The sequence below is a fragment of the Mustela erminea genome, chromosome 5, assembly GCF_009829155.1.
Source record: "Mustela erminea isolate mMusErm1 chromosome 5, mMusErm1.Pri, whole genome shotgun sequence".
Classification (NCBI taxonomy): Eukaryota; Metazoa; Chordata; class Mammalia; order Carnivora; family Mustelidae; genus Mustela; species Mustela erminea.
Window position 1 is genome coordinate 31,058,737 of NC_045618.1, and position 282,596 is coordinate 31,341,332.

Below are 282,596 nucleotides of genomic sequence, written 5' to 3' on the forward strand. Positions count from 1 at the left end.
GCAGAGAGAGGGGAGGAAGCAGGCTCCCTGCTGAGCAGAGAGCCCGATGCGGGGCTCGGGATCACGACCCGAGCCGAAGGCAGCGGCTTAACCCACTGAGCCACCCAGGCGCCCCCAGACCTTGCTTCTGACTTTGGGTGAGGCCTCCCTGTCTAGGTCCCAGCTTCCCCACCTGTGTCCTGAAGGGTCACGGCTGTCCTTCTCCTACAGCTCCAACTCCTCGTGTACGAGTGTAGGTGGCTGTTGGCCGACTGCCTCCAACTTCTCACTCCCCAGGTCCAGGAAGCTGCTGTTTGCTGAGTACCTATGTGATGGGTGCCCTTGTTACTATTACTGATGGTGATGCCCAATATTTACTGAGCGCTTACTCTTGTGCAAGCATTTTTATTTTTTTTTAAATGTCAGATTAAGGTCTGTTCTCTTCATTGCCCCTCTTTGCTCCACGGCAATTTCCTGGGAAGTCAGTCTTTGTTTCCGACATGATGGTGGTTGCAGTCTTGGTGGAGGTGTTTTGGTGGCTTTGTGGCATTAGTGGTGTTGGTAGCAGCGGTGACCCAACTGAAAGGTCATTGGGGCACTGGCAGACCCCACTCTTGTGGCCCGAGGCCGCCCGCACACAGGCACTTCCCCACCACAGGGGGGTTAACTGGCCAGTTGTCTGCCCTCAAAGGTCATGGGTACTGGTTTGCCTGACTTAGAACCTCCCGGAAGTGGAGGCTGCCTAGCGAAGTCCGTGGCATGAACTGGTTAAGGTGCCTGTTGTCCCTGCCAACTGTCTCAGTGCTGCCCTTATAGCACATGTTTCTGTCTTCCTCGGTCCCTGTCTTCTTGGAATGTTCTGGTGAATGGGGCCCGGGTGTGACGAGGTGATGAGAGTTACTAGAGGGGGTGTACGAGTGCACTGTGAGTTCAGAGCAGAGGCCTCCTCACCTGAGGGCTCAGACCCAGCCTGGGAAGCAGGCAGAGGCAGTGGAGCTCGAAGGGGTAGAACTTTCGAGAAGAAGAAGGATGAGGCCAGGATGGAGTGATGGACAGGGCAGGGGGGCAGGGGGGCAGGGGGGCAGAGCCCCAGAGTTGAGCCTCCCGGGACCTTAAGCGTCTGTGGACCTCTTCCCCAAGCAGAGGGACCCTGCTCTTTGAGGGTTTTACCACAGTGATGGCTGTGCCTTCGTATTTTTAAAGATATTCCTCCTCACAGGTGGGGAACTGACTGACTTTCTGTCCTCTGGGAAGCAGCAGTGATCTGCCCAGGTCCCAAGGCTAGGTCCCTCCCTTCTGCTGGGCCCTGTCAGCATCACAGCCCTGACTACCCCTTTGTGGGGGGTTCCTGATCTGCTCTTGGGGGCTAAACTGCAGTGCTCAGAGGTTGGTTGAATGAATAACATGAATTTGAGGTAACAATAATAATGATAACTAGGTAACACTCATAAGAGGCTAACAACGTGCTGTACTAAGCTCCTTACATGTCTTTTTTCTTTTTTTTTTTTCCTAAGATTTTATTTATTCATTTGACAGACAGAGATCACAAGTAGGCAGAGAGGCAGGCGGAGAGAGAGGGAAGCAGACTCCCCGCTGAACAGAGAGCCTGACTGGGGCTCGATCCCAGGACCCTGGAATCATGACCTGAGCTGAAAGCAGAGGTTTTAACCCACTGAGCCACCCAGGTGCCCCATGTCTTTTTTCTTTTTAAGATTTTATTCGTTTATTTATAAGAGAGAGAGAAAACGGAAATGAGATGAGATGGCGGAGGGTCTGAGGGAAAAGCAGATGCCCCACTGTGCAATGCGGGACTCGATCCTGGGCTCCTTGAGAATCTGGGGTCATGACCAGAGCTGAAGGCAGACGCTTAACTGACGGAACCACCCAGACATCCAGCACTTTACATGTCCCTTTTTTAAATTAATTATTTTTATTAACATATAATGTATTATTTGCCCCAGGGGTACAGATCTGTGAATCGTCAGGCTTACACATTTCACAGCACTCACCATAGCACATACCCTCCCCAATGTCCATCACATAACCACCCTCTCCCTAACCCCCTCCTCCCAGCAACCCTCAGTTTGTTTTGTGAGATTAAGAGACTCTTACGGTTTGTCTCCCTCCCAGTCCAACCTTGTTTCATTTTTTTCCTTCCACTTTACATGTCTTAATGGGCATTTCATCCTCTCAATATACTCGCAAGGTAAGGGTCATTGCTATCTCCATTTTGCAGATACAGAAACTTAAGAGGGATTCCGTGAGGCAGCTCAGTCGTCAGATCCTGGGTAGGAGAGGAAGGACCCAGGATGCCACTGCATTCTTATCACCCAATTTATTTTATTTTATTAAATATTATATTTCTTTATTTGATAGACAGAGAGAGTGAGCACAAGTAGGCAGAGCAGCAGGCAGAGGGAGAAGAAAAGCAGGCTCCCCGCTGAGCAGGGATCCTGATGTGGGACTCAATCCCCAGACCTGGAGATCATGACCTGAGCGGAAGGCAGACATTTAACTGACTGAGCCACCCAGGCACCACTCACCGAATTTCTTTTAGCAGCTCTGTATTAGAGTCTTGGCCTCACTCCTGCCCAGCTGTGTGACCTTGAGCAAAAGTCACTTAACCTTTCTGAGGCTCAGTTTCCTTCTCCATAAAATGGGCACAGGAGGTCCACCTCACAGGGTACTTAGGATGCTAACTGGCGACCATGAGAAGTTAACCACAGAACCCAGTGCTTTGGCACAAAGCACACTCTCACTGTCCAACAGGCAGAAGAAAATTTTTGCTCTGACTCCCAACAGGCTTTGTGGTCCTGGCTCCCCCCATCCCTTGCCCTCTAAACTCTAAACACTGCTCCCTGAGGCTTCTGTCTGGGCCTGCCACTCCAGCTGACTACAGAATGGCCTACTAATTCAAGCTCTCCTTCAGCCGTTCACCAAATATCCAGGGTATGTTTGCTAGTACTACTCTCCAGGCTCGAGAACACCTGGGATCAGGCAGGGCCAGAGCTTCCTTGGTTGTCCCCTGGAGTGCTAGGCTCACAAACCCTCTTCTAGGTTGATGCCCCTACCCCCAGTGCAGCTCAGAGACTCTCACCTGCCAAGTGTCATCTTTGAGCTGAACCAACCTCCATCCAGATGTGCCCAGGCTCTGCTTTGCAGATTGGAAGCCCCAGTTAATGCTGTTTTGCCTTCTTTGAAGAAACGATTTGGGGGAAAGCAAGAAGAGGGGTCCTGGGGTTCTCCGAGGTGCAAAGGTCAGAAACTTGCTCTGGGGTGGGGGCTGGCACCGAGAAGGAGCAGGAGGTTTGCCTGGCCTGGGAGGCAAGCTGGAGTAGCTGGGCGCTGGTGAGCCTCGGGTCAAGATTTGCAAATCACATGCAAACCCTCTTGCTCAGGTGTTGCACCCATGACTAGGCCTGTGTGCCAACCCCTGTCCTTGTTAGAGAATAGGGAAGCTTTGGAAAGACCCCTCCCTTGGTTGGGAGCAGAGTGGAGCTGGGCAGAGAGGGGACCCTGCCTGAGCTGAAGGAGGTTCCAGAAGCCCCCTGAACCAGGAATGAGGCTTGAAGGGCTGCAGGGGGCCTGGAGGGAAGTGTTCCCACACCCTGGTTGTTAGGTGCCCCCAGAGTTGAGTTCTGAATTGTGGTATCTGGGAGGGTTGAGCTCTCCGAGGACAGGGGCTGGCTTCTTTTTTCTCTCTGTCCACAAGGTGGCACAGAGCCATGGCAGGGCCAACCCTGGTTGAAGAGATGGCCCTCTCCTCCCCTAAGGACCCTCCCCCCACCAACGGGGGGGGGGGGGGGGCGGGGGCGGGCAACCCCAGTTCCTCAGTCCCCAGTAGTGCAGCTGGCCCTCAACCCCCAGCTCCACTGGCCAGGCAGCAGGGAAAGTAGCAGCTCTGGGGAGAAGTCAGGCCTACCAGGGGCTGGGAGCCTGGGTTCTAGGTGCTTCCTGTTGACAGGGGCCTAGCATTGGTTGAATGAGTGAAGGATTAAGGTTGGGGTGACAGGACCAAAGCTTGGGAGAAGCGAGCGGTTCCCCCTGAGCTCGTGGCCCAGAGAACTGGAGGCTTCAGGGCAGCTAGGGTGAGGGTGTGCGGCGGAGGGACACAGTGCCCCAACACCAGCGACCCTTGGAGATTATTTTCTGAGAGGCCAGGGACAGCATCCTGTTCAAACCACACTGAAGGCCTGATCTTAGCTGTCTTCTTGTGGCCGTCTCCCTAGGAGGACTGCCACTTCCCCAGCATGGTTCTCTGCCTTTGCTGCTGCTTTTGGTCACAGCCCGTTTATTTCTTGCCTCTGTGAGCTGGAGGTCAGTTTCCGTTTGTCACTTCGAAGCCTCCCCAGTAGCGCGGACCCCACACCCCTCGTGTGGCAGGAATATGAGGTAAGGTCCTGCGTGGGAAGTGTCAGATTCATAACGGCGATTAGACAAACGTCCTTTTCTTCTTCTTGCACTCCCCGCGATGACTTGCCTTCTGCTCTCTTTTCCAGCGAGTTTGGTCTCTGAAGGTGCTGGTCTGAGGGCTCACCGGGTCTGAGGGGGAACAGCGCCCCCTGGTGGCCAGAGAGGATATTGCCAAGGGAAAGGGGAGACACAGGCGCTGGAGGCGGGCCTGTGTCACAGAGCCCTGTCTGGAGAGCTGGGGCGTGTCTTTTCTGGAAACAGTTGGCAGCTAGGGGCCTGGACAGGACCCTGTTCCAGACTCAACTAGGGCCAGAGCCAGAGCTGACCCTCTCCAATTGAGAGTGTTGCAAGGCATGCTGTGGGCAAGGCTGGCCGATGTAGATGAAGACAGGGAACCAAGGGCAGCTGGAAGGGGAAGAGATAATGCCACTTCCGGAAAGCCTGGGCAGGTTGGTCATCCCTTCACAGAAAGGCAGAAATCAGCCCTTCGGGGAACCACTCCTAGTGGCTGTCCGCCTGACTCTGGGAGGGCTTTTTCCAGAGCAGGTGCTGAGTGGGGGACGTTGCTGACCTCACTGGGGTTCTCCTGAATAACAGAGCAAAGGAAGGTGAGGACAGCACCCTTTTTTGGAACACTTACTGTGTGTTCGGTTTTTGTATGCTTGATCTCATTTGATCATTATTTTTCAAGGAAAACAGTGGTCTCTAGATCTTACCCGTATAGCAAAAGAGGCTCACAGAGGTGATTTGTAGGACCATCCCAAAGCCTAGGCTCTCTCTCCTACCCCACGAGAGGCTCTCAGACAGTGGTTCCAGAGGCGAACCCCAGGTCTTGGGTTTGCTTGGCATGAGAGGGCAGTGAGCTGGGGGAGAGGTTTACGGCCCGCCTGCCAGTCCTCCCTTGAGGAAGAGAGGAGTTGCCAGTACAGAGTGATTTCCTGCCAGAAACAGTCCAGGTAGGAGGGTCTGGGCAGAATGGTCCTAGAGCCCAAGGTGGGCAGCAGAGCTGGGGCATGGGTGGAGGCAGGCCTGGGAAGGAGGGCATGAGGGGGCAAATGAGGGTCAAACTCCTGGCCTCACCATTGGCCCTGAGCTTTCTTAGCATGCCTGGCATAGGCCCAGGGGTCATGCTTTGGTGCAAGGAATTCTGTGTGAGCTGCTGGAGGCCCCAGCAAAGCTAAGGTCAAGTCCAACTCTGCAGATGACTGGTGGGGTCATCCTGGGAGAGGGACCTCCCTTCTGCCCCTTGTCCCCGTCTGCCTGGTGGGCATGAGGATACTGCCCTCGCAGAGTGTCAGAGAACCAAGTGAGCCCAGCAGAAAGCAGGTGCTTCAGACCCCAGGCAGATTCTCAGGCAGACTCAGGGGAACATCCAGACTCCAGGAATGCATCTTCTGGATTCTGACATTTCATTTCTTGGAACAGAAGATCCCTGAGAAGAGGTGGGCGAGGGTGGAGGTGCTTCTGGAGCAGGCAGCTCTCTCGGGGGCCCTTGGGGCTCGTATAACCCGCATTTGCTAACCCATTGCTCCAGGAAGGAAGCAGCAGGAGCATTCCCGGAGGCCAGGAAGGGTCTGCACCAGCAGTGTTGCTGGTCGCTCCAGCACGGAAAAGATGATGGGTCAGCCTCAGGGGTAATGATTCCCTGAAAGTGGAAGTAAGTTGAACTCCTGGCAGGGAGTTGGATAAAGAATTTCTGCTTTGGGTCAGTCTTTGTAGATCAAGCCAGGGAATGATGGGGAAGGTAGGGGGGGCCAGCCCAATCTTTTGTCTACAGAAATTTTCTTTCTTTCTTTCTTTCTTTCTTTCTTTCTTTCTTTCTTTCTTTCTTTCTTTCTTTCTTTCTTTCTTTCTTTCTTTCTTCCTTCCTTCCTTCCTTCCTTCCTTCCTTCCTTCCTTCTTTCTTTCTTTCTTTCCTTCTTTCTTTCTTTCTTTTTTCCTTCCTTCCTTCCTTCCTTCCTTCCTTCCCATATATCTATATGTCTATTTATATTTTATTTCTTTTAAAGGTTTTGTTTATTTGTCAGAAAGAGAGAAGCTGCATTTGCAAAATGAACATACTTTTCCTTAAGTCGTCTCTATGGGATGGGGTCGCCTGGGCGACGGGTTCCCGTCCGCGGCTCCTGGAAGCCTTTGCTTCTCTAAATGGCCACCAGGGGGCGTCCCAGACCACATTCTCTCAGCTCCAGCTTCCGTGCGCGGTGGGGTGGGAGAGGGAGGATGGCAGATGACGCCCCGGCCCGAACCTGGGAGAGGGGTGCAGAGCTGTGTGGGGTGCGTGAAAGGGCCACTCTCCTTCCCGCAGATCACAAGTCTGACTTTTTTGGCAGGGACTGGGTGGACAGGTGGGAATATTTCCTTTGAAGGAGCCCTGGTACTGGACAAAATTTATAAAACCTGAAGACTGCTACTGTGGCAAGCTTGGACCAAACGTTCCAACTTGACATTTAGGAATAGACTTGATTCTCCCTACCTCCTCTGACAAGCCTGCCTTGATCAACCCGGCTAAAGTCATTGTCTGTATTTGTCTCTTCATAGTCCCTTGCATCCCCTCCCTTTTTAAAAAGATTTATTTATTTATTTATTTATTTATTTATAGTTTTATTTATTTATTTATGAGAGAGAGAACGAGAGCGAGTGTGAGAGCAGGTGGGAACAGCAGAGGGAGAGGGAGAAGCGGGCTCTCTGCTGAGCAGGGAGTCTGATGGTGGGACTTGATCCCAGGACCCCGGGATCATGACCTGAACCAAAAGCAGATGCCCCCAGGCTTATTTTAGAGAGAGAGAAAGAGGGAGAGAAAGAGAGAGAGCATGAGTGTGGGGGAAGGAGGCAATGCGGGAGAAGGGGAGGCAAAGGGAGGAAGGGCAGTGGGGAAGGAAGAAGTTGGAAGAGAAAATCTGAAGTAGACTCTGCACCGAGTGTGGAGCCCATTACTGGGCTGGGTCTCCTGAGGTCATGACCAAGAGTTGAACACCGAGCCAGCTGCACCACCCAGGCACACCACACCCTTGGTTCTTCATAGCATTCATTATAATTTGTAATTGGGTATTTATTTGTATGTTATTGTTTTGTTTTTGTTTGTTTGTTTGTTTGTTTGTTTTTTAAAAGAAAACCAAAGCCTGCTTTTACTGATGCGCCCAGAGACGGTCCAGGGAGGACGACGCTAGCACGACACTCGTGTTTAACAGACGCCAACACAGGGGCGGGAAACGGCTTTACAGAGACACGATGCTTTCACGAGTTAGGGCGACGGACCGCCGCGGGCCGCCCGCTCACTTCATGCTCTTCACGAAGTCCTCGCCCTTCTTGATGGACGCCTTCAGCTCGGGGATGGCTTCCGCTATCATCTTCTCTTCGAAAGGGGAGATCTTGCCGATGCCCAGATTCTTCTCGATGCCCTTTTTCCCCAGCAGTAACGGCGTGGAGAAGTAGCCGCAGTCTGCTTCCTGGGACTTCACGAAGGAACACTCGACGACGCCTTCCTTTCCGTTCATCGCATCCACGAGGGAGAAGACAAACCGCGCTCCGGCATACGCCATGGACAGGGTGGCCGAGCCTGCTCCAGCTTTGGCCTTCACCACCTCCGTGCCGGCCTCCTGGATCCGCCCCGTCACGGCTGTCAGCTGGTCCTGGGGAAGGTCCACCTTGGGAGTGCACTGCGAGATCAGGGGGATGATGGTCTTCCCGGCATGGCCGCCAATGACCGGAACATTGACTCGCGCAGGATCCAGACCCTTCAGTTCCGCAATGACCGTGTTGGCTCTGACGATGTCCAGGGTCGTCACCCCGAAGATTTTATTGGGATTGTATGCCCCGTGTTTCTTGAAAACTTCTGTCGCGATTGGGATGGTGGAGTTCACCGGATTCGAAATGATGCAGATCATGGCCTCGGGGCAATGCTGGGCGCAGGCCGCGGTCAGGGTGGCCACGATGGAGGCATTGGTGTTGAACAGGTCATCCCGGGTCATGCCTGGTTTTCTGGGGACTCCGGCTGGGATAACCACCACATCGCAGCCTTTCAGGCAATCCGGCAGCTGCTCAGGTCCGAGGTAGCCTTTCACGGTCACTCTGGTCTCGATGTGGCTCAGATCTGCGGCCACCCCGGGGGTATGAGCGATATCGTAGAGGGTCAGGCGGCTCACTAAGGGACTGTTCTTGAGGAGAAGCGCCAGGGGCTGCCCGATTCCTCCAGAAGCCCCCAGCACGGCCACTTTAGCATTTTTCTGGGCCGAGGTGCTGAAGCTGCGGCGGAGAGCGGCGCCGGCAGGGCGGGCGAGGGCGGAGAACATGGCTGGAGCGGGCGGGGAGCGGAACGACAGGCGAAGGCTTGTTTTGTTTTTTAAAGATTTTATTTATTTGACAGACAGAGATCACAAGTAGGCAGAGAGGCAGGCAGAGAGAGAGAGGAGGAAGCAGGCTCCCTGCTGAGCAGAGAGCCCAATACGGGGCTCAATCCCAGGACCCTGGGATCATGACCTGAGCTGAAGGCAGAGGTTTTAACCCACTGAGCCACCTAGGCGCCCCTGGTTATTGTTTTTAGTATCTGTCTTGTTAGTAGACTATAAATTCCACGAGACCAGAAGAGAACTGTACTAACCTTCTTTATTGCCTCCTCTCCACAACACCTAGTACATAATAGATGTTCAATCAATGTAACATAAAGTCCTTTTTTTAAAAAAATAGGAAATCTATAAACAGGGTCCAAAATCCAAAAGTTACAAAAGGATGAATTCTCCCTCAAACCCATGTCCTCTAGATGTGCATTGCCTTCTTTAGAGAAGAGCCTTACTTTTTCTCATACATCTTTGCAGGATAGTCTCTGCACATATTAGTACACTGCTTTTAAAAACATATGGGGGGCGCCTGGGTGGCTCGGTCATTAAGCATCCGCCTTCAGCTCAGGTCATGATCCCAGGGTTCTGGGATCGATCCCCACGTCGGGCTCCCTGCTCAGTGGGAAGCCTGCTTCTTGTTCTCCCACTCCCCCTGCTTGTGTTCCCTCTCTCACTGTCTCTGTCAAATAAATAAATAAAATCTTAAAAAAAAACCACCATAAATGGTAACAAAACTAGACACACTGTCCTGGAGAATCTTCCATAGCATGCATAACATTTTGTATGGATCTATTATAATTTACGTAGTCATTTCCAGATTATTGGGATTAATGGGATGCTGCCAAAAAAAATAATAATAAGTCCTTGAACATATTGTCATTTGCGTAAGTTTAACTGGAGGATGAATTTCTGGAAGTGACATTGCTGGGTCAAAGGTATACCTTTTTTTTTTCTTTTAAGATTTTTTTTTAAGTTATTGCTATACCCGATGTGGGGCTCAAACTTATAACCCCAAGAGTCACACACTCCACCAACTGAGCCAGCCAGGTGCCCCTATCTTTAGAATTTTGACAAATATTGTCAAATTCCTTTTTTAGAGGTGTATTTTCTTAAAATATTTATTTGAGAGAGAGATTGAGAATGCCCATGAGCAGAGGGGAGGGATAGAGGAAGAAAGAGAAGCAGGTTCCCCCCTGAGTAGGGAGCCCACCATGGGACTCTGATCCCAGGACCCTGGGATCATGACCTGAGCGAAGGCAGATGCTTAACTGACTGAGCCACTCAGGTGCCCCAGAGGTTTATTTTTTAACTAAAATTCACTTTCAACAGTAATGAATGTGAGTGCCTGTTTTCAGACTCTTGCCAACACAGTGTTATCAGGCATTTCATGTTTGCCAAACTGGTGAAAAATTGTCATTTTAATTTTAAGTTATATTTCTCTTATTATATGTAAGTGAGGCCAGGCATCTCTTTATAGTTTAAAATTCAGTTGTGTTTTCCTCTTCTGTTCCTAGTTCATGTTCTTTGTTCACTTTTATTAGATTATTGTTTTCTGTAGGAACTCTTTGCATATTAAGGAAATTAACCTTTTATCGGGTGTCATGTAGGGTTCCAGCAGGAAACAGAGGGCATTCTTAAATCAGTTTAATTTGAGGTTTAATACAGGGATTATTTTCAAGGGTGTAGGCAGGGAATCGAGGGGGCTTGAGGGGCAGTTCAGTTGTCCAAAGGATGCTGCTGGAGGGAATGGTTGAGCCCCAGGGAGAGAGCTGCCTGGGGAGGGAAGCCTGAAAGGACACATTCCCCCATCTTCCATTACAACTTCCATTCCATGAACCCAGCTAGAAACCAGAGGGCATGAGAGCCTATGAATAAGGCTTCTGCAAGTCAGCTTCCCACAACAAAGAGCAGGGTAGAGAAGGGTAGAGGGGGGACCTGGAGGGGCAAAATGGAAGATATCCAGCACACATTCACTGTAAGTCTTTTGACATTGTTTATGATTCTTTTCAAGGCAGAAATTATTTATTTTTATGTAGTAAAATCAATCTTTTCTTTTATATCTTTTGGGCTTGGGTCCAATTTAAAAAGGCTTTCTCCTAGGGGCACCTGGGTGGCTCAGTGGGTTAAGCCTCTGCCTTCAGCTCAGGTCATGATCCCCGTGTCCTGGGATCGAATCCCACATTGCGCTCTCTGCTCAACGGGGAGCCTGCTTCCCCTTCTCTCTCTACGTGCCTCTCTGCCTACTTGTGATCTCTCTCTGTGTGTCAAATAAATAAAAATCTAAAATAAAATAAAAAGGCTTTCTCCACTTTCAGATTATTTTAAAAAATCAGTTGCTTGTTTTCTTCTGGTGGGGTCTTATGGCCAATATTTAAATTTTAGATCCATTTGAATTATTTTGGCATTAGGAAGGAGGTAAGCATCTAATTTTTTTCGACATTATTTATTCAATAACATTTCTTTCCCACAATGATTGGAAACAACACTTGGTAATAAAAACATGTGGGAATGGATAAGTGAATGAATGAATTGGTAGGATTGCTGAGAACAGAAGTCATTGGCTACTCAGCGCCAGATCCCAAAGCCCAAGTTATTCCTGGGCTTTGCCTGGGGTTCATCTCCAAAGTCCTGGTATAACCCTAATGTCCTCTGAGCCTCCAAAGTGGACAGGGCAGGGTATGGGTCCACAAGATGTAGGTCCTGGGGTGGCCCAAGAGTACTGGTGGGCGAGTGCAGAGTGGCGGTAGGCACAGGTGTGCATATCAGGTGCTGGTCCTGGAGGTGTGGGTAGATGGCTGTGGCGGGGGGTGGGGTGGGGTGGCGGGAAGAGGGCGCCCACTCTAGGTGGGTAGGTGCCCATGGGCAAGTGTAAGCCTGGAGCGATGCAGTATATGTGTGCGTGAGTTTGCCAGGTGTGTTCAGGTGGATTGGCACCCCAGCCAAGTCCATGCGTGCTTGCAGCCAGGCGTGTGTTTTGCAGGTGTGTCTGCTATCGTCTGTGCCCTCCGGGCCACGGGAGCCTCCCACTCACGTGCCTGAGAGACCTTGTCCCGGAGCTGAGAATCGTGAGAATGGAGCAATCTCTCAGTCCCCAGACTCGTGCTTCCTCCACAGTGGGGGTGGCTGTGGGTTAATTAGGCAGGTTTGAGAGGTATGTTCTGTCTGCTGCTCACTAGCCTCGGTCACACCCAAGACCTTGGAGACCTGGACCCAGTGGCGCCACCTCTCCAGGCAGGGGAAGCAGAGACACTGCCCAGGGCGGGGGGGGGGGGGGGTTGGTGGGGGGCCCCCGTGGAAAACAAGTAGCTGGGGCAAGATCCAGCCAGACCTCGGCTTCCACGACAAGGCTGTGCTCTGGGACCCTCTGGTCACTAGGCCACCTGGAGTGAACCCTCCGCTGCATGCTGCTGGGTGTGGACAGGCATTGGGGAGGAAGAGCCCCCCACCTTCCCCCACCCTCCTCCGGGACCTTAGAGAGCCTCTAGTCTGCAGGGGGAGATGCTGGACCCACCTGGAGTGAGAAAGTTGGGGTGCAGGCGAAGTTACTGCTCTGCAGGTAAAACCCTGCAGGACTGTTGAGGGAGAGCAAGCCCATCCTTAGTGCCCCCCCCCCCCCCCACTGCAGGAGGCCTTGTGCTCCCTGAGGGGTTTCTGAGGCCCTGATCTCGTCTTCAGTATAAGTCTTGCCCAAGCTGGATCCTTCTCTCTCATCTTTTCTGGTTCAGCACTGGGCTCCTGACCGACCGTCCTGGACTGGCTTCCTGCACTCGCTCACTCACTCAGTTGGCCAACCCTCACGGGGACTGCTTGAGCCAGGCTACAAGCTGGAGACACCAAGATGAGATAGGAATCCCAGGCTCTTGGAGAGGGGGGCAGCGGTGCCTTTGCCAGAAGGGGTGCAGAAAGCCTCGTGGCCAGTCTGGGAAGCCAGTCCAGGATGGTCAGTAGTGACAGAAAGCACCCACAGCAAGAGGTCTCGAGTACACGGAACCCCTCCCCTTGAGCAGCATGGGGGTCTCCAGGCGTCCCTGGGGCAGGCGTCAGGGGCGGGTGGCCCGTCCGCCAGGAGGTAAGTTTCCTTCCGGCAGCTCCTTCTCACGCAATGAGCCGGAAGGGGTTGGGGGCCTATTGTTCCCTGGCACGCCAATACCCCCAGCCCTCCCCAGCTTCTGGGTGGGGGGAGCAGCGGAAGGAAGTGGGCTGAGTCCAGGCCCTGGCAAGCCCCCAGTGAGAGGGTGTAGGGTCCGGGAATGCTGGCTCACATATGTGCGCCTGCTGTATACACAGCCTCAAAGGCAGCACGCATGTCATGGGTCTGGTCTTGCCCTGAGATGACCCTTCCCAGCATTCCTGGTATGTGCGTGTGTGCGTGTGGAGCATCGACCTAACACCTGGCACTTTACACACCATATCTTATCAAGCCTCCCAGCAGCCTGTGGGACACGACTATACATAATCCCCAGTTGCACCGTGAGAAAAGCTACACTCAGAAAGGTTATGCAACTGCCCCAGGCTAGTGGGTGAGCTGGGATTTGGACTTCGCAGTGAGCTGCCCTCCTCTCTTATCTCCTTTCCTTTCCTAGGCCCTGCTGGGAATTGCACTCCAATCGTTACCTCACCAGAAGGAAGTAGGAGGTGCAGAGGTGAAAGCCCAGCATTGGGGGAACCTATCAAATATCTCCATGTGATCCTTCTAAAACCAGAGCAATCTGCTGGCTCATGGGGGCCCCTGGGGAGAGCACAGGTGGCCTCAGAGAGGACATGAGGCGTCCCCCCTCTCTAGTGCAAGCTGAGGGTTTTGCAAGAGGCAGGCTCTTACCCCAAGGTTCTCCCTTCCCCTGTGTAGCCTGCAAGCCTACTGCTCCAGGGGGATCCCAGAGCCTGCGGTGTTATGTCATAGGGGCATAAGTGGAACGCAGGGTCTTGGGGCTAACTTTGAGGGCGGGGCTCATAGGGAGTCTGGGGAGCTCAGCTGAGGGTGCGATGACCTTTGGTGGCAGTCCCCATTCAGGGACAAGAGCCGGGATGAGGTGGAGGGCAGACTCACAGACGGAATTTCTGAACCGAATAAACTTCACGCCAGGAAAATCCAGCCTCTGCTTGGTTTCCCAGATGTGCACCCACCACCCTTCTTTCAGTCTGTCCCCTCCTCAGATTTCTTTGTGGAATGGATCATCTTTCATAGAGGGAGCAAGTTGCCCTAGGTCTGAGGCTTAGCTGGGCAGCTCTGGATTTATTTGCATAGGGCCCGAGGGGATTCTGGGAGAGAGGTCACCCTTATCGTAAAAGGACTAAGGCAGGACCACTTGGCTCAGCGACAATACCAACTTGGTAAAAATTGTGTCACTTCAGAATGCTTGTGTGGTTGAGGTGGTGGTTCTGCGATTGTGTGCTGCTAGCTGAGTAAATGAAGTTGAAGAGGTTGGTTATATTGGGGCGAGTTGGATTATAAATAAATCAGTGTTAACTCAAAGACTTATAGCTACTGTTTTGCTGGTAGTGTAGTAGTAATGTTTTATGTTGAGTATATGGTTTGAGTTTATCATATCAGCTAAGCCAGGGTTTGGGCAGTGGCGGTTGGTGTGTGGGCAAGAAGGGTTGAGGTCAGGTTTTCTGCCATTTTGTTGCTACCATTTTTTTTTCATTTAAATATATATATATTTATTTGAACGTACAACAAATTGTCAAGTTTTCTCATATTTCTACAGATGACTTAATCTCAGTATTTTATTATTATTATTTTTTAAAAGTTCTTTTCAGCGTAATAGTATTCATTGTTTTTGCACCACACGCAGTGCTCCATGCAATATGTGCCCTCCCCAATACCCACCACCTGGTTCCCCCAACCTCCCCCCTCCTTCAAAACCCTCAGGTTGTTTTTCAGAGTCCATCGTCTCTCATGGTTCACCTCCCCTTCCAATTTCCTTCAGCTCCCTTCTCTTCTCCATCTCCCCATGTCCTCCATGCTATTTGTTATGCTCCACAAGTAAGTGAAACCATATGATAATTGACTCTCTCTACTTGACTGATTTCACTCAGCATAATCTCTTCCCGTCCCGTCCAAGTTGCTACAAAAGTTGGGTATTCATCCTTTCTGATGGAGGCATAATACTCCATAGTGTATATGGACCACATCTTCCTTATCCATTCGTCTGTTGAAGGGCATCTTGGTTCTTTCCACAGTTTGGCAACTGTGGCCATTGCTGCCTTAAACATTGCTACAGATGGCCCTTCTTTTCATTACGTCTGTATCTTTGGGGTAAATACCCAGTAGTGCAATTACAGGGTCATAGGGAAGCTCTATTTTTAATTTCTTGAGGAATCTCCATACTGTTCTCCAAAGTGGCTGCACCAACTTGCATTCCCACCAACAGTGTAAGAGGGTTCCCCTTTCTCCACATCCCCTCCAACACATGTTGTTTCCTGTCTTGCTAATTTTGGCCATTCTAACTGGTGTAAGGTGGTGTCTCAATGTGGTTTTAATTTGAATCTCCCTGATGGCTAGTGATGATGAACATTTTTTCATGTGTCTGATAGCCATTTGTATGTCTTCATTGGAGAAGTGTCTGTTCATATCTTCTACCCATTTTTTTGATATGATTGTCTGTTTTGTGTGCATTGAGTTTGAGGAGTTCTTTATAGATTCTGGATATCAGCCTTTTGTCTGTACTGTCATTTGCAAATATCTTCTCCCATTCTGTGGGTTTCTTCTTTGTTTTCTTGACTGTTGCTACCACTTTTTAATTTTTGTCTTAGTGGCTTCTTGCCGTAGGGTTTTGTCTACAGCCTGAGGGGCAGCTGATAGAGGGGCTGGGTTGCTCTTGGCCTGAGCTTCCAGTTGTCGACTTCGGAGGTGGCTGAAGACTGGGGTTAGAGACCCAGGGATAGGGAGGAACTTGCCCCCGGTCACCCACACCTAGAACCTGAGCTCAGGGCTCTCAAAGCTTGTGTTCCTTCCAACTTTCCCCACGACTCACTGATCAAGCTGTCTTTCCAAGCCCTCTGGTTCTATTGGCTACTGGGGGGAGGCTCTGTATACAGGTGCACAGTCCTGAGTGTCCCCCTACCCCCACCAGAGATGGGGGCTCCCTATCTCCAAAGAGGGTGGAATGGTGTGTGTCCTGCACCTGCCCAGGAAGGGACAGGACAGAATTGTTCTGGTCAGCCTCCAACCTGCTGTGAGGGGCAGGAATGGCTAGCAGGGGTGAGGGGTTGCAACGTCTCTTTGTCCAATTCCTTCGACTTTGGCTCTGGCCAGAGGGGAGCCCTGGGCCACCCTGGGTGAGTTAAACATTGGCCAGGTGTGCGTGAGAAGTTCAAGCCAACTCCTGATCACAGGGAGCTGGCCAGGGTGGTGACCGGTGAGTGACCGCTGGGCCTGAAACTCAGCTGGGGTTTGGCTGAATCCTCGATTGACAAAGTATGGCTTGTTATGGCCTTCCTGTGTGCCACAAGGGTGCATCAGTGGTTTTCCAGCAGGTAAAGGCTCTGAAGGATAAAAGCATGTGCCCCTCAGACTGGAGCTCCCAGAACAAGGCAATGTGTCCTTCCTCAGACAAGACCATGTTTCCTGAGATTCCCAGGACTGGGCTGCCTCCCCCTCCAGGCTGGGAGTCTCAGAGCAGGCTCATTTCCCCCCCGAGAATGGAGCCCTCCAGTCAGGCTATGTCTCCTCCCTCACTTTGTGGTGTCCAGGAAAGGGTCATGCCGGCTCAGTCTCAAGTTCCTGGGGTAGGGCTCTGTAGTCCCCCTCAGGCTGCTATTCCCTGGGGCAGAGCTGTACCTCTTCCTTCTGACAGGCAAGGTAGGTTTTTCTCTCAGAGGGAGGTTCCTTGGAGATTTGCTTTCGGTTTGAGGATGGGCATGGACACAAACAATTGGAGCTCAAGTGAGATGCTTTTCTTCCCTCCAGGATTTAGCACAGACTCCAGCTGATTTTACTCCTTAAATTTATTAATTTTTCAAAGCCACAGATAATCATAATTGTTTCCAACTTGCATTCCCACCAACAGTGGGAATAATTGTTTCCAGAATGTTAGAGGCTCTGGAGGAACACTTTGGAAATGAAGGTCTGGCTCATCGTCAACTCATCTCAGAGAACTGTAGTTTGTAGGACAGGTGAGGCTGAGGCTTGACTGGAAATAAAGCGACAGTGAAGGAATGAGTCAACAAGAGTGTAGAAGGTGTCTGTCAGGTAGCAGCTCCTGTCGGTCAAGGGCGGCCTTTTGCTCAGCCCTCTTAGTCTTTGTGCTGACTGCTTGGATAGAAGCATCCAGAACTGAGATCTTGTAGCTGTGTATAACAGCTGCTTGGGGAGAGGTGCTGGCTGGGACAAACACCTGGAACTAAACACCTACAGGTTGCTTACCATTTAGATCACCTTATTAAGTTTGAACTGTGAGTAGCTACTTTCCTAAGAACGCATCTCTAATACGGTGATAAGGGCCATAAGAAAGTAGGATTCATTTGGCAGAGACTCAGTAGGCTGCTCAGGTTTCTGGATGAGTTTATTCTAGAAAGTGGGGGTCATGATAGCTGGAGAGGTACAGCCATTCTTTCTGTGTCCTATGTCCTTCAAGGACCCTTCCTGAAGATTCCAACATCGTGTTCCTTCCTCCATCCCAGTCACACCCACGTGGGTACTCTGGAGTCACACTCTAGTCAGTTGGTTCCTTCCAACATGAAAGTGTGTCCTTGCAAATAGCCTGAGGCCAGAGGGGCATTAAGGAGGCAGGTGGTCCTTCTGGTGTGTATGGGCAGGGGGTGGGGGAAAGAAAGAAGCCCCAGATCTCAGCATGCTCTGTTTTCCCATCTGTTTTCATGTTTCTGTTTTGCAGAAGGGAGGAGCCTTGTTCACACATAGGAGATAAAATATGATGAACAGCCTTCTCTTTTTTGTAAAGAACATAGCAAACTTCTTTCTTTTTTTTTAAAGATTTTATTTACTTATTTGAGAAGGAGAGAGTATGAGTTCAGTGGAGCAGTGGGAGAGGGAGAAGTTGACGTCCCGCTGAACGGGGAGTCCTGACACGGGGCTCGAACCCAGGACCCTGGGATCATGACCTGAGTGGAAGGCAGACGCTTAACCGACTGAGCCACCCAGGTGCCCCCAGGTTCCCTCTTATTAACATCTTGCATCAATAGGCACCTATTATACAGTTGATGGACCAGTATTGATAGTTAACTAAATATTGTTTACATAATAACATATTATTATAATTTATAAATTTAAATTGATAATTTATAAATTATACAATATTTAAATAATAATATGTAGCTAAATATCTAGTTAAATATTTAGATTATTAACTAAAATTCAGAGTTTTACATTAAGATTCGCCTTGTGTCGGGCACTCTGAGAGTTTTGACAAATGGATCTACCATTAGTCTCATATAGAATAGCTTCGCTGCCCTAAAAAGCCTGTGTTCCATCTGCTCATCTCTCCCCCAGTTCCCAAGACTCCTGGAAACCACAGATCTTCTTACGGTCTCCATCATTTTGCCTTTTCCGGATGTCATATAGTTGGAGCCATAACGTAGGTAAACTTCCAGACTTGGTTCTTTTTTTTTTTTTTTTTAAAGATTTTATTTATTTATTTGACAGAGATCACAAGTAGGCAGAGAGGCAGGCAGAGAGAGAGAGAGGGAAGCAGGCTCCCCGCTGAGCAGAGAGCCCGATGCAGGGCTCAATCCCAGGACCCTGAGGCTTTAACCCACTGAGCCACCCAGGTGCCCCCCAGACTTGGTTCTTTCTCTTAATGATGTGCATTTACAATTCCTCTCTGTCTTTTCCTTGCCTTGGTAGCTCATTTCTTTTTATTGACACACTATTGCCTTGCGTTACTTGCTTAAAAAAAAATTGTGGTAGGGACGCCTGGGTGGCTCAGTTGGTTAAGCAGCTGCCTTTGGCTCAGGTCATGATCCCAGCGTCCTGGGATCGAGTCCCACATCGGGCTCCTTGCTCGGCAGGGAGCCTGCTTCTCCCTCTGCCTCTGCCTGCCATTCTGTCTGCCTGTGCTCGCTCTCTCCCCCTCTCTCTCTCTGATAAATAAATAAAATATTTTTTAAAAAATTGTGGTAAAGTATACATGACAAAATTTACCATTTTATTTTTAAAGATTTTATTTATTTATTTGACAGAGAGAAACAGCGAGCGAGAGGGAACACAAGCAGGGGGAGTGGGAGAAGGAGAAGCAGGGAGCCCTATGTGGGGTTCCGTCCCAGGACCCTAGGATCATGACCTGAGCCAAAGACAGACGCTTAACAACTGAGCCATCTGGTGTCCCAAAATTTACCATTTTAGAGGCACCTGGCTGGCTCAGTCTGGAGACTGCGAGACTCTTAACCTCAGGGTTTTAAGTCTGAGCCCCACGTTAAGTGTAGAGATTCTTTAAAAATAAAATCTTTAGGGCACCTGGGTGGCTCAGGGGGTTAAGGCGCTGCCTTCGGCTCGGGTCATGATCTCAGGGTCCTGGGATCGAGTCCCGCATCGGGCTCTCTGCTCAGCAGGGAGCCTGCTTCCCTCTCTCTCTTTCTCTCTCTCTCTCTGCCTGCCTCTCCATCTACTTGTGATCTCTCTCTGTCAAATAAATAAATAAAATATTTTAAAAAATTAAAAAAAAATCTTTAAAAAAAACCCTTACCATTTTAACCATTTTTAAGCCTATAATTCAGTGACATTAAGTACACCCACACTGCTGTGAAACTATCACTTCTGTCCATCTGCAGAACTTTGTCATCACCCCAAACTAAAACTATCCACTGGACAATAATGCCCTATCCCCCCCTCCAGCTCTTAGTAACTAACTACTGTTCTAATTTCCATCTCCCTGAATTTAACTATTCTAGGTGCTTCACCTAAGTAGAATCATACGCTATCTGTCCTTTGTGCACCTTAGTTCACTTAGCATAATGTTTCAAAGTCCATCTGTGTGGTAACACGGGTAAGGATGTCATTCCTTTTTATGGCCAAATAATATTTCATTCTATTCCTATGTGATATTGTGTTTATCTGTTCATCTGCTGTTGTACATTTGGGCCGTTTCCTTCTTTTAACTATGGAGAATAATGTTGCTATAAACATTCCTATACAAGTTGTTTTTTGAACACCTATTTTCCATTCTTTTGAGTCTATACCTAAAGAGCAGAATTGTGGGGGGTCATATGGTGATTCGATGTTTAACCTTTGGAGGAACTGCCAAACTGTTTTCTACAGTGACTATACAATTTTGCTTTCTTACCGGTAATGCACAGTGTTATAATTTCTCCATATCCTCACCAACGTGTTGTTTACTAGCTTTTTTTAAACCGAGATAAAATTGACATAAAACATTATATGAGTTCCAGTGCACAACATGAGTCAATGCTTATAGACATTGCAAAATGGTCACCACAGTAAGTCTAGTTAACATCCACCACCATACATAGTTACAATTTTTTTCTTGTGATGAGAACTTTTAAGATCTGTTTTAGCAACTTTTTCTTCCTTCCTTCCTCCTTGCCTTCCTTCTTTCTTTCTAAGATTTGATTTATTTATTTGAAAGAGAGAGAGCACAAGCAGGAGAGGGTCAGACAGAGGGAGAGGGAGAAGCAGGCTCCCTGCAGAGCAGGGACCCCAACGCAGGGCTCGATCCCAGAACCCTGGTATCATGACCAGAGCCAAAGGCAGACGCTTAACCAACCGAGCCACCCAGGCGCCCCTGTTTTTGCAACTTTCAAATATATAATACAGTATAGATAATTATGGTCATCATGCTGTATATTATATCTTAGTGATTTTATCTATTTTAATAGATGGAAGTTTGTACTTCTTAACCCCTTTCATCCATTTCACTCTCTGCCCCCCCACCCTCTCCCTCTGGAAACCATCAATCTGTCCCCTTTATCTATGAGCTCAGTTTGTTTGATTGTTGGATTTATTTATTTACTTTTTGTCTTAGATTCCACATACAGATGAGATCTGTCAGACTTATTTTACTTAGCATATGCCCTCAAGATTCATCCATATTGTCACACATGGCAAGAGTCCCTTCTTTTCTATGGCTGAATGATATTTCTGTGTGTGTGTGTGTGTGTGTGTGTGTGTGTGTGTGTGTTTCATGTTTTCTTTATCCATTCTTCGTTGATGGACACTTAGGTTGCTTCCGTATCTTGGCTACTGTGAATAATGTTGCAACGGACATGAGGACGCATACATCTTTTCAAGTTTGTGTTTTTGTTTTTGTTGGAAAAATACCTAGAAGAGGAATTGCTGGGTCATATAGGAATTCTATTTTTATTTTTTTGAGGAATCTCCACACTGTTTTCCATAATGGCCTTACCAGTTTACATTCCCACCAACTACACAGTGTGTGCTTTTTTCCCACATGCTCATCAACATTTGTTATTTCTTCTCCTTTTGATAAAAGCCATTCTGACAGGTGCAAGGTGATATCTCACTGTGTTTTGACTTGCATTTCCCTGATCAGAGATGTTGAGCCTCTTTTCAATACATTTTGGCCATCTGTACATCCTCTTTGGAAAAATGTCTATTTAGACCTTCTGTCCATTTTTACTGTTTCCTTCTATTTTTTGCTATTGAGTTATATGAATTCTTTATATATTTTGGATAGTAACCGCTTAGCAGATAGATATATGATTTGTAAATATTGTTTTTTCAGTAGGCTGCACTTTCATTTTGTTGATCACTTATTTTTGCCGTTCAGAGGATTTTTAGTTTGATGTAGTTCCACTTGCTTATTTTCGTTTCTCTTGCCTTTGCTTTTGAGAACCCAAAATATCATCTCCAAGACCAATGTCAAGGAACTAAGGAAAACATAGGAGCCCAGGCTTTCTTCTAGGAGTTTTAGGGTTTCAGGTCTTATGTTCAAATCTTTGGTCCAATTTGGTTCAGTTTATTTTTGTATACGGGTTAAGATACTGGTTCAGTTTCATTCTTTCGCATTTGTCTGTCCAGTGTTCCCAGCCCCATTTATTGAAGAGACGGTCCTTTCCCCATTGTATGTTCTTGGCTCCTTTGTCTTAAATTAATTGACCATATATGCATGAATTTCTTTCTTTTTAAAAAAGATTTTATTTTATTTATTTTTTTAAAAGATTTTATTTATTTATTTATTTGACAGAGAGAAAGAGAGAGAGATCACAAGTAGGCAGAGAGGCAGGCAGAGAGAGAGGGAGAAGCAGGCTCCCCGCTGAGCAGAGAGCCTGATGCAGAGCTCGATCCCAGGACCCTGAGATCACAACCTGAGCTGAAGGCAGATGCTTAACTCACTGAGCCACCCTGGTGTCCTCTCTAAGATTATATTTTTAAGTAATCTCTAAATCCAGTGTGGGGCTTAAACTTCCAACCCTGAGATCAAGAGCCACATAGTCTAGTGACTGAGCCACCCAGGTGCCCTTCATTGGTTTATTTCTGGGTTCTCTATTCTGTTCCATTTATCTACAGGTCCGTTTTATTTTATTTTATTTATTTTTTAATCATTTTTTTAAGATTTCATTTATTTATTCAACAGAGAGAGAGACAGTACAAGCAGGGGGAGTGGCAGGCAGTGGGAGAAGGAGAAGCAGGCTCCCCACCAATCAGGGAGCCCGATGGGGCGGAGGGGGGGGGTTGTCCCAGGACCCTGGGATCATGACCTGAGCTGAAGGCAAACTACTAATCAACTGACCCACCCAGGCACCCTATGTGTAAATTTTAATGCAAATACCATACTGTTTTGATTACTATAGCTTTGTAGTGTAGTTTAAAATCAGACAGCATATTAGGTTACATGTTTCTAGGAACTTATCCATTTCTTCCAGGTTCTCTGATTTGTTGGCATATAACTGTTCCTAGTTGTCTCTTATGACCTTTTGTATTTCTGTTGTATCAGTTCTAAGTCTCCTCTGATTTTACTGATTTGAGTCTCTTTTATTTCTTGGTGAGTCTAGCTAAAAGTTTGTCAGTTTTGTGTAGCTTTTCTTTCTTTCTTTTTTTTTTTTTGAAAAACAAACAAACAAACAAACAAACAGTGAGTGGACAGTCTTCTTTGTAGTACTTACCACAATTACTAATTTTCTGTATTTTCTTAACTTGTATATAGTGTATGTGCATCTGTGTAGTGGTGTGTGTAGATTTATTTCACTTTGTCTTTGGTGCACCATAGATTTTTTTTTTAAAGATTTTATTTATTTATTTGACAGACAGAAATCACAAGCAGGCAGAGAGGCAGGCAGAGAGAGAGGAGGAAGCAGGCTCCCTGCTGAGCAGAGAACCCAATGTAATGCGGTTCAATCCCAGGACCCTGGGATCATGACCTGAGCCCAAGGCAGAGGCTTAAACCACTGAGCCCTCCAGGCGCCCCTCATAGATTTTTTTTTTAAAGATTGTATTTATTTATTTGACAGAGACATTGAGAGAGACAGAGAGCACAAGTGGGGGGAATGGCAAAGGGAGAGGAGAAGCAGGGTTCCTGTTGAGCAGGGAGCTAGGTGCAGGGCTGGATCCCAGGACCCTGGGATCATAACCTGAGCCGAAGTCAGATGCTTAATGACTGAGCCACTCAGTCATCAGTCATCACTCTTTTATTCATTTTTGAATTGTTTGTTTTCTTGTTGATTTGTAGGATTTACTTGTATATTCTGGATATCAATCCCTTATCAGATATATGATTTGCAAATATTTTCTCCTATTCTGTGGCTTATGTTTTCAATCTTTTGATAGTGCCCTTTGATGAGACCTGGGCCTTTTGCAGATAACCCAAGCACTTCCTGGGAGCTTCTGCACCCCTAGCTGTGCATGAACAAATCAAGGTCTTGTGAGAAGTCAGATGTTTTGAAGATGGAACACGAGGGATTGCCATTCAGCCATCTGGGTTTGGCCATAAGGGTGGGTCACTTCCTTTATATTCCATCCAAGTGTTCAAAGACTTGGGTCAAACAGGAAAGGAGGGAAGAGAGAGCAGTGAACAATGTACCCATCAGTGACTGAGGAAACAAACCTGGGCCTTCTCTTAGGACTCAAGAAACCAGGGTTTACTGATACACGCTACAACATGGATGAACCTTGAAAACATTACACTAAGTAAAGAAACCACTAACAAAAGACCAATTTCTTGTATAATTATGTTTGTATGACATGTCCAAAGTAGGCAAATCTATAGAGACAGAAGGTAGTTTTGTAGTTGTCTAGAACTAGTGGGATATGGAACTGGGTTAAGGGGAAATAGGGAGTGATTGCTAACTGGTATGAGCTTTCTTTTCCAGTGGATGAGAAGGTTCTTAAATTGATTATGGTACGGTAGTACAACTCTGTTTTGATATTGTGATTTATAAGAAATATATATTCGGTCATTCAGATGACCAAATATACATTTTTCATATATATTTGGTCTTTGCCCACAGATCCTGGCTCCTGGCTCCCCTAATCCTTGGAATTTCCTAGGTGTTGAAAATGATGAGGGGATCTTTTGTTATATTAATGAAGGTAATGTTTGGATTGTACTCAGGGGCAGGAGCAGGTTGCCAGGAGATCCAACCATGTGATTAGAATGTTGGGTCAGTCCTATTCCCTAACCTTCAGGGAGGGGAAAAGGGCTGGAGGATCAGTCAGCCAATGGCCAAAGCCTTAGTCAGTCCTGAGTATGCAATGATGCCGCCATCAAATTCCAAAAGGACTAGGATCAAGAGCTTCAGGTTGGTGAACACACAGAAAATGGGGAGAGTGGGGTGCTTGGAGAGGGCATGGAGGTCCTCTTTTCCCATACTTTGCCCTGTGTATCTCTTCATCTGGCAATTGATTCATATCTTTTGTCATATCCTTTAATAAACTGGTAAACCTGAGTGTTTCCTTGAGTTTCGTGAGCCACTCTAACAAATTAAAGAACCTAAGGAGGAGGTCGTTGGAACCTCCAATCTGAAATTGGTTGATCAGAAGCACAGGTAACAGCCTGGGGCTTGTGACTGGCAACTGATGTCAGGGGTGACGGGCAATCTTGTAAGACTGAGTTCTTAACCTGTGAAGTGTCATACTATGTCTGGGTAGGTAGTGTCAGAATTGAGTTGAATTCTTGGACACCCTGTTGGGGTCTGAGAATTGCTTGGTGTTGTGTGTGTGTGTGTATCTCCCCCTGATGTTGAAACGGGGTTCAGGAATGCCCAAAGATCTGTGCATATACTAAAAGCCATTGGAAGGTGAATTGTATGGTTTGTATTATACCTCCATAAAGCTTTTATTTAAGAAAAAGGAAAAAAAACAAGGGTTGAGGCCCCATGGATGATCCTTACCCCTCCCCCTGCCTTGGCATGCTGGTGCCTTCTTCACTTGGTGGAGAAGCGTGGCCGTGCCTGGACATGCTCACAGTGTGGGTGCTTCATGGTCAGCCCATAGATGGGGGTTAGGTCTACTTTCACACTGGCTGGCACACTGAACTCCAGCCGCTGCAGCAAGATAGCTAGGAAGAGGAAGATCTCCGACTTGGCCATGACCTCTCCTATGCACCGGCGCTTGCCCATGCCGAAGAGTATCACCTTCTCACTCAAGGTCTTATTGATTGCAGTGCCATCAGCGGTAAGGAATCTCTCTGGTCGGAACTTGGATGGATCTCCCCACACCTTTCTGCAAGAGGAACAGAGGAGATGGAATTTCTGGCTGGGGTGGGGGGACACCCTGGGAAGAAAAGCCTGGGGGGAGACTTCTGTGGGTGGCACAAGTGTTAGAATAGATTGAGAGTACTGAGAAGAGAATGGAGAGGAACTAAACTGTACTTTCGTGCTTATTTCTTTTACAACGCTCTCTCTAAAACGATTGGTCTTGCAAATGGTGCTTTATCATATCTATTTGTTATTTTAAAGAAATAACACTTCAACTAAAAGAAATTAAAAGAAGGAAAACATTATGTCCAGCCTACTCAATATAAAGGGGAATCAGCAGTACATCCTGGTTTACGCTTTATTGTTTTCGAGTTATTGTTGACAGCATCCTTTTTCACACTCAGAAGTGCTTCAGTTTGGATGGTAAATTATATGGTCCCCCTACCTACAGGCAGAGTGGGATTTTCCAAAGAGAGGTCCCTGGGCCATTGACATCACAATTGCCTGAGGGATTCCAGTTTGCTTACCAAAGTGGAATCTTGGGGAATGAGGTCCCCTAATCTAACCAACCTTCTGGTCATTTCCTGTGTACAATGTTTGAAAAACACAGACATAAGTTTAGGTACTTAGAACAGAGTCCATATGGCAATTGAGGCCCCATTCCTTTATTTATACCCAGTTCCTAGGGGGATAAAGAGCCTTCCTGTCTGCTGAATCTCATGGAGTTTTCAGTAGGAGAGGTATACTCACGGGTCATGATTGACCTGCCACTGGTTTACAAAGACACAGCGTTCTTTGGGGATGTAGAAGCCTTTCAATATCGTGTCCCTTGTCGTGCTGAGGAGGGAAGAGGTCTCTGTCAGGATCAGGGCAGGAACACTGGGGCTTGTCTCTGGAACCTACTTCTCCTACTAACCACTCTCCCCCACGCCAATAACTTGCCCACAACAGTCTCCACAGTCTCCATATCCCACACTGGGAGGAAGTATCAGGAGCAGGGGAGGGTGAAACTGTCCTCCCCCTCCCTCAGCTCCTGTTCTTCAACTTCAGCAAGTGTCTACTAAACTTCCGTTTGTGTCCAGCTGTGCTCTTGGCCATACTTTGGAGCTGAGAAACAGGCAGCCTGGGCTAGCCCTGGGGAGTTCCCACCCGGGCTGAGGAGTCAGGCCTTTTAGTCTGGGAATAACTAGACCAACATTTGGGTAGAAGTAAATGTTCACTAACTCTCTTGACATTGTTAAAATCCCAGGACACGATCAAGGACAAATGACTGGAAGTCCTACAGTCTATCAGAGAGTGAAGCTGTGCCAGCTGGATGAGTCAAGAAAGCCTGCCAGTGAAGGGCAAGTTTGTGTCAGGATTGACCTTGGGTGAGGATGGGATTCTGGTAGCAGAAGAGGTTAGGAGGCATTCCAGGCAGAAGGTCCAGCATAAGCAAAATTGGAGGTTGACTGTGTCTTGCCAGCCAGGTCCACCGAGGCCAGTCTGGCTGGGTTGAGAGTACTTGCAGGGAGGGAATGTGTGCAGAGGTGAAGGAGAACTGAGGTCAAGAGTGTGACTATCTCCTGACAGCTGGGTGGTTTGATCATGGTTGGACTGCTTAGGGACAGCCTAGAGGCTGAGGGTCTGTAAGGAACCTGGTGACATGGCCAGAACGGAGGCCAAGGTCTGAGCCAGGGCCAGGGCTAAGAAGATGGGAAGAAGAAACACGGCAAGGACTATAAAGGTGGTAGGGCAGGATAAGCTGGCCTTACCTGTGGGGGATGGTAAAGGGGACGAAGGAGGTGTGTCGGAAGAGCTCCAGGATGAAGGCCTCCAGGTAGGGCAGCTGGAGTCTGTCGGAGAGCCATGGTTGCCGGGCCCTGCCAATCACTCTGTCTGTGGAACACAGACCAGACAAGGCTTAGGGATGCCCTGCCTGCCCCCATGGCGTCAAAGTCCCCTATTACTTGGTACTATGCCTGTTTTATATGTGAGGCCCGCTAACGACCCTGCCTCTAGCATGTTCAAGGCAAGGGTGGGCACCACTGTATGTCCAGGTGTGACCCATAGTAGGCACAAAACAGCTACCTGTACATGGGAAAAATGACCTGGGGATCCCAAGACTTCTCTTAGCTCATGCATCTCAACCACATACCCAACTCTTCCTGGATCTTTCTCTGTATCTCAGGGTTTGTCACAAGATACATGATGCTCCAGGAGATGGCCGTTGTGACGGTGTCAAATCCTGGCCAGCATGGCACAAGGTGAGGAAGGGAGGAAGACAAGAACAAGAAACCAGCATTTACTAAGCATCCAGAACTTACACACCAGCTGTGGGTTTCTCTGCCCCCTTCCCCCTACATTCTCCAACCCCCATGAGTTTCCTGAGGGTAGAGACCTGGTCTCCTCAACACAAATTTGAATCACTAGTTTCAAGATTAGCTGCTGGCATTACAGGGATCTAGACTTACAGGATAAAGAACCCCTTATTGTTCAGGTGGGGAAACTGAGACCCAGAAGCAGAGAGGGGTTTAGCTGAATTTCCACTGGGAGTTTTTGGGCCCACCTGGACTCAGACCCTGAATATGGGCCAGGGGTCTGTATCCCACACCATCTGTTGTGTGGTTAGCCAATGATCAGATGGACTCAGGGGCCTGGCAAGTCTGTGTGTGGACAGCGGGCACTGGTGGATGGAAAAGGTATGGGTCTGGTTCCTACCGGCCCCAAAAATGTCGTTGATAATGTTGACGATCTTCTCATGGGGGATGTGACCAGCACTAGTTCTGGAGCCCTTCTCATTGTGCTTCAGGAGGGCGCCTGTGATGTCCTGAATGTTGCTCTGTGGGGACACAAGCTTGGGGCATCCTGGCACTTCCAGGTCGGACCTTGCCCTTCCCCCCATGGCACTCCCACGGGGCCTCCAGGTAGTTAGCTGGGGTTCCAGGGGTGGCTGGTAGCAGCCCTGGGTGCCCTTCCTCCCAGTAACCCTGGGGTCAAATTTCAAAGGAGGGCTTTGTAGGGGAGTACTGGGAAGCCAGTGCCACCTGAGCTGTGGATTAGCTTCTGTCTGGGTTCAGATTCCTGCAGAACAAGAGCCTTCTCCTGATAATAGCCCCCCACATTGCAGGTCTCTGCCAGGGCCTCATTCACAGGCAAATATCCTTGGGGCTTTGAACAATCCTGAGAGGGAGGCAGTTGGATGAGGAAACAGAGGCCCCAGAGGGAGAGGCATTGGTCCCAGGTCAAGCAGCTGATCCAATGCATTCCAGAGCCTTCCTGGGCCTTGGCAGCCCCTCAGCTGTGTGTGTACCTGGAGGCTGGGTGAGTGGGGCCACCCCCAGGCCCTGCAGGGTGCCCCCTCACCACCAACATCCTGGGCTCACCTCGTCAAAGTCCCGGTAGTGCTCCTGGACAATATTCTGCAGGAACTGAAAGAACTTCTGGTTGAAGGCCTTGAATTTCTTCAGGGAAGGGTTAGGCAGATACCGGAGAATGGGGAAGAAGTCCACGGGGTTCCCAGAGGAGGCCGTCTCCACAAAGTCATTGGTGCTGCTTATAAGGCTGAGCATCTCCTCACTGCTCTGAGGGAAGCGCTTCCCAAAGCACATGGCACCAATGACACTGGCCACGGACAAGAGCACCTCGTTGTAGGGGTCAAAGCGCCCAGCCTCTGCCATCTGCTGCTGCAGCCTGCTGAGGAGGGCCTCTGCCTCCTTGCTCACGTGCTCTTCCAGGTAGCAGGTGCATGAGGAAGCCGGGTCTGACGCGATGGAGAAGCTCTTCAGGGCGTTCTGGGCCAGGCGCCTGCGTGCAGCCCACACTGGTCCAGAGTCCGGGCTGAAAGACATGCTTTGGCCATCAGTAACCAGAGTGAAGCTGTAGAGGTCAGGCCGGCCCTTGAAATCGTCCCCCTGTTGCACCAGGGCCTGCCGGATGGTGTCCAGGCCACTGAGCACCAGCACGGGTGTGGAGCCAATGTGGATTTGCAGCACATCACCGTACCGCTGGCTCAGCCTCGTCAGCGCCAGGTGTGGGGTCTTCCCCAAGGTCAGCACGTTCCCCAGCAAGGGCCATCCCCACGGCCCTGGTGGACTCTTCAGGCCTTTGGGAACCCGAGGCTGCCAGGCCCTGGCCACCCAGAGCACCAGGCAGAAGACGGCGGAGACCAGGAGCAGCTCAGTAGCTATTGGGGACCAGGCCATCTGTGCTCACTGCTGGAGAAGACGGAGGAGCCAGGCTGAATGTCAAGACGGAGCCTTTCATTCCTTCCTTCATTCACTTGCTCAAGCAATAAGCACTGACATATGTTCGGTGCTTGGCTCCCAGATGGACACCAGAAAGGCTAGGTGACACCCACCATGGGTCCTGTGTCATAGAAGCTCACCTTGAGAGCATTGCAGAATCTGAGGCTTGGAAAAGAATCTCGAAATGCCCAACCTGAGTGTCTGCACTTTGAGTCCTGACCCTCCCCTCTGCCCATCACTGCTGTCTCCAATTCTGAGGCTGGAGGGGAGGCAAATGACACTTCAAAACAGAGACGTACCCTTGTAGGGGTCAAAGCGCCCTGCCTCTGCCATCCGCTGCTGCAGCCTGCCGAGGAGGGCCTCTGCCTCCTTGCTCACGTGCTCTTCCAGGTAGCAGGTGCAGGAAGCCAGCCCCCAGCTCAGGCTTATCCTGGGTATTATGCCAAAGGGTCCCTGCCAAGGCTGGCTTCCTGCCAATACCTCCTCCTACTCAGGGAACAGGTTGCTACGCCCACCCAGCAACACCAAGGAGGCGAAGGTCCCACCCAGGGCTGATACAAATGACTGGTGATGGCCCCTCTCCCAAGACCTTCGTTATGACATCCAAGAAGAGCATCTCCTCCCTAGCTCCTCACAATCTTAGAGGCTGAGGTTGGGCTGCAGCCAGAGGCATGGCTGCCTTCGTGCCAGGTGGGGACCCTTCCCCATTTCTCCATTTGAATCACACTAAGGGTCCTTAGAGATGGCCCTGTCCAAGCTGCCAACTGAAAAATGGAGAAACAGGTCTGGAGCTGGGCAGGAAGGACTAGAACTCAGACCTCCTACACCCAACCCAGGGTCCCTTCATTCCTCCATCCTCACTGGGTCCCAGGATATACTGGGGAGGGGGGAGGTCCCAGGGACTGGAAAATGAGCCCAAGAAAGGTACCTGTAGAGGCAGGTGCTTGAGATGAGCAGGGTTGTGGAGGCTGGTACAGAGCTTCTGGCTTCGGGGGAGGGGACCTTTTATAAATACCACCCTCTGTTAGATTGGCATGGCCACCCTGGTCACCTGATATGAAAGTCATCAAATGAAACTGGAAGGGTCAGCCCTTGGCCTTGGGCCATGATCCCTCAGCTCCGCCTACTACCCAGGGCCCAGGGCAGCCCTTCAGTGAGAATTGCTATGTCACTAGAGAGGAATGCCCAGCTCTTTTCAGGGTCCAAGATCAATAGACATTTCTCTCTAGGGCAGGCAGGGTGCCAGGAGCAAAAGTCTCCTGGGTTGTTCCAGGCTCCTTTTCTACTGTCCCCATGAGGAGAGACCTGTCCCTGAGCCCTCGGAACAGGCTGGTCCCCTCCTCTCAGAAGGGTGCTCTGTAGGAACCCTCTAGCCACCTGCAAAACCAGGTAGGGAACGGGCATGCTTCGGACATCTCTGAATTTCAGCCCAAGTCCTTAATCTGAAAACAAGAGATGAAAAGTACCCTGCATTCTAAAGGGTGACCCCCTCAGCCCTCCTCCCTCTTGGTAAGATATGAAAAGAAACTTAAAATCAAATGAAGAGGGCACCTGCGTGGCTCAGTTGGTTAACCCACTGCCTATGGCTCAGGTCATGATCCAAGAGTCTCGGGATCAAGTCCTGGGAGTCTGCTTCTCCCTCTGACCCTCTCCCCTCTCACGCTCTCTCTTACTCCCTTTCTCTCAAATAACTAAAATCTTAAAAAAAAAATCAAATGAAGAATATCCATGCTGTGGTCTGTTCCTCATGACAACTGACTTAGATTCTTCAAAACAGTCATTGTCATTAAAAAATAAAAAGTCCTTGGAGCCTGGTGGCTCAGTTGGTTGGGCGTCTGCCTTCAGCTTAGGTTGTGATCTCGGAGTCCAAGGATCAAGTCCCATAACAGAGCTCCCTGCTCCATGGGGAGCCTGCTTCTCCCTCTGACCCTCTCCCCTTTCGTGTTTTCTCTCTCTCTCTCAAATAAATAAATAAATAAATAATAAAATCTTAATATATAAATAAAAAGTAAACAAACAAACAAATAAAAAAAGTCCCTTTCTACAATGAAGAGCCTAGAGACAGAACAACCAAATGCTATATGTAAAATTTTCCTCGACCCTAGACTTCAAGAAAAAAATGTTTTAAAGCTGCAAAAGACATTTTGGCACTTGAACATGGGCAGGAGATTAGAAAATATTATGGAATTAATTAATTAATTTCCTTTAAAAAAAAGATTTAATTTATTTATGTGTGAGAGAGAGAAAGAGAGAGCACGTGCGCAACTGGGGAGAGGGGCAGAGGGAGAGGGAGGAGCAACGATTGAGGGGGGGCTCCATCCCAGGACCCTGGGATCATGACCTGAGCCAAAAGGCAGACACCTAACAGGCTGAGCTACCTAGGCTGCCCTCATGTGAATTTTCTTAGGTGTGAACATAGCATTGCTGTTATGTGGGAGAATGTTGGAGGAAATCTTCTTAGGAGATCAATGTTGTAGCATGTAGGGGTAAAGTGTCATGATTTTTGCAATTTACTTTGTTTTCTTTATTTATCTGTCAGAGAGAGAGAAAGAGAGGGCACACGACATGGGGAGTGGCAGACAGAGGGAGAAGCAGTCTCCCCACTGAGCAGAGAGCCCACTGCAGGGCTCAATCCCAGGACCCTGGGATCATGACCCAAGCGGAAGGCAGAGACTTAACCGCTGAGCCACCCAGGCATCCCTCTGCAACTTACCTTTAAGCTATTCTGTTTAAAGATGAAATCAGGGTGCCTGCATGGCTCAGTGGTTAAAGCCTCTGCCTTCAGCTCAGGTCATGATTCCAGGGTCCTGGGATCGAGCCCTGCATCGGGCTCTCTGCTCAGCAGGAAGCCTGCTTCCCTTCCTCTCTCTCTCTCTGCCTGCCTCTCTGCCTACTTGTGATCTCTGTCTGTCAAATAAATAAATAAAATCTTAAAAAAAAAAAAAAAAAAAGATGAGGGGCACCTGGGTGGCTCAGTGGGTTAAGCCTCTGCCTTCAGCTCAGGTCATGATCTCAGGGTCCTGGGATCGAGCCTCACATCGGGATCTCTGCTCGGCAAGGAGCCTGCCTTCCCCTCTTTCTCTGCCTGCCTCTCTGCCTACTTGAGATCTCTATCTAAAAGGAAAAAAAAGGAAAAAAAAAGATGAAATCAGAGAGGAAGACCAACCATAAGAGACTCTTTTTTTTTAAATTAAAGATTTTATTTATTTATTTGACAGACAGACATCACAAGTAGGCAGAGAAGCAGGCAGAGAGAGAGGGAAGCAGGCTCCCCGCTGAGCAGAGAGCCTGATGCGGGGCTCGATCCCAGGATCCTGGGATCATGACCTGAGCTGAAGGCAGAGGCTTAACCCACTGAGCCATCCAGGCGCCCCAAGAGACTCTTAATCATAGGAGACAAACTGGGGGTTGCTGGAGGGGAGGGGCGGTGAAGGGGTGGGGGTAACTGGGTGACGGGCATTAAGGAGGGCACATGATGTAATGAGCACTGGGTGTTATATAAGACTGATGAATCACTGAACTCCACCTCTGAAACTAATAATACACTATATGTTAATTAATTGAATTTGAATTAAAAATAAATGATTCTGTTTAAAAAAGTGTACATCCACATGCGTGTGTAATATGAGAGGAGAGAGAGTAGATACGGCAAATGTCAGCTGTCAAGGTCCTAGGGGAAGGTACACCAGCCAGCGTTCAGTGAAAGTAAAGGAGCTTTAAGGTAGCAAGAGGACTGTTGCTTGGTAAGGAGTTCCATGGTGATTCTCTCTCCTCCCCTGGTGAAGGGAGGAGGAACTCTCCATCTCAAGGAGCCAAGTGAGGAGAGGCCAGGAGACCCTATAGCTCTGAGAGCAGGATACCTGCAAAAGGGGAGAACGGCCTCCCCCCTCCCAGCCAGGAGTTCCAGGTGGGTTGGAGAAGGGGGGAGGGGAACTGTTCGTTTGCATAAATTGCATATTCATCACCTACTTTATAGAGCTTGATAGTCATGGGCCCATTGTTTTAAGAGCTTTACAGGTATGATCAAAAAACCTTCTCAGTAATCCTGTGGAAACGAAATTACTACTTTTTTGATATTACAACAGGACAATAGAAACTCAGAGAAGTTGTGTAGTTTGTTCTAGGTTCCAGAGCCCTGTGTTAGAGCTGAGACCCAGACCTTCAGAAGACTACTCTGGATCAGTGCTCTATGCCCTGGTTTGAAAAGCACCCCTGGACTGGGGGAAGGGGCTGACAGGAAATGAGTCTCCTGAGAGCCAGGTAGACATCCTGTAGGGATAGGACCTAGGACCTCACTGCAGAGGAGAGGAGATGCCTTCCGGAGTGAGCTGGGGGGAGGGGTGGGCAAGATGTCAGCCAGGGTCCATCAGGAGACTCTGTGATGTGGAGGACAGCTGGGACTCTAAGACACTTGATGAAAAGCTGTCAGTGGAACATCTGCTACATAAAGTCATCCTTAACCCAGAGAGAAGATACACAACGTCAGACAAATAAAAAGAGATTGGCTTTTCCTTCAGCACCCTCCCCTTTCACTCTCCCTTATGGAGAGGCCAGCAAGGTGGCAGGGGCAGTGGAAGGAAGGAGTACAGAAACAGAGCCAATTCCTCCCCTTCCTACGGGGTCTGGTTGGGTCCACAGGAGGCTGGGAATGCACCCTAAATTGGATATGAGCAGCCAATTTTGATTTCGATTGGTCTGGGCTCTCTAATTCCGGAAAATGAGAAAGCTGTGGGGTCAAACTGGGCTGAGGTCAAGGGGCAAGGTTGGGAAGTCTGATAGATCTGCAGAGCATGTTTGAAGACCTTGGCTGAGAGAAAGGACAACTATTTCCTGTTTCCAGTAGAGATACTACTGGTTTCAGCTCTCACAATGAAATGATTGAGGTCTGAGGCTAGGCTAAGCTTTGTTTACAGAAAAGGATTTCTCTGTGTCTCTCTCCCCCGACCTCCTTCCTGCCCTGCCTCCCCTCTTCCTTTCCTCACCCTCATCTCTACCTCTGTCTCTTACTCTCTCTCTCTCTCTTGCTCTCATTCTTCAATGAACTGAAGTCCTACTTTAATCAGATCTCCTTGGCTTTTGCCTGATGTCTTCTTCAGGATCCCATCAAGAAACACACCACAGTATAATGAGTGGTCATGTCTCTTTAAGCTCCCCTTGGCTGTGACATGTCTCAGACTATCTTTGTTTTTGATGACCTTGACAGTTTTCAAGAGTACCTGTCAAGTATATTCTGTAGAATGCCCAGTACAGAATTTGTCTGTTTCTTTCATGATAAAGGTTATTGGGTTATTGGTAGGAAGACCAAGAAATAAAATGCCATCTTAGTCACATCATGTCAAGGCTACATATTGTCAGCCTGACTCAGGATGGGTGATGTTGGCCTTGGTCAGCTGGCTGAAGTAGTATTTGTCAAGTTTCTGCATGGGGAGTCACTCCTTCCTCCCCTTTCCATACTGTGCTCTTTGGAAGCAAGTTGCTATGAGCAATCCACACCTATGGAGTGGGGACCCCCAAGGAGCGGGGACTGCTTCCCCTCCTTGAGGATGGAGAATCTACATGAAATATTTGAACTTGTGCATGACAGACTATCTTTATTTTTAATAAAAATATTTAAACTTTTGGGACACCTGGATGACTCAGATGGTTGAACATCTGCCTTCAGCTCAGGTCATGATTCCAGGGTCCTGGGATCTACCATGTTGGGCTCTACCATGTTGGGCTCCCTGCTGAGCAGGGAGTCTGCTTCTCCCTCTCCCTCTCCCTCTGCCTGCCACTCCCCTGCTTGTGCTTTCTCTCTCAAATGAACAAATAAAATCTTTAAACATAAATAAAGAAATAAAACTAATGGATTTTTAAAAAATAATAAAAATTAAAATCTTAAAACTTTTAATTAAGTTATAAGATCTATTCAGAAAAGTGAAGCTATCATGCACATCTCGATGAATTTTTACAGATTTAACAAAGCCATATACCTCGCCCTCAGATCAAAACACAGAACATTACCTACACCCTAGACTCTCCCCAAGTGTAACCACAACCTCAATCTCTAATAGTGTAGATGAGTTGTGTCTGTTTCTGGTCTTTATATAGATGAAATCATGCTGCGTGTACTCTCTTTTTGGTCAAGGAATTTTTTTTTTTTTTAAGATTTACTCACTTTTTTGTTAGAGAGAGAGAGAGCCCAAGCAGGGGAGTGGCAGGTAGAGGGAGAAGCAGACTCCCCATGAAGCAAGGAGCCTAATGTGGCACTCCCTCCCAGGACCCTGGGATCATGACCTGAGCCAAAGGTAGATGCTCAACCACTGAGCCACTCAGGAATCCTGGTCATGGAATATTTTTTTAATTAATAGATTTTTAAAAAGATTTTTATTTATTTATTTGAGAGAAGGAAAGAGAGACTGAGACAGAGAGATTGAGCATGTAGTGGAGGGGCAGAGGGAGAGGGAGAAACAGGCTCCCTGCTGAGCAGATGCAAGGCTCTATCCCAGGACCCCAAGGTCATGACCTGAGCTGAAGTCAGATGCTTAACCAACTGAGCCACCCAGGCACCCCTTCCACATCTATTTGTATGTATTTCTGCATTGTATAGACCCATGAGTAGGCATGCTAGGCATAAGATTTTTCAGTGTTCTTGAACCATAGATACACTCACATATGAGGGTCTATGCCTCCCATGCTCACTACCATGGAATATATATATTTATATGTATGTATATATACATATATATATTTTTTTTAAGATTTTTTTTATTCATTATGGAGAGAGACAGCAAGAGAGTGAACACAGGACGGGGGCGCTGGAAAGGGAGAAGCAGGCTTCCCACTGAGCAGGGAGCCCAATTGCGGGGCTCAATCCCAAGACACCGGGATCATGACCTGAGCTTAGCAACTGAGCCACCCAGGCGCCCTACCATGGAATATTTTTAATATTTTTCATTTTATCCATTCTGGAATTTGTATTGACTACTTTCCTTTTTAAAATCCCTCAATGCTTCCCATAGATTTCAGGATAAAAACCAAACTCCTTTGCTTAGCACCCAAAGGCTTCAGCAGTAGCTCTTGCTCCCATCTCTGGCTCTTTTTGCCCCTGTGACCCTCCGCCCCACCCCCCATCATCTTCTCCATATGTTGATCCCTTTGCTTGAAACTCAGTCCTCCACCGAGAGTTCTCTGGCCTGTCATTCTATACCCTGCTCAACTGCCACCACATGGCTCCTCTGAATTACCACAGACTCCACACTGCCCTCCCTGACAGCACTCTCATGCTGCCTCCCCCTTTGGACTGTGAGCTTAAAGGTCAAGATAGCCTCAAGATAGCCTCTGCTTCTCTTCTTATCTCGAGTTCCTAGCACTGGAACTGGCACACAGCATGCATTCAGAATAAGATTTGTTGAATAAGTTAGTGTGCCCAAGCAAGAATGCTCACCGGCACAAGAGCTTTGTGAAGACTCTGCTTTGGACATTTCTTACGTCAGTTTTATGAAACTTGCAATAGTCCTTACAGTTAAAATCAATTGAGCACTTGCTGTGCCCTAAGCTCTGTGCTGCATGCTTACGGTGGGCTGTCTCTGTTCTAGCTTTGTAGTAATCCTATCCTGAGGAGAGGATCCCAGGGGAAACAAGCAGGGTGTGGCCAAGGTTAAGGTGAGCGGAAGCGTAAAGGGCACTCCTGGGTCACTCCAAGAATTTATTCAGCGCATACTCCTTGTCGGCTGCTGTTCAGGCCTCCGTAATCGATAGCCCCTTTGCTGTTCCTTGTGGGGTGAGTCCTTTGCGCCTCTCATCACTCGTCTCTCTTCTGCCATGGCTCTGCCACAGGGAGCTTCAGTTTTGGGTTGGTCCATTGTCTAACCCAAACTTCAGCCAAGACTGTGGGCTCCTTGACAGCAGAAGCTGAATAGCATTTGTCTCTGTGCCCAGACCTGGCAGAGAAGGAGGACCTTGGTGGACACAGGTGAGTCATTAAATCTAGGGGATCTTGAATCTATGAGATATGGACCTGGAGCATCAGTCCTGGACATCCATCTTATCACCTGTTGCATGTGTCCACCCCAAGACTCCCCTCTCACAGCATCCTTGTCGTGCCCAAATGAAGCATGTCACTTCCCTCCACACACACTTTCCCTCTCATTGTCACCCCAGCTAGAAACCTGGGAATCCTGGAAGTCTCTTTCTTTCTTTTTTTAAAAGATTTTATTTATTTATTTGACAGAGAGAGATCTCAAGTAGATGGAGAGAGAGAGAGAGAGGGAAGCAGGCTCCCCCCTGAGCAGAGAGCCTGACATGGGACTTGATCCCAGGACGAGATCATGACCTGAGCCGAAGGCAGTGGCTCAACCCACTGAGCCATCTAGGTGCCCCTGGAAGTCTCTTTCTATCATTCATCACCAGCAGCCTTCTCAGGATTCTATGGTTTAAATACCTCTTGGGTCTCACTCCTCTTCATTGCTGTGGCACGGTCTATGGAAGGCTGTCAGGAATGCTTCCTACCTGGACTTTGGCAGGAACCTCCTACTTGATCTCACCACCTGCAGGCCAGTGTTATCTGATAGAGCTTTCTGGGGAGCTAGGAATGTTCTCTGTCTGTGCCATCTGATAGGGTAGTCACAAGCCACCTGCTGCTACTGAACACGTGAAACGTGGTTAGTGCAATTGAGAGCCTAAATTTGAATTCCATTAAATTTTTTTAAAAGATTTTATTTATTTATTTCACAGAGAAAGAGAGAGAGAGAGAGCACAAGCAGGAAGCCTGGTGTGGGGCTTGATCCCATGACCCTGGGATTATGACCTGAGCCGAAGGCAGAGGCCTAACCCAGAGCCGCCCAGGAGCCCCCAGAATTAATTTTATTTTTATTTATTTATTTTTTTTATTTTTATTTTTTTTAAAGATTTTATTTATTTATTTGACAGACAGAGATCACAAGAAGGCAGAGAGGCAGGCAGAGAGAGAGGGGGAAGCAGGCTCCCTGTGGAGCAGAGAGCCCGACGTGGGGCTCGATCCCAGGACTCTGGGATCATGACCTGAGCCGAAGGCAGAGGCCTAACCCAGAGCCGCCCAGGAGCCCCCAGAATTAATTTTAAATTGAAGTAGTCACAAGTGGCTCCTGGCTGCCCTGTTGACCAGTGCAGTACTTGGCTCCCTCTCCAGCCCACCCCTCCAGTCCCTGCTCCACACTGTCACCCACATGAACTTGCAGAACTGAACATCTGAGCACATCCTGGGGCACCTGGGTGCCTCAGTCAGTTCAGTGTCCACTTTTGGCTCAGGGCATGGTCTCAGGGTCCTGGGATCTGGCCCGCATCAGGCTCTCGGCTCAGTAGGAGGTCTGCTTCTCCTTCTGGGCTCTCCCTCTCTTTCTCTCTCTCAAATAAATAAACAAAATAATATTAAAAATATTTTATTTATTTATTTGACACAGAGAGAGAGATCACAAGTAGGCAGAGCAGCACACAGAGAGAGAGCGAGGGGGAAGCAGGCTCCCTGCCGAGTAGAGATCCTGATGCGGGGCTCGATCCCAGGACCCTGGGATCATGACCTGAGTTGAAGGCAGAGGCTTAACCCACTGAGCCACCCAGACACCCAAACAAAATAATTTTTTAAAAAAATCTGAACGTGTTCTATCCCTACTTCAAGTCCTCCAGCAATTTCCTAAGGCATTTGAAACAAAGTTTCAACTCAGTTCAGCATGGAAGCCAGTTCCTGCACCCTTCTCTCCACATTTCCTGCCAGCCCCTCCCTCTCACACAGCTTTCCCACCAGCCAAAGGAAGCAGCTTCTCATTCGTCCAGCCAGCTTTCACATATTCTGTTCCCTCTGCCTGGAACACCCTACCCTTCTCCCAACCTTCTTCCCCAGCCAAAAAACACCCTCCAGGAAATGTACTGCTTCCAGATTAGGAAAGCTAACTTATATTGTGGTATTGGGATGTGTTAATGACAAAGGATTCCCACCTCTCCAGGAGAGCAAATCCTCCCAAACTCAGCCCCAGGGTCCCCCTCATCTGAGGCACCCCGAGCCCTTACTCTGGTTCAGATCCTCTGCTTTGGGGGCGTGGCTCTCCCGTGGTACCCCAACACACTCGTGTCATATTGCTTGGTTTCCTTCACCCTCTCTAGACTGGACAACTTGAGGCAAACGTTGTTCTCATTCACTCAGTTTTGAGTGCCGTGCCTGTCACTAGCAGATGTTCAGCCATATTCTTTGAGCAAAGATTGTGATGCCAGCCACTGCTTTAGGAGAAAACTTCCAACAGCAGTGAACAAGATAGGCCCTGCCTTCAGGGAGGAGACTGACAACAAGCAGGCAAACAGATGAATGAGATCATTGCTGTCTTACTGAAACTCCTCTTTGTCCTCCAGATCCAACCCCCTTTTTCCCTGTGTACCGAGAGACTGACCTGTGCAGACTGTATCAGTGGGCTCCCCCATCATCTAGCTCCTTGTTGGGTTGCATCAATGGGAGGCACGAACATGAGACACGAGGGTGGGAAGAGAATGAGACTGGGGTACTTTCTCTCCACAGGTCCCAGCAAAGTCACTATGGTAGGTCACAGCTCCTGCCAGGCAGTCCGCCTCTCCTTAGTCTCTCTCTGGGTCTGGGAAACCTCCTTCTTCTTGTATGTTCCGGCCTAAGACAGTGAGGGCTTCTCTCTGTTACTAATTGTATGGTACCACACTATCCTGTGTGGGTTTCCCCAAACCCTGCCCACACCTTTGTAAATCATCCTTATTAAACTCTCCCCAATGACCCAGTTTGAATGGATCCTGTTTCTTGCAAGGACTCTGAATGATCAGTGGGTTCTTTGCAAATCTGTGGTATACCATCCTTGGAAAACTCAGCTTTTTGCCCCAACCTGGTTCCCTCTGATCACAAGATAGCTGCTGCAATTCACATTCAGACATGACAAGGGCCAGAGGGACGAGATTGCACCTCTTGCCATGTATCCATTTTCAGAGTGAAGAAGCCTTTCTCAAAAGCTGTCCCAGTTGACCCTGGCTTTCAGAATAGCTTGCCTTGAAGCATTTTTTCATTAAGGGAATTCCCCTGTCCTTCCTATGGCTTTCAGTAAATGACCACAAATGTGTTCCAGAAAGTATTTGGTCCCAGCTGTAATCAAATTGGTCTTAGTAAGCAAACAAAAAAACTTTGTCAGCCAAATGTTCTTGGATGTGCTCTCACTGTCTCTGCCAAGGAGGTGGTCTCTTTTAGACCTATCGGGGACAGCCTGGCCGCCCCACCAGACACTGACGGGCCACTTGACAAACTTAGGAACTCTATCCCACCTGCCCCACCACTTGCAGACACCCGATGACCATTCCTTATCTTTTAACCTGGAGAATAAAAACTCAAGCAGAATCTCAGTCTCTCTCCACCATACTGCTAGCTCTTGGCTTCTGTTTCCCTGCTGGCCACGAGGCTTTGGTGGGCCTTCTCAGGCTCTTGGGAGCCTCTGTCTTCCGGGCCAGTGGTGCAGGCACTGTCTAGGACCCAACACCCTTAGGAAGAGCAGTGCCTTGACTTTCAGTCCCTCCCAGGCTCCTTGGCAGCTGCCTCAGTTGGACCTTGTTTCACACACAAAACAACACAAACAGTCCAAAAAACATTCTTCTTTCTTCCCTTTTTTTTTTTTTTTTTAATTCTTATTTCTTTTTGAAGGTTTTGCATGTGTTGTTATCATTAACCGGGCTTTTTTTTTTTTTTTTTTTTTTAAGATTTTATTTATTTGAGAGAGAGAGAGATCATGAGCAGGGGGAGAGATAAGGGGAAAAGCAAGCTTCCCGCTTAGTGGGGAGCTCGATGCGGGACTCAGTCCCAGGACCCCGGGATCATGACCTGAACCAAAGGCAGACACTTAACTGACTGGGCCATCCAGGTGCCCCTTAACCAGTCTTTCTTAACCAGATTCCTATCATGAACCAGATTTCTCCTACATATCATTGGCCAGAATCCTACCACGAATCTGTGTTTAATCCAATCACCAGCAAGGCAACTGAGGCCACAGTGACTGGTGCAGAGCAGCCAGGATCCACTCCCTCAGGTTGGGGGATTAGGGTCAGTCTCCTCCAAAGGCACATAGCTCAGGAAAGGAAGGTGGAGGACACTTGCGCGAAACAGGGGTGGAGGAGGTGTTAGGAAGAAGAGAACTCAAGGTTGTTGGGGGGAGAATGGCCATCAGGTGCCTACAGGTGGTGGGGCAGTTGGGAAAGGGTTCCTCTATTGGTCCAGTGGCCAAACCCTGGCTGGTGGGGTGGCCAGGCTCTGCCCCGATAGGTCGGAATGAGACCACCTCCTTGGCAGAGACAGTGGGAAGTCATCCAGCAGCATTTGGCTGACCAGAGCAGAGGACTTGCTTTGATGAGAGGATGAGAACATTCTCTCTCAGCAGATCTCGGTGTTTATATATAAAAGGGCATTTCTTTCTTTCTTCTTCTTATTTTTTTAATTTGATAGACAGAGATCACAAGTAGGCAGAGAGGCATGCAGAGAGAGAGGAGGAAACAGGCTGCCCGCTGAGCAGAGAGCCCAATGTGGGGCTGGATCCCAAGACCCTGGGATCATGACCTGAGCCAAAGGCAGAGGTTCAACTGAAGGCAGAGGTTTAACCGACTGAGCCACCCAGGCACCCCTATAAAACGACATTTCTAACTGGGAATCGGAGCATTCCCCTGAACATGCCCAGCACCCCCATTAGCAGGTCAAACATTTCCCTGCGAGGCTGTTTTCACAATTCCCTGGCTTGGTAAACATTCCCCCAATAGTAAAGGCAACTGCCAACCTGAGTGGAATTAGTTGAATTGGGACATATACTATGGGTCTAAATTAATCCTATCTGTTGCTATTGAAGGAAGAAGAGACAAAGGAAAAAGAAGGTCTGCCTTCGTCTCCATTGCCACTCTCCCTCCCTCCCTAGCCTTCTCTGTGCAGTTTCCCAGGTCTGCCCCTTCCCGGCCATTCCCCACCTATCAAAACATGGAGGTCTCTCGTCCCAATCCTGCAGCGCTCCCTCTGTTGAGGGCCACCCCAGAGCCGGCCCTCTGCCGATTATTGTAGGGGACCCAATTGTGGCCCCATTGAAAGGAACCAGGAGACTTTGAAACAGAAAGAAATTGAGAACTTCTGGTGACCATGACCATGTGGTTAGCCATGTGGCCTTGTCCAGATGCTGGCCTTGAAGAGAAATGAAGGAGACCTAAGGTAGGATGCCTGATCTGGGCCAGGCTGAGATGAGCTTCTGAAGGTAGGATGGTGCCTGATGTCCTGTCTGCTGGGAACAGAACGACTGACAATCTCTTAAAGAAAGGATCTGGGGTGGGAAGATCCATTTAGCTGACCACCTTGGACTTGGTGCCCTGCCTACAAAGACCCAGAATCTCACTAGGCCTCTGCTATTGAAAACTAGATGTGTTTTCCCATTTGGGGGTATCACATTCCCTTATGTAACAAATATGCATTTACCATCCACAATGTGCCGGTTTGCTATTGATGAAGCATTGATCAAAACAGACAAGAGGGGTGCCAGAGTGGCTCCATCAGTTAAGAGTCCTACTCTTGATTTTGGCTCAGGTCATGATCTCAGGATTGTGGGATCAAGGCCCTGCACTGGGCTCTGCGCTCAGCCTGGAGTCTGCTTATCCCTCTTTCTCAATTTCTGCACCTCTCCCTGTTCTCTCTCTCTCAAATAAATAAATATACTCTATCTCTCTCTTCTCTCTCTCTCACTCAAATAAATAAATAAAATTATTTAAGTGAGAGAGAGAAGAGACAGAGAGAGCACACAAAAGCTGGGGGAGTGGCAGGCAGAGGGAGGGAGAGAAGCATGAAGTTTGTAAGTATACAAATTAAAACTCAAGTTGAGAAGAAAGGTAGAGTGGAGTGGGAGTCAGTGTCTAGTCTTACATAGGATGACTAAGGAAGGTGTATTGAGAAGGTGATATATAAGGAAGTAGAAAGGAGGATTTGGGGAGAAATTTTCCAGGGGGAGGGGGAACAGCAAGTGCAAAGGCCCTGAGGTAGAGTTTAGAACTCTGGCCCCTTGCTTCCTGGCCAGGACTCTATCCACCACAGTATCAATCCAGCAAAGCCTCAGGGGCCCAAAAATGGACAGGCTCAGCCCCTGGGTCAGGGCCCCCCATTTCCCTCTACTCCTGGACAAGAGTCTGGTGCTACTAGGGTTATGGGAGGCATTGCACTTCTCATTGCCAACCGTGCCTCAGTGAACAGTCCACAAGAAAAAGGGGCCCACGAATCACCAGACAGAGAAGGAGGGAGGCAGGCAGGAGGTCAGAGGTCCTTGATGTGGATGGAGCTAAACAGCCTATCCTGGGTCAAAGTTCGCATGCCTTTGCGTGAGAAGACCTTTGGCTAGGATTCCCTAGCCATCGATCCATTTGCTACCAGGAACATGGGGACAGTGGGGCAGTGGGGAGGGGAGAGGGTTCTGGGCTGAGGGTCTTGGCCCAACCAACAGTGTTTGGTCAGCACTGCTGAAGACTGTGGTGGGCAGGGGCAGATGGAGAGACAGTAAAACCCAAAATAAACCCCTCTCCCACGGTGAGGATGGGAAGCACGCCCCAAACACAGCCTATGCTGAATCTGCAAATGCTCCAGGAGCTGTGAGAAGGCTAACACCTTGGGGTGGGGGCAGGTAATGGGGTTCTACCAGAGGGTAGACTCAGAAGAGTGTAAGGGGGGCATTCCAGGCTTGAGGAGAGGGCATGGCAATGAAGAGGTAGATTTACCTGCTTAACGAATTATTAATACCTTGCAAAGTCTTAGCTTATCAATCTATTTCCTCCAGGTTGGTGTTTGTTCTGTGTTAGGGCATGGAGGAAGAAATGACGGGTTGGTTTGAGGTCATAGTAAGGGTCAAATGCCCTAAGAGTTACTATGGAGGAGTGCTGGAAACATAGATCAGGAGACATTGAACTAGCTGTGGGCAGGACTTGGGGTGGGGTAAGGGCTTCCCAGAAGAAGTGATGTTTTAGCTGAAATTGACTGATTGATTTATTTAAAGATTTTATTTATTTGAGAGAGAGAGCACCAGCAGGGGTTAGGAGGAAAGAGGGCAAAGGGTGCAGGGGAAGCAGACTCCCCACTGATCAGGGAGCCCAACACCAGGCTCCATCCCAGGACCTCAAGATCATGAACTGAGCCAGAGGCAGACCTTTAACTGACTGAGCCACCCATGTACCCCTATTTATTATTTATTATTTTTGTTTATTTCTTTAAAAGATTTTATTTATTTATTTGACAGAGAGAGATACAATGAGAGAGGGAACACAAGCAGAGGGACTGGGAGAGGGAGAAGCTGAGCAGGGAGCCCAATGCGGGCTCGATCCCAGGACTCTGGGATCATGACCTGAGCCAAAGGCAGATGCTTAACGACTGAGTCACCCAGGCGCGCCCCTATTTATTTTTTTAATGAAGATTTATTTATTTATTTTAGGGAAAGAGAGAGAGGGAGAGAGAGCAAGGGCATGGGCAGTGGGGGACGAGGAGAGGGAGAGAGCGAATCTCAAGCAGACTCTCCACTCCCTTTCATGACCCTGAGATCATGACTTGAGCTGAAAATGAAGAATTGGATGTTTTAACCAACTGAGCCACCCAGGTGTCCCCTAGATGAGATTTAAAATAGGGGAGATTGGGGCGCCTGGGTGGCTCAGTGGGTTAAAGCCTCTGCCTTCGGCTCAGGTCATGATCTCAGGATCCTGGGATTGAGCTCCACATCAGGCTCTCTGCTCAGCAGGGAGCCTGCTTCCTCTTTTCTCTCTCTCTGCCTGCCTCTCTGCCTACTTGTGATCTCTGTCTGTCAAATAAATAAATAAAATCTTTAAAATAAAATAAAATAGGGGAGATTAACAGTAGAGCTGGTGGGGCTCCTTGCTCAGTGGGAAGCCTGCCCTCCACATATGTGCTCTGTCTTTCTAGTAAATAAATAAAATTTTAAAAAAATAATAAAAAGTGTGACACCTTAAGATTTAAAAAAAAAAAAAAAAAAGAGGAAGTAGAGGTGGTCAGGCCTGGTAGGTTCTGCCAAAGATTCTGGTTTCCATCTAGATGGGAGCCACTCAACGGGCATGGTTGTGACAGAATGAGAATTTCGTACTTTTGCAAAGACACCTGTGGGTGCCACAGGCTTGAGGAGGTATTGGAGGGAGCAACAGGCAAGTGGGAACCAGGTTTGGAGATTATTTTTACTCTAGGGAGCAATGATAGGATCCCAGGAGAGGGTTCCAAAGATTTGCAGTGGGGTTGGACAGCTGTCAGGGTGGGTAACCTATCCTCTGTGATATTCCTTGCCTCAGACCCCACAATGTGTCCATCTCACACACAGGAGATGTTTCTCAAGGGAGTGCTCTCTGCACCTGGGGATGGGGGCACTCCATGCTAAGAGAAATCCCCAGTCACAAGACCACTGCCATTTCCAGGGCCCCTGGTACTGTTGCTTCCCTCTGCCTCCGCCAATGACTGCCTTTAGGGGCCTTTGAACTTGCTGTCTCTTCTGCTTCCAGATACCTGTGTGCCTGGGGTCTTGATTCCACACTCTTGCCTCTGCTTACTGTCATTTTCTCAGTGAGGCCTTCTCTAACTACCCTATTTTTTTTTTTTTTAAAGTAGGTTCCAGACCCAACATGGGTCTTGAACTCAGAACCTCCAGATCAGGAGTCCCTCCACCAACTGAGCCAGCCAGGTGCCCCTGACCACCCACCCTATTTTGAATTGCAATTTTCCCCTGGGGTGATTTCTACCCCTTCTCTCCTGTATTTTTCTCTAAAGCATTTTTCACCCTATGACATTCTCTATGTGTGATTGGCACCCCGTCCCTCCACCCACCCCCGCCCCGTCCCGTCCCCGACCCGACCCCAGAGTAAGCTCTATGTGAGCGGGAGTAGGGTCAGTTTTGATCACTTGTGGATCCATCGCCAGCATGCCGAACAGTGCCTGCCACATAGTAGGCATTTGTCCAGTGTTTGAGCGGAGTGGTGAAGGGGCGGGATGAACCTCTGTTTGCGGTTGGGCCAGCGGATGGCGGTGTCATTCGCTGGGTCGGGAAGCACGGGCGGGTTGGGCGGGTGAAGTGGTTAGTTGGGGACAGGATGAGCAAGGCACGCAAATGCGACTTTTCCCTCCTGCACGTTCTACAGCTGGAGGGCTCGGCACGGGCAGCGTCCAAGGCAGCCAGCCAGGCGATCCGTGTGGCGCTGGGGCTGCGTGTCCTGCCACAGGCGTGGACCACAAATATGACACGCGCAGGCTCCTCCTTGCAGGCAAAAGCCTAGCTCCGCACGCAAGCCGGGGCCCTTTGCACCGCCCCCCCCCACCCCCCACCAATCGCGCACCCGCCAGGCTTCGCGGTTCCTCTCCCTCCACCCTCACCTCCAGGCTCGCCTAGGGACTGGCGCTTTAAGAGCCCCGCCCCCGACTCCCCTCCCCCTTCGCGTGACTGTGCCGGGACCCGAGGTGGGGAGTCAGGCAGCTGGGTGGCTGCGCCAGGCTCCAGGGCCTTCTCACGCGACTGCCGGGCACCGCGCGCAGCCCAGGTGGAGCGGGGATGGGCCGCGTAACCTCTGCCCCCTGGAGGGATGTACCAAACAAGTGCACGCTAGCCTGGGGAGGCTTTTGCGCTGGGCGTCCCCCTCCTCGGTCCCTGGGCCCCCCCTTCTCCCCGGTCCGAAGGTCCCCCTCTTCTCGGTCACCTGGAGCTGGCCGCACAGCCCGCTCGATTTCTCCGCCCCTCCACTAAGCTGGCAGCCCCGGAGTCAAAAGGGAACCTCGAAGGTCTGTGGGTCCCCCCTGGAGGTACCCCCAAAGTGGTCCTAGAGCTAGTGAGGGCCAGTGAGCGCTCAGCGAAGACTGAGCGTTTCCATCCATTCCCGCCTATCTATCGCCTATCTATCGGGGAGCTCAGACTTCGGCCAGTCACCCCAGCTCTAGGGGCTCTTGGGGAATGAAGCCAGCCCTTCGGCGCCTCTGGCCTTCCGGACCCGGTGACCTCAGGGCTGGGGTCGCCGAGCTTCTCACGCGAGCCCGGACTCAGTAACCCGGGGGAAAGAGGTCATCACAAGGCAGCCCCGCCCCGCCTGCCAGGCCCCCGTCAACTAGTAGCAAGAGGGAGGCACTTGCAAGCCCAGTGTCCTAGGGATGCAAAAATTAGGGTGAGGGGTTACCGCACCCGGGTCTGGAGGGCTTCTCATACCGTGTCTTTGGGCGGTTTGAGGACTTTTTCAAATCCCCACCTCAGGTGGGGTCTGCGCTGTCCATCGGGACCTTGGAACTGGGGTCTCAAGTATCCCCAGCCGTCACCCCTTTTCCTGCTGGCACTTGGATGAGGAGTCCCCATAGTGAGTTCTTACCTGTCCCTGAGTTCCCCCAACCCAGTCTAACCCCCACTTCCCATCTCCGGTTTCTCCCCTCTATCCCCTCTATCCTAGAGCAACCCCCTCTTCAGTCCGCCCCTCCCTCTGCCTAGCTCCAGGGGGTGTGGCCAAGCGCTCCAGCTGTTTATAAAGGTGGAAGTGCTTTTCACCCTCATCCTGAAGGTGACAGTTCCTAGGAGCCTTCCCTGATCTTCTTTGGGGTTTCCGGCTTAAGAGACCACTTGTCCCAGCTCACTCCAGTACCTCCTCACAGCCGCAGGTGAGTGCTGGGGACTTCTGGCTTGCCCTTTTCCTCCCAACAGTAAGAAAATTTTGATGCCTCTTAGGTTTTCCTAGGTGGCCGCTGACCTGGCACCTCAAAAAAGGAGGCTAAGAGTGTCCTTAGTGACCAGGCACTCCACCTCCGTAGTGGGAATACTGAGGCCAGGGGAAAAACAGGAATTAGCCAAGGTCCCACAGCTAGTGTCAGAATTCTAGATTTTCCATGGGCTCCCTTCAAGGACTCTGGGATTCAGCCTCCAGTTCCATTCCCACTGACTCTCTGAAAGCCTCTGGGCTTCCCCATCAGGGTCACCTGGGAGGCTGGAATAAGTACCGTATACACTGCGGGAGGCAAGAATGATGTGCAGTGCCTTGTTCAAGCTGTGTGAGGAGGGGGGCTTCTCCCTGGGTGGACAGGTTGGATGGAGGGGGCAGGTTGGGTTCTTATCTGTTGTACCTTGCCTCATCTAAAAGCTACCCCTGGCAGTCTCAACCCTCCTACACCCAAGGCCTGGCTTGTAAGACCCAAGATGTGCTGGCCAGAACAAGAGAGGCTGCTCTGAACGATAGTCCTGGGCACTGCCCAGGGCCCCTCCCTATCCCACTAACTGCCTTCTCTGTCCTGTGCTCTGGGGCAGTCTATGGGAGAGCCTACGGAGAGCTGGACTGTCAGTCCCTGAAAACTTACCAGTCACATCTTTCTTGGCCTCTTACTGACGTGCTAAGGCTGGAGGTCATCTGGGCACTCCGTGTGCCGAAGGGAAACCATGGCACCCCAAGACCTGTCCCTACATCACTCAAGGAGTCAGGGCTTGAAGGATCTAGCTCCTCCAGGAGGCCTCCCTAGACAGATGGCTGTATAAGGTAGGACCTAGGCAATCGCCCCATCTTAGGAAGTTCTGTGGGGAAACCAGGATTCAGATGGGGAGGCTCCCAGGTCAGATCTAGGTTTTCTGTTCTCTGAGATCTAACTGAGCCTCCTGAATCAAAGATCATATCCTCACCTCCACCCCAAGTGATATAACTGCCAGAAAGGCAAAATGACAAGTCCAAGGCCCGTGGACTTGGAATGGGGAAACCTGGAGCTCCTCATCTCCAGTCCGGGACACCTGGCAGGAGCCCCAGTCAGAGACCCATGTCTTGAAGAGAATACTCAATGAATTTGCACACCCTTTCTAGAACAATCCTAGAGAGAAAGTATTGTCTCCACTTCTGTTAAATTTAGATTGATTCCTAATTTCTCCAATTCCAGTCTAGTGTTTTCTTGCAGCCCTTATCTGGTGGGAGTCTTCCATTTATTCTCTGTTCTTTGGTGACTAGGAAATGGGGGAGGCCCAGACCATTCATTCATTTAGAACTGAGCCCAGTGAAAACCCTGGCCTGGATTTCTGTGACCGGGAGCCTCTTGTAGCTTTTCTCTGGTTGCTTTTATTTTTTTTATTTTTTTTTTTTTAAAGATTTTTTTTATTTATTTATCAGAGAGAGAGAGGGGGAGAGAGCAAGCACAGGCAGACAGAATGGCAGGCAGAGGCAGAGGGAGAAGCAGGCTCCCAAGGAGCCCGATGTGGGACTCGATCCCAGGACGCTGGGATCATGACCTGAGCCGAAGGCAGCCGCTTAACCAACTGAGCCACCCAGGCGTCCCTCTCTGGTTGCTTTTAAACCCTGGGTCAGTCTGACTCAGAGAGCCTCATGAGGCAGAGTAGTGTGGCTTAGGCAGTGGCCTTGGGGTTCCCTGTCACTTCCCTACCCTGTCCCAGGGTCTGGTCTGGCAGGATTCCTTAGACCCTGGGATGGAGATATAGAAAATGGAGAGTTCTAGGAGAGAATGTGACCACTCTTCAAAGGGAGGTAGCTGTGACAGGAGCTTTGGAACTTCCTAGGGAACTTTCCCTGAGAGGTCTGAGTCCCAGCTCTGTCACTGAGGGGTGGGTGACTTCAGTCAAGTCAATAGCCCCTCTGGAGGTCAATGTCCCGAAATGTGAAATGAGCCAAAAGGAGCACATGATCCCTAGTTCTCCTGACGTCCTTGTTTCCCCAAGTGAGGTGGATAGTACTCAAGGGGGTTGGTGGTGACATATGTCGATTATGTGTTTGATAAACATTAGGGGGAAAAAATCAAACCTGTACTTTGACACGGGTTTTTTTGTTTGGCATGATGCTATGTGGGTAGATTTAAAGTTGATTATATTTTATTTTTTTAAGATTTTATTTATTTGTTTGACAGAGATCACAAGTAGGCAGAGAGGCAGGCAGAGAGAGAAGGAAGCAGGCTCCCTGCTAAGTAGATATCGCTGTGATGTGGGGCTCCACCTCAGGACCCTGGGATCATGACTTGAGCTGGATCCAAAGGTAGAGGCTTTAGCCCACTGAGCCACCCTGACGCCCCTAAAGTTAATTTTAGAAAAGTATAAAATAAGTGACAGTACAGGTGCTATATGAGAATCACAGACTGATGTGTAGAAAACCCTTTTTTAAAAAATTTATTTTATTTTATTTTATTTCATTTCACTTTAAGGGGGCTCCACGCTGGGCTTGAACTCACAACCCTGAGATCAAGACCTGAGCTGACATCAAGAGTTGGATGCTTAACTGACTGAGCCACCTAGGAGCCCCAAATAAAAACCTATTTTAGATAGGTGCAGCAGTGTTCTGGAATTGGGCACTTTGGGTTGGGAGTGTGGATCCAACACTGTGTGACCTTGTGCTAGTTACTTAACCTCTCTGAGCCTCACTGTAGTCTACCTTATAGGCTGTGGCCAGGACTGAATGAATGACTGTGAAATTCTTGGCACATGGCCGCATCTCAACAAACAGCTTCTCCCATCTTCTCCTCCCCTTCATGTCCAGATACTGTTCTGGATAGGAAAATTTCTCCTTTCTTTGACCAGCATGCTGACACTTTAGGACACTGGTTCCTCATATCCCCCCATCTGATATCTTGGTCTTTTCTCCCCACCCTGCCTCTCAGCAGTCATCTGGAGAACTCTACACTGATGATGTCCTCTGTGTCCAGACTCTCCATCCCCATCTCGGCCACAGAGTTTCTTCTGGCCTCTGCCGTCTTCTGTCTAGTGCTCTGGGTGGTCAGGGCCTGGCAGCCTCGGGTTCCCAAAGGCCTGAAGAGTCCACCGGGGCCGTGGGGCTGGCCCCTGCTGGGGAACGTGCTGACCTTGGGGAAGACCCCACACCTGGCGCTGACGAGGCTGAGCCAGCGGTACGGGGATGTGCTGCAAATCCACATTGGCTCCACACCTGTGCTGGTGCTCAGTGGCCTGGACACCATCCGGCAGGCCCTGGTGCGGCAGGGGGATGATTTCAAGGGCCGGCCTGACCTCTACAGCTTCACTCTGGTTACTGATGGCCAAAGCATGACCTTCAACCCGGACTCTGGACCAGCGTGGGCTGCCCGCAGGCGCCTGGCCCAGAATGCCCTGAAGAGCTTCTCCACCGCATCAGACCCGGCTTCCTCGTGCACCTGCTACCTGGAAGAGCACGTGAGCAAGGAGGCAGAGGCCCTCCTCGGCAGGCTGCAGCAGCAGATGGCAGAGGCTGGGTGCTTTGAACCCTACAGATATGTAGTGGTATCGGTGGCTAATGTCATCTGTGCCATGTGCTTTGGCAAGCGCTATGACCATGATGACCAAGAGCTACTTAGCTTAGTGAACCTGAGTAATGAGTTCGGGGAGGCGGTTGCCTCTGGGAGCCCCATGGACTTCTTCCCCATCCTTCGTTACTTGCCCAACCCCACCCTGGATTCCTTCAAGGACCTGAATAAGAAGTTCTATAACTTCATGCAAAAGCTGGTCAAGGAACACTACAGAACATTTGAGAAGGTACTGGCTGGGGAGAGGCAGGCGACTGTGGGGAGCAGTAGGGTTGGGGTCGGAAGGTCAGAGACAACTGGAGGAGTAGGGGGTTTGGCGGGCTCTCAGGGACCTCACCCTGCGATTTTGAGGAGAGTGGTCGAGTGGACTCCGTCCTTGGCAGGGAAATAGAACTTTTTCTTAATTGGCTTTTCTATCCTTCCATTAGACAGCAATATTTACTGAATATCCAGTCTGTGCAGGACCCAAGGCCAGTGGTTGTGGGCAACAGAGAGTTAAAAAGCTGGTCTCCTGGCCTCATAGATGACACCTCTGTCTCTGGGGTCCCTTAAATTGGGGCTGCTTGCATTCCAAGGCAGGAGAGAGCCTTAAAGAGGCACGAGAAGCTGGTCTGGCAGCCTTGGGGTAGAGGGGTCACCTCTTGAATGAAGGTGCTAGGGATGTGAGGAACCAGTCCTCATGGAAAGGTAGGCCTGGATTTGGGATCTCGTTCACCTGTGGGCCTTCCCTACCCAGGGCCACATTCGGGATATCACAGACAGCCTGATTGAGCACTGCCAGGAGAAGAGGCTAGATGAAAATGCCAACATCCAGCTGTCTGACGAGAAGATTGTTAACGTTGTCTTGGACCTGTTTGGAGCAGGTATGAGCTACCCCTTCGTGCCTTTCCTATGCCCGGCTGCCCAGACCTGCCAACTGCTTGAGCTTTCCCTTTGTTCTCCGCGGGGCAGGATTTGACACGGTCACAACTGCCATCTCCTGGAGCCTCCTGTACCTGGTGACGAACCCCAATGTGCAGAAAAAGATCCAGGAGGAGCTGGGTAGGTGGGGGCTTCCTTTGAAGTACTCAAGGCAGAAGGCCTGGCCAGGTTCTGGGCAGCCCCTTCATGCACATAGTCCTTTTATTTTATTTTATTGTAAATATTTTATTATTTGAGACAGTGAGTGAGAGAGGAGAGCACAAGCTGGGGGAGGGTAGGGGGAGAGGGAGAGGAAGAAGAGGGCTCCCTGTTAAGCAGGGAGCCCGATGCGGGGCTCAATCCCAGGACCCCAAGATCATGACCTGAGCCAAAGGCAGACGCTTAGCAGACTGAGCCACCCAGGTGCCCCACATGGTCCTTTATGTTCTGCAGACACAGTAATTGGCAGGGCCCGGCAGCCTCGGCTCTCCGACAGGCCCCAGCTGCCCTACATGGAGGCCTTCATCCTGGAGATATTCCGACACGCTTCCTTCGTCCCCTTTACCATCCCTCATAGGTGAGGCTCCATGGATCGACTGCTGTCCCTCCAGTCCATGCACCCCATCAGGGCCAGTGGGAGGGAACAGTGTGGGAGGCAAGGGGATGTCCTTGTGGTCCTGAGCCTGACTGGGCTTCCTTCTTCCCCAGCACCACAAGAGACACAAGCCTCAGTGGCTTTTACATCCCCAAGGGACGTTGTGTCTTCGTGAACCAGTGGAAGATCAACCATGACCAGTAAGTTGAGAGGAGGCAAGGGCAACTCTGCCCTCTCCCGAGCTCCAAACCCTGCTGTCTTCGGGTCACTTGGCCATCCCCTGCCCTTCCAGGCTGGGGTTCAACCCACTGGATGCTTCTGAGCCCCTGGGCTACCACTTTAGCTGCTTCTCTCTGATTACAGGAAGCTCTGGGGTGACCCGTCTAAGTTCCGACCAGAACGATTTCTCAATCTCGATGGCACCATCAACAAGGCACTGAGTGAGAAGGTGATTCTCTTTGGTATGGGCAAGCGGAAGTGCATCGGTGAGACCATTGCCCGCCTGGAGGTCTTTCTCTTCTTGGCCATCCTGCTGCAGCAGGTGGAATTCAGTGTGCCCCAGGGCACAAGGGTGGACATGACCCCCATCTATGGGCTGACCATGAAGCATGCCCGCTGTGAGCACTTCCAAGTGCGGGTGCGCACTTAGGGGACTGAGAGCCCTGCAGCCTAGACTCTGCCTACCTGGCCTGTCTGGGCAGCCAGGACAGGGGACTGGCCCAGGTCTGGGGGCTGTTCTAAGCCTCAGCCAGAAACCCACAGATATTGGTCTGGCTGGATTTTGCTGTCTGGGCTGCAGGCAAGGCTGAAGGATCGTGCCTGCCCACCAGCCTGGACTTGCTGCTCTGCGTACTGACCATGGACAGTGGGCACAGCAGGAGCCCCAAAGGAGCAGATGGAGCCTTCTGGAATTGTGCTTGAGCCAGGAGGCTTGGTTGGTTTGGGAGATCCTAAGTGCCTGGAAAGCTTGAGGGAATGCACTAAAAGGCCGTAAACCCAGCGGCTGGCTGGCTTTCTTTGGGGGTGGATTGGCTGGAGAAACATTTAGAGCAGGCCACACCGGGGCCTGCCCAATCCCTCTGACACTTGGGAGCTGTCACTAATGATGGGAAGAAGCATCTTCAGATCTGCTGAGCGATCTGACCACGGGGTTCTGGGCCACTGTTGATGCCTTTTGTGTTCTCCCTGCGTCAGCAACAGGGCTGCCTCCCAGCCTTGGAAGGCCCCTGTTCCTGTCCAGGAGGGGCTGGGGACTTGGACATGTCTAAGAGGAGTAGAGAGCAGAGGGAGGGCCCAGATTCAGACACCAGAGACCAGTTCTCTATGCCCTATATAAAAATGCCTTTTAAAAATATTTGTATGCAAGAAGCTTTTTATTCACCTGCATTTATCATACATAAGAGCTTAAGAACAACTTACTGAGTGCAATAGAGAAAAAGTCTAACCCAAGTATCCAGAAATGTGTAAGAAACACCTACCTAAGCTAAATAAAGATATTATCCAGGACTCCTATTGTGGAGATTCTTTGATTCTTGAGTGAATCCGTCCCTCCTCTACCTGCCCAGTCTGAGCCCAGTCTCATGGTGGGTTTTACTCGGGGAGGAAGAAAAGGAAGAGGAGGCGGTGAAGAGGTGAAGCCATGGCTCTCAGATGCTCAGTGTCCAGCTGGGGCCCAGGACTACCGCCTCACTGCCTTCCTCCAACTGATCACACACCGATGAAGTACATTCTCTAGACCAGGCACTGGGGGATACACAGCAAATAAGACACAGTCTTGGACTTCAGAAGTCTCCCAGACTCATTGGAGGAACCAACTCCTAAACACATCACCCAATTCATTGTGATGGGGGCTCTACCAGACAGATGCAGGGAAGACGAGGCCCTGAGCTGGGGCTGGGTGGCAGGGAGAGAGAGAGAGAGAGAGAGAGTAAGGGGATGCTGCAGATCTTGGGGTTATCAATGCAGATTCTTCCTCAAAGAATGAGAGGCAGGGGACGCCTGGGTGGCTCAGTCTGTGGAGCCTCTGACTCTTGATTTTTGACTCAAGTCATGGTCTCAGGGCTGTGAGATCGAGCCCTGCCTCAGGCTTTGTGCTCAGTGAGGAGTCAGCTTGAGATTTTTTCTCCCTCTCCTTCTGCCCCTCTCCCCTACTCACATTTTCCCTCTCGCTGTCTAAAATAAATAAATAGGTCTTAAAAAAAGAAATGAACAATACTAAACTGCAGTGTCTGGGAATACACACTTGGCAACAACTCTGACAATAAGAAGAAGGAAATGATTACTATCAGGATATAGAGAGTGGTCGCTCTGGTGGGGAGAGAGTGTGTTATAATTGAAATGGCCATGTAAGGGACACCTGGGTGGCTCAGTTGGTTAAGCATCTGACTTCGGCTCAGGTCATGATCCCAGCGTCCTGGGATCGAGTCCCACGTTGGGCTCCTTGCTCAACAGGGAGCCTGCTTCTCCCTCTGCCTGCCACTCTATCTGCCTGTGCTCACTCTCTCTGACAAATAAATAAATAAAATCTTAAAAAAAAAAAAAAGAAATGGCCATGTAGATGGCTTCCAGGATGACTGATAAAGTTCCATTTCTTCTTTTTTTCCCCAAAGATTTTATTTACTTATTTGACAGAGACACAACAAGAGAGGGAACACAAGCATGGGGAGCGGGAGGGGGAGAAGCAGGCTTCCTGCCAAGCAGGGAGCCTGATGCGGGGCTCGATCCCAAGACCCTGGGATCACAACCCGAGCTGAAGGCAGACACTTAACCCACTAAGTCACCCAGACATTCCCCATCTTTTCCTCTTTCAATTATTTCTAGTTTTATACCCATGCAGCTGGAAAAGAAATTAGTATTATTTCAGTATTCTTAAATTTGCCATGACTTGTTTTATGACCTATCATATGATGTATCTTGGAGAATGTTCCTTGTGCACTTGAATAAAATATGTTTTCGGCTGCTATTAGATGGAATCTCCTGTATATCTGTGACAGGTCTATTTGGCATAAATTTGGGAGTGTGTTATAATTGAAATGGCCATGTAAGGGACACCTGGGTGGCTCAGTTGGTTAAGCAGCTGCCTTTGGCTCAGGTCATGATCCCTTGAATCAGGACATGATTCAAGTCCAATGTTTCCTTGTTGATTTTCTCTCTGGATGATATATCTATTGTTGAAAGTGAGATTTTGAAATCCTTCACTATTATGATATTGCTGCCTACTTTTCCTTTCGGATCTGTTAGTATTTGCTTAATATATATTAGATATTCTGGTGTTGGGTGACATATATATAATATGTATATTATATATATGATTATTATTATTTCTGGTTGATGAACTGACTCCTTTAGCATTATACAGTGACCTTCTTTGTCTTTTATTAGCATTTTTGGCTTGAAGCCTTGTTTTGTCAAAATACAGCTACCTATGCAATCTTTTGGTTTCCACTTGCATTGTGTATCTTTTTCCATCCTTTCCCTTTGAGCCTCGGTGTATCCTGAAAACTGAAGTGTTTTTGTTGTTGTTGTTGTTGTTGTTGTTTTGTTCCTGTTTGTTTTTGGGGAGGAAGAGCCCGGCAAGAACTTTGTGACCCCAGGAAAGCAGCTGCTAGGAGCAGCACCTGGAGCCAAATGGGCGTCTGTGGGCAGGTAGGAGACGTGGCCTGCTGCGCTCGGAGCCCCGGCTGGATCCTAGTGGCGCTCCTTCTTGTTCACGTGACCTTCACCAAGTGTTGTAAACCGTCTGCGTCAGCGGAGGAGCAACAGGAGGCCTCCACAGAAGAGCTCACTAAGTGTCCGACTTCGTAAGCACGAGGCACCCAGCAGCTCAATTAAACCTCATCACGGCTGCGCACGCAGGGACCGTCACCCCCGTGTTCCACTTGAGAAAACGGAGAACCAAAGATGGTAAATACCACGTCCCGCGTGGTCCGTGGGGGCGGGGGCGTCCATACATTATTTCAAATTCTCCTTTACTTCCAGTCGGGGCACGTCGGTAGCGGCACCTGGGAGAAGGTCAGGTCAGGGCTGAGGTTGGAGAACACGCAACAGCTTCCTCACGCCTCCCTCTCTCCGGCTGAAACACTTGTTCCCACCCCCGCGCTCTTTGTCACGCCCCCTGCCGGCTGTGGAGAAGCGACCTTCGTTTCCCAGCTCATGCTTGAGGCCACATGGGCCTGCAGCCTGGAGGCAACAGAGAGGAAGGGACCCGTGGGCCCCGGGGAGGTGAGTGGGGCTGACTTGCCAGGGTGAAAGGAGATGGTCCGTCGGGAGGCTCAGTGCGGGGGCTCACATCCGGCGGCTGGGCTGTCTGCTTCAGCCAGGCCTGCTGGGCCGCCGGGGACCTGGGAGGGAAACCGCACAGGAAGGTGGTAGGTGGGGAGCTGGGGCCTGGTTGCGGACCTTCCAGAAGAGACGGTGCTTCGCCTTGAGGAATGTGTAGGCGCTTGCTCCATATGAAACTAGGGAAGAGCATTCCAGGAAGAGGGAACAGCATGCACAAAAGCTGCGGGCCTCAAACCCTGGCTGTGTTTAGGGAGCTGTGTTTCCAGGTGTGGCCGAGGCCTGGAGGGCCCGGGAGTGGGGTAGCTGCAGGTGGGCCTGGAAGAGAGGCGGGCCCAGCTCATGGACACCACGGGCCTAGAGCTGGGCCTCTGGGAGTGAAAATGGACAGCAGGGGACTGGCCTGTTGAGGTATGGGCTTTGGAATGCCCTTGTGTCAGAGATTGTGGAGTTGAATGGGAAGGGGGAGATTCTAGAGGGGGTGGGGTGAGAGGCAGAAGAAGAGCTAGCAGGAGACTGAAATACAGGTTAAACATTTTTTTGTTTGTTTTATTTTTTAAAAAGATTTTATTTATTTATTTGACAGAGAGACCACAAGTAGGCAGAGAGGCAGGCTCCCCGCTGAGCAGAGAGCGGGATACAGGGCTCCATCCCAGGACCCTGAGATTATACCCTGAGTGGAAGGCAGAGTCTTAACCCACTAAGCCACCCAGACTGCCCGCAGTTTGAACATTTAGCCATTTCCTCCTCCCCTACAGGCAGTGTTAGTTGGATCTTGGTTTTTTATCCCTTCAACCACTTTATGTCTTTGGATTGGAGAATTCATTTCATTTACATTTAAAATAATTTTGGGAGTGCCTGGATGGCTCAGTTGGTTGAATGTGCTCTGGTCCTGGTCCCAGAGTCCTGGGATTGACCCCCACATGGGGCTCCCTGCTCAGTGGGGAGCCTGCTTCTCCCTCTGCCTCTGCAGCCCCCACTGCTTGTGCTCTCTCTGTCAAATGAATAAATAAAATCTTGAAAAGAAAAATAATAAAATAAAATAATTATTGAGGGGTGCCTGACTGGCTCAGTTACTAAAGCATGTGACTCTTAATCTCAGGGTGGTGAGTTCAAGTTCCACCTTTGGCATGGAGGCTACTTAAAAATAAAATAAAATATTTAAAATAATTTTTTATAGGTGAGAACTCACTAATGCCATCTTCTTAATTGGTTTACTGGCTATTCTGTAGTTCCCTTGTGTCTTTCTTCCTCTTTCTGCCTTCCTTTGTGAATTGAGGTTTTCCATTGTGGTATGCTTTGACTCCTTTCTCTTCATCTTCTGTGAATCTACTATAGGTTTTTGGTTTTATTTTATTTTATTTTTTATAAAGATTTTATTTATTTATTTGTTTATTTGACAGAGAGAAATCACGAGTAGATGGAGAGGCAGGCAAAGAGAGACAGAGGGAAGCAGGCTCCCCGCTGAGGAGAGAGCCCGATGCGGGACTCAATCCCAGCACCCTGAGATCACGACCTGAGCCGAAGGCAGCGGCTTAACCCACTGAGCCACCCAGGTGCCCCTGTTTTTTTTTTTTAAAGATTTTATTTATTTACTTGACAGACAGAAATCACAAGTAGGCAGAGAGTCAGGCAAAGAGAGAGAGAGGAGAAAGCAGGCTCCCTGCTGAGCAGAGAGCCCAATGGGGGCTTGATCCCAGGACCCTGCGATCATGACCTGAGCCGAAGGCAGAGGCTTTAACCCACTGAGCCACCCAGGCGCCCCTACTGTAGGTTTTTGCTGTGTGGTTATCATGAGGCTTACATAAAACTTCTTCTAGATATAATTGTCTGTTTTACATGGAGAGCAATTTAACTTCCAATGGATATATAAACTCCATTCTTTTATGTCCTCCTTTTGTTTTTGATGTCACAATTTACATCTCTTTATATTGTGTACCATTAATAAATTATTATAGCTATAGCTATTGTAATCATTTTGGCCTTTAACCTATTTCTTTGTAAAATTCCGGTATAATTAAATGTAATTAGTGTTATATAGGTTTCAGGTGTACAATATAGTGATTCAAAAGTTTTATACATTACTCAGGGCTCATCACAGTAAGTGTCTGTCCTTTAACCTTTATATTAGAATTAAGTGGTTAACACATCACCACAGAACAGTATTAGAGGGGTGCCTGGGTGGCTCAGTGGGTTAAGCCTCTGCCTTCAGCTCAGGTCATGATCTCAGGGTCCTGGGATCGAGCCCCACATCGAGCCCCGCATTGAGCCCGGAATCGTGCTCTCTGCTCAGTAGCGAGCCTGCCCCCCCCACCCCACCTGATTCTCTTCCTGCCTCTTTGCCTACTTGTGATCTCTGTCTGTCAAATAAATGAATAAAATCTTAAAAAAAAAAAAAAAAGAACAGTATTAGATTAGATTGTTAGGAAACCCGCCCTTTTTTTTTTTTAAGATTTTACTTATTTATTTGACAGAGAGAGAGATCACAAGTAGGCAGAGAGGCAGGCAAAGAGAGAGAGGGAAGTAGGCTCCCTGCTGAGCAGAGCCCGATGTGGGCCTTGATCCCAGGACCCTGAGATCATGACCTGAGCCTAAGGCAGAAGCTTAACTCACTGAGCCACCCAGGCACCCCACTTGTTAGGAAAAATCTTTACCTTGTACAGGGTTTAACTTAAAATAGCTGATGAAATCTATGTTACTTAATATGTTCATCAAATTAATTACATTTTAAGATTAGGAATTAAAACTTTAAGTACTATTGTCATCCAACATTGTGGTATGACTAAATCTTTACATATATTAAAATAATAATGTCAGTTATCAAAAAATTTAAATATGGTAGGGAAAAAGGGACTTATAGGTAAAGGAATATTATAGGGTAGAATATAAATTTGCTCTGGATATGAAGAAACAAATAATATTCTTTGTCCTCTGTACACTCTGCTCAGACAATACAATGATATTTTGCCTCACCTATGTACATACTCTCAATTCTCAAAAGTCTCATTTCTGTTTCCCAGCTGCTTGTTCCTATACTCCCTAGCTCTTTTATTTATTTTATTTTTTATTTTTTCCTACATCATTCTAATAAAGCAATAAGGATTCTTTACTTCAGGAAGGATTTAAATTCTTAATGATCATCATGCTAACTTTTATTATGTTATTGTTTTAAATATTGCTGTTATTATTCTGATTAATGAGGGAGCCAAGATAACATATTCCTTGTTCTTGAGGCCAGTCTGTTCCAAAAATTTTTTTTGACACTGCCTTTCCAAAATTCAAAGTAATGAATTTTTTTTTTAAAGATTTTATTTATTTATTAGACAGAGAGAGATCACAAGTAGGCAGAGAGGCAGGCAGAGAGAGAGAGGAGGAAGCAGGCCCCCCGCTGAGCAGAGAGCCCTACGCGGGACTCGATCCCAGTACTCCGAGACCATGACCTGAGCCGAAGGCAGCGGCCCAACCCACTGAGCCACCCAGGCGCCCTCAAAGTAATGAATTTTAAATTTGTAAGTCTTTGGGATAGTGGTAGATGGTTATACAACCTTGCTAATGTACTTAATGCCATTTCATTGAACCCTTAAACATGGTTACAACAGTAAATTTCATGTTATATGCATTTTACTACAATTTTTAAAAGAACTATAGTCTTTTGTACCTAAATTGACTTTGAGATTTCCCAGATGGTCAGTGAGGAACCAGAGATTTGCTGCTTCTTCTCGTTGAAGGAGGAATAATAGGTTTATTTGTTACTTACTAGATTTCATTTAACTGAAAATATTGGATAATTTTTTTGTTTTCCAAACCTTGGATGAAAATCAATTAAATCTGACACATCAAAAGAGTTCAGTTTTGATATTAATATAAATATGTTTTAGGGACTGTCTTATATGCATTTTAACTTGAGAATAGGCATGCTTGTCTTCACCGACAACTGGAACAGTAACTGCACAGAGACTGATGAGTAACTTTTCTTTCTGGGCTTAAATATCCATTTCAGTTGGGAACAATCAGAAGAAAAAGTGTGGTGCGTCGCTGGGTGGAACAGTTAACTGCCTGACTCTTCATTTCGGCTCAGGTCATGATCTTGGGTCCCGAATTAAGCCCCATGTCAGCTCCACACTCAGTGCAGAGTAGCTTAGGATTCTCTGGCCCTCCCCCTGTGCTTTCTCTCCCTCTTTCCCTCTCTTTTTCTAAAATAAATAATCTTTTTAAAAAATTTTTTATTTATTTATTTGACAGAGATCACAAGTAGGCAGAGAGGCAGGCAGAGAGAGAGGAGGAAGCAGGCTCCCTGCTCAGCAGTGAGCTTGATTCCAGGACCCTGAGATCATGACCCGAGCCAAAGGCAGAGGCTTAACCCACTGAACCACCCAGGTGCCGCTAATACAAATAATCTTATAAAAAAAAAAAAAAAAAAGGAAAACTTTGTGATGTAAGAGGCAGACTGAATGTGTATTATTCTCAAGAAAGCTTTCCACTTTCCTTGTTCCAGTATTGTTGATATTAACATAGATCAGAGCCATTCAGTCTTATCATGCTCAAGTAGATTTGTTGTTTTGTTTTTTAAAGATTTTATTTATTCGGGGCGCCTGGGTGGCTCAGAGCGTTAAGCCTCTGCCTTTGGCCCAGGTCATGATCTCAAGGTCCTGAGATCGAGCCCTGGATCGGGCTCTCTGCTCAGCAAGGAACCTGCTTTCCCCCCTTTCTCTGCCTGCCTCTCTGCCTACTTGTGATCTCTGTCAAATAAATAAATAAAATCTTTAAAAAAAAGATTTTATTTTTTCATTTGACAGAGACAGAGAGAGAGATCTCAAGCAGGGAAAGCAGTGGGCAGAGGGAGAGGGAGAGGGAGAAGCAGACTCCCTGCTTCTGGGGCTGGATCCCAGGACCCTAGGATCATGACCTGAGCCTAAGGCAGACAATGGACTGAGCCAATCTTTTTTTTATCAGTCAGAGAGAAAGAGACCACCAGTAGGGAGAGCAGGGGAGCAGTAGGCATAGAGAAAGGGAGCCCAAAGCAGGATCATGACCCAAGCCAACCACTTGCCTTCTTCCTTACACTACCACAAGTTATAGATCAGAAATTGAGTTTTCTAGAAGGAACATCAAAAAGCTTCAACAATGAACCATTACAGACACTCATCAGACCTATACTAAATGACCAGGCCAGGACCTTTCAGACCTTTTTAGTCCAGAAAGAGGGTCTTCATGAAAGTAGACAGCTCCACCCCAAGACTTTTCAATCAAGATCAATACCCAAAAATAATGCTAGTGATTTACCTTTTAATTCTGCTAAAAGATACATTGTTAACAACTTAAACCTTTCTTTAAAAGGTAAATCTTTTGGGGTGCCTGGGTGGCTCAGTTGTTAAGGGTCTGCCCTCAGCTCAGGTCATGATCCCAGGGTCCTACATTGGGCTCCTTGCTCAGAGGGAAGCCTGCTTTTCCCTCTCCCACTCCCCCTGCTTGTGTTCCTTCTCTCGCCGTCTGTCCAATAAAGTCTTTAACCAAAAAAATCACAATGAGATTGCTTCACAGTCAATAGAATAACTATAATAATCATCATCTTAAAAAGGAGGAATAAAAGTGTTGTGAGGGTGCGAAAAATTTCGAACCCTTGTATATTGATAATGGGAATACAAAAAAGCAGCCACTGTGGAAAACAGTTCCTCAATAAGTTAAACATAGAATTATCGTATGACCCCACATTTGCCCTCCTAGATAGATACCCAAAAGAACTGATAACGGGTGTTTGAACAAAAACTTGTACATAAATGTTCATAGCAGCAATATTTATAGTAGCCAAAAGGAAGAAACAGCTCAAATATCTATCATAAGATAAATAGATAAACAAAATGTGGTTTGTTCACACCCTGGAATATTATTCAGCCATAAAAAGGGATGAAGTGCTGGTACATATTACAACATGGTTGAATCTCAAAAACAATATTCTAATGAAAGAAGATACAAAGTCTCCATATTGTACTAATCCCATTTAAATGAAATATCCAGAGTCAGCAAATCCTTAGAGACAAAAGGCAGATTAGTAATTGACAGGGGTTGTAGGGAGAGAGGAATGGGGAGCTACTGCTTTATGGGCGGGGTTTCCTTTGAGATGATGAAATGTTCTGAAATTAGTGGAGGTGGTTGCACAACATTGTAAATATGCTAAATGTCACTAGTGATAAATTTTATGTCATATGTATTTTACTTAAATAAAAAAAAATGTTCAGGAGTGCCTGAGTGGCTCAGTCAGTTAAGTGTTTGCCTTTGGCTCAGGTTATGATCCCAGGGGCTGGGATCAAGTCCTATGTAGGGCTCCTGGCTCAGCAGGGAGTCGGCTTTTCCCTCATCCTCTGCTCGTCCCCCTCTGCTCATGCTCTGTCTCTTGCTTTCTCTCATTCTCAAATAAATAAAAATAAAAACTTAAAAAAAATTTTTTTTTAAATTTTATTTATTTATTTGACAGAGAGAGATCACAAGTAGGCAGAGAGGCAGGCAGAGAGAGAGAGAGAGGGAAGCAGGCTCCATGCTGAGCAGAGAGCCCGATGCGGGACTCGATCCCAGGACCCTGAGATCATGACCTGAGCCAAAGGCAGTGGCCTAACCCACTGAGCCACCCAGGCGCCCCAAAAAATTTTTTTTTAATGTAAAGAAAAAAAAAAAAAAACCTCATAAGGAGTGGGACCCTTGTAGAATGTTGAAGTAGCTTAGTTTGGGTCTAAGAACCAGTCAGAATCTTTTCCCGTGTCTGTTAGAGCCATTTAGAATCTCCATTTCTGTTCGAGCCAATCAAAATCTCCTGCATTCATTCAGTGTAAAATCTATCCAACCTGCTCAAGCATTGCTGAGATTCTCTGAATGAACACAGGGCTCCCTTGCCTGGCAAGTTTAATTCATTCCTATCTTTCAGCTGGTCTTAGTATCTTATGAATAGGGCCAGTCTCAGCTGTGTGATCCTCAGCAAGTGACTTCAGCTCCTTGGGTCCATGTTTTCTCAACTATGAAATGGGGTAATACTTCCTACCTATTCTATGTTGTATACATGTTGCATATGGTAGGATAAAGTTGGTGAGGCCACAAGAGGAAATAGGGATGAGGCTTGGATGGAGGACATTTGTATTCACAGGTGCCAGAGAGAGGGTCACCACACACCACACAGGGCCACAAGAGAAGGGCCTTGTTACTTGCTTTGGTCAATAGAAGGAATTGCAGGGTGCCTGGGTGGCTTAGTGGGTTAAGCCTCTGCCTTCGGCTCAGGTCATGATCTCGGGGTCCTAGGATCGAGCCCTGTGGCGAGCTCTCTGCTCAGCAGGGAGCCTGCTTCCCCGCCCTCCAACCCCCAACCCTGCTTTCTGCCTACTTGTGATCTCTTTCTGTCAAATAAATAATAAATAAAATCTTAAAAAAAAAAAATAGAAGGAATTGCAAGTGATGGTGTGCTAGTTCTGAGCATCCTACTGTCCTTTCTTAGGCTCCGGACACCACCAAGAGCAAACCCAGGCTAGTCTGCTAGAGAATACAAGACTATGTGGAACAAAGAGCAGTCAACGCCACCTTCAACCAGACAGACCCTGGACAGCCTTCCTTGAGCAAGTCCAGCAAAGATCAGCCACTTCTGGGCACCTGGGTGGCTCAGTGGGTTAAAGCCTCTGCCTTCAGCTCCGGTCATGATCCCAGGGTCCTGGGATCGAGCCCCGCATCGGGCTCTCTGCTCAGCAGAGAGCCTGCTTCCTCCTCTCTCTCTGCCTGCTTCTCCACGTACTTGTGATCTCTGCCTGTCAAATAAATAAATAAAATCTTTAAAAAAAAAAAAAAAGATCAGCCACTCCTAGCCCAATCAGCAGAACTATCCAACTAATCCATAAACTAATGAGCTAATAAATCATTGTTATTTTTTAATATTTAATTTATTTGTTTGAGACAGAGCGCGAGAGAGAATATGAGTGGGGGGAGGGGGCAGAGGAAGAAGCAGACTCCTCGCTGAGCAGGGAACCCTATCTGGGGCTCGATCCCAAGACCCCGGGATCATGACCTGAGCCGGAGGCAGGCGCTTAATGGACCGAGCCACCCAAGTGCCCCAAATGGTTGTTAATTTTAAACCACTAAATTTGGGGGGGGGGGAGTTTGTTACATAGCAATAAATAATTGATACAGTGTATTAATTTGGTTTCCTTGGTTGAACAAGAAGCTTCTTCATGGCAGGCCTTATTTGTTGCCTCCATCCTAGCTTTTAATGCCAGGGATGAGCACAAGGTTGCCATTCCATACATCCTTGTTGATTTCTTCCCTAATAACTTTCTCTGTTGGTTGGGTGAGTTGGAGCCCCTTATTTTGCTTGTCTAGGTTTACTTCTCTCCTGTTTACACCTCTGTCTGCTTTTCCACAGGCTTGGGTCATGACTAAGTAAAGATGTATATTGCCCTGTTGGGGCTTTTTCCCTGAGCATTTCTTTCTTTCTTTCTTTTTTTTCTTTTTTCTTTTTTTTTTTTTTTAGAGAATGGAGAGGGATCAGAGAGGGGGAGAGAATCTTCAGCAAGCTCCATGGCCAGTGCGCAGGGCCTCTCAGGGGGCCCGATCTCATGACCCTGAGATCATGACCTGAGAGGAAATCAGGAGTCTGATGTTCGGTCAACTGAGCCACCCAGGTGTGCGAGTTCCTGAGTGATGCAGGAGGGATGTTAGAGTTTAAGCCGATGGCCAAGAAAGAATTCTTGAGACGTCTTTGGTGAAAAAAGGTGGTTTTTTTAAAGCATAAGACAGGACCCATGGGCAGAAAGAGGTGCACTGGGGTCATGAGGAATAGCCTATTATATACTTTGAAGTTGGGAGGGGCTTAAGGATAGCTCAAACCTCCCAGATATTTTGGAAACAGGTTTTCAGGATCCTGTGGGGCTAGCTATTGTTAGGAAAAGGTCATTTATCACTATTTAGTAAAAACTCAGTCATGAGACCCTTCAGATGTGTATCAGTGGGTCATATGCTTGGAGGATGATTGCCAAAATGCATCTTGGGGGTTGGAGATAAAGGAAATTTCCAAAGGAATTTTTATGTGTTAAGGTAGACTTTCAGGATCCTGGGGATTGGGCCTAAGATTGCCTTTTGCCCTTAGCAAAGTATTAACATCAAAACAGCTGAGTTCCTAGAGGAATGTCACTCTACCTGTTTCAGGTGGGCTGCAAGTAGTAGTGAAAATTAATAACTTTTCTTCTGCCTTCATTTCCCAAATCACTGAGCAGACTCAATCAATTAGACTCAGTCTATTTAAGAAAAATGTAGACTCATGAAATAGGCCGTTGAATTCTTGAGTTTATCACAAAATTTGTTTAAAGGCTCTGACCCTGCATGTGAAACTATTCGTTGATTTCCCACTTGGCACTTCTCTTAAAGGGGAAATGTCAGTGATCTGAGGATGTAGTACCCAGGTGAGTGGTAGTAGACAATAGGCATCATGGAGATATACAACCTGTAGTCATCACCCATTTGGGCTATGTCCTGAACTCAATTATTCTGCACCATGAGTTTAACCCTTGAGGTATGCTGGGGGAGGACAGCTGGCTTCTAGGTCCCCAGGAGCACAATGAAGCCGAAAGGGAGCTCACCATCTGGGCAATCTGCCAGAATGACCTAGGAGGTTTTTTTCCATGCAACCCCCTCCCTGCTGACCTCTGAACTTACACTGGGTCCTGCTCTGTACCTGTGTAGTGAGATCTTCTCTCCTGAGTACTTTAATAGCAGGCTTGCAGGTTCCGGTGAGGAGAATTGCAAACCTGTGCACCTCTGCAAAGCCCTTAAGGCTTGCCTGGGAACCTGTGAAGGAAGCAGGCACTCCTGAAACTGTTTAAAACCCTAAGGCCCAAGCAGGAAGTGGTAAGTCAGCAACACCATTTGAAAAGGCCAACCGTAGGAGGCGCATGGGGGACTCAGTGGGTTAAGCCTCTGCCTTCAGCTCAGGTCATGATCTCAAGGTCCTGGGATCAAGTCCCACATTGGGCTCTCGGCTCAACAGGGAGCCTGATTCCCCGTCTCTGCCTGCTTCTCTGCCTACTTGTGATCTCTGTCAAATAAATTTTAAAAATCTTAAGAAAAGAAAAGGCCAACTGTAGGGGAGCCTGGGTGGCTCAGTAGTTGGGCATCTGCCTTGTGCTCAGGTCATGGTCCTGGGATCCTGGGATTGAGCCCCCCTGCCGGCCTTGGGCTCCCTGCTCAGCAGGAAGCCTGCTTCTCCCTCTCCCACTCCCCCTGCTTGTGTTCCCTCTCTTGCTGTGTGTTTTTATGTCAAATACATAAATAAAATCTTAAAAAAAAAAAATGAAAGGCAAACTGTTGCTGGGCCGGTGGACCTCGGAGGATGCAGGAGGACAAGGGGAGGGAGGACAGGAAGCTGAACCGCTGGAGCTGGGAGCCACATCCTGGGTGAGGGGAGTCTGTGGCCTCAGTTGGGACCTTTGTCTGTTCTCTTCCTGGACATCGTTTCACACACCTGGAAGGTTTCACACACCTTCCCCTATTACCCAGCACAGTTCTACCTTACCCTGGTTCTTTATGCTAATTATCTATCCCTGCCTTATTGAAAAAATGAAAGCATTCTTTCATTAGACATCGGGAAAGGGGGCGTCTGGTGGCTCAGTGGGTTACAGCCTTTGCCTTCAGCTCAGGTCATGATCTGAGGGTCCTGGGATGGAGCCCCGCATGGAGCCCCCCACCCCCGCCCCTGTGTGCAGCATCGGGGCTCTCTGCTAAGCAGGGAGCCTGCTTCCCTTCCTCTCTTTCTGCCTACTTGTGATCTTTAAAATAGAAAAAAAGAAAAAAAATAGACATCAGGAAAGGAGCTTGACAGAGAAGGCCAAAGAGAAGGTAAGGATCACAGGATGTGGCGAAGAGGTGTAGTGGTGATGTAGTTTTGGAATATCAGGTGAGGTTTGGTGGGGTGAAGTCTGGAGCTGATGACCAAGAAAGAATTCTTGATCCGTCTTTGGTGCAAAATGGTGGTTTTATGAAAGCACAGGGAAAGGACGCGTGGGCAGAAAGAGCTGCCGCCCCAGGGTGGTGAGGGGTGGCTGGTTTTGTACTTGGGAATTGGGGGTGGGTAAGGAAAAGGGAGGTTTCGAAAGAACTTTCATATGCTAAAGAGGACCTACCAGATACTGGAGGCCTTGCTATTGGTCAAGCTAAGGTTGTTTTTCCCTCTAGTAAGACATTAACTTTAAGACAGTTGGGAGCTTCCTGGAGGAATGTCACGAAAATCCCACCCAGGAGTGGGGGAGGGATGAGGTTGCTGGGTGTCAGCCTGTGCCTTGTCCTCAGTTAGCCTTCTGCTCCCTCCTCCGGCCAGATTCCCTCTTGCTGTTAGCAAAGTATTGATATATTCTTTTAAAGATTTTATTTATTTATTTGACAGACAGAGATCATAAGTAGGCAGAGAGGCAAGCAGTGAAAGATGGGGAAACAGGCTCCCTGCTCAGCAGAGAGCCAATGTGGGGCTCCATCCAAGGACCCTGAGATCATGACCTGAGCCGAAGGCAGGGGCTTAACCCACTGAGCCACCCAGGTGCCCCTAGCAAAGTATTGATATTAAGGCAGCTGAGTTCCTAGAGGAATGTCACTCGGCCTGTTTCAAGGACCTATCAGTGGGCCACGGAAAGTAAGGAAATCTAATAGTTTTTCTTCTGCCTTTGTTTTCCACATCACTAAACTACTTACAGCCCATTGACAAATCCCTGAGACAGGCAAGAGTCTGACCGTCCTCAAGGAATACACAACCACCGTAAGGTATTTATCAATGGGCTGCAAGTTTTTTTTTTTTTTTAAGATTTTATTTATTTATTTGACAGAGCGAGATCACAAGTAGGCAGAGAGGCAGACAGAGAGAGAGGGGGAAGCAGGCTCCCTGCTGAGCAGAGAGCTCGATGCTGGGCTCCATCCCAGGACCCTGGGATCATGACGGGAGCTGAAGGCAGAGGCTTTAACCCACTGAGCCACCCAGGGGCCCCTGGGCTGCAAGTTTTAAGGAAATTTAATTTTACCTAAATATCTTTAGCCTTTGTTCTCATCTTGGAAGCAGCCAGTCACAAAAGACCACATGCTGTGTGATTCCACTAACCTGTCTTGTAAGAGGTGACTCTATGGAAACCCCCCCACCCCTTTATGCATGGCAGCTGTTTCCCCATTTGCCCCTCCCCCAAGCCCCAGGCAAGCTCTAATTTAATTTCTGTCTCTAAATTTATCTGTTCTTCTGTTGATGGACATTTAGGTTGTTTCCATCTGTGGCTATTGAAAATAATGCTGCTATGACGGCTTGTGTACAAAATTTTGTTCCAACACATGTTTTCAGTTCTCTGGGGTATATACCCAGAAGTGGAATTGCTGGGTCATGTGGATAGTCTAACTTTTTGAAGAACTGCCAGAGTGTTTTTTCACATTTTTCACAACTATTTTATGTTCCCACCAGCAAGCTTGAGTACTTTCCTCTCCCTTTACTCTCAGGGACTTTTAAAGGAGTCTTCTTTAATTAAAAAAAAATTTTTTTTTTTTAAAGATTTTATTTATTTATTTGACAGAGAGAGATCACAAGTAGGCAGAGAGGCAGGCAGAGAGAGAGAGAGAGGAGGAAGCAGGCTCCCTGCTGAGCAGAGAGCCCGATGCGGGACTCGATCCCAGGACCCTGAGATCATGACCTGAGCCGAAGGCAGCGGCTTAACCCACTGAGCCACCCAGGCGCCCCTAATTTTTAAAATTTTTAAAATTTTTAAAATTTTTAATTTTTAAAGGAGTTTTCTCTAATTTTTTTTAAAAATAATTAATTAATAATTAATTAATTTGTGAGAGAGAGTCAAGTTTGAGTCCAAGCTGAGTGGGGGCAGGGTAGGGGCAGAGAGAGCAGCAGACTCCCTGCAGAGCAGGAAGCCTGATGGGGGGCTTGGTCCCAGGACCCCAGGATCATGACCTGAGCCCAAGGCAGAGGCTTACTCCACTGAGCCACCCAGGCGCCTCTAAGGAGTTGGCACAGTCACATCAGCTGTTCAGGCTGTAATCGTCTAGCCTGTGGCTATTCTATTGGGAGGAGAAAGCCTGCCTTTTGGTTGGAAGTTAGTACCCATGGTGGTAATATTGATGAAGTTCTAGAACACAGGTGAGGTTTGGTGCGGTGAGGTTCGGAGCCGATGGCCAGGAAAGAATTCTTGAGACATCTTTGGTACAAAATGGTGGTTTATTAAAGCACGGGGACAGGACTAGTGAGCAGAAAGAGCTGCTGCCCGGGGGATGAGGAGTGAGTGGCCTATTATATACTTCTAAGTTAGGAAGGGGATTAAGGATGATGTAAGTCTCTAAGGAATTTTGGAAGCAAGGTTTCTAGGACCTTGAGGGGCTAGCTATTGTCTGGGGGAAAAGGTTATTCTTAAATGTGTATCAGTGGGCCGTATGCTTGGGAATGATTGTCAACACTATCTTGGAGGTTTAGAGATAAAGTTTCTAAAAGAATTGTTAAAGTAGACTTAACAGGATCCTGGTTGGGGATAGGGGTTCAGTCAGGCTAGGATTGCCCTTTGCCCTTAGCAAAGGCTTAAGGTGGGGGTAGTTGAGTCCCTAGAGGAGAGTCACTCTGCCTGTTTTAAGGGCTTGTCAGTAGGTAAGGAAATTTAATAATTTTTCTTCTGCTTCTGTTTCCCACATCAACATGACCCAGAAATTGGTGTCCTCTCTTTATTTCTATTCTTTTGTAAAGTTGTCTTGGGCACGGGAGAGCCACCTAAATCACCAGGACAGCTGCTAATCTTAAGATTTCTGTGTGAGTTTCCTCCTCATTGGTCTAATGTGATCCTCTCCACATCCCTGGTGTCACCTCTTCCGGCCACGAGAACTCCACTGTGAGCCAGCTGAAACCAGTAACTGATTGAATTGAAACCCAACTAGGCACCCTTTCCAAGGAAGTTGGCTGTGAAGGCTGCATGTGTTGGAATGTCTCTTAGGCCATGATGGAATTCTATCTTTACTGTTTTCTGTCAGTGTCCTGTAACTACTTAAGCTACAAAACTGGATACTTTCCTCTTGAAAAACTTTTTTTTTTTTTTTTTTAAGTTGAAAACATTTTCTAGTGTTTTCCATGGGTTAAAAACAGCGGGTTCTTTGTGGCCTTCACAGTGGGGCCTTCAGCAAGACTAGCCAAGCTGCGGTGCAGCCTTCACAGTAAAGCAAACTCGGTCCATACATCAGCACCCATCATAGAATAGAATGCAATGGTTAGGGGTGCCTGGGTGACTCAGTTGTTAAGTGTCTGCCTTTGGCTCAGGTCATGATCCCGAGGTCCTAGAACCGAGCCCCACATTGGGCTCCCTGCTCGGCGGGAAACCTGCTTCTCCCTCTCCCACTCCCCCCTGCTGTATTCCCTCTCTCACTGCGTCTCTCTGTGTCAAATAAATAAAAATAAAATCTTAGAATGCAGTGGCAAAACGGGGGAGCAGGGGGGACGGCAGGGGTAGAGGTGGGCAGGCCTTCATCCTACAGGGCGTTAATGGCAGGTGGTGATCACAGCAGTTTCATTTGAGGGATCCCTTGGGTCACTTTGGCACTAGGAATCTCTGACAAATCCTGCATGTGGGACTCCACCCAGGAGTTGGGAGTTGGAGGTCAAGGGTCAGGGGATGGGAGTTGGGTCCGAGTGGTGCACATTAGGGGGTGGTTTTCTTGGTAATGGACCTTCTCTCATCAGTCCCCAAGGACATTCCACTGGGATGCCTATTTAACCCACTGGAAACAATTCAGATTGCAAAATTTAAGAAGGGTACTGCATGGCCTCAGTAGGATCTAGCAGTTAGGTCTCTTCTGCAGGAAACGGGGCAAATAGATGGAGGTAGCCTAGGTCCTTCCAGACCTTTGGGGTTCTAAATCAGGACCCAGACCTAAATACCTCTTGCAGAATGTGTTTGGTCATAACCAGACTAGTAAACTTCTTCCTGATATACTGGATGATAATGATCTAAACAGGCCTCTTCTGAATAAACCCAGATGGGAGGAAACACAGGCCATCCCTGACAAAGGGGATGCTGCCTCTCATTGTTCTCCTGTTAGATTCTCTCTCATTCATTTCCCGGGTTAATGGCTATAGTTGGAAACGACTGTCTGTTAGTTTACCCCAGGATATGGGCTTTAAGGAATATTCCCGGGGCACCTGGGTGGCTCAGTCAGTTAAGCCTCTGCCTTTGGCTCAGGTCATGATCCCAAGGTCCTGGGACTGAGCCCCATGTCAGGCTCTCTGCCTATCAGGGAGCCTGCTTCTCCCTCTACCTCTGCTGCTCCCCCTGTTTGTGCTCTCCCTCTCTCTAATTAATAAATAAAATCTTTTTTTTTTTTAAAGGAATATTCTCAAGCAGCTGTCAAAACTCCCTTTGTTTTGGAATAATTCTGTGTTCCCCAGCCAGATGTGGACTGCCTATTCCTTCTTTTTGGCAGGAAAATATGGCATCTGCTCCTCTCTTGAGCTGATCGCCTCTAGAACTGGGAACCCTTTCCCTGCCTCTGGCCATACTTTGCCTCTTCAGTCTCCCTTTTCCCTTCGTGTTTCTGCACCGCCTTGGGTGCAGCCTGCCTAAGTGGCTTCTAGACCGTCCTCAGTGTCTTTGCCACCTTTGGCTCCTCCTCCTCCCAGGAGCAGAGAGCATACTCTGGATTTAACACAGCGCACTTCAATTTCTCCACCAGTGTCTCAGGTAAAAATTAACAATGGGGAGCAAACTCACGACTTTTTTTTTTTTTTTAAGATTTCATTTTTTTGACAGAGATCACAAGTAAATGGAGAGGCAGAGAGAGAGAGAGCGGAGAGAGAGAGAGAAAAGCAGGCTCCCTGCTGGCAGAGAGCCCCATGTGGGACTCGATCCCAGGACCCTGAGATCGTGACCTGAGCTGAAGGCAGCGGCTTAACCCACTGAGCCACCCAGGCGCCCAAACTCACGACTTTTAAAAGCGAATCCAGGTGGAACAGAGTTCGGTATTTAAACTAATTTAAGTTTTTGGTTTAATTAAGGTAGCCCTGTCTTTTAGAGTTATCAGCATTAAATGTGAAACTTTCATTTTACCAAGAATTGAAGGTCAGATAAGCTTGTGTTATCTCTGTTGCAATTTTATTTTTTTAAAGATTTTATTTATTTGAGAGAGACCGAGCTCAAGTAGGCAGAGTGGCAGGCAGAGGGAGAGGAAATGCAGGCTCCCGGGTGAGCAAAGAGCCCGATGGGCTGCTGGAATGGGGGGGTGGTACTTATTACGTCCCACATCGGCAACTGATCAAGGATGGGGTCCACGTCACCATCCACTCTCTCCTCTCTAAAGTCCTCCGCTCTTCTTTGGGGATAAGCCCAAGGGGTGTAGAGGGAAAGCGGGAACTTTTCATCCCCCAGGTCTCTGGGCCGGAGAGTGGGGCAGGACCTCAGCTCCAACCAAACCTCTACCCGACAACAGTAGGCGGGGCTCACAGAATGGACGCCCATGCGCAGTTTAGGAAGGCCGCAGCGCCTGCCCTCGCCACGGTCTCCCAACCTCTCAAATTTCCCGGGCGCTCCGCCCCCCAACCGCTCGCCCTGTAGTTGCCAAGGCGTCGCGCCGGAAGTGACCTCACGACGGTGGCGTGGAGACGCGGGGCGCTTCCGGCCGCCGCTGTGGGGGTGGGTTGTGGAGAAGACCCTCAGCCTCCGGGTCTTCTCCTGTTTCGGGGTGGACTTGGCGAGGTGTGCGGAGGAGGCGGCGGCCAGACGGCGTGGAGGTGGGAGCGAGGCGGCGACTGGGCTGTGGGTGCTTGCGGGAGGGGGCTTCCGGGGTTGCTAGGCGGGTTTGCTTTTAGACTTCGGGGTTCCAGGCCTTGTAGACTTTTTTATCAAGGCCGGCGCGAGCTGGGGACCGGGTCCTAGGGGTTGCGTCAGGGGGTATGGTTTGAGGTGGGAGACTGAGGGCAGCAGTTCTAAATGAACCGGGAATCGTATGAATTGTGAGGCATGAGCGGCCTAGGCTCTTGGTTTCGCCTCGTTGATGGCCGCTGCAGTTCGCCCACTGTTTGCTCCCTGCCTCAATGTCCTTTTGCACAATGGAATAGGGTGGCATGGAAAACCTCGGGTGCCCCAGCCGTGACCGATAGCCTGAGGACGGAGGTGAACTGGGGTCTGAAAGGGAAGGTGGTTGAGAAATTAAGGATACCTGCCAGGGCGCAGCTTCTTGATTATTTTCAGCTGTAGCTTATGTCTGAGCTTCTTCAAGTGTTCTTTGTGTGCTGTTGATTGAATTTATCAGTAGTTGGCTTGTTGAGCGGTTCAAGTGTTGTGGTGTGCAAGGCGTAGCCCTCGCCTGCTTGGCCAGTTTTCAGTGACTCTCCCAATTCCAGAGCTAGGAGGAGTCCTTAACAACTCTCCTATGGTTACTGATGAGAAATCAGAATGGTTTTTGTTCTCTTCCCTAGCCAGTTTAAACTGATTTCAGTCTCCTGTCAAATAGAGGTGTTTCTACCACATCAGAACATAAATGACTTCTGAGCAGGTTAGTATTTCAACTGGAAACCTCAGGTGGATTCTAGGCTTTTTTTTTGTTTTTTTTTTAAATGATGGCAGATTAGGTGTACCGAGTTCAAAATTCCTGTTGGTTTCTCTGTATGAAATGAAGATGGTTACAAACATAACTTTTTGATTACTAAGAATTTCTTTGGTGGAGCTTCCTTGTGGGGGGAGGGCTGTGGGACTAGCAAAGTGTGATTAAACTTTTTTTGACTGGGACCCACGGTTAGATACATTTACATTATGACTTAATCTGCTCCCAGCATACGCAGAGTACACACACACAGAGCCCAAAAGTTTACCCTTTCTGCGTATGATCCCCTTTGACACTTTCTGTTTCATTAAAAGAAAAAAAGTTGATTGCAACTCTCTAAATTGACTATATGTCTGACCGCTAAAGACCCCTAGTTTGAAAAACAATGGACTAGAAAATGTTTAAGGTATTTGTAATTCCTGAGATGCTGTAATTAACGCAAAGTGGGAAATGTGTCTTTTTCCTGTCCTTTATAGGCAGAGGAGCAAGGGTGCTAGAGTTATAAGTTCTGTCAGAACAACAGGACAGGACATTCAAATTGGTATCTCAAAGGAATGTAGTGATAGTGTGTCAGAATTTTAGCAAGGCATTTGGTAAGTCTTTTATGAGGACTTGGTGGATGAGATAGGGGAAGTTGCTAGAGTGGGGTAAAATTAGATGGAATCCTGGTTTTGAGCATCAGTGTCTGGAGGGGTTTGATTTATGGATACAACTTACAGTTGGGATTCTGGTGAGTTTTGAGCATCAGTGTCTGGAGGGGTTTGATTTATGGATACAACTTACAGTTGGGATTCTGGTGAGTTTTGAGCATCAGTGTCTGGAGGGGTTTGATTGATGGATACAACTTACAGTTGGGATTCTGGTGAGTTGAGGCTGCATCACTTTCTTTATATACAGTATGTATTTAAAGCTTTATCTGGAAAGTGTGCTTATTAGATTTGTTGCCTTTATGAAGTGAAGAGAGAAGATATCATCTGGTTAATCTCAAGATTTGTCCAGTGCAGTTTAATGAAATGGAAGGGTCATATACGTGTGAAAAATTTCAGTTGGGTCCCCAAAATGCAGTTATACCAGTTAATGAAGGTAGAGATGTGACTTAGGGGCTCGAGTAGAGTCTCAGTCTTCTAAATCAGTCACATGGTTAGAGCTGACGTGCCCTACAGTAGTAGATAACATTAGGCGAATGTAGAATCTAGAAGAAAGGAAGGTTGACCCTAGCACTGGTTAACTCCGTCCTGGAGTATTGGGTGTATGTCTGGGTACTCTACAAAAATAAATTAACTTGGGGGTAGAAGTTAAAAGGATTTGGAATTCGTCAAATTTTCAAAAATAATTTTTTTGTGTGTGTGAAGATACGATGGAGTTGCTTTGGCATGAATGATTCTTTTTCCCTTGTTACTCGGGTCTTAAAACATTTTTTAGTGTTCAGAACATTAGAAAATCTATGTATCTCTTACACGTTAAGTTGGCATTTGAAATTTTTCATCATGAATTTAAGTAGTTTTAATAGTTTAGGATGTAATTTTTGATGTGTAAATATTGGCTTTTAAAAAATAAATACAAAGGGCGCCTTGGTGGCTCAGTTGGTTAAGCGTCTGCCTTTTTCTGCCTTCTTCGACTCAGGTCGTGATCCCAGGGTCCTGGGATGGAGCCCCGTGTTGGGCTCCCAGCTTAGTGGGAAGCCTGCTTCTCCCTTTCCCTCTTCTCCTCCCCCTGCTTGTGCTTGTGCCCTCTTTATCTTTGTCAAGTAAAAAATAAAGTCTCTAGATAAAAAAATAAAAAATACAAAGTTATCTAAATACACAATTTGATATTTTTATTTTATTTTTTAAAGTAGCTCCATACCCATCGTGGGGCTTGAACTCACAACCCCCAGATCAAGAGCCACATGCTCTACTGACTTGAGTCAGCCAGGAGCCCCTTGATGTTTTAAAAATGTACAAATAACTTTTTTTTTTTAAAAGATTTTATTTATTTATTTGACAGAGATCACAAGTAGGCAGAGAGGCAGGCAGAGAGGGAGAGAGGAGGAAGCAAGCTCCCTGTTGAGCAGAGAGCCCGATAGTGGGGTTTGGTCCCAGGACCCTGGCATCATGACCTGAGCCAAAGGCAGAGGCTTTAACTCTCTGAGCCACCCAGGCACCCCCAAATAACCTTTTCTATATTAAAAAAAAAACCTCTTCTTCTTCTTTTTTTTTTTTTTTTAAAGATTCCATTTATTTATTTGACAGAGAAATCACAAGTAGATGGAGAGGCAGGCAGAGAGAGAGAGGGAAGCAGGCTCCCCGCTGAGCAGAGAGCCCGATGTGGGACTTGATCCCAGGACCCTGAGATCATGACCCGAGCCGAAGGCAGCGGCTTAACCCACTGAGCCACCCAGGCGCCCCCCAAAAAAACTCTTCTAAGATATGTATAAATGGTGTATTTACTTGAGTTTTGGATATTAAACCAATCTTCTGTTCCTGGAATGAACCCCACTTAGTCATGGTGTATATATTTTTTATATGTTGCTGAATTTAGTTTGCTAAAATTTTGTTAAGGATTTTCATGTCTGTGCTCATGAGGGATGTTGAGGTTTTCTTATGATGTCTTTAGCTTTAGTATCAGAGTGATAGTACCTTCATAACAGTGGTGAAATGTTACTTTCTCTTTTGTTTCCTGAAAGAGTTTGTGTAGCATTTTTTATTTTTCTATATGTTTGGTAGAATTTATCAGTGGACTCTTCGGGGCCTGAGCTTTTTTTTTTTTTTTTTTTAAGATTTTATTTATTTATTTGAAAGAGCACAAGTAAGCAGAGTGGCAAGCAGAGCAAGAGAGAAAAGCAGGCTCTCTGCTGAGCAGGGTGCCCGATGCAGGGCTTCATCCCAGAACCCTGGAATTGTGACCCCTGAGGTGAAGGCAGCCGCTTAACCAGCTGAGTCACCCAGGTGCCCTTTTTTAAAAAGATTTTATTTATTTATTTGACAGACAGGGAACACAAGCAGGGGGAGCAGCAGGCAGAGGGAGAGAGAGAAGCAGGCTCCCTGTGGAGCAGGGGGCCTGATGTGGGGCTCAATCCTAGGACCGTGGGATCACGATCTGAGCCGAAGGTAGATGCTCAACCAACTGAGCCATTCAGGAGCCCCATTTAAAAAAAAAAAAAAAATTAATTGATTAATTTGAGAGAGAGAAAGTAGATGCATAGGGGAAGGGGCCAAGGGAGAGGGAGAGAGAATATCAAGCTGACTCCTCACTGAGCAGAGAGCTGGAAGGGCCCCATCCCTTGACTCTGAGATCATGACTTGAGCTGAAATCAAGAGCCAGAGGCTTAAATGAGCTACCCAGGCGACCCACTTTTTTTTTTTTTTTTTTTTAAGATTTTATTTATTTGGCAGAGAGAACAAGCAGGGGGAGCAGCAGGCAGAGGCTCCCCGCTGAGCGGGGAGCCCAATGTGAGGCTCGATCCCAGGCCCCTGGGGTCATGACCTGAGCTGCAGACAGACTCTTAACTGACTGAGCCACCCAGCTACCCCCTGCTTCTTTTTTAAGTTCGTTTGTTATAACCCCTACACCCAGCATGGGGCTTGAGCTCAGGACCTCGAGATCGAGAGTCATATGCTCTACCCACTGACCCAACCAGGCACCCCGCTAATTAAGTTTCTCTGCTTGATACAGGTCCATCCAGATTTTCTATTCTTGAGTCATTTTTGGTAATTTGTATTATTCTGGGGATTTGTCTGTTTCATAGTTTTCCTTTTTCTTTTCTTTTCTTTTTTTTAAAGATTCATTTATTTTAGAGAGTGTGAGAGCGCAGGAGTGGGAGAGGGAGAGAGAATCTCAAGTGGACTCCACGCTAGCTCACAACCCCAGCCAAAAGGGAGTCCAGGAGTCCAAGGCTCTACCGACTGAGCCATTGAGGCACTCCAAGTGTGGCGGTGTTCTGATTCACCTTAATTGGTAGTGGGGCCTGTTTGGCCCACGGTCTGTAGTTTTCAGACTCATGTCTGAAAACATATTACTTTAGGAGTAATAAATTTATGGCTGTAGTTTTCAGACTCATGTCTGAAAACATACTACTTTAGGAGTAATAAATTTAAGGTTAAAAATATTTTATTGATAATCCAATTGTGTGGGCTGTTTAGGTTTATAAAAGAGTATGGAAATTGATTCCCTTGCTTGCATATCTTTGTGTACCCCTAAAGATGTGTGTGTTTCAGTTGAAGATTGGAACTTCATTTCCAAGAGGTAGAGAATTTGTATTTGTAGTTGCATTTTTGTTGTTTTGTTTGGGTGAGAATGGAGGTGGCCCTCATACTATGATTTTCTAGGGCCTTAACTCAAGTCCCTTATCCAGTCAATATTTCCACTAAAAGGAGACATTTGAAATAAAATTTAATAATAGAATATATTCTGTAATATATATGTGATATAATATATATCATCCCTGTTCTCAGAACACATCCTTAATGTGGAAAAAGTGGTAGTTTAGCATTTGAGCAAATAGTCCATAATACTCTATGACTTCCTGTGTAATATGGCCAGAATAATGGGTACGTTTGTTCCCCACAAAGACAAATACAGAAATGTTTAACTCTTTATTCTTTTTTTTTTTTTTTTTAAGATTTTATTTATTTATTTGACAGAGATCACAGGTAGGTAGAGAGGCTGGCAGAGAGAGAGAGAGAGAGAGAGAGAGAAGCAGGCTCCCTGCCGAGCAGAGAGCCCGATGTGGGACTCGATCCCAGGATCCTGAGATCATGACCTGAGCCGAAGGCAGCGGCTTAACCCACTGAGCCACCCAGGTGCTCCTAACTCTTTATTCTTGATAGCCCCCCAAACTGGAAATAACCCAACTGTCTATCAGCAGTAGGATGAGGGGCGCCTGGGTGGCTCAGTGGGTTAAGCCTCTGCCTTTGGCTTGGGTCATGATCTCAGTGTCCTGGGTTTGAGCCCTGCATTGGGTCAGCAGGGAGCTTGCTCCCCCGAGCCCCCCTGCCGCCTCCCTCTCTGCCTACTTGTGATCTCTCTCTCAAACAAATAAAATGTTAAAAAAAAAAACAAAAACCAACAACAGTAGGATGGGTTTATACATTGAAGTATAGTTACAGAATACTATGTAGCCATGAGAAAGAATGAACTATTGCTACATGCAAAAACAAGGATGAATTTCACAGGTAAATATTGAGCAAAAGAAGCCAAACATTTTATTTATTTATTTATTAAAAGATTTTATTTATTTATTTGACAGAGATCACAAGTAGGCTGAGAGGCAGGTAGACAGAGAAAGGCAGAAGCAGGCTCCGCGTTGAGCAGAGAGCCCAATGTGGGGCTCGATCCCAGGACCCTGGGATCGTGACCTGAGCCGAAGGCAGAGGCTTTAACCCACTGAGCCACCCAGGTGCCCCTAAGCCAAACATTTAAAAAGAAAACCTTTATGATCCCATTTACGTGAAGTTCAAAAACTGGGATCGAGCCCCGCATCAGGTTCCCTGCTCAGTGGGGAGTCGCTTCTCCTTCTCCACTCCCCCTGCTCGTGTTCCTCCTCTCGTTGTTTCTCTCTCTCTGTCAAATAAATAAATAAAATCTTTTTTTTTTTTTAAGGATTTAATTTATTTGGCGGAGAGAAACACAGCAAGAGAGGGAACACAAGCAGCGGGGAGAGGGAGGAGTAGGCTTCCCGCTGAGCAGGGAGCCGAATGTGGGACTTGATCCCAGGACCGTGGATCATGACCTGAACCGAAGGCAAAAGCTTAACGGCTGAGCCATCCAGGCACCCCGAAATAAATAAAATCTTTTTAAAAAAATTGTCTCTTGATTTAGGTGGTAGTTATATGGGTGAATTAGTATGCAGTAATTCATTCATCTGTACGCTTATAATATGTAGACTTTATAGTATACCTTGATGGAAAGGTAGAATGTGAAAGGCATCAAAGGCTGGTCTCCTTGTGGCTCCTAAATCTCCTGCTTCAGCTGTTGCTCTTCTTTTAACATAAAGGTGTTAGCCCTATAATTAATGAAGGCTCTTTCCTTAGTGTGTTCATCTGATTAGGAACCCAGATGGTGACACTTGTTTTAGATTCACGGTTTTCAGTTAATAGAGGAATTTTCTTTCTTTCTTTCTTTCTTTCTTTCTTTCTTTCTTTCTTTCTTTCTTTCTTCTTCTTCTTCTTTTTTTTTTTAGATTTTGTTTATTTATTTGACAGAGATCACAAGTAGGCAAAGAAGCAGTCAGAGAGAGGGGAGGAAGCAGGCTCCCTGCTGAGCAGAGAGCCCAATGAGGGGCTCCATCCCAGGACCCTGGGATCATGACCTGAGCTGAAGGCCGAAGCTTTAACCCACTGAGCCACCCAGGCACCTAATAGAGGAATTTTCTTTATAGAATAAACCTTTTTGATGAGTTTTGAATAATGCATTAATGTTGTATTTTACATAGAGGGAAGTTTGTTACAGGTTGAGTACTTTTTTTTTTTTTTTTTAACAGATTTTATTTATTTATTTGACAGAGATCACAAGTAGGCAGAGAGAGGAAGGTAAGCAGGCTCCCCGCTGAGCAGAGTGCCCAATGCAGGGCTGGTCCTAGGACCCTGGGATCATGACCTGAGCCTGAGCCGAAGGCTGAGGCTTTAACCCACTCAGCCACCCAGGTGCCCTGAGTAGATACTTTTTTAAAAGTTTCTATTGTAGAACTGGGAATCCACATGTTGAAACTATTAAAAATTCTGCTCAATTATTAACAGTATAAACCTGGATGTACAACATCAGTGTCTTTTTTAAAAGATTTTATTTACTTATTTGACAGAGATCACAAGTAGGCAGAGAGGCAGCCAGAGAGAGAGGGGGAAGCAGGCTCCCTGCTCAGCAGAGAGCCCGATGTGGGACTCGATTCCAGGACCCCAAGACCATGACCTGAGCCGAAGGCAGAGGCACAACCCACTGAGCCACCCAGGCACCCAACATCAGTGTCTTTTTAAATTCTAGTTGACATACAATTTTATATTTGTTTCAGGTGTACAGCACCATGATTTGATAATTCTGTACATCACACTATGCACACCATGATAAGTATATGTACCATCTGTCACTGTACATTGTTACAATATTACTATGATTATCCTTGCTTTAAGATTTTATTTATTTGACAGAAAGAGGGAGAAGCAGGCCCCTGTTGAGCAGGGATCCTGATGTGGGGCTCAATCCCAGAACCCTGGGACCCTAACCTGAGTGAAAGGCAGACACTTAACTACTGAGCCACCCAGGCGCCCCCATTGTTACAATATTATTGACTATATTTCCTGTGCTATACTTTTCATCCGTTACTTACTTTTTAAGTGGAATTTTGTACCTCTTAATCACCTTCACTTATTTTGCCTATCCCAACTCCTGCCCCTCTGGCAGCCACCAGTTCTCTGATTCTTTTTCTGTTTGTTATTTGTTTCGTTTTTTAAGATTCTACATGCAAGTGAAGTCATATGATACTTGTCTTTATCAGACTTACTTCATTTAGCAGAATAGCCTCTTGTCACAAATGGCAAGTTCACATGCATTTTGACGGCTGAATAATATTCCAGGGTTTGTGGTGTACATTGCATCTTATATCTTCATCTCTCAGTGTGCACTTAGGTTCATTTCCATTTTTTTAAAAAAGATTTTATTTATTTATTTGTCAGAGATCACAAGTAGGCAGAGAGGCAGGCAGAGAGAGAGAGGAGGAAGCAGGCTCCCCGCTGAGCAGAGAGCCCGACGCGGAACTCGATCCCAGGACCCTGAGATCATGACCTGAGCCGAAGGCAGCGGCTTAACCCACTGAGCCACCCAGGCGCCCAGTTCATTTCCATTTCTTGGCTATTGTAAATAATGCTGCAACGAATATAGGGGTGCATGTGTCTTTCCTTTTTTAAAGTATTTTATTTATTTATTTGGCAGACAGTGAGAAAGGGAAGACAAGCAGGGGGAGAGGGAGAAGCAGGCTTCCTAATGAACAGGGAGCCTGTAGTGGGGTTGGATCCCAGAACCCTGGGATCATGACCTGAGCAGAAGGCAGATGCTTAACAGCTGAGCCACCCAGGTACCCCCCCCCTTTTTTTTTTAAGATTTTATTTATGTATTTGGAGAGAGAGCATGAGCAGTGGAGGGTCAGAGGGAGAAGTATGCTTCCTACTGAGCAGGGATCCTGATGTGGGGCTTGATTCTAGGACCTTGGGACTATGACTTGCGCCAGAGACAGATGCTTAACTGACTGAGACACTCAGGTGCCCTGCGTATATCTTTTCAAGTTAATGTTTTCATTTCTTTGGGTAAGTATCTTGTAGTGGAGTTATTGGATTGTATAGTATTTATTTTTTTATCTTTTAATATTTTATTTTTGCATGTGCACATGTGTGCATGTGAAAAGAACAAATGTGTGTGCACATGAGCATTGGAGAGGGGCAGAGGGATAAGCAGACTCCCCGCTGAGCAGGGAGACTCCATGCTAGGACGCCAGCAGTTGCTTAACCAACTGAGTCACCCAGGTACCCCCTGATTGTAGTTTTGATTTGTATTTCCCTTGTATTTTGATTAGTGATGTCTCATGTGTTGGCCATCTGTGTCTTCTTTGGAAAAATGTCTGTTCAGGCCCTTTGGCCATCTTGAATCAGATTATTTGTATTTGTTGTGTAAGTTCTTTATAAATTTTGGATATTAAACCTTTATTGGATATATCATGTGCAATCATATTTTCCCAGTAGTAAGTTGCCTTTTTCTTTTGTTGGTTTCCTTTCCTGTGCAGAAGCTTTTTATTTTGGTTCAACATAAGTGCCTTTTTTTTTTTTTTTTTTTTTTTTTTTTAAGAAAGAGAGAGAAAGCACACACATATGCAGGGAGAGGCAGAGGGAGAGGGACAAGCACACTCCTTGCTGAGCGTGGAAGATGTCACAGGGCTCGATCCCAGGACTCCCAAGATCGTTACCGAGCCAAAGTCACTCTTAACCAGTTGAGCTACCTAGGCACCCTTTATCATTAGTCTTGAAGATACATGTTGAATGAGGAAGAAGTAAAAGTCTTTTTCACATCTGATTTCTGGTATTCAAAAAAATTCTTGTTATTATGGCTTTCTTCATCTATCTAATAAAGGCATCAGAGTAGGATTATGATGGAGTATAAGTGATAGGAAGTGAAATTCATACTTTTGTGATATTAAGTAGACAGAGTCTTGTGAGGACATTGGAAATAAGCCTAAAGTGTATTTTTTGCCTTTTACCATCATCAGTGTTGTGGAAATTATGTTGTATTGGAAATTGACCTGATTTCTTAATTTCTTATATTGTTAATTGTAGCAACTGAGTTATGGGTATGTGGGGCTCATTATGCTATTCTGTCTACATTTGTATATGTTTGAAATTTTTCATAAAATGTAAAAAAGAGTCTTATGATTGAGTCTGCTAATGCATTATTTTCTGTTTTGTCAGCGTAGTTTTCTGATACTGCTTAGTTGGATCACTGGAAAACAACCTGAGTTTTCTCTTTAGGTTTTTGTGTTTCTGATGGGTCATACTCTCCCCCCGACAAGAGTGTTTTTTAATTTTTCCTTCATTAGACTCTATATTTTATGTAGGTATGTTTCTTCTTTTTTTATTATTTATTTTTTTTGAGAGAGAGAAGTGAGCAGGACCAAGGGTGGGTGTGTAGAGACACCACACTGAGCGCAGAGCCCCCATGTGGGGCTCAGTCTCACTACCACAAGATCATGTCCTGAGCCCAAACCCAGAATCAGGAGCTTAACTGACTCACTCAGGCGCCCCTTATGTAGGTATATTTCTGAAATTGGTATTTGAAACCAGCTCGAAATGCTATTTTTTATTTTTCATGGAGAACACTAAGCAATATTTCATTTTGTACTTAATACTGTATATATATATTCATGTGCTATCTCCTGACTTCCTTCTGTGTGTAGGGCAGTGTTAGATTTCGTATCTTATATAGGATTTTGCATAAAGGGTATTATGATTTTAGAACCATTTCCAAGAAGGGCCACAACATCTAGATATAAATAGATACTCTAGATTTTCAGCGATTAACTTCTGTCAGATTTATTATGTGTAATTCAGTCATTGATTAGATAAATATTTCGAGCTTTTTCTCATTGTAAGCACTCTGTTGGCTGAACAAGACAAGTTTTCTTGCCCTCATGAAGCTTACATTTTAGTGGGGTGATAGAACATAAACCAAAAAGATAATTTATTTAGTGATGAATTTTGAGATCATAACCGAAGGTGAGGTGTTGAAGAGCGATGGGGAGTAGTGACATTAGATTAGGGTAGCCAGGGAAGGCCTCTTTGGGGGATGGTGACATTTTAGATACCATATAGACAAGATAGAATTAGCTTTTCATAGAGTTTTGTTGTAGCGTCTTTTATTCCTTTTTGTTGTTGAGTAGCATTCTGTTGTATAATACCATGACTTGTTTATCTCTTCTCCTTGTTCCCAGTTTTCCTGCTCTTATGAATAAAGCTGCTGCATACATTTGTGTACAAGTTCTTTTGTGAATATGTTTTTGTTTTTCTTAGGTAAATCCTGGGGATGAAATTTTGGGTCATAAGCATGTGTTCAATATTAAAAGAAACCGCTAAACTCTTTTCCAGAGTTGTATCATTTTACATGGTCAGCAGTGTAAGGGGGGTTCCGGTTGCTCCACGTCATCCCCCATTTGGTGTAACCTACCAGCCCTTTTTAATTTTAAGCCATTGTAGTGGGTGTAAATGGTATCTTACAGTGTTTTTGCCAATTTAATGGTTTTTTATTGTTGTAAAATACATATAAAAGTTAACATTTTGGGGGCACCTGGGTGGCTCAGTGGGTTAAGCCTCTGCTTTCAGCTCAGGTCATGATCTCAGGGTCCTGGGATCGAGCCCCACGTCGGGCTCTCTGCTCAGCAGGGAGCCTGCTTCTCCCTCTGTCTCTGCTTGCCTCTCTGCCTACTTGTGATCTCTGTCTGTCAAATAAATAAATAAATACATCTTTAAAAAAAAAGTTAACCATTTTTAAGTGTATAGTTCATGGCATTGAGTACACTCAAGTTGTTGTGCGACCATTACCACCACCCATCTCTAGAGCTTTTTCATGCTCTCCCAAACTGAAATTCTGTACCCATTAAACAATAATTTGCCATTCCCTGTTCCCGCAGCTGTGGCAGCCACCTTCTACTCTCTGTCTCTGATTGAATAGTCTCTTGTGATAAGTAGTCTCTTGACTACTCTAGGGACCTCATGCAAGTGGAATCATACACGATTTGTATTTTCGTGTCTGACTTATTTCACTTCTCATAATGTCAGGATTCATCTGTGCTGTAACATATGGTCAGAACTTTTTAAGACTGAATGATATTCCACTGTATGTGTTTACCACATTTTGTTTTTCCATTCAACCATCGTGGACATTGGAGTTGTTGCATTGTGTTTTAGTTTGCATTGCCCTGATAATTAATGATGTTGAGCAGCCCTCCCTGTGTTTATTGGTCATTCAGATAACCTCTTTTGCTCATTTTATTTTTTTTTTAATTTTTAAAAAGATTTTATTTATTTGACACACAGAGAGCGGTCATGAGTAGGCAGAGATGCACGCAGCGGGGGAGGGGGAAGCAGGCTCCCTGCTAAGCAGAGAGCCCAATGCGGGGCTCCATCCGAGGACCCTGAGAGCCAAAGGCAGAGGCTTAACCCACTGAGCCACCCAGGCGCCCCAGATATAAGTCCTTTATCAGATGTATCGATTGTGAATGTTTTCTTCTTGACTTGCTCGACCCATTTTTTTCCCCCTCTTGCTTTGGGGTGATAAGAGAAGAGGGCAGAAGTTTCTTTTTGCTTCTTGAAGTACTTCACTTGGCTGCCTGGGAGGTAGTCTCCATTGAGGTAATTTTGGGATGTGGCTTGGTAATGTGGAATACCTTCCTAAATATTTTATTACATTACTGTTATTTTGTTATTTATTTATTATTTATTTACCTACTTTTTAGTCAGGGTAGAGGGTCTCGCAGTCGGGGGCTCAGTCTCACAACACTGAGATCATGACCAGAGCTGAAATCAATGGATGCTTAACTGACTGAGTCACCCAGGTGTCCCCTTGATGAGTAAACCTCTAGATTTTGATGAAATCAAATTCATCGGATTTTTTTCTTTTATGATTAGTACTTATTTGTGTTTTCTCTAAGAAAGCTCTCTCCTCTAAGGCCACTGAGATACTCCAATTTTTGTTTTTGTAGTAGCTTTAGTTTTATCTATTTTTTTTTTTTTTAAAGATTTTATTTATTTATTTGGCAGAGAGAGATCACAGGCAGGCAGAGAGTCAGGCAGAGAGAGAGAGAGAGAAGCAGGCTATGTTTAGTTTGTTTCACATTGATTTTTTGTATCTGGTGTGGGATGGGAATAGGAGGTTATTTTTCCTCATATGTTCAGTTCTAGCACCATTTTATTTTTAAGATTTTTATTTTTTTTTGACAGGGAGACCCAGGGAACAGCGAGAGAGGGAATGCAAGTAGGGGGAATGAGAGAGGGGGAAGCAGGCTTCCCTGCTGAGTAAAGATCCCAATGCTGGGCTCGATCCCAGGACCCTGGGATCATGACCTGAGCCAAAGGCAGCCGCATCACCACTGAGCCACCCAGGCACCCTTCTCGCACCATTGGTTGAAAAATACTTAGATTTCTTTATTGATTTATCTTGGTGCTTTGATCAGTAGTCCGTGTGGGTCTGTGTCTGGATACTCTTCTGGTCCATGGATCTATTCGCTTATCCTTGCACCAACACCATATTGATTTCTTTCCTTTTTAAGATTTTATTTATTTGTTGGGGTGTGGGTCAGGGAGAGGGACAAGCAGACTGTATTGAGCACGGAGCCCAACTTGGGGCTCAACCTCTTGACACAGAGATCCTGACCTCAGCTAAAACCAAGAGTTAGCTGCCCAGCTTACGGAGTCACCCAGGTGCCCCAACACCTCACTGGTTTCTCTAGCTTTATAGTATATCTTGAAATAAGGTGGTATAAAACATCTTCGCCTTGTTTTATATTTTCATGATTATTTTGGCTAGTCTAAGTATTTTGCATTTCCATATACAGTTTATTTTATTTTTTAAAAGATTTTATTTATTCATTTGACAGAGACACAGCAAGAGAGGGAACACAAGCAGGGGTAGTGGGAGAGGGAGAAGCAAGCTTCCCCCCAAGCAGGAGCCTGATGTGGGGCTCGATCCCAGAACCCTGGGATTATGACCTGAGCCGAAGGCAGAGGCTTAACCCACTGAGCCACCCAGGTGTCCCTCCAGCTGGGATTTTTATTGATACCTGGTTTGATCCCTAGATCAGTTTGGGGAGAATTGACATTATCTCTTCATTTATTTACGTCTTTTAATTTTTCTCAGGGGTCTTTTGTAGTTTTCATTATAGCATTCTGCACATTCTTAATTAGATTTATTCCTAAGTACTTGATGTTTTTAAATACTATTATAAATGATATTTTAAAATTTCATTTTCAGGGCATCTCCATGGCTCAGTTGGTTGGCTTTCTGCCTTCAGCTTCTGTCATGGTCCCTGGGTCCTGGGTTTGAATGTTGCATAGGACTTCCTGCTCGGGATCATGACCTGGGTCAAAGGCAACATTGCACTGGGTAGAACATACAGTACAGTGTTGAATAGAAGTGGAAATGGTGAAAGTGGACATCCTTGCCTTGTCTTAGTCTTGTGGAGTAAAGAAGTCATTATTTCACCATTAATATGATATTAGCTGGAATTGTTTTGTAGATGCCACTACCCTCCCCTTTTTGGTATCACAAGTGGATGTTGAATTTTGTCAGATTATCTTTCTGCATTGTGTGTGTGTGTGTGTGTTTTTAAAAGAAACATTTTTTTTTTTTAAGATTTTATTTATTCACTTGACAGGCTGAGATCACAAGCAGGCAGAGAGGCAGGCAGAGAGAGAGGAAGTTCCCTTCCTTCCGCCAAGCAGAGAGCCTGATGTGGGGCTCGATCCCAGAACCCTGAGACTGTGACCTGAGCCGAAGGCAGAGGCTCCAACCCACTGAGCCACCCAGGAGCCCCTGTTTTTTGTTTCTTGTTTTTTGTTTTTAGATTTTATTTGAGCGAGATGGAGAGTGAGAGAGCATAAGAAGAGGGAGCTGCAGAGGGAGTAGCAGAGGGAGAGGGAGAAGCATACTCCTCACTGAGCAGGGAGCCTGATGCGGGGCTCTATCCCAGGACCCTGGGATCATGACCTGGACAAGGCAGATGCTTAACCGACTGAGCCACTCAGGCGCCCCTATTTATTTATTTATTAATTTAAGATTTTATTTTTAAGTAATCTCCGCACCTAATGTGGGGCTTGAACTCAAAACCTTGAGATTGAGAGTTGCATGCTCTACTGACCGAGCCAGCCGGGCACCCGTATGTTTCCGCATTTATTGATTTTATACATGATTTCCTCATTTATTTTGTTAACGTGGCAGAAGACATAAATTTTATTTATTTATTTATTTATTTGACAGAGACACAGTGAGAGAGGGAACACAAGCAGGGGGAGTGAGAGAGGGAGAAGAAGTAGGCTTCCCGCTAAGCAGGGAGTCCAGTGCAGTGCTCAGTCCCAGCACCCTGGGGTCGTAACCTGAGCCAAAGGCGGACGCTTAGCTACCAAGCCACCCAGGCACCTGGCATGGATTTTTTTGGTTAAACTTTTTATTTGAGATACTTGTAGATTTGTATGCACTTGTAAGGAATAATACAGAAAGATTCCATATACCCATCCTAGTTTTTCTCATTGATAACATCTTCAAAAACTGTAATACAGTGTCACTACTAAGATGCTGACATTGATGTGGTCCAGATACAGAATATTCCCATTACTATAAGGATCCCTGGTGTTGTCCCTTTCATAGCCATCCTCATTTCCCTTCTGCCTCACACCCTTCCTAAACCCTGGGAACCACTCATCTCCATGTCTGTAGTTTGTAGTTTTAAGAATGTTAACATAGATTGAATCCTGTGGAATGTAACTTTTTAACTTTTTTTCCATGGTATGGAGGTACCAGTTTGTTTAACCATTCACCCATGGAAGGTCATCTGGGTTTCTAGTTTGGGGCTATTTTTGTGAACTTGACTTCCTTTCTCTGGGATAAATGACCAGTAGTGCAGTTGCTTAGTCATGTAATGGTTGCACGTTCATGTTTTTTGTTTTGTTTTGTTTATAGATGGCTGAATTGTTTACCAAAATGGCCACATCATTTTATAGTCTCATCAGCAATGTATGAGGAATCCAGTTTTTCCACTTTGTTTCCAGGACTTGGTGGTGTCACTGTTTGTTTATTTTAGCTATTCTGGTGGGTGTGTAGTGATCTTCACGGGAGGAGTTTTAATTTGCCTTTCCCTAATGGTTAATGATGTTGAACATTTTTTCATGTGCTTGCTTGGTGTCTGTTTGTTTTCTAGGTTGAAATGTCTTCTTGTGTTTTTTGACCTTTTTAAAAATTGGATTGTTTGGGTTTTTTTTAACTACTGGGTTTTGAGAGTTCTTTATACTAGATATTCTTTGTCTTTTTCAGATATGTGGTTTGCAAATATTTTTTCTCAGCCTGTAGTTTTTGTTTTTATCTTCCTACCAGGGTCTTTACAGAACAAAAAAGTTTTTAGTTTACAAGAATTCCAGTGTACCAGTTTGTGTTTTTATTGATTATGCTTTTGGTATCTAAGAATCTTTTGCCTCACCCTAGATCTTGAAGGTTTCTCTTATGTTTTCCTTAAAAGTTTTATTGGTTGACATACTACATTTAAGTCTATAATCATTTTTAGTAAATGTGTAAATTATGACACTTAAGTCAAAGTTTATTTTTACTGATGAATATCCATTTGCTCCAACACCATTTGTAAAAGCTGTGTCATCTTTGTTGAATTACTTTTGCACTTTGTCAGAGTCAGTTCAGGGTTTATTTTGTGTGGGTCTATTTCTGGGTTTTCTCTTCTATTCCATTGATTTATGTATCTGTCCTCCTACCTGTACTGTGTAGTCTTGATTACTATAGCTATATAATAAGTCTTGAAATTGAATAGACTGATTCCTCCCATTTTCTTGTCAGAATTGATTTAGCTATAAAATAGTTGCATAGTTTATATGATTTGATGTCTAGGTAAATTTTATCTTTACTATTTATTCGTTAAAGCATTTATAAAATTCAGTTTTATTTTTATTCACTAATATGCATGCTTCTACTAAAAAAAGTAAAACAAATTTTTTTCAATTCCAGTATAGTTAACATACAGGGTTATACTAGTTTGAGGTATACAATACAACATAGTGATTCATCAATTTTATGCATAGAGCTCATCAAGATGAGTGTACTATTGATCCCTTCACCTATGTCACCCATCTCCCACCCACTTCCTATTTGGCAACTGTCTGTTTGTTTCTATAGTTAAGAGTCTATTTTTTATCTGATCTCTCCCCTCCCCCCCACTCTGCTTTCCTTGTTTGTTTTGTTTTTTAAATTGCATATATGATCGAAATCATACGGTAATTGTCTTTCTCTGACTGGCTTATCTTTTTTTTTTTTTTTCTTTAAGATTTTATTTATTTATTAGCAAGAGAGAGCAATGGGGTGGGGAGGGCAGAGCGAGAGGGACAAGCAGACTCCCTGCTGAACAAGGAGCCAGACAGGGGTCTCAGTGTCAGAACTTTGGGATCGTGACCTGAGCTGAAGGCAGACACTTAAACAACTAAGCCACCCAGGTGCCCCATGACTGGTTTATTTTGTTTAGCATTATACATTATAGCTCCATCCATGTTGTTGCAAATGGCATGATTTCAGTTTTTTTGTGTGTGTGTGGCCAAGTAATATTCTGTGTGTGTGTGTGTGTGTGTTTGTGTGTGTGTAACCTACTCTTTGAGTAGTGCAGTTACTGTATCATAGATAGGTTAGTTCTGTTTTTAATTTTTTGACGAACCTCTGTGCTGTTTTCCACAGTGGCTACACCAGTTTGCATTCCCGTCGAAAGTTTTACTTTATTTTATTTATCTATTTATTTATTTAAAGATTTTATTTATTTATTTAACAGAGAGAAAGTGCACAGCAGGAGAAGCAGTAGGCAGAGGGAGAGGGAGAAGCAAGCTTGTCTAATAGGGGGGCTCATGCAGGGCTTGATCCCAGGACGCCAGGATCATGACCTGATCTGAAGGCAGACGCTTAATGACTTAGCCACCCAGATGCCCCAAAGGTTTTATTTTTTATACTTGACTACTTCAGTTAAGGATGTGACAGAATATGCAGTATTTTTTCTTTCTTTCTTTCTTTTTTTTTTTTTTTTATAAGATTTATGTGATAGGGCACCTGGGTCACTCAGTCATTTAAGCATCTGCCTTTGGCTCAGGTCATAATGATCCCAGAACTGGGATCAAGCCCTGTCTCAGGCTCCCTGCTCAGTGGGGAGTCTGCTTCTCCCTCTCCCTCTGCCCTACCCCAGTCATGCGTGCATGTGTGTGCCTCCCCAGATCTTTAAAATAAATAAGAAGATTTATGTATTAGCGTGCATGCACACAGAAAGGGGGGCCAGGCGGGGAGAGATAGAGGGGGAAGGAAAGAATCCCAAGCGGACTGAATGCAGGGTCCTATCTCATGACCCCGGGTTCTATCCCACAACCTGAGCCAAAATCAAGAGTCGGAAGCCTAATGGACTGAGCCCAGGTGCCCCCAGAATATGTAGTATTAAGGTTCAGATCCTGACATAATATTTGCTGAATTTAATGAAAGGTTTTTCTGTTTCTCAAGATTTGCATGACTCCTTCTCTCTACAGTGGTCTTACATCAGAAACATGGCTACAGATTGGCTGGGCAGTATTGTGTCCATCAACTGCGGAGATAGCTTGGGTGTCTATCAGGGAAGAGTGTCAGCCGTGGATCAGATCAGCCAGACCATTTCTCTCACCCGGCCTTTCCACAATGGAGTGAAGTGCCTCGTGCCAGAAGTCACCTTCAGGTGAGTGTCCTGACTGATTTCTTCAAATCTAGTCTGGTGGTCTGTGGAGCTTGAATCTAGGTCTAGTTACCGACATTCTCTTGGATAGGGCTGCTTTTGAGTAGTGTCTTGTCAGGGGTGAGATTTTGCAGTCTTAACCTTCATAGTCTAGCTGTTGTTTCAGTATAGACTTTGTGTGGTAATTAGCTTTCAGCCAGGAATCAGGGTTTGTGAAACCTTTTTCTTAGCTCTGTCAAGCCCTTAATATTCTTATTTAAATGGGTCAAATTTGGAATAAGCTTTCTGTTTTCTTTGGCTTTTGTTATTTGTGTTTTCTTATATCTATGACCTTTACTGATCTCCCCACCCCCCACATTAATGTATCTTTCTTTGTAGATTTGTGTCTTAATTTATCTCTAGAAGCATACTGTCACCAATAGCTGATGTCCTTAGTTACAGGAACATGTGTTTTTTAGTGTTTGTCTGCAGATTTCAAGTTCACTTGTCTTCACATCCCTCTTTTCACCAGTTTGTCACAAAATCTCCATTCGTAGGTTAAAATGGCAACAAAAACAACAACAAAACAGTCAGGCAAGAACTTCCTTGACTTTCTGAACAATAGCTTCACTTAATCTTTTCTCTAGGAGTATCCATTCTTAATGTCTTAGCCCTTCTGAAGACTCAGTAGAAGGCATGCCCTCTATGTTTAGGGCTACCCTTATCCCATATGCTTTATATACTGTCCTTTTCTGTTTCCTTTGACACTGTTCTCTCTCTCTTTTGTGTCTTCATTTTCAACCTTCATACCTCATTTTCCTCTTTGCATTCTAACATTCCCAGCCTTCCCCCACAGGTCACACCCTCCTACACACCCACATCCACTTACACACACGCACACCCACATACCTGCCACATCTTGGTGTTTACCATTAGGTGTTGCCCTGTCATTTCCCTTCTCTTTATACCCACAGTTCTTTTCAGAGCAAAACAGTCTGCTTTCATTTCCTTTGTGGCCTCATTCTCTAGTCCTTCCTTAACCCCACAATTATCTTTCTTCTAACTTTATCATCTTGCTGAATGAGCTCTTGCCAAGGTTGCAAATGACCGAGTAGGCAAATTCAGTGGCAGTGTTTTAATGCTAACCTTAGTCATATGCTCCCTAAGTGTTGAGGTGCCCTCTTTTATTTCTCTGTCACCCATTTGGGTTTTCTTTCCATGTATTCCTCCATTCCTTTACATCCCCCAGCACCAGATTTCTTTTCTTCTACTCACTTTTTAAGATTGGTTTATTCAGGTTTTATTTTTTATTCTTTTCTCAGTCTGTAATCTCCCTAGACCATTTCATGTGTACTTCTTACACATTAATGAGACTCCAGATCTTTTTTTTTTTTTTTTTTCTTTTTTTGAGAGAGAGAGATCACAAGTAGGCAGAGAGGGGGAAGCAGGCTCCCTGCTGGACAGAGAGCGTGACTCAGGACTCAATCCCAGGACCCTGAAATCATGACCTGCAGGTTTCTTCTTCCAAAGGTCTGCCCTTAATTGGTGGCTAATGACAGCTTTCCAAATTAGAAGCTTAGAATCATTGTAAATCCTTCTTTCTCTTTGTTCATCATATTCATTTAGTCACCAAACCCTATGGATTCCAAATGTCTCTTGGGTTTGTCCTCTCCTCTCCCTTTGCCCTGTCACTTGTCCTGTTCATCCTCTCTTTTTTCTCGCCTGGTCTCCTATTGGGTGCTTTTCCCTCTAGTTTTCCACCTTTTCTATAGTCACCAGAAAAATTCAATGTGATTATGATCTAGTCCCTGATTACCTCCACAGCCTTACCTCTTGGTGGCTTTCCACAAGCATGTTTCCCGTTAGTAACAACATGATGTTGGCACTTTCTAAGGTGTGCCGCATTTTCTCAGTCTCTGAGCCTTGGTCTGTGATAGTCCCCCCCTCCCCCATACTGCTGGGCCAGCTCTTATTTTCCCTCCCTGCTCAGGCTTTGTTTAAATGTCTCATCGATTTCTGCCAGAGTAGCTTACATATTTTGCTTTTGGGCTCTTTGGCCCCCTATACACACCTCTGTCACAGTATTTAACACTTTTGATTGTCTACTTGTTTTTTCCACTAACCAGACTGTTCGTTTTGGGCATGTGTTGGTTTTTGTCTCTGTCTAGTCCATTCTTAGCACAGGGCAGACCATATGGTAAGTGCTGTATATACACTTACGGAATGACAAAGTGAGTGAATGAATGAAAAAAATCTATTAGGCATTCTGAAAATCTAAGATGCTGGTGATAGTTCTGTGATTAATAATAGGTCTCTTTAAAGGCCAGTGCTGTCACTTGACTGTTGTTGCTGAGCCTTGTCTTTAAGTAGTCTACTACTTTTCCTCACTTTTGCCTCTGATACTTCACTGGAATGGAGCCCTGGATTAAGAGGTACAGATTTCCAGTTATAAGTAAGTCATAGGAATGTAAAGTATAGCATATAAAATAACTTCATTTGGTGACAGATGGTCACTAGACTTACTGTGGTGATTATTTCATGGTGTATGTAAATATCAGATCATTATGTTGTACACCTGGAACTAATGCAATATTGTACATCAACTATACTTCAGTTAGGAAAAAAACAAAAAACCACAGGTCTGCAAAAGTGTAGCTGGTTGCTATTGATCCCAGTTTCATAATTTTTATTACTGTTAGACTTTGTGTGTGTGTGTGTGTGTGTGTGTGTGTTTTACATTGCCTGTATTATTTTTTAACGTGGTAAGGTGGCCACAACATAAAATTTACCATTTTAACCACTTTTCAGTGTATAATTCAGTGGCATTAAGTACATTGACATAATGGGCAACCATTACCACTCTCCATCTCGAGAACTTTTCCATCCTCCCACACTGAAACTTGATACCCTATAAACTAACTACAGTTCCCCTTCCTCTGGCCCTAATAACCACCTTTTTACTTTCTTTCACTATGAATTTGATGGTTCTAGATATCTCATATAAGTGGGATCATTTAATCACTGTCCTTTTGTGATGGCTTATTTTACTTAGAAATAGTGTCTTCAATATTGTAGCATGTGTCAAAATTTCCCTCCTTTTAAAGGTTGAGTAAATATTTTACTGTGTGTTTGTACCGTATTTTGTTTAGCCATTCATCTTACGGGGGGACTTGGGTTTGTTGGTTATTACAACCTTTTGGTTATTGTGAAGTATGTTCTTATGAACATTGGTTGTGACACCATTACAGTTTTGAGACTTGGATTCTTTTGTGTATTTCAGGGCAGGTGACATTACGGAATTAAAAATTCTGGAGATACCAGGTCCTGGAGAAAACCAACATTTTGGAGACCTTCATCAGACAGAATTAGGCCATTCTGGTGTTGGGTACCAAGTGGGTATCAATCAGAATGGCACGGGCAAGCTGGTGAAGAAGCCAGCCTCTTCCAGCAGTGCCCCTCAGAATATCCCTAAGAGGACAGACGTGAAGAGTCAGGATGTTGCCATTTCCCCACAGCAGCAACAGTGCTCAAAGAGCTATGTGGACAGGCACACGGAGTCCCTGAGTCAGTCCAAAAGTTTCCGCCGTCGGCACAACTCTTGTAAGTTGAATCAAGTTGATGTATTTTCTTAACCTTGTGTTTCAGGCCTATAAGCTCTTACCCACTGCTGTTCTTTAAAGAAATTCTTTATTGGGCGCCTGGGTGGCTCAGTGGGTTAAAGCCGCTGCCTTCGGCTCAGGTCATGGTCTCGGGGTCCTGGGATCGAGTCCCACATCGGGCTCTCTGCTCAGCAGGGAGCCTGCTTCTTTCTCTCTCTGCCTCTCCATTTACTTGTGACCTCTCTCTGTCAAATAAATAAATAAAATCTTAAAAAAAAAAAATTCTTTATTACCCTCATAAAAAAGGATGCTGGCAGAGCATGATCGACTTCATGCAGGGCTAGTCCCTCAGGATATTAAGGGAAAGAAAATAAGCTGTTAGCGACTCACATCAGCTCCTTGCTCTCTCCCTCCACTTAACTTCCTTCAAGAAAAGCCAGTGACCTGCCTGGAGTTCACATTGACAGAGGTCATTATTAACTTCAATCTGGTAACTGATGGAAGTAGTGATGTTTGAGTTGAGCACGTGACTGTTCCAGGGCACTTTTGAATAACTTGTGATTTGGTTTCCATCCTCAAGAAGACAGGAAGCGGGGCGCCTGAGTGGCTCAGTGGGTTGAGCCTCTGCCTTTGGCTTGGGTCATGGTCTCAGGGTCCTGGAATCGAGCCCCACATTGGGCTCTCTGCTCAGCAGGGAGCCTGCTTCCCCCCTCTCTCTGCCTGCCTCTCTGCCTACTTGTGATTCCTCTCTCTCTCTGTCAAATAAATAAATAATCCTTAAAAAAAAAAAAAAAAAAAAAGGAAGGGATTGGCCTATGCCTCTCTGTGATCAGACAGTTTCTAACAGACTACAGTTTTTTGAATTTGCTGTATTCCCTGTCCTTACTGACACATCAAGGAGGAAATGCACAGGTGTATTCATGGCCCAGTTTTGTTTGGCACTAACAAATTGTTGAATGCCATTCAATCACCATGGAACCATAGGTAATTCACTAGAATGTGGTTTGCTCTTTAGCATATTCAGTTATGTTATATGTAATGTTATAAAAAGTGAAGTATAGGGGGACCTGGGTGGCTCAGTCCTTAAGTGTCTGCCTTTGGCTCGGGTCATGATCCCGGGGTCCTGGGATCAAGTCCCGCATCAGGCTCTCTGCTTGGTGAGAAGCCTACTTCTCCCCCTCCCACTGCCCCTGCTTGTGTTCCCTTTCTCACTATGTCTCTCTTTGTCAAATAAATAAATAAAATCTTAAAAAAAAAAAAAAAGTGAAGTTTAACATTCACCAAAATCTGTATGGTGTCTGTCTTAGGGGCCAACAGTTTCAAGTTTTGAAGATGCCTTGATTTTGTGAACAAGCTATTGAAATTTTGGAAATTAAGGGGCGCCTGGGTGGCTCAGTGGGTTAAAGCCTCTGCCTTCGGTTCAGGTCATGATACCAGGGTACTGGGGATTGAGCCCCACGTCAGGCTCTTTGCTCAGCGGGGAGCCTGCTTTCCTTCCTCTTTCTCTGCCTGCCTCTCTGCCTACTAGTGGTCTTTGTGTCAAATAAATAAAAATCTTAAACTTTTGGAAATTAAAAAAAAAATTAATTCTGGACATTTTCCTTCATTGCTTAGGTAACTGTCTGAATCGGGGCACCTAGGTGGCTCATCAGTTATGGGTCTGCAGTTGACCCAGGTCATGATCCTGGGGTCCTAGGATCAAGCTCCGCATTGGGCTCCCCACCCAGTGGGGAATCTGCCTCCCCCTTTCCCCCTCCCTGCTGCTTTTGCATGTGCTCTCTCGCTCTCTCAAATGACTATAATCTTAAAAAAAAAAAAAAAAAAAAAAAAACTGTCTAAATTGACAATAATTGAAAACCTGAGAGTGAAATTGAATTGTTACTTTGGTATCCTTGGAAAAAACCATAGAATGCTTGGGTAGAAAATTTGTTCTTTCCATTTCAACTTTAACCGTCACTACTTCGCTTTATTCTCCCTTTCTAATTTTTAAAAAACGTTTACTTATTTATTTTAGAGAGTGAGCTTGCCCGTGCCTGTGTGTGCAGGATGAGAGGAAGGAGGAGCCAGAGGGAGAGGGAGAGAATCTTTTTTTTTTTTTTTTTTGTAATTTTATTTTTTTCAATGTTCCAATATTCATTGTTTATGTACCACACCCAGTGCTCCATGCAACACTTGCACTCCATAATACCCACCACCAGGCTCACCCAACCCCCCACCCCCTCCCCTGCAAAACCCTCAGTTTGTTTCTCAGAGTCCACAGTCACTTATGGTTCGTCAGAGAGGGAGAGAATCTTAAGCAGGCTTCATGCCCAGAATTTGGACTCTGAGATCATGACCTGACCTGAACAGAAACCAAGAGGTGGGTGCTCAACTGACTGAGCCACGTAGGTGCCCGTTTTAAAAAGCTCTTTTTCTTAGGGCGCCTGAGTGGCTCAGTGGGTTAAAGCCTCTGCCTTTGGCTCAGGTCATGATCTCAGGATCCTGGGATTGAGCCCCACATCGGGCTCTCTGCTCAGCGGCTCGGCCTGCCTCTCTGCCTATTGTGATCTCTATCTGATAAATAAATAAAATCTTTCTAAAAAAAAAAACAAGTCTTTCTTTACCAAAAACATGGACTTGTTTGTTTAAAGTTCAAATATTCAAGCAGTTTATAGTCTCATGTGCTTGGAGACAACCTTCATTAGCAGTTTTTTCCTAAATATTTTTTCCTCCTGTTATTAATTACTAAGGTAGATTTGTTATACTTTTTTTTTTTTTAAAGATTTTATTTATTTATTTGAGAGAGAGACAGTGAGAAAGAGCATGAGCGAGGAGAAGGTCAGAGGGAGAAGCAGACTCCCCAAAGAGCTGGGAGCCTGATGCAGGACTCGATCCCAGGACTCCAGGATCATGACCTGAGCCGAAGGCAGTCGTCCAACCAACTGAGCCACCCAGGCGTCACTAGATTTGTTATAATTAATGAACCAATGTTGATATATTATTATTAATTAAAATCAGTATTTCATTCTCATTATCTGTTCTTGTCATAGACTTCTGTCCCGCACACCACCTTACATTTAGTAGTCAATCTCCTCTTGCTTCTGACGGTTCTCAGACTCTGATTAGTTTTGGTGACCTAGACTATTTTGATGAGTACTGGTCAGGTATTTTGTAGAGTATCCTTCCATTGGTATTTGATGTTTTTCTCATGATTAGATTGGGACTCTGAGATCATGACCTGACCTGAACAGAAACCAAGAGGTGGGTGCTCAACTGACTGAGCCACGTAGATTGGGTTATGTGTTTGGGGGAGGAAGACCAAGGTGATAAGTTATTTTCATCACATCGTATTAAGGGCATGTGATATCAGTATGGTTTATGACTTGATGTTGACCTTGATATCTGGGCTGAGGGAATGTGTGTGTCAGATTTCTACTCTAGAGGTTTTCCCACCCCCTTCCATATTGAAAGGACATCTGTGTCCATACCTAAGGAGTAGAAAGATACGCAGTGTATCTGCATAAATTATTCGGAATTCTTCTACGTCAGAGATTTGTCTCTTCTCCCCTGTTGACTCAGTTAAGTATTTTTTATCATTGAGGACTCATAGTTATCTTCTACCTTGGGTTATAATTCATCACTGCTTTATTTTAGTGCTGAAATTGTTTGTTTTCACAACTGGTAGCTGTTTTAGTTAGCTCCTGTGTTCCTTTGACATTCCCCCATTCTTTTGTGTGTGGGGGGTCCCTACTACTTCTCTACTTTCTGGCAGTACAAGATGCTCCAGGTTTATCTTGTTTATTTCCTACCCTACCCTAGAATCAACAATGTCTCTAGGGAGCCCTGTTTCTTTTATTGGAGAATGGTATTACAAGCCACTGTCTGGGTGCTAGATGTGCTCATTGCTACTGGGTGTTGCCTTTTGGCTGACAGAGCAAGGAAATGGGTATCTGTATACATGTATAGATGTGTATCTATTATTTTCTATATGACTTTCTGTACTATATTAAGTTAATGTGAGTTCATACGGTTGTGTCCAACTCTAACCCATTACCATGTCGCCTCATTCTAGCTGCCTCCTTTTTTTATGTGTAACTTCTCACTCTAACAATGAGAGACCTGTCTCCTACTATCTGCCATCCATTAGCTTAAATGATTCCATTCTGCAAGGTTATAGCACTATCAGAGTTAACAACCTGCACCCACACTCCCTTCATTGACTTTTTTGTACGTTTGTAGCAGATTGTTTTGTCCCCTTCTGCCGTCTGTCTTGGGATCCTCCCACCTCCTCAATGGTATTTAAAAAATTTGCATAAACTAAGGCTAATTCTTTTTTAAAGATTTTATTTATTTGAGAGGGAAAGTGAGAGAGAAAGAGAGCATCAGCTGGGGGAGGAGGAGAGGGAGAAGCAGACTCTGCACTGAGTAGGGAGCCTGAGGCAGGGATTGCGCTTAACCAGCTGAGCCACCCAGGTGTCCCATGGGCTTATTCTTTGTGCTCTTAAGTTCTTTGGGTTTTAACAAATACAGTGCCTTGTATCCATCATTACAATATTATACAGGATCCCTTTTTCACCATTTCAGTCCTTCCCCTTTATCCTCCACGACCTTTCCCCCACCTCAGCTACTGCTGATCCTTTCACCATTTCTCCAGTTTTGCCTTTTCCAGAATATCACATAATTAAAATCATGCAGTATGTAGCTTTTTGAGACAGGCTTCTTTCACTTAATGTGTGTTTAAGATTCATTCATGTTTTTTTGTGGCTGGATAGCTCATTTCCTTTTAGTGCTGAACAATATTCCACTGTATGGATGTGTCAGAGTTTGCCTATCCATTTATCTATCAAAGGGCATCTTAGTTGCTTCTAGCTTTTGGTGATTATGAATAAAACTGATATAAACATTTGTGTGTGGGTTTTGTGTGGACTTAAGTTTTCGGATCAGTTGGGTAAATACCTAGGAGTATGATTGCTGGATGTTATAGTAAGAGTATCTTTCTAATTTTTCCCCCCTTACCAACAATTATACCAACTCTCTTGAAAGAGTGCAGTTAAGTTCAAAACAAATAATTTATTTGATCTTTACTAAGTCACTGGTAAAAAAGTGGGATCACTCTCAAAAGCATTCCCTGGTAGATGTTTCTTCTGCTTTTGCTGGTTGGTGCAAGTGCACATAAATAAGGTAAAGAGGTCATGGCGCTAAAATGTTATTCTAATTCAGAGAACTTCTTTTGAATCCAGGTTAGTGTGGAAAATGTCTGTGGCCTGGGAATCTGATGATGAGATGTGGCTCAGAATTGGTTTATGTTGGAACGTAGAGTTGCCTTTATTTGTTCAGTGAACCCTGAGTTCACTTAGTAGACTGGTCTGCCAGAGACTTTGCATTTTATGTGGCATTTTAAGGATTCCAAGAAAATAGAGTGGTTTCTTCCCACCGTAGTTGTAATGTAGATTATCAGTGTTTTTCTCATCAATGAATGGAGAAATGGAGGTTAAATATTTTTCTCATTAGAGATATGTAAGTAGAATTTTCTCTGGTCTATGTGCATTGATACTGAGACTAGTAGATTGATAAAGTATAGGAATATAATAATCTCTCTGGTTTTTAGTGTTCTTTCAAGGTTAATGATGAGTTGTAGAGGATTTGTTGGTTCTGGTTACCTAATCCAACATTGATGAGAGATTTAGCACAAGCAGATTTTAATCTCTTCTGTAGGTTGTGTGTATATGTGGGGTGGTTACAGAGGATAGTTCCTGTGACCTTGGCCATTGAACTGACCACTGAGAGTATTTGTCATGTAGCTGAATGGAACATGAGTGCTGTGGAGTAGAGGGAAAACCATTTAAGACCAGCTAAGGATACAGGTCTGTGTATAGTGTGTTCAGTGTAACAGGGACCGCACCATCTGAGGTTAGAAAGTTTTTATGGTCCTACTGAGGTCCTACTATGACTTAACCTCCTTGGGTGTGCTTCATCCAACAGGCTTGAAAACCCTGGTGCTGCTGCTGGAGCCCAAGAAGTTGACTGATTACTAAGGCCTGGAATTTGGGGAGTTGAAAAGAAGGTCCCAGATGCTCTCAGTCACTTCCTCGTGAAGCCTGTTGAGTCTGACATTAAAAGATTTGCAGTTTGACCTTCAGGTGCCCTTTAGCGTGCTAACTGCAGGACAAAGTTCCCCTTCACAATATGTGTGTGACAAAAACCAATAAATAAGTGGCAGTGAGGGTTACACAACAATGGGTTTGTTGTTAAGTTATCCTGGCCAAAGGGCTTTTGTGCCAGAGGCTGGCAGCAAAATGGCACAGGAAGGCGGCCAGCCTCTAGTCTTAACACATATTTGGCCCTTGCAATTGAAAGGTAAAGAAATCTGCAAAGCAATGTTTATCTTTTCCAAGGGAAGTGCTTTTCTCTCTTAGTAGCCAGAGGCCATTTTAAATACAGAGCCAAGACCTTTGGGCTGAGTAACCCAAGTATCGAGACCACTTATTCACCCAGGACTTCGTAATATTTGTATTCACTGTGAGCAAGAGGAAGAATAGGAAGACAACTAAGCATATTGGCCTGCCTTTCGTTTACTTTATTTTGTCTTCTCTTTTTCTTGCGGACCTACGATGTCAGTATTTCCTCTTGGAGGTTTTTTTCCACTGTCTGCTTTCCGGACAGTATTTGGAACATGGCTGGTCCTTAGTGTATATTTGTCAAACGAGTGAATGTAAGGTCTGTCTTGAGACAGCATGAGGAAAAACACCTGTTACTTTCTAAAGGCACAACTCTGGTTTGGTTGGAAGTGGTGTTTGTAGAGCCTTTAGGCTGAGCCAAAAATGGCTTCCCATTTTGCTGCTTTTACCCTGCCTTCTCTTAAATTGATTAATTGCTTATTTTCATCTGTTGTTGTGATAGATCCGGGATAGTTCATTGTCACTTCCTAGTGGGCACAGCTGAACTCCTTTCCTCTGAAGCCCCTGCCTTATGCTCCCTCTTGTATTACTGTTGACAACTTTGTCTTCCTAACCTTTTCAGTCGTGCACAGTTTTGATAGATCCCTTTCTTTCCCATAGTTAATCTCAAGATGGCTTTTCTTTTGTGACCTCTTCAGACTCCTAACTTTTGTTGGTTTTGGGGGGTGTTTTTTGGTTTGTCTGTGTGTGTGTATGTGTGTGTTGATATAGCTGTTTCTATTCAAAGATTTGTGTATTTATGGTGGGCTAGGCATAGAATTGGGTGACAGTCTGAATGACACGGTTCTGCCCTCTGCTGGCTTACGGTGTCCTTGGGGAGTTAGAGTAAGAACACAGATAACTGCAGAACAGAGTGGGTCGTATAAGGCAAGTGCCAGCTGAAAGGCACCTGCACCGCTGCAGGCAGTCCAGTGGGGATGATCTTTCAGCTGCAGTGATCAGCGTGGTGTGTTTGGGCTGAGTCTGTAACAATAGGAGTGAGAAATAGCTTAAAAACTCAGCAGTAGGGGGGCGCCTGGGTGGCTCAGTGGGTAAGCCTCTGCCTTCGGCTCAGGTCATGGTCTCAGGGTCCTGGGATCGAGCCCCGCGTCAGGCTCTCTGCTCAGCGGGGAGCTTGCTTCCCTGTCTCTCTGCCTGCTTCTCTGCCTGCTTCTCTGCCTACTTGTGATTTCTCTATCAAATAAATAAAAAGGAAAAAAAAATTAAAAAATAAAAAAAACCTCAGCAGTAGGGATGGTGTAGATCAATAGGGTATAACCTATAAAAAATCATATAAAAAGATATTTGGAGAAATCTTTCATGAAACAGAACTAAGCTCTTTTTTTTTTTTTTATAAAGATTTATTTATCAGAGGGTGGCAGGGGGAGAGAGCGAGCACAGGCAGACAGAATGGCAGGCAGAGGCAGAGGAAGAAGCAGGCTCCCTGCTGAGCAAGGAGCTCGATGTGGGACCTGATCCCAGAACGCTGGGATCATGACCTGAGCCAAAGGCAGCTGCTTAACCAACTGAGCCACCCAGGCATTCCCCAGAACTAAGCTCTTACGCAAGAAAGCAAGGTATAAAATTTTGTAAGATGGATGCATATTGGGGCACCTGGGTGGCTCAGTGGGTTAAAGCCTCTGCCTTCAGCTCAGGTCATGATCTCAGGGTCCTGGGATCGAGCCCTGAGTCGGGCTTTCTGCTCAGCAGGGAGCCCTCTTCCCTCTCTCTGCCTGCCTCTCTGTCTACTTGTGATCTCTCTCTGCCAAATAAATAAATAAAATCTTAAAAAAAAAAAAAAGATGGATGCATATTTTTGACTAAAAGGAAACATGTCAAAATGTTAAGTATCTGGAATTTTCTATATATTTTATGCATTACTATGAACATTTGTTAACAAAAAGTTATTTAAAAAAATTTTTTAAAAAAGGATTTTATTTATTTATTTGACAGAGAGATCACAAGTAGGCAGAGAGGCAGGCAGAGAGAGGGGGAAGCAGGCTTCCCTCTGAGCAGAGAGCCTGACATGACGTGGGTCTTGTCTCGATCCCGGGACCCTGAGACCATGACCTGAGCCGAAGGCAGAGGCTTAAGCCATTGAGCCACCCGGGCGCCCCCGAAAAGTTATTTTTAAAAAAGGAATGCTTGTTTCCTGTTCCTTTTGAATTCCTTTTTAGCCTTGTGCTATACTGGAGAAGTTTTTTGCCTTTACCTTATGTGCTCATTTTCTAGACGTGATCGTCTGTTCGTTCTTTTAACTTTGCCTGGGTCTATCAGAGCTTTGTGGTTTCCCTACTTGTTTCCACAATTGTGTGGAATTTGGAAGCTGACAGCTCAGAGTTCAAAACCTAACTCAGACATGATCAGTTTGGAGCATCCTTAGTTTCTTCATTTGTAGAATGCTGATTTTAATCGGGTTGTTTGGAAGACAGACTGAGAAAATGTGTCTATCAAAGCCTAAGATGGTGCCAGGTACATAGGCTCTGGAAGATGACAAGTGGAGTGAGTCCTTAGTGTCTTCCTCTGCTCTTGGCTAGTAAAGGGAGACAGTAATAATCATCCTAACTATTTTCTCGCCTTTCTAATACCTTAACGATACTTTAAAGTGTAATAATGAAGTCATCTTTGGGAAAAAGCTCATGGTAAATGTTCATGTACAAGTGGATTATATCAGGGTGCTCTGATTTAGTAATAGAAACCCTACTTCATGGCTCAGATAACAGAGAAATTATGTCATAGGTGAAGTCCAGAGTTGGGACGTTTCCAGGGATAGTATAATCAGGCCTTCAGCCTTGTTTCTCTGAAGCTCTCCTCTGTGTGTTGGCTTTGTTCTCAGACTGAAACTAGCTGGGTCCAGCAGTTCTGTGTGTCTCATCCAGATTCTTTAGAAGGAGAGAAGACACTGTCTCTTCCAGGGTATCCTCTTTAGCAGGGCTTCTTAACCTCAGTACTCTTGGCATTTGGAGCCAGATCATTGTTGTTGTTGTGGGAGACTGTCCTATGCAGTTGTTGAATGTTTAGCAGCATCCATGGACTCTACCTTCTAGATGCCGGGAGCACTCCCCAACCACCACTAGTTGTCATAACCAAAAATGTCTCTAGACATTGTCAGATATCCCGTGGGGGTAATATTGCCCCTGGTCGAGAATCAGAAGTTCTTTAGGAGTGAGAAAACCTTTATTGGAAACTGCTGGGATGCCTGGGTGGCTCAGTCAGTGAAGTGTCTGCGTTCGGCTCAGGTCATGATTGCAGGGCCCTGGGACCCAGCACCCCATCGGGCTCCGTGCTCAGTGGGGATTCTGCTTCTCCCTTCCCATTGCTTGCGCGCTCGCTCGCTCTCTCTGACATAATAAGTAAAATCTTAAAAAAAAAAAAACAAAAAACAACCTGCTGCAAGAGCTGCCCTTTGCCCTTCCCCCAGTCCTGTCTACTTGACCAGTATTCTTCTCATGCCCATGCTTAAATCAGTTGTTGGCATGAGCACCACATGATTGATTCAGAAACTAATCCATTCCTTCACCTTAGAGGAGGGCATTGTATCTATCTGAACAAAAATGGGTTTTGTTCTGAGGGTAGAGAGGTATGGATGTTGGGTAGACAACAGCAGGGTCTGCTTACAGGGCAAAACTCTAAAATTCCTTATCTGTGGCAAGGGCCTACTGAAAGTACATGGTGGAAGATGTGAGCAGTTTGACTGTCGGGTCTGCAGAAGTGATTGGGGGTGATCGTGAGGGGGGTTGAGTGTAACAGGAGAGGACTGGGGTCACATTATATTGTTCACCATTGACTCTCTGGCACTTAACACAGATCCTGGTGGACAGCAGATGCTTAATGAACATTTTTGAACAAATAAAGAAAAATGCTGATCAGAATTTTTTCCTGAGTGAAATTTGCGCCCCCATTAATTAATTAATTAATTAATTTGACATACTGCGAGAGAGGGAACACAAGCAGGGGGAGTGGGAGAGGGAGAAATAGGCTTCCCGCTGAGCAGGGAGCCCAATGTGGGGCTTAGTCCTAGGACCCTAGGACTAAGGTCAGGATTGTGACCTGAGCTGAAGGCAGATACTTAATGACCTAGCCACCTAGGTGCCCTGCGAAATGTGTTTTGGATTCAGTAAGCAGTGGTATGATTATAGGTGCAGTTTGCGGAAATGAAGATACTTATGGAGACCCCCCCATTTGTGTCTTTCAGATAAACTGTATTCAGCTTCAGAGAAATTACGCGTTGGCCTATATAGTGCGTTAAAATAAGCATTAAGTGGGGGCATCTGGGTGGCTCAGTTGGTTAAGTAGCTGCTTTCGGCTCAGGTCATGATTCCAGGGTCCTGGGATTGAGCCCCGTATTGGGGTCCCTGCTCAGGAGAGAGCCTGCTTCTCCTCCTCCCTCTGCCTGCTGTTCTGCCTCCTTGTGCTCTTTCTCTCTCTGTCAAATAAATAAATAAAATCTTTAAAACATATAAGCATGAAATATTTGACTCATAATATTATTTCATTAGGTTTCTTGTGCTTCCTCTTTTAAAACTAAACATTCCTGTGACATTGACAACTCTTAAGTGGCTCATCAATTTATTGTTTTCTATCATACATACATACATACATATTATATGTATATATCAGATACAGGACACAAAAGGACAAATTTAAAAAGACTAGATAAACACGGAGTAAACCTTTACAGTGATATTGGTTTAAATTTGGCTCAGTGGTTCAAAACGTTTTGCTTATTAAAAAATTAATATTTAGTTAGAACAGTGAATAACTGTGAGTCATTGACTTTTTTGGGGGTGATGGGAGGTGATGGATAGGTTTATTATTGTGGTTGCGGGCATGGTATAGCAAGTGTTTGAATATGTCCAAACTTCTAAAATTGTATACATGAAGTATGTGCAGGTTTTTGTATACTGATTATATACTTCAGTAAAGCTGTAAAAATAAAAATCAGTGCTGCACTTCTGAGCAGCTCAAGCCTGGCTGCATCTTTTCTTGGTTCCCAGGGATGAATCCAGAGCTGCAGTAGACTCTTTGTGTTTCTTTAGTATTTTCCCCTTTGACTAATTTTGTGTTTGTCTTCATTTTTGGATTGTTTATAGCTAAGCTGTTCCCCCTCATTGGTAGCAGCGGTGATTAGGGGTTTGCCTTTATGGTTTGATCACTTGACCTCTGTTAGGGGATTAATGTTTTCTAGATACCTACTTTGTTGAATTAGAGACTGTTAACAGAGAAGTAGGTTAGTCTTTTTTTAATCTTTTCTCTTTGTCTATTTGTCTACTTTGAGTTCCAGTCAATTAAGACTTCCATCCACACTGGGAGAAGATGTGCTCTTTAACCTCTAGACTGGTCTGTGTTTACTCTTGGCCCATGTCTGAGACTTTAGAATTGGAGCTGTAAGTGCTGTTTCTCTCATGTCTGTCTGTAATTGAGAAAGTTCTTTACCTTTACAAATTAAAAAGGATTAAATAACAATTTTTGAAGTAATATTTTATTAATGGTTCAGAACTTTTTTGCTCATTAAACATTAACATTTGGTTAGAAGAGTAATTAGCTCTGAGTCATTAATTTTTTAGATCTTGATATACCACTAAAGAAAATAGTAACCATGCTAGTTATTTCAGATGAAATTTAATAGAATTGGTTAAGTAGGTGTCAGAAGACCAAAGAAGCAAAAGGAGACATTGAGGGAGAGGAAGTCGGGAAGAGGTTCTGTTGTCAGAACGTGGACATTCAGAGAACGGGCTTCCCAGAGCCACTGGTGGTTCTTCAGGGAGTTGCAGTGAAGCTTGTTCTGTCTACACCAGCCGAAAAGAAAAACTGGAGACTGGAACCAGCTGGCAGGGCAGTGCTGGTGCAGATAGCAAGCAAACAAGGAGGAAGTCCCTTCTCATTCCTCCTTCCTTTCTCCTTCCATTCTCTTCAGGTAACTACTGCTGGTAGTGGAAGCTAACCGACAGCCAGCCAAGGAAAGAAAATTGTAGTTTTTAGAGTTCCAGCCTGGCACTGTGAAGATTGAGTGTAGAGTTGAAAGACAGTAGTTTAGGGACACTTGGGTGGCTCAGTCGGTTAGGTTTCCAACTCTTGATTGGGGCTCAGGTCATGCTCTCAGGGTTGAGCACCCCACATTGAGCTCCCCAAGTTGGGCTCTGCATTCAGCTGAGAGTCGGATTGTAACTCTCACCGTTCCTCCCCCAGCCTGTGCTCATGCACTGTCTCTCAAATAAAATCTTAACAAAAGCCAGTAGTTTAGTGACACTATTATTATTCTTGCTAATTATTATTGAAACAGAGGTTCAAAGGACTGATCCTGGGCTCAGTTAATTAAAAAATTTAAAATTTTGATGCCTGAAGAGTCATTAGCTGAAAAAAAGAAACTTATAGTAACCAAAAAGAATACTTCTGAGAGGCATGATGGAGAGCAGGGCGAGCGAACTTCTATAAAAGGTCAGATGTTAAACACTTTAGGCTTCGCAGGTCGTAAGGTCTCTGTCTTAAGTACTTTTTGTTGCTTTTTCAGCACAGAGGTAGCCTTAGACAATATGTAAACAAATGAGTGTGGCTGTTCCAGTAAAACTTACTTACAGAAGCAGGCAGTGGACTGGATTTGGCACAGTCGGAATAGTTCGTAGAGTCCTGATGTACAATATTCACTTACTGTGAGATTCGTCAGTGATAGGCCGTATGCATTCATGTTTGGAATAACCTTAATACTTTTTAATTTGGGAGACCATCTTCTTTAGATCTGATGAATTTTGTAAGAACTTCATCCTAGCTAAAGAATGCCTGTAAGAGGAATAGGGGAAGTGTTAGCTGTGCCATGCGCTTGTTCAGTTGTGATTGCATTATTAGTATTATTTTAATAATACTGTTTCTTTATAGGAATCTTTCTAAGCTGCTTATTTTATTATGCTCTAGTAGCTACAAATTCATACAGTTGCACAACAGTGTGCCTGTACTTACTGCTGCTGGGCTTCTTGTTATATATATTTTACCATGATGAAAAAGAATTGATGTTACGTCTACTTGCATGGACATCATTCTTTCCTCTGATACCTGGAATACTGGCAGTGATCAACTGGCATGAAACCTCATAAGGGTGCCAGTTTCTGTCCATACATTAAATTCATAAATCTTAATTTTCCTACTCTTTTTAGTTAAAAACTAAAGAGAAGTCAGTGTCTTTTCCCTTCATCCCAGTAGATCATGTTTTACACTCCTGTGTTTGTATACACCCACTGGAGAGAGACCACTGGGCTAGAGACTGTCTTTTAATAAGATGCCTTGATTTCGTATTGAGGCAAAACATTTGGCCTACGCACTGGACTTTTTTTCTGGTTGTTCCTCTCCCTGCTTATATTGCTGATGGTTTTATCCTGACCTGTGTTTTCCTGCCTGTTCTCCCATTCCTAATTCAGTTCTGCTTTCTCATCCACATTTCTATGATACTTGATATAAACTTACAGTATAATTCTTACCACGTTGTATTTCAGTTACTAGCTGTTATAGCTCTCCTCCTTCCTTTTGAGTAGCATGTCTTGGTTTATACAGTGTATTCCTAGCACCTAGCTGTGGCACACAGCATGCTTTCACTAAATGTTTTTGTCAGATTTTTGGAACTAGAACTTAACCCAGATTTTGACGAGCTTGTCATTGTTTCTTAATTCAGGCTATTTCTGGTGGCTCAGCTAGATTTTCCTCTACTTCATAATTTTGGCCAGCCTTAGTTTTTTTCTGAGGTCTAAATCTCATCTTCTAGCTCAGCTCTTTTCCATACCAATATTTGACATTAGGAAGACTTGGATGCGAGTTCTGTTTACATGGTGTACATCTTTCTTTTTTACTTTCTTTCTTTCTTCCTTTCTTTTCTTCTTCTTCTTCTTTTTTTTTAAAGATTTTATTTATTTGACAGAGCACAAGCAGCGGGAACAGCGGCAGAGGGAGAAGCAGACTCCCCGCCTGAGCAGAGAGCCCAATGCGGGACTCGATCCCAGGACCCTGGGATCTTGACCTGAGCCAAAGGCAGATGTTTAACCAGCTAAGCCACCCAGGTGCCCAGTACACATCTTTCAGAATAGTTATTGTAATTAATTTTGTCAATGTTGATGAATTTGTTAAATATATATTGACTGCTCACTATGTGCTAGGAACTGTGCTGGGGATACAACAGTGAGTATTTTACATACAAAGAGATTGAAAGGTTGAATGACAGGTGTAAGATAATGTGGTAATGAGAACTGCAGCTAGATCCTAGGTCTCCTGGCTGGTCTATAGGGCAGAAGAGAGTTGCTGTGAGAAGCTACTGTAGTGTAGTTGGAATGATATGAGTGTGGGGGTGAGGGGGTTTCCTTGTGATCATTCTAACCTCTAACCTTAATAATTGAGGAGCTCAGTCTTTCAAAAGGAAGCACATTACATTTATTTAAACCATATTGGAGGTTCCATTTGGCCTACCAATAACCTGATCTACCCTTTCAGGGTGGTCGTATTAGGTCAGAGCATAAACTCAGTTCAGGGTTCCCTGGGAATGGATGGTTTGTAGAGTTTTGTGGGGTGTTCTGTCTTGGCTGCCAGAAGACTCGTTAACTGATGTGTTGTGGCCATGTGGAGGGTAGCTGCTTTTGGTGCTGGTGTGCATCTTGGTGTGGTCATGACAGAATCAGGTCAATGTGGTACTTGTCATATTTGATGGTTCAGAAATTGCTTACCGACAAGTGTTAAGTTCTGAGAAGAGAGATCACATGAACTAAGAGATCTAAAAACAGGTTTATAAATCAAAATACCAACTTAACAGTGATAGATGTATGCTTGGCTCAAGATCTGGAATCTCTTTAAACAGAGATTGTCTCCGGCTGGTGTCTAGGCTGAGATCAAATTAAAAATCAGAAGGTTGCTTGCTTGGTAAGCAGAGAATTAGGAGTCAGTTGAGTATTCTCTTCCTTTGAGCTTCAGGTTATGAGGAGTTGGCCTTATTTTACAGCGAGGGGGTGGGTATTTCTCTGTTCACTGCTGCTGGACAGTTAAGATCAAAACATCCAGACCTGGGGCGCCTGGGTGGCTCAGTGGGTTAAGCCGCTGCCTTCGGCTGAGGTCATGATCTCAGGGTCCTGGGATCGAGTCCCGCATGGGGCTCTCTGCTCAGCAGGGAGCCTGCTTCCCGTCCTCTCTCTCTGCCTGCCTCTCTGCTTACTTGTGATCTCTCTCTGTCAAATGAATAAATAAAATCTTAAAAAAAAAAAAAAATCCAGACGTGTGGGAAGCTGTTGTACTCTTGCCCTTCCACTTTTTTGTTACTCAGTTGCCAAAAAAGCCTCTGTCATTACTAATTTCCTTATGAAGGATAGAACTGGTAAGATTTCCAGGAGTTGTACTTATTTTATCTTCACTATTACTTGCTTAATATATGAAATCTATTATTCCATGAGATTTGTGGTAGTTTGTGCTACTTAATATGATCTAGGAATAGCCTACCTTTCTCATCTTCACTTTGATTCCTTTAACACTCTCCATAAAAGACTAATGTATTTTCCATTTCTACTGAGTGCTTCCTGTGGGCACATTTACCTTAGTCCATGTCTTTTCTCTAGGGTCATCTAGTAGCAGACACCCAAATCAGGCAACTCCAAAGAAAAGTGGCTTAAAGAATGGCCAAATGAAGAATAAAGATGACGAGTGCTTCGGGGATGATATCGAAGAGATCCCAGACACAGATTTTGATTTTGAAGGGAATCTGGCCCTTTTTGACAAGGCAGCTGTGTTCGAGGAGATTGATACCTATGAGAGGAGAAGCGGTACCCGTTCCCGGGGCATCCCAAATGAAAGGCCAACTCGGTACCGCCACGATGAGAACATCCTGGAGTCAGAGCCCATTGTCTATCGTCGGATCACAGTGCCCCACAACGTGAGCAAGGAGTTCTGCACGGGTGAGTTGCACCAGCCCATCTCACTGGTTCTCTCTGCTTTCTGTTATGCTTGAAAGAGAATGACCTAAATTCTGAATCGGAGTGTTGCGGTAGGAATTCACTAAACTCACTAAAGTGGCTTTGTGGTTGGCTATTATTATTGTCTCTTGGGAATTGTGGTTACTATGGCATCCTAGCTACCACAGGGATGTGGGGGTGTGGCGTAGGGGGCTGATTTCATGTCTGTTTATATCCCATATCTGACAGGTTCTGGTCTGCTCTTTATTTAGTGTGTCGTGATTAGCAATGAAAGGCAGAGGAGCCATCTGTCTAGAGTCACATAATCAGATCCTTGCCTTTTCACTGTGGCTTGCCTGTTACAACCTGTACATTTCACCAGAAGTTTCCAGTTGTTTGTTGGGGTTAAAAACAGTCAGAGATGGACAGTTGAAACCACTGGCTAAAATTGGGGTTTCCATAAATTGTTTACTACAGTGTCCTCATCTCCTCCTATCCCTGTCAGAGAGGGTTTGGCTAGTCCCATTTCTCATGTAACAAAGTAGTGCCTTGGTATTTCCGTCGGCCATTGTATAGGATAGTCTAGTCTATTACCTCAGTGGTTTTTAAGCTTCTTTTTTTAACATTAGGATCTTTTCTTCAAACATGGCATTAGAGGGGCATCTGGGTGGCTAGGTCAATGAAGCATCTGCCTTGGGCTCCAGGTCATGATCCCACTGTCTTGGGATGGAGCCCCGCCTTGGGCTCCCTGCTCAGTTGGGAGTCTCCTTCTCTCTCTGACCCTCCCCCCTCTCATGCGTTCTCTTTTCTCTCACACTCTCTCTCACTCTGTCTCTCAAATAAATAAAATCTTAAAAAACAAAAAACCCATGCACAAAAAAAAGACATGGCATTAGAGGCAGATAAAACCAGCTATGGAGGGTGGGCGCCTGGGTGGCTCAGTGGGTTTAAGCCTCTGCCTTCGGCTCAGGTCATGATCCCAGGGTCCTGGGATCGAGCCCTGCATCTGGCTTTCTGCTCAGCAGGGAGCCTGCTTCCCTTCCTCTCTCTCTGCCTGCCTCTCTGCCTACTTGTGATCTCTGTCTGTCAAATAAATAAATAAAATCTTAAAAAACAAAAAAACAGCTATGGGGGAGGTGGTCTGCCTAATCCCTGTCCCTGTCCTTTCCCACTAAACCACATTATTACCTGAGCTGCTTCAAATAGTTTGAAAACTATTCTTATTGAACAATCTTAAAGAGCTGAAGGAGGAAGCATAATCATTTTAATTAAGTAGAAAGGAACTAAGTACAATATTCGTTTTGGTTTGAGGGTTTGAATATAGGGGATATAAATTTAGAACAGTAGTAGCAGTTATAGAAAGTGTTATGGAGATGGCTTAATTACATTTGGAAGAAAATCAGATATGGTGTGGCTTTTTTGTAGATAGCAGTAAGGCTGTTCTGTATTTAGTTTGCTGAATATAGAAGTTTGCATGTGCTTTCCATGTGGAAAAAAAATAAGACTGTCAGGCTAAGAGTACCAAATTATTTTTCCATCGTTCACTGGGGGACTCGTGGGGATACCTCTTTACCAAGGTAGTTTCCCTAAGTGGCACTGACAGTGTGACTTCCTCTGATTTTTACCACCTGTGTGTAGGCAAACAGCCCAACTCCGAGTCAGGCTTCATTCAGTTGCCAGGTGTTAGCTTTTCAGAGGCATCCATCGTCCAGCAGGTCTGGTAGCACACTCAGTTCCTGTCATTCATTTGCCCCACTGCTCCCCTCTTTTACTATACTCATTTGCAAAATAAGCTGCTTCTGTGGGACCTCTTGAGCTGAGGTGGTCCAGTATGCAGCAGGTCATTTCCCTGAAATTCCTCAACTTGGGGAGATACAGCCTGCCTTGGACGTGGTTACAGGGAAGGAAAGAGAAGAGAAGAGTAGACGCAAAGAGTCTCAGATCTAAAAGAGCCCAAGAAAACATTGCTAAAGTAGACAAAGGGGAGGGTGGGAATTTTTTCCCGCTACACACTCCTCCTCGCCAACTTGATTTTCACACCTTAATTTAACAACAGAAGTAAAAAGTTCCCTTCTCTCGCATGAAACCATTTTTCCAGAATTGCCATTAATAAGCTTACAGCAGACGCATGAGCTGGTCCTCAGCCAAGCATTCAGGTATGGCGGCTTGTGTGCTGGTGACTAGTTGCACTTCATTGAGGTATGACGGGATGGGAGGCCCTGCAGCTTCATGCCATCTGGTTTTCCTCTTTGTCCGCAGAAGTGGTAGGAGTGCAAATGAAGCCCTTTTCCCAAGCAGGGTCTGTGTTGGAAATAGAGCAAGTAAGCCGTTGCCTTGCTGAGTAACTTCTCCTACATCAAGTTTTTATCTCTGCTCCAGCAGCAAGACACAAGTCTCAAAGTCGGTTTCTACTCTTACCCAGAGTGTCTGGCTGGGGACACTTTCCCACTTGGGTCTTCTATGCAGATGTTACAGTCAGAGTAAGGCAAACTATCTAGAATACATGGGGAAACAACCTAAGACCATCAAATGTTAGTGTTAGGTTACTCGATCACTTAGTATGATTTTTCTCATTCTGCAGATGAGAACATTGAAGCCCAGAGAGATAATGACTCTCACAAACCTTCTTTATCACATTTCCTTTCACTTTTGGAAAGTGGCTAAGTTGAGGAGGAGGAAGAACGTAGGATCAGAGGAGAAGGATAGTGTAATGGCACAACAGACCACAGTCGTTTCTCTTTAGTGTCCTCAGAAACGGACCAGTTTAGATCAGCACTTGTGGAGGCTAGCTTGGATAGCTTCCCAGCTAGCTTTTTGGCATTCATGTTCTAGAACCCCAAAACCTTATTTTCTCCTAATCCCCAGGGTAGCAAAAGAACAACATGTTTACTACCCATGTGGTGTGATGGCTTGGGTCTCAGGATTCTGACAGCTTGCTGCTGCTATTCAGCACGTCGACTGCATGCTAAGTGGTGTCAGCAGTTTCTAAGCCAATATGCTGTAATTGCTCACACTCCTCTTGGCAGTACTCTACCAACTGTGTGTGTGTGTGTGTGTGTGTGTGTTACGGGGCAGTGTTATAAAAGGTCTGTTGATTGGGAAAACACATTCAGGAAGCAACTAAATTCAGCTCTTTGTTTAACCCAAATCTTTTCTCTCTGGAAAGCCTTTTTGAGTCCTTTGACAGTGCTGCTGTCTCCAACAATTGTGGATTGTCAGACATTCCTCCAGCTTGGATTTAGCCTGCTGAATAATATCCAGTGGTCACATACTTGTCTAGTAAGTTTGGCTGTAAAATGTGAGATGTGTGTGAGCACTCCATTCAGTGGGTAAGAGCTTCTCAAAGAACACTGGTTAGGAGAGCGGTAAGGCTTTATATTCTTCTAAGACAAATAGGTTAGTCTAAATACTGTTGCTTATTTTGTGTAAGTCACTCTAAGATCTTGTATTTGTTATTCAGGTGTATTAGGAAGGGGCGCCTGGGTGACTCAGTTAAGCATCTGAGTCTTGATTTTGGCTCTGATCTTAGGATTGAGCCCTACATGGTGCTCCGTGCTCAGCGGGGCATCTGCTTGAGGACCCCCCACCCACCCCCTGCCATGCGCATGTGCTCACGTGCACTCTCTCTGAAATAAATACATTATATTTTTTAATCTTAAAAAGATGTATTAGGGGCGCCTGGGTGGCTCAGTGGGTTAAGCCGCTGCCTTCGGCTCAGGTCATGATCTCAGGGTCTTGGGATCGAGTTCCGCATCGGGCTCTTTGCTCAGCAGGGAGCCTGCTTCCTCCTCTCTCTCTGCCTGCCTCTCTGCCTACTTGTGATCTCTCTCTGTCCAAAAAAAAAAAAAAAAAGATGTATTAGGAAGCAGCATATATGTGCCATATATGCCTGGAGTCCAGTGAGTGTGGACATTAATTGTACTAAATGTTGAGAGGCAGAAGAGGTCCTGAAGGCTGAACTGACTGATCAGGAACGGCTTCACAAAGGGAGCAGGACAGAAGCCTTGAAGCATGTGCAGGGTTTCACCAGACAGAGAGGAAGAGGGAATATGTGGATAGGCTGGTAGGTGCTGGTGAATAGTGAGAGTAAAGGGCCTTGTGGGAAATTGGCCATCGGCTGGTTTGGCCAGGCCAGAGGGTGTTTGTGTGGGGGAGTAGCAGGAATTAAATAAGCCTTGGACCACAAGAACACAGAGCCTTATGTGTGTACGTTATCCTTGTCCTGTGCCATAGGGAACAACTGAAGAATTCTGAAAATGACATGATCCCAATCTCATTTAGGAAGACTTAGAGACTTTTTTTTTTTAAAAATAAAGATTCTATCTATCTATTTGACAGAAAGAGAAAAAAACACGAGCAAGGGGAGTGGCAGGCAGAGGGAGAGAGAAGCAGCCTGATGCAGGGCTTCATCCCGGGATCCTGGGATCACCACCTGAGCCAAAGGCAGACACTTAACTGACTGAGCTACCCAAGTGCCCCAGGAAGATTTAGAGTCTCTCTCTCTCTCTCTCTCTCTCTTTTTTTTTTTTAAATTAACATAAAATGTATTATTTGCTTCAGGGGTACAGGTCTGTGAATCATCAGTCTTACACAGTTCACAGCGCTCACCATATCACAGGCCCTCCGCTATGTCTGTAACCCAGCCACCCTGTCCCTCCCTGCCCCAGATTTAGAGTCTTGAGGAAGACTGGTCTCATGATAGATTTCAGGGTGGAATGAGAGGAGAGAGACCGGAGTAGGAAGACTAGGTCCGTGACGTAACTGATGGACCAGAGGTTTGGACTGCTGAATGGAAAGGAAGAAAATGTGTTGAAAGAAATGACAAAGGGAATTGATAGTTGAGAGCAGTTGGAAAAGGGTTGAGTGAGCGGAGGACTCAAAGGCATTGAACCTGTGGGGCAGGAAGAATGGCAGTGAGAGTCTGGTTGTCATTAGGTTGCCTGAGTCTGCAGCAGGCCAAGTCTGCAGGTTTTGTGATTTCCCTCCTGTGGTGCTCTGCGGTTGAGCTCGGAGAAAGCAAATAGTAGAGGTACCACACTGAGAGAGAGGTCAGAGAGCTATTAAAAGGTTCAATGAGGAAGCTTCTGTAGAATCAAAGAATGGAGTTATATAGCCAAATGAGGACTACTGAGCCTGTTTCCTTATCTGTAAAGTGGGATAAAATTGTAAACTAAATGAGATCATGTGGAAAAGCAGCTAGTGCAATGCCCAGTTTATGATTGTTAGTCAGTTTTTGAGTTCAAATATGAATTGCAGAGGTGGCCTCAGTAAGGTTATTTCAAAGCATCTACATTTGTAAAATTTCTGTTGTGTGTGAGGTAGCATTCTAGATCCTCTGGGTAAGTCCTTGTCATCCCAGGGGCCTTACAGAGGAGCCAAATGTTACAGAGTAATTTTACAGAGTACTCTGTAACCAAATTACAGCAGTGTGTGCAGGGTTTGGAGGTGGCAGCAAGGGGATGGTGGGAGCCTCGTTCCGTTCGGGAGAAGCAACATTATTACGATCAGTGTCATAGCATTGAAAAGTTCATTGGATATTTACTGTGTCACAGGCACCATTCTAAGCACTTCACGTTTGTCACAGTTTTCATGGCGTATCTATGAGATTGCACTGTTCTCCCCATTTTGTTATTATCCCTGTTTTGTTGGCATTAAGTGATCCAGTAAGCCTTTCAAACCAGGAGTGACTTTAAAAAGTGTCTCAAATTGTTCGTTTCCTGAATGCTAATAAATTCTTCTTAGGTATATTTATTCAAGAATCCTTCCTATTGGGTTGAATTCTTATTTAACTTCTGCCATTTGTGTTCCACTGTGTAGCCTCCTTCTGCCTCCAAGTGTTCAAAAGCCCAGATGGGAGGCAGCGGGGTGCTGTTGATGCAGACAGTGAGTGGCTGCGGTTGTCCCATTTGCTTTGCCCGAAGGCTGTTCTATTGCCGCAATACTGTCTGCCTGCTGAGATTTGGGGAGCAGCAAGTATATGAGGAGGATGAGCTGAGGTAGAGTTACTGTTTACTGTCTTGCAAAAGGATCAAGTCCGGGTTTGAGTGAGGCACTCTGGCCTGAGCTCCCTTTGAGTCTGGCATCACTTAAACATGCCTGTTACTCTTGGTAAGAGCAGTCATGGTTCCTTCTCTGGAGGGAGTTGCTGGTGAAGCCACGGTTGGTTTATTCCTGCTGCTTTATGGCTTCCCTCTTTACTCTTCCCACCTTGGCTAGCTAAATTTTTGAACTTCAGTGGGGATGTGTCTTGCCCTCAGGACAAGCTTGACCTTCACTCACTTTTGAGGCTGGCAGTTGTCTTCCACAGCTAGTGTTCCATTTCTGCCTCTGAACTCTGGCTGCCTTCTCTTGCTTCTTGTCAAGAGTCCCTTAAGAAATATTCACATGCTTTTAAGACCAGCAATGTTCGTATCTCTTGAAGAACAGATAATCAGGAAATCTGCTTTGGGTTTGTATGTATGTTCAGCAGGAATTCAGAAAGAAATAAATCTTTGAGTTTAGAAGTGGCCATTGAAGAATTTTACCCTCAGGTGGTGAGACCTCCTTCAGTAATCATGGTCCTGAGAGCCACAGAGATGCACTGGGAGGTAAATTCTAGGAGATGGTCTGGATCAGAACATCTGCCCTGACACACTTGTGCTAGAGCAGGTTCTGATGTAACTTTTCATGGAACAGAGGTAATGAACCAAGTTTCTGAAATGGTGTCTGCAGGCAAAATTCCTTGACAGTGACCTGGTTGATTTTAGGAACCTCAGGTTCTAAGCCGTTCTCCCAGTGCCAGGAGTTGAGGGAGTAGACAGTCCCTTTAATGTGGTGTCCTTTGGAGTTTCTGGGCCTGGATAATCAGATGGATACTTGTAGACCTGAAGGGCTTGGTTGAACTCATTGGTAGTCTTAAGAGGTTTTAGGGCTACATTGTTAAGACAGGTGTCTTGGGGGGTGCGCCTGGGTGGCTCAGTGGGTTAAGCCTCTGCTTTCAGCTCAGGTCATGATCTCAGGGTCCTAGGATCAAGCCCCTCACTGGAGCTCTCAGCTTGGTGGGGAGTCTGCTTCCCCCTCTCTCTCTGCCTGCCTCTCTGCCTACTTATGATCTCTGTCTGTCAAATAAATAAATAAAATCTTTAAAAAAATTTTTTTTAAATTCAAATTAAGGCGGGGGGAGGATGTAGAGCCTTGGTACTTTATGGCCTGACACCTGAGAGAGAGAGAGAGAGAGAGAGAGAGTGTTTTCTTTTTAAAGAGAGGACACTCAAAGGGCAGAGTAAAGGGCAGAGGGAGAAGGAGAATTTCAGCAGGCTCCTTGCTCGGGCTCAGTGCTGCTGAACCCGATGCAGGGCTCAATCTCATGACCCTGAGGTCATGACCTGAGCCGAAATCAAGAATCAGACACTTAATTGTCTGAGCCACCCAGCTGCTGCCTCCCCAACCTGAGTTTTTTTTTTTTTTTTTTTTAAAGATTTTATTTATTTATCTGACAGACAGAGATCACAAGTAGGCAGAGAGGCAGGCAGAGAGAGAGGAGGAAGCAGGCTCCCCGCTGAGCAGAGAGCCCGATGCGGGGCTCGATCCCAGGACCCTGAGATCATGACCTGAGCCGAAGGCAGCGGCTCAACCCACTGAGCCACCCAGGCGCCCCCACCCACCTGATGGAGGTTTTTACAAGGAATTTTATTTTTTATTTTTATTTTTTTTTTAAAGATTTTATTTATTTATGTGACAGAGAGAAATCACAAGTAGATGGAGAGGCAGGCAGAGAGAGAGAGAGGGAAGCAGGCCCCCCGCTGAGCAGAGAGCCCGATGCGGGCCTTGATCCCAGGACCCTGAGATCATGACCCGAGCCGAAGGCAGCGGCATAACCCACTGAGCCACCCAGGCGCCCCCCACCTGAGTTTTTGATAAAACTCGAAATGGGACCACTTTGCCCTTATGTATCATCTTGCCATTTCAGAACCACAGGTGTCTAGCCAGGGTGAGGATGAGGAAAGAGTTTGATTTCAGTGTATGCACCATCCTCCTTAAATTCGACACACTGCAGCAGCTAAGTCAGTCAGCACAACATCTCCTCCGCGCCACCTCCCCCTCCCACCCCCACCCCGCCAGTTCCGGCAGTATTATTGCCTCTTTGCATTCTTGTTTCTTTCAATGCAGTCGCCATTGTAAAGCTTTGCAGCCACCTTTACCTTTTCCTTCTCATATAAATTTATGCCACATGCAGAGCCTCACTTGGATGTGTTCGGAGCTTTGGAAGCTTGGCCTACCCTATGTCTTCCTAAACTTGACCTTTTGAGGCTTGTGTAGAGTTCCTAGCAGGGGAGTGCAGCTACTCGTGTACCCTTGATGGAAGAACAGTCCTCCTCTCTTGGGGACGGTTTCCTCTTTGACCAGCAGGCAGCTTTAGGAGGGACACCCATGGAATGGTGAGGGAGGAAGGCGACACCCACTTAGCCAGTCAGATCAGCCGAATGAACCCTGGTGATCAATGGGGTGACAGATGCCACAGCCAGATTGCCCTGACCTCCTTTTTTTCTAATTTCATAGCAAATATAGTGATTCCTTCTGTAGCAGCCCTGGCAAGGAGTTTCCTTTATCCTCTGTTCATTCTGGCTTGGGGCTTTCTAACTCCTTACTTGGTCACCATTGAAATGCTTATGATTTTTTAGTTTCTCCTGCTACCCTATCTATGGGTTTCCTATGTCCATTGACATCAGTTCTACCTAGTCCTTCTCTCTTCATTTTCTAGCCCAGTCAGCATAGCCTTCACATCAGCCTCCGGGTTCCAGCAGGGAATTTGCATCTGCACAGTCACCCAGATTCTAGCCTGTGGAACTTTGTTCATTGTTCCACCCACCCCCACCTGGAGGGCTCTCTCCCCTTCCTGTCCTTCTGACTACAGTCCTGTCTGCCTTTCCAGGCACAGTTCAGTTTGAGAATTTGAACATTGCCTCGAGCTGCTGGGGATAACAGTTTACTGTGTGTATTTTCTGGTATTTGCACATATATATTTTCTGTTTTCAGCTAGATTGTAAGACTGTGTATTTTTTTTTTAAAGATTTTATTTATTTGGCGGAGAGAGACATAGAGAGGGAACACAAGCAGGGCGAGTGGGAGAGGGAAGGGGAGAAGCAGGCTTCCCAACAAGCGGGAGCCCAGTGAGGGGCTCGATCCCAGGATCTCGGGATATGACCTGAGACGAAGGCAGATGCTTAATGATTGAGCCACCCAGATGCCCCCCCCCTTTTTTTATATTGAAGACAATTTTACACTTTAAGTTGCTAGAATAGTATAATGAATACCATGCACTCTCCATTTAGATTCATCTATTAATATTTTGCCACATTTACTTTTAAATACAGACACACAGGAGCACACCCGAGCCACCTGAGGGTTCATTGCTCTCGTCACGTTCCTGTATAGTCCACAGGGTGTTGCTCTTACAGCCACGCAGTGAGATTGCCCTCAGGAGACGTACAGCTAGCACCAAGTGTTATTTAACACACACTCCGTATCCGTGGCTCTCCGGTTGTCCCAGCTGTGTCCTTTATAGCTGTATTTTTAGTCGACAGTTGTGTATCACATCGAATGAGATGTAGTCAAGACACAGCTGTCTCTTTTTTGTTTCTTTTAACCAGGAGAGTTCCCACAACTTCTGTCATCTCTTGTGACAGATTTATGAAGAGTCTAGGCCAGTTGATTTGCAGAATGCGCCTTGGTTTTATTTCCTGATTGTTCCTTTTGAATCATGTGATTTATGTTCCAGGTGATTCATGTTAAACATGTTTCCCAAGATTTGGGGGGGATCTGTCTCAGAGTATCACATCATAAAAATAAACAGTGTCGTTTTGTCTCCCCATTGGGGCCAGGTTAATCACTTGGTAAGGTTTTGTCCACTGGGTTTCTCCTTTGTAAAGATACTTCTTCCCTTCATAATTAGTAAGTCTTCTTGTCAGCAGGTCCTTCACCCCTTGAGTCCCCAGCTTGTTCCAGTGGAGCTTTAACCTGAAGGAATAAAGTTCATGGTGGGCAGGGGGTTTGTCTAGTTGTAACGAATAGGGGAAGGAAAAGGTGAGGAAGCATTCTGAAACCTCTCCCTCACCTTTACCTTTAAAGGTTACAGCAGGCCTTTTACCCAGCTGGCAGAATGGACCGCGCTGAGGAAGTTTTATCAGTTTCCTTCCCATTCATTCACTAATCGCACCTGTATTTCTGTAGACCGCCCAGGCCCTTCGCTAACACTGAAGGCACCGTGAAGAACGGGTAGAGCCGTGAACAAGACATGGTTACTGCCTTTGTGGAGTTTGCAGTCTGGCAGAGTAGATAGTCCAGAAAGAAAAACAGTTATTTACAAGTTGTGTTCAGTACAGTGAAGAAAATCAGCAGCGTGCTGAGACTGATAGGTAGTTAAGAAGAGGGACAGAAGAAGGAGGGACCAGCCATGAGTGTGGGTAGAGCACTGGAAGAGCGAAGAGAGTCCCCGGAGAGGGGACGTGCTTTCTGAGGCCAGCAGGGACTTGGAGTGTTTAGAAACCAGAAGGCAGCCAAGGTCCCTTAGAGCATGGTGGGATTTGGGGTTCAGGATAAAGGGGGTGAAGTAAACAGGGGCCAGATCATGGGGGCCTTGTGGGCCCTAATAAAGAGTATTGAGTATTTAGGCTTCTTGTAACAAATCCTTCTTTCAGAGATAGATGTGACACCAAATTTCATTTGTGTAGATCTGAGGATATGAATTGGGATCTGATTAACCTCAGGGTATCAGTGTGTTTAACTATAGGGAGCAAACTGGTGGTTACCAAGGGGGAGTTGTGGGGGAGGGTGAAGTAGGTGATGGAGGTTAAGGAGGGCACTGGTCCTGATAAGCACCAGGTGATTAAAAATAAAAACTTAAAAAAAAAAAGTGTGGTATCTCCGTGCAATGGTGTGATCCTCCGCAGAATAGAATTGGAATTCATAGCCCTAGAGAACTCAACATGCCCTCCTTGAGGCATTGAGCCTTCAGTGAGCTATGCTCCTTGTTGGTAAGACATGGGGTGCGCACAGCCTTTCTAACTAAAGGGCCATGTCTGTGTGAGTTTAGATCTGAGCTGATGCTTTGTTGTGGGAGTCTTTTTTTTTTTAATTTGACACAGAGAGAGGCAGCGACAGAGAGGGAACACAAGCAGGGGGAGTGGGAGAGGGAGAAGCAGGTTTCCCGCTGAGCAGGGAGCCTGATTGGGGGCGGGGGGCTGGATACTAGGACCATGGGATCATGACCTGAGCTGAAGGCAGATGCTTAACAACTGAGCCCACCCAGGCGCCCCGAATTCCATTGTGGGAGTCTTGTCACACAACCAGAAGGCTGGGAGGTTTAAGGGACAGGGAGGGATATACACGCAGAGGCTGCCAGAGGAGGTTTGGACATAGTGCTGCTTGAGGGTGTGAGAACGTGTATAAATGTCCATACGAGAGGTAGAGTTCTTAAGTTGTATGTGCTAGAAGGAGCCGTGTGGCAGTGAGAAAGATTAGAGAAGCTGAAGCCGCAGCAGGCACTGTGGTGGCTGGCCTGCAAGCTTGCTAGGCCTGCTGTGGAGTGTGCTGCGTGGGGTGGAGTCTTCCCTCCCAGCCCATACAGAGTGTGCTTAAGCCATTTTCCTGGATACCCTGAGGTTAATCAGATCCCAAGATGTGCTCTGCTTGTCACGAACTGACTGGAATTCTGTCTCCCTTTCTTGTTCCACGGACAGCTGTAAAATACATATTGAGAGAAACCCTACCGACTGATTTTACTGCCTTGGTTCCAGAACAATAAAGATCTACCTTCCAGCTCAAACATAATTAAGCTTGGCTCATGTTCAAGCTTTGGCAATGTTATTGTTTGCCATTTACACGCTATGTTCTTGGTTCCCTTCCTTTGGAGTTTATTTTATCCCCTCTGCCTGTTTCTGATAAGCAGTCTGACTGGTAGAACTTTGTGTGTAAATGTTGAAAAGGAACATTTTGTGGTGCTTGCACATTCCTTCCAGAGAAACTGAGTAGCTGCAGCGGAGTCCTGTAGCTGGCAGGCTGGGAAGAAAGGGTGCAGCCTTGTCTTGCCTTAGGCTTTAGAGTGTGCGGGTTCATCAGTGTGCCCCTGCCACCAGTGAGGGGCTGGTGACGGATACCCAGCTCCCAGCTGTAGCAGCCAGCCAGCCAGGGTGTGGGTTCTGCTCTCCTCTCCCTGTACTGCGAGTTTTGTACCCTTCAGGACTGTGAGGAGAAAGGTAGCAGAAAACGCTCAGCCTGCCTCCAGAGAGCTGTCCTAATGGGAGGGGGCTGGGTGCCTGTACCTACAGCACAAGATGTAGACCCACAAAGAATGCTTGCTCTGTAGGGTGGTGTGCTCAGGACTCCCTGTCTGGATCTGTTTCAGATTCAACAGAAAGCAGATAAATGGGTGAAGAAATGCACAGGGTCAAGGGAACATGCTCTCTTGCGTGACTCTGCAGGGAAAGAGGGTTTGGAAGTAGGCATGACTTGTCTGACAGGTTTAGGGTTGTTAGTGGCTTAGGACTCCTGAGAATTCCTTTGGCCTTTTCACACTGCTATCAGGGATTCCTAATTAGTTCTGATGATATGTGCGTGTCTGGAGCAGGCCATAAAAATGGCTGTTTGAATCAGCTGTTGACATGCAAGGTCAAGCTGCAGCCTCCAGCGTTGGCGCTTAGGACTGGTATTTCAGAAAGAGAGAGGAGACCTTGCTCCTGATGGCACTGTTTGTGCCAGAGTGGGACTAGGACTCTGGTAGGTAGAAGGCTTCAGCTAATCAACAAGATAGTGTTAATTTTGATGTGTAGACATCTTTTATTGTCATTATTACAGTAAGTCATTATTTCGCCTTCCTTTGAGAGGATGTATACCTTGGTGTTTTCGGTTCAGTCTTTGTGCTTGGATTTCTGTTGTTCACATGTACCACCATAGCCTTGTTCTGTGTGGTTTTAAGAGTCTGTGTAGTTGGGACTGGATATCTGATAGAACTTCAAGAAATTATTCCTGAAATGATAAAGGAGGAAGACAAGTTTTTCTAATGGATAATTTATCCATTATCTAGGATAAATGAGGAACTTCTGAAAACTTCTGCCAGACCAGAAATAGCACCAGGTTTGCATCATTTATGTGTTTGAGGACTTGATGAGAGCTCACCTCTGTTGATAAATGTAGTTGAAGCAAGTTGAGGAGATGGGGGCCAAAGGAGTAAAAGGTTTACTTCCCTGCTCAGAGGAGTGTATAGTCCAGTATAGATGAAGACGATGAAGACGCAGGATCTGAGAAGGTGTCGGATCCAGCCTGACGAAACCCGTTAGGTGCGGTCCCACGACAGCTTGCTGATTGGAGTCTCTGTGCGTTCGTCTGTCAGCCAGTGAGGCCAGGTGGGGCTCGTGCGTGAAGGTCTCTCTTGGGGCCAGTCCAGTGGCTTCTGGTATTTGTAAGATGGCATTGGTTGTCAAGACGAGCTGCTCGTTACAGATCACAATTCTTTACTTTGGTGTTTCTTTCCTGTCCTGGTTTTCTGGCCCTGAAATGGCCCCGGTGTGTTGGTGCTGATGTGTACGAGACTCTTGCCTGTGTCCCAGCTGCTGCAGACTTTGGCCTTACGAAACCAAGTATTTTCCATGCTGTACTTTCAGCGACTGGCTCTCCCTAACCTTTACAGAGTTCCTTTCTCTATGGCGAATAAAATATTCAAGATTCTTCTGAGCAGGCTGCTGTCCATGTGCTCTTGCCCTGAGGTTTGAGTATTAGGTTACATTCACCCCAGATGTGGGAAGAAAATGATAAAATTATTTGAGAAAACAAGTTGCTAATTAAATTTTTTAAGCGAAGAGGAAGGGCTGAGTAGAAGAGAAGAGGAAGAAGAGGAAGTGGGGAGCAGACGGGGTCAGCACGCCATCCAGCCAGGACCTGAGGGTCAGGAGGCTTAGTCAGCGTCTGTTCCTCTTGTGGGGAAGGAGGGGAGGAGGAGTCTGCTCCTGAGGACGGTGCCACTGCCAGGGATATCATTTCCCCCACTTTGGGAAAAGCATGGTCTCTTCTGACATGGCCCACAACTTGCTGTTCCACGCTGTGCCAGCCCTTTCTCTGTAATAACCAAATAGATCTTGGTAGATCTGTTTGGATTTGGAACTGTTAGGAGAGTAGCGCCTGGGTGGCTCAGTCGGTTAAGTGACTTCATACAGCTCAGGGCATGATCCCAGGGTCCTGGGATTGAGCCGTGTGTTGGGCTCCCTGCTCAGCGGGACTCTGTTCATCCCTTTCCCTCTGCCCCCTACCCCACTCCTCCTCGTGGGTACCTGCCCTCATGCGCTCTCTCTCATAAAGAAAACCTGAAAGAATAAAGTGCTCAGAGAGCTTAAGCTAGCTCCTGCTCTTTGGTAATGGGCACAAGGTGTTACTTCCCAGCTGCTGCTGTGGAGGGCTCCATGGTACACCTCCATCCCACCATAGGCAGCTAGGCCAGGGGAGGGCTAGTCTTAGAGTCTTGGCTGTCACAGAATCCCGGATCGAGTATGTCCATTTGTTGGTATGGTTTCCTGTCATCTCTTTCCCTTTCTCTCTCCATCTCCTTTTGAACTGCAGACTCTGGCCTGGTTGTCCCAAGTGTTTCCTATGAACTGCACAAAAAGCTCTTGTCTGTGGCTGAGAAGCACGGGTTGACTCTGGAGCGGAGACTGGAGATGACAGGAGTGTGTGCCAGCCAGATGGCCCTGACCCTGCTTGGAGGACCCAACAGGTAAACGCCTCTGGACTGGGCGGGGGCTGCGGGTGGGGAGGTGCTGCCCTGCCGAGGCGCCACCGCGCCTCCACCAGAGGAGTCTGTCAGTGTGAAGTCCCTTCCCGGGGTGCTCTGAGGGTGTTGTTTGCCCCTCTTACCCCCTCCTGGAAGTCCTCATTCTTCTCTAGGCAAGCTGCCCTTTGACCCTTTCTTTCCTGATAACTGCTGGCTTTGACATTCTTGCTGGCTCCCAGAGACCTGCCTTCTAAGAGCCTTCAGAGACTCAGCCTTTGGCACTTGTCCTTCACTCAGAGGGGCTGAGATACAGATTAGCCCAAGTTCCATACGTGAGCACTGTTAGAACCACCCTGACAACTGGGTTGGGAGAGCTGGAGGTTGGTGCCTTCCTACCTCCCTTCTGGGCCTCTGTGTCAAGAGCAGTGCTTAATTTTATTTGTGGTCACTTACTGGTATCGTGTGCCAGTCCGTGTGCTAGAACTAGGCACACAAAGAAGAGTAGAATACTGCGCCTGCCCTCTGGAAGGCTAGTGAGGTGTCCGGAAGATACACTGTGGCAGGAGAGGAAGCAGGATCGCCGAGGAGGCCGCAGCAGCATCCACACAGAGTCCTGCGGGGGCTGAGGAGGCATTAACAGGCCAGCAGGCAGGGCGGGGGTCCAGGTCTGGGGAGTAGCCTGCGCAGAGGGCGGACAGAACAGAGAGCGTGGTCGTGGCTGGGATCTGTGACGTCCTTCTGTGGGGCTGGGAAGTCGGGCTTTGCCTCAGCTGCGCAGTAGGGAGCTGAGCTGCCAATGGGATTTCAGAAACAGCCTTGTGGGGGCAGGATGTGAATGTCCTCACCCCATCACAGTGCCCTCTAGCCGGCTTCTTGGGGCCAGCTGTCTGTGGGCCTGGCTTTTCTTGCCGCCTCTGACCTCTCCAAAGGTCCAACTCCTGCAGCCCCTTTGAGAAGGGTTGCCACAGCTAGTAATCTTCCTCATGTGTGTCCAGTCCCATGCAGTTCTCACTGTGCTCACAGCCCTGTTCAGTTTGAGCCTCGTGGCTTCACCTCGAAGGTGAATAGTAGCCTGATGTTTGAGGATGAGCCCGCTGAGGCTCCGAGAGCGGAAAGGCGTGCCCAACTTGGTGCCGCCGCTGTGTGGTGGAGCCAGGTCTCCTGTCCAGCCAGGCGTGTTTCCAGTGTCTGGTCCCTGACCCTTGCTGTCGGCTGTGTGATGCCAGGGTCTGCGTCCTCCGACGGCGGTGCCTCTGTGAGAGCAGGAGTCTTCAGGAGCAGCCGTGGGTGAGGCAGCTGCCACGACGCAGCAGTGTCTGTGTGAGGGGAGAGGCGCTCACCGTATTTCCTTCAGATGCACATGTAGTGGGGGAAATGAGTGGTTTGGTAAATATGCAGAGTACGTTGCTAAACGCCCCCAAATTTACTTGGAGCATAGGGGCTTCCTCTCTGACTGGAACAGCATCTGTCATCTGCCTCCTTTCGGGAGACTAGTAAGTGACTGTCACTGCTAAGGAGGTATCTAAACCCATTTCTTGCTGTGCATCTCCTCCTGCCTTCTGCCCCTGAGGCAAGCCGTACGGCCTGTGAGTTGGGAACAGCTCCAGAGTCAATCCAGACCTGTGGCTCAGCTTTGAATGACAGGAGCTGGAAGTGACTTCATCAGGACGTGGGTAGCCAAGGGAGCTGCCAGCGTAGGAGCCCAGGAAGGCCTGCCTGCTGCCTCTGTGATCTGCGATGTAACGTGACAGTCCTGTTCTGAGTGCTGTGCGTGCGTGGACACACAGCATCCTGTGGAAAAGGTCTTGTTTGTATCTGGTGTTGCCCTTATTCCACTTATTGGTGGCTCAGTGAGGAGCACTTGGCCTGGCACCTGATTGAGGACGATCTAGAACGGCCCTGTTTGCTGCTGCTGTTGAGTTTCTTAGGAGCTGAGCCAGAGTAACCCTGGAAGAGGTGAGGCTTGAGCTGGATTCCAGAGAAAGGGTGGGTCAGAGTTTGCCAAGCGAAGGGCTTTCTGTGCAGGGGACCTCATCTGAGGAGAAGCAAGGAAGAGCCTTTCAGAAACAGTTCCGTGTTTCGGGTCGGAGAGCCATGTTCCGGCAACAGTGTTGTATGGCTCAAGATGTGGGTGAGCTGCCTTGTGAGAGGACCCACTAGATGAAGTGACACCGGGGTGTGGGACCATGGGAATGCCACCCTGTAGCCCTGGGGTGTGTGGCTTTTCACCTCCTCTGGGAGGGATTGGCAGGTCTGCAGCTGCTAATACTTATTTGCCTTCTGTTCTAGGTTGAATCCCAAAAATGTTCACCAGAGGCCCACAGTGGCCCTGCTGTGTGGCCCTCATGTGAAAGGGGCTCAGGGGATCAGCTGTGGAAGGCACCTGGCTAACCATGATGTCCAGGTCATTCTCTTCCTGCCCAACTTTGTCAAGATGCTGGAGTCCATCACCAACGAGCTATCTCTTTTCAGCAAGACCCAAGGCCAACAAGTATCTAACCTCAAAGGTGAGCTACTCGCCTAGGGCAGGCCTGCACCCTCCTCCTGTAGTTGGATGGTCCGGTGCTGCCACCCAGTGGCGACAGGTGGAACATCACAGATGTAAGGCGTGCTCTGCCTGCTGGAGTCTTTGTACACAGAGGAAATACTTTGGTTGTTGACTTGGTTATTTCCCACCCCTTCACTGTTCTCCCTCTCTGATTACTCAGATGGAGAGCTGGGGGCCCACTTGTTCACTTTACAAACGTTTACAGAACAGGCACCACTGCTGACACTGAGGATGTGGCAGTAGATTGTTTTTTTGATCCGTACTTCCATGGAGCTTACACTCTGTTTAGGACAGAGAAGAGACAGATAAGGAAGCTTTCTGTTAGGCCAGTTGGTGGTGTTATGAGACAAAGGAGGGAAGAGAGCTAGAGAGGGTCGGAGGGTTGCATTAGGAAGGTGCAGGTGGTAAAGTGCCTGCGGGTCGCTGTACGGGTTTGACTTTCACACTCGCTGTGATGGAGAGTCACTGGAGGAACAAGCAAAGGAAGGCAGAGGCCAGCTCAGATTCCTAATGATCCCCTGGCTGCTGCTTGGGAGTAAACTAGAGATTTACAAAGAGAAGTGTTAAGAGGCTGTTGTGCTGGGGCGCCTGGGTGGCTCAGTGGGTTAAGCCTCTGCCTTCAGCTCGGGTCATGATCTCAGGGTCCTGGGATTGAGTCCCGCGTCGGGCTCTCTACTTGGCGGGGAGCCTGCTTCACCCTCTCTCTCTGCCTGCCTCTCTGCGTACTTGTGATTTCTCTCTCTCTGTCAAATAAATAAAATCTTTAAAAAAAAAAAAAAAAAAAAAAAAGCTGTTGCACGAAACCAGAAGGAAATGTTGGTGGCTGAGACAGTGATAGTGGTAGAGGAGGTAAAGCGGGGGTTAGGTTTTTTGTTTTTTAAGATTTTATTTACTTATTTGACAGATCACAAGCAGGCAGAGAGGCAGGCAGAGAGAGTGACGTGGGGAAGCAGGCTCCCTGCCGAGCAGAGAGCCCCATGCAGGGCTCGATCCCAGGACTCTGAGATCATGACCTGAGCTGAAGACAGAGGCTTTAACCCACTGAGCCACCCAGGTGCCCCAGGGAGTTAGTTTCTAAGTTAGTTTTGGAGCTAGAGGCTGCAGAGTGGATATAAGGGATGTGACAGGGAAAGGTTAAGAACAATTCCAAGGTGTTTGGCCTGAGTGACCAGAAGGATGAAGCTGCCATCCTGAGCTGGGATGGAGGTTTGGGGAGGAAGGTGCCTGTTGAATATGCAGGTAGAAATGTTGACTGATGCAGATGAGTCTGCAGGTAGGGGCAGGGGTCTGGTCTGGGTGCTGAGGATGTAGGTGGGAATGAGCGCTAATAAACCTGGATAAGCTATCTTCTAGGAAGAGGTAGGGAAGTTGTTAAATCTAAGTTCTTTTAGAAGTCAGGGAGTTGATGGGGCGCCTGGGTGGCTCAGTGGGTTAAAGCCTCTGCCTTCGGCTCGGGTCATGATCTCAGGGTCCTGGGATCGAGCCCCACATCGGGCTCTCTGCTCAGTGAGGAGCCTGCTTCCTCCTCTCTCTCTGCCTGCCTCTCTGCCTACTTGTAATCTCTCTCTCTCTCTCTCTCTCTCTGTCAAATAAATAAATAAATAAGTCTTAAAAACAAAAAACAAAAAAAACAAGTCAGGGAGTTGAGAGAGCAGCTCAGGAGACAGGGTGGAAGAAGCAGGGGAGCCTGGCACCTGGAAGGCAAGTGAAGAGGGAGGTGTGGTGTGGTCAGCTCTGCCAGCAAGCCGCTCTGAGTTAGGCTCAGATGAAAGCTGAGAATCGACCACTAGATCTGTGTGGGAGCCCTGTGATGATCTCAACCAGAGCAGTTTCTCAGTGGCGATGTATGGGGGCGCGGTACAAAGTGATTAGAGTGGGTTTTAGTGAGAGCAGGGGAGAAGAGAGAAGAAATACGAAGGAAGAGTCTTGCCAGGGGTCAGATGGCAAGTTGGGGCCAGATCCTGGGCCAGAACCTCTGGCTCCTGTGTACGTGTAGAAGGTAAGACCCCATTCTTACTCTTGAGAGCCTACTGGTCCCCAGCAATGCCTCATCATGGTAGTCAGATCTAAGTACGGAAGCCCTGAGTCCCTAATTGAGAACTAGCATTACTGGAGCCGGAAAACAGGCCTGTTCTGGGTTCCCCTGCTTGAGATCTGTAACATGAGGCTCTGTTTTAGGTAATTCTTCCTCTGGCTACCTAAAAGCCTTCCAATTTCAACTCCAGGAGCCAAGTCTGAGGATGCTGACCTTGAATTTGGTCTGGTTTCTCCTATTCTCAAGTTACTTTCTTAGGCTGGTCAAGGCTTACGTAGCTTTTGAGACATCTGTTCTTCTGCTGTCCCAGAGGCTTGGTTTGAGCAGAAAAACTTTTTATTTAAAGTGTCTGAAGAAGTGATCAGTTTCCTCTCCATCCTTCAGATTGGGCTGTAAGGAGAGCCTATTTTATGAGATAGACGTGGGGCAGGATGCAGCAAGGCCAGGCTGGCTCAGGTCGGGTGAGGAGGCTAGCCCAAGGTTCTGGCCAGCTTGCTGTTCGGCTAGTCACACGTGGCAGTCAGCCCATTTCTGCTAGGATGTGGGCAGAGCTCCCTGTGAGGGCTAACTCAGCGGCAGTCAGCTCCCCCTTCTCAGATCTCCTAGTGTGTACCCTGTGTGTTAGTTGGATGTGTGTCTGCTGTCCCCGGAGACAGCCTGTACGGCCTGCAGCACAGGGCTTCAGCCTGGGAGACTCCATGAGGACACTGGTCCACCGGGCTGACATGCCCTTTGTCTCTGGTGCCCAGCCTAGCCTGGCCTTGGAAGTCCTGGGGCTGGTCCTGCCTTGAGAAAGCCAGCCTGTGGTGAGGCCACAGAGTGGTGGCAGAACAAGACCCGCCTTGGGACCATCTGGGTCCTAGTCCCCACCTGGGCTACTCTCTCCTTATAGTGATTCCTATGTGATGCTCTTCCCACCTGCAGATCTGCCCTCTAGTCCTGTGGACCTGGTGATCAACTGCCTGGACTGCCCCGAGAATGCCTTCCTGCGGGACCAGCCCTGGTACAAGGCAGCCGTGGCCTGGGCCAACCGGAACCGGGCGCCGGTGCTCAGCATTGACCCTCCCGTGCATGAAGGCGAACAGGGTATCGACGCCAAGTGGTCGCTGGCTCTGGGCCTGCCTCTGCCCCTGGGGGAGCGCGCGGGCCGCGTCTACTTGTGCGACATTGGCCTCCCCCAGCAGGTATTCCAGGAGGTAGGAATCAGCTACCACTCACCCTTTGGCTGCAAGTTTGTCATTCCATTACACTCTGCCTAGAGGGACTCTGGGCGAGTTGGACTCTGCAGTCCCCCGCTGCTCTGGACACACTGAACTTGACAACGAACGCCTTAAGGATGTGAAGCTTCATGGACCTTCAGTTTTTTCACTTTTGGATTTGTTACTTCTGTGAGAGAACAGATCATATTTAAAAATGACCTGTCACCTGCCGATAGCCAGGGAAGGCTTTCCCACTGGGTGTCCTGGGTGGGCGGCAGGCCAAGTGGCTCTAGGCATCTCTACACTTGGCCCCCTGTGTGGCTGGGTGGGGCTTTGTTTACAGACTTAGGCAGCTCACAGACTGTGTTTCAGGTTTACAGTCACGGGGGCCTGGGCAAGCACCTTGCGGGGTGGGGCGGGTCCTGTTTGGGGGCCTGTACTTGCTTTGGCTCCGTGTCCTCTGCTCCCCGCCCCCCCCCCCCAGCCTTTCTGATCATGTCGAACTGGCTGTGCTGCAGCCGCCCGCCAGAGGGCAGACTCGCACTCTGTTCCTTGCCAGAGCTCTGAGGAGGCCTTCCCAGAGCCCCGCCACAAGTTGGTTTGGGGGCTTTTGACCCTTTCTTCTGAGCTGATGCAAACTGTTTGCTGGGATTTTTCTCAAGGGTCCTTCTTCCTTTCCACTCCATCATTCTGAGAGGCAGGGAAGGGGGTGGCATCAGGATGGTTTTACTGTATGGGGATTTTATACTGTTTTTCTGTTTTCAGCATAGGTAGTACAAGGTCATGTTACTGTAGAACCACAGTGCCCATCTTGCCAGCAGTGCCCCCCGCCCCATACCCTCTCTAGCTGGGGCCGGAGCCCTCAGGGTGCAGCTTTAATGTTCAGTATTGGGAAGGTCCCTGAGGGAGCCTGGTGCTGAGCCAGAAGAGGCTCCCTGGTGCTTCTGTCTTAGGCCACTACCACCCCGTTCCTGCCTCCTTGCCTGCCCATGTACCCTCCTTTCTTCTGTCCCTGCCCCATCTTCCTGCTCAAACAGTCCTCTGCAGCTGTCATCCCAGAGCAGGGCGCATGTCCCTCCCCTGTCTGGGCTCCACCCCAGTTCTTACAGTCTGGGCTTTGAACCCTTTATGGTTGTCCACTCGAGATGAGTAGACTCGGGGCCAGCATGCTATCTCAAAAGATGCCAAAATGAGGCTAGTTCTAGAAGAGCTAGCTGGCAGGGCTCAGCCACAGGAACATGCTGCTGCTCAGATCCTAAGGCGGGAAAGCCCTCGGACCTCACAGGCTTAGGCCTTGGAGGCTGCATTCAGAGCAGGAGCCATGCCTTGGAGTCCTTCACAGGGACTCTTCCAAAAAGTTCATGCTTTAAAGCCTTTTTCAGGCCTTCAGGCTTAGCTTCTCTCTCCCCACCCACTCTGGTTAAGGGGGTGAGTGTGACGGCTTGCAAGGGATCATGGACACAGGACAGGCCCTGCTGCCATGGGTTTCAGGCTGCCTATCACTTTTCTTATAGGAACATAGCCAGGAGCAGATGAAGCGAGGCAGAGGGCTGGTCCCTCCTTTTCTCCCATCTTCCCTGAAGGTCTGATCGTCTCCAGCAGTGGGAGGAGGCCAGAGGCCCAGGGCCTTATGTGTATCCTCCCTGAGCCTCTGCTCACTCAGGGCCGTAGTCTGAGGAGCAGTGCTGGGTCATAGGCATTTTAGTAAGCAACCACTGCATAGTTTCTGGGTACCTGCCTGGCCACGCAGTAAGGCCCCCCCAGTTGGGTACGGTAGGGGAGCAGCTTTAGGAGCCCTGGCGCCACAGACTGCTGACTTGGGTGAGCTGCAGCGGCCTTGGGGGTGAGGGCCTTGTGGAGGGGCACTGGGAGCTTGTGCCTGAGCCTGGCTTCTCCCCGCAGGGGGCTCTGGAGCAGCTTCCTGCCCTCAGCATGGGCCTTCCCCGGTGGTATTCACATCAGCATGATTCCTCTGCCTTCAGCTCCTTCCAGAGGCATCCTATCCCCAGGGGGCCCCAGTCAGGGGGTCAAGACTGTCACTCATGCAGGCAGCTCTTGGGGAACCAAAAACCAGCACTTAAAATAAAGCTGAATGACAGAGTCCTGGGCTCTGTGGTAAATTGCTCTGTAGGCTGCAGTGAGGTGCCCCCCCACCCCGCCCCAGGAGCCCAGAAGGGTCTCCTCACAGTTGCCCACCTGCAGTCAGGTGGTTGGGCAGGCACGGCCTGAAGTGGCAGGTGGGGATGGGGCCAGAGGCAGAGGTCAAATCAGCTGCTGACCGGCCAGGGATTCCATGGGGGCTGAGGGAAACTGTTGCCTTCCAGCAGGCCTGCCACCTTCGGGCTCTTCTCTGTGGCCCAGAGGGACACACGGCTTCTGTCTGGTCACTGGCTAGCCCTTCCGTGCCAGCCCAGTTCACACTTAGCTCTCCACAAGCTGAACTGCTAAGAAAGTCTTTATTAATAAGGTGGGAAGGGAAGGCAAGGAGCCTGGAGACGGACACACTGGTACCAGGGGTTACAAACAGTAAGAAACACTTTATTATAACTTTACAACATATAAATAGCTTGGGTCAAATCTGTGCTTTCTGGCAGCTGGGCATCCAGTCTTGTCCCCTGCAGGCTCCGGCCTTCCTTCACATTGCACTGTTCGCTGGGTGGCTCTGGCCCTGGGGCCTGGTGGTGGAGGGTGGAAAGAAAGCCGGGCAGCCCCATTCCGCTGTCCAGCTCCCGGAGGGGGGGCCCCGCCTGTCATCTGCTTGGGTTGCGGCTGGTGTGGAAGGACCGCTCCTCAGGGGTCAGGCCGGCAAAGAAGGGGTGCAGCAGGGCCTCCGCCAGTGTGATGCGTTGGGCAGGGTCGAATTCTAACATCTTCCTCATCAGGTCAAACAGCTGCACGTGCTCCAAGGCATCCTCGAGCATGTAGCTCTGCTCAGGGACACAAGGTGCCGCAGTGTGACGGCGGGGCTGGGGGGCCACCGCGGGTCCCCGGGCCTCTGGGAGGCCTTGCTGCAGGGCTCGAGGAGCCAGTGCTTGCCCCCTGGAGGACCACTTCTGCCCTCCTGGACCGCGAGCGGCTCTGCTCCTTGCATGCCCGCGTAGAGCTTTTGGCTCTGAGCGTCTCGCTGGCTTGGTGCCTCTGCCCCTGCATGCAACGTCCCGACAGGTGGGCAGTGTCCCCTCTGTAGAATTCACTGGTCCGGGCACCAGATGCCGTCGACAGAGGATTTCAGGCCATGTCTACATCTTCCCTCCCCCTCACCTCAGTCCTGCCTAGTTCTTCCCAAAACTGAGAGAAGAGGAGCACCGGAGGCAGCAAGGTCTCTGACATCGGGCTCTTCTGGTGCTCCCCCATTACATCCATGGCCACCCTGTGGGGGAGGGGCGGGGCTAAGGGCCCCTCGGGGGGGCGGTTGGCAAGCAGCCCCACAGCCCGCACCCAGCAGCCTTGGGTGTGGCCTCCCACAGAGCCGGAGCGAGGAGGCAGCCTGTAGCTGCCCGGCCGGTCTCTGCTGTGTGTCTGCCCAGTGCCTGGGGCCTCCTTGGCATGAGCCGAGCTGGGGGAAGCCAGAAACTGACCTTCAGAGGTTTGCAGTTCTCCTTCACATACCGGCCATCAGAGCTGTTCTCATCCCAAACCAGGCCCCCTTTGTAGAAATATTTCTGTTTCCTGGAAGCAAAGGAAAGAAGGGGTCAAGCCTCAGGGGTTGGGGGAGACATGGCAGTCTGGGGAATGACTGCAGAGGCACCGGGGATGCTAACTGGCCCAGTGCAGCAGGGGAGGAAGGTCTGGGCGAGTGTCTGCCAGCTCAGAGTGCGGTACGGGAGGGAAGGCCGCTAGGAGCCTGGGGGAGCCAGGGTGTCCCGGGAGACTGGCTTGTGACCCAAGGCCAAGATGGGAAAGGCCCCTATGGCCACCCCTGAAGGTGTCCCCACGGCTGCTTACCTGGTACGGTGGATCATGTGTGAGGGGATGGGCCCTAGGATCTTCTCCATCATCACCAAATGTTCTCGGTTTTCGTGGGTCTATTGGAAGGTCAGGGATAGAGCAAGCAGGAGTCAGTACCAGCCTCTGCCCCCTCAAAAAAATAAGGGACCCAAAAAGATGGGCAGGGGCCTTCCTTGCCCCAAGAGATGTGAACCCACCAGGTGAATAGTAATCCCGGCCTCTGACATGGTGGCAGCCTGCCAGACCATTCTCTCAAGGTCAAGTTCACTCTCCTTAGCCTTTCAGGTGGATTTAACCATCACTGCACACCTTTCTCCAATGACTTCCTCACTCTTTCCAAAACGTGCCCCTCTCTGCACCCTCCTCCCTCAGGCTGTGCTCCTGCCTCAAATGCTCGCTCCTCTTGCTTATGGTCCTCCACGCTGAGGCCGAGCACGAGAATCCCTGGGCGCTCCACTCCTCGACCTCAGGAGCCTGAGTGTTCCAGCGTGCTGACGCGGGGTGGTCACAGGGCTCTCCCACGTCAGCCCCTGCAGCCTACCCAAGGAGCAGTGCTCAAGCGAGCCCCGTGATGCAGGAGGCCTTACCTGGAAGAGTGTGAAGCCCCGGTAGTACTCGAAGAGAATGCAGCCAATGCTCCAGACGTCGCAGGGCTGTGCCCAGCCCAGCTCTGAAAACCAACATGGGAGGAGACTGTGACACTCAGCCCCCTGCTCCCAGCCCAGATGTCAAAGGACAGCTGCCACTCTGGTGGGCAGGACCCTAGCCCAAACCCCAACAGAAGGCCCTTTCTCAGGGAAGGCCAAGTGAACAGCTACAGTGACACCCGCCCCTGGGGGCAGGCACATCCCCGCCCCTAGTCCTCCCCTCCCGACGATGGTCCGCTTTATCAAGGGCTGGGGGCTAGCCAGTCACTCACCAAGGATCACCTCAGGTGGGCGGTAGTGACGGGTAGCCACAATGGTCGTGTGGTGCTCATGGTCAAAGGTGGCACTGCCGAAGTCAGCCACTCGGATGCTGGTGTTCTTCACCGCCTTCTCCTCACAGCTCTGAGGCAAGGAGGGCATGCAGGTCAGGAAGCCTGCAGGTAGGTCCCAGTGGGTGACCTACCACAGAGCATGGCCTTGCCCTCTCCCGACCCCTACCTTGTGCTCATTGTAGAGAGTTTCAAACTCTGAATTCACAAACAAGATGTTCTCTGGCTTCAAGTCTGTGTGGGTCAGTTGGTTTTCATGTAGAACTGGGGAAGCAGGAAACAACCTTGAGAACCCTGGCTGCTTCTCGGGCCCCACTGCCGGTGCGAGATGAGACTGCAACCCCACAGCTGGTCTCTCGGCCACCCTCATCCCCCCAGCCTCTGCAGGGGGCACAGCGGACTCTGCCTCCATACTGGCTTCCCTCTTGAGTGCTCGGTGCTTGGGGCCGTGGCCAGTTCTGATACTTCACAAGGGGGCAGGGACACTCTTCCCATCCAGTATAGAAAACCTCCCTCTTCCTCCTCCTCAGCCAGTCTCTGGCTGAGGCTGCAGCATCAGCCTGGGGACTCCTCCTCCCCAGCACCGGCTGCATGATTTGCAGGCCCGGGGACAAGATGAACACGCAGGTCCCCTCAGGAGTCACAAAGAATGTTAAGTTGGCAGCGAGCGAACAATGAATAACCACAGGGCCGCCCCTGAAACAACCTGAGGCCGGCCCTACCTCTTCCCATCCCTCAGCCTGGGAAGAGACCTCTACCTTCTCCTTCCAGCTCCTGTCCCATCAGTGCTGGCACCCAGTTAGCACCTTCTGACTCCACGCTCCCAGCTGGTGGTCAAGACCCGGCCCGTAGCGTGACCCACCTCTCTCCAGCCTGGGCCCTGCTTCCTCGGAGGGAGTTTCAGCACGTGCTGGGGTCTGGGGCCCCCGGGCCTCCCCGCCCCCCCCACCATCTGTGTAGACCTGAACAGCCTAGATCTAGGCTCCTCTCTAAGGAGCCTTTGTCCTGTGTGGACCACCATACCCTTCAGGGCACCTCTGAAAGCCCCACACCACCAAAAGCAGCTCTGAGAGGCCGGCGGGCAGATGGGAAGGGGTGGTCAGATGAAGGGCATCTGTGCGGGCAGTGCCTGGGGCTGGAATCCACAGTCAGGCTTCAGTCTTCCCATCCTCCGTAGGATGGCAAAAGGGACAAGGGGAAGATCTTTATTCCTGAGTGCCTGTGGCATAGGTGGGCTCAGGGGCCCCCTGGAGGGGAACCAAGCCTCTCCTTCCTCCCAAACAGTCCTCCCTGAAGGCCTTTCAGCCAAAGGGGACCCAGTGCCTCTGGGGCCGGGCATGATGGCTGGTAGTGCACTGGTGTTAGCAGGGGAGCAGGAGGCCACCAGGCGCGGGCACGGACACTTACATCGGAGGGCGTGGCAGAGCTGGTAGGCCATATGCCGCACGTGTGGCAGGGGGTAAGGCTGGAAATTATTCTCCTTCAGGAACTCAAAGGTGTTCTTGCCTAGGAGCTCAAAGGCGATGCACATGTGCCCATGGAAGTTGAACCAGTCGGACATCAAGACACACAGGCTAGAGGAGAAGATTGGGTGGGGAGGCTCAATTTCTGCCCCTCCCTCAGATAAGGCCGGTCCCCACCCCCAGGCCACTGGGTCACCCATGCCCATAAAGAAAAACCCTCAATTACAAAGAGCATGTCTCCCATCAGAGACCACCCTGATCAGCTCAGGGCAAGGACTAAACTTCCTACTGCCACAGGGGAAGTTCTGGTCCAAGGCATCCTGCCCTGTCTACTTAAGACATGGCCACAATCCCTGCACCTCGGAAAGAGATGGAATTGTGCCTGCCGTTCTCCAGCTCCCTTAACTGAGCTTCCCAAGTCTGCGGGGCTCAGCACCGGGCTGGCAGGAGAGGAACTGCTCAGTGTGGGTGCACCGGGGTGGCTCGACTTCGGAGCCCTCCGACTGTGTAAGCGCTGCAGCAGCTGTGGGGCTGCATCTGTTCTGATCCCTGCTGTGACCCACGAGGCCCTCACTTATGGAAGCGGGCCCAGGAGGCCGCCTCGGAGCACAGAACCCTTGGGGTGGAGCCTGCACTGCGACCCCAGGGCTCCTCCAGCGGGACTCATAGGGCCTGGGCATGCTGCTCTGCACGCCAACTGGGTGAAGGGCCACGGCTCCGCCGGGGGTCTGGGCAACTGCAGCCGGAGCAGACACCGTCCCCACCGAAAGCTTCCCTCTCATTCCCTGAGACACTCACAACTTATTCTCTTTGTCCTTCTCCTTGATTTTTTTGAGAACGTTGATTTCTAGCCGGGCGGCCTCCCGGTACTTGCCCACATTGCGAATGATCTTCAGGGCCACCTGAGACTTCCCTCTGGGAGCCGGGAAAGAAGCAGAGGTTCTCAGAAGTGCCCTAGCCCTTCCCTGCCCCCCGCCCTCCACCCCAATCTCGCAGCTCCTGGCAAACCGTGCTCAGGACTCCAGGAACAGCACCTGTTCAGAGGGCGCAGATACCTGGCCCCCAGCCTGTCCCCAGGCAACATCCCCCCCCACCCCGCCCTGCCAGCTCCCCTGGCATCTGTGAGTTAGTGCGTCAGGGCCAGCCTGGACTTCGCTGATGCCAGCCGCTGCCAGCTCCCCAGACAGCAGGCAAAGGAATAGAGGCCCAGCCTGCCGGCCGGCACCAACACCAACTCCCTCAGGAACCTGACCTGCAGGCCAGCCAGCCCTGACCGTGGCCAGGCCATCCCAGCTAGAACCTTCCTACAGCACCTCCTGACCTTCCTAAAGCACATCTCCAGGTCTGGGCAAATGGCTCCACCTGGGGTGGGGGTTCCAGGATAAGACAAAGCTTTGTCAAGAGGGTGAGGGTGCCAGCAGTAAGGTCTTCTCGCTGGGCGTCCCCGGGTTGCTCCCTTTACTACACTCCCTCTAGCCGCCTGCCAACCAACCAGCCACAGCGTTTCTCGGAGACCCCCGAGTGCTAGGAGGCCTCTTCAGGGTCTAGTAAGGATTTGAAGAATCCCATCCCTGCTCTGTGCTTCCCATCTGCCAGCCCTGCCCCACAGCCTGCCTGTAGGATGCCCACAGCAGGGACCACGCTGAGGTTCTAATGCCAGGCCCAGCGGCCAGCAGGAAGGGCCAGCCAGACTTCAGAAGCCCAGGGGGGAACAGGAGTGAGACGGCACTGGCCCACAAGAATGTGGCATCTTGAGGCCCCTGGGAAGCTGGCGTGGTGCCTAAGGAAAAAGTTCACAAGCCCCAGGGCAAAGGCATCTTCTGGAAAATAACCTGTTTTTCTCTCCCTATCCCACCTTCCCAGATTTTCAGGGCAGGGAAAGACCTCAGAGGAAAGGCTGCTCACTCCAGGCTCCTAGGGCAGGATCCCTCAATGGCATTCTCACCTTCAGCAGAGAGCTCATAGCTCCCGCAGGCAGCCACGGCCTGGGCTGGATGGCACTGGGGATCAGGCCCGCCCTTTGGCTGAGGTCAATTTACCCCCCTCATTACCACCCTGCTGGCCAACTACCTTTGGATCTCCTAAAAGTCCCCCAAGTGTTGTGGCTGCCCCTTAGTGATTTCAGAGACTCACTTCCCCTCCACCTACTCGGGGTGGGGGTTGGGGGTCATGGCCCAGACAGCTTAGCTGCCCCCACGTGTCACAGCTCGCCGGTCTGCCTCCCACCTTCAGGTCCCAGTATGGTCTACATGTCCATCCCTATGCCCATCGGCCCCAGCCCTAACCTCGGGGGCCACACTGGGTCTGAGGGGTGTTTAAATGGGAGCTGGGAGCCCAGGGAGATTTCCTGTCAGTCACTGTCATTACCTTAGCCAGCTGGATGGCTAGGTCTAACTGTCCTTTCTGAGCGCCCAGTACCATGGTGGCCCGGTGCCAGGGGAGCATGGGTCCTATCTCTTCACCCCGAGCACAGTGGGAAGGTCATGATGGGCAGCACATGGCTCAGTGGGACAGGAGAGACAGGGCACCTGGTAGCTAAGGCATCAGACCAATGAGAGTGCCCTCAGAGGAGAGGCAGCGGGCTCCTGGGAGGTGGCCTCCCAGCCTAAGGCAGAGGGGCACAAGTTCTGGTCTGCTAGAATGGTGAGGGAACAGAAGTGTTTCACTGCGCAGCCTGGAAGGCAGCACGGATCCCCAGAAGCCCCCAAACACACACCGGAGGAGCCCCGTTCTACCTGCATGCACCCAGAGGGATGCGCAGTCCAGCCTGGCCATGTGGGAGAGGGCAGCAGCCAGCAGGGTCAGAGAGCCTGAGTCTGGTTCCTCTCAACCCAGCCATGCACTGGGTTTAGGGGGTCCAAAGGGAGTTGGACAGCAGGGTGGACAGCGGGGTGGCCAACCTCTCAGACAGACCTCCTGAGCCAGGGAGGGGTTGCTCAGGCTGGGCTCTGCAGTATTCCCAACCCGCCTCCCAGCCCCAACCTGACACAAGATGGCAGGAAGCGGGCCCAAACCACAGAAGGGCCAGGGCCTTGGCCACGTGCCGATAGCCACCACCAAGTCCTGGGGCCAAAGGGTCACCAGAGCTGCACCCCTCGCCAGCCAGCAGTTCATGGGCAGGGAGGCCACCTGGCTGCGGAGCCCCGGGACGGCTCCCTATCTCAGGGGATCAGCAGAAGCTCAGCACTTGCAGGCCGGACCCCTGCCATGAGCCCGCTAGGACGCCGACCACCCATCGCGCAGAGTTGCTCACCGGGCATGGTCCAAGCACTCCACCACCTTGCCGAACGTGCCTTCACCCAAGTTCCCCACGATCTCATCTAGGAGAGAAAAGAAGCAGGGCATGAGGGCCTGCAGGGCAGAGAGCCGGCAGCTCCTGCAAGTTCACAGCATTCAAATTCTCAGAAACAAAAAAGGTTTCTCTCTCACGGCTACACTCTTAAAAACAGAAGTTGCTAGCGTCTGCGTCATTCAGGCAATTACTGGTGGCCCCGCTAAGGCGCCACGCGCACTAGAGGCCCCTCCGGGCAGGAGAGGTCTCGTCTAACAGGGGGGAGGAAGTAGAGAGGTAAAGTTTTACGAAAGGTGGCTGTACATCGCTCCTGGAGCCAATCGCCGGTCCGACACACCAGGTGGCCCTCCTTGTCATCTTCCACACTCCGGCTGCTGCGCTTACTGCTCTGTTGGCTTCTCTGCATGCACCGCCCCCCGAAACGCCATCCGACCCATCGCATGGTAGGCGGTTCCGATTGACAGATTGAGGTGTCAGTCAAAGGCAGAGGTGGAGACGGTGAGGAGCCGGCGGGTTGGTTGGTTGGATTTTCCAGATCCCAGCATTTCATAAGGCACACAGCATATATAACGATAGGGATATTGCAAGGGACACGTCAAGACACAAACTGACTTCAAAAACAGAAAAGTAAAAACAGCTACAGGTATGTAAGGAAAACTCGGACATTATCTAAGAGAAGGGCGCCGCCAGCGCTCAGAAAGACCACCAAGCCTCTGCTGCCAAGGGGCTGGGCCACGCTGAGAGCCACAGCCCTGACTCCCTTCGCCACCGCGCGTCCCCCTCCCGGGCCCTCCCGAGACGGCCCCTGCTGCTGAAGCCGTGCTGAGGACGGCGCAAGAAGGCGGCCAGCTCAGCGCACGGCCGGTCGTGCGGAATGGCCAGAGGCCACTCCGGCCTGAGCGGCAGGACGCCCGGCCCACCCCTGCCTGCCTCTCTGCGCACACGCAGCCCTGCACGGGCCCGACAGCTGCCACTCAGAGCCACGCCTGCCACCTGCCCCTAGACGGCATCCGCGGCCAGACGTCACGTCACCACCACAAATGGCCTGTTGCCGGCGGCCCTCGTGCCGCCGGCCTTGAGGAGGGAAGGAGCCCGGGATCCGCTGGGCCAGGCAGCCTCCTACCACAACGGCCCCCGCGGGCCCCACGCCAGCTCCTGCCCTGGCCTCGGCGCCCAGGCGACAGCCTCATGACGACGGAGGGCACCAGAAAGAGAAGAAGCAGAGCCCCAGCCCTGCACTGCCATCCTGCAGCAATGTGTGGCTGCGGGCACAGAGGTCACCAGGCCGTGCTTGGTGGTCGCGGTCAAGCCTCAACCTGTGGCCACTCAAGGAAGTCGCAGGAAAGCTGAGCAGAAGAGATGCCTGGCCCCTGCACTGGGTCTGCCACTAATCCTCAGGGGCCTCCTGGCCGGCGGGAAGGAAGAGGGACGGGGAGGAGAAGAGAAGACAGCAGGTCCCCTGACACGCGCACGAGGGGCCCGAGTGCCGCGTGGGCTCCCGGCCTTGGCCGAGATCGAGACAGCCTCCATCCGTGCCAACACCATGGCCAGGGCCTGCACCTGGCGCCTGGTCAGCAAGCAGAAGAGGCCTGGGCCGCAGGCCTTTCTGCCATTCGTCCATGCGCCCCGTCACATGGGCAGCCTGTCCCCTCATCTTGACCGCCCCTCCCAGGAAGAGGCGAGGCTGCAGAGGGCCCGGCTGGAGATCAAGGTCAGAGGGGCCGCTCCCGGTCTGAGCTGACGGGCAGACCTCCCCTACCCGTGGGCAGTCCGGCCTCCGGGCCTCTGGGGAGGGCTGCGGACCTGAGAGACCGGGCCACGCGTCGCCAGGCCACACACCAGCAGCCCTATCAAGTTCCCTAAATGTCCCTGGCCACGCACATCACGTGGCCCGGAGCAGCGCGGAGACACAGACAGGTGGGGGTAGGGGGTGGCTATCGCTGGAGCCAGAGCCCCTCTCGCCACCAGCACAGTGGCCCGAAGATGGAGGGGCCAGGCCTCTGGCTCGGCCCTGCACCTGGACCAGACGACACAGACACACACACAGGCACACACACCCAGTACGCGGGCGCAGGGCTGGCGGTACTCACCCAGACCCGCCAGCCTGAGAGAAGGCTAGAAAGCCACAGGGCCCTGAGGCCCCAGCCAGCACACCCCGGCCACCACTCACCGAGGAGGCACTGCTACAAGACCTGGTGCGGCGTTTGTGGCAGTGGTGGGCATGCTTGCGGGGCCGGTATGGCTCCCTGTCCCGTGACCGCCGCCGGTGGTGGGAACGCGAAGACCCGTAGCAGTCCTCCCCGAAGGACGGGCTCCGCTCTTCACACCGGTACGTGTCGCTGTCCCGACGCTCCCGGTACCTCCTCTGGTAGGGCAGGCGGTCATGGCTGCCGGGAGGGGGCGAGGACACCAGTAAGATGGGGCACTTCCTCCCACCAGCCCGGTTTTGCTTCTGGGCAAAAGGCGTGTGGCGAGGCCCCCACAAAAAGCTCATGGGGCGGCCTGCTGGAGCAGAGGCATGCAGATGGGGGTGGGATGCATGTGCACGAAGTCCCACCTCCAGAACCCGGGCTGCTGGCAGCACCCCTCCAGGACAGGAGGCAAAGCACGGGGGAAGGTGAGCAGGGTGAAGGGACTTGGAGGGTCCTATCACCCCAAGACTCCCTGTGGCTGCTAACACAGGATGAGGAGCCAACCTCCAGAAAGGACAGAGACTGTGTTATGAATCCCACTGAGGGAGGCTCAGAAGTCAGCAGGGGAGATGCTGGCCTAGAAATGGGGAACCAGTCTGGAGAAGGAAGACTCAAGGACAGAGAAAGGGGCAGCAGGATGGCAGTGAATACGGAGGCCCGGGAACACAGCTGAGATGGGGGGGGGGGGGTGGGCAGAGGCAGCAGGCGCTGAAGGAGCCCAGGGCTGCCCCAAGCCTCCACACTGTCTCCCCAGCCCTGCCCAGGAATGGAGCCCGTTCCTCCCACCTAGCCCCCTGTCACCTTCTGGACCGAGATCTCCGGGGCGGAGGCTCCCTTCGAGACGGGTACCGCAGTCTCCCTTCATGCTCCCGACTGTAAGACCTCCTCCTCTTCCATCGGTAGCTCAGGTACGGGTCTGGCTCAGGGGAGCGGTATCGCTTACAGTGATGCATCTAGGCCACGGGAAAGGGAGCCCCGCTCAGTGGGGAGCCAGGCAGCCAGTCACCTCTGGCCACTTGGGCCCCAGGGCTGCTCGGGGCACCCAGGCGCTCCTGAAGAAGAGGCCCATTGTTGTGTTTGGGGGCAGCCCCTCCCAGGAGTTTATGAAGCAAAAAAGAGCTCTGAGGTCACACTAGTCCAACAGCACACAACGGGCAACACCCTTCTGTGCCAATGAACAAACAAACAGCTGCCTCCCCAGCCCAGCATCGTGGGGCCTGGGGACCTGAGTGCTCAGGTCACCCGGCAAGCCGGCACAGGTGCAGCAACAGAATGGGTGGGTGGGGGGGCGCTGGTGAGCACCATCCCAGAAAACCAAGGCCAAGGAGAGAGGAGAGCCTCCTGGCCACCATCCCCTCCTGTCTGTGGGCTTCTATGAAGTGACTGGCCTATCAAGCCAGAGGCCCAAGGGCTGCTGGCAGGGAACAAACACACAAGAGCAAAGGGTGAAAGCCCTCAAGTTTGAGGCCAGGTTGCCTGACTGAGGCCCTGAACTGGACCCCACTCAAGGGAGCAAAGGCCACACCTCCGTATCAGGGGCCATGGGCAGAAACGAGAAGACCAACCTTTAGAGAAGGAGGTGCACAGGGCCTTACATACATTCCCTAGCCCATCCGACGGGCCAACCAAACAGACCTGGGGGTCTGTCCAGACCCTGCTGCTCCATACTCTGTCTCAGCACCAATAAACTGATGTCAGCCTCTCACCGTGAGTCTCTCACCAAGTGAGTCTCTCACCAAGACACCCAGGGCACCCTCCGCCCACCTACAGTGCCACGCCAGGCAGCGCCTCCCCACCAACTGTACCACCGCTGCCCCCTATGCCAGATCCCCTGCTAGATCTGCTAGACCCTCTGCTAGATCTGCTAGATCCTACCTCGAAGTTCCAGTCCCCTCTACTATGCTCATCTTGGGAGAAGCCAGAGGACCGAGTGTCTGGCAGCCTGTGTGCTTGGAGAGGCCTGCCCAAAGGGCCCTACCTCACCGTGCCTGTTTGGCAGGGACTTAAAATCCACCACAGGAAACCGCCAGGCTGGATCAGACACGAGCTGAGGAAGAAGGCTATGTGAGGCCAGCTCCCGGTTCCACCCACACCCAGAACCCGGACACTGCCTCCGCTGGAAGGCTGGGCCAGGGATCGTGGCCAGCCTTCCTCCCAACCCTTTACTTGGCCTTCTCCAGCCTTCAGTGGTCAGTGCTGGGCTCGCCTTACTCAGCACATTTGGACAAACCCACCGAGGCTGCCCCAGCTCACGAGAAGGGTCCATCAGGAGAACAGAGTGAACCAGCTCCTGTGGACGGGCAGGCAGCCGGGCCTATCTGACTAAACCCCCGGAAAACCTGAGAAATCCTCTGTTCCGGATCTCCCCACTAGCAGATTTCTCCCCATATCTACCTTGAAGCCCAGGCCCCAGCAACCCTCGGAGGTAAACACCATGTAAAATCACCAACTGCTCCTCGAGAGCTTAAACTGCTGTTCTGTTTTGACGATCAGCTGACTAATGAATGTTTCACGGTTTTCCTGCAATTACCCGGGTCAGGTGCCCTAGTTATGGAATGAAGGCAGTATGTCACATCTCCCTAAGCGACAGTGAAGATGCTCTGGTGGCCAGGCAGGCAAAGTTCCAGAGCTGGACACATGGTCTGGTCTACACCAGGCCCACTCCTCCAGGGACCAGGAGGGTTCCCATGCGCCCCCCCCCCCCGCCCGCCGTACTCGAGAGGGCAGAGCAGAGGTTCAGAGTAGACAGATGTTGAGTCCCAACACTGCCACTTCTAGCTGTGTGTCTTCAGGCAAGTTATTAAACTGCTCTGACCTTCAACTTCCTCTTGCAACAACGGAATAATAATCTCTTATAAGGCTCTGTGAGGATTAAATCATGCCACTCCTTTAATAATGCCCAGCACACGCCTTTGGGTCATTTCATTAACAAGGTTAAAAAGATTCTAGGTAACACCTCTGGGTCTAAGTTAGGACACAAAGTATATTTTATAAATACCTTCCAAGGGGTGGGGGTGAGAGCCCTGGGTAGAAAATCCCAAACTAATTCCCAGTGCTCCACTTACTGGCCTCATGACTCTAAGGTCGCCATACCTGAAAATTGCAAAAAACACCCTCCAGCCAACTTGGCAATGGAGATGACAAGGATGAGAGCTACAGAGTACCACGCAAGGTAATCAGAGAGGAGATAACCTCTGCTTCAACACTTTCTAGACAGGGGAAATATGGGGAATACCAGATGTTCCTCATTATCTTCCCAGCCAGGGCTCCAGATCCCATTTCTCACCAATGATCTCTGAAGCTCTGAGACCCCAGCAAACAGGTTATTCAAGGAAGCTAAGGGTGACAATTACGTTCAAGAAGGCTCTGCTCTTACACAGTGAAGAAAGAGATAATGTAGAGGAAACCAGGCCAAGGATGCCAGCTTTTCTGTGCAGGGGCCTAGTCGGCTTCTCATCTGCAGCTCCTGGCCAGAGAACTCGGTTGACAAGAAGAGCAGCCAGCCAGGTCAGCGTCTGCACTACCGGATCCCAGCCACTCCAGAGCCCCATGGTTATTTTTGGCTGACGCGGCCCCACCGCTGCAACCTCAAACCTGCCACCTTACAAGCCGCCACCACCGGGTGAAACGCTCCTCCTTTTCAAGGGCATGGAGGAGGGAAGCTGGAAGGCCGCCAACTCCGCCTCGACGGGGGCCTGGCTCAGGCAACTCCCACTCCAGCTCCACACCAGGGCACCCGCACCCGGAACTAAAGCACACAGACTCCCCCGGACCAAGGAACAGCTCCAGCATTTGTAGTGTCAGCTTGACTCGGCCCCTCCCCCGGGGCTGGAGAGGCTCCATCATCACAACAAAACAGGCTGGAGGCCTGCGGCCCTCGCTCGCGTCCCTTCCTGACGCGCCTTGGGTCTCAGAGATCCAAGCCCCTTCCCCCATAACCGCCGCCAGCGGCGGCGAGGGGCTACCCGGGGGACAGGCGGATGGCCAGCCTGAGCTAGAATCAAACTTCAGGCCGCGCGTGGAGGAGGAGTCTGCAGGCCTCGAGCAGAGGGTATGGGAGGAGTCTGAAGGCCCCTCCAGGCTCTCCCAGGTAAGACCCCGACCCCACTCCGCGGGAGGTGCAGGGCTGAATCTGGATCCCTGCAGGGGCCTCAGCCGCCGCTCAGACTCCGACACCGGGGGATCGAGAGGTCGGGGTCTGCGGTGACCGCCCCTCCGGGGGAGAAGCGGCGGGTCAGGGGTGAGAGGTCGGGGCCGCGACCAGAGGCGGGCCGAGGGAGAGAAAGAGAGAGACTAGACCGAGACTGAACCGAAAGCCCAGAGACCCGCACCCACAGCGCCCGCCCTTCCGACTCACCCCCCGCCGCTGCCGCCGCCGCCGCCGCCGTGGGCCTGGGCCCACACTCACCGTCTCCCAGGATCCGGCTGCGGCTAGGCCCCACTCCCCACTCCGAGCGCCTCTTCCGCTTCCGGCTCCGGCCTCCGCCCGCGGCGGCCCCGCCCCTCGCGTGACGCAGCCGTCGCCAGTCCCGGCTCGACCCGGGTCGGTGGCCTCGCCGCTCTGGCCCCCGACTCGAAGGCTCTGGAGGACCCACCTTCGCCGCTCCGGTCCGGGCGGCAGCAGTGGAGACAGGTTCCGGGAGGGCAGAGGGGACGTCCCCGGCCGCGGCCCACCCCCGCCGTATCGCGCCGCACGTAGGCCTCAAGACTCGACGTGGGTCAGGCCCAAGCCGCGGGCGCCCGGAGGTGGAGCCCCGACCAGGCTGGGGGACCTTGCCTGCTCTGCAGACTCGACCCCGCCCGTGCCCGCCAACCCCTTCCTGCTCGTGGAGGGGCGGGCATTGTTTCGCTTTTGCCTCAGTGAAAACCGGGCGGGCCTTGAGCGTCCCCTTGGCCCCGGGACCCCGGAGGGCGCCAAAGATGACGGAAGCTAGTGTCGCTAGGCTCGGGAAGGCGGGCGCCACTCCCGGTTTCGGGGAAGACGCAAATGAGAGGCAACTCTCTGTGTGGGTTTCTATTAAAGATCGGCGACACGTCCCCGTTCCCGTGTGCGTCCAGAACGGTTTCGGGGAAGATACCCGAGAGCCATGTCGGCGGGTTTCTGAAGGGACGTGGTCTGGGGGCAAGGATGTCCCCTCTTCCCCTGAGCAGCGCCGGACGCAGACCAGCACTGTGTCTCAGTTCATGAACCCCAGGCTCTCGCGGTCAGGCCGCGCGGGCCATTCCTCCCAGCCACTCGACGCCCTTTTTGCCGAGGCTGCGCGGGTGGGATCGCCGGGGCCCGTCCCGCCCCTGGCCCGGGCGGGATAACGAGACCCCACTTTCCACAGGAGAAAGCCAAGGTCGGGTCCTTTGCGGGAAACTCAGGGATTGTGAGCGTTCACGCCCCACGGCTCTCGCTGGTAACCACCAGGCTACGCGGCCCGGAGCTGGAGGCCGGGGCACCCTCCCGGGACCGCTCTGTGGGGGGCGGGCCGCCCACTCCCCCAAAGAGGGCTGGGCACGCCCCCGACGCGAAATGTCCTCTCCCCGCCCGGGCTGGCGCGCTGCGGGCGCATCCGCTCCCTCTGGATCTGTGGCGGTTCCCTCGGTCTTTGGTCTCTGGCTCTCGCTTAAACCGAGGTCCGACGGCGTGGCCTGAGCGGAGTGCTTAGTACCCCCTGCCCCCCAGTTCTCTGTTAGCTCCACCACGCCACCCGAAGTAACCAATTGAAGCTAAGGCAACACCGAGGCTTTCTATGCTAATGCGGCCTCAAGAACGGATCCCGGTCCCCTCCCAACCAAATTCAGAAGGCGCTTCCAGTGTGCTGTGGGTGACCGAGAGCCCGGCTGTCCCCGCCCCTCGGTCGCCCTCCCTTAGGATCCTGTCTCCGGAGCCAGAGGTAATGAGTTGCCATTCTTGGCCCGGGGCGCTGTCCGTGGCCTGAGGCCACGGCCTGCGTTAGCCTAGTTTCATCTCAGGGTTTCACCCACACAGACAAGATGAAAGGTGTCTCCCCCCACTTCACCCCAAGCGTCATGGCTCCTAGAAGCCAGGACTGCATGGGCAGCTGAGGGTGGAGGAGCTGGGGGAGGCTCCTGTCTTCTAACCCTGCACTGGGCGACGGCCTCCGAGGGGGCAAGTCAGGGGCATCTTCCCACATCAGGGACCCAGGAGTCCCTGCCTCCGGCTAAGGAAGCTGCTCTCCTTCTCTGAAATGGGGCAGGAGCCATCTCCCAGCCCTCTCTCCAAAAGCAGTTCCATAGCTGTCTGGTGCCTCAGATTCTACCATTAGAGCTTCCTTCTTCTGTCTTTATTGTTCCTGAAAGAACTCACACCTAGAAGAAAAAGAGGCAGAGTATCAGATAGGCACTTGGAAAAAGATCTAACCTGAGGTCAGGTACAGGTACCCCCCCCCCACACACACACCCTGCTATCTCATTACTGCCACTGCTGGAAGGCTGTAGCTTTGGCAGCTCTTAGCTGGGGAGTTCAAGCGGTGAGCCACCTTCAGAGGACCCTTGCTTCACACCCCCAGCCCCTTGGGACCCACCATTTTCCCCAGGTCTCTACCCTCATACCCACCAAGCCTTTGCTGTGCGGGCTGAGAACTGCAACACAGTTCCAGGGCACCATGGAAATGCCCCTGCCCCGTGCCCTGCTCCCAGCCACCCGAGACCCACGGCAGCTCCCGTCCCTCTTGATCTCCCTTTTGCCCTGCTGGGCTCCTGGCTCAGCTCAATGCCTTCTCCAGACCCCAGGCCCTCTGATCCCCTCCTTGTCCTGCTGCCCTTGCTCTCTCTAGTCTGCCACATCCATCTTTGGCTTCTCTGGGGCAGTTAATTCACCTTTGAGCTTCAGCTCCAGGGGCAGGTTAGCCTTCCTGGATGCTCCAGAGGAGAACCGGACTCCCTACCCCTGTGCTCCCACAGCATTGGGGGCTGCCCCTTCCTCTGCACAGGCTCTGTGAATTCAACATCTGGCTGGTGCCACTCCCCACTCCCGCAGACCAGGAGCCCTCCTACACCCAAGTTAGGTAGTCTGGGTTCTCAGTAAGCGCTGGGGGCGGTCTGTGGGGAGGACTTGTTTTTAATGGGAAGACTGAGTACCCAGCCAGAGTGGAGTTGTGGTGGCTGCGCCAGGGCGTGGGAGATGGGGGCAGCAGACCGTCATCATAGACCATCTTAGAGAGGCCTTGCATGGTGGTGAAATGTGGAGAGAGAAGCTCAGAAGTGGCTGCAAGAATGTGAGCCTGGAGTCCAGAGAGGAGAGCGTCAAGGTGTCTACAGGGAGAGGGCTGGTGGGTAGTAGTGCCATCCTGAGCTGGGAGCAGGTCTGGGAATGTGAGGAGTGAACAAGTCAGTTAGGGGTCCAGGGGAGCTCAGCCCAGTAGCTCAGTAGGTATCTTCTCCCTGTGCCCACACAGAGTTGGGGCAGGGTGCCTGGTGCCCAGGTGCGTGGGTGGGAAGATAGTGGTAGGATTCTGAGGCTCAGTCCCTGGAGGTTAAGTGGGTGGGGCCTAGGGCTCAGGTCCCCCATCTTCCAGCTAAAGCTATGGAAGCCAAAGGGGAACTGAAGCAGTAACTTGGTTTAAGGGTTTCTGACTTCTTACACTGGAGCTAATCTACAGTGTCCCCCAAATGTTCCCCTGTCCCCTGCAATTTCCAGACTCCCATACTGGGTAGGGGAACAGCAGGGGTTGGGGAGTGTGGGCCCAGTTTGCAGTGGGCCCCCTTCATGACCTGGGGCAACTGACATCCCCTTCAGGCTTCTGTGCCCCCTCCTGAAGCCGGGGAGGGCCAGGTGAGTTTGGCTGTTCAGCAGGTGGCTGGGCCAGAGTCAGCACCGAAGCTCATGGAAGCTGTTGGAACTGAGAACTGTTCAGCGGGGTTGGGGCAGACATTTATCTGAAATCTGAATCACCAGGGAAGATCCTGAGCCAGGGTGTTGTTGGGTTTGTGCAGGCTCAGTGCCAGGGCCACAGTTTCCCTATCTGAAAAGGGGCCTTGGAAGCTGGTGCCCTAGCTCCAGGGTCTCCCATCTGTCCCGCTCTCAGGAACTGCACTGTGCAGGAGCCCCATGGACCTGCCTCCCCTCTTGCCCCCACCGCACTCCTATCACTTCTAGCCACTGGACTGTGCCTGCTCACTGAGCGCTACCGGAGGGTGCAGGTGAGTGTGGGAAAGGTGGGCATGGCAGCTCCTGAGGCCCAGGCTGAAGCTTGGCTCCTCTTTCCTAGCAGGTGCTCAGAGAGAGCCCTGGAGTGGGTTGGGAGGCCCTCAGAGAAGGCCCTGTGTGGGTACAGCTAGCAGAGAGCTGGGAGCACTGGGCCAAGCTGGCTGGCCACCTGCGGGCATCACTGGAGGCTGTGTGAAGCGAGCACAGGTGCTGTGGAGGCAGGGATGTGAGCTGGGACTCTGCAGGGCCCCGGGCAACCTCCTCATGCAGGAGCAGAAAGTGAGGTTTAGGGTCCCATCATCCTCTCCCTGATCCTCCTTGATTATCTGTAGCCTCAGGGAGGTCCCCTAAGCTAGCAAGGTCCTCTTCACAGACTGAGAAGTCCAGTAGGCTCGGGGCTGGTGCTCACATCTGGGGTCATGTTCTCGGGAAGGCTTGTCAAGGTCTGGGGCATCCAAGGACAGATGGGAAGTGGGTCCCCAACAAGGCTGCTGTGCTGAAGTGTCATCTCTGTGAATGGCGCCCTCTGCAGGTGCACAGAGCATTGCTTGGTGTGGCTAGAGGCGCTGATTGGAGGCAAAGGAAGGGCCTGGGTCCCTGTGGCTCCCCAGGGAGAGTCAGAGGAAGGGAGGGGCTGGTTTTAGCTCAGCAGAAAGAGGAGTTTCCTTCAAGGGCCATTTGCCCCTGGTGAAAGCTGCAGTCCCCAGGAAGAGGAAGGCGATGGTTCATGCAAGCTGAGGGTTCTAGGGGAGGTATCCAGCACCCCTGTCCCATGTGAGGATGTGGCAGGCACGGCCACCCTGTGATGGTCTAGGTATCTGAGCCTTTAGTGACATGGGGGTCTCAGTCCACAGCTGCCCCTCCTAGAACTCCTGCTCCTTACAGTGCCTGGGGTGACTCTGGGGACTCACCTGACAGCCTGTCTGCTCCTGCCTGACAGCTGTCATTCCACGACAGTGTCCCTGGTCCTCCTGCTGGGGCTCTAAAGCCATCAGCAACTGGTATGTCCTAGGTCCAGCTGGAGGTGGAGGGTCACACATCTGGAGCCCGTAGTGGTAATAGTTGGGCACCCCCTGGGAGCTGCGTCCCTTGTACACAAGCCAGGACATGGGTCGGTGCTGGGCTGGCAGGTGGGCCCCTGGTGGGCTTATCGCAGTGGTTGGGAGCCAGCAGGACCTGGTGGAGTCAGCCTGCTTTATCAGAATCTGCAGGCACTGCTGTGCTAGGGGCAGGGACGGCCCTCTCCAGGGGCTCAGCGCTGCCTTCGTCCCTCCCTGCAGCAGGAGGAATGCTTTCTGGCCCACCTGGAGCAGGAGGGGGACCAGCTGCAGGGGTCCCAGGGACAGCAGTGGAGGAGGCCAGACCAGGACACAGAAGACAAACCAGGGTGCCAGTCATGCAGGAGGGGCCTAGTGGCAAGAGGTCCAGCAGGATTCTGCTGTTGCAGATGGAAGTAGAAAAGGCCAGCTGTGTTTGGACCAAAGGAGCCAACAGCCCCTTGGCCTAGAGCCTCCTCTAAGTGGGTGCATGGGCAGGGCCCCGAAGACTGGCCCTGCCTTTACTTCATTCTCTGGTCTTCATTCTTGGAGTAGCAGCTGGGGAGGGAGGGAGAGGCATGCAAAGATTTCTGTGCAGCCCAGAGAGGGACAACCCCGCCCCCATCATTTGGGAAGACCCTGCCATTACCCCCAGCCAACTCCCCTCCTGGTTCAGATGGGAAAACAAAGCCCCAAGGGTGGGGAGGAACTCATTCAGGGTCAAAACAGTGTGGTCTGGAGGCTGTGAGGAGACCCCGGGATCCTGGACTGAGCGGACCTGCAGGAGATGCTGGTGTCAGGCCTGCAGGGGTGGGGTGGGGACAGGGCCCAGGCACTTCAGGGCCCTGGTGGAGTCTTAACCCCTGCCCAGGCTGAGGACACAATCTTCCCGCAGAGCAGCTGTTGATGCTTGCCCCGGGGGCCCGAGACAGCCGGCAGAGTCAGCCCCACAGGGTATCCAGGGCGCCAACTGAGCCAACCTGTGTCTACCTGTAGCAGGGGGCAGAGAAGCACAGGAGTCTGGGCCCTGTCCTTGGGGGATTCCAAAGTCAGGGGAGGGACTCTAGGGACAGCATGGAAAAGAGAGTGTCCAGGAGGGACAGGCTGGAGCAGGGCCTTGACATAGTACTACTCTAGCACGCACCACTCACATCCCAGAAAGACAGCGCCCTTCAGTAATGTGTGTCTTGGTACTGTCCAGCCTTAAACCATCTGGTCCAGAACGAAAGCCCGGAGTTCAGAGAAGCCTCTAGGGGCTGGGTTCAGAGGAGGCCTTCTGGAAGAGCCCCACAGCCCCAGTGGATGCTAAGCCATGACTGGGTGGAGTGGGAGGTCTTCACAGGTGAACAGGAGACTCAGAAGAGCTAGGCGGAAGTGCCAGTGACCAGGGTCGGCTCACAGCAGCCATCCTGGCGGCCTTAAGGACAGCAGGAGACAGAGGGCCCTGGGCAGGCCCCGGAGGCAGAGCACCAAGGCCACGTTTGGGGAGGGCAGTGTGGCTAGCAGTGCTGGGGGTGGCCCCTGGCCAGGAGACCTGGCAAGTGGCTGCTCAGGCCACTGCCCCAAGATTGTCCAAGCTGGAGTGGATGTCCTGCTCCCCACTGGGTGAGATGACTCTGTAGGCAGGTGGGCCAGCCTCTGTCTCCAGCTGCAACAATACTGAGCCCCAAATCCCGAACCATGTGGCCAAAACCAGCCTCCCTTCCCCTTCTCCCACTCCTGCTTGTCCCATTCTGGCTCTTTTTGGGGGAGCGTGTGGGAAATCTTTTAGCTCCAACAAGTCCTGTCTCTGCCACACGTGGCCAAGACCCTGCTGCTGACCCGGACCAGGCTGGAGGGCAGGGGGCGGGGAGGCAAGATGACCTTCACTGCAGGGCTCAAGTCAGGAGGCTTGGGAGTGGGAGTGCCCAGGACAGACGCTGTGTGTGTAGGGGCCTCGGAGGCGGCATCTCTGCCCCAGTCCCCATCCCCGCCAGTGAGACATAGTGAGGACATCTCTGCAACTTGTAAAGAAACCATTGAAATCTCCCCAGCTGGGGGCCCTCTGTCTGCCTTCCCATCCCTTCCCATAGGCCCCTCCTCCTCGCTCTCTTCCCCATTGCCCAGGCCTCCCTACTGCTGGTGAGCTAGTCTCTTCCTGCTTGTAGGATGCCCGCTAGCTTTATCCTACACTTCCTCCCCTTCTCCTGCAGCTTCCTTGTTCTGATCTACCCAGCCACCCACTCATCCAACATCGTCCTCATCGTCCATCCATCCGTCCGTCCATCCATCCATCATACGTCCACTTCTGGCCTCTTCTGTGCACAGGAGAACCGAAGTCAGATCAGACCACTCCTTGTCCCCAAAAGCTTGTGGTTTGGGTCTGCACAATCATCAAGTGAGCAATTACAATTTAATATGCCTGCTCAGGGGACAGGCATTGTGGGAGGTGGGGGGATGTGCTGCAGATGGGTAAGTCCTCCATATCAAGGGGATTTCTGGGCCTCTGAACCGTCACGGAAGGATGAACAGGCATCCTCAGCAAAGAAAAGAAGGGCGGAGCACATGCAAAGGCCCAAAGACAAGAGGCATGAAGGTGGCAATGCTGTGAACAGTCCCTGCCCCAACTGAGAAGCCGAGCGGGTAAGGGGCTGAAATATGCAGCAGGGGCCAGAGCAAGGGCTGGGGTGCCCCGGGCCCTATCCACCAGACTTGAACTCGTTTAGTGACTGCCTCCTTCCGGCTGGTGCCCTCCCTTAGTCTCCAGGGCAAACGTTTATGTGCACAAGCAGACAGACTGGTGGACACACACCTGCCCCCCGCCCCAGAGACACACACCTGTTCCCAGATGCACACACAAAGACACAGAGAAACAGAGGCAGCAAGGAGGTGGCTGGGAGAAGCAGAGATGTAGAGCCCCAGGTTGGGGGTGCGCTCTGCCGCAGTGGGGCTGATCTGTTGGTCCAGCTGGAAGGAGCATGAGAGAGGGTCTCGGCAGCCCTGCTTAGCTGGCCTTGAGCCTCATAAAATGTGAGGTTGGTCTGAATCAGTGTATCTCAAGCTGGGGTCCAGAGCTTTGCTCTGAGAGGGCTGTTAGTTCCGCAAGGCAGCGGATTTGCTGTGATTGTCTGCAACCGTGATTGTATATTTATACAGACAGTGATTGTGAATTTGTACAGAAAGAAATCTCAAGTTTTTGTCTGTTTCTTGATCCAGACCCCTGAGGATGGAAGTGTCTCCCCAGGGCCTGGAGAGAGAGTCTACACTTTCTGGGGTGCATGCTGGTCAAGATGGGGGTCTGCAGTGGACGATGTCAGGGAGAAAGCTGGGCCCTTGGGCAGATTTAGGTGCCTAGAAGGAAGCGGTGTGGGGGGGGCGCTATGCAAACAACATGCAAAGGACCCCAAACCAGTGTCCACGTGGGCCCCAACTCTAGGGCTTCCAGTCCTCTACTTCTCAGGGACAGCGTAGGCCATTTTTCTCCAGTGCCAGGGAGGCCTGCCCAGGACTCATCTTCTGTGAGCAAGTGGGTGTCCTGGGCTCTGCACCTGTCCAGGGAGGGTGGCCTAGGATTCTGCCCTGGGTCATTGGCAGGGGTACCGTGGGGAGAAACCAAATGGCCAAAGTCACAGCAGGGCGGAGGCCCTGAGGGAGAGGGGGCAACAGCTGGCTGGCAAGAGGGTGCGAGGGGCTCCCAGGGCCACCAGCACCCTCCACCTCCATCCATCCCAACCTCAAGCTCCTTCTACCCTGACCCTTTCCTGGGCTCTACCTCAGTCTGTCTTCCTCTGCTCAATCCCAAGATTCTCTGCTCTTCGCTGTTCCCAAATTAGTGGATGATGGTGGACTCTGGAGCCTGAATACTGGGCACAAGCCAGGCCCCCATAGAGCACTCACTACGTGACCTTGGGCAAGTCACTCTCCCTCTCTGGGCTCATCTGTAAACAAAGAAACAGACACCGAGAGCAGCTGCAGCTCTCCATCAGCTGCGCATGAGGGTTCCGTCCGGCAAGCGTGGAAAAGGCTCACGTGGCTCGCAGTCACAGAAGTGTCGCTCCCATCAGTCCGCGCTTCACGCCACCGCACGCGCGGCTGCCCGGAGGTGAGAGGCCCCCTTCCAGTCAGGGTCCTGCTGGGGCCAGGGAGCTGCCGCAGGGGGTTCCGTCTCACCCCACTCTGTGGTAGTGTGCTAGGGCTGCCCTGACAAAGAGCGAACCCAGGGGTGTGTGTGTCCAAATTTTCCTTCTAGAAGAACACCAGTCAGATTAGATTAGGGTGCTCTATAATGGCTTCGTGTTACCTTGATTACCTTGCAAAGACCTTATCTCTAAAGAGGGTCACATTTTGAGATACTAGGGGTTAGAACACAAACATACCTTTTTGGGGGGAGTCTAGAGTTCAACCTGTAACGCCTCCCAATTTGTTTCCTGTTACCTTCCTGTTGGGTGGGTTGGATCTGACTGGAGATCTCGGGGACCCAGCTGTTCTGTCTTGCTCTTGCCCTCACTTAACGCCAGGCCCCTGACACGGCTGTAGAAAGACCGTAGGGGCCGCAGGACGGGCCGTTGTGAGGAGCGGTGGGCCCTGCTCAGTGAGCCCCCGGGCAGGCCAAGGTCCAGGCTGGACACCGGCTCCTGTCTGCAGGCCAGGCCCTGCCCAGACCCAAGAGCCTGTGTGTGTGTTTCTGGGCACAAGAGGATGGGGTGGGGGTCCCCTCAGATGGACCAGCCACAGCAAGAGGCAGGCTCTGGGGAAGAAAAATCAGATGCCTGCCAGGATCCAGAGGTGGAAGGTGGGGAGGAGCTGGAGGCTGCCTGGGGTACCTTCAGGTCAGTGTGGCCTGGGCCTGCCCCCAGCCCGGAACAAGAAGGAGAACCTGGACAGTCCAGTCAGCCTGGAAGGGAGGCCAGTGTCCCTGAGTCCTAACCACCCGCCTTCTTCCCACAGGTGCAGGCCATGGCAGAGCACCCCCCACAAGCCCCCAGATTCTGCACAGGGCAGGTGAGTTCCGCACCCCTTCAGCTCCCTGTGGAGGTCTGGGGACAAGACTGGCACATGCTGAATAGGCACCAGTCAAGCCTACTCCCCAGCCTGTTGGGGAGGGCCCTGGGGAGTCCTCCCTGGGCCTTTCAGACAGGGAGGACAGGGCTCCTAAGCACACGGATGAGGCAGTGGCCTGGTAGCCCTGGCTGTCGTGCTTAGCTCTTCCTCTGTACAAAGTGCATCAGGGCTGAGCCTCTGTAGGCCGGGCCTGGTGCACAGGGACCTCACTCGGAGACGAGGGAGGATCTGGAAATGGGGAGGGTTTGGAGACCTGGCCTGCTCTCAGAGAGCCCTCAGGCTGGGCGGTGTAGCATCTAGGGAGCACTAAGGGAGTACCACCCATTCGTATTTTTGGATTTGGGGGACTCTGTAGTCACCTGTACAGAGTAGAGTAGCAGAATGAGGCCATCCTGCTCCCTCCCCTGAGGGCTGTTCTGTCAGCCTCTCCCAGCACCTGACGGCCATTATACCCCTTGTTTGGGTCAAGGCGGAGTTCCCAGGCAGGCCCCCATGAGAATGGGCCTCCGAGAGCAGGGTGGGGTGATGTCCTGCAGCACCAGATCAGGTCAGGAGCCAATGACCCCCTCTCTCTACACCCCTTCCCCAGACTTCCCTGTAGGATGGGCTTGGAGCTGGCCTGGATGTGCGCTGAACTCCAGAAAATCTGGGACCCAGAACTGGAGAGGCTCAGCAGCCAGCCCCAGAAGGTCCCCAGAACCTGGTGTTTGGCACCCCTCCACCTCTGTGCCTCTGCTGGGCCTGCACGCCCAGGGAGCCCACAGTCCCCTATGCCCAATCCCCTGTGCCCCTGACCTGCCCTTCCCAGACTCACTCAAACCCCTCCCCGCCACTCACTGCCCTCTGCCCTCCTCCCCAAGGTGGCAGAGAGCCCTTGCCAAGAAGCTGGGGTTAGAGCAGCAGCTGGTAGAAAAGTGAGGACCATGGAGTGAGGGCACCCGGATCTGAGGGGCTCTGCGGAGAGAAATCCCCTTCCCTCACAGAGGTGCTCACACTTCCTCCCTTCCCGTAAGGATCTGGGATAGACAGGTGAGGGCATCTGGGGACATGCTAAGAGAGCCCTCTCATCCCTGGGGGGGCCCTGGGGGGCGGAGCAGAACAGTGCCAGGCCTGGGACTTGATGTATCATCTCCTGGTCGGCCTTCTCTCTGAGGAGGAGGGCACAGGGGCAGAAGCAGGAGAGGCATGGCTAGGTGGGCTATGGAGGCACAGGGAGTTAGGACATCTGGGTTCCTGGGCCTGGGGTTATGAATGAAAGGAGAGTGGCCTTTAGAGCCAAGAAGTCCTGTGCTCGCCTCAGCTCCACCACTGACCAGCTCAGTGGGCAATAAGCAAGTCTGCCTTCTCGAGGCCTCAGTCTCCGCATCAGCAAAATGGGGATACCACCTTACCTACCTCAGAGGTTGGCGTGAGGATTACATGAGATGGTGCCCCTGGCTCAGTGCCTGCTGCCTGGTCCCCCTGAGTCTCCCCTGGGGTCCAGTTAGGGGGAGTCAGAACTAAGGTTATAAAACCATGGATGTGTGCCTAAGACCACCTGCACAGAGGGCTTTAGTCACAATGTCTGTTTATCCAGTATTTCGTCCACAAGCCATTATTTACAGTTAATAAACTCAGGAAACCATATGCTGTCATGTGCAGCTGCCGGTGATGGACAATGTAGCAAGTTCCACTGCCCAGGACAGTCCTGTCTTACACTTCAATACCAGGGAGGGCCTCGTCTTTCTCACTCTGCATGGAGGAGCCTTGTGGGGTGGGGATTCCTATCTTTTGCCTCAGCTGCTCTCCGGGAACCCCTAGAGAATGGGGTCCTACCTGCACGTGGGACCTGGGAGATGCCAAGAGTTCTGACCCTGAGGCTGAGAACCGGGTCTCCAGAGGGCAGGAGCTGGAGCTCTGAGCATCAGCACTCCAGCACAGGGAAGGCAGGGACCTCCAGTCACCTCTCAGAGCCTGAAGGTAAGAGCTGGGGACTCTCCAGAGGGGCAGGGGGAGTGAGCCCTGCCTCCCTAGGGGACCCAGGCCTAGTTACTCTCTCCACCTTCATCTCCCTATCTGCAAGCTGGGGGCGGAGAAGGCCCAAAGGGTCCTTCCAGTTGGGCCTTTGCTGGTTCTGGAAGGACTTCTCAGTTCACCTCCCCTCCCTGGGAAGAGCTGGAGTTACTCCTCACTGGTACCCGGCCTGCCTCTCTGCTCTCTGTGGGGTCAGCTGCTGCTTCTTCTGTCCCCAGATGTCAGACAAAGCCCAAGAGCCATTGAAGAGAGGTCTGAGAAAAGCTGGCAACTGGGGCAGTGCCCTGACTGGGGGAGAAAGGTGGTGTGGAGACTGAGGCTCACAGCTCACTCTGCCACACAACACACTGAGGTCAGCCCTTTGCCCCCAGTAAGGGGACAGTGGACTGACAGGCTTCAGGAACCAGGGGTGGGCAAGGACTCCCTGGGGAGAGGGCAGGCCTGTAAGACTATGCCTTTATCCCCTCATGCTGGGGTTTCTGTCAGGTCTGAGTGGTGGGACCTGTCACAGATGGCTGCAGTCAGAGGTCTCCCTGTCCCCAGCCTGCAACAGGGCCTGAAATGCCCATGTTGACACAAGGCCCCTGACTGCCAGTGCATGAGGCCCCTTGCCCTTTCTCAGGGGGATCCTGTGGCTAGGAGCTGGGCAGAGAGTGGCTAGTGGGGTGCTGGTGTCCTTGTGGGGCTTTGTTGGTCCATTCACTGCTCTGGTGTCAGCAGAATGATGACTACAGACCTTCTGCTTTCTGGTGAAGGCCTTGGGCACTGGGCTTTAGACTTTTTAAAGTGAGTTCTGATTCACTTGTGCCTCAGATCACTCTATAGTCCCCATTTTACAATAGGGAAACTGCCCAGACAAGGGAAGTAAATTGCCCAAAGTCACATAGCAGAACAGCATCTAAGACCCCTGGCTCCCCTAACCTGTCCCAGAAAGGTGGTTTCTCGGTTCCAAGCTTGAAAGCATGGCCATCTTCAATGGCCACAAGCAAGGCCAGCCTAGAGTTAACCTCCCTCGAAGTCACCTGGTCATTTTCTCTTTCTCTCTTTCGTTTAAGATTTTATTTATTTATTTGACAGAGATCACAAATAGGCAGAGAGGCAGGCAGAGAGAGAGAGGGAAGCAGGCTCCCTGCGGAGCAGAGAGCCCAATATGGGGCTTGATCCCAGGACCCCGAGATCATGACCCGAGCCCAGGGCAGAGGCTTAACCCACTGAGCCACCCAAGCGCCCCTCATTTTCTTTTTCTGAACTTCCTTCCCCACTTTGCTGTGTGTTTCCTTGCCCTACAGAGCTCTGTCAGCTGGGCCATGTGCTTCCAGAATCCAAACCCTACTCAACTCTATTGCTCTACACTCTTTCCATCTACTGACTTAACTGAAGCAGAGTTTTGCAGAGGGGGACTCTGGCAGGGTGGAAGGACAGAATACCTCTGAGACTGCTTCTCCAGTGTCATCTGCAAAATGTTCTCTGCCCTCCCTGCCATTCACACCACTGCTGTGGGGGCTGCCGAGTTCTCAGTGGATGTGTCCAGCACGGGGTCCCGAGCCCAACTGAGCCAATGGCCCCTTCCTGATCACTAGACTTGAGACAAAATCATAGTTCTCACCGGGGCTGAAGACTGGACACAGAAGTTGGGAAGTGTCAACTGCTCTTTTTCACAGTGGATAAAGCTGCATTTCAGTGACAGCAAATGGAGCCGACAATTTCCAGGAAGTGGAATTGGGATGGAGAGATTTTGGTTCAGCCCAGGAAGTCTCATGTATGGAGAAGGCATAAACCTGACTTTTGGGACGGTCATGTCATGTTGCTCTGTGGCCTGGACAGCAGGGTGGGCTGGTCTTCAGGAGAGGTGTACCTTTCATGGGCAGCCCAGGTCCCGCTGTCCTTGGGCTCCTCCACACCCCGAAAATAAATCCCTCTCCTTTCTGTTTACACGGGCCCGAGTGGTTTGGGTCCCCTGCCAAGGACCCAGCGCGCTCCAGAGCGCGGCGCTCCTGGACAGCCCTCCCTCCGGCCAGGAACCCACCCGGCACGGGCTCACCGCCCAGACCCGCTCCGGTTTGCTTCCGGGCGCACAGCGCAACCCCGCCCCGGCCTTCCTGTCGGTCCCTGTGTCCCAGCAGCGGTCGGCTTTGTACCTCACTGTTTCCAAGCGTAGCAGGACCCCCACTCGTCCCGGTCCTGCTTCTCTGGTCCGTTCCTTCTTCCCTTCCCTCCGGTGGTGATTCTGAACCTCCCTCCAGAAGCCGCAAGCCACCGACTCCCCTTTCCTTCTGGGCAGGGACCCGCAGAAGGTGCAGCCGGCGTCCGGGCTTCCCTCCCTGCTCCGCCCCCTCGCCCCCACTGGCTATGTGGAGAACACGTGACCAATTCTGGCCAATGAGATGGGGGGAGTTTGCGGCGCGGAACCCGGGCCGCTGCCCTTGGAGAACGTTGGGGCTGCTAGTGGCCGACAGGCGACTCCCGGCTGTGCAGAGAAAAGGGCACGTGGGCAGAACGGAGACTTGGGACACCTAACCCCCGCCCCGCCTCAACCTCTGCTTCTTTCTGTCCCCGGGCTGGCTTGCCCCTGCCCCTCACTGAAGAGAGGATCATGCACGACGAGTTAGGGCAGCTGATCAGAGTCCATTCCTCGCTCAGCTATTCACCAGATGTGTGACTTTGGCCACATCTCTGCTCTTCAGTTTCTTCATCTGTAAAATGAACAAACTCACTGCCTCATAAGGGTGTGGGTGGAGTGGAAATGAGACAATGTGTATAGAATGCTTAGCCGTTCCTGGGAGGGCAGGCTCTGGGCGCTGTCGCCACTGAATTATAACCCCTCTACAAGTTCTCACTAGCTAAAGGACCTCACGCTAGTTACTCAACTTCTCCGCATCTCAGTCTCCTGCTCTGTAAAATGGGAACAATAGTCCCATCTCATAAATGTGTAGAGGATCCAAGTAGTTAATTCATGCAAACAGCTTTATTTTTTATAGATTTTATTTATTTAAGACAGAGAACAGACAGAGACAGAGACAGCACAAGCCAGGAGAAAGGGTGAAGGAGAAGCAGACTCCCCGCTGAGCAAGGAGCCTGATGTGGGGCTCAATGCCAGGACCCTGGGATCATGATCCAAGCCGAAGGCAGATGTTTAATCTACTGAGCCACCCAGGCACCCCTCATTCAAAGAATTTAAACAGCACACACGTCTTCAGAAATTTGCTGTCAGGGCTCCTGGGGCACCCTTGTAGTTCCTTTGGGGTATAAAACTAGGAGCAGAATTGCTGGGCATGTGTCACTTCACTAGGTAATGCTAAAGTGTTTTCCAAAGTGGTTAGACTAATTTACACTCCCTGGCAGTCTGTGAAAGTTTCCATTACTCCCCATCCTTGCCAAGACCCAGTACTGTAAAACTAAAGTTTGTGCCAATCTGATGGCATGGAATGGTTTTCTGTGGATTTCCTTGATCGCAATGAAGTCCAGGCATTTTTATTTCCTCTTCTAAAAAACACCTGTTCATGACTTTGCCCCCTCTCCCCAGCCCTTCTTTTTGCCCACCCCACCCCCCTTTTAAATGATTTTATTTAACAGAGAGAGCACAGCAGGGGGAACAGCAGGCAGAGGGAGAAGTAGGCTTGCTTAGTAGGGAGCCGGATGCCGGGCTCCATCCCAGGACCCTGGGATCATGACCTGAGCCAAAAGCAGATGCTTAAAGACTAAGCCATTAACTTTTAACAGTAAGCATTCACACACACACACACACACACACACACACACACACACACACACACACACACTTTGTGTTGCACCTTCTCCCAGTCTGTCATTTTATTTAAAAATCTTGTGAATTTTTAAAAAAGATATTATTTGATGAGAGAGAGAAAGCATAAACAGGCTGAGTGGCAGGCAGGAGAGGGAGAAGCAGACTCCTCGCTGAGCAGGGAGCCCGAGGTTGGGCTCGATCCCAGGACCCGGAGATGACGACCTGAGCTGAAGGCAGATGCTTAACCACCTAGGCATCCCCCACCCTCCCAGCCCCAGTTTGCCATTTTATTTATTTATTTTTATTTTTAAAAAGATTTTATTTATTTATTTGACAGAGAAAGATCGCAGGTAGGCAGAGAGAGAGAGAGGAGGAAGCAGGCCTCCTGCGGAGCAGAAAGCCAGATGCGGGGCTCGATCCCAGAGCCAAATTGGATCATGACCCGAGCTGAAGGCAGAGGCCTTAACCCACTGAGCCACCCAGGCACCCCCAGTTTGCCATTTTATGTTTTTTTTTTTTTTTTAAGATGTTATTTATTTACTTGAGAGAGGGACAGTGAGAGAGAGCATGAACGAGGAGAAGGTCAGAGAGAGAAGCAGACTCCCCATGGAGCCGGAAGCCCGATGCGGGACTCGATCCCGGGACTCCAGGACCATGACCTGAGCCGAAGGCAGTCGTCCAACCAACTGAGCCACCCAGGCGTCCCCAGTTTGCCATTTTAAATACCAGTATCTTTCAGTAGTCTTTTGGAGTGGCTAATTTGAGTTTGAGATACTCTTTTTTCTTGTTAACTTGAAATGGGACAGAATTGCAGTGGCCTGCTGCCTTGCTCTTCTAGGTTCTCCAGGTCTGTCAGGAGCCTTACTCATCTGCCACTTTCTCCCTCAGCACCTCCACCCCTGCAGTCATGTGCACTGTTTCCACTTCGGAGGTCTCTGGACTCTGCTTCTCCTCATCTCTGTGCCCTTGTAGGCTAGGCCCACTGCGGCTCCACGTGGCAGTCCCCTGCGGTGTCACAGGAAGCTGTCAGGTGTGATACCAACTGCTGGTTACCAGTTATTAGAGAACTGGGGTGCCTGGCTGGCTCAGTCGGTTGAGCAGGCAACTCCTGATCTCAGGGTTGTGGGTCTGAGTCCCACGCTGGGTGTAGAGATTACTTTTTTTAAAAAGCACTAAAAAGGCACCTGCCTGGGTTGCTCAGTTGGTTAAGCGTGATCCTGGGGTGCTCAGATTTGAGCACCGAGTTGGGCTCCCTGCTCTGCGGGCAGTCTGCTTCTCCATCTTTCTCCAACTTCTGCTCTCTCTCTCTCACTCAAATCAATAAATAAAATCTTAAAAAACAAAACAAAACACTAAAGGACTCATGATTTCTTTCAAAAGGTCTTTAGAAATCAGCGAGAGAGGCTCGAGGCTGTCCCAGTGTCTCCCGCATTTGCTAGTACTTCCAAATGGCAAAGAGGTCCCCCTCTGCCTCAGAGGGCTGCACGGACAGGTGGGGTATGCATTGTTGCGGAGGAGGGCAGTTAGAGATCCCCCATGCTTTCCCTCCCTCCCCACTTCTTTTGGTTGCACCGACACTGAGCTGTAGCCACAGGATGTGCCTCATGGCAGAAAAAAGGGCTGAGCATTCTGGGGTCTTGCTGCCCTCTTGTCTTGGACAGTCACAGAAAGCACCCGAGAGACCTGCTTGTGTGAAGAGGTAGAGGTTTATTGAAATATAAACATTCGAGAACATGTAGGATAGAAAATAACCACCACATATACAGACACTTGCTGCAAGAGGACATTTGAGGTATTTATCACTGCCTAGGCTACCCATGTGCTAGCACATTTTCCTGGCCAGAGTACACAGAGACAGGGAGGGGAGGGGAGGAGCCGGAGCAGTCCTGGCCCACGGCCTGCCCTGAGGCCTTCCGGGAAAGCTTCTCTTGCCAGGGTCCCTGCTCCTGGGACACCTGCTGGCATCCCCACTCTTGGGCTTTCAAGCTGCCTGGGGAAGGGGAGAGGATCTAATGACCAGAAAGCCTCAGTATGCTGTCCCCGCATCCTCTGGCTGGGAAGAGTCCATCCTTCGTGACCAAACCCCTGAGAAAGACAAACTGGCCAAATGCTGCGACACTTTCAGGTGGGCCCAGCGCCAGCCAACTGGGCTCCTTCATGGCACCAGATCCCAGAGGCCCTTCTCTGCTGACCAGAGTGGGTAAGGCGGGAAGGCTCCTGAGGCCAGAAGAGGGTCAGGCCCCAGCGGCAGGGCTGTGTGAGAGTGTGTGTGGGAGAGCGAGTGCGTGGAAGGCCGGGGAAGGGGCGAGAAGATGGCAGTCCAGCAGAGCTGCGGCTCACCAGGCTGAGGTAGCTGTTTTGTGCTCAAGCTTTTGATTTCCCTTTCCTTTCATAGGGCAGAATGCTAGTCATGCGAGGGCTCCTGCAGGCGGCGTGGCCTGTCACCACCAGAGCCTGATGACGTTACAGTGGGTGGTGTTCCAGGAGCTCTGCAGGGCCTACTCAATGAGAGGTGAGCCTTGCGTGGCAATCAGTCATCTTTCCAACACCGGAGCAGCCTGCTCCAGCCCAGGGTCCCAGAGGAGGACGGAGTTCTCCCCTCTTCCAAGAGCATCTCCTTATCCCCTGGGGCGGCTCAGCCTCTCTGTCCTGCCCCTACCCTGAGATGGGAATGCTGAGTGAAGGGCAACCATTCTGTCCCCATCCTGGGGAGCCAGGGAGGGGTGTGGGACAAGCCCTGCTCTAGCATGAAATGGGTCAGGGGCCATCTCCCGAACTGTGTGGTCTCAGGACCCAACCTTTGAGAGCACAGGCCTCTTATTCCACTGCCTTCCCCACCACTGTGATCCCTGAGTCATCTCTCCTGCCTGCCTCCCCGCCTCCTCACTGGGGTCTTAGCAAAGGGCTGGAGGGGCTGGGGTACCAAATGTTTGCTCGGCTTTGGGGATAATCTGCTTTCATTTCTTTGGTGCTACAATAACAACAATAAAAATTAAAAACAAAAAAGTCAGCAAAACACATATAAAAAGGATTTCAGAGATGCAAATACTTCCTGAAGAACATCAACAATTACAAATCTGAGGTATTTCAATGAACCTGACATCAGCAGGTCTGGGGATGCTGGGGCTGAGGTGACCCCATGAGAAGGGAGGGCCCAAGGGACAAGTGGGCTGTTCTTGGGAGAGCTGGCCAACAAGGGTGAGTGAAGGCGTGAGGTCTGGGAGGGCCAGAAAAGGGTCAGTGTGAAACGGGTGCCAGGGCCTGCCTGGGCAGCCCCCTGTGGCTCTGCTTCTCCCTCAGCAGGTACCCAGTAAGCCCTGGACCTTGAGGACTGCCCTCGTGTGCCCCTTCCTGGGACCACTAAAAGGGGAGTATAGGGCCCTGAGAACTGTCTCAAGACTTGAATTTGAGGGACCCACACCCCTGGAACCAAAAATGGTAGGGAAGGCAGGTTAGGAGGGCCCCATCCCATGCTCAGGAGTGAAGGGCCACAAAGGCATGGTCCTCGGCTCTCACAGCCCCACATGGGAGTTAAAGATCGGAGGACTGAGCAAGGGAAGAGGCCAGTGACCCTGGGGTCATGACAGAGGGAAGGGGAAGGGCAATAAATTAAAGGGGAAGGGCTGTGGAGGGCCTCCAGCCCTGTGCCGGCTTACAGATTGTCGATACACCGTGCCCGGGACGGGAGGTGGCCTGGGAACCAAGGAGGAAGGAAGCTGGATGCCGGCAGACCCCGCCCAGTTCTCCAGGACGATCCCTGATTGGACAACGCTGCCCTGTCCTGCCCCTGCAGCCTCTCCCTGTCCCCAGAGTACAGCAGGACCTGAACGAAGCCTGGATAGACGGACACGTCCAAACTCTAGTCTGGCCAAATGGTGTTTGACATGGGCTCCGTGAGATGAGGTAAATTCTGTGCATCAACCTCCTTCACTCTCGACAGGAGAGTGGGGCATGGGGAGCTGGGTCCTGCCCCTCAGAGGGACCAGCTGGTGGAGGGCTCGGCGCTGGGGGTGCCCCGGGACGAGGTAGGACTTGGTGAGCAGTGAGAGCTGCTGCTGCCGCTGGCGCTGCCACCCACGCTCTGGGGGGTGGGCCCCGCGATCAGGTGGACCACAGGCTTCTGGGCGAACAGCACACCTGAGGGGCGGTGGGGGGTAGTGAGTGTGAGCAGCTGAGGAGACATGGGGCCTGTGCGCTCTGGCCCCGCAGGTGTGCGCCCCTCCGCACCCTGCGCCTCCGACCAAGTCCCGCATGCCTTCCACCTTCCCCCTTCAGGTGCTCCAGGGCCGGCCAGGGGGCAGAGAGGTAAGCCATGCTTTTCAGGAGACGTCCCCAGTGCCGTGTGGGTGCAGTGGGATGGGGATGGAAGGAACCAAGAGCAGGGCTCAGAAGGCAAGGCCCGGCTAGTCAGGAAAGGCTCCGGAGGAGGAGAGCGCGCCTGGGATGGCAGAAAGCATGGTCAGAGGAAGGGCTGTCATGCCAGGCAGAGCAGAGCCAGGCAGGGCTGTGGTGGGGAGGCTGCCTGGCAGCAGGGACTCATGAGCAGGAGGAGGGGTGCAGAAGGCGAGTGCCCTCTGGGGAGGCCACAGAGACAGGAGGCCTGTATGCCTCTTGGGGGAAGGGTCTCACCCTGCACCTTGGTGATGGGGACGCCCCTGAGGGTTTTTAGAAGAGGGACATGATGAGATCTGTGTTTTAAAATGCTCTCTGTGGGGCTGGGAGGAATTGGGGCCTGCCAGGAAGCTACTCCAACAGCGGGGAGAGGCCCAAACCGGGGCAGTGGGGTGCGAGGCAGCAAGAGGGGGCAGAGAGCAGAGTAGCAGGGTCCAAGCGGCTCGGGGGGCCTTCGGGGACAACTTCCTGGTTCCTGGCCAGTGCAACTTGCACACCCACTGACAAAGGGGCACAGGTGGGAACAGGGGACCAGGGGTTGAGGCAGGTGAGGGCTGGGAAACCTTCAGCTCTCTTCTGACTGCTCCCCGTTCTGAGAGAAGGAGGCATTTATTCCCTCCTTTCTCCTGAGAGAGGATGACAGCATTATTAGCTCCAGACACAGATCCCCTTCTTCCCTGCTTTCTCCGTGGACCCACTCACAGCCTCCCAGACTCCTAGACCATAGAACACCACCAGATGGCAAAAGACACCTAGGTCTTGCCTGCTGGCTCGCCTGGTCTCCTCGAGGGGCCCCCCCATGTCAGGCAGAGGCCTTCCCCATCTGACTGGCCTTACTGCGTCTCTGCAGGCTGCCCCCCAGGAACTCCGGCCATTCCTGGGCTGCAGCGCCAAGGCCCAGCGCCAGTGGCCCAGCAGAGAGCCAGCCAGAGCATGAGGCCTGCAGTGCGGCGCCCCACGGGGGCCCTGCACCCAGCTAAGAGGAGCATTCAAAGGACAGAGCACTTCCTGAGGAAATGCCCCAGGGTGATGGAAGGTGCAGCTTTAAGACCCTCCATGGGGCACGTCCCGGGCCCGCCATCTAACACGAGGCCAGCAGGCCTGGGCTCCCCTGGCCCACCCATCAAGCTACTCGTAGCAGGAGTGGGCGGGCTCGTTCCCAAACGCACACCTAAACCAAAGACATGGGGCTGGGGAAAGGGCTGGTTTCTAGCAACTGCAAAGACCTGGTGGAGGTGCTAAACCCACCACCAGCCAACAAACAAACCACTGCCCAACTAGACTGAGAGGGACAACTGGGAAGGACTGGGTGGGATCCTATACACAGGGGCTGCTTCAGCCACACTCGGATTCCTCCGCCTGCCTGTCAGCCCTTGGTCGGTTGTGAACAAAGGGAACAACAGGAGGTGTTCAGGGAGAGCGGGCTTGAGCTAGTTGGAGGAGAGCGGTGCGTCACAGGACCCTGACAGCAGTGGCGGAGGTGGCTCAGGACATGATATTTAGGGAAAGGGGATGGAGTAAATTACAGAGCTTCACACTCAAGGACAGTTGCAATTAACAAGCCAGCCATTGGTCAAAAGGGTCAGACGGAGGGTTTCTATGGTTCTGTCAAAGCTGGTTGGGGGAGAACCTGTCATCCCATTAGCAACCCTCAGCTTCTCCTAGGCTGGAAAAACCATTCAACCCTTGAGACTACATATAAGAAAGCTAGCCCTAAAAGGGTTCAGACGGGAGCGTGACAAGCAGGACCAGCCAGGGCCACCATTCCGTGGCCCCCATGACAGCTCCGAGAGCCTTACCTGCGTAGGTGGTGCCATCGATGTCCACAGACATGTTGATGCTCCCGATGCTGCCTGTGGCCAGGTTCAGTGCTGCAGCCGAGGCCTCCGATCTGTCTTCTGCTGGGGACAAGGGAGACAGCAGGCCTGGTCAGGCCTCCTAGCACTGCGGTGTCCTCTCCGAGGCCCTCCCACTCGCCTGGACTGGCCACGCTGGCCGAGGCCTCCCACATCCAGAAAGCATCCTTACAACCTTCTCCTGAGGGTCAGATCTGGCAAGAGAACCCAGGCTTGCCAATGGCCTATCACTTGCTTTCTCCGTTCTCGGTTGAGCCACTTACTCCCCCACTCCTCTGGGGTCCAAGGAAAGGGATCGCAGGCAGTAAGGCACTGACCCAGCTCCCAGCTGTACACTAACACTTTCAACGTGATTTGGTCACCCTAACTAAGCACCCACCACCCATCTGGGGAAACGGAGATGAGGAAGACCTAGTCACTACCTTGGAGAACCTGCCTTTCCTCCTCCTCCTCTCCTTAAGTGGGCTGGGTCCTCAAGGAGAGGGTCTGCCTACCCAGTGTGGGGCTGGCACCTATAACCCATTTCAACCTGACCATCTGTACAAAGCTGCAGGTGCTGGCACCCAGGGCCTCTGCCTGGCTCACCCCAGACTCTGCCCTTTCACCATGCAGCCAAGAATTCTTCCAAATGAGCTGTTTTTCGTGTCTGGCTGCTGCAGGACCAGAGGCACCAGCCCTGAGAGGGGAGGGAACAGAGCGGAGCTGTTGCTGCCAGCGTCCTTCTGCTCCTCAGCTGGGAGCAACTCAGGGAGTGCCAGCAAATACGCACAGCTCCCTCCACACCTGACTTCTTCCCATCACGTGCTTGCTCAAGTTTGTTCTGCGATAGAATCAAGGGCAAGAATAGCAAAGAAAATGTGCATGGGGTTGGGGGGAGAAAGGAGGAACAAGGGGCATGGAGTGTGTGATTCTGGAGAGGAGAAGGCAGGGCACTTGAAAAATGAGGAGGGGAAGGGAAGGATGTCAACGATGCTGCCAAACTTGTATTTCCTCTTTCCCCATGGTTCGGAGGATCACAGGCAACCTGGCCTGAGGCACTTGGCCTCCCTGGGGAGATGCTGCCTTCCGCCCACAGCCCAGATCTACATCCGGGGAGGCACTGCAGGGGAAGGCTAAGCCCTTTCATTTGGACAGATCAAAAGGCTAGTGAGGAAGAGAAGCACAGCAGCTGTCCCTGAGGGCCTCTGGCCCCTCCTCCTCCTAGAACTCCTTTTTTTGGCCGGAGAACAGGGTGCTGCCTGAGGCAATTTCTGGTCAGCTTGGTGAGCTGAGGTCCCAGTGGCCACAGAAGCCCCATGTGGCTTTCTGGCCCTAAGATGGTTCTGGGAGGTAAACGGGCCCCTCAGGGGAGCCCATGTCAGCACCCAGAACGGGGGAGGCCCTGCCCGGGGCCCAGCGCTCACCCCTGCCGTTGATCCTGATCTTCATGGGCAACTGCCGTGCCATGGTGAACAGGCTGCGCTGGAAGGCCTGCTGCACCAGGCGCTGCTCCTCCTCTGACAACCGGGGTGCCTTCTTCTCAGGGGGTTCCCCTGACTCCAGCCGCTCCCGCAGCTGCTCCAGCGTGGCCGTCCGGGTACCGGCCTGCTGGCCTGCCAAGCTCACGGGCACAGCCAGGCGATTTGGCACGGGCACTGTCGTCACCGGGACTCCATCACCTGGCAAAGGCACCAGATTCACAAATTCACAACCCTCTTCCCCACCTGACAGTGGGCTCTGCCACTCCCGCCCTGCCCACCCTCCTCCCCCCGGGCCCTGCAGACCTTTCCTGAGAGTGGCTGCTGGGGATATCCGAGGGCTGCTGGCGTTGGCACCACTACTGGAACCCAGCCCGAGGATAGGGAAGCGGATCTTGGGTGGGGAGAGAAGGGCAGGGGCCCCAGCAGTGGCAGCGGCGGCGGCAGCGGGCGAGTAGCCAAGGAGGGAGGAGCTGTAGCTAGGCCGCCGGCCCTCCCTCCGGTTGCCGTCAATGGCTGCCTGGAGCTCGGCCGGGGAGCTCAAAGCTTTCTTCTCACACTCATAGGCATAGAGATACTTCATGTACCTGGAGGGAAGGAAGGAAGGGAGGAGAATAATCCAGAACGGTACCAGAGGCCACCCAGTTTAAGTTTATGGCTCTCTGTGGGACAGGCCTCTGGGACACAGGGTCACTTGGCAGAAGAGAAGGTCCAGGGTGGCCGGATGCCCTGTCCCAGGCCCCTCTAGCTGCTACTCAACACTGTACCAAAACTCTGCTCCAACTGGAGGAAACTGTTCTTTAAAAGAAAGAAAGGACATCTTCACTCCCGTTTTCTGTTTGTTTGGGCACCATTTTAGGTGCTGTTTAGACACGTTTTTGCAATGTCTTCCTGGCTCCTAGATGCCCTCACCATTCTGAGTCAGCCAGGTCAGGTAGGAGCAATGTTTCCTGTCCTTCTTTGCATCACATATCGTAAGAAGCACTTCTCTATCCAAGAACCTTGAGAGAAGGAGCCCTTCTTTCTAGCGTACTGCCTCACTGATGCTCATTCCTTAGTCTCCAGAGAGCAACACCCAGTGTGATGCAGTGAATGGGTTCCCCTCGGCCCTCACTCTCTGATGCTACTCTTGGTTCCCTTGCTCCTATGACCCCCATAATTAACTCAGATGATGATGAAAATAGGTCCAAATCCCAGGTCCTCTGTTGCTGGGCAGGCGGAGTGTTGGGTAGGAGGGGCTAGGCTTAGGGCGGAGGTGTCTCGTCAGAAACAATGTCCTGGAAAGAGTGGCTACAGGGCCAGAAGCCCAGGGGGGAATCTCAGTTCTACCACTACTAGTTGGTATGGCCTTGATCAAACCTTTTAAACTCTGAGACTCTGTTTCTGTTTCCTGAAAAATGAGATAACACCTATCTCACAGGGTTGATGGTGAGGTCTGAAAGAAATAGAATAGCAAAGTAGCCTAGGGAGACACTTGGGAAATGGTGGCTCTCACGATCACCCAGGTCTAGAAAGAGATTCGTCTCAGAAAGCTCCTGGCTACGTTGAGAATTCCTCCCATCTTGCCCTCTGTACAGTGGAATTTCCTTCCTTCCTCTCCTCTAGGTTAAAACATCCCCTTTCTCCCAGATCAGCTTCCTTTCCCTGGGGCCCCAGCCACTCACTGGGTCCTCAGGGTAAAGGCGGCGCTGGTGATTGATGTGGGCAGGTTCAGGCCTTTGGTGATCTCCCGCCAGATCTTCTTGTTGATGATCTCCACCAGGCCCCCCTTCTCTGTCACCAGCTTATATAGCATATACAGGTCCAGGATCTGCTTGGCCATGATGGGGATTCGGTTGATGGGGGTCCCTGGGATTGTCCAAATAGAGAAAAAAAGTGTTGCGTCATCAAGCAGAGAAAGAAGACATATGCATGTGCCCAGCTTTTGCGGAGTTGGAAATATGGTCACGAATCTGCTTTAATCGGACTCAAATTCCCAAAGCTGGAAGCTATCAGACTAGCTGCCAGTTCTCCTTGGGATGAGCAGAAACACAGGTCCAACTCACAGGCTTTGTGAGCCTCTCTGGCTCTGTCCTCCCATCTGTAAATAACAGGGCTGCACTAGATGGCTTCAAAGTTGAGTTGTTGTGGGGTTTTGCTTTGTTTTTTTGTTTTTTGTTTTTTTTTTTGACTAGCAGGATGAGTCCAGATTCTTTCCTAATGATGTGGTAACTCACACTCCTCTGGGGCCTTCAGAAGATGCTGCTCTGCGCACCGCCCCCCCCCCCCCCCCCCGCCACCTTCCACCGCCCCCGCCCGCCCCCCTACATGCACAGCTCTGGCGCCCTTTTAACAGTGTACACAGTGTAACAGTGTTTTCATTTGCATACCGCCTGCTTCCTCCTCTCCTGCAGCAGGACAGAGAAATGTTTTCTCTCCCTTGTCTCCACCAGTCAAAGGAGCTGCTGGACACCATGTCTCCAGGGGATGAAAAGCCACTGAACGACTCTCTCCCCACTAACCGCTCCATCCCTCCCTGGCCTCTGAAAGAGGGAGGGTCAGAGTGGCTTCCGCCACTGGCCCCGAAGGGAAGTGAGAGGAGCCGGGGACTTGATTAGGAAGCCTGGCACCAGGCAGGAAGGCCCACTAATGAGCACCAGGGGACGGCAGGGAGGGCGGGCCCGGGGCCCTTTCACAGGCCACTGGGATGCTAGGCAGGAGGCGTGATGGATGACTGTCATTTGGCAGCCTCAGGATTAATGATCCAGAGGTCAGAGGGGAGAATTCCACAGGGAAGGGTCACCGGCCGGGGCAGTGTTTGAGACTTGTTGCCTTTTGATGACAAACTCCTTGTACTGCACACAGGCTGCTCCTCTCGGCCTCGGCCCCCTCCCACCGCCCTGGTCTTACTGAGGCCTCACTGACTAACTGGAGGCCGGTAAGCCAGCTTGATTTTCGAGAAGTGCTGTTTGTCTCAGCTCCTCCTGCTTCTTTCTTTCTGGTCATGGAATGGTATTTTCTTCCCAGCCCTGAAATGCGGGCTTCGTACAGCTCTTTCACAGGGTAATTCACGTGAGGGAACGGAGCAAAGAGTCCCAAGAAGAGCAAGCAGCAGGAACACGGCGGGGGGGTGGGGGGGGACGGACCTGTGTGGCAGCACCTGACCTCTTTTCTAAGTGTGAGGAGGGAGCAGGAGGTCCTCCAGAACTCTGTCTTGGTCAGCTGGTCCTCGGAGGCTCAAACACAAAGGGGTCACAGTGTTAGACCCAAAGGTTCACAGGTAAACTAGGAGATACTGTGGGTACATGGCCAGGACACACAGCTTGTGTTGGTTAACTTCTCTTCCCTGTGCTGCTCTGAACGATAAAACGAATTCCTGGTGAGGCAGAGCTGGTCTCCTGGCAGGACAGGGCTAAGGTCTGCCTCCTGTGGGAGGCCCGTCTGCCCGAGCACACACACGGCCCAGGCCAGGTCACATCCTCATGGCACCACCTGGAGACTCTGGAAGACCACTCTCAAGGTCCCCTCCCATTTCCAGAAACTTCTAGGACATCTTCAGGGTGACCTGTTCACTTCCAAGTCAGAATGTTCACCCTGAGCCCACCGTTATCCCCAAAGCCAGCCCCTCCTTTCCGCCCATGGCGGCCTCTTACCCACGTACTCTACGTGCGCACTGCAGCCACGACGACACTCACTCTCCTGCTCCACACCCACAGACCCTGACGCCTACCCGGTCTCATCACCCGGGTCCCACACACCCCTTGAATGACTGCCTTTGAAGTGTTTCAAGCATCCTGATGACGCGCTCTCTCACTCTCTAGCTCGGTCTCCTCACGACCCTCCCCAAACCAGGCTCATTTCTACTCCACTCTCTGCTTCGTGCTCTCCCTCATCAAGCCTCATGTGACCTGCCTCTGCTCAAATCCTCTCCACACTGGCCTTCAGGAAGAATCTTCTAACTACCCCAGTTTGGAGGGATTTTTTCTCTCAGAATTCCTACTACAAGCCCTACAAGCTCATCAGGTGATTAGTCTCTGTCTCACGTACGTTCACCAGGCATTCCAGGAGGACTGCAACCTCTGTGAAGGCAGACAGAGACTGCTTCTCCTTCACCACTCCTTAAGTATTAGAGTGTTTAATAGATTAAACTGCCGTGCACATGGAAAAAGAAGGTGTTTCTCAAAGTCAAAACAACCAGCTATGGGTTACCCAACGGGGACCCTCAGTCGCACGTCTGTTGTGCTGGCAGTGTGCCCACCAGACCCGTCCCCAGCATCACGTGTCTGAGGCTGACAGCCCTGAGCTGAAGTCCCCTTCTCCTCTCAGGTCCCAGCAGGTTCATTAGGGTCACGACCCTTAGTAAAGAGCCTGGGGGTACAGAGGCCCAGTGTGCGTAAACTCTTTGTGGCCATGTCCCACGCAAAGTGGACCAGCAGCAGCAGAATGGATGGAGAGCTGGGGGTCCTTGAGAAGGTAAAGAATCTATGACTGCACTCAGTGGGGTGGAAGAGAAGAGGAAGCAGGGGTTAAAGAGCGGAATGCGGCCGGGTCTGTGCCAGACCCGGATGGGTGCGGCTGCGTGTGTAAGCACCAGGCAGGGGCTTGCCCAGCCGACCGCTTTCTCCAGAACAATCACCTTTGAGAACCAGCTACACTGCGGTTTTGGAGATCCATTTGCAAATGGCCTTCTGAGTTGGCGTTATTTTCATTAGAATCTCCAATGGTGGTAAACCTTCAAACATAAAGGGTGTATTTTACGTTTAGAAATGGTCATTCATGGAAGGAAGTCAGGAGAACAGGAAGTGACCGGGCTGTTTATACGGATTTTATTTGAAGATGAGTTGTGAGAGGTTCTCAGGTGTGGCTCACACTGCCTCTGGAGGCAAGTCCCTAGAGAGGAATTATACATTTACTCTGAGTAATCACTGGACTGTCTAGTTATCTGAGGTGGCTTCTCTGAAAGATAATAATGTTTTAGCTGTAGAAATTTCATGAAAAAAAAATATGCCCCTTTTTATAGTCATAGAATGTGACTGCAAGAGGCTGAGAACTGCTTCAGGAGGGGGAAACAGGCAGGTAGGGGGGCTGAGAAGACAAGGAAGGTTTCAGAAAGTGCCATTTGAAGTCAAAGCTATAAATCTAACCAACAGTGACTTCTTCCTAGCCCCTCTGGGGAGAAAGCACAGGTCTGGGGTACATGGGACCAGGTGGTGGCCCCCACAGTCACGCTCTGTGGTCCAGCCAGGCACCCTGGTTCAGAGATCAGTGGATAAGGAGACTGGGCGTGTTCTTCCCAGAACCTGGCCCTCTGCAGAACTTCTAAAAATAGCTCCCAGGGCAGGAGGCCCCCGGGGGGCTGTCAGAAACAAAGTCGAGACTGTTCTGAGTGCTAACTCGAGATGATGGCATGGTTTTCTCACATTACCCAGAAAATCCAGATATAAAACTTGCCCTGGCTTCAATTCTGACAACCAAGAAAGAGGCTGGATCCTCAGGCCAGTCTGTCTATAGTCTGCTCTGAGCCTCACGGACCTGGCACCCATCTCCTTTGTCCCAAGGAGACTCAGCTATGAAAGGGGTGGGGGCAGACAGAGGAGGACTTTTAAAAGCTGAGTTTACCTTCTGAACAAGAAAGGGAACCAATATATCATACAGGGGGTTAGGGATGAGGGATCGACACATTCAGCTCTCAGTTTACCCATCTGTGAAATGAGGAATTTGGACTAGATGACTTTCAGTCCCATGAGTCTATGAATAAAAACTTAAAACAAAAACTGATAGTCATGATTATTACTGAAGGGAGGGGGACTTGGTTTTAGGAGCTTGCCTGAATTATGGAATAATGTTGCCAAGTGATCTTGAAATGGACAGTTTAGAAACTTATCCTAGGAAGGCCGCTGTGTGGCCACAGTAGGCCTCTTTCCCCAACCCTGAGGGAAGAAGAGTGTCTCTGGCCTACTCTCTGGGTTCAACTGCATCTTCCTCTAAGGAGGCTCTTCATCTGAGAGGTGACAGTTTTCTGTCCCCAATAAATGCAAAAGCCACCTGCGAAGAACCAGGAAGGAGGCAAGCAGCCACTGCAGAGCACGCTCTGTGGGTCACTGGTGTTGGCGCAGCAGGAGGCTGAGTCTCTGCCCCGCATCGTGCCTGGGGAGTGGGGCGGTGTGTGAGCACCTGATGGGGGCCGCCTGCGTACTGTCAGTCACTGCTATCAAAGCGGGAGCTAGGATAGAGGGTAATTAATCATGCTCCTTCTGACAGGAATCCAGGGCCTTATCTGTACCCCAAGAAATGCCACTGGTCTCTAGTTCCCTCCTCAATAAAAGAGACTGACAGTTCCAACAAAGAGCGCCCTTATCAGATTTCAGCCAGGGAGCCTGAGGCAGCCCGAGGGACAGTGTAGAAAAGGCTTTTATGAGGGCCAGGGACCCTCATAGCGAGGCTGTGGGGCTCCTGGGACTTTAACCCTTGGGTGGTGGGAATGCCGCAGGGCACTGGCACTTGCAAGGCCAAAGCTGTCATCAGAAGTTTCCAGCCAGATGAAGCCAAACAAAAAAAAATCCTGTTCCCTGGCACTTTGCTCTCCTTCCTGCCACTCAGACTGCAGAGACAGAGCTAGGGCAGGGGTGAAGGCAGACGGAGTAGATGGCCTCCTTGGGCAATGGAGGCAAAGATGGGAGATGGCAGGAGTGTGGGAGGGAGGGTGACTTCCTCCCCACCGCAGAGAATAGGCCCACTCCAATGAGACCAGACGCAACTGGGGGCGCGGACCCCAGACAGAGTCACATAGCTGCCTTCCTGCCCACTGATCAGGGGTGAGGGCCCAGGACCCAGGACATGGCCCTGCCAACGACCCTCGCTGCTTTTTCTTGGCTTTAAAAAAGATCATTAATCATTTCCACTGTCTGTCAAGAGAGCTGGGCAGCTGAGTGGAGAGCCTGGAAGAGTTTAGACCCATGTGAAGCAGGGAATGTGCACAGACAGACAGGCTTCCTGTCCATTCCTCTGCATATTAATTCTTGCCCTGCTCTGGTCTTGCTGCCCAGGAACAGGCAGAGAAATGACTGGTAATTTTCCTCCTGTTTACGTACAAAATACCTCACACTAGGAAACTGGGCAGCCGCGTCAGGCAGTGTGCAGTGCAGTGGAGTGTAGTTGACTGCTCCACGAGCAGAGCAAAGGCAAGAGGCCCAGTACCCCAGTTTGCGCTGACAGGTGTCTTGAAGCCTTCTGCCTCTGATTTCCCACGGAGCAGGTCTGACAGATACCTGCTACAGAGCACGAAGCTGAAGGTCAAAGCTCGCTGGCTTCTGCGGATACCCCTATAACCATAACCACTCCTCAGATCAAAATACGCCAGGTCTCCAGTGCTGCAGGAAATTCTCATGCCCCTTCCCAATCAAAATGCATCTCCCACCTCTTCCCTCCTAGGCGACAGCCCTTTTCCTGACCTGTATCACCACAGGTGACCTGTATCACCACAGGTGATTTTTTTCAACTTTGTGTACTTGTAACCATGGCGGATCTCCTCTCTTGTGTCTGGCTTCTTTTGTTCAACATTAGGTGAGAGCAGCAGTTCATTCCTCTTTATTGCGTGCACAATTCCCTACAGGACTGTGCCACCGTTTGTCCATCCACCGCTGAGGGACACTGGGGTTCTTTCCAGTTTGGGCTCTAACAAACAGTACTGCTCTGAAGACTCCTGAGACGTCTTTCAGTGAACGCAGCATTCATTTCTGTTGCGTATACGCCCAGCAGTGGAGTTGCTGGGTATCAGGGTCGGCCTGTGTTTAGCTGTAGTAAATCCTTCCAGGTACATTTCCAAAGTGCTCGTGCCCATTTATACTCCTAGCAGCCATGCGTGGGAGCACTGGCTGTACCACAACCTGAGAGGTTCCCTTTAAACTCCTCACTCTTCATGATACTCTAGCTCAGACTAATTGCTTTAGGTGAAGGTCAATGTTAAACACTGTGTTCTCCTATGGCTAGTAATCAAATGAAGATTAGGGCTGTGTTGTCTCCTTGCTTAAAAACTCTGTTCAGGGGCGCCTGGGTGGCTCAGTGGGTTAAAGCCTCTGCCTTTGTTCGGCTCAGGTCATGATTCCAGGGTCTTGGGATCGAGCCCTGCATTGGGCTATCTGCTCAGTGGGAGCCTGCCCCTCCCACCCACCTACTTGTGATCTCTGTCAATTAAATAAAATCTTAAATCTTAAGATCTTAAGTCTTAAAACAAACAAACAAAAACCAACCCTGTACAGAGAAGTTGGCCAAGGAGTTAGGAGGAGGTGAACCACTGGGTTTTTTTCTGCTTTGACTGCTGCTGATCAATAGACCTGGCTAGTGTCTCCAGGACCCGTGGCAAAAAGTTGATGGGGAAAGGCACAACAACTCAAGGGCCTAGGATAGTGTGCTAGGAAAGCTACAACAACCCAGCAGGCTTAGGGAGTACATGGCTGTCCTCCATTGTCAAACCACAGCACTAGCTTCACCACAAGTGTAAGTGTAACCAAAGCCTTCCTTTAGACTTTTTGTGCACCAACCCTGAGGTACTAAATATTAGTTCACCTGGAACAAAGAAGGCAAAACTATCAACTCCGTTTTACCAAGCGCTGAAAGTATCAAAGTATCAATAAAAGAGTGCGGGTGGGGTGGGGTGGGGGAGGAGGGCACCTGGGTGGCTCAGGTCATGATCTCGGGGTCCTGGGATTGAGCCCCATCCTGGGATCCCGGCACAGTGAGGGATCTGCTTCTCCCCTTCCTCTCCCTCTGCCCCTCTCCCCAGCTCATGCTCTCTTTCTCTCTCAAATAAATAAAATCTTAAAAATTAAAAAAAAAAAAAAAAAGATTTGACGCCAAAGGGGCTGAATTTAATGACAAAATTGGGCTCTTCAAATTAATCATGTCTTCCAAAAACTAGGATCCCTTCCTGTTATCATGGATAACTGAACAGATATAGAGTATTAAATGACTATTACAAGTGGAAAAAAGGAAAAAAGTATAATAAAAAAAGTAATAGTAGTTGGAACACCTGGGAAGAGAAAAAGACCTAGCCTCAGACAAAGGCTAATTGTGAGACAAAGATTTGTCTTTCATTTGGGGATAAAGTTCGAAAATGAAGCCCCAAAGCCTATTTCATCTGAAAAAGCCAACATATTTTAGTCTATCAGGAAGAATGTCCATGGCACAGACCATTTACTTCAAGATACAAAGAATATATGAGAAACTGCCTCCACCAAAAGGCAAAGCAATATATGTCATGGACGTTTCCTTGCCTGAGATGGATAGATAAGCACACAACAGAAGGAAAAACACTCAAATTGCACTTTGGGGCAGACCAAACCCTTTTCCCACAGTAAATTCTTTGTATATACACATCAAGAACAGATCCAACAATCCATTTGGGAAAACCAAGGTCAGTTTGCAGCCTTGAAAAGAACTAGTGGGGGAAGGAGGGCAGCTCTCTGGGTGAGGTCTTGACAAGACTTGTCCTCTGTGTCACTAGGCAGTTCATTCACTGGTGTGTCCAGCTGGGGCAGGGAGAAGGTGCTCTGGGTGCACGCACGACATGTCAGAGCTTCCGCTGCTTATGCCCCTGCCCCCACCCCATCCTGCCTGACAGATGGCAGCCTCCGCGCCACTATGAACAGTCACATCTGCCCTTCCCTGAGAGCTAGGCCTCACCCTGAGATGAAGACTCCTCTTCCATGAAGAGTTCTACATCTGTGTTAATCGGCCAGATGCTGGCAGACCCTACTGGACACCCCACTGTGGAGGCAGACCAGCATTCTCCGCAGGGCTCAGAAGGCTGAAGGAGAGACAAGGCTGCCCACTGTCCAAACAGGAAGTGACAGAGCTGCTGGCACTAGGGGACCAGTTTCTCAAGGGCAGAAGAGGGAAAGAGCACTTGCCCAGGAGTTAGGGGACAAATGCTAAATTGGCTCTGTGGCCTTAGTCTAGTCCCTTAACCTGGTGAACTTTGCTCTCTCTACCCCTTTAGAGCTGGAGCTGTGGGGAGGAGATTGGAAAATGGGTTGACAGGGATCTCTAAAGTACACAGGATATTAAAAATAACAGCGAAATCAATTTCTTTCTGTTTCATGGCCTAGGGAACAAGAAAACAAGCTTTTCTTCCTCACTGATGAAGAATGGAATTGTTTATAAGCCTCTGCTTATCAGACTTCCAAATTAGTCCCCCTCTGGCCTACCTAGATTGCCCCCTGGAGAATCTATCACGGAATGATATCTCAGAAACCATCCACAGTCAATTTAATTAGCCAGAGAATTTTATTTACAATAGTTTGGCTTTATTTTTGGCAAAGAAACGTGTGTGTATTTTCCATACACACATGTGTGCATGTGCACACACAACTAAAGGGAAGCCAGAAGGGGCATCAGAACTCTGAAATCTCACCAATCTTTCCAGAGCAACAGGGGGTGGGGAGGGGGAGAAGCAAAACCAACTAGTTGAGTTCAGTGTGGCTTAGACAAGGAAAGGGGAGAAGCACTTGGTCTTGGGGGTCCTTAGTATGGTTTATACATAACTGTTTGGATAGAATTGCTAGAGGGGCTTCTCTTCTCTTTTTGGTCACTGAGGGTGGCTCGTTATCTGTTGGAAGCTCAAAAGACACAGTCATGGATGTAATACAGAACTTGGAAGAAATTTCCAGATTAATTCTAATTGAACCCTCTCATTTTACATATAAGGAAACTGTGGTCCCCAGAAGCAGGATTTGCTCCAGATCATGGAGATTTGGGTGGGGGGATGTGAACCCAGCTTTGTACCCAGTCCACAGCACTTTCCCTGGCTATCTGCCTCCCCAAGGGGTGTGCCTGGGCCTCTTCTCAGGCTCCTTCTAGGGCAGCTTACTCTGCTAGTGGGGCGGCAGTCATCAGGGTGGGAGTCACCCTGGTCTGGCCCAGAAACCAAGGTGCCTGGAGCCGAAAGACCCACCTGTTGCAGTCAATTCACTCAAACACCTTAACAAGCGAAGGAGACCCTGCACAAAGCAGCAGTTACGGCCTGGCCCTCTCCCACTGGACAGCCGTTTTATCACCTGCAGCTGCGGCCGCTGGGGCAGCCTGCTGACCACTGCCTCCAAGCCCTGTTGTCTTCCTCTATGGTGCAGCCTGCAGTGTCAAAGCTGCCCAACCCCACTCCTGGCCCAGGCAGGAGTCACCAGGCCTCTGAAACTCAGGCTGTTTTCAGTGGCTCCTGTGAAATCTACGTTTCTCCTTCCCATTGGCTGTGGAGGAGTTGTCGCTGGCCTGCTACCGGCATCTCTGAGGCTTTTCCTCGGACCCAACTAATGACATCTGGCTCCTGAGTGCGGCAGACACTCTGATTCAGGGGTGAAGAATCAATCACCCATGTCCAGGGGCCCTTGAGCTCACCACTGTGTGAAGACCAAAGACAGCAAACTTCCCAGGAGTACAACTTTGATCTGCTCACAGCCCTCTTGAGCGCCCCCTCTAGGCTAGACCATTAGATGCGGGTTTCCAGGGAAGAGATCCCCTCGGGTTTAAAGTAACCTCCCTCCAGCCCTGCCTCAGTGCCTCCCTCTCCCCTCTCTACTGCATGTGTGCGTGCGCACACACACTGTTTGCCACAGCATGCTTCCAGAAGGCCCAGCATTGGCAACACTCGCCATATTCTATGGGCACAGACTAGTGCTAACTTCTTGGCCAAACACGGCTCTCCACAGTGGGGTGCCAGCTGACTCAGCCAGGCCACAGACAACGGTTCTGCCAGCTGGGCCTGGGCCACGGGCAACCATGCTTCTGCCGCCGCCTGGGTGGGTCCCCCACTCCTGGTACCTCCTACTGGAAGTGCATTTCCTCTCAGAGGCCTCCCCTGTGCTGCAGCCCAGGACAGGGTCCCTGCACCCACTCCTCTGGCACTCAGCCATGGGAGGAGCGCTGGTGATACTGCTCGGCACAGGCCCCCGCTGCCCTCGGGTCCTGCTACTGGGGTGGAGGGAAGATGATTTCCAGAAAGAATTTCTCTCCAAAGTAAATTTTAGACCTTCATCCTCTTTCCCATCCTTCCATAGTAGTGGTTCTTAATGGGGGGTGGGGGATGGGTGTGACTTTGTCCTCCAGGGGACGTTTACTCTATCTAGAGATATTCTGGGTTATCACGACTGGGAGGTGTCCCTACAACAAAGGACTGTCCAGTCCCCAAAGTAAATATGCTAAGGCTGAGAAAACTCGAATTCGGATAACTAACAAATAGCAAAATGGACTCCTCTGTTCCTATGGGTGATGCCAGCAAACAGTGAAATACCTAGCTTATGTGCTGAGGAGAGAACAAGATCTGTTGCGGTGATCAAAGGGAGTCCCTTACTCCCACTTTGGGGTCACTCAGAAATACACTCAACAGCAGTTTGGCAGTGCCTGGCCACCGCGGAGTGGCCGGCTTGTCTGCACACGCTGCTTTTTGGTGCTGACTTCCAGTTATAGGGTGGCTATCTAAAGAGGGCCAGCTCCAGGCCTTCTGAGTAAGGAAAGCCTACAGGACTGCTCAGACGGCCAACACCTCTTGAGCACCTCCCAGTCTGGTACTGTGCTAGCACTGCGGGCACAAAGACCTAACCGACTGGCTGTCCTCAAGGAGCGCCTAGTCTAGTGAGGACACAGAGTAGTAAATAAATCATTTCCAAGATTCACTCTTGGCTAGGCTGATCTAACTCATTTTCCTTTCAAAAAAAAATCCTTCTGGGAAGGGAGATGAACAATAAAGTAGAGAATGAAGCAGTGGAGCCACACTGCTGATTAAAATCTATATTGCTATGGCAGCCCCTCCGAGACGTGATCAGCTCCTGGGTTTGCACCAGCTGGGCTTGTGGAGCTTGTAAATAATTAAAAGGTAATTGGAAGGGAGACCAAAGTATTAAGTGGATTTTTCACTCTCAGGGCAACCAGGGAGTTTCACTGCTGCCGGTCACATTATCTTTCAGGATTATATTCTTGTTTTTTACTGACACATGCAGCTCCAGATAGTAGTTGGGGGAGTAAACTAATTAGGCTGCTTAGACTGCTCTGAGAGGCCTGGCGATGGGAGGACACAGAGACACAAAACTCTCAGTCATCCTTGTTACAAACCAGCTGTCATGGGCACACTGCTAGGACAGCAGTGAGGATTTAGAATGTAAAGGAAGAGGAAGGAGCGGGAGAGAAAGGAGTTCACACAGAGTAATACCTGCTAGGGGCTGCCTTTAAGCTCAGCCTAAGAGGAAGAGGAGGATTTCAGTCCCAGATCCCAATAAAGGAGCTGACACAGAAGCCAAGGAAAGCAGGGTCCCAGGCAAGAGGCTGGTGGGAACAGCTCTCTCTTGTGTCCTAAGGGTGATGAGGGTGGAGCTATGCAGGTTGCTGTGGACCTTCTCCTAGAGAGGCTGGGTTTCTGGCCATGCTTCCTGAGGGCTGACCTGGCCGGTGAACCCAGTGCTATGACAGGATATAAAGCCAGGAAGTTGAGTCACTGGGGCTCAAGACTCAGTCACGTCAGGGTCCAACGTGGAGATGGCTGGGGAACGGGGAGGGTGGAAGTGAGAAAGAGAGATGGACAGAGAAGTGGGAAGGTGCATTATAAAGCAGATGCCCACATAACCTACAAACTGCAAGAACGTCCCAACCGAGCCAGTGGGTGCAAAAACCAAAGAGCCAATGGGTAAGAAAAAGAGAGTTAGCCTTCCCTTTTCATGGATCATCTCAGACCCTCTCACCAAATCCTGAGGGACCTCTAGCCTTTTCTTGGCCTTTCTCAGTCTCTGTGAGACTAGGTACACCAACATGAAACCCCACATACTAGTTTAAAGTGATGTCTAAGGTTGCTAGAAGGCTAAGGAAAAAGTACCTTTGAATTTGAAATTATCTCCTAGAGACCAGTTAATCAGAAGAGAGCATCACAAATAAGGCAGGACAAAATTTGGATGGATTCATTTTCTGCCAGGGCCCTCTCTGCCCATTTCGATCTCATTGTCTGCCAATTCCTCTGCTAAGGCCAGAATCGATAATCAGGAAATGCTTCTTGTTCTCCTGGGCTAAGTAAGACGCTGGCACTCTGCACGGAGGATGGCTAACAGTAACTTGCGCACAGTAGGCACTCAATTAATACTCACGGAGTTGAAAAACTGAGTAGACTGCACACTCACCCCTCTTCTGCATAAAGACGAAGAGGTCATCCAGGAACTCTTTCCTTTCCGGATCACTGTCCAGTTCATACAGCTGCAATCCCGGTCCCCCCAGAAAAAAAACACAGTGAAAAATTCCAACTAATGCAGGAAGTCTCACACCAGAGATACACAACCTTCTCTCTGTATGACAACAGATATGACTCACAGGCCACTCCTGTCCTTACTCCTTGGGGATCAGATACAACAACCCACTGCAGAACTGCCCCTTTTGTTACCACAAAGGAAACATTACAGACCTTGGCAAAATCTCGAGAGATCTCTCTTCCCCGGCCTCCATCAGCATCATCACTCCAGGCCAAACCACCATTCTGAAGGGGAACAAAGCACAGAGTTCAGAAGGGAATAGGACAGAGTGGCAGAGGGAGGGGCAATCATTCAGGGCAAAGACGAAGACCTTCAGCAACTGTGCTATCCTGGGCTTAGACCATAGAAGACTGCTCGGCTGACTGCCTCTGCCACTCCTATGGGACAGCATCTTCTTTTGCTTTCAATTACATTCCAAAATAAGAGGGAGTCAGGTGGAAGAATCACATCTATTTGTTGGAGGAGGGGGGGTATTACTTTTCCTTGATAATCCTAGAAGACAAGGACACCAAGGCCCAACTTTTGGAGAACCTACTCATCCCTAGCTGATCTTCCAGAAACCATCACTCTGAGCTGTACTTCTTTAGGTTCTATACAGTATATGCATTTGTATGACTTTTATGGTGTGCTTAGATACTAAACGGTATGTTATAATGACACCTAGCCCAGCTTCCGTTATGACACTCTAAATGGAGGGCAAAGTGTCCCGGAAGCAGGACACAGGTCCTGAAGTTCTGGTCTCTTGGCCAAACCTCCCCACTAGAAGCCGTAAGTCTAGAGAGACTGACATTCTTTCCAAGGTACAGAGACTGTGCCACTGGGGTGAAATGCATTTCCATTAGAGAAATAATGAAAACCTAATGCTAATTTAATTGATTAGGTTAAACCAACACCACTCAGCCAAATAGGAGCAAATGGCAAATATGCCTTTGTTTATGTTCTTGGAACCTGCTTCCTGCCTTTATTCAGTTGTGTAACTCTTACTCCTCGGATTAGGTAACATCTTCTGGGGGAAGCCTTCCCCTCACTCCAGGCGTGCTAAGCACTCTGGAAGCAATCTCTGTATATTCTGAGTTTAGAACTTAACATATTTTGGAATTATCCATCATCCTCACCACATTGTAAGCTCAAGAACAAAAGTGTCTCATTCATGCTTGTAACCCCAGCAAAGAGCACACCACCTGGCACTTAATAGGCCCCAGTAAATGCTTGATGAATTATAACATTGCTAAAAGGCAGTAACTGGCTATTTGTATCAATTAAGCACCTCTTCTAAAAATACACACATCAGGAGCGCCCCGGTGGCTCAGTGGGTTAAAGCCTCTGCCTTTGGCTCAGGTCATGGTCCCAGGGTCCTGGGATCGAGCCCCGCATCGGGCTCTCTGCTCAGCAGGGAGCCTGCTTCCTCTTCTCTCTCTGCCTGCCTCTCTGCCTACTTGTGATCTCTATCTGTCAAATAAATAAATAAAATCTTAAAAAAAAAATACACACATCTACTGTACAGAAGAGTCAAAAAGGCTCTCTGCTAGTGGGGAACATGAATTGTCTATAGAAGTCTGCTGTTCATTTCTGCCATGCTGGTCAGTGGAGGACCCCATAGACGGGACTGGACGAATGGAGCCTGTCACTCTTTCATTTCTACCCCCAGGACCACAGGCACATGCGCAAATAGTTGGGGAGGGGCCTCTGGGGATGGGGAGCAGAGGTTTCTTGGGAGGACATTCTTTGGACTGCACAGGGATGGTGTTGTAAAACCTCATCAATAAAACAAAAGCCTCATCTAATTCCCTTCTTCCTAGCTCCCCCTCTAATCAAAGCTTGCCTGAAAGCCGGAGGTTATTATTCAGTCATATTTTGGGACCATACTTTGCTTCCCCTACTCAAAGAGGGCTCTGAGATGCAGACCTACTTTCTGATAGCAATTTAGTACACAGGGAGGTAAGTATAACCAAGAAGAACTGACACTCTGTCAGCTGAAATGGAACAGGCTAGACCAAATTGTTTCCCTACTTATCTCGTAAAAGATGTGTGTGAGGAAGTGCTCAGTAAATGCTATCTAAGTGCACTCATCATCTCCCCAGGCAGACGCCACCAGAGATCTCCCTACAGCTCTTCAGCTCAGGGAGGCCAATAACCAAGCAGGAGAAACACTATTAAACAACAACAACAAAAAAGAATAAAGAAAAAGGCTAAGATTCACCCCCACACTGTAATTACAGTGAACAGAAATCTGGTGTCATCTGGTGGCAACTAGCACAATGAATAATCAAGATGAATTATGCCTGTCAGGTCAGCAAAACCAGACAGAGTTACAGTCCCCCTTTCAAAGGATGCAGGAGGTTGCCCTAATGCCCACTGATTTTGTTTGAGCCAGTAATTCCTGCTGGAAAGTCAATTATCCCGGGAGCCCCTATCGGCTGAAAGACATTTAATGGGGGATCACTGCCGCTTCTGTTATGTCAGCTGTTTACTGTGGCAGCTCAATTCCCAGCTCTCTCTAGCTGGGGATCTGAAGCGGATTCTGTTCGCAGGAGGTTTCTTTCTCTATAGATGACCAAGAGAGATGAAAACACAGTTTTTTGCTAATTACAAGTAACTTCCAGGCACTCAGAGCTTTCTCAGAAATGCTTTAACACTCAGCCAGGTGGGGAGGACGGAAGGGTGGGGAGGACGGAATCCACAACCCAGAACCCAGACAGCGCTTCCCACAGCAGGAGATGAGAGCCAAAACAAGCACACCAGTGCAACCACCATGTGACTACGTGTGAAAATAAACACCCAGGTGTGAGGGCTCAGCTCTGGAACAGAGAAGAATGCCCTGGGGGGTGGGGAGGGGGTCTGGGGACCAGCAGGACCCCTTGGCCTTCTCCAGCTCTGATCAAATGGAATCAGAACCTGAGCGGCGGGAGGGTCGGACTTGGCACTAGCTATGGCCTGCTAAATAGGAAACACTTAAAAATCTGCTTAGTGATGGGATTTTAGCATAAAGCACCCTTGGCTCAGTGACCGCAGAGGACAGGGAGATTTGCCAGAACAGGATGGAAAGAGGGCATCCAACTCTTTGGGCAATCCTACAGTTTGACCCATTCCACAGATAGGAATTTTAGTGATGATTTAAAGAAAACACAGGGCAAGAGTTTCCCATGAGTGGAGGTGTTCTCTTTTGTCCAAGGAAAGGATGGGCCATTACTTCATCTAAAATACTCAGCTGGGGTTGGTGGGGAAATGTCCACTCTCTGTGCATTATTCTCTTTGTCTTGGGGCAGTTAAACCCTGCTTCACAGGATTTTCTAGCTGAAGTGAGAGTAATTCCTGGACCTGCCCACCCTTTACAGTCCTGCTGGAATGTTGCCTCCCCCCCACAGGAAGCCTCCCGCCTCTGCCACCGGGCAGAATCCACGCCTTTCTCCTCTGGGCTGTCACCTGGTGTGCTGGCGACTTGTGCCCCTGCCTCTGTCCCCTGTCCATGCCCATCAGGGTATCCCCAGGCCCCAGCACATAGAAAGTGCAGACAAGTATACTGAAAGGCAGTGACCTCCAACCCTACAACGCCTCAGTTCTCCCCCTTTTCACAGGGAGGACTACAGGCTTCCACGGCTATCTTCTCGGTTCTTCGCTCAGACCAACTACTGCAGAACACAGCCCCCTTAGGCACCTGGAGTTTGTGTGCTGGTTTCTTAGCCTATCCCCAGGCTGTGGGTGTGACTGCTGGAAGCCGAGGGATGATTTATTTCTTGGACGCCAAGTGTGGCCAATGCAGACCATGGTAGGGAGGCAACTGGGGAGCGGTAGACGTGAGTGTGGGGAACACACGTCCAAAGGGAGCCAGCTCAACACTGTCGAGGGGTCCCCAAGAAAAACATTTCAGTTTGCGGCCCAGGGGAACAGTCTCTGTGACAGGGAGGCCAGCAGCAGCCAGTGCTCACTGACGGCCATTTACAACCTTCCCAGCCTCTCCTACTTGAGAACTCTCTTAACCGCTTTGATCTCACCAGGAGCTCACAGGAAACTGACAGTTTGTTCCCAAATACCAACCCAAGACTAGCTTTGGCTACTATGTCCACATTCAGCTTCTTTCCCCCAGGGAAGCCACAGTGTTGTGCCTTTAAATCCCTCAAAAATGGCAACAAAAGAAGGCTGGGGGAAGGAGAGAGGGGAGCAGGAAGCTGATGTCTGTGTATCTCCTGTGCAGCAAGGGCTGGGCCAGGGGCTTAGCAGGCCTTTTCTCACTGAACTGTGATTTAGAAGTGGGAGAACAGAGGCTCAAAGAGCAAACTGCTTAACTGGCCAGGGGTCACAGAGCTTCCAGGTGGCAGCACAGCATATAACGAACCCAGGTCTGGCTCTCTCTGTTACACTGCTCTGCCTGGTGGGCAGAAAGAATAGCACAAGGTGTTCTCGCAGGGACATCAAGAAAGGAGAGAGGGAGGAGAAGAAGAAAATCCTCCTGGCTACAGAATGCCTGCAATGCCAAGTCATGGCCCTCGGGGTTCCTCTCAAAGGAAGATTCTTTTATTCCCTGATTCATCTCATTGGTGACATCTGGGAAGGCCAGCCAAGCAGGAAACCAGCCTTCACACATCATCAGCGGAGACTTATCTAGGGTGCTGGGGGGTACTGGAATAAAAATTGTTAACCTTTCACCACTACTTCCAAAACAGAACATCTGGGGCAGGATCCCCCACCCCGCCACCCCACCCCCCACCCGCTTCCCCCAGAGCCAGGGCATCAGGGGAAAGAGAGAGAGAGATAAGTAGGTTTTGCCTCTGGGAGGACTGGTGGAATATGGCACCTAGCACTACAGCTCGCTCATAAAAGGCCTTTGAAAACAATAAATCAGTCTAACCTGACAGCTTCTCAAAATTAACATAGTGCTTCCTCAATACCTCAACCCTGGAAGATCAAGAAGACAGAGGGGAAATGTATTCACTCCTTTAAAAATTTAAAAAGCTACCTTTGTAGAAGAAGGGTGTTTTGTTTTGTTTTGTTTTGTTTTTCCTTTTCTCTGTAAAGCCCCGGAAGACAGAACTAGAGTCATGGGGCAGAATTCGCCACGAGGACAATTTCAAGTGGACAGAAGTAGGACTTCTCTAACGATCCGAACAGTTCAGGGATGAAGGGGGCCTTCTCAGGAGGTGGGGGGGCAGGTTCCTGTCCCTGGAAGGCCATCTGTCTGGGATATCACGCTGTGGAGTCCAACATGAGACCAGGCTGGAGGAGAGGACCTCTAGGGGCCCTTTCTGTTCTGAGAAGCAAAGACCCTGTGACAAATTCATTCAACGCTGATTTCCTGAGAATCCACACCAGGTAGAGCCTTGTGCAAGCTGCTGAGAATACCCCCGCCCCCCCCCGCCAAAAAAGTGATTCTCCCCACTGGGAGTTTTACCACATGGTTGGAAAAACAAGCTAGACACACACAGCATTTAATAGAGCAAGCCAAAGTGCCGAAAAAAAGTGCCCAGGAGGTGGAAGAAAGGAGGGCGGCTCAGAGGTGGAGATAAAGCCCGCCTGGAAGAATGGGCTGAGGGGAGATTTACAGTGTAAATGAGCATGGAATGGGGGGATAAAGAGGGCGTGTTTTGGCAGGGAGGATGCGAGTCTGAGTGGCTGAGGTGGAAAGAGGCTGTGAGATGCCTTGAATACCATGAGAAAATTTAAACTGTGAACTGTGAACAGAGGGAGGCAGTGGATGTTTTCTGAACAGAAAAATAATTAAACCAGTGTTTTAGATGATTTTAATGACCTACTTTAGAGAGAACAGAATAGAGAATAGAATCCAAATATACAAACGTATGTGGATACCATTTGCATTAAGATTAAATGGATTAAATCCCATTGAAAATGGGATTTTCACTTTTCAACTTTTCTTTATATTCATTCACATACATTTATTTGATCACCTAGGATATACTAGATACTGTGAAGGGTTCTGAGGGAAAAAAGAACAAGCCAGTTACGAACCTCTGACCTTGTGGATCTTAATGGAAAGAAAGATGATTAAAAGAAAATGGCTGATTTTTTCTAGATTAACTTTGACTCGTCTGTGAAGCCCCATCACTTGCTCTCCTGCCTCTCCCTTGCCTCCAGTGAAAAAAATCTGGATTGCAATGAAATGATAGAGCAATTTCGTGAACTAACACCTTCACAATATGTAGTCTTTCCAGTAAGGGAGCAGTACGACTCTTCATTTAACAAGTTACTTTGAATGGCTCTCAATAATGGCTTGCAATGCGACATACTACTTTTGTACACTGCACAGAAGACCAGAGAGGGAAAGCCAGCACCGGCACTGGCTGGCTGTGCCGAAGCCATGCAGAATCCAGGGTGGGACGGGGGGCAGCAGGACCAGGGAGAAATGACAGGATCGTACTAAGAGGCCGAAAAGAGAAAGAGGATGAATGTGAATCTCATAATGAGAAAGGTACCTTCTGATGGAAAGGGAGAGAAGCTGTGCAAGGAACCAAGCAGGAGGCCTTTGAGCACTAATGAAAACAGACTACTGTCTCTGGTCTGAGAAAGGGAGGGAGAGAGAATATCCCACAACCCTGGAAGAAGCCAGGTTATGGTACCTGGCAGTGGCAAGAGCCAAGCTTCTAGGGAGGAGAAAGGGAGAAATCCAACCAGTGTTTCCTGACCCAAGAAGGCTATGTTGGGCCTTTCTTTTTACTGGGATTTGGGGAAAGGAAGGGAAAAAAAAAAAGGCACAACCAGACCACGCCTCCAAGATCTTAGGAGCCAACACTACATTCCTTAGAGCCGTACCTCCCCAGAGACAGGAGCGCCTGACTTTAAAAGCAATTAAGTATCTAGGCTATTTTAGGATTACTCCTTGACCACCTGGAATATCTTATTAAAGCACAGCTCAGATGTCCAAAGCAATTTTAGTTCCCATTCCTCACTCCTCCCCAAGGCAAGTGTTAACCCTTTCCTTCAGACTGAAAGTACAGAGGCTAAGCTTCCAACTCCTCACTTGGGCTCCCCGTATTCTTAAACCTCTAAACACCATCACACATACTGACAACCCTTATAGAGATTCTTGAGTATTCTCGGAAAACACAGAACAGTAATTTGTTTCCGTTCTCTCTACTCTATAATCTAATAGATTCTGAACCCCAAGGTTAAGGATCTGGGCAAATTCCTGGGGCCTGAATCTCAAAGTAGTCATTAGCAAAGGAACTAGACTTCAAAGGGGCTGATCTCAAACTCATAGATACTATTTAATTGCTTTGAGTATATGTGCTGCCGAAGCGAGCACCTATTTAATTGCTTTGAAATATAAAATGTAACCCAAGTATTTGGGCTGAATATTGCTGTTGTTACTACTGTTAATTTTTTTAAATAAGCAACCCATAAACTACCTTCTCTTTGGCTAGACCCAGGCCCTACTGTAGGCATCACCTCTACAATACTGTGACTGCTCTGATGCTGGCCAGGCTGATGACGCTGTAATGTTCAAAGTCCAATTCCCAGATCTTGGTAGGAAGGAAAGAAAAACATCTTTGCCCTCCCACCACTTTTAACCAATTCCAGGAGGTAATGAGACACGCACAAGGGGCTAATGGGCAGGATTATAGAAGAATCCTAAAAGGCGACCGGAGCCCCAGGAAGTAAAACAGATATTGTTATAAGCAACACTGTTGGACTACAAAACCCTCCTGATAAGATCAGGATTACTGCTCTTAGCTAAATGGCTCCGGCCTTGGAAGCACAGAGTTATAATTATCAGATGCACACCTTCCGCTGTCAGGTAACTTTAGCAGGAACCAGAAAGCAACCCCCAACCCCTTACTAGCAGCAAAGATCAATTCAAAGTCGGTGGCTTGGAAAAAGAGCGAAGGGACGCTTTTCTGATTAGGCAGTAGAAAGGAGGAAGTGTGGGGGTCGGGGGAGGACAGCAGTCCTACCTTCCCTGTCTAGACACACAGTCCCTCCCGGCCATAACCAAGAACACTGCCCAGAAATGGAGAGTTGCTACAAAAGGAGGAAGAAAAACTAAAGTGCAGTGTTGGTGAAGTGTTGTCTACCGACTGACCCAGCCAAATCTAAGTCCGCCACAGAGCAAAATCCCAGCTCCTGCTCCCAGCAGAATTCCAGTAGGCAGCCCTGCTCACTCCACTCTGTGAGCTACCTGCCCCTGAACTCCCACGGCCCTCCATTTAACCCCACGGAACTCTGAGGGCCAGCGGCGGACAGCTGAGGAGACCACCTCATCTGACCTTCATCTGACAGAAGGGGAAACTGAGGTCTGAGGAGGTTAGGAAACTTGCCCGAAGTCAGTGCTTCAGAAACTTGTTTCAAGAAAATTCACAAAACTTTTTTTTTCAAGCTATATTTTTATAAAAGAATTATTTTTGAGAGACAGAGAGAGGGAGAGAAAGAGCAAGGGTGCATGGGAGAGGGGAGCAGAGAGAGAGAGAGAGAGAGAAAGGGAGAGAGAATCTGAAGCAGGATCCCTGCTGAGCCCGACAGGGCTTGATCCCAGGACCCCAAGATCAGGATCTGAGCTGAAACCAAGAGTAGGACACTTAACCAACCGTGCCACCACAAATACATTTTTTTAAACAAAGGGTTTAATTTTTAACTCATCTCTACACCCAACGTGGGGCTCAACTCACAACCCAAATGAATGTCAGTACCCGAAGAACAAGCTCTGAGCATAAACTCAGGAGGATCACCAAGTGATGAATTGGGGGAAAGCAAATACTTAAAAGAAGGTGGGCTTCGAGTTCTAAAAATACGGTTCTATTAAAGGGACCCAGAAGGCAACAGAAACCATTTCCTAAAGACAGCAGTTTAATTTTAAGGTTCAAAAGGGTAATAGAAAAGTATATATTAAAAAGAAAAGAGAGAGAGAGAGAGGGAGGGAGAATGAGAGAGCCCCTCATGCATATTCAATTTTACAAATTAACCAAGCTTTGAAAAATGATAAGATTCAATGGTAACAAGGGTTGGGGGAGTGGGATCTCCCATACTCCCATAATGGAAATGTAAAATTGGTATATCATTCCAGAGAGTCACTTGCCTCAAAATGCCCATCCTTATAAAAACAGCAGCAGGAACAACAGATCATAATTGAGAACTTATTATATGCCACGCCCTGTTTCAGTATTTCACGTGTATTAAACATTTAAACCTCAGCACAGTTCTGAGGGGCTACTATAAAGACACCCATTTTTCAAACCAAAAAACTAAAGCACAAGGAAGGCATGAGGGAACACCTGGCAGAAGGCTGCAAAGCAACTGAACAGAGGTGTTGAGAGGTAAACACAACTCTGCTTATAACTGTGTCACTGTCCCGTCTCCTCCTGATCTTGTAATTCTGTCCTATGAATCTACCCTAAGGAAATGACTAGAAATACAGGAGAGATTTATAATAGCAAAAAATTAGAAACAGCCCAGCTACCTGACATTAAGGCCAACAGGCAACACGTGAAGGTGCTATCTGTGGGGACAGAACACCTCCCAGCCAATCACAGAAAGCCCTGCTTTTGTGAACCACTGGGTCCCTACTTCACATCCTTCCCATTAATCCAGATGTAGTGAAGATCTACATATAAAAATGTAATCATAAAATTATAATAATATATATTTATAGCCCTGGGGAGAGGGGACCTTTTTAAATATGAGAGAAACCAAGAAGGGAAAGATCAATTGATTTAGCTACATCAAAATTTAAACTCCTACATGATGAAAGAATTAAAATATGAAAGACCAGCAACTGTGAAAAATTCTTGCCACATAAAAGACAAAAAGCCTTGGAGCACCTGGGGCACTCAGTGGCTTAATGCCTCTGCCTTCAGCTCAGGTCATGATCCCAGGGTCCTGGCATCGAGCCCCACATCGGGCTCTCTGCTCAGTGGGGAGCCTGCTTCCTCCTCTCTCTCTGCCTGCCTCTCTGCCTACTTGTGATTTCTGTCTGTCAAATAAATAAATAAAATCTTAAAAAAAAAAAAAGACAAAAAGCCCATGTGCAAGAGCTTTTACAGCTCAATAAAATAAGGTAACAGAATAGACAAATGGGTAAAGTCAACAAAAGACAACAAACCAAACTCATGGAATATAGCAAAAGCAGGACTAAGAAGGACGTTTACAGCAGTAAACACCTACATTAAAAAAGAAAATGTCAAACGACCTAACTCTACATATCAAAGAACTAGACAAGGAAGAAGAAACTAAGCCCAAAGTTAGACGAAGGAAGGAAATAATCAAAATTAGAACAGAAATAAATATGACAGGCACTAGAAAAACAACATCAACAAAACTAACAGGTGTTTTTTTTTTTTTTTAAGATTTTGTTTATTTGACAGAGAGATCACACGTAGGTGGAGAGGCAGGCAGAGAGAGAGAAAGAGAGAGAGAGAGAGAGAGAGAGAGGAGGAAGCAGGCTCCCTGCTGAGCAGAGAGCCCGATGCCGGGCTCGATCCCAGGACCCTGGGATAATGAACTGGGCTGAAGGCAGAGGCTTTTTAACCCTCTGAACCACCCAGGTGCCCCTAACAGTTGGTTTTTTGAAAAGGTAACAAAATTGTCAAACCTCGGGCTAAACTAAGAAAAAAAAGAGAAGACTCATATTTGTTTAAATTCAGAGATGAAAGAAAGATACTGCAATGGTTATATAAGAAGCTACTCTGAACAATTACATGCAAAAAACTTGAGAATTTAGAGGGAATGTATAAATTCTTAGAAACTGACCCCCAACCAAGAGTGAATTAGGAAGAAATAGAAAATCTGAACAGACCTATAACCAGTAAGAAGACTGAATCAGAATCCAAAACCTTCCAACAAAGAAAAGCCTGGAACCAGATGGCTTCGCAAGTAAATTCTACCAAATATTTAAAAAATTAACATCCAATCCTTCCCAAACTCTTCTAAAATCTTAAAGAGGAAGTAATACTTCCAAATTCATTTTATGAGCTCAGCATTACTCAGATAACAAAGCCTGAAAATGACACTACAAGAAAACTACCTGATGAATACAGATGCAAAATCCTTCATAAAACACTGGCAAACCACAATCAACAGCACATTAAAAGAAGCATATACTGTGATCAAATGGGATTCATGACATGGGATATAAGGATGATTCAACACACAAAAATCAATCAATGGGATAAACCACATTAACAGATGGAAGGATAAAAATCATATGATTATCTCAATAGATGCAGGAAAAAATCTGACAAAATTTAAGTCCTTTCATGACAAAGATACTCAATAAACTAGGAACAGAGTAAATTACAAATTACCTCAACATTTTAAAGGCCATGAATGAAAAGCCCACACCTAACACCATACTCAATGGTGAAAAACTAAAGGCTTTTCCTCTAGGGTCAGGAACAAGGCAAGGATGCCTATTCTTGCCATTTCTATTCAACACAGTACCAGAAGTCTGAGCTGGAACAACTAGGCAAGAAAAAGAAATAAAAAGCATCCACACTAGAGAGGAAGAAATAAAATTATCTCTATTCGCAGATGACATAATCTCATATGTAAAAACTCTAAAGATCCCCCCCACACACAAAAAACCATTAGAACTAAGAGGTGGAGCACCTGGGTGACTCAGTCATTAGATGTCTGCATTCAGCTCATGTCATGATCCCAGAGTCCTGGGATCATGCCCTGCATTGGGCTCCCTGCTCAGCGGGGAGTCTGCTTCTTCCTCTGACCTCTCCCCTCTCATTCTCGCTCTCTCTCAAATAAATAAATAAATAAATAAACTCTTAAAAAAAAAAAAAATCAGTTGTATCACCATACACTAACAAGGAATTTCCAAGAAGGAAATTAAGAAACACAATCCCATATTCAATAGCATCAAACAAATAAAATACTCAGGAATAAACCTAACCAAGGAGGTGAAAGACCTGTATACTGAAAACTATAATACTGCTGAAAGAAATTAAAGAAGATACCAAAAAAATGGAAAGACATTCCATGATTATGGATGGGAAGGCTTAGCACTGTTAGAATGTCCATACTACCCAAAGAGATCTATAGGTTCAATCAACCCCCACCAAAATCCCAGTGGCATTTTAAAAACAGAAATAGAAAGAACAATTCCAGAATTCATATAGAACCACAAAGGACCTTGAATAGCTGAACCAATCTTGGAAGAAAGAACAAAGCTGAGGCCTCACCCTTCCTCGTTTCAAAACATATCACAAAACTGGGGTGCCTGGGTGGCTCAGTGGGTTAAAGCCTCTGCCTTCGGCTCAGGTCATGGTCTCAGGGTCCTGGGATGGGAGCCTGCTTCCCCTGCCTTCCCTCTCTGCCTGCCTCTCTGCTTACTTGTGATCTCTGTCTGTCAAATAAATAAATAAGAATCTTTAAAAAAAAAAAAATCACAAAACCACAGTGACCAAAACACTATGGTATTTGCATAAAGACAGATAAATTATAGAGCAAGGGAACAGAACAGAGTCCAGAAATAACGAGCACACATATGGTTAACTGATCTTTGAAAGAGTACCAAGAATACACAACAGGGAAAGGGTAGTCCCTGCAACAAATGGTGCTGGGAGAACCAAATATTTACATGCATGGAATGAAAATGGACTCTTAGCTTATACCATACATAAAAGACTTAAAGAAACTATAAAGTTCCTGTTAGAAAATACAGGATGGAAGCTTTGTGACGTTAGTCTTGGCAATGATTTCTTGGATAGGACACATGCAACCACAGTAAAAAGACAAATGAGACTACAACAAAATAAAAAGCTTTTGCACAGCCAAGGGAACAGTCAACATAGCAAGAGGCAACAGACAGAATGGAAGAAAATATGTGCAAATCATATATCTGATTAAGGGTTAATATCTAAAAGATGTAAGAAACTCCTACAGGCGCCTGGGTGGCTCATTTGGTTAAGCACCCAACTCTTGATTTCGGTTCAGGTCATAATCTTGGGGTCATGAGACACAGCCCCATGTTGGGCTCCATGCTGAGCAGGGAGTCTGCTTCTCTCCCTCTTCCTTACCCTCTACACCTCTCCCCATCCCTCCTTAAATAAATAAATCTCAAAAAAAAAAAAAAAAAAAGAAAAAGAAAAAAAAGAAACTCCTACAACTTATGGCCAAAAAAGCCCCAAATAAACCAATTACAAAGGGGGCAAAGACTTGAATAAACACTTCTTCAAAGAAGACATACAAATGGCCAACAGACACATGAAAAGATGCTCAACAACACTCATCATTACAGAAATGCAAATCAAAACCAGTAAGATATTACCCCACATCTGTCAGGATGGCCACTATTAGAGCAAACATAAAATAACAAGTATTGGAGAGGATGTGGAGAAACTGGAATCTTTGTGCACTGTTAGTAGGAATGTAAAATGGTACAGCCAATATGGAGAACAGTATGGAGGTTTCTGAAAAAATAAGAAAACAGAACTACCATATTATACAGTAATCCTAATTCTGAATATTTATCCAAAAGAATCAGGATTTTTTTTTTTTAATATTTTATTTATTTATCTGACAGAGACAGAGAGTACAAGCAGGGGGAGAGGCAGTGGGAGGGGGAGAAGCAGGTTCCCTACTTATCAGGGAGCCCAAAGCAGGGCTCGATCCCAGGACCTTGGGATCGTGACCTGAGCTAAAGGTAGATGCTTAACCAACTGAGCCACCCAGGCGCCCCAAGAATCAGGATCTTGAAGAGGTATTTTCACTCTCATGCTCACTGCAGCATGGTTCACAATAATCAAGATATGGAATCAACCTAAGTGTTCATTGACGGATGAATGAATAACAAAGATGTGGTAAACCAGAAATAAACTCATGTTTATATGGTCAATTAATCTATAACAAAGGAGGAAAGAATACACAGTGGGGAAAAGACAGTCTCTTCAATAAGTAGTGTTGGGAAAACTGGACAGCATGCAAAAAGCAAAAAGCGTGCAAAAGAATGGAACTGGACCACTTTCTCGCACTAAACACAAAAATAAACTTAACATGGATTAAAGACCTAAATGTGAGATCTCCAACAATAAAAATCCTGGAAGAAAACACAGGCAGTAATTTATTTCACATTGGCCCTAGCAACATTTTCTAGACATGTCTAAATAAGCAAGGGAAACAAAAGCAAAAATAAACTATTGGAGTTATACCAAAATTTAAAAAACTTCTGCACAGCAAAGGAAACCATCAACAAAAGACCACCTACTGAATGGGATAAGATATTTGCAAATGACATATTCAATAAAGAATATCCAAAATATATATATGGAGCTTATACAATTCAACACCCCCCAAGCCTCAAACAGTCTGAGTTGAAAATGGGCAGAAGACCTGAATAGACATTTTCCCAAAGATGTACAGATGGCCAACAGACACAGGAAAAGATGCTCCACACCACTGACCACCAGGGACATGCAAATCAAAACCACAATATCATCTTACACCTGTTAAATGGTCAGAATCAAAAAGACAAGGAGCGCCTGGCTGGCTCAGTCAGTGCAACACGTGAGTGTGTGAGTGGAACTTGGGCTGTGAGTTCAAGCTCCATGTTGAATGTAGAGATTACCTAAAAATAAAAATCTTAAAAAAAAAAAGACAAGAAATAACAAGTGTTGCTGAAAAAGTCGAGAAAAAGTAACCCTGGTGCACTGTTTGTGGGAAGGAATGCAAACTGGTATAGCCACATCAGTAAGGAGGTTCCTTAAAAAATTAAAGAATAGAGAGGGGCGCCTGAGTGGCTCAGTGGGTTAAGCCTCTGCCTTAGGCTCAGGTCATAATCTCAGGATCCTGGGACTGAGCCACCCCCCCCTCTCTGCCTGCTTGTGATCTCTGTCTGTCAAATAAATAAATAAACTCTTAAAAAATTTAAAGATAGAAATACTGTATGATCTAGTAATTCCGCTACTGGGTATTTACCCAAAGTCAATGAAAACACTAATTCGAAAAGATACATGCCCTCCTATATTTACTGCAGTATTATTTATTATTTACAAGAGCCAAGATATGGAAGCAACTTAAAAGCCCACTGACAGACTGAATGAATAAAGAAGATGTAGTGTACACACACACACACACACACACACACACACACACACACACACACACGAAGAGGACTATCATTCAGCCATAAAAAAGAGTAAGATCTTGCTATTTGCAACCATATGGACGGACCTAGAGGCTGTAATGCTAAGTGAAATAAGTCAGAGAGAGAAAGACAAGACCCATACGATTTCACTTATATGTGGAATCTAAAAAACAAATGCATACACAAAAGAAACAAAGAAAAAGCAGAAACAGACCCATAAATGAGTGAACTGAGAAGAATGAACTGATTTTGCAAGAGGGGAGGGAGATAGGAGGTTGGGCAAAATGGGTGAAGGGGTGAGGGGGAGAAAGGTTTCTAGTTATGGAATGAGTAAATCATGGGGATAAAAGGTGTAGTAGGGAGAAGCTAGTGGATGATATTGTAACAGTGTTGCATGGTGATGGGAGCTACACTTGCTGTGTGCACAGCATAAAGTAGAGACTTGTGCAATCACTGTGTTGTATACCAGAAACTAATGTAACACTGTGTGTCAACTCTACTCAGTTGCAGACTACTACTGAGTCACTAAAAAGAAGAAAATCCTACAGGATAGGATGTGGTAACATGGATGAACCTGGAGAGCATTATGTTAAATAAGGTAAATCTCTCAATAAAAAGTTAAATGTAATGAAAGTGAACTAAGTCAGTCACAGAAGGACAGATACTGCATGATTCCACTTACATAACGTAACTAAAATAGTCAAACTCACCAAAGCAGAAAGGGGGATGGTGGTCACTGTGGTCTGGCAGGGAAGGGAGATGAAGAGTGGCTGTTCAAAGGGTTTAAGCTTCCATCATGCAAGTTGAAAAAGTTCTAGAGATCTTCTGGACAACATTGTTTATGGTTAATGTGTGCTGCACACTTAAAGTTTTGTTAGGAGGGTAATCTCATGTAGTTTTTATAATTAAAAAAAAGAAAGGGAAAAAAAAGGCCACAAGCAGGGTAAGACAAGAACAAATAAAAAGGCAAACAGGAAAAGATAATATAATATACATATACCCTCTGATACAACAAACACAATCTCTAGGATAATCTCACCTACCACAGAAATGCAGACACAGTGTAGAGGGTTACACAGCATTTACAAAGATAGTTTAATTTATACTAAACACACACCACACACAAACACACGCACTCTCTCTTCTCTAACACGTTCTGCAACTATACAGTTAAGTAAGTAAACATATAGGAAAAGCCCTACAGGCTGATTCATGCCAAATGGCTGGCTAGCCAGAAAGGTTAGCCTCCTGCCAGACAGGGTGGGGTGGGATGGAAGAGAGCAGAGTATGCAACAGAACAATATATACATATATATATGAGTGTGTGTATATACATGTATTTAAAGATTGTATTTATTTTTTTGACAGAGAGAGAGAGAGAGTACAAGTAGGGAAGCAGCAGGCAGAGGGAGAGGGAGAAGCAGGCTCTCTGCTGAGCAGGGAGCCCGATGAGGACCCTGAGATCATGACCTGAGCTGAAGGCAGAAGCTTAACCGACTGAGCCACCCAGGTGCCCCAGGACACTGTATTTTTTTAAACTATGAATTTTTATTCTGTGTCTTCCTATGTGGCTTTAATTTTCCTGAGCATCTATTCATATTACTTATATAACTCTGAGATAAATGCTTATAAAAATATTAATATGTAGCTCATTATGAACACACAGGGAAAGACAGCCATAACACTGAGTAAAACAGTACCTTACAGAATAACATGTAGAGTTCCTATTTTTGTTAAAAACAAGCAAAATGCATTTGTAAAGAAGAAAGTTCTGAAAAGACACAGAGTACCAAGTGTTAACAACAATGACCAGCTGGAAGTCAGGCCTTTACTTTATACATTTCTATATTTCTAAAATTATTGAAGTTAATTTAACTTCTGTAATATGTTTTAAAAAAACTGAACATTTAAAATAATTCTTTACAATATATTTTAATGATAAAAATTACTCATGGTCTACTAGGTGACAAAAGTTGGGCATAAAATCATATATGAAATGCCTTTCACAGGCATTTTTTTTTTTTTAAATCACAGGCATTTTTAAAAAAGATTTATATATCTATTTGAGAGAGAGTGCAAACACGCACTGTGAGGAGGGCCAGCGGGAGAGAGGCAGGACAGAGAGAATCTCAAGCAGACTTCCTGCTGAGTTCAGAGCCCTGAGCTGGGGCTTGATCCAAGGACCTGAGATCATGACTCAAGCTGAAACCAAGACTCTGATGCTTAACCAACTGAGCCACCCAGGTGCTCCTACAGGCATTTTTTTTTTTTTTAAACGCAAAGGAAATACAGTTGACCCCTGAACAACACCAGGATTAGGAATGAGGAGTGCTGACCCCGCATACAGTGCAGAATCTCAGTGTAACTTTTGATTCCCAAAAAACTTAACTACCAATAGCCTACTGTTGACAAGAAGTCTTACTGATAACATACAATTAACACATATTATGTGTGTGTGTGTATATATATGTGTATATATATATAATATGCTGTATTTTTACAGAAAACTGAACTAAAAAATAGAAACAGTTATTTAAGAAAATCACAGGAAGAGAAAACACATCTGCAGTACTGTACTATATTTTCGGGGAAAAATACACATATCAACGGACCCAACCAGTTCAAACCCATGTTGCTCAAGGGTCAACTGCACAAGAAAATATTTACAGTTACATCTAAGTTACGTGGTTATGGTGATTATATTTTCTCTTTTACAAATGTTTATATTTTTCGTGTTCCCTAAAATAAGTCTGAATTACTCTGACAATGAGAAAAAAGAAATCAAAGTTACTTTTAGAGTAATGTGAGTATTAAAAAAAGATTATCCTTGCCCTGCTCTATCTGGAATGGAGCGACAGGGAGCACAAGAGGTGGCAAAGCCTGGCGGCTGAAGTCAGACCCCCTGGGTTAATAGCCCAGCTTCCCAACTCTGAGATCATAAGGAACACAGTTCTTTCCTCATCTGTAAAATAAACACATAAAGGGTGATAATATCAGGGCGTGCCTCACACAACTCAGGGAAATAAGGCAAGTACCTGGCACACAAGAGGTCAAAAGCCTAAGCTATTAAAATAAAAAACAGGGGGCGCCTGGGTGGCTCAGTGGGTTAAAGCCTCTGCCTTTGGCTCAGGTCAAGATCCCGGGGGGTCCTGGGATAGAGCCCTGAGACAGGCTCTCTGCTCAGCAGGGAGCCTGCTTCCTCCTCTCACTCTCTCTCTCTCTCTCTCTCTGTCTGCCTCTCTGCCTACTTGTGATCTCTATCTGTCAAATAAATAAATAAAATCTTAAAAAAAAAATAAAATCAAAAACAGGAGTTGGGGCGCCTGGGTGGCTCAGTGGGTTAAAGCCTCTGCCTTTGGCTCAGGTCCTGATCCTGGGATCCTGGGATCGAGCCCCACATTGGGCTCTCTGCTCAGCGGGGAGCCTGCTTCCCAATCTCTCTCTTTGCCTGCCTCTCTGCCTACTTGTGATCTCTGTCTGTCAAATAAATAAATAAAATATTAAAAAAAAATAAAAAACAAAAAAACCCAGCAAACAAAACCATGACCGAGGACAGGCTGATATGAAGTCCACTGCTCCCTTCCCTCTCCAAAGAAAACCTCACTCAGAAATGCTAGAAAAAATCCAGCAGGGGCGCCTGGGTGGTTCAGTGGGTTAAGCCTCTGCCTTCGGATGGGGTCATGATCGCAGGGTCTTGGGATCGAGCCCCACATTGGGCTCTCTGCTCGGCGGGGAGGCTGCTTCCCCCTCTCTCTCTGCCTATTTGTGATCTCTGTCAGATAAATAAATAAAATCTTAAAAAAAAAAAAAAAATCCAGCACTCCACACTCCTTACACATATAGCTAAGCTTGAAACCAAGACAGAAAGCAGAGTCCTCAGGGCCAGAAACAAGAAGGAATTAACCATTGGTGAGCAGGTGCCAAAGCTGTAGGACTCAAGGGAGAAGGACCTGGATACGGTTCTTAACATCTGAGGCCTGAGGATGGTGGATTTAATCCCAAGAGGGAGGCGTCCAGGCTGCAGGTGTACTGCATGCCAGGACCCAGCACTGAGATAAATGCATAAAGTCAGGGCCAGAAGAACTACACTTCCATCTCCCATTAACTGGGGCTTTAAAAACTGCCCACTGGCCTGGAAAAATAAGGAACTTTGCTGTTTGTCATGGCCCTCATGGAAAAACAGGGTCCATGAGAGACAGAAGCCCAGGTTCTCACCAGGCACAGACGGAGACTCCAAATTCATATCACTCCAAAACAATGACAACCAGCTAAACTTGCAGGGCCCCCGCGGAGGAGCAGACAAAACTCCCCTTAGGAATGCTTCCATAATCTAGCACATGGGACTCCCATGGAACCAAATCCCAACTCAAAATGAGCTTATGCTGGAAAAACAAAAACACCACAAGAGGTAATAAACCACCACATGGGAGAGTAACATGACAAGAACCTGCACTCCAAGAATGATAAGAGAATCATCTAAAAGCATCTCTAACATAAGCATGTTTAAAGAATGGCAGAATGTTGGTAATTGTTGAAAGCTGAGTAAAGGACACAGGCAGCTCGTTACCATCCTCTCTTTTGTACACTACAGATGTCCATAATAAAAAGTTCTAACAGTTCCGTAGTATAGTTTTTAAAAAGTTAAAGATGTTCAAAGACCTTAAAGGAAGGAATAGAAACCAATTGGTAAAAACAGGCAGATTTTTTAAAAGTTTTTTAAAAAAAGTACAGAAATTAGGGCGCCTGGGTGGCTCAGTGGGTTAAGCCGCTGCCTTCGGCTCAGGTCATGATCTCAGGGTCCTGGGATCGAGTCCCGCATCGGGCTCTCTGCTCAGCAGGGAGCCTGCTTCCTCCTCTCTCTCTGCCTACCTCTCTGCCTACTTGTGTTCTCTGTCAAATAAATAAATAAAATCTTAAAAAAAAAAAAAAGTACAGGGGCGCCTGGGTGGCTCAGTGGGTTAAAGCCTCCGCTTTCGGCTCAGGTCATGATCCCAGGGTCCTGGGATCGAGCCCCACATCGGGCTCTCTGCTCTGCAGGGAACCTGCTTCCTCCTCTCTCTCTCTCTGCCTGCCTCTCTGCCTACTTGTGATCTCTGTCTGTCAAATAAGTAAATAAAATCTTTAAAAAAAAAAAAAAAGTACAGAAATTAAACACAATATTAAGATAAACAATTTTTTAAGTTATTGAGCAGAGGAGACAGAGCGGAAGAGAGAATTCAAGATTGGGAAATGGAATGTGAAAATATTCCAGAATGCAGGGGGATGACAGAGAGAGATCAGGCTATAAAAGATACAGAGAAGAATGAATGAGAGGGTCAGGGGGAAAGAAAAAAGAAAAAGAGGAGCCAAAGAAAAAAAAAAGACTCAGGTCAGGTTGAACAAGCAGAACAAGGCCCAACTGGAACAAATAAAAGTAAGTCCAAACCTAGAATACGGAAGTGCAAGTGCAAAATAACAAGAGTCAAAAAGGAAAATCTTAAAAGTCACAAGAGAGAAAAAGGATTCATAAAAGTGACAATTAGACAACAGACATCAACAACAAAAGAGCAGCTAGGAGAGATGAAATCACATCATCAAAATGTTAAGAAAAATCAGAGTCCACGTAAAAAAAAAGCGGGGAGGGGGTGTGCCTGCGTGGCTCAGTAAGTTGGGCATCTGACTCTGTTTTGAGTTCAAGCCCTGTGTTGGGCTCCACACTGGATATGGAGCCTACTTAAAAAGAGAAAAGAAGGGCATCTGGGTGGCTCAGTTGGTTGAGTGACTGCCTTCGGCTCAGGTCATGATCCCTGACTTCGGGGATCAAGACCCGCATAGGGCTCTCAGCTCCTTGGGGAGTCTGCTTCTCCCTCTGACCTTCTCCTCTCTCATGCTCTCTCTCGCTCATTCTCTCTCAAATAAATAAATAAAATCTTAAAAAAAAAAGAGAGAGAAAAGAAGGGGCGCCTGGGTGGCTCAGTGGGTTAAGCCTCTGCCTTCGGCTCAGGTCATGATCTCAGGGTCCTGGGATGGAGCCCCACATTGGGCTCTCTGCTTGGCAGGGAGCCTGCTTCTCCCTCTCTCTCTGCCTGCCTTTCTGCCTGCTTGTGATCTCTATCTGTCAAATAAATAAACAAAATCTTTAAAAAAAAGAGAGAGAAAAGAAAAAGAAAATCAGTGTCAATCTAGAATTAAAAGCTATGATCAATTATACAAGAATAAAGAAAAATAAAGATATAAATTTAAAAACTTTCTTCAGACATACCAAGACTAAAGTTTACTGTATATAAATCTCTGCTAAAAGAGTTTGCAAAAAAGTATAAAGACCAAGCCTAAAGTGAGAGAGTGGGCTGTAGGAAGTCATGGAGAGAAAAAACAAACAAAACAAAACAAAACAAAACAAAAAACCAGGGGCGCCTGGGTGGCTCAGGCCATGATCTCAGGGTCCTGGGATCGAGCCCCTCGGGCTCTCTGCTCAGCAGGGAGCCTGCTTCCCCCTCTGTCTCTGCCTGCCTCTCTACCTACTTGTGATCTCTCTCTCTGTCAAATAAAATAAATAAAATCTTTAAAACAAACAAACAAACAAAAAAACCCAGATACACCTGTTGAGAAGTCTAAAGACTTGCCATTAGTATTAGGGGAAAAAACTAATTTGGGGGAGGGGTTAGAACAAACTGGAACTAAAATACTGGCCACAACAGACTGGAAGATGGGAGTGGAGCAGAAGTTAAAACTAGAATCTCTACAGTCCTACTATTGTTTGAAAGTCAAGAATGCAAGGTAAAAATCTAATTGTAACCAAGAAAAGAACAGAAACAGAAATGTAACTTCTAAACCAGCAGAGGAGACAAAGGCTGAATTAAAAAACAAAACAAAACAAAAAAACCTCAATCAAATGAACAAAAGACAGGAGAGGACAAAACAAGAAGCAAAGAGAACCCTCAGTCAAACTGAAAATCCAGAGCCAGAAGGCAGAAATAGATCCACATGTACCACCAATCCTAATTAACTACACGGATTAAATTAATTTAATAAAAAGGCAGAGATTGTAAGTCTTTTATTTGTGATTTTAAGATATAAAGAGTGGAATGTGTAAGAAAAAAAAAATACTAACACTCATCAAAAGAAAGCCAATCCTACCTTGGAATACTTTAATTCAGCTCTCTTTGAAACTGATTACACAAACAAAACTTTGTAAGGATAAGGAAGATTTGATTAATACAGCTAATAATACGCTTGATCCAACAGACAGATACACAAACCCCACATCTATCAAAAGGAAAATTTAATTCTTTCCAAGCACACATGGAGAATTTATAGAAACTCATCATATATAAAGCCAACACAAAGGACATCTTAACGAATTCCAGGAAATTATTATCATACCAGCTCTCTAACCACAATGGTTAGAGGTTAATTATAAAGCTATAAATGAATATATTTTAAAAACCCACATATCTGGCAACTAAGAAACATTCTGAATAATCCATGGATTAAAGAAGCAATGACAACTAAAATAATGAAATGTTTAGTACTAACCAATGAAAAGTTACATACCAATATTTGTGGTGTCCAGCAAAAGTGTGACCTTGAGAGAAAGCTACAGCTTCTAATGCATTTATTAAGTAACAAGAATTTCAGAAGATATATTAAACATACAACTAAATATACAAGTAAAGTTTGGAAAATCTAAACAGGATCAGTAGATAATGACACCGATCTCCAGGTTGTGATATTATAGTTTTATAAAATGTTACCACTGGAGGCACCTGGGTGGTTCAGTCAGTTAAGTGTCTGACACTTTGGCCCAGGTCATGGTCTCAAGGTTCTGGGATGAAGCCCTGAGTCAGGCTCCCTCCCCACTCAGCAGGGGAGTCTGTTTCTCCCTCTCCTTCTGCCCCTCCCCCTGCTCATGCGCTCTCTTTGTCAAATAAATAAAATCTAAAAAAAACCAAAATAAGAATAAATAAAAGTTACCATTGGGGAAAACTGGGCAAAGTGTATGGGGACCTCTCTGAATTATTCTCTTTATAACAGCAAGTGAATCTATAATTATCTCAATGATAATTTCAATTTTTAAAAAAAAGGCCGGAATACCAAACATTACTACCACTACCACCAAATGCTGGCAAGGATGTGGAACACTAACTCATTGTTGGTGGGAATGCAAAATGGTACAGCCACTTTGGAAGACAGTTTAGCAGCTTCCTATAAAACTAATCATACTCTTAACATAATCCAGCAGTTGTGTTCCTTGGTATTCACCCAAATGAGCTGAAAAACCTGTACCCAGATTTTTATAGCAGGTTTATTCATATTCCCAAAGCAAGGAAAATGTCCTTCAGTAGGTGAACAGATAAAAAAACTGTGGTATAATAATGGAAAATTATTCAAAGCTAAAAAGAAATGAGCTACCAAGCCATGAAATGACATGGAAGAATCTTAAATGTATATTATTAAGTGAAAGAAGCCAATCTGAAAAGGCTATATACTACATGATTCTAACTATATGGTATTCTGAAGAAGGTAAAACTATGGAGACAATAAAAAGAAAAAAAAATGTCAGGGGTTGCCAGAGGTTAAAGGGGAAGGTAGGATGAAGAGGTGGAGCACAGAGGATTTTTAGGGCAGTGAGACTACTCTGTACGATCCTACAATGGTGGATATATGCCACTACACGTTTATCAAAACCCACAGAACATACAACACCAAGAGTGAACCCTAAGATAAACTATAGACTTTGGGTGATAATGATGTGTCAGTGCAGGTTCATCGATTGCAACAGATGGACCCCACTAGTGGGGGCTTTTTTTTTTTTTTTTAAGATTTTATTTATTCATTTGACAGAGAGAAATCACAAGTAGACGGAGAGGCAGACAGAGAGAGAGAGAGGGAAGCAGGCTCCCTGCTGAGCAGAGAGCCCGATGCGGGACTTGATCCCAGGACCCTGAGACCATGACCTGAGCCGAAGGCAGCGGCTTAACCCACTGAGCCACCCAGGCGTCCCAAGTGGGGGCTTTTGATAGTGGGGGAGGCCGCGCATAGGTTGGGGCAGGGGTGGTGTGGGAAATCGATCAGTTTTGCTGTGAATCTAAGACTGCTTTAAAAAATGAAATGATGCCATTTGCGTTAAATGACAGAAACAAAAACAGGGGAAAGTAAAAGACAGTGGAAGACACAAATACCACCTGCCATCACTCTGCTGGGCACCAGAATACATGATAAGCGAGGCAGAAGGGTCCCTGTTCTCTTAGAGTTTACGATCTAGTACAGGAATCAGATACCAAACCAAACAATCACACAAATATAAAAGGATAATGTTCATTGACAGGATATAACCTCATCTGCACTAAAGGTGAAGGCAGTGGCACTGAGGGAGTGATGTTTGTGATGTTTCCGGGGAGAACCGAAGGCGGGACAGAGTTAGCCTAGAGTGGTGTTCTAGGCAGGACCAACATGTGAAAGGGCCAGGGTGGCTGGCGTAGTACAGGAGTACAGTGATAGGTGAGGACGTTTGCAAAAATAAGGCTGACAAACAGGAAGGGATCAGATTTTGCAGATTTTGACTTTTACAATCAGAGCAACTGACATCATACTTGGATGGCATTAAAGGAGTGACATATCTGATTTGTGTTTTAGAAGATCATTCTAGCTACTGTGTAGAGAGAATGGATTAGAACGGGGGAGGGAAGACACAGACACTTGTTGATAGCGCCAGCAGGAAGTAGGTAGCTTGGTTTAGGTAGATGACAGTGGAGGAGAGATGGGGCAGAATTCTAGACACTTAAATGGGGGAAAAGGGGGTGCCTGGGTGGCTCAGTGGGTTAAAGCCTCTGCCTTCGGCTCAGGTCATGTTCCCAGGGTCCTGGGATGGAGCCCCACATCAGGCTCTCTGCTCAGGCTCTCTCTCTCTTCCTCCTCTCTCTCTCTGCCTGCCTCTCTGCCTACTTGTGATCTCTGTCTGTTAAATAAATAAGTAAAATCTTTTAAAAAAAATTTAAAAAAAAAATGGGGGAAATGATAAGACCTGGTGATGACTGGACACCACCAGATGGAGTGATAGAGTAGGAGGTATGAGAGACAGTTAACTCTAAGGCTTCTGGTATGAACCACTAAATGGACAGAAATGTCCTTTACAGAGATGGAGAAATAAAGGAGGAAGTAATTGTAAGGGAGTTCAGGTTTGTATGTGTTAAACTTGAGATGCCAGTAAAATATCTGAGTGGGCTCGAACAATGCATACCGGAGCGAAAGCCTTGTGGATAGTATTTAAAACCGTGAGACTGAACAGAATTGCCCGGGGAGGGAGATAAAGAGAAGACAGTTGGAGACTAAACCCTGGGGAACTTGGGGTTCTAGTGGTCAGACAGAAGAGACAGAGAAAGGAAAATAAGGCAACGGAGGGGGTACAGAAAGCAAAGGAAGAGAATGTTTCAAGGAGAGGGGTCTACTGTATTCAATACCCCTGAGAAATCAAGTGAGGTGAGGGTAGGCGGGGCTCGGCCACATGGTGGTCACTGGGAGGCCTCACCAAGAGGAAGGTCAGGAACATGCAAGAGTCAGAGTCTAGACTGAAGTGAGCTGAGGAGCGAGCTGGAGGTGACAAAGTGGAGATAGAGAGTGCAGACAGTGCCTCTGAGAGGCTCCACTGGGGGAACAACGGGAACTAACCCGGAAGGAGATGTGTCCACCAGGGAAAGTTTCTTAAAAAATGACTCCTAATTCCCTTGTAACAAATGACCCAAACAGATTTATGGATTAAAGGAGTCTTTTTTGTTGTTGTTGTTGTTTTTAAATGTGGGAGACAGGGCATCTTGGTGGCTCAGGTCATGATCCTGGGGTCCCGGGATGGAGTCCCACACCGGGCTCTCTGATCAGCAGGGAGTCTGCTTCTCCCTCTGATCCTCCCCCACCTTTCATGCTCTCTGTCTCTCAGTCTCTCTCTCAAATAAATAAAACCTTTAAAAAAAACATTAAAAATGTGGGAGACAGCAGAACACGTATGAAGGTGGAAAAAGCTTCAGAAGCCAGTGGGTCCGAAGAATAAGGGAAATAGGCCTTTCTCTGATGAAGCGAGTCCCTGAAAATTAGGAGGGGGATGGGATCTCAGATGTGTGTGGTGGGATCATGTTTGGTAAGAAGGGTAAGGACCTCAGTTAAGTCTAGACCATGTATTTATAGGAATCCAATGTAAATTCGGGGCGCCTGGTGGCTCAGTTGGTTAAGCATCTGCCTTTAGCTCAGGTTGTGACCTTGGGGTCCTGGCATCCAGCCCCACATCGGGCTCCAGTGGGGAGGAGCTCTGCTCCTCTGCCTGCTCATGTCCTCTCTCTCTCTCAAATAAATAATAAAATCTTAAAAAAAAAAAAAAAAGAATTCATTGTAAATAAAGCTTAGTTCTACCTAAAGAAGAAACAAGCACACAGCCCTATTTTAACGTGGAAAGAAGCAGCTTTTAAAGTGTTGACTTAAAAAAAAAGGCAGTGGTTTCAGCTCACATAATCCTGAAATGTTTCAGAGAATTCTGGAAATAAGAGAGTTTGGTCACAGCTCTGCGAAACTTGAAAAGGAACTGTTTCAGAGCAGTGTCTAGGATTTATGGAGCATCTTACCTACAAAAGTAGTAAAGACTGAAGAATTACCACTTCAAAAAGTATTTCAGCACTAACGCCAATCTGACCCAGCCTTTGTATGATGGTATAAATTTACAAAGATGTTTCATACTTGTACTCTTCCTCCACCTTGGTAACAACTTTACAGTTGCTCCCTGAGCACAGTGGGAGACTATGATTTCCATCCTCTGGGATACATGCAAGTACAGGTTCAGAGTGCCAGGTCAGGACACCTGTCCTGAGTACTATAGCGAGCAGACAGTGGAGCTAGGATCTAAATCCACATCTTCTGGCTCCAAAACCAATGTTGATTTAATAATTAAATCTGTTACTAATTAACACATTTGCTGAGGATTTATGCCTTAACTTTTTGGGGTTAAAGTCTAAAAGGGCAACCAAGCTATGTCACAAATCACCACAGACATCTTAGACATCATGGAATGCTATGCTGGAAGCACCATTGGTTGAGCCAAATGAGAGAGCATAAGTTCTAGGTCCCAATCCTCTCCTAAGTGACAGACTGGTCACCTAGGTGACTATGGGGAAAGACATGAACTCAAGATATTGAGTTCACAGATATTGAAAGCAGATGTGACGAAAACTCAAGGTTGCCAAACTCTTCAGTGACCAAGACTGAAATACAAAGGAACAGAGTCTAGGGCAGTGTCTGATGAAAGGATGGCATATGTTCTTTTTCTAATTACACAATGTACAGCTGGCTTTCTCAACACAGCACTACTGACATTTTGGATCAGGTAATTCTTTTGTTGTGGGGGCCTGTCCTGTGTGGGACAGGATGTTTACCAGTAGATCCTCTACTCACTACACGCCAGTAGCGTATCTCCCCCACCACAGCCTCAACAAGCAAACATGTCTCCTGACACTGCCAAACAACAGCTGGGAGCAGGGTGGGTAGCTGGGAGGGTGGGGAGATCAACCTCAACTCAGAACCCCTGATTCGATTCCACCATAGAAGCTAAGGACATGCAAGACAGACCTACAAAGAAACCGAGGAAAGTTTATGACTTTATTTTTATTCAGGCAATAGTTCACACAATCTTTACAAAAAGCAACAAATGTTCCAAAGACATGGAATATGAACCAAGAAAAGTTGGACTAGCCCCAAGAAACAGCACCTTACTACTTAGAGAAACTCTTGCTAATAGATTCCAGAGGCCAAGCAGTCAGCCATCCTTCCTCCTTCCCACACTCAGTGACCGAGGAGACGCCCAAGTATGCAAAAAATCAAACATACACACTTTGGCTCTCCCATGCCTATCAAGCTATTGCTCATCTTTCTATTCTCTGGGAGGGAGTCTACACCCTTCTAGAAAGCTGGCTCCACTAAAAGGCTCAAGACAGACAAAGCCTGTATTGCCTGAACTATCCTCTTCCCAGGAGGACAGAAAACCACCCCTAACAGGCCAGCAACAACCCCCGACTTGGTTGTATGCTGACAGGGCTCTACTGATCTCCCTCGAGAGAAAGGACACTCAGTTCTTTGTCTGTTGCCTTGTTTTACAATTATTTACTCTGCCCATCGAAATCTGATGGGCTTTAGAATGCCTGGCTCGATGGCATTATCCATCTTCCCATCACTCTGGTGTCAGAGAACACTATACTCTGTCTTAACGATCCGGGCCTTAAGAAGCAATTATTTTCTAAGAGTTTCTTTAAAGAGAATCCATAAAATTACTTTGACTTCACATGTTCTAAGAAAGGGATTACAAAACAAAAGGTAATCTGTAGAGTCCTTAAGCTTTTTAAATTTTGCTTTTTGGTTGGCAGATGCCTGCTGACCTGCACCCCCACCCTGCCCAAGTCTTACAAAATATTGAGAATTCCTATTAGTTGACCAAGCTATGTTAGCTATGCTGTAGACAAAATTAATGTTTTACTTTGATATATGAATGTCTGAAACAAAAACTTATTTTAAAATATCTGCAGCATAGGCTGCCTAGGTGGCTCAGTGGGTTAAGCATCTGCCTTTGGCTCAGGTTGTGATCCTGGGGTCTTAGGATCAAGCCCTGCACTGGGCTCCCTGCTCAGAGGGGAGTTTGCTTCTCCCTCTCCCCCCAGCTCATGCTCCTTCTCTCTCTCTCAAATAAACAAATACATATCTTTAAAAAAAAGGAAAAAAGAAAGTATCTGCAACATAGCTAGGGCTGGGCAGCTGGGCTTCATCTGACTCAGGATAGAGTGAAATTACTGCAACCCAAGACCCAATGAGACCCAATGCCCCTTGAGGTTTCCACACGGCCGCTACTTAGACTGTGAGTTCCTTAGTCCATGGGGCTCAGGCCTGGCCCAAAGAAGCTTCTGTAAAAGTCTGTTATATAAAAAAACAAAATGGACACGGCAACACACTGACAGTGAGATCATTTTGTATTACCTGCAGAAGATCGTTCTAACTGTTGCTGGAGCAAGGAATACTCCATTTCTGCTCTCTACAAGTTAACTGCGTAAGAAACAAAAGACTGTCAACAATACAAAAGCTAGTTTCATGGTCTGTAATGGTTTCTACAGGCTCTCTCCAGGGATATTTTTTCAGCCCCACTTCATAAACACAACTTTAAAAAAAGGTTTTTTTTAAATCCCTAAGCATATTGTTTGCTCTTTTTTTTTTTTTTTTTTTTTTGAAGATTTTACTCATTCACTGAGAGTGTGAGAGAGCAGAGAACACAGGAGAGCACCAGCAGGGGGAAGGGAGAAGAAGGGGAAAGGCAGACTGATATGGGGCTGGATCCCCGGACCCTGGGATCATGACCTGAGTCCAAGGCAGATGCTTAACCGACTGAGCCACCTAGGAGCCCTTTATTTACTGCTTTAAAGATGGGATTAGACAAAGGAGGTGGGCACAGGCCAAAGCGATTTTGTAAAACTAAATTCAAAAGGAAAAGGAGGGGCGCATCAGAGATTTCAAAGTCACCATACCCAATGACCCCCTAACCCAGTTCTCGATCTCCAAATCCAAGGCAAAGGGGAATTTAGGGTGTGAGATTCGGTCTCGGCTCTGCTGGTGTTTATAAAACATTCTGGCAGGTGTTCTGCCAGGCAGTCTATAATTAGTGAGTACACCTCAGAAACTTAAAATGAACTCAAAGGGTTTCAGAAACCAGCAGCCAGCGCCTGAGCACTGAGCTGTGTAGTCATGGGGCCGACTCGCCCAGAACCCAGCGCTGGGTGCCTGCCACTGTGCACTCGAGTTTGTGTGCACACGCCACTTCTGAAGAGTCTCTTTTTTCAAAGCTCTAATGGCTTGACCTCAACACCTGCTGCACTTCCTGAAGACAGACAGGCTCTGGAGCTCCACTTGTTCCTCGCACGCGGCTGCACTTTCTAGGAACGACCGCACACACGCAGAGGCTGGCCAGCTGCCAAGGCGGGGGCAGCCCAGCCGCCTCGGGCCTGAACTTTCCCAGTGCTGTCAGGGCGGGATCCCACTATGAGCTGACTCAGCGGCCGGCATGGAACTCCGCCAGCCACAAGGCAGCGCGGGGGCTGCAGGCAACTCACAGATGTTTTGCTAAACTAAAGCAATCAGCCAGGAGGCGGGTCTGGGCTGGCGGCCAGGCTGCTGCTGTCGTGGAAGCTGGGACTCTCCGATCCAAGTCCCAGCCCAGCCACTACCGCGGGGCGAGCCGAGGGAAAACCCCAGGGCACCTCAGCATCTTCTGCCTGCTTCTGAGCCCAGCCCGTCCCATCTGTGGGGCTGCAGCAGAGGATGGTGCTCTGCGCAGAGAGGAGCACAGGGAGCACGAAGACCGACCACACATTAGCTCAGTCAGACGACTCACCATCCCTGGGAGAGGCACACTTCATCATTTTCACTTCAGGGATGAAAGACCCATGCTCAGAGAGACTGACAGCCCTCCGGAAAGATCACAAGGGTAATAACTGGAAGAGATGGGAACTGAACCCCACTTTGCAAGCTCTGGAATCCACTGCAAACACCGCTGCGCTAAAACTCTGATCAACTACACAGGGCTCCTTTCTACAAAGACACTGATTTTTCAGGCTCCAAAGGACCTTTCTTAGATGACTTCTCAGTCGCCCTGTGAAAACCCACAGCTCTTCACAACGGATTTCCAAAGAGCACCACTGGGCCACTGAAGAGCCTGTATTTATAGGAAGTATCCAGGTACTACCAGCTTTGTCATGAGCTCCCTGTCTCAGCATCAATGAGTCACTTAACCTGGAACAACCCATCAGCAGCACTCCCGGCTCTCTGGGTGAGGAAAAACTGCACAGCAGGTCAGAAAGGGAAAAAGCAATTAGAAACCAAAGGCCTGGTTAAGAACACAGATTCCTTAGGCTCCACCCCAATATAATTCTTTAAGACCTTAGAATCTGTATTTTTTAAAGCTCTCGGGAGGACTGTGATGCTCACCTATGTTTGAAAACCAATTAAGCTGGCCTTGGTTAAGCTGGGAATTTTGAGGTCTACCCCTTCCTCTTTCTTCCTTTCTTCTTTTTTTTTCTTTTAAAGATTTTATTTATTCATTTGACACAGAGAGATCACAAGTAGCCAGAGAGGCAAGCAGAGGGAGAGGGGGAAGCCGGCTCCCTGCAGAGCAGAGAGCCTGATGCAGGGCTCAATCCCAGGACCCTGGGATCATGACCTGAGCCGAAGGCAGAGGCTTTAACCCACTGAGCCACCCAGGCGCCCCTACCCCTTCCTCTTTCAAAGGGGATGATGTAAGGGTGAAGTGAAATGTCTGTAATGTTCTTTGTTGGAAAATATACACAACGCAAGCACTTCTTGTCAGCTATATGTAACTGCAAAACAACAAAACTGTCCTTAAAAAGCATGATCCTGGTTTAGCCTGGAGCTAAGGAATGGTCTTAGGCAAGATTGTTCTTTCACTAAAAGAACTGTAATTAGAGTCACACATTGCATTTTTAGATATCCCGCATAACACTGTTGCAACCTCATCCTTCCTTTAAAAAAAAAAAAAAAAAAAGACTGTACTGACATTCTTTCACATCCCATTTGAAACAATCTATATTAGGACTAGTAACCTGCACATTTCAGTGCTGTAATCAAGAAAACAAGTATGAGAAAAGAAATTTAAAGTCTATTCATGGCTAGGCTGTTGGGTCACAGAGGTGGGGTGAGAAGGCGCGGACTGGCAGAGATGCTGGCTCTGGCAGGACTCTTCTCGCCCAGCCTTTAGGAAGAACAAATGACCCCCTGCACCATGAAGACTGACCTGCTTGAGCTGCTCATCCAGATTCCAGCTCGGCTGCCCAGCTGTGGAGACCGAAGGTGGGGCCTTGGAAGCATCTTTGGTATGGTCTTCTTTAGCTTGCTGGCCACGCAGTGGGAGTGCTGGTGCTGGAAGCAGACCAGATCCAGGCACTGCTCTGGGGTCCTGGCGAGCCACTTTCTGCACATGGAAATACTTGGACGCGGCCTGGGCCTCTTTCTCAGCCACCTCTGCAACTTCATCATCCCCATCCTCATCTTCCAGACCTCCCTCCTCCTCCTCAGGCTCGGAGTTCACGTTGCTCTGTTCAAAAACTCGGGCCACAGCAGTGGCCGGTGGCCCTCTGGCCAGGGGGCCCAGGGTAGGGCTGCCAGATGGCCTCCCGGGGGGCACAGAAAGGAGAGTCTGCTGTGCGACGAGCTTCTGGGCATACAAGAATGGGGCTTCTCTCATCTGCTGTCCCTGTTTCTCTCTGGCATCCATCTGCAGAGGCGCCAGGTGTGGGGCCTGCTGTGGCGGTGGCTGCCGCGGCTGCTTCTGTCGTGCCAGGGGCTCCATCGCTGCCTCAAGCTTCAGCCGCCGACTGGCATGGCTCTGAAGCTAGGGACAGCCCGGCCGGCACACTGGGTCTAAACCTTAAGTGATTAACAGAAACCACAAAGAAGAAAAAACAAGGGGGGAAAAACAATAGTAAAACAGGTATTAAAAGACTTTCTTTTAAAGGGTTGGGGTTCTGAACACTAAATATATGCTTCTAAAGCCCGGGTTCTAGGAGGAGGAAGGGTGGGGGGGCAGGGAGGGGGAGTGGTAGGCAACAGTGTGAAGAACAGGATTTAAGAGAGGAAATGCGGGATGAGTCTCAACAATGGTGGACAGCTGTGGGTTTAAAAAGAAGTACATCCTGATGGCATCTAGCCTGTGAACCTCTGTGTCCTGATCTTGACATTATCAAACGCTGGCCTCTTTATTACTGAAAAGGCAACCAGGTTTGCACTGCACAAAGGTTGTAAATATGAAAAATCACAATAATGAAGGAAAGAAGAGCCTGCCTACAAAAGAGAGAATGAGGCTTATGTTCCCAGGCCCATCAGAGAAAGAAAGTACCGTCCTAGCTAGACACAGAGCTATCAGGCAGACAGAATGAGTTCGCTCTTACAAAAGCAGAACACAGCAAACTGCTCTTAGGTTTAAACTTTTCAGATTTTCCCAGATCGAATTGCCAGCCTGCTTTTCAAGTAGGCTGAGCCCCGCTAACTGTACATTACGGCCTCAAAAAGAATCCAATTTCAACAACATGAAAGAAACATGCAAGGAGGCAAGAGTTTCAAATTGCAGTGGTCACTCAAAAAACAAACGGGGGGGGGGGATTCCTCTGGAGATTTTAAAGTTAATTAAACTGAAACAGATATCAATATTGTCTAAACAACAAGCTAATACCTCTTTTTCATAAACAGCCAAGTAAATCTCTTCACAGCCCTTTCCTTCTGATTCACTTCTACTATGATATTCTAGGACAAACGCTAACAGAAAAGGCTTTCAGGCCAAAAGTATTCTGGGGGCAGGTTTATCAGCATTCTTATACCAATCAGTCTCCAAACACAGCCCCCTTTCACACCCTCTTCCCACTCTAGCTCCTCCTTTCCCTTCCTCCTCTCCAGGGCTCCAGCCCCAACAAACCTTACTTGAGTTATGTTTCCTCAGCAAGTCTCCATAACTGAATGGATTACTATGCATGGGCAAATTTTAGGTGAACAGGACTTGCAACATGGCGTGCCATGTTGTCATCACATGAAAGAAGCTCCACTGCACAGGTCGAGACTTGATATTTGCATTGTTTCACTGTTTTAGAACTGAGTATAAAGATTAAAAATACTACATGTCTTCAGCATCTTCAAAAATTCATGGGGAAGGAATCACATCCCCAGCAATAAAAACCGCTTGCATTTACTAATCTTTTAATGGGTAGGGAGAAAAGGTGCAATTTTTAATGCTAGGCAAAAAGTAAAGATAAAAATTCTCATTGTCTGTTCATCTGAGAAGAACTGCTTTTGCCTTTTGGAATCTGAAAGATTCAAATTCCAATTTGCCTCTTACTGCCTTTACTTCCTCTCTTGGCACTTGAGAAAGTGTGAGTTATGCCTGTCGCACTGCTTTCATTCTGCTTTAGCCCTTTTTATAGTGTAACATGAAAAGATTTACACCCACATTAAATCCAGCTGGCAAAAGTATTCATTTAGGATAGAAACAATTAGCGTAAAAAAAATTAAACAAAAGAATAAAGCAAATAATTCAGCGGTCGTTTTAATTTTCCTTATAATCATTACAAGCAATCAATCACAAGAGGAATCATTTTTCAACTGAGTCCTGCCAGTCTTTGAACAACTGCTTCTTGTCCAGTGGCACCATCTTCTCAGTGTGCTGTCCCCGGCAGAGGGGGAGGCGTCTCACTGCCTCTTTAGTAAGATTGAGATGACTCAGTTCCACAACTCAATACACACACCCTCCCCCAAAAGAGCCCATCTACGCCGTCCCTAAGCCGAAAGATCCAAACAACAATGCCACTTGCCTACGGTTCGAAAACTTGTGTCTCAGAAATCTAAACCACTTCATCCCTTCACGCGGCCCCCTCCCCCATTTCCCCTAAAGTTCTCGGACCACCCTGCCCGGCGCAACGGGCTCCTTGAAGCTTTGAGCCCGGCCTCCCCTTCCATCCCGCTACCTTCGCTCCGGGATCCCTCTGGCCCCGGTCCCCTTGAAGCCCCATACCTCCTTCCCGGTTACGCCAGCCGCCCCCCCGCCGCCTTCTTTAGACCCCCCCCCCCCAGTCCAGCCCTATCACTTTTACCTCTATCAAGCCCTCCCAGCCAATCCGCTGGCTCTTCTTCGATCGCCCCAACCCCACCTACCCTCGCCCTCTCAGTTCCCGGGGGCCCTCACTCTTCCCATCTCTTTATCTCAAGTCACCCTAAGGGTTGCAGGGCGCTTCGGCTCTCCTCCCAGAGCTCTCACTTTTCCTCCGCGGGCCCCGTGCTCTGCCAGCCCGCGCCTTCGCGTCTCCCCCCCCACACACCTGCCTCCCCTCCCCTCCGGCCTCTCCACCTGCTACAGCCCCCGCTCCCGCGCGACGGGGGAGCCGGGCCCCACGGGGCTTACCTGTGCGGGGTACTCCGGATCCGCCGGTGTGGGTGGCGGCGACTACTCAGGCCCCGGCGCAGCAGCTGCGTCTCGGACTCCTCCGCAGCCGGGGGCCACAGCCGGGGCGGGGCCCGCACCGGAAGCGGCGCCGCGGGGCCGGAGCCGTGAGCCCGGGGCGGGGTGGGGGCGGGGCCACATTGGACAGGGGGCGGGGCCTAAGGCCGGAAGCGGCCAAAAAGGGACCGAGGGGCGGGGTCAAACGGAAGTGACTTCGAGGGACGGCCCCGCCCGATCGAGTCGTTGGCGGAAGCGGACTGACGCTAGCGGAAGTTTCCGCCAATGGGAAAGCGCGGACATCGCGGCGTTCCGGCGCGAGGACTTCCGCGCGGAGTTGGAAAGAGCCGGTCGGCATCCACTCTAAGCCTGTTTTCTAGTTGCCGGGTTTGGTGTGGCGCAGCGTCCGGTTGGGAGGAAGGTAAATTAGGGACGAGGCGTGTCCGTGTTTTCTTCTGCTTCGGTCCCCGTCCCAGTTCACTGCTCTCATATCGCTCTTTCTCCGAGATTCCCGCTTCCAGATCAGTTTTCTCTGAACTTCTCCGACGGAGACCTGGCTGTCCCTCGAGGGTACTTCATCCCTTGGAGAATTAGTATTCTCACTCCCCAGGTTCAGGAGGTCGGGGAGCTATGTACCGAATGCGGCCACCTCTTGTAAAAACCCTTGCTTCTCCAACGCTTTTAAGACTTTGCCACCTGTTTAACCGCCTCTTCCAGATCGTCTTGCTTCGTCCAGCTCCTTGTCTTACTTTTATCCCCTCTAGCTTCCACCTTGATCATTTTAGTCAAACTGCCGGGTTACCGTCGGGGCCTCATCTCTAGCGACCCTTACATCAGCCTCCCAAATTTAAATAAAAACCTGGACCTTGTCACCAGAAACGTTATCGCGTCACAGATTACTAATTGGAACATCCTTCTGCCCAGTTACAGCCTGATGTCCTTTCAGCTTGACTGTTCAAGAACTTAACTTTTTTAAAATTTTAATTAATGGGGACTTTCAAAGGCTTAGAAGTACTTCTAATCCGTTGAAAGCCCCCATTAGTCCACATTCTTCACTACCCCCTCCTTTTTAAAAGTTTTTTATATATATATATATTTATTTACTTGAGAGAGTGAGACAGCATGACCGAGGAGAAAGTCAGGGAGCCTGAAGTGGGACTCGATCGGGAGACTCCAGGATCATGACCTGAGTTGAAGGCAGTTGCGTAACCAACTGAGCCATCCAGGCGTCCTTCACTTCCCCTCTTAATGCATTTTAAATACGATGGTATTCCATTACAATCCTACTCTTACTCCTAAGCCTGCCCACCACTCTTTTCCCCACCTAAGTTTTCCACCCTAGATGGACCAACATGCTTCTCCATGCCTGTATCTTGTTGTAGAAAATTGTCTTGCTGAACAGACTGGCATCACTAAATTATTAATTTCAACCTTAAATGGGCTCTGAACAATGCTTGGAAATTTCATTGCAGTATTTTTCTAGTTAACTTGCTTTTCACTGTCTCTGCAAATCTGTAGCCCTACAGTTCCCATACACCTTCCCCTGATTATCTTACTGAATAAGTAACAGAAAAATCAGAATGCCCTATACTGCCCAAATACAGAAACACTAAATAAAAAGAATACATGCACCCCTATATTTGTTGCAGCATTATTTACAATAGCCAGATTATTATAAAAATAGCCTGAGTGTCCATCAATAGAGAATGTATAAAGAAGATGTGATATATACACAATGGATATTATTTAACCATAAAAAAGAATGAAATCTTGCCATTTGCAACACTTTGGATAGAATTAGAGTATAATGCTATGTGAAATAAGTCAGGCAAAGGAAGACAAATACCATATTATTTCACTCACATGTGGAACTTAATAAACAATAGGTGTCTGGGTGGCTCAGTCATTAACCATCCGCCTTCTGCTCAGGTCATGATCCTAGATTCCTGCTTCTCACTGCTTGTATTCCCTCTCTCACTGTCTCTCTCTGTCAAATAAAATCTAAACAAACAAAAAAAACCAACCAAAAACCAAACCAAAACAAAAACCATAGAGAACAAACTAATGGTTACCATAGGGGAGGTGGGTGGGGAGATGGGAGATACAGATGATGGGGATTAAGGAGTGCATTTGAGCACTGGGTGATGTATAGAATTATGAAATCACTGTATTGTATACCCAAGACTAATATAATGCTGTATGATAACTATACTGAAATTAAAATGAAATAAATGTAGAATGTCCTAAGATCTAGAAATTAACATGTGTTCCCATTCTGTCTTTTCCTTCTATAACTTACTAAATAAAAAATATTCATTGAACTCTCTCTATATGCCAAGCAGGGCACCTGTTTAGGTGCTTGTTAAGCAGTGAACAAAGTCCTCATCCTAAAAGATTTTTCTAGTGTTGAGAGACAGAAAAATATATGTGTGCTATGACAAAAAACAAAGCAGAGTAGGGGTTAGACAATGGTGTCAGGTAGCTGCTATTTTAGATATTAGAGAGGGACTGATAAGTAGAAACTGGAATTGATTTGATGGGCTGAGCCATGTGGATATCTACGAAGGGAGTGTTCCAGACAAAGGACACAGCAGGTTCAAATTCTCTGAGGCACGAGCATGCTTGGCTTACTAACGGGATAGCAAAGAGACCCCTAGAGCTGAAACAGAGTGAGTGAGGGGGATGGTGACAGAAAAGACATCAGAGAGGTAGTTAGGGGCTCAATCCTGTGGGTCTTTTAGGCCATGGTGACAACTCTGGATTGTCAACACTGAAACCACTGGAGAGTTTTGAGCAGAAGAGTGGCCTGATTAGATTTAAATCTCTAAAAGTCTCAATATAGCTGTTGTGTGCAGAACAGACTGCAGGGCAAGGGGAAAGAGTAGAAGCACTTGCCCTGGCAAAGGAAGATGGTGGCCTGAACTTGATGACAGCAGCGCAAGTATTAAGAAGTCAGATTCTAGGTCAATTATGAAAGTACAGCCTTGAGGATTTACTGATGGATGTGTAGATTGAAGAAGAGAGTCGAGTCAAAGATGAAGCCAAGGTTTTGGCCTGAATAACTGGTAGAATAGTGAAACCATATACTCAGCTGGGGAATGTTGTCAGAAGCCGACCCCAGTGGGGTACTACTCAGCAATATAAAAGAATGAAATATTGATATACCCAACAACTTGGCATTATACCAACATAATAATAAAATCATTCTGCTGAATGAAAAAAGCTAATCTCAAAGTGACATTCTTGAGAAGATGAGCACTGTAGTGATGGAGAATGAGTCAGTGGTTGCCAGTAGTTAGGGGTAAAGGAGTGAGTATAAAGAAATAGCAAAATGGAGGGTTTGGGGAGATGGGACTTTTCTGAAACCCAGAGAACGATACAGCAAAATACAGTCAATTTTATTGTATGATAATTTTTTGTAAGCCAAACATTTCATGCATGCTGGAGTTTCCCTTCCCAGTTCCCAGGGCTCTCCCTCTAACCTCTTGCAGTATTGTATCATTCTATCAGTAGTCTATCAAGCTTTAGTTTCAACCATATTTGCTTTAAAACAAACAAACAAAAAATCTTTCCCTTGACCCCATATTCTATGACGAAAGGCTTATCTCACTATTCCCCTTTCCGGAAAAGTTTCTAGAATTACTATCCTCACCATAGCCCAAGTGATCTTATCTCTCCTTAACATGTTCTATGGTGTCCCGTTGCTCTTGGGATCAAGACTGAAATTTCTTCATGTGGCCTGCAGAGCCGTAGCCTTCCTCTTTGGTTTTAACTCTTTCCCTCGGGTACAGTAGTGGACCCAAGATGGCAGCCTTACTAGATGACCTCAGTCGTTAAAACAGAAAAGTCTCCTCCCGCCCCAGTGGAAATATGTTTAAACCCTGAGATAAATCACCCGTTCAGTTTAAAAGGAATATCATTCAATCTCTCTATTTTGGCTTCCATGATAGAATTGAACAGAATAGCCTTGGTATTTTCCAGCTTCTCCCCTCAAGAGATGTAGTCTCTCCTCCCTTTGAATCTAGGCTTGGCCATGTGACTTGCTTTGTTCTATGGAACATTAGCAAATCTGATACAAAGAGATTCTTTAAAAAGTGCTTACAGATGGTGGCTTGCTCTCTCTTGCTGCTGGGAACTCTTCTGCCACGTTGTGAAAAACTCACAGCTGACCTGATGGGTGAGGAGAGAAAGGATGTCAACACCTCATCTGACATCTAACCCATTGCCAGACATATGAGTGTGGCTCCTTAGACCAATTAGCCTGCCAAGCCCTGGACATGTGAGCCAGGCCACTGTAGACTAAGTCCAGCTATGCTGGCCCAGACCCAAAGAAACCCCCAGTGAACCCACAGACCAGTGAAAAATAATATTTATTGTTCTAAAGTTAAAGCAATAAATTTTGAGGTGGGTTAATTTTTCAGCAAAAGATAAAGGACACCCAGGGTATTTCTTTGTATCTAATAGACTGGATTTAGTTGGATGTACTTCTTGGAGCTGCTTAGCACCTAAAGAAGAGAGCCACCATACATCCCCTTCACGTGGCTAGTCTAGGTTATCTTATGTTGTCCCATCTGATTTCTCACTGTTTTGCTTACTTACAGCAGGGGTAATCTTACATGTCATGTCCGTTGTATTTCAGCTTGTTCAGTAAAACTAATATCATTTGCCTCTTTTCGTTCCTAGCGCAGCCATGGCTCGTGGTCCCAAGAAACATCTGAAGCGTGTAGCAGCTCCAAAGCATTGGATGCTGGATAAACTGACTGGTGTGTTCGCTCCTCGCCCATCTACTGGTCCCCATAAGTTGAGAGAGTGTCTCCCTCTCATCATTTTCTTAAGGAACAGACTTAAGTATGCCCTAACAGGAGATGAAGTAAAGAAGATCTGTATGCAGCGTTTTATTAAGATTGATGGCAAGGTCCGAACTGATATAACATACCCTGCTGGTTTTATGGATGTCATCAGCATTGACAAGACCGGAGAGAATTTCCGTCTGATCTATGATACCAAGGGTCGCTTTGCTGTTCATCGGATTACACTCGAGGAGGCCAAGTACAAGTTGTGCAAAGTGAGAAAGATCTTTGTGGGGACAAAAGGCATCCCCCATCTGGTGACTCACGATGCTCGCACCATCCGCTATCCTGATCCCCTCATCAAGGTCAATGACACCATTCAGATTGATTTGGAAACTGGAAAGATTACTGATTTCATCAAGTTTGACACTGGTAATCTGTGTATGGTGACTGGGGGTGCTAACCTGGGAAGAATTGGTGTGATCACCAACAGAGAGAGACACCCTGGTTCGTTTGATGTGGTTCACGTGAAAGATGCCAATGGCAACAGCTTTGCCACCCGACTCTCCAACATTTTTGTTATTGGCAAAGGCAACAAACCATGGATTTCTCTTCCCCGTGGAAAGGGTATCCGCCTCACCATTGCTGAAGAGAGAGACAAGAGACTGGCGGCCAAACAGAGCAACGGGTAGAATGGTCCCTAGGTGACGTGATTGGAAGTCTTTATACCTAATTAAAGGTCATACAGCACGATAAAAAAAAAAAAAAACTAATATCATTTGTGTAGTTTTCACTGATTTTATTGCTATTTATTTATTTATTAAATATTTTATTTATTTATTTGACAGAGAAAGAGACAGCGAGAGAGGTAACATAAACAGGGGGAGTGGGAGAGGGAGAACCAGGCTTCCTCCTGAGCAGGGAGCCCGATGTGGGGCTCTATCCCAGAGCCCTGGGATCATGACCTGAGCTTAAGGCAGATGCTTAATGACTGAGCCACCTGGGCGCTCTTTTTTTTTTTTCTTTTTTTTAAACTAAAGGTTGAATTGTGTAAGTATTGAGTGTCATTTGTATGTATGTTTTGTCTTAAATTTAAGCTTACATGTATAGGACATAAAAACTAAGAACAGGGAAATGGTCATATTATAGAATAATCATGTAATTTAGTCATAACTAGTTAAGAGAAAGATGGCTTCCATTTGCGTTCATGATAGCCAATATTAATTATTCATGTAATTGGGTCTGTCTCAATGAGATTTGACGTTTGAGCATGAATGAGTATCAGTTTGGGGACTCAAGAAACAAAAAATGTTTTCCCATTGAAATTACCGGTGATGACATTTTCAGCTTGCATTAGTTTCATGAGAGGTTTTGCAGGATTGACTAGCCTCGTAAGTCAGGAAAGGACTGTCCTGCAGTTACTAAACCTTTAATGCCATGGAAAATTAAAATGTGACCAGATGATTAGGGTTTCCTCTTATCCTGAGGTCAAGGTATAGCCTCAGGAGCCTCTCTGAGCATGTGTAAAGCCTCGCCGAGTAAATGTAGAGAAGGAATGTGACCATCCGGTGGGGTATAAAAGGTGGTGGATCAAGTCCACAGATTCCTGAGGGGACCTCTTCATGGAGCTGGAGGCACCCGTAATGTTGCCTGCGGCGTGACTGGTTTTTCACTGTGCTGCGTGTTTTCCCATGGAGCAGGGAGGGTAAGCCCGTCAGGCTGATGCTTCAGTCCTTTCTTCTACTGCCCTGTTCATATTTTGAATCAGGCAGTTGTTACTTGGTGTCTGATGACTTGAGTTACCTGACATTTGAGCTTCCACAAGCCCGTCAACCCAGGAAAACTGTCAGCACCCAACGGCTGAGACCCAAAGTTGAGCTTGGAGAATGCCTTCAAAGTAACAGGGACTCCCTTCTTCTGTAGCCAGCCTTCTTTTGCAGGTAGCTGCTCTCCTGCCATATTCCCTTTCGACCTACTCTCACTGCAAAGGTCCTTTCCAACCTGTGGCTCTGGGATTGGCCAACGCCCTGATGGACTGCCTTGACTGTATGGTTCTGTCACTGAGGAACAGAACAAGTCAAACCTCTAAAGCAATTAACAAGTGACTCACTGATCCCAAAGTGACTTGCTTTTGACTCACCCTTAGATTGTCTCACTCTCCTTGATGGTTTATTGAAAGCTGTCTTTGCAAACTCCAGCCAGATTTCTCTGATGGCTCTCGCACTCAATGGTCCCGCAAACTGTCAGAGCAAAAGGCAGCAGGAGGTGTTTCAAGCCATCTGTCCCAGAATGCAACATCTGGTCATAGGTCTATGCCTCTGGTCGGGGCTTTTTGGAAGCCATCTGGCTCCCCACCCAGTGGAGCTGTGATAAGCTCGACACTGTCAAGTGCTGGTGAGGCTAAGAGGAGAGGAAGTCTGAGCTGAAGCTGGGCTGGCAGTGAGCTTGGTTGGCTGGAAGAATCATGGAGCCAACCAGTTGCCATAATGTGTCCACAGACCCCTGCACATGCCTGGGGGCTTTATCTCCACCAAAAAAATATTTATTTCCAAGCACCAACACTGAATGTTGATTTATCAAGAACAGTAATATGCATTTTCTATTGTTAAAGTTGGCCAGGATTCTTGTTCTCTCTGAACTAAAAAACAACAACAACACAACTGTCAATTTCAGGACTAAAGTATAGAGAATTTAGGACAGTAAGTATTTTGGAAACATGGGCTCAGAGGATGCGAAGTATCCTAGAGAAACTTCAGTGAAAAAGAAGCTTCCAAAAACGGGGTGGAGGAAAGGAGTTTCTCAAATATAGGGTGGGAAGCACTTGGCTTTGTGTGGCTTGAGGAGTTTGGGTGCCTGGCTCATCATATCTTTATTGTCCCCATGAATCACATTACACAGCCATGTTCCCAGTGCCGGCTTACTGCTGCTATCTTAGCCCTCATTCTTAGCTAAAGAAAACTGAGTATTGTATAAAGGGAGCCCCTGGTGTTTTATTAAGGTGAACCACATGCAATGCCAGAGAGGTGGAAAGGGCTTATCTGTATCCCGTGCCTTCATTTACTACTTTATAGCAAGAGCATATGTTGAAAGCTTTGATTCAAACCAATCTTAACATAGGATTTTCACCTGCTGCAGTTTCAGGGAATAACAGATAACCTTATTTGGGAATCTGATTCAGAAACTTCACCTTTAAAAACTGAGCTGGGGGGCACCTGGGTGGCTCAGTGGGTTAAGCCACTGCCTTCGGCTCGGGTCATGATCTCAGGGTCCTGGGATCGAGTCCCGCATCGGGCTCTCTGCTCAGCAGGGAGCCTGCTTCCCTCTCTCTCTCTCTCTGCCTGCCTCTCTCTCCGTCTACTTGTGATCTCTCTCTGTCAAATAAATAAATAAAATCTTAAAACAACAACAACAACAACAAAAAACTGAGCTGGGGGCGCTCCTGGGTGGCTCAGTTGGTTAAGCATCAAACTCTTGTTCTCAGCTTAGGGCTTGGTTTCAGGGTCGTGAGTTCAAGCCCTCTGCATTAAAAAACAAAGAAAACCCAACTGAGCTGGGTTTTCAGGCTCTCCAACTGAAGTGAAAGTTTGATTTTATAATGCTTATAACTGCACTGAGATTATGCTGGAAGAGAATAGAGTGGTTCTAAAACTAACTGATCTAATAATAATATCCTCCTGACCAATTCCCTTCCATGCCACCCACACCCCCTGAAAAGCAAACTACTGAGCTTAACTATGTGCTCATCAAGCAACCAGTCATTTCCTAATATGGACAGTTCAGCCATCCAGTTTCACTTCTGGAATTCAAGTGCTAGAAGAATGGCATTTACATTTGCATGCGTTTTCTACAATTCTTTCTCACTCCCCAAAGCAGTCTGTGTGTCATTTGTTTTAACATCAATGATAACATTGACAATGACTGAATTTCCTGGACCTGTAATGGGATCAGCCCTGACCCAATACAGTTGAATCCTAATTGTTTGATAGAAAACTCATGAACAGTCACAAAATTTGAGGCCTTTGTCCTTATGAAAAAGAAAAGTTATCTCCAAAATGGGTATAGCCATTAAAAACAATGAAGTCCATAATTTCTACTGACTTGGGAAGATGCCAGTGGTAGAATTCTAAAAGTAACTACCAAATTACAGAAAAATTTGTAAAATAAAAATTATTTCAAAAAAGAAAAAATTTGAATGATTTAATCTTTTGAAAAACAATTCCCATCTTAAAAATAAAGATAATTACGATGGATGCCCTAACCTCAGAGTCCAGTCTAACTTTTGTTGTCTTTGGTCAACAGGAAAAAAATGCTAGGGGCGCCTGGGTGGCTCAGTGGGTTAAGCCTCTGCCTTCAGCTCGGGTCGTGATCCCAGGGTCCTGGGATCGAGTCCCGCATCGGGCTCTCTGCTCAGCAGGGAGCCTGCATCCTCCTCTCTCTCTGCCTGCATCTCTACCTACTTGTGATCTCTGTCTGTCAAATAAATAAAATCTTTTAAAAAAATGCTATATTAAGGAAAAATCTATAGTACTTCTTAACTGATAGTTATTATGTGCTAAGTGCTTCACTTACCTTCTCATTTAATCCTCACAATAATGCCCATTTCACAGATGAGATAACATGCTCACCGGAGTTAAGTAACATGCCCAAAGTTATGTTATAGAGAGCAGGGCTGGGATTTGAAACCAGGGCTGTCTGACTGTAATTCATGCTGGTGACCACCATGCCACGTTCCTCCCAGTAGTGTGAGTATTTCACTTGTAACCATTTATTTTTTATTTTTTTATTTTTTTTAAAGATTTTATTTATTTATTTGTCAGAGAGCGAGCGAGCGCAAAAGCAGGCAGAGTGACAGGCAGAGGCAGAGGGAGAAGCAGGCTCCCTGCTGAGCAAGGAGCCTGATGCGGGACTCGATCCCAGGATCCTGGGATCATGACCTGAGCCAAAAGCAGTGGCTTAACCCATTGAGCCACCCAGGCATCCCTGAGTTTATTTTGTAATACATAATTTATCCTAGTGTGCCATAGAGAATCAGTAATGTCACATATTAGCTTTGCAATTTGGCTAAAAGAAGTTAAGTCCCACATCAGAGAGTAAAACTAGAGCATTCTGTACATGAGGCTGACCTGTATCTTGCATTTGCAGAGGACCAGCTGAAAGAACGTGAGCATGAGAGTGTCTAACAAAAGACCAGAAACAGCCTAAATGCCCATCAGTTGGGAACTGGTTAAATAAATAATTAAATACACTATCAAGAAGTGAAAAAGAAAGTAAAGAAAAAATGAGGAAGTTTTTAATGGACTGATATGGAACACTTCCCAAGACATTAAATGAAAAAAAGCAAGGTTTGTTAAAGGGTGATTAGTATGTTACCATTAATAATTGTGATTTAAAGGATGTAGTATGTACATCATTTGTATGAGTATGTAATCATTATGTGGAACAAGCATGACTCATGGGGTATACTGTATGACTTATGGGGTATACTGCAACAAGCAGATCCAAAATGTGACTCAGCAAAATTGTTTCTTTTTTGTTTTGTTTTGTTTTTGTTTAAAAGATTTTACTTATTTGAGAGAGAGAGAGAACAAGCAGTGGAGAGGGGCAGAGGGAGAGAGAGAGAGAGAGAAGCAGACTTCCTACTGAGCAGAGAGCTCGATGTGGGGCTCGATCCCAGGACCCTGAGATCATGACCCGAGCCAAAGACAAATGCTTAACCAACTGAGCCACCCAGGCGCCCACAGACAGTTTATTTCTTGCTTACCTGACAGTCCTGGGCAGATATTCAGGTCAGGGACATGGTCGTCTTTCATTGCTGGTGTTCAGGAACCTAGGCTCTTCATTCTTGTGCTGTCCCACCCCATAGTCACCAAGTGGTACACATTGCTTCCAGTCACATTACATTGGAGAAAACTTTGTCATATGGCCACTCCCAAATTGGAAGGGGTGTGTGCCTGCAGAGAATAATGGCTTTTGGCAGACAGCAAGAGGTCTCTGTTACAGTTGGTCTTTCTGGTCACCAAATACAATCACTCTTCCCCAAAGGGAGACCACAAGAAGTCCTATCCAGTTATGGCATCCATATGAAAATTTGGATCGCAGTCTTCTTCAATTGGCCTGAACGAATTTCTTCACGATCCAGCAACCTATAATTAAAAGCCAAGTTGTTGCCACGTCACCATTACCCCACTACACAGTGACAGAGGGAACAGGAAAACTGCAACACAAACTATTTGGAAGAGGGAGATTGGGAAACATGTACAGTCATGTCTAAAGCAATCATGGAATCCTGCTAGATGGACACCGTGAAGACTCCCTTTCCGGTAGTGAAGGAAGCACCTAGAAGAGATCCAATTTTGCTCTTTAGGAAAAATTCTCTTGTCCATGTTCTCCTTATGCCCTGGTTCAGCCCTCTGCCATTGCTTTCCCTGGCTATACGTGAGGTGGGGGCATGCCCTCCTTGGGGACTGTATGGCCCCAGGTATTATTTTATGGCTTTCCTTATTTACTCAGGCCAGGCTTGTGGGGTTGAAGCAGTACAGAATCTTCGGGTCGATTTGCTTCTAAGCAGCTTCTTGTACCAGAAATCATGCCTCAAAGATTTTTTTTTTTTCCAGGATAGAAGTATCAACTTTCATTTATTTCTTTACTCCACGCCTCTCTCTCCCAACTTAATGGCAGTTACAGTGAAGCCATATGAAACAAAGGCTTAGGAGGAAGGAAAGCCTCGAGACTTTTCTTTGCACTCGTGCTGGAGTCCTCTGTTTAACTGAAATATCTTTGTGGATAACCTTTTCAGTCTTTTTTCCTGCTGTTGGGGCACAAGGCCCTAGTTCTGGGCTCTCTCAGTTCCTTTTCGTGTCAGCTTGCAAACCAGGACATTCTTGCTTGAGCTTGCCTCTTATGGTATCTTGTTAAACACAGCAAGGAGCTGCCAATACACTCTGACATTCTGACTCATGATCATGACTTCAGAAAACCATGGAAAGAAAGAGAATGTTTTTTCTTTTTACCTCTTCAAGTGTCCCTATTAAAAACAGACACCAAAAAAAGCGAGTTGGTTTTTTTTTAAGATTTTATTTATTTATTAGGTTAAGAGAGATACAGAGAGAGTGAGCACAAGCAGGCGGAACAGCAGGCAAAGAGAGAAGCAGAATTCCTGCTGAGCAGGGAGTCCGAGGTGGGACTTGATCCCAGGACCCTGGGATCATGACCTGAGCAAAGCAGATGCTTAACAACTGAGCTCAGCGGGAAGCCTGCTTCTCCCTCTCCCACTCCCCCTGTTTGTGTTCCTTCTCTTGCTGTCTCTGTCAAATAAATAAATAAAATCTTTAAAAAAAAAGAAAAGAGGAGAGAACAAAAGAAATATTGATAATTTAATGAGCTAAATTAGCGGATACCAATTGAGTTCCCTTGGCCTTGAGTACTGTCCTCGGTACTTCAGACTCCGTGTTCTTAGGGCACCTGGGTGGCTCAGTCAGGCCTCTGCCTTCAGCTCAGGTCATGATCCCAGGGTCCTGGGATTAGCCCTGCCTTGGGCTCCTTGCTCAGCAGGGAGTCTACTTCTCCCTTCCCCTCTACCTCTCCCCCTACTTTTGTGCTCTCTTTCTCTCTCTCTCTGTCAAATAAATAAATAAAATCTTAAAAAAAAATAAGACCCCAAGTTCTTCCCATTCAGGAACTCACAGCTTGTCTCCCTGTGAATTTGTCACTGGCAGGCAGGCCCATATAACCAGGAATCTCTCCACCAGAGAGATTCTACTGGATTCTATTGGCCAGAAGTCTACTGGATTCTAACCTCTTATAGGCAGAGCTGGCTGCATGTTGCAAAGGACTAACCAGACCTACTGAGTCTACTCAGTAACAGGCACAGGTCACATTCCCTTGCCAGCCACCTAACCAGCTTCTAAATGCCCTTAGATCAGGCACTGGGTATTTTGGAACTAAGGAACTTAAACCTTGCTTGAAAAAGACCTTAGAGCAGTCAAACTCCAAAGGACTGATCTTCAGTCTCATGTTCCTCAGCTAACATGAGATTATCTGTTACACAACAACAAAAAATTGGAAAATGGCACTTACCAGACATTTGAAATCGAGGTTCCCCAAGAGCTGCCAGAAAGCAGATGATCCTTCGAAGTTGCTACTGAACACGAGAACCTTGGAGCAACCCGATGACTGTATGAAGTGCAAAGCCAACAACTACTCAGCCACATGTCTTTCTTCCCATGCTTTTGTTTTCTGTCCCACTGGCCATCATTTTCCACTCTAGGTGTTCAAGTGTATATAATTAAAAATTATTTGGTGGGGTGCCAGTGGTTAGGCATCTGCGTTTGGCTCAGGTCATGATCTCAGGGTCCTGGGATCAAGCCCCACATCAGCTCCCTGCTCCTCCTGCTTCCATTCCCTCTCTGGCTGTTTCTCTGTCCAAAAAAAAAAGGTTATTTGGTGATAATGTTTTCTAAAGAAAAGTTGCAAAATTAGTACCAAAAATTCCCATATACATTGGCCCCATATTCTGCAAATGTTGACATTTTACCACATTTGTTTCATCATTCTCTCTCTGTATACATGTTATTCTATTCTGTGATCCATCTGAGAGTAATTTACAGATACAACATCCCTTTAAAACTAAATATTTTAGTGTGTGTTTCAAAAGTACAAGTACACTCTCCTACATAACCATTGTACAATTCATTGGAAATCAATTTTTAAAAGACTTTATTTTTATTTATTTGTCAGAGAGAGAGAGAGCACAGCAGGCAGAGTGGCAGGCAGAGGCAGAGAGAGAAGCAGGCTCCCTGCTGAGCAAGGAACCTATGCGGGACTCAATCCCAGGACCCTGGGATCATGACCTTAGCTGAAGGCAGTGGCTTAACTGACTGAGCCACCCAGGCGTCCCTGGAAATGAATTTTGACACGATACTATTATCTAACTTACAGATCATACTCCTTTTTTTTCTAAATGTCCCCAAAGTATCCTTTATATCAAAATAAAACAAAAACTTGGGGCACCTGGGTGGCTCGGTGGGTTAAAGCCTCTGCCTTCAGCTCAGGTCATGATCTCAGGGTCCTCGGATCAAGCTCCGAATTGGGCTCTCTGCTCAGTGGGGAGCCTGCCTCCCCCTCACTCTCTGCCTGCCTCTCTGCCTACTTGTGATCTGTCTGTCAAATAAATAAATAAAAATCTTTTTAAAATTTTAAAAAATAAAACAAAAACTTGTTTTTCTGGTCCAGGATTACACACTGCATTTTAAAATAGTCAAATCTCAAAAAAAAAAGTCAAATCTCTTGGGAGCGCCTGGACGGCTCAGTTGTTTGAACGTCTGACTCTCGATCTCGGCTCAGGTCTTGATCTCAAGGTCCTGAGTTCAGGCCTTGCACTGGGCTCCACAATGGGTGTGGAGCCCACTTAAATTCAAAAAGAAAAAAAGAAAGCCCTGGGGCTCCTGGTTGGCTCAGTTGGTTGGGCAGCTGCCTTTGTCTCAGGTCATGATCCCGGGTCCTGGGATAGAGGCCCACATTGGGCTCCTTGCCCACACTGGGCTCTTCGCTGAGCAGGGAGCCTGCTCCTCCCCTGCTTGTACTTGCTTTCTCTCTCTCTTCTCTGCCAAATAAATAAATAAACACTTTTTTTTTAAAAAAGGAAGTCCAATCTCTTTATTTTCCTTTAAATAATCTACAGTCTTCTTCTTTTATGACTTTGACTTTTTTTAAAAAAAAGGTTTTTATTTATTTATTTGAGGGAGAGAGAGAGCATGTGTGCACATGCGTGTGGGGGAACAGAGGGAGACAGAGAGAGAATCCCAAGCTGACTCTGCCCTAAGCATGGAGCCTGATGTAGGGGCTTGATCTCATGACCCTGAGATCATGACCGAAGCCGAAATCAAGAGTCAGGTTGCTCAACTGACTGAGCCAGCCAGACACTCCGGCTTTGACTTTTTGAAGAGTACAGGCCCTTTATTTTGTACCATGTCCTCAGTTCAGGTTTGCCTGATTAGATTTGAGGATATGCATTTCTGGAAGGAACACTGCAGAAGTGGTACCATTTATTTTCAGTGCATCGTATCAGGAGGCATATGGTATGACGACGTTAACTTTGATCACTTGGTTAAGGTGGTTGTCTGCCAGTTCTCTGTACTGTAAAGTTATTCTTTTTCCCTTTGCAATTAGTACGGATTTTATATGGACCCAGGTTCCTTCTGCCTATCATCCTTGGTGTCCTTGTCACCAATTGTATCCAGTTAGCAGAAGAGGAAAGAAAAGAGTTTCATGGCGTGGGGGGAGTGGGGAGTGGCTGTTACTAGGCCAGTCCTGGAAGGGGCACCCATCAGATTAACCCTAATCTGGCTCACATTCCACTGTAGAGAATCGAGTCTAAAGATTCTATCTAATTGCAAGGGACAGTAGGAAACATTGCCTGGCTTTGTGCCTGAAGGAGGGAATGCACATTAGTAGGGAGCTAGAGGTCTCTACTACAGGATACAACTCTTCCAGTGGACTTTTTAAATTTATTCTCAGGGGCTCTGGTTTCCCCTTGCCCCCTTAGAGGAGATCTTGGTCAGGTCCCTCAACTGTGCTGATCACTCTTAGGTTTCATAAGTCCTCCTGTCACACTGGTCTCCCAGACAGCATGAGTTAAGCAACAAAAATGCCCAGCCCCCTGTAAGAGTCATCATTCTAAAACTGATTTAAAACTGAGGCTTCTTGGGGTGCCTGGGTGGCTCAAGTCAGTTAGGTATCTGCCTTTGGCTCAGTTCATGATCTCAGAGTCCTGAGATCGCGCCCCATCGGGCTTCTTGCTCAGCAGGGAGCCTGCTTCTCTCCTTCTGCCTGTCACTCTCCCTGCGTGTGCTCGCTCTCTCTCTCTCTCTGGCAAATAAGTAAATGAAATCTTGAAAACCAAATAACAAGAAAACCCCTGAGGCTTCTTCCTCCCTTGCAGCTAGCTTGGGCCTCTATAAGGTGGGTCACCTCCCACAGAAAAGGACTGTGTGACCGGTTTCACTCCCTCATTCAATACTTCCATTCCTTTCTTCCTCTTGCTAGCTAATGTCTCTGAGCCCTGCACACTGGGGGTCTGCTAGTCTATGTGCTGCCTCGGTGGAGGTCAGAAAGAGGTTCTCCTCAGGGATGCCTGCCATCCTACAGGGAGAGGGCTGCGCCTCCGTGTGAAGTAGAAAAAGGCAATTCCTCTGAGAAGACACAACCCCCTGCCAGGGCATATGGTTTGGAGCTTGGAAAGCAGGCTGGATTGGAGCCCCGTTTGCACCTACAGCCAGGCACGCGTTTCAGTGAATGACTTGCACAACCGTAAGGTCTGTTAAATGTGGAGCATATGGACGAAGTTCTGGGCCAGAAGCTCAAGTTTGCCCTTAACTAGTGCTGTCCTGAGTGGCAACTGCATTCTCTGGGGTTTGCAGAGATTTAATGCTACTCTTTTTGGGGAAGGGAATGGATTCCTTAGTTCTATAAAGCTCCATCATTCCATCAATGGTGACCACATCTCTGTAGTTTCTTTCTGTAGATGAAGGCATTGCTTTTACTGGTGTTTGTTCATAAGTCTTTCTCAAGACTCTGGGCATCTGGGGATGTGCCTCCACCTTCCTCCCACTGAAATGCAGTCACTTCTGGCAGCGTTCTCCAAAAGGATCTGAGACTGAACTTCTCCAGACCCCCTGCATGTATGTTTCATAGCAAAGGACAAGTTCATTTGGGAGTGTGGCTACCACCCAAACCATAGCCTCATCTCTACCCCGTGGGAGGCCTGAGGCAGTCCTTCACCTTTGACCTACTCCAGCTGTAACTCAGACACTGGCCACTCTGTCTCTCAAATTGGAAGGAACACGCATTATGTACTATTGGGTGATCCCAGTAAAACTCCTCCCATCAGTGTGAGGTGATGGGTACATACTCTTACAATGAGGTTAGGGGTGGGGCAATGACTCAGGACACGGATAACTTTCTCTAAAAACCTTAACTCTCCTATATTTTTCAACCTCTCCAACATCTTTTACAGGCTGGAGGTGGGTGGTGAACTAAGAATGAAAAGCTGTGTTTCTATCATCTTCCCCTGTAAATCCTGTGGTGGTGGACTGGCATCTAACTTGGAACGTGACTTCATTGTTTGGGGATCTGAGACAAATCAGACTAAGTGAGCTTCATTTCAACATCCTACATAACCTATCTCTGGAAGTATACATAGGGAACAGGAAATATTGGTTACCTTCGGTGGGAAATGTGTTTGCTCAGGGAAGCCATGGGAGGGAGAATTTTTCACACATACTCTTGGAACTCTTTTTAAACTCTCTGTGTGTAGTACCTATTTAAGAAATTTAAATGAAAGACAGATACCTTCCAAATACCCTAGTGTCCATTCACGTAACAGAGCACTTTCTAACTCTGAAGAAGAATGAGCCGTCTATTCTGAAGCAGAACAGTCTCAAAGATGTTGTTAGGTTAGAAAAGGAAGATATAGACTATTTCATAATATATTTACATACAGTAAAATTAGGCATAAATGCATATTTTTAATACATGAGGGATTTTCAGGACATTTTTTCTAGGATAAACTCAATCGTGTAGTAGTAATGACACGACAGTAGTGAACTTGAAATCAGTTACTCACCACAGCAAAGGCTTATATTTCTTGAGCCACAGGTGTCCGGTGCAAGACAGGCAGCTCTGGAGGGCTGCTCTGCTCCATGTGGTGCCTCAGGGATCCAGGCTGTTTCTGTCCAGTGACTCCACCATCTAAATCCGTGGCTTCCACAACTGCTGCAGCAAGGGAAGGGAGAGCTGGGGAATCGTACACTGGAACTAAATGTTCTGACCCAGAAGTGCACATATCACTTTTCTGCACAGTCTTTGAGCCAAAATTGGCCTCCTGGGCACAGCCTCACTGCAGGACAGGGTAGGAAGTATTGTCCTCTTGCAGATCCAGAAAGAAGAAAATGAAATGGGTTTCAGTATCCTGTAACATCGCTTCTTCCACAAAGACACAGAAAAAAACCAGTAGGAACACCTAGGTGGTTCAGTGGGTTAAGCCCCTGCCTTTGGCTCAGGTCATGATCTCAGGGTCCTGGAATCAAGCCCCGCATCAGACTCCCTGATCAGCAGGGAGCCTGGTTTCCCCTGCCCCCACCTGCCTCTCTGCCTACTTGTGATCTCTTCCTGTCAAATAAATAAATAAAATTTAAAAAAAAAAAAAAAGAAAAAGACAAGTAACAGGAAGAGGGAGTCAGGATCTGATATCAGAAGACTTACTTTTCACTGTACTATTTACTGTATTATATGGTTTGGATTTTTTTGAACCATTGAGTCATGTGTACTTTTTCAGTTAAAAGAATTAGGGACTTGGGACGCCTGGCTGGCTCAATCTGTGGAGCATGTGACTCTTGATCTCAGGGTTGTGCGTTTGAGCCCTCTGTTGGATGTGGAGATTACTTAAAGATACTTAAAGATAAAATCTTAAAAAAAAAAAAAAAAAAGAATTAGGAACTCTAGTGTCAATGAATACTAAAATTAGTGGGTGAAAGTTTTATAAGGAATAGGATATGGTCTATAGATACCCAACCAATGCCACCTTAATTTAGGAATCAAAGTTAATTAACACCACCAGTAGTGAGACAAATAGAAAGCATATGCCTCCTCATTTAATGAACTGAGAACACAGCATCATTTTTTGCGGTAGTCTTGACAAAAATGCATAGCCCGAATTTAATCATGAGGAAAAAACACATATAAAACTAAATGGAGTGATTTTGTACACAACATCTGGCCTGTACTTTTCAAGTGACAAGGTAATGGCAGGAAGAGAGAGACTGAGCAATTATTCCAGATTGAAGGAAACTAGGGAGACTTATAGATGAAATACAACATGTGATCCTGGATTGCATCCTGAACCAGAAAAATACTTTTTTCTTTTTGCTATAAAGGACGTTACTGAGACATTGATGATATTTGAATAAGGCTTGTAGGTTAGCAAGTATTAGTGTATCAATTAGTGTATCAATTAGTGTTATTGTTAACACTAACAATTAGTGTTATTTTTCACATTTTGTAATTGTGCTATTGTTACAAAAAGAATGCCCTTGTTGGGTGCCTGAGTGACTCAGATGGTTAAGTGTCTGCCTTTGACTCAGGTCATGATCCTGGAGTCCTGGAATCGAGTCCCGCATCAGGCTCCCTGCTCAGTGGGGAGCCTGCTTCTCCTTCTCCCTCTACTGCTCCCCCTGCTTATGCTCTCTCTCTCAAATAAATAAATAAAATCTTAAAAAAAAAAAAAGCCCTTGTTTCAGGAAATATTCAAGTATTTAGGGGTAAAAAAGCATCATATCTGCAATTTACTCTCAAATGGTTGAAGGAATATATACATATATATATAATAGAAATAATATATTTATATGTTAATATATAAATACATGACATATAGTTTTGTATATTATATGTTTTAATATATAAACATATATAATTATTTCCTGAGCAAGTAGACCATTTGAAAGTAAATTACAGTTATGCCTTTTTACCTCTAAAGGGACATATATGTGTGTGTATTTATATATACATATGGGGGTAAAGAATGATAAAGCAAATTTGTTAAATGTTAACATTTTAAGAATCTGAATAAAAGGTATATGTTAGGTCTTTGTATTCTTCATTCAACCATTCTATAAGTCTGAAATTCTCTCAAAATAAAAAGTTGTTGGGATGCCTGGATGGCTCAGTTGGTTAAGCCTCTGCCTTCGGCTCAGGTCATGATCCCAGGGTCCTGGGATCGAGTCCTGCATCCAGCTCCTTGCTCAGCAGGGAGCCTGCTTCTCTATCTCTGCCTCTGCCTGCTTGTGCTCTCTTTCTCTCTCTCTCTGAGACAAATAAATAAATAAAAACTTTAAGAAAAACAAAAGAAAATAAAAAGTTGTTAAAAGTGACAAGTAACTATACTCATTAAGTTTGTGGACTTTTGCACTAAACATAATACTTGTCAGCAAATTCTATTTGTAACAGAATAAAGGCATAAGGTAATTTTAAAAATTTTGTATCTCACAGAATTATTGCAAAGATCATAGACTGTAATGTGTGTTTGCTTGAAAACCACTATTCACATGCACTGTTTTCACTGTTATAATAATTTTTATTTTCAAAGTTTTATTTATTTATTTATTTATTTATTTTTAGTAATCTCTACACCCAACATGGGGCTTGAACTCACAACATGGGTCTGAAGATTCAAAATCACATGCCCTTCCGACAGAGCCCACCAGGCACCTCTGTTGATTTCATTTTGACTGAAGTAGGTGATTCCCATTGGAGAGCAATGGAGGTTGAGGCTGAACGAGTGACAGGAACAGCTTATTGAATAAGAAGATGAGAGCTAGGCCAGGGGGGTTGGGATTTGCCTCAATGGTCCCTTTTGGGTAGTGAAAAGTTGTTACTTACCAAAATGGGTTGAGGGAAAGCTGAATTCTTAACAGTGCTGGAAAGTATCCAGAAGGATGAGCTCAACATCCTCATTTTCCAGTTAAGCTGGTGGGTTTTACAGATGAAGCATCTGGACTAGGGTCTTAAAGATGAAGCTGTGAAGATTCAAAGCTTGAGAAGGCAGATGAATAAAAACAAGAAGGTAAGAAATGTCATGCCGAGGATGCGTGGGTGGCTCAGTCAGCTCAGCATCTGCCTTCGGCTCAGGTCATGATCCCAGGGTCCCGGATGGAGTCCTGCATCAGGTTCCTTGCTCAGTGGGGAGTCTGCTTCTCCTTCTGCCTGCCACTCCCCCTGCTTGTGATCTCTCTCTCTCTCTGTCAAATAAATAAAATCTTAAAAAAAAAATAATGTCATGCTGCTATGACCAGCTATGCAATTTGGGGGGCCCAGGGCAAATGAAAATGCAGGGCCCCTTGATCATAAGTTATTAAGAATTTTGAGGGGTGCTTGGGTGGTTCAGTTGGTTAAGTGTCTGCCTTCAGCTCCGGTCATGATCCCAGGGTCCTGGGTTGGAGCCCCACATTGGACTCCATGCACAGTGGGAAGCCTGCTTCTCCCTCTCCTCCCCACTCATGCTCTCTCTTGCTATCTCTGTCAATATCTGTCTCTCTCTCTCTCTCTCAAATAAATAAAATCTTTTAAAAAAAAAAAAGAAAGAAAAAAAGGAGGGGCACCTGGGTGGCTCAGTGGGTTAAGCCTCTGCCTTCGGCTTTGGTCATGATCTCAGCGTCCTGGAATCAAGCTCCACATCGGGCTCTCTGCTCAGCGGGGAGCCTGCTTCCCCCCTTTCTCTGCCTGCCTCTCTGCCTGATTGTGATCTCTGTCTGTCAATTAAAATTAAAATTTAAATTTAAAAAAATCTTTAAAAAAAAAAAAGAATTTTGAAACAGTAACAGCAGAACAGGAAACCAAGTGGGGCTGGGTGGTACTAAGCATGAAACCTCACGTGACAGCAAGGTCATACACTGGTGAAGCCAGCCCTGCACGTCACAATCCACCAAGGATGTCCACATTCAGTCATTCACCCAAGGTCACTAGATGTTTTCAGTGGAAAGGGACTGAAGCTGATGCAAATGGGCTTAAATCCAAAGGAAATGCAGACTGGCAGAAGTTGTTCTTCAGGCACAAGATGATCGCTGGTGCCCGACATCACAAAATGTCCAGGTTTTTTCAGGCTCCATGTGTGGCATTTGCTTCAAGACCCAATGACTTCCAAAGTAAGAAATGGGGCCCCTCCTTCTGTTCTCTTTGGCAGGAGCAAAGATGACTTTTCCAGGAGCTGCACACATTTCCTTAGCCAGAACTGGGACCCATGGCAGGAGGACTGTGGAGCCATGATTGGATTAGAGAATCAGGATGCCCCTCTGTAGTTTAGAGTGGGGCCATTGTCCCCGGATGCACAGGGCCATGTGGAGGAGGGTGGATGCCCGAACAAAATCAGGAACTTGGGGGCGCCTGGCTGGCTCAGTCAGTGGAGTATGCAACTCTTGATCTCGGGGCTGTGAGGTCGAGTCCCACAATGGGTACAGAGACTACTTTAAAAAATAATAAGTAAATAAAATATCAGGACCCTAGTGGGAAAAAGGAGCGTTTGCTATGTTCCTGACATACCGTTTCCAGAATTGCTGATATAAGAGTAGGGTGGTTGGTTAAGCAAATAGCTGAAGGCAGAAGTGCAGAGCAGGGAGAGGAGCCTGGGGGCTTGGCGGGGATGCAATCATGTGACTCGTGAGCCAGTCTGTGTTTCATCCAGTGGGCCATAGAGGTCTACACAACATAACTTTAGGCGGGCCACAAAAGATTATTCTTTTCTCAGTAGATACATGTTTATTCTTATGCATATATATATTTTAAGATTTTATTTTTTTGACAGAGAGCAGGAGAGCACAAGCAGGGAGAGTGGCAGAGGGAGAGGGAGAAGCAATGGGCCTCCATCCCTGGGATCATGATGTGAGCCCAAGGCAGTCACTTGACCAACTGAGTCACCCAGGCGCCCCCTTTTGCATATTTTGAAAGTAATTAGTAAGCAGAACACAAAAAGTACGGACCATAAAGAAAAGGATTGATAATTCAAACTTCTTGAGGATGAACTATTGTTCATCAAAGACACCATAAAGAGGGCAAAAAGGCAAGGCACAGGGAGGGAGACTATTTGCAATCCATGTATCCAACAACAGACTCTTATCAAGAATTCACATACACACGGTCAGGGGAAATGAGAGAAGACGGAGTGCATAATTTGTGACAAGCCTCAGAGAGATCCCTGGAGTTCTGGAGCAAGTCCGTATCATCCACAGTGGAGAATTAAACAGTCCTTGGAAAATACATACAAATACTACAAAACTAAAAATCAATTAAAAAAAAAAAAGACAACCCAATTAAGAAAAGGGTAAAAGACATAAGCAAGCACTTCACAAAAGAGGATATGCAATTGACTGATAAATGAGAAAAGTTTTTCAGCCTCATTAGTCATCAGGGAAATACAAATCAACACCACAATGAGATAGACTTTATACTAATGAGGATGGCTAAAATTACAATGACTGATGGTATCAAGTGCTGCTTGGTGTGAAAAAACTGGAACTCTCATTCAGTGCCCCGGAGAGGGGAGCTCTCCCCAGCTCACTGGACACCTGTGAGGCAGAAGGTAGTAACACTGAACATGCATAACTTATGGTTCAGCGATTTAACTCTGCGGTATGGACCTGGAGAAACGCGTACATGCGTATCCTGGAAGACCTGAACAAGAATATTCATGGCAGCACTATCCATAAACCAACGCAAAACCTGAGAGCAACCCAAATGTCCATGAATGGTAGAATGTATGAGCAAATTTGGGTGTGATCACATAACGGACTACTACATACCAATGAGAAAGAGTATCCTATGGTTAAATGCAATAAGATGGATGAATTTCACAAACATAATGTTGAAGGGAAGACACTAACCACAGAAGAACATACGTGACGTAATGCATTCCATTTGTATAAAGACCAAAGGCAGATAAAGGTGCCCAGTCCTTTATAGCGACATTATTTGCAATGACCAAAAGGTAGAAGCAACCTTAGTGTCTGTTGACAGATGAATGGATAAACAAAGCAAGGTATACCCATACAAGGAAATATCACTCAGCCTGAAAAAGGATGGAAATTCTGACATGTGCTACAACACAGAACCTTGAGGACATTCTGCTAAGTGAACTAAGCCAGCCACAAAAAGACAAATACTGTACGATCCCATTATCCGAGGCACCTAGAGTAAGCAAAATCACAGAGACAGAAGGTCTCAATGGTAGTTGCAAAGGGGTAAAGAAAGGAGAGATCAGGAAGTTGTTAATGGGTATATATGCATATGGAGAGAGGGTCAGCTTTGCAGGAAGAAGAGAGTTCTGGACATTGTTTGCAATACAGTGCGTATTTAACACTGCCTAACTGTACCCTTAAAAATAGTTAAGATGATAAGTTTTATGTGATATGTATTTTATCACAGTTAAAAACTTAAAAAAAGGGCGCCTGGGTGGCTCAGTGGGTTAAGCCTCTGCCTTCGGCTCAAGTCATGATCTCAGGGTCCTGGAATCCAGTCCCGCATCGGGCTCTCTGCTCAGCAGGGAGCCTGCTTCCTCCTCTCTCTCTCTGCCTGCCTCTCTGCCTACTTGTGATCTCTCTCTGTCAAATAAATAAATAAAATCTTTAAAAAAAAAAAAACTTTAAAAAAAGAGAAAAAGGCAGGTAAATGGGTCTATGGTGTTAGAAGAAGCATAGTTACATTGAAGGAGAAACACTAAGAGGGATAAATGGGGCTTTTGTGATTTCCTGAGCTGGGTGATGTTCACCAAGCTGTACGCTCAGGGATTTATGCACTTTCATGCTACTGTAGGAGACATGGCGATGTGTTGTCCAGAGCCCCCTTCAAGGAAGAATCTGCCGCCCAGCTTCAGGGATAATGGCCAGCAGACAGACTCCTGTGCCAGTTCCTTCAGAGCCTGCAGAGGGCCGTCTTACCTGACGCCGTGCTCTTCCTGCGGCTTCATCTGGTGACTTTAAAAAGTAGGAGTATAGGGGCACCTGGGTGGCTCAGTGGGTTGAAGCCTCTGCCTTGGGCTCTGGTTGTGATCTCGGGGTCCTGGGATTGAGCCCCGCATAGGGCTCTCTGCTTGCAGGGAGCCTGCTTCCTCCTCTCTCTGCCTCCCTCTCTGCCTACTTGTGATCTCTGTCAAATAAATAAATAAAATCTTAAAAAAAAAAAAAAAAAAGTAGGGGTATAAAGGTCTAGCCATTTAAACTTGATACTTGACAACCCTGATGGGACCTCTCTCTCCAGGGTGATCTGCTGATTGTCTTTGGTGACCCTGCAGCACAGATTTCCTTCAGCCCAATCCTGCCTTTGGTCCCTTCCTTTCCTAGGTGTGGATCTCTAACAAATATTTTACACCCCAAATTCCGTCTCAGCATCAAACCTTAAAAACCTGACCTTCTGACAGTTGCTACCAGAAGTGGATGAGAAATCTGGTGACAAGATGGAGTTTGGGAACTTGACCACCACCCATCTGACAACAAGGACCCCATCACTGGAGGGGGAGCACACCCAGTAGTGAACTCATAGAATAGAATTCTCTAGAAGGCACAACGATCCAGATGCTTGAGATGTACATAGAAATACTAAGTATAAGGATCACGGAGCTGGAGAGGTATTGCTAAGCTCCGTAGATGTGCTATAGGATAATGCTGGGTAGGAAAACCAGAGGGCATCTTTGTTTCATAGAGAGAAGCCTCATGTCTCCTGCAGGGGAAGGGCAGAGAAGCTGAGGACTCAGCCCAGGATTTAGTAGTCTGAGTGACTGATTTCAAAGGCAGTTAAGTTCCCAAATAAGGCAGGTCTCTTATGCCAAAGTCAGGGTCCTGGTTGGAAAAACCTGAGATTCTGACACATGGAGTGGTGATACTGAGTGGACGCTCCTGAAGATTTTATCTCCACAAATTCCTCTGAGTCTTCTGAGTTTCCAGAAGCAGCCCACTTCTCCCTAGTGAGAGCCAGCGCTCCCCCTCGGCTTGAAGACAGTGCAGAAGCCTCTCCCTCGCAAAGCAACAGATACCTAGGCAGCATCTGCTGCCCCCTCTCCTCCTAGCCACCAGGCTCTATGAGGTTAGCTGCAGCCTAACCCAGCATGGAAGTGATAAGGCCCGACATGGCCTCATGGGGCGGAAAGGGGCTCTCCCCCATAGGAGAGCCCAGACCTAGCCAGTATGAACTGGAGGAGCCAAAGGGATACCTGTGGAATAGGATTCTGAGGGTACTTGTTGGAGGGGGAAGGAACCTAATAACAGGAAAAGAAGAATTTATTGACTTGGGATTCCTTCCCCTTTCTCTCTCTCTCTTTTATATGTACCCAACTTTGGATCAACTACTTACTTTTTTTTAAGTTTTTTTTTTTTTTTTAAATTATTTATGTGTTCAAGAGGAGGGGGTGTGAGGGAGAGGGAGAAAGAATCCCAAGCAGACTCCTCACTGAGAACCCCACAAGGGGCTACATCTTACGACCCTGAGATCACAACTTCAGTTGAAACCAAGAGTTGGAGGCTTAACCGACTATCACCCAGGTGCCCCCTTAAATTTCTATTTAAATTCCAGTATAGTTGGGGCGCCTGGGTGGCTCAGTGGGTTAAGCAGCTGCCTTCGGCTCAGGTCGTGACCCCAGGATCCTAGGATCGAGTCCCGCATCGGGCTCTCTGCTTTGGTGGGGAGCCTGCTTCCCTCCCCACCTCCTGCCTGCCTCTCTGCCTACCTGTGCTCTCTGTCTGTCAGATGAATAAATAAAATCTTTTAAAAAAAAATTCCAGTGTAGTTAACATACAGTGTAATATTAGTTTCAGGTGTACAATATAGTGATTCAACACTTCCATACATCAGCTGGTGCTCATCACAGCCCAGGCACTCCTTAATCTCCATCACCTGTTTAAATTATTCCCTACCCACCTCCTGGCTGGTGACCATCAGTTTGTTCCCTATGGTTTAAGAGCCTGTCTCTTGGTTTCTCTTTCTCTCTTTTTGCCTTTGCTCGTTTGTTTCTTAAATTTGTTTCTGTTTCTTAAATGCCACATAGGAGTGAAATCATATGGTATTTTTCTGCCTGACTTAATTCACTTAACATAATACACTCTAGTTCTATTCATGTCACTGCAAATGGCACGATTTCCTTCCTTTTTATGGCTGAGTAATATCCTGTTGTATATATATACCACATCTTCTTTATCCATTCATCTGTTGATAGACATTCGGGCTGTTTCCATATTTTGGCTATCGTAGATAATGCTGCTATAAACGTCGGGATGCATGTATCCCTTTAAATTAGTATTTTTGTATTCTTTGGGTTAATACCTAGTAGTGTGACTGCTGGATAGTAGAGAAGTTCTATTTTTAACTTTCTGAGGAACTACCATACTGTTTTCCAGAGTGGCCGTAGCAGTTTGTATTTCCACCAACAGTGCAAGAGGGAGGGTTCCTTTTCCTCCACATTCTTGCCAACATCTGTTGTTTCTTGTGTTGTTGATTTTAGCCATTCTGAGGGGTGTGAGGTGATATGTCATTGTAGCTTTGATTTGCATTTCACTGAGGATGAGTGATGTTGAGCATCTTTTCATGTGTCTGTTGATCATCTGTATGTCTTCTTTGGAAAAATGTCTATTCATGTCTTCCGCCCATTTTTAAATTGGATTATTCATTTTTGAGAGTGTTGAGTTTTGTGAGCTCTTTATGTGTTTCAGATACTAACCCTTTACCAGATATGTCATTTGCAAATATCTTCTCCCATTCTGTAGGTTGCCTTTTTTTTTTTAATTTTTTTTAAAGATTTTATTTATTTATTTGACAGAGAGAAATTACAAGTACACTGAGAGGCAGGCAGAGAGAGAAGGAAGCAGGCTCCCTGCTGAGCAGAGAGCCCGATGCGGGACTCGATCCCAGGACCCTGAGATCATGACCTGAGCCGAAGGCAGCGGCTTAACCCACTGAGCCACCCAGGCGCCCTGTAGGTTGCCTTTTAATTTTGTTGATTGTTCCCTTCACTGTGCAGACGCTTTTTATTTTGATGTGTATCAATAGTTTATTTTTGCTTTTGTTTCCCTTGTCTCTGGAGATAAAATCTAGAGAGAAGTTGCTATGGCCAATGTCAAAGAAATTACTGCCTGTGTTCTCTTCTAGGGTTTTTATGGTTTCAGGTCTCACATTTAGGTCTTTAATCCACTTTAAGCTTATTTCTGTGTATGGTGTGAGAAAGTGGTCTAGTTTCATTCTTTTGGATGTTGCTGTCTAGTTTTCCCAACACCGCTTCTTGAAGAGACTGTCTCTTTCCTATAGGATATTTTTCCCTCTTTTTTCAAAGATGTGTTCATTTCTGGGTTTTCTATTCTCTTCCATTGCTCTATGTGTCTATTTTTGTGCGAGCACCATATTGCCTCTTTTTTAGAGGGGGGATGGGGAGAGGGAGAGAGAGAATCTTAAGCAGGCTCCATGGCTTGAGATCACAACCCTGAGATCATGACCTGAGCCAAAATCAAGAGTTGGACACTTAATCAAGAGGTGGTCCCACACTGTCTTGATCACTATAGATTTGTAATATACCCTAAAGTCCAGAACTGTCATGCCTCTAGCTTTTCTTTTCTTTCTTTTTTTCCCCCAGTTTTTCTTTTCTTTTTCAGGATTGCTTTGGCTATTTAGGGTCTTTTGTGGTTCCATACAAATTTTAGGATTGTTTGTTCTAGTTCTGAGACAATTGCTGTTGGTATTTTGACAGCGTTTCCATTAAATCTGTAGATTTCTTTGAATAGTATAGACATTTTAACAGTATTTGTCCTTCCAATCCATGAACATGGAATGTCTTTCCATTTGTTTGTGTCATCTTCAATTTCTCTCATCAGTGTTTTATATTTTCAGAGTACAGGTCTTTCACTTTTTGGTTCCTAGATATCTTATAGTTTTTGGTGCAACTGTAAATAGGATTGAGTCCTTAATTTCCCTTTCTACAGCTTTATTATTGGTGTAGAGAAATGCAACAGATTTCTGCATGTTGATTTTGAATTCCGCAACTTTGCTGAATTCGTTTATCAGTTCTAGCAGTTTTTTGGTGGAATTTTTCAGATTTTCTATATATAATATCATGTCATCTGCAAATAGTAAAAGTTTTACTGCTTCGTTGCCAGTGTGGATCCCTTTTATTTCTTTTCATTTTCTGATTACTGACCCTAGGTCTTCTAGTACTGTGTTGAATAGAATTGGTAGGAGTGGACATTTCTGTTTTGTTCCTGATCATAGAGGAAAAGCTGTCGGATTTTCCCCATTGAGGATGATGTTAGCTGTGGGTTTTTCATGTTTGCCTTTATTATGTTAAGGTAGGTTTCCTCTAAACCTACTTTGTGGAGGGTTTTTTTTTTTTTTTAATCATGAATAGATATTGTACTTTGTTGAATATTTATCTTCATCTATTGAAATGATCATCTGGTTTTTCCTCCTTTCTTTTATTAATGTGATGTTCCACGTTGATTGATTTGTAAATATTGAACCACCCCTGCAACCTAGGAATAAATTTGGGACCCCCCTCTTAAGTTACAGGATTCAGTATCCTGGCAAGTGCCAGGATATAATGCAATGTCATAACTAGGATGGATCCTGGAAGCATGGAAAAAGTGATGATGACCCATGCTAAAGAAAATTTAAGTGTTAGACTTCCTAAGGAAGATGATGCAGGTGAGATTACAAGACTCAGGGAAGTGGGTATGCCAGAATGGACTATGGATAACCAGAAGACCTATCAGATAATTATGTCCCTTGGAAAGAACAAAAAGACACACTATTTACCAAGGCCATGAGAATCTGCTGGTGAGAAGCTGACCAGAATCTTTAACAAGTTAGGTGGTGGCTCTCCTCCATAGACCAGGGCTGATGATGGAAGATACTGTCACAGAACTTGGCTCACTGATAGCAATGGCCACAACTGGACCGTAAAACAACAAAGGCCAAATGGCACTGCTTAACTTCTGGAATCGAGAGAATAACAATTCTCATAATGACTGGTAATGTTGGAGTGGCAGCCAGGAGGACCTGGCCCACAGGTAGTTATGGAGATGGTTAATCCAGCAAAGCGTTCCTAGAGGCAAAACAGATGGACAACTTAGCTTGTACCAGCAGAAAATATTAAGGATAGGTGACTGGAAGGCTGGAGGCACCAGCTCCTGGAAAAAGTCCCAGTCTCTTCCCAGAGTCCAGACCTGAGACAATTTTCAGACCATGACTGAAGAACTGGCCAGGCTTGTAAGAGGAAGGATCCTCAACACTACAGCAAGAATATATGCTAATGATTCCCCCAATCCTTTCCCAAAGAAATCTATGACCATGGGTAACTTCACTGGGAAAGGGAGAATACCCAGACATGTACAGGGTGTGTGTTGACATTGATACTGAACATCTGAAGTATCATCTGCCTGCTCCCAGTTAGAGCTGGGGTGGCACATGGGTCCAGGTAATAAGCAAAAATCCTGTCTATCCTGTCTTAGGTTTGGCTTACAATGAGTCTCCTGGGTTCCCGGACCCATCAATGGTCATTTCTCAGTCCCTGAGTATATAATAGGGGTTGGTTTGTTCTTGGGGGTCCACAAAGAAAAGTGCTGAGAATAAAGATAACAGAGATTAGTTCTATCCTTAAGAATATAAAGGATGCGGGGATGCTGGTTTCCATCACATATCTGTTTAATTCACAGTTCTCACCCCTGCAGAACCCAGAATCCTGGAGGGTGACTATAGACTACTCTGAGCTCAACCAGGTACACTAGCCCTGACTACAACTGCCGAGCCAGATGTGACCCATTTGCTAGAGTCGGTTACTCTGGCCTCAGGTGCATGGTATGCAGCCACTGATTTGGCAAACATGTTTTCCATCCCAATCAGATAGACAGGGACAGAAAAAAATTAGCATTTGCATTGAATGGACAACAGGCATTAAGGGTCATGTCCTGTGTTGTATCTAATCTGATATGAGAAATGCTTGCCCCATAGAGTGTTGGGCAGTCTGCTGACATCACAGCTGAAGCTGAGGCAATGCTCTGCAAAGACAAGGTGCCATTCTTCAGGACACAGAACGATTGAACATCGAATCAATATAAAGGCAGTGGTGCGCCATGGGTATTTGGAAATTATGCTAGGATGGATAATATGGGTGACTAGTATGGGTGACCATAGATTGGCTTTCTATGCCAATTACTCCTTTCTTTCTAGAAACACACCAAATCGTTCTTTCTAGAAGTTACCGATTATGTTGTATTGAAGTATGTATAGGGGTACACAAAGATGTAAATTCAAATACCTATGCAGTTTTGCTTTATGGTTCTTTTATTTCCTCTATGGGATCAGTGGTTAAAATACGATTTTTCCCTTTCTTTTCATCTTGAAATAATTTAAACTTTTTTTTTAAAAAGATTTTATTTATTTATTCGACAGAGACACAACGAGAGAGGGAACACAAGCAGAGGGAGTGGGAGAGGGAGAAGCAGGCTTCCTGCCAAGCAGGGAGCCTGTTGAGGGGCTCGATCCCAGGACCCTGGGATCACAACCTGAGCGGAAGGCAAACACTTAACAACTGAGCCACAATTTCGAAATGATTTCGAACTTAAAGAAGAATTCCAAGACTAGTGCAAAGAACTTTTTTGCCCTGAGCAATTTAAGAGTATGTTGCTAGTGATACTCCCTGGCACCTGCAGTGACACTTACTGTTTGTATTTCCTATAATCAACAGCATCCTTTTACATACATACAACACAACCATCAAAACCAGGACTTTGGCAATGATGTCTTACTACAATCGAACCCAGAGAGCAGGTTTCACCAAGTCTCATCCAAATTTCACCAACAGTCCCAAAGATGTTCTTGCAAAAGAAGCCAACCCAGAATCACACCCTGTTTTTGGTTTTCATCTCTCTTTGGTTTCCTTTAGACTAGAATACTTCCTCAGTCTTTCCTTGACTGGTACAATCACTTTTGTTAGTGACAGGCCAAGTGTTTTGATCTGAGTTTGTCTGATATGTTGTCATGTCTAGGCTCAAGTTATGCACTCTGGCAGGAGTATCTTCCCCTTGCATCTTATCAGGGGATGCACAATTTCAATTTGGAGCATTACTTGTGATGTTAACTTTGATTACTTGATTTACTTGGTTAAGATGGTCTCTTGCATGCTTCTCAGCACTCAGCATCTAAGATCTCAGTGCTAAGTAGACTTGCTTCAGCATACTGTTGTTCCCAGTCTTTCTCAGTGGACAGATCAAGGGAATATATGTTTTAAAAGACCTACATATACTTAGTTATACATACCTTATTACCTGTTTATATTAAATGAAAACCATTCCAATTCCAATCCAACACCACAGGGTTTTTCTGGCTTCTCCATTACTTTATTTATCCTTTCATTTTTAAAAAAAGATTTTATTTATTTATTTGGCAGAGAGAGAGCACAAGTAGGCAGAGAGGCAGGCAGAGAGAAGGGGGAAGCAGGCTCCCTGCTGAGCGGAGAGGCAGATGCAGGGCTCCATCCCAGGACCCTGAGACCATGACCAGAGCTGAAGGCCAAGCCTTTAACCTACTGAGCCAGCCAGGTGCCCCTGTCCGTTCGTTCGTTCGTTCTTTCTTTCTTTCTTTCTTTCTCTGCTCTTTCTTTCTTTCTTTCTTTTTTTAATTTATTTACTTGTCAGAGAGAGAGAGAGAGCAAGTGCAAGCACAGGCAGGCAGAATGGCAAGCAGAGGCGGGGGAGAAGCAGGCTCCCCGCTGAGCAGAGAGCCGGATGTGGGACTTGATCCCAGGACACTGGGATCATGACCTGAGCTGAAGGTAGCTGCTTAACCGACTGAGCCACCCAGGCGTCCCCTTTCATTTTTGAGAGTGAGAAATTTGGCTCCTAGTATTCTATCACCCCTGACATATTTACTTCTTTGATCAATCGCTTTGTATCTTATGAAGCACTACTGTTCTGCCCCTCCCTGAAATCTCTCCCTACCTGGCTTGGACGCTGACATCCCAGCTGGCTGGCGACTGCTACGTCCCCATCCCACTCTAGAAACCTTCTTGTGCTTGGCCTCCAGCCCCTCACTCTTGATCACCACCCATCCACCACTACCCAGCAGACTCCCTCTTCATTCTGCTTGGGCTTCAATCCTCTGAGCCCAGTCATGAAATGGGATTTTTAAAGCAAAGGGATTAAGAATGTGCACTATAAGTTCTGGCTGTGATGAAATCAGCCATATGTCTTCATTTGGCATGAGGACAAAATTAACAATATTCTGTATTTATGTTCAAGTTCTTAAAGTACCAACTATATTTTAGTATTTAATCTACTTGGCACTTTTTGTAAATGGTATAAAATTGGGGTCTAGTTCATTTATTATATATTCATCCTTTTATCACTGAATTTCACCTTTCATATGTTCTATCCTTTAAACACATTTCTATTCCTGGATTTTCTAGTCAGTTACACTGGCTCATTTGTCTATTCCTATGCCAATTTCATATGGGTTTTATCATGGTAGCTTTACAGCGTCTTCCAATGTCTGGTAAGCCAAGTGTACCTTTAGTGTACTTCTTTCTACATTATTAGCTATTCATAGGTAATTTATTCTTTCCAAATGAATTTTAAGATAATCTAATACCATTAAAAAGAAGCCTGGTGGATACTGTAATTGAAATTAATTTTATATAAATTTATGAAGTCGACCTTTTTTGTGACATTGTCTTCATATTCTAGGGTAAAACAATGAGCCCATACAACAGATCCTGTTTCGTTTATTTATCCAACAAGTATTTTCGAGCACCTACTACTTGCTAAGCCCTATTCTAAATGTTGGGGATACAACAGTCAACAAAACAGATAAGTTTTGTTCCTTTTTGAAGTATACATTCCAGCCGAGCAGACCGGTAATAAATACATAATACACATAACAAGTAAATATGCAATAAGTCACACAGTATTACGTGCTACGGCCAAAAAGAAAAAGGAATCTGGCTGAGGGGGCAATATAGAATGGTGAACGTCATTTTCTTTTTTTAAAATTTAGGGCAACAAGGTGATATGCCGAGGTTTGCGCGCAGCCGTGACAGAGAAACCCACGGGTCGCAGGCAGAAGAGAGAGCGCGGCTAGGGCGCGCGCATGCGTGGTGTGTCAGAGGAGGGGCACGCAGCGCAGTAAGGCTAGCAAGGAGTAAGAGGTAGATGGTAGGAGTGAAAATGAACATTGGCTTTAACTCTAACTGGGGAAGAAAGTTGCTCCTCAGTTTTGAGCAGAAGAGTAACACGATCTGATGAAGGTTTTAAAAGACCATTCTGGGGGCGTCTGGGTGGCTCAGTAGGTTAAGCCTCCCACTCGATTTCTGCTCAGATCATGTTGTCAGGGTCCCAGGATGGAGCCCTCTGTGGGGTCCACACTCAGGGGAATCTGCTTCTCTCCCTTTCCCTCTTCCTCTGCCCCTCCCCATGCTCGTGCAAGCTCTCTCAAATAATTTTTTTTAGTAATATTCTTTTTTTTTTTTTTTTTTTTGCATTTCTGTATATTTACATCACATAAATAAGTCTTTAAAAAAAAAAAAAAGATCATTCTGGGGCGCCTGGTTGGCTCAGTGGGTTAAGCCGCTGCCTTTGGCTCGGGTCATGATCCCAGGGTCCTGGGATCGAGTCCCGCATCGGGCTTTCTGCTCAGCAGGAAGCCTGCACCCCCCTCCTCTCTCTTTGCCTACTTGTGATCTCTTTCTGTCAAATAAATAAACAAAATCTTTTTAAAAAAGAAAAAAGAAAAAAGATCATTCTGCTGGACCAGGGCGGGAGCAGGGCGCGGGGGAGAGGGGAGGAGGGAGATCTATTAGAAATCTCTTAGGATAATGCTTGCCTGAGGTGATGGCTTGGACTCCGTGGAGGTGGGGAGAAGTGGGGGATTCTGAGCTGCCTGACTGAAGTGCCCCTTCGTCCACCAGGGGGCAGTACACACGTGTCCTGAAGGGACCAAGCCGGTCCTTTCTTCTCCCTCCGGAAATGATAAGGTTACCACCCCTTCCCCTGTGCGGCTAGAACTTACACATCATTTGGGACCCTGGTATGCCCAGCCTTAAGGGATGAATCGTGACGGTATAAGCACCATTTCCATCTCCATGATGGCGGTCACCTAATGTCATAACCATCAACCCCACCTCCTACACGTGTACAAGCATCAGCTAGCATACTCATGTAGTCTGGGAAAGCAGGTTTGCCGAGTATGACTAGGAACTTCGTTCTTTGTCATTATTTCTTATGAGAACAATGTATTTTAAAACCTACAATGCTGAAAAGAAAAAAAAACCAACATTAAAAAAAATTTAATTCCTGGACATGTGAAGAAAATTTAAGATGTACAAAAGAGTTTACAGCAGCACTGACCAACAAAACTATAACATATAGTTTTAGAGCCACATATAGAGCCATATATGTAATTTGAAATTTTCAGTTACACACGTAACCAAATGTTTTAAAGTAAAAGGAAACAGGTTGAAATCAAGTTTAATAATGTATTTTATTTAATCAAATATATCAAAAATATTATCATTTCAAAATATAGTAGATATAAAATATACTTAATGATATATTTTACATTCCTTATTTTTCATACAAAGTATGAAAGCTAGTGGATATTTTGTGATTATAGCACATCTCAGTTTGGACTGGCCAAAATTCAAGTGCTCAGTATCCACACGTGGCTAATATCCGCTGTTATTGGACAATGGAGGTGTACAGCTTATGCAAGAACATTTTATCATCTCCCCAGCATTCATTCTTCTCTTTGTTTTATTATAGACACATCCCACTCTCAAGTTTGACAACACATATGAATAGCCAGCTGGAGACACCATCTCCCGACCTCCCTAAGAGTTGTGTGTGGCCCTGAGGCTTTGTTTGTTTTAATTGCACAGTAAAGAGTTACCACAAACTTAGTAGCTTATAACAACACCACTTATTATCCCAGAGTTCTGTAGGTCAGAAGTCTGAGTTTGGTTGTTTTCTGTTCAGGGTTCCACAAGGCCAAAATCAAGGTGTCAGGTCTGGAGGTTCTGGGTAAGAACCTGCTTCTAAACTCACTCAGGCTCTTAGTGGAAGCCAGATCCTTGGGGCCACGGGTCTGAGGTCCCGTCCCCTGTTCTCTGTTCCTCGAGGCTGCCTGGACCCTCCTCTTGTGCCCTCTCCATCTTTAAAATGGCATCAGTACAGCAAGTCCTTCTCAGGCTTTGAATCTTTGACTTCCCTTTCTGCTCACCAGTAGGAAAAAGCTGTGCATTTAAAGGGCCTGTGATTAGAGCCAGCCCACCTGGGTAGCCTTCTTTTTATTATGTAACATAACAGGACCACATCATGAGATCATACCCACACTCCTAAGGAAGAGATTTCACAGAGCACTGAGGGCATTCCTAGATTCTGGCCTCCTACAGCATGTGACTAAATGCCAGTCAATAGAAGTTAGTGGCCACTCTATCCTTCCAGCTGCTCAAGGCAACGCTTTGGGTGTCATCCTTGTCCTCTTGCTTTTCTTTACACTTCATTTGTATTAAAAAACAAAATTCAACCAAATAAATCTTAAAGCTCTTACTGGCTTTATTCAACAATTCTTTTTTTTTTTTTTTTAAGATTTTATTTATTTATTTGACAGAGATCACAAGTAGGCAGAGATGCAGGTGGGCGGGGGGGGGGGGGGAGCAGACTCCCTGCTGAGCAGAGAGCCCGATGTGGGACTTGATCCCAGGACCCTCGGATCATGACCGGAGCCGAAGGCAGAGGCTTAACCCACTGAGCCACCTAGGTGCCCCTTATTCAGCAATTCTTTAATCAGGCAGCATCCCATCTAGCAAGGAGAAAGGAGCCCCAAGTGTTATACGAAGTGAAAGACTTATAGGCAGAAGGGAGAGGGAATAAAGAAACTATACCAGCAAAATAGTGGATTGTGATGGTAAGGTCACTTTCCCTAGGGGATGGCAAGGTTCTATCAGACAGATTACCTCACTAGTGCAGACCGAGTGATTCCTGATCAATAGATTTAAGATTTTACTTCTGGGAGATGGCAGAACTATAGTTCAGTAAAGTCTCCATTTGGTGATGTGGGGCTTAGCATAAGTGACTCCATTTTGGGTCTGTTGCTTTGTTTTTAACACTGATCAGTCATCTGTCAGCTTAACTTCCAAAATACATTTAGAATACAACCATGTCCTGTCACACACACACACACACACCCCCACCTGGTGCCCTAGCTTGGGCCAGTCATCACCACCTCTCAACGTGGCTTACTGCAGTAACCTCCTAATGGACCCAGCTTAGCCATCTGTTCTCAGTAACCTATGTGCTCCTGGTACAACATAAGCCAGACCACGTAGTTCCTCTGTTCAGCACCCTTCACTGGAGGCCCATCTTGGAATAAAAGCCGAAGTCCCTAATATGACTACAGTCCAGACTGTAGTCCTTGTGAGGCTCTACTTCGGTCCCCTCATGAGCTCCTGTGATCCCAAATCCTACCATCCTTCCCTCTGTCTCTTCCCCGCAGCCTCACAGGCCTCCTTGTCAGAAAGTCCTCTAACGGGAACACCTGGGTGGCTCAGTTGGTTAACTGTCTGCTTTCAGCTCAAGTCATGATCCTGGAGTACTGGGATCGGGATCGAGTCCATGTTGGGCTCCCTGCTCAGCGGAGAGTCTGCTTCTCCCACTGACCCTCCCCCCTCTTGTGCTCTCTCTCAAATAAATAAATAAAATCTTTAAAAAAAAAAGTCCTCTGAGGCTTTTGCATCTGATATTCTCTGTGGCCAGAATGTTCTCCCCCAAGATACCTGCATGGCTAGCTACACACACATACACACAAGCACACACACATGTGCACACACACAGTGTAGATTTCATATTCCCCTACCTTTCTTAATTTTTGCTCTGTAGTACTTTTCATCATGTAACATATTACATATTTTAAATTTGTATCTTATGGGATGCCTGGGTGGCTCAGTTGTTAAGCATCTGCCTTCAGCCCCTGTCATGATCCCAAGGTCCTGGGATCAAGCCCCAGGTCATGCTCCCTGCTCTGCAGGAAATCTGTTTCTCTCTCTTCCACTCCCCCTGTTGTGTTCCCTCTCCAGCTGTCTCTCTGTGTGTCAAATAAATAAATAAAATCTTAAAAAAAAACAAAAATAAATTTGTATCTTGTTTGTCTTTCCCACTAAAATGCAAATCCTTTAGAACAGGAGTTCTACCCTCCCCCCATTTGTTCATTATTGTATCAAGCTGGCACACGGTAAGCACTCCAAATTGTCTGGCAAGAATAGAAGCAACATGAGAGGGAGATGACAGGAGTCAAAGCCTCCCAAGGTCCTTAGGTCGTTTGAAAGGAAGGCAGTAATGTTAACTTTAGACTTTGCTAAGCTGAATATGCGTGCTACACTTTTCGCGGTTACCACTCAGAGGACAGAAATAGAACTGTGACTTCAATGTTCAGGGAAAGGAATGGGCAAAAGAGAATATTTGAGTAAACCAGTGGAAGACGGGACTGGAAGAAGAAACAGCAAGGTAGATATGATAAAAGGAAAGCACAGAGCTCCCTGATTCCCATAGAATAATGGCAAATACCTAAATCCCTTCACAATCCTCCTGAAACCATACAGATCAACAATGACAGCAAATGAAATCACCCCAGCTCTCACCTACAGCATCCTAGGAGACAGAGAATACCTCACACTTCAATTTACATGTAAATGGGGAGATGCATATCTGGAACTCGCAGAGCCAGCTCCAGAGCTCACAGCAGAACTGGGACTTGGGGGAGGGTAGGGATGGTGCCTGGAAGAGAGGAGAGGAGTATAGCTGGTCCTAGAGGAGGCCAATACCAACAACATCAGCTCCAACTAGCCTCAGAAGGAGAGGGCTCAATACCACGAGGGGAGGCACCAAGGACAGGTCTGAAGTCTGGTGGATCACAACACTGGCTACTGGGTAATCGAAAAGAACACTTGTGAAAATGGATCGCAAAAGAAAATCTCAGTAACTTTATTTTTTTTTTTAAAGATTTTATTTATTTATTTGAATAAGAGAGAGAAAGAGAGAGAAAGCAGGAGTGGGGGAAGAGGCAGAGGGAGAGGAACAAGCAGAATTCCCACCAAGCAGGGAATCTGATGCAGGGCTCAATCCCAGGACCCTGGGATCATAACCTGAGCCAAAGGCAGCCACTTAACCCAGGCGCCCCATCAGTAACTTTAAGAATAACAGTGATGGGGGTGCCTGGGTGGCTCAGTGGGTTAAAGCCTCTGCCTTCAGCTCAGGTCATGATCCCAGGGTCCTGGGATAGAGCCCCACATCAGGTTCTCTGCTCAGCGGCGAGCCTGCTTCGCCACCCACCCCCCCCGCCTGCCTCTCTGCCTACTTGTGATCTCAGTCTGTCAAATAAAAAACCAAAATCTTAAAACAAACAAACAAACAATAATGTAAGCAACATTCTCTTATCACAAGTCAAAAAAATGATAATAACAAAATTAAGAGCAAAAAGATACCTCCACCAATTAAAAAAAAAACAACTGTATTAAGCTTGTGGGCCAATAAGGCAATACAAACCAAAACTGCAGAATTTTATGAAATAACAATTATGAAAAAAGGTTAACTGAAGCTATGAGATACTGCAAAAGTGGTTGTTGGAAGAAAATATATTACATGAAGTTACCTGTAACAGTAAAATTAAACATCAATTCAAAAGCTTAAAAAAATAAGTAAACCAAAAGAAAGCAGAATAAAGGGACTATTAAAGATAAAAGCAGGATGCCTGGGTGGCTCAGGGGGTTGAGCGTCTGCCTTCAGCTCAAGTCATGATCCCAGGGTGCTGGAATGGAGCCCCCCAGCAGGCTCCCTGCGCAGCTAGAAGCCTTCTTCTCCCTCTTCCACTTCCTCTGTTGGTGTTCCCTCTCTCACTCTCTCTCTGTCAAATAAATCAATAAAATCTTTAAAAAAAAAAAAAAAAAGAAAGAAAGAAACTACTTTCTTTAAAAAAAATAAAAAAATAAAAATAAAGAGGTGCGCCTGGTGGCTCAGTGGGTTAAAGTCTCTGCCTTCGGCTCAGGTCATGATCTCAGGGACCTGGGATTCAGCCCCACATCGGGCTCTCTGCTCAGCAGGGAATCTGCTCCGCCCCCCCCCACCCCCCCGCCTGCCTCTCTGCCTACTTGTGATCTCTCTCTCTGTCAAATAAATAAATAAAATCTTTAAAAATAAAATAAAATAAAATAAAGATAGAAGCAGAAATTAAAGAGTTAGAGAGCAGGAAAAAAATCTAAAAAGAATAAATCCATTCAACAGCTGGTTCTTAAAAAATCAATCCAATCCAGTCAATCAAACAAACCATTAGCTAACCTAATCAGGAACAAAAAACAAAAGGTATAAATATGGAAAGATAAGAAGTGACGGGGAACTGGCCATTGAAACAGAAGAAAAATTAAAAATCTTAAGATACGACTTTTCCCAAGTCTAGATACAAAACATTAAAAAACCAATTGTGATTTCCTAGGAGGATATTATTCACTGAAATTGACCCCAGTAAGCATAAAACATGAACGGGTTACTCCTCAAAAAGACACGAGACCCAGATGGATTCACAGGAGAATCTCCTAAACCTTCCAAGCTACTTAAAATATTCCAGAGCAGAGAAAAGGGAAACTCCTACGTTATTTTTAACTAGTCACATGCATGTACAAAAACCAAGAAAAGTAAGTAGTCTTTGACATTTATCCACATATTTGCCAATTCCAATGCTCCTCATTCCTTCCTGTGGATTCAAATTTCCATCTGGTTCCAGGCAAGAAGAGAAGAAGTGAAAAGGAGAGAAGGAATGATACTTCCAGCCAGAAAGCAAAGCATTTCCAGATATCCTTGGCAGAACTTTGCTGATGTCTCGTTGGCTAGAAAACCTTGGTGTAGTTTTTAGCTAGGCATACTGCTTTTCCAAACAAATTTAAGGTTCCGCTAATAAAGAAGACAAGGAGAATTGTTTTGGGTAGGAAAAAGCAGTGACTGCCACAGACCACCGTTTGGGCTATCCGTCCTCCCACAGGTAGGATACACCCACCCCCCCAACAATGGAGACAGTGCTGAGGTCTCACCCAGACATCACATTCATCTCAAAAGCCCAGATCCCTAGTCAGGAAGTAGTTTCCTCCACGTAACCCTGATGGGAAGCCTCGGAGTCCAGTGACCTGCAAACTAAAAGGCAAGTTATTTTCCCCCAGAATTTTCCATATAGAAGAGGAAAAGGAGTGAAATACAGCTCCCACAAAGGAAGGGGAAGAACGGGAGGTACATCCACCGCAAACACCAGATTCTGCTAGACAGGAGCGACCAGGACTTTCTCCCTGACAGTAATTTCCTTACTCCCCAACCTACTCTCTGGGAGGATATGCCTCTTTGACTGAGCTCTGCGGTCCTCGAAGTCCTTTGGAGAGGACTTCTTGTTCTTTGTCCTCTTCAAGCATATCAGAAGTGAACTCTGGGAACCTGAACACCCACAGCAGAATGGGCCGAAAAATGATAAGGTACTGCTGGCCAGATTCTTAAATTCTCATTTTTGATGATATGATTCCCTCAAAAATGTTGTAGGCTTTTAGTCTATTTGCCTCTCATTCAGTCCTAGGTGTGAATAGCCACAGCCAAAGTTCCTATATCGCCACGATTTTTTTTTTTTTTTTTTTTTAAAGAGAGAGAGCACAAATGGGGAGGGGCAGAGAGGGAGAGAGAGAATCTCAAGTAGACTCCATACCCCAGCATGGAGCCAGACATGGGGCTCAATCTCATGACCCTGAGACAATGACCTGAGCCAAAGGAACCACCCAGGCATCACATAGCCCTGGTCTTTACACCTGAAAGTCCTCCTCTATAACCTTCTGGCCCCTGTGTTCTGCCTATGCCTCAAGCCCTCAACTTAATGTTTACTGACTTTAGACAAATGGAAAAAAAAGACTGGAGTGGAAAGAGAATGCTTTGCAGACCCCACTTCTTCTGTCAAGTGGTGGCTCTTAAAGGAAGGTGGTTAGGAAAATTCTAGAACACCTGTCATCTTTTTTTTTTTTAATTTTTATTTTATTTATTTGAGAGGAAGAATGTATTTGAGAGAGAGAGCACAAGCAGGGGGAGCTGCAGAGGGAGAGGGAGAAGCAGGCTCCCTGCTGAGCAAGGAACCTGATGCAGGACTTGAACGCAGGACCCTGATCATGACCTGAGCGGAAGGCAGAGGCTTAACCCACTAAGCCACCCAGGCGCCCTAGTCTTATCTTCTTCTAAGGTACTGCTCAGCAGCCACCACTCCTATTTAGAGAAGAGAAAGAACGATCTTTTTCCAATCCTGCAAATCTCCAAATTATGAGGTTCCGTCAAAGATTTAAGGTCCCTAGGCGGAGTGTTTTTCCTTAGTGAAGAAACTCAGTAAACAAGTACTTCCTTCCCTTTTTCCTTTAGATCACTCTAGTGCACGGACGTCTCTCGGGACTCGGTGTAAAGTGGAGCAAAGCAGCCTGCGCGTGCTATTATTCTGAATTATTCCAGTTATCTCCCCGACACAACAGACTTGGTTGCATGTAGGGTATCTCTCATCGGAGAACAAAGGGACCCAATGTTTCACCACTGCATAAGGAGGCTGTGGGTGTTCCAGTCTGTAAGGTCTGCACCCTCACAGCCCAAGCCCCCATCTCTACCAGGCAGTAAAGTCCATGTTTCATGGGCTGAATTCTCCAAGTGATTGCATTTGGCTGCATTTCACAAAAACCCAACAGAGTGGCTAACTTTTTTTACTTTACTTTTCTCATGTTAGGACAAGTCTGGCATATGCAGTCCAGGTTGGCATAGCTGTTCACAGAATTAGGCTCCTTCTACCTTCTTTGGCCATCCTTAGTGTCTTTTGGCTTTATGATCACAAGTTTTCTGTCCCACTTCTGGATGTTGTATTTGCTCTGCAGGCCGGAAGAAGGGGATAGAGGGAGGCAAAATGCTTGCGCCAGTGAATCTGCGCTCTTTTTTTTTTTTTAGTCAGGAAGTTCGTCACTTTTATAGAATCAATTTTCCCAGTGAGTTTCACTTGCATCTTATTGGCTGCATTGCCACCCTGAGTAGGGAGCGTGATGCAGGACTCGATCCCAGGACTCTGGGATCAAGACCTGAGCCGAAGGCAGTAGCTTAACTGACTAAGCCACGCAGGGGTCCCATAAGCTAAATATTATTAGTCATAGAAGGTTCTGGAGGATCTGTAAATAAGGAAGAAAAAGAGAATAGATATTGGATAGTCAACTGGGTCTGCCAGACCAATGCAAACTGTTTACACAAGAAAGGGAATACCTTGGCTCAAGTAACTGAAAAGTCCAACAGCTTGATCCAACAGCTTAATGAAATCACCAAGAATCTGGTTTCTCTCTAGCTTTCCACTTTGCCTCTTGTGTGTCCAAATAATCTGAGGCTGACTCCCCTTTTGACCCTCAGATGCTCATAGGGCTACAAGATTTGTCATTCGTGCCCAATAGCAAATAGAGGGTTATCAGGTCCCAGCATTTGCAGCTGACAATCCCAACCGAAGACGGGATTTGGAGAATGGAATGTGCTCATTTGCTCAGCCTAGGTAGCAAGCTCTAAACTGAGATTTGTGGTGGACTCATCCTAGGAATTACACAGATCAGATTCCCAAATGGAAACTATGGTTTCTTAAAAAGGAGTTGGGGGCCTCCGGGGAGTAACGTAGGGAAATGGATGATAGGAACACAATCAACAAATGTCCACCAGGACAGCTAAAGAAAGAAGGAATCAATCAAAAAGTGGATTAGTTAGCACTGGAAATAGCAAGAAAAGAGAGAGTCTCTAAAGTAACATCGACAGCATTCATCGATCCATGCATTGGAGGGGAAGAGAGAAGCCTGGTCCAAGGTCATATCTTGTCCAGGTCTAATGGCAGACCCATTTTTACTGTGAAGGACTTGGGAGCACTCTCCTGTTACTCCCAGCCTCCATCTCTCATTCTGGTGCTCTGATTCCAGCTCATTATGCAGGCTTCTGATTGCATTCGACCTCCCAAGTTATTTACTTTCTTTTTTTTTTTAATTTTGTTTTTAGAAGATTTTATTTATTTATCAGAGAGAGAGAGAACACAAACAGGCAAAGTGGCAGGCAGAGGCAGAGAGAGAAGCAGGCTCCCTGCTGAGCAAGAAGCCTGATGCAGGAGACTCGATCCCAGGACCCTGGGATCATGACCTGAGCCGAAGGCAGTGGCTTAACCAACTGAGTCACCCAGGCGTCCCCCAAATTATTTTCTTATAGGGAGAGAGTACTCTAATCAGAGACCAGAATGCTTGGCAATTCTCACTCACAGCATAAACTAATACATCAGCCTTCTGGGTTTTGGGGTTTTTTAAAAGTTTTTTTTTAATTAATGTTTTTTATTTTTTATAAACATATAATATATTTTTATCACCAGGGGTATAGGTCTGTGAATCGCCAGGTTTACACACTTCACAGCACTCACCATAGCACATACCCTCCCCAAGGTCCATAACCCCACCCCCCTTCTTCCAGCCCCCCTCCCCCAGCAACCCTCCCTTTGTTTTGTGAGATTAAGAGTCACTTATGGTTTGTCTCCCTCCCAATCCCATCTTGTTTCATTTATTCTTCTCCTACCCCCTTAACCCCCCATGTTGCATCTCCACTTCCTCATATCAGGGAGATCATATGATAGTTGTCTTTCTCCAATTGACTTATTTCGCTAAGCATGATGCCCTCTAGTTCCATCCACATCATCGCAAATGGCAAGATTTCATTTCTTTTGATGGCTGCATAGTATTCCATTGTGTATATATACCACATCTTCTTTATCCATTCATCTGTTGATGGACATCTAGGTTCTTTCCATAGTTTGGCTCTTGTAGACATTGCTGCTATAAACATTCGGGTGTACGTGCCCCTTCGGATCACTATGTTGTATCTTTAGGGTAAATACCCAGTAGTGCAATTGCTGGGTCATAGGGCAGTTCTATTTTCAACATTTTGAGGAACCTCCATGCTGTTTTCCAGAGTGGTTGTACCAGCTTGCATTCCCACCAACAGTGTAGGAGGGGTCCCCTTTCTCCGCATCCTAGCCAGCATCTGTCATTTCCTGACTTGTTAATTTTAGCCATTCTGACTGGTGTGAGGTGATATCTCATTGTGGTTTTGATTTGTATTTCCCTGATACCAAGTGACATGGAGCACTTTTTCATGTGTCTGTTGGCCATCTGGATGTCTTCTTTGCAGAAATGTCTGTTCATGTCCTCTGCCCATTTCTTGATTGGATTATTTGTTCTTTGGGTGTTGAGTTTGCTAAGTTCTTTATAAATTTTGGACACTAGCCCTTTATCTGATATGTCGTTTGCAAATATCTTCTCCCATTCTGTCAGTTGTCTTTTGGTCTTGTTAACTGTTTCCTTTGCTGTGCAAAAGCTTTTGATCTTGATAAAATCCCAATAGTTCATTTTTGCCCATGTTTCCCTTGCCTTTGATGATGTTCCTAGGAAGATGTTGCTGCGGCTGAGGTCGAAGAGGTTGCTGCCTGTGTTCTCCTCAAGGATTTTGATGGATTCCTTTCTCACATTGAGGTCCTTCATCCATTTTGAGTCTATTTTTGTGTGTGGTGTAAGGAAATGGTCCAACTTCATTTTTCTGCATGTGGCTGTCCAATTTTCCCAACACCATTTATTGAAGAGGCTGTCCTTTTTCCATTGGACATTCTTTCCTGCTTTGTCGAAGATTAGTTGACCATAGAGTTGAGGGTCTATTTCTGGGCTCTCTACTCTGTTCCATTGATCTATGTGTCTGTTTTTGTGCCAGTACCATGCTGTCTTGATGATGACAGCTTTGTAATAGAGCTTAAAGTCCGGAATTGTGATGACACCAACTTTGGCTTTCTAGCCTTCTGGTTTTTATATTAATTTCTGACCTACTGTGTTGACAAAAGCTCCTTTCTGAGCCTGTGTTGCTATGAATCAGACCCCGAAGTCCTGGTGTTTCCAAGATGTCTAAAAACATGTGAGTCTATCAGCAACCAGCCAATAAGTTCCTTTGAAGACTCCCACATTATTATGTGTCCAACCCATCACCTCCTTCTCAGGTATTGATTTAAGTTTCATAGCATTCAGTGTTTTATGCTAGAATCTCTCTGTATTATTCCTAATGTATATAAGGCTGGGTGTGAGCTGATGCAAAGTTCTTTTTTATCTTCAGGATCTCTTGCCAAAAGCCTTATGACCTGCCTAGCTGTCCTTCTGATCCTGTAGCAGAAGTCTCTCCCAGGCACAAACTTGAATCTTACATGAACAGACACTTCAGAAAAGTGTCTGTTCACTTGAATGCTCATAGTTAAATGTATTCATGTTCACTAGTCATAAGGCATATGTGAATTAAAGCCAAAAATCAGATATTACTGCACACCCACTGGAATGACTAAAATGAAAAGAATTGACAATACCAAGTGTTTGCAAGAAAGTAGAGAAAGTGGGACTCATACATTTCTGCTGGGAGAATAAACTGGTACAACTACTGGGGAAGTCTGTTTGGCAGCATGTATGAAGCTGAACACACACTTATCCTATATCCCAGCAATTCTATGTATACAAGAGAAACACACGCGTACGCTCACCAAAAAGACGTGTACGAATATTCACTGCAGCACCATTCCTAATAGCTTTGATTGGGAAACACACCAAATAGTAGAATTAATAAACACATTGTGATACAGTCAGTCCATCTATACTGCAGAGCAATGCAGATGAAGGAACTACTGCTGTTCCCAGCAACCAGTGAAAATCTCATTAACATAATGTTGAACAAACGAAGCCAGACCAAAAGACTACACACGGTATGATTCCGTTTAGAAGTTCAAAAGCAGGCAAAACCTAATTTTGGGGTGAGAAGTCAAGATAATGGTTATCTTTGGAGGAAGATGTGGATAATGACTAGAAAGGAGGTGCTCCCAAGCAGTGGTGAATGTTCTGGTTTTAGATCTGGGAGGTGATGATATGGACATGTGCGCTTAGTGAAAATTCATCAAGCTGTACAATTACCATTTGTACACTTCTTTTGGCTGGCCTCACTGACACGTCTAGAGGGTCATCTGGCACTCAGCTGCCTGGGCTGGCCTCTGCGGGGGCAATTCAGGAGATTCAGCTCTGCAATGTGTACCTGTCGTCCACCACGGGCCAGCGCAGGCATGGTCTCACAGTGACAGCAGAGAGGCACAAAGGGTAGCTCCCGATGTTCAAGTCCGTATCAAGCCATCACAGTTGCTAACATTCCCCTGGCCAAAGCAAGTCAGATGGTGGAAACCAGAATCAAGGGGCTGGCAGGTTATGCTTCGCATGGTGGGCAGACACTGGCTGCACAGTTCCGCAGTGAAGGGTGTGGGGACAGGGATGATGAACACAATCTTCCGACAGTGTGGGAATAGGAAACATGAAGCTAATGACAATACAGTGGAACACATACCATAACTGAGAAGTACAGGGTGCTTTAAGGGCACAGAAAAGGGAACGTTTCATGTTTTATCTCATACTCAAATTATTCATGAAAAAATTTATGCATGGACCTATCCCTTCCAGACTATGAACTTCTTGTATGTGCTTCATTTTCACATTTTCCCCCAGCTGCTGGCATAATGCCTTGCATAAAATAGGCGCTTGAACATTTGTGAAATTAATGTTCAGCCATAAAGGTAGTCCTATTTATTTCAGGCTCCAGAGGAAGGAAGAGACCCACATGCACAGCAATACCTATCTTTATATTTTATAGTCATTTCAGTGAGCTCATAATCTCTATTCATAGAATAGTTTCCTGTCAAGTGAAGGGTTGGAGGAGTTCCAGCCCAGTGACTGACAGACGGGATCATTCAAATTTTGATCTGTTCCTTTTTTTGGATGGGTGTGTGGTGATGGGGGGTCTTCTCCATTTTAGAAACTGTGATAAAATAAGGGCTCCTGGGTGGCACAGTTGGTTGTGTCTGACTCTTGGGGGTGCCTGGGTGGTTCAGTCATTAATCATCTACCTTTGGCTTGAGTCATGATCCCAGGGTCCTGCGATCGAACCCTGCATCCGGCTCCCTGGTCTGTAGGAAGCCTGTTTTCCCATACCCACTCCCCCTATTTGCGTTCCCTCTTTCACTATGTCTCTCCTTGTCAAAAAAATAAATAAAATCTTTTTTTAAAAAAAAGCATCTGACTCTTGGTTTTGGCTCAGGTCGTGATCTCAGAGTTGTGGGATCAAGCCCCACCTTGGACTCCGCACTCAGGAAGGAGACTGCTTGGGATTCTCTCTCCCTCTCCCTCTGGCCCTCCCCATCAAGCATGCATACCCTCTCCCTCTCCCCTTCTCCAATAAATAAATAATTTTTAAAATTTTGGTACAATATATGTAACGTGAAACTACCATCTTAATTTTTTAAAAAGATTTTCTTTATCCATTTTAGAGAAAGAGTATGTGTGCATTCAGGGGAGGGGGTAAGGGGTAGAGGGAGAGAGTCTCAAGCAGACTCCATGCTGAGTGCAGAGCCTGGAACCAGAGATGACACCCTGGGCCAAAATCAAGAGTTGGACACCTAACCGACTGTACCACCCAGGAGCCCCATCTTAACTTTTTTGTAAGGGTGAAGTTCAATGGCATTAAGTACATTCATATTACTGTGCAACCACCACCACCATCCATTTGAGAACTTTACCTTCCCAAACTGAAACTCTGTACCCATTAAACAATAACTCTCCATTCTCCTTGCCTCCCTGCCCCCAAGCTCCTGGCAACCACCATTTTATTTTTTGTCTATATGAATGTGACTGTTTTAGGTACCTCATGTAAGTGGAATCATACAGTCTTTTTGTGACTGGATTATTTCATCAGCATAATGTCCTCAAGGTTCATCCATGTTGTAGTATATGTCAGAATTTCCTTCCTTTTTAAGGTTGAATAATATTCCATTGTATGTATATACCACATTTTGTTTAGCCATTCCCCTGTCGATGGGCACTTGGGTTGCTTTACCTTTGGCTATTGTGAAGTGATGTGCTCCTTTTACCTGCAAAACAAATTCCACTAAGTATGGGAACCAGTGCCATATGAACGCTCTCCACCTGGCTTGCTAACAGGAGGCCCTGCCCCCCGTGTTCTTCTGTAGACCTGCCCCATCCAACATGTCCTGGGAAGAAATTTTCCAAAATCCGTCCCTTCCCACAGCAAACTGTGCAGACCTCATTAACACCAGGTGCCCCACAGCCACATTCTCTTGCAGACCTACCTGATCCAACATGTCCTCAGCAGGAGTCCATCCAAAGCAGAGCCACAAACTGGAGAGTGTGCACGCAGCCTCGGTGGGCCAGCACTAGAGGAGAGTGACACCTGACCACGGGAAGGGGGAAGATAACCATACATTATTTCAACTGTAGCCCTAGAAGTGGGCTGGGGGGCAGACATCTGGTCTTGACTGCAGGCCCCACCAACCAGTGAAAGATTTTCAGGGGGACAACACAGGGAAATTGCTCTAAAGTTTGGTGCTACTGCATCTCTGAGAAATACTTGGTCTGACTCAACTCAAGCCCAAGGTGTCCCCAGACTGGCCCACTAACAACACAGGGACCAAACCCTGCCCCCCAACAGGCAAAGAGAACTGTTGCAGACAATTGGACAGGAGGCAAAGGGGTCTTAACCACAAATGGAGGGCACACACAACACATGTAGGAGACAGCCCAGAAGAGCCAGGTTCTGATAAACAGGGGATATTGCCTGATAAGGCCACAACTTGCAAGGGGAGATGTAGCTGACTTTCCTAACACATAGAAACAGACACAGAGAGTTAGAGAGAAGAAGACGGAGGAATATGTCCCAAATGAAAGATCAGGACAAAATTGCAGTAAGAGAGCAAAACAGAGATAAGCAATATGACTGATAGAGAATTTAAAATAATGGTCATAAAGATACTCACTGGACCTGAGAAAAGATTGGAGGACCTCAGTGAGGCCCTCAATAAAGAGACAGAAAAAATGAAAAAGAACCAATCAGAGATGAAGAAACCAATAACTGAAATTTGAAATACATGAGATGGAATAGCTAGTGGGCTAGAGGAAGCAGAACAGATCAGCAACCTGGAGGACAGAGTAATGGAAAGTAGTCAAGCTGAATGGGAGAAAGAAAAAACAATAACAAAAAATGAAAACAGATTAAGGGAACTCAGTGACACCATCATGCATAATAACATTTGCATTATAGGGATCCCAGAAGGAGAAGAGAGAGAAAAACAGGCAGAAAATGTATTTGAAGAAATAGTAGCTGAAAGTCTCCTGAATCATTATGACACCAGATACCCAAAACGTGGTGGGGACAGGCGTAAAAGTTTAGTGCTTTTAGAATGGGTTCAAACTTAAGCAACCATCAACTTAATATGGCCTGCTATATGTATAAGATGCTATACTTAAATCTAATGGTAACCACAAATTAAAAATTGGCAATAGATATGCAAAAGATAAAGAGAAAGGAATCCAAGTATATCACCAAAGAAATCCAGCAAACTGTGAGAGAAGAGAGTAAGAAAAGAAAGGAACAGAGAAGAACTACAAAAACAACCACAAAACAAGTACCAAAATAGCAATAAGTACATACCTACTAATAATTACTTCAAATGTAAATGGACTCAGTGCTCATTGAAAGACATAGGGTGATGGAATGGATAAAAAAGCAAGACCCATCTACGCACTGCCTACAGGAGACTCACTTCAGACCTACAGCCACCTGCAAGCTGAAAGGGAAAGGATGGAAAAGCATTTAACACGCAAACAGAAGTGAAAAGAAAGCCAAGGTAGCAATACTTATATCAGAAAAAATAGACTCTAGGGACGCCTTGGTGGCTCAGTGGGTTGGGCCTTTGCCTTTGGCTCAGGTCATGGTCTCGGGGTCCCGGGATCGAGCCCTGTATCGGGCTCTCTGCTCAGCGGGGAACCTGCTACACCCTCTCTCTCTGCCTGCCTCTCTGCCTACTTGTGAGCTCTCTCTCTCTCTCTGTGTCAAATAAATAAATAAAATCTTAAAAAAAGGAAAAGAAAAAGAGGGCACCTAGATGGCTCAGTTGGTTAAGCAACTGCCTTTGGTTCAGGTCGTGATCCCAGAGCCCCAGAATCGAGTTCTGCGTTGGGCTCCCCGATCAGTGGGGAGTCTGTTTCTCCCTCTGCCTTTCCCCCTCTCATGCTCTATCTCTCAAACAAATAAAATCTTTAAAAAAAAAAAAAAAAGACTCTAAGACAACTGTAATGAGACAGAGGAAACTATGTATTCATAAAGGGAACAATCTAACAAGGGGACAACCATTATAGGGGAAAGAGTTAAGATGTTGGAGGAGTAAGGGACCCTAATTTCATCTGGTCCCTGGAATCCAGCTGGAAAGTTATCAAAGCATTCTTTACACCTGTGAAATTAACCAGAGATCTGAGAAAAGAATTGTTGCAGTTCTACAAATAGAAAAGGGACCACTTTTTGCAAGGTAGGAGGTGTATAGACATGAAACTGAAACAATATATCAGAAGATAAAAGATGGTGGGGGGAGGAAGCCTCTATAAACGGGGTACCAGAAAGTGTTAGAAGCAGTGAAACACAAAATCCTAACTTTTAGAAGTCTCTCTGAAAAGTGCTCAGGGGGTCAAGTGGATGGAATCCCAGTGGGACAGCATGGTCTCAGGGTCCCTGGGGTCACAAAAAGAATGCGGGTGCCTGAATGCAGCAGAGTTCCCAAGCACTGGAGTGGGGAAGCCAGCTGCAAACAGCGAGTCCAGGTGCCAACTTTCTGCTTGGTGTTGCCATAAACTGCAAACCACTGCAAGGTGGGGTGACTGGTCTCCAAGGAGGGGCCCAGCAAGAGGCAGAACCACAGAGGAAACCACCCCCCCTCCTGTGGGAGGAATGGCACAGGTGGGCTGTGCAGGAGTCTGCAGGGTTTGGAGACTTGAAGTGGGGTCGTGTGACTGAGCTACAAGTTCTCAGTCCCAGGCTAGGTAAGCACAGAGTACTAACAGAAACCAGGGAGACAATAGCGATTGCTTTTCAGTGAAGGCTCACTGAAGAGTAGGGGGCACAAACTTTTAGCTCTGGGGCTAGAGATCAGGGCGCCGCCATTTTCACCACCACAATCACCCCCGAACCCCCCCCCCCCCTTTGTTGCTTCAGAGAGCAAAACAGCCATATAGTGCAATCTGGAGGGAGACACTTATACTGAGCCTGGCTCCCTGGCAAAGGGGGTGCAATTCCACCAGGGCAAAGACGCTTGAGAATCAGTGCAATAGGCCCCTCCTCCAGAACACCAGCAGAAACATCAGCTAATACCAAATTTACTGATCATAGAAAGCTGGAAAACTCAGCTCTTGGGGAAAAGAGTATATAGCATTCATGGTTTTTTTTCTCATTATTCTTTACTCTTTCAGTTTTCCTTTTTTTTCTTTTCAGCTATTTTTTAATTTTATCAATTCTTTTTTTAAGTCTTTTTTAATTTTCATTTTTACATTTACACTTTATATATATATTTTTCATTTTTGGCTTCCTTTCACTGTATTCAATTTTATTTTTGTGTAAGTTTTTCTTGCTCTCCTATTTTGAGATCTAGTTTCTTCTAACAAACAGACCAAAATACACCCAGAATCTAGTTTATTGTTCTGTTCTACTTCTTGTTTAATTTCTCTCCCTCTCTCTCGCTCTCTTTTTTGTTGTTTCTGTTCTCTTCTGATTTGTTTAGTGCATATTTTTCTGATGTCTTGTTGCTGTTTTTGTATTTTTCTCTCTTCCATCTATTCTTTTCTGGACATAAGGATGAGATGGAAAAACTCACCCCAAAAGAGAGAACAGGAGGCAGTATTCACTGCCAGGGATTTAATCAATATGGATACAAGTAAGATGTGGGAATTAGAATTCAAACCAACTATTATAAAGATATAGCTGGGCTTGACAAAAGCATAGAAGACACCAGAGAATCCCTTACTGGAGAAAAGAACTAAAATCTAATCAGGTTGAAATAAAAAGGGCTATTCCTGAGATTCAATAAAAAATGGTGGTTCTAACTGCTAGGATAAATGAGGCAGAGGATAGGGTCAGTGAAATAGAAGACAAAAATGATGTAGAATAAAGAAGTGGAGAAAAAGAAAGATAAACAACCACTGGATCACAAAGGGAGGATTTGAGAGATCAGTGATACCATAATGCAAAACAATATTAGAATAATTTGGGTCCCAGAAGAAGAGGAAAGAGAGAGAAGGTTTATTTGAACAAATTATAGTTGAGAACTTCCTTAATCCAGGGAAGGAAACAGGCACTCCAGTCCGGGAGGCACAGGGAACCCTCCTCAAAATCCATAAAAATAGGTCAACACCTCAACATATAAGAGTGAAGCTTGCAAATTTCAGAGATAGAGAAAATCCTGAAGGCAGCTCAGGACAAGAGGTTCTTAACCCATAAGGGTAGAAACATAAGGCTGGCAGCAGACCTGTGGACAGAGACTGGGCAGACCAGAAAGGACTGACATGATATATTCAAGGTGCTAAATAAGAAAAATATGCAGCCAAGAATACTTTATTCAGCAAGGCTGCCACTCAGAATAGAAGGAGAAATAAAGAACTTCCAGGACAAACAGAAAACAAAAGAATCTGATCACTAAACCAGCCATGCAAGAAATATTAAAGGGGGTATGTGTGTCCGAGTGGCTCAGTCTGGTCAGTGTCTGCCTTCAGCTCAGGTCATGATCCCAAGATCAGGGATCAGGCCCCACGTGGGGCTCCCTGCTCAGTGGGGAACTTGCTTCTCCCTCTCCTTTACTCATGCTTTCTCTCATGTGCTCTCTCTCTCAAATAAATAAATAAAATCTTAAAATATATATATATATATATTAAAGGGGCTCCTTTCAGAGAAGAAGGAGCCCAAAAGTAACAAACGCCAGAAAGGAACAGAGATAATATACAGACACAGTGACTTTACAGGTAATAAAATGGCACTAAATTTATATCTTTCAGTAATTACTTTGAATGTAATTGGTCTAAACACTCTAACCAGAAGACACAGGGTATTAGATTAGATAAAAAACAAACAAACAAACAAATAAAACCCATGAAAATGCTGTCCACAAGAGACTCATTTTAGACCAAAAGCCATCTCCAGATTGAAAAAGAGGGGCTGGAGAACATTTATCATGCTAACGGACATCAAAAGAAAGCTGGAGTGCCAATCCTTACATTAGACAAATTAGATTTTAAACCAAAGACTGTAATAAGAGCTGAAGAAGGACACTATATCATAATAAAAGGGTCTATCCAATAAGAAGATCTAAAAATTGTATGTATTTATGCTAAACTTGGGAGCAGCCAATTATATAAGCCAATTAATAACAAAATTAAGGAAACATATTGATAATAATACAACAGTAGTGGGGACTTTAACACTCCACTCAGCAATGGACAGATCATCCAAGCAGAAGATCAACAAGGAAACAAGGGCTTTGAATAACACACTGGACCAGAAGGACTTCACAAATTTATTCAGAGCATTTCACCCTGAAGCAACAGAATACACATTCTTCTCGAGTGTACATGGAACATTCTCCAGAATAGATCACATACTGGGCCACAAATCAGGTCTCAACCAGTACCAAAAGATTGGGATTATTCTTTGCATATTTTCAGACCACATGCTTTAAAACTGGAACTCAATCACATGAGAAAATTTGGAAGGAACAGAAATACTTGGAGGCTAAAGAGCATCCTACTGAAGAATGAATGTGTCAACCAGGAAATTAAAGAAGAATTTTAAAAATTCATGGAAACAAATTAAAATGAAAACACAGCTCCTCAGAAACTTTGGGATGCAGCAAAGGCAGTTCTAAGAGGAAAGTACATAGTAATACAAACCTTTCTCAAGAAACAAGAAAAGTCTCAAATACACAACCTAACCTTATACCCAAAAGAGCTGGTGAAACACCAAATAAAGCCTAAAACCAGCAGGAGAAGAGAATAATAAAGATTAGAGCAGCAATCAATGAACTAGAAACCAAAAGAACAGTAGAACAGATCAACGAAACTAGGAGCTGGTTCTCTGAAAGAATTAATAGGATCAATAACCCCCTAACCAGGCTTACCAAAAAGAAAAGAGAAAGGACCCAAATAAACAAAATCATAAATGAAAGAGGAGAGATCACAACCAACACCAAAGAAATACAAACAATTATAAGAACATATTATGAGCAACTATATGCCAACAAATTAGGCAATCTGGAAGAAATGGATGCATTCTTAGGAAAATATAAACTACCAGAACTGAAATGGGAAAAAATAGAAAACCTGGACAGACTGATAACCATCAAAGAAATTGAAGCAGTAATTAAAAATCTCCCAATACACAAGAGTCCAGGACCAGATGGTTTCCCAGGGGAAGTCTACCAAACATTTAAAGAAGAATACCTATTCCCATGAAGCTGTTTCAAAAAACAGAAATGGAAGGAAAACTTGCAAACTCTTTTTATGAGGCCAGCATTACCTTGATCCCCAAACCAAAGACCCCACCAAGAAGAATTATGGACCAACATCCCTGATAAACATGTATGCAAAAATTCTCACCAAGATCCTAGAGAGAACATACTTCAATATCATAAAACATGATACATCACATCAACAAGAGAAAGGATAAAAACCAGATGATCATTCAATAGATGCAGAAAAAGCATTTGACAATGTACAATATCCATTCATGATAAAAATCCTCAACAAAGCAGGTTTAGAGGGAATATACCTCAATGTAATAAAGGCATATATAAAAGCTAATATCATCATCAATGGGGGAAAATCCGACAGCTTTTCCTCTATGGTCAGGAACAAGACAGAGATGTCCACTTCCACGATTTTTATTCAATGTAGTACTAGAAGTTCTAGCCTCAGCAGTCAGACAATGAAAAGAAATAAAAGGCATCCAAATTGGCAAGGAAGAAGTAAAAAAACTTTTACTATTTGCAGATGACATAAAGGCAGAAATCCTGAAAGACTCCACCAAAAACTACTAGAACTGATAAATGAGTTCAATAAAGTTGCAGGCCACAAAATCAATATGCAGAAGTCCATTACATTTCTATACACTAATAATGATTAGCAGAAAGAGGAATTAAGAAAACAACCCTATTCACAATTGCATGTCAAATAATAAAACATCTAGGAATGAACTTAATGAAGGAGGTAAAGGACCTATACTCTGAAAACCATAAAACACCAATGAAAGAAATTAAAGATGACACAAACAAATGGAAAGATATTCCATGCTCATGGGTTAGAAGAACAAATATTGATAAAATGTCTATAGTACCCAAAGCAATCTACAGATTGAATGCAATGCCTATCAAAATACGAACAGCATTTTCCACCAAACTAGAACAAACAATCCTAAAATTTGTATGGAACCAAAAAAGACCTTGAATAGCCAAAGTCATCTTGAAGAAGAACAAAGCTGGAGGTATCACATCCCAGATTTCAAGATACACTACAATGATTAAGTAATCAAAACAGTATGGCACTGGCACAAGAACAGACACATACATTAATGAAACAGGATAGAGAGCCCAGAAGCAAACACATGATTTACTTATATGCTCAATTAATATTCTATAAAGGAGGCAAGAATATGCAATGGGAGAATGACAGTCTCTTTAACCAATGGTGCTGGGGAAACTGGACAGCTACTCGCAAAAGAATGAAACTGGACCACTTTCTTACACCGTACACAAAAATAAATTTAAAAAGGATTAAAGACCTAAATGTGAGACCTCAAACCATGAAAATTCTTGAAGAGATCACAGGCAGCAATATCCCTGACATTGGCTGTCACATTTTTTTCTAGATATGCCTCCGGAAGCAAGGGAAACAAAAGCAAAATAAACTATTGGAACTACAACAAAATAAAAAACTTCTGCACAGCAAAGGAAACAATCAACAAATCTAAAAGACAATCTACTTAATGGAAGAAGATATTTGCAAATGACATTTTTCAGTAAGGGGCCAGTATCCAAAATATATAAAGAACAGTTCAACACCAAAACTCACAATCCAATTAAAAATGGGTAAAAGACATCCGGATGGCCAACAGATGCAGGAAAAGATGCTCAACATCACTTATTACAGGGAAATGTAAATCAAAAGCACAATAAGATATCACCTCATACCTGTCCAAATGGTTAAAATCAACAACACAAGGATCAACAGGTGTTAGCAAGAATGTGGAGAAAAAGGAATCTTCGTGCACTGTTGGTGGGAACTGTGGAAGACAGTATGGAGGTTCCTCAAAAGATTAAAAATAGAACTACCCTATGATTCAGTAATTCCATCTCTTGGGTATGTACCCAAAGAATACATTTCAACATTAAGTCGAAAAGATACATGTACCATTATGCTTATAGTAACATTATTTACAATAGCCAAAATATGGAAGCAGCCCAAATGTCTAACAACATATGAATGGATAAAGAAGATGTGATGTTTACATACAATGGAATCGTACTCAGCTATAAAATAAGAATGAAATCTTGACATTTGCAACAACATAGATGGAGCTAGAGAGTATTATCCTAAGTGAAATAAGTCAGTCAGAGAAAGACAAATACTATATGATTTCACTCATATGTGGAACTGAAGAAACAAAACAAATGAACAACAAAAAAAGAGACAAACCCCAAAATAGATCCTTAACTATAGAGAACAAAGTGATGGTTACCAGAGAGGAGATGGTGGGGGGTTGGGTGACAGCTGATGGGAATTAGAGTTCCCTTATCATGATGAGCGTAGAGTAATGTATAGAATTGCTGAACCACTCTACTGTACACCTGAAACTAATACTGCATGTTAATTTTACTGGAATTAAATTTTAAAATTTAATTAATGAATTAGTTATAATTAATTAACTTTTAAAAAAGAACTATTTTTCTGAGGGGATAAATCTGCCCAGGAAATTAGGAACAGGATAAAACATTAAGCCAAGCTTTGCACAGTGGCAGTATCGTAGCCAATGAGGTTTATCTGAGGCGCGATTATTGCTAATTGAAAACATTAAGCCAAACCTCATTATTAACCTCAAGAACAATATCCAGACTGTGGCAAGCACCATGATTTCAAAACTAGGCTTGTGGGTGGAAGGCCATAAGTAGACTGACATAAGATATTTCTAAGGTTGGTTCTTGCCCCCTTCATGTTTATGTCCACTTTCATTGATTCTGGGAGCTTCATAGCACCATTCTAATATATTCCTTTTCTGCTAAGGTTAAGCAGAGTTAATGTCTGTTGTTTGGAACCAAGACCACTGACCAGTAGAGTACAGGGACATACCTTTGTTTGTTATTATTTTAAGACAAATTAAAACTTTAGTATAATTCATTATTTAAATCTATCCAATAGGCATGGACTGAAGAAAGATAATACTCATTGTTAAAAAGGATGTAAAGAGTAGGTGCTCCTGGGTTTTAACGTGGAACACTGTTTAAAGATTGGAAGTTGGGTGGCTCAGTCGTTTGAGCTTCTGCCTTCAGCTCAGGAGATGATCCCAGAGTCTTGGGACACACCCCGCCGACCTGGGGGAGATCTTGGTTCTCCCTCTCCTCCCCTGCTCGAGCTGCTCTCTATTGCTATCTCTGTCTCTCTCTCAAATAAATAAATAAAATCTTAAAAAAAAAATAAAGATTGGACACTTGGAGAGGATTCTGGAAGATGATGGTGGTGATGGTATTCTTCCCTGTTTTTTTCCTTTAAAAAAGTTTTTGTAAGATTTTGTTGTTGTTGTTGTTGTTTAAGATTTTATTTATTTATTTGACAGAGAGATCACAAGGGAGGCAGAGAGAGAGGAGGAAGCAGGCTCCCCACTGAGCAGAGAGCCAGATGCAGATGGTGGGGGGGGGGCGCCTCGGGACTCTATCCCAGGACCCTGGGATGATAACATGAGCCAAAGGCAGAGGCTTTAACCCAATGAGCCACCCAGGCGCCCCAAGATTTTACTTTTTAAAGTAATCTCTACACCCAACATGGAGCTGGAATCACAACCCTGAGATCAAGAGTCACATGCTTCAGTGACTGAGCCAGCCAGGTCCTCGCCGCCCCGTTTTTTTAATTGTTACAGGAAACACATAAAATTTTAAGCATTTTAAGTTTGCAGTATTAAGTACAGTCTCATTGTGATGTACCATAATCCATATCCAGAATTATTTTCTTTTTACAAAACTGAAACTCTATGTCAGACAATATCCCTCCATTCTCTCGTCTCCAAACATTAGCAACCGCCCTTATACTTTCTGTCTCTATGATTTTAATTACTGCGGGTACTATATATAAGTGAAATCATATATTTGTCTTTTTGTGACTGGCTTATTTCAGTTAGCATAATGGGGGACACACTTTTTAATCTCTCTGGATTCCCAATTAAAAACAGAGCAACTGGGGTCAAAGCCAAAAACCCTAGGACAATATTAATAACAAAACTAGGTGTTATGAACAGTTTGCTCCCTAAATTTATACAGTGAACCCTAAACTTCAAAATGACATCATCTGGAGATAGACATTTTAGGAGGCAATGAAGGTTAAATGAAGTCATGAGTCCCTAATACAATAGGATGGGTGGTCTTATCAGAGAGAAATCTCTCTCTTTCTCTCTCTCCATGAACACACACCAATGAAAAGCCAGGTGAGGACACCGTGAAACCAGAAAGTGAATCCTCCCTACAAACCATATCCTGCTCAACTTTGATCTTGGACTTTCCAGGTTCCAGAACATGAGAAATAGATTTCTATTGTTTAGGCTACTCAGTCTGTAGAATTTTTTTCATGGCAGCATTATGAGAATTATATATGAAGTGCTGGTATTTCATGAACTCCAAAGTATAAGTTGGTGAGGACAAACTACTGGTAACCACGGACTTGCGGGATATTAGCATCTGTGCAGAAAGAAGCAGAAGGAAGTAAGGAGACATCTCACAGATCTGAGAATAGGAATTCGTATAAATAGCAAATATTCACTGTAAAGCCTAACCATTTTGAGAACAGCAGTTGAAACAGGGTTGGTTTTTTTTTTTCTTCCCATTCCAACAGTGGCTAAAGGCAAGGAGTCCACTTTAGGTCTGAAGGGACTGGAGCAGTCTAGTCAGTATGGACCCTAAAACTGACCTGTCAGGACTTCCTTCCAAGTAGGGCCTCACACATGGGAAAGAGAAGGCAGTGGGGATGACACGCAAATTCAGAGAGGCGAGCGCGCAAGGGTGAAGCGTGGCGAGCTTTTCAAAACCACACAAACCAACTCGGTCTCATTTATGGCCCACGCGGAGCCAGTGAAAACTCCTGGGCTGGACAGCAGAGTGAAGAGGCATCTAGCTGGGGAAGACGAAGGAACGGAAAGGACAAGCTGTCCACGGTCCTGCTCCTGTTCCCCTTCACTGTCCGCCAGGGCCACGCGGTTTAGAGAAAACCACAGGAGCTGGAACCCTGTCTTTCCCACTGGATGGCTTCACGAACCTGGACAAGTTCCAGAAATGACACTCACCCCCAGGCTCAAGTGAGGAGCAAAGGAAACAGAATGCAACAGACAGCTCCTGCACGGAGACAGGCAATCAAACGCCCCTCGGTCGATCGAGAGGGGCCCTCTCCCTCCCCTGCGCCCCGACGCTGCGGTTCGCGGCTGGGGGCGGACTTGGAGCGACTTAGCCGGGGCTCCGGCCCCCGCCGCTCGCTCACCGCAGCGTTCCAGCCCGCTCGGGCGTGCCAGCGCGCACACACACACACTCACCCAGACCCACACGCTCCCCGCGGGGACAGCCCGGGACCCGCAGACGCGCGCACGCACTCCCTCCCGGGCCCGCACACTACGCACGCGCCCGACGCTGGGTCCGATCCCGCGCCCCACCGGCCGCGCG

General features: G+C 47.4%; 7 protein-coding genes, 4 long non-coding RNA genes and 1 pseudogene across 31 annotated transcripts; 5 read left to right on the top strand and 7 right to left on the bottom strand.

The window, feature by feature from the left end:
• Positions 1-7,512: 7,512 nt before the first annotated feature.
• LOC116590542 (malate dehydrogenase, mitochondrial-like) lies at positions 7,513-8,713 on the bottom strand. The gene has a single exon (XM_032342438.1). It carries the CDS (start codon positions 8,679-8,681, stop codon positions 7,665-7,667), a length of 1,017 nt encoding a protein of 338 aa, XP_032198329.1. The 5' UTR covers positions 8,682-8,713; the 3' UTR covers positions 7,513-7,664.
• Positions 8,714-24,893: 16,180 nt separating this feature from the next.
• Positions 24,894-30,508, bottom strand: LOC116590543 (cytochrome P450 1A2). Of its 4 annotated transcripts, none has more exons than XM_032342440.1 (8): positions 30,450-30,508; positions 29,821-29,945; positions 28,661-29,488; positions 27,996-28,116; positions 27,433-27,522; positions 27,050-27,173; positions 26,046-26,132; positions 24,894-25,320 (listed from the first exon to the last, which is right to left on the bottom strand). In XM_032342440.1, exons 3-8 carry the CDS (start codon positions 29,477-29,479, stop codon positions 25,023-25,025), a joined length of 1,539 nt encoding a protein of 512 aa, XP_032198331.1. In that variant the 5' UTR covers positions 29,480-29,488; positions 29,821-29,945; positions 30,450-30,508; the 3' UTR covers positions 24,894-25,022. The 4 variants fall into 4 exon arrangements, with proteins under 4 accessions (XP_032198331.1, XP_032198330.1, XP_032198332.1 ...); XM_032342439.1 differs by having other exon boundaries at positions 28,661-29,491; XM_032342441.1 differs by lacking the exon at positions 29,821-29,945 and having other exon boundaries at positions 28,661-29,491.
• Positions 30,509-48,000: 17,492 nt separating this feature from the next.
• Positions 48,001-54,769, top strand: LOC116590544 (cytochrome P450 1A1). Of its 2 annotated transcripts, none has more exons than XM_032342444.1 (7): positions 48,001-48,158; positions 51,135-51,996; positions 52,504-52,630; positions 52,719-52,808; positions 53,121-53,244; positions 53,376-53,462; positions 53,626-54,769. In XM_032342444.1, the coding sequence occupies exons 2-7, from the start codon at positions 51,157-51,159 to the stop codon at positions 53,909-53,911; spliced, it is 1,554 nt and encodes a 517-aa protein (XP_032198335.1). In that variant the 5' UTR covers positions 48,001-48,158; positions 51,135-51,156; the 3' UTR covers positions 53,912-54,769. The 2 variants fall into 2 exon arrangements, with proteins under 2 accessions (XP_032198335.1, XP_032198334.1); XM_032342443.1 differs by having other exon boundaries at positions 48,007-48,158; positions 51,132-51,996.
• Positions 54,770-74,140: 19,371 nt separating this feature from the next.
• On the top strand, positions 74,141-135,589 carry EDC3 (enhancer of mRNA decapping 3). 2 transcript variants are annotated; one of them, XM_032342452.1, is made up of 7 exons: positions 74,141-74,296; positions 92,886-93,067; positions 96,324-96,643; positions 112,637-112,972; positions 127,556-127,709; positions 129,996-130,213; positions 133,214-135,589. In XM_032342452.1, exons 2-7 carry the CDS (start codon positions 92,904-92,906, stop codon positions 133,546-133,548), a joined length of 1,527 nt encoding a protein of 508 aa, XP_032198343.1. In that variant the 5' UTR covers positions 74,141-74,296; positions 92,886-92,903; the 3' UTR covers positions 133,549-135,589. The 2 variants fall into 2 exon arrangements, with proteins under 2 accessions (XP_032198343.1, XP_032198344.1); XM_032342453.1 differs by lacking the exon at positions 74,141-74,296 and adding an exon at positions 90,292-90,420.
• A 336-nt stretch (positions 135,590-135,925) lies between these two features.
• On the bottom strand, positions 135,926-149,921 carry CLK3 (CDC like kinase 3). 2 transcript variants are annotated; one of them, XM_032342455.1, is made up of 13 exons: positions 149,768-149,921; positions 146,161-146,312; positions 145,338-145,554; positions 143,471-143,567; positions 143,129-143,195; positions 140,674-140,790; positions 139,820-139,986; positions 138,582-138,676; positions 138,356-138,485; positions 138,024-138,106; positions 137,434-137,513; positions 137,067-137,157; positions 135,926-136,415 (listed from the first exon to the last, which is right to left on the bottom strand). In XM_032342455.1, the coding sequence occupies exons 2-13, from the start codon at positions 146,310-146,312 to the stop codon at positions 136,239-136,241; spliced, it is 1,473 nt and encodes a 490-aa protein (XP_032198346.1). In that variant the 5' UTR covers positions 149,768-149,921; the 3' UTR covers positions 135,926-136,238. The 2 variants fall into 2 exon arrangements, with proteins under 2 accessions (XP_032198346.1, XP_032198345.1); XM_032342454.1 differs by lacking the exon at positions 135,926-136,415 and having other exon boundaries at positions 136,777-137,157; positions 149,768-149,857.
• Positions 146,352-163,539, top strand: LOC116590549. 8 transcript variants are annotated; one of them, XR_004285642.1, is made up of 5 exons: positions 146,352-149,449; positions 153,396-153,510; positions 158,337-158,635; positions 159,481-159,534; positions 162,897-163,539. It is a non-coding gene; the product is annotated as an uncharacterized LOC116590549 (long non-coding RNA). The 8 variants fall into 8 exon arrangements; XR_004285641.1 differs by lacking the exon at positions 146,352-149,449 and adding an exon at positions 149,948-151,241; XR_004285644.1 differs by lacking the exon at positions 146,352-149,449 and adding an exon at positions 152,423-152,639.
• ARID3B (AT-rich interaction domain 3B) lies at positions 151,333-222,394 on the bottom strand. Of its 6 annotated transcripts, XM_032342446.1 has the most exons (10): positions 222,304-222,391; positions 220,588-220,658; positions 219,154-219,785; positions 187,468-187,539; positions 187,157-187,262; positions 174,722-174,905; positions 173,364-173,644; positions 173,004-173,258; positions 171,544-171,645; positions 167,040-169,489 (listed from the first exon to the last, which is right to left on the bottom strand). In XM_032342446.1, exons 3-10 carry the CDS (start codon positions 219,706-219,708, stop codon positions 169,326-169,328), a joined length of 1,719 nt encoding a protein of 572 aa, XP_032198337.1. In that variant the 5' UTR covers positions 219,709-219,785; positions 220,588-220,658; positions 222,304-222,391; the 3' UTR covers positions 167,040-169,325. The 6 variants fall into 6 exon arrangements, with proteins under 6 accessions (XP_032198341.1, XP_032198337.1, XP_032198340.1 ...); XM_032342450.1 differs by lacking the exons at positions 167,040-169,489; positions 220,588-220,658 and adding an exon at positions 151,333-151,677 and having other exon boundaries at positions 222,304-222,394; XM_032342449.1 differs by lacking the exon at positions 220,588-220,658 and having other exon boundaries at positions 171,544-171,642; positions 187,190-187,262; positions 222,304-222,394.
• A 3,751-nt stretch (positions 222,395-226,145) lies between these two features.
• LOC116590553 lies at positions 226,146-235,479 on the bottom strand. Of its 3 annotated transcripts, none has more exons than XR_004285647.1 (3): positions 235,206-235,479; positions 232,891-233,272; positions 226,146-226,509 (listed from the first exon to the last, which is right to left on the bottom strand). It is a non-coding gene; the product is annotated as an uncharacterized LOC116590553 (long non-coding RNA). The 3 variants fall into 3 exon arrangements; XR_004285649.1 differs by having other exon boundaries at positions 232,891-234,095; XR_004285648.1 differs by having other exon boundaries at positions 232,891-234,153.
• Positions 226,992-227,872, top strand: LOC116590552 (40S ribosomal protein S4-like). Its single transcript, XM_032342458.1, has one exon. The coding sequence runs from the start codon at positions 227,030-227,032 to the stop codon at positions 227,819-227,821; it is 792 nt and encodes a 263-aa protein (XP_032198349.1). The 5' UTR covers positions 226,992-227,029; the 3' UTR covers positions 227,822-227,872.
• Positions 235,480-235,510: 31 nt separating the features above from the next.
• Positions 235,511-242,781, bottom strand: LOC116590554. The gene is made up of 3 exons (XR_004285650.1): positions 242,562-242,781; positions 239,752-240,053; positions 235,511-235,546 (listed from the first exon to the last, which is right to left on the bottom strand). It is a non-coding gene; the product is annotated as an uncharacterized LOC116590554 (long non-coding RNA).
• Positions 242,782-259,315: 16,534 nt separating this feature from the next.
• Positions 259,316-269,870, bottom strand: LOC116590555. The gene is made up of 3 exons (XR_004285651.1): positions 269,794-269,870; positions 266,719-266,721; positions 259,316-259,346 (listed from the first exon to the last, which is right to left on the bottom strand). It is a non-coding gene; the product is annotated as an uncharacterized LOC116590555 (long non-coding RNA).
• Positions 269,871-279,683: 9,813 nt separating this feature from the next.
• Positions 279,684-279,808, top strand: LOC116592068 (annotated as a pseudogene).
• Positions 279,809-282,596: the final 2,788 nt, after the last annotated feature.

Coding starts and splice junctions, on each gene's coding strand:
- LOC116590542 (XM_032342438.1), bottom strand. CDS start 8,681: ATGTTCTCCGCCCTCGCCCGCCCTGCCGGCGCCGCTCTCCGCCGCAGC.
- LOC116590543 (XM_032342441.1), bottom strand. CDS start 29,479: ATGGCCTGGTCCCCAATAGCTACTGAGCTGCTCCTGGTCTCCGCCGTC. Junction 28,117..28,660: donor ACTACCGGGACTTTGACGAG/GTGAGCCCAGGA, acceptor GTGTCCCCACAG/AGCAACATTCAGGACATCAC. Junction 25,321..26,045: donor TGGCAGGTCAATCATGACCC/GTGAGTATACCT, acceptor TTCCTCTTGCAG/AAAGGTGTGGGGAGATCCAT.
- LOC116590544 (XM_032342444.1), top strand. CDS start 51,157: ATGATGTCCTCTGTGTCCAGACTCTCCATCCCCATCTCGGCCACAGAG. Junction 51,997..52,503: donor ACTACAGAACATTTGAGAAG/GTACTGGCTGGG, acceptor TTCCCTACCCAG/GGCCACATTCGGGATATCAC. Junction 52,809..53,120: donor AAAGATCCAGGAGGAGCTGG/GTAGGTGGGGGC, acceptor TATGTTCTGCAG/ACACAGTAATTGGCAGGGCC.
- EDC3 (XM_032342452.1), top strand. CDS start 92,904: ATGGCTACAGATTGGCTGGGCAGTATTGTGTCCATCAACTGCGGAGAT. Junction 112,973..127,555: donor GAGCAAGGAGTTCTGCACGG/GTGAGTTGCACC, acceptor TTTGAACTGCAG/ACTCTGGCCTGGTTGTCCCA. Junction 130,214..133,213: donor ACAAGTATCTAACCTCAAAG/GTGAGCTACTCG, acceptor TCCCACCTGCAG/ATCTGCCCTCTAGTCCTGTG.
- CLK3 (XM_032342454.1), bottom strand. CDS start 146,312: ATGCATCACTGTAAGCGATACCGCTCCCCTGAGCCAGACCCGTACCTG. Junction 145,555..146,160: donor CGGAGATCTCGGTCCAGAAG/GTGACAGGGGGC, acceptor CCCTCCCGGCAG/CCATGACCGCCTGCCCTACC. Junction 143,568..145,337: donor CTTGTAGCAGTGCCTCCTCG/GTGAGTGGTGGC, acceptor CGGTGCATGCAG/AGAAGCCAACAGAGCAGTAA.
- ARID3B (XM_032342445.1), bottom strand. CDS start 219,708: ATGGAGCCCCTGGCACGACAGAAGCAGCCGCGGCAGCCACCGCCACAG. Junction 187,263..187,467: donor TCTCTCGAGATTTTGCCAAG/GTCTGTAATGTT, acceptor CCGGGATTGCAG/CTGTATGAACTGGACAGTGA. Junction 173,645..174,721: donor GCCTTTACCCTGAGGACCCA/GTGAGTGGCTGG, acceptor CCTTCCCTCCAG/GTACATGAAGTATCTCTATG.
- LOC116590552 (XM_032342458.1), top strand. CDS start 227,030: ATGGCTCGTGGTCCCAAGAAACATCTGAAGCGTGTAGCAGCTCCAAAG.